The sequence below is a fragment of the Cavia porcellus genome, unplaced genomic scaffold (genome assembly GCF_034190915.1).
Source record: "Cavia porcellus strain 051 isolate PalLab524CR breed Dunkin Hartley unplaced genomic scaffold, mCavPor4.1 scaffold_1, whole genome shotgun sequence".
In the NCBI taxonomy this organism is placed as follows: Eukaryota; Metazoa; Chordata; class Mammalia; order Rodentia; family Caviidae; genus Cavia; species Cavia porcellus.
Genome location: NW_026947484.1, coordinates 137,658,335 through 137,925,773, shown reverse-complemented (window position 1 = coordinate 137,925,773; position 267,439 = coordinate 137,658,335). Strand labels below are relative to the sequence as shown.

At 37.2% G+C, this 267,439-nt stretch overlaps 1 protein-coding gene and 1 pseudogene across 7 annotated transcripts; one reads left to right on the top strand and one right to left on the bottom strand.

The window, feature by feature from the left end:
* Nucleotides 1-75,576: 75,576 nt before the first annotated feature.
* On the bottom strand, nt 75,577-232,187 carry Man1a2 (mannosidase alpha class 1A member 2). Of its 7 annotated transcripts, XM_063256229.1 has the most exons (15): nt 231,709-232,187; nt 230,753-231,499; nt 196,836-196,940; nt 195,603-195,858; nt 186,486-186,582; nt 180,286-180,404; nt 174,845-174,925; nt 140,473-140,567; nt 130,107-130,230; nt 127,505-127,598; nt 105,447-105,562; nt 101,479-101,698; nt 99,040-99,212; nt 96,202-96,317; nt 75,577-81,268 (listed from the first exon to the last, which is right to left on the bottom strand). In XM_063256229.1, the coding sequence occupies exons 2-15, from the start codon at nt 231,052-231,054 to the stop codon at nt 81,136-81,138; spliced, it is 2,031 nt and encodes a 676-aa protein (XP_063112299.1). In that variant the 5' UTR covers nt 231,055-231,499; nt 231,709-232,187; the 3' UTR covers nt 75,577-81,135. The 7 variants fall into 7 exon arrangements, with proteins under 7 accessions (XP_063112299.1, XP_063112308.1, XP_063112307.1 ...); XM_063256238.1 differs by lacking the exons at nt 230,753-231,499; nt 231,709-232,187 and adding an exon at nt 208,661-208,734; XM_063256237.1 differs by lacking the exons at nt 230,753-231,499; nt 231,709-232,187 and adding an exon at nt 199,161-199,280.
* LOC100724154 (large ribosomal subunit protein eL32-like) lies at nt 156,618-157,027 on the top strand (annotated as a pseudogene).
* Nucleotides 232,188-267,439: the final 35,252 nt, after the last annotated feature.

Here is a 267,439-nt window from a genome sequence, read left to right as displayed (position 1 = left end):
TATAGATGTATGGAAACACATATAATGGAAATATGTATGTACCTGTGCACACATATGCTTGTGACTATGCAAACATACATATATGTACACAGAGACACACATGCCCACAAATGCACGCGTGTACAACAACATATACTCACATACTTGTATTTATGCACATATACACATCCATGGAAACATATGTGCTTGTGTATATCACAAATATCACACATGATAGGTTATAGCTTGTGGGACACATAATGCTCTCTGTCCAGCCAGTTCACCCCCAGGGAGCAGGTTTTTGTTCTCTGAGGAGCTCTGCACTGCACGTCTTGGTAGCAAGTCCCACTCCCAGCCTCCTCTTTGCAAGGGAGGAAACTGAGGACCAGAGAATGATAATAGCTACATTGCTTATAATATGCTAGGCATAAGTCTAAAATCCTCCCTAGCATTAACTTATTTAATACTCACAGCCATCAAATAAGATGCCCAGTATTATCCTTGTGTTCCAAAAGAACACAGAGGAGTCCCTGACTGGCAGTCACACAGTGGCTGCTATAATCAGGTTCAGGTCACCGACTCCAAAATCCATACTAAGTTATGCTGCTTCTCTTTCACCAGATACAATTGTGAGGCCTGAACTTGTCTCAGCCGCTGAGGAGATCTCAACCCAGACCTGCCTCACTCTGCCTGCCTGGCTGAGATGTCTGCTATCTGTCCACAGGCTGGATGGGCAGCCAGAGGTGGGGAAGGTCTCTGAGAGTATAGGCGGGGCCCCGTTCTGTTCTCACTCCGCCTGCCCACAGCTCCAGCATCTGAGAAGCCGCAGCAGGCAAGATGCCTGGTTTCATTGGCAAGTTTGCTCACATTCTCCTGGCTGTGCTTTTTGGACTTGATTTAAGTTTAATTCCAGCCGGAATGACTGGAAATACCAAGTATTTTGCTAGGATTAGTGAATGGCTTGAAAAACCAGCTGTCTCAACCACGACCAGGTACCTGGACCTCAGAAAATCGTTAATCTCAAGGAAATCCTCTGTGACTCAGCTCCGGTAGTTGCTCAGCCCCAGGAGGGTACAACCCAACTCAGATGCTCAGGTGACTGCTCAGTTGGGGTAGGGAGAGGCCAGGTCAGTCCCAGCTCAGAGAAGCCCTGTTGTCTCTACTCACCATGACAGTGACCAAGTCCACCCACCCCCATCACAATGGCACAGTAAAATGAGAAACAGCAGGAGGAAAAGAGGACAGGACCAGTAGACAGTGTAGGCCCTGCTGAGTGCCCTGGGGACAGCGGAAGTGCTGTACAGTGGTCGGGGCACACCTTGCAGTTGCTCCTAGTTATGGCTCATTGGCCTTGGCCACGTTGCACAGCCTCCATATGACTTGGTTTTCTGTCTCTGAAATAAGGACGAAACACCTCCCACGCAAAGGTGAAATAAAGACTAAGAGCAGCAAGATCTTCAAAAGGCCTGGAACATGGCAATTCCAAGAATGGTTATAAATGTTACGTTTTAATGTAAAACAGACTGGTCGCACCCGCCAAGGCATCGACGCTCTTTAGAGAAAACCACCAAAAGTGTGATCCACGCTGCAACCCAAGGTGACTGGGCTTTTTTCCCCCTATACTTGATCTCCAGTTTTTCCACTGCTGTTTAATGGTTGAGAAACTTGAAATCTTCCCCTGCTGAGCTTTCCACTACTGCTAAGCAAGGCCCAAGGCTCATAAGGACCTATGGCCTCTAATTATCAGATGATGTCTCTTCCCCCTGTCCACTCTCTAGCCTCCATGTCTTCCTCCTAGAGAGGAGGGAGGCACCTGTCCTTTTCTCTCATGAACATAACTGAGCACCAGGGATATCACAGTGAACAGAACAGACAAAACTTGCCGCCCACTGGAACTCACATCCTGGATGGTGGTAAGTGCTGGGGACTACAGTGGTCCAGGGCTGAAAAGAGTGAATACCAATTGTGACTTAAAGAGCTGAGGATGTCAGGAATCAGCTTTCTAGGGGTGATGGGAATGTTCTGTATCTTGATCACATTTGCTAAACCTCATTGAACTTATACTTAAAAGTGGTTATGTTTACTTATGTGAGCATGTATCTCAATATACCTGGCTTAAGGCAACAAGAATGTGGAGAAAGGGTTGTGCCTAGTGGGTTTGTGCAGGGGTGGAAAAGCTACACACTGGCCACCATGAGCAGACGTGTGTGTGTGTGTGTGTGTGTGTGTGTGTGTGTGTGTGTGTGTATGTGCGCACGCACACACATCATGAGAGCCCCACAGATTCAGGGTCTATATTTTGAGTGGGCTCAGGGATCAGTCACCTTAGGAATTTCTGCGGGTTGAGAACCATTTGGTGGTACTCTCTAACAGTGCAGGAAACTGTATAGGGCAGGGATAGTGGCTCCCTGCCCAGGTGCTGGCACAGAGGACATGCTTGGTACACAGTAGGTAGAATCAAATTGAATCATACTGAAGGGGCTTGAAGTTTCCTGTAACTTCAGGTGTCCCCTAAGCATGAGGAGGGGCAGCTAAGCTTGTTGTAGATTTTGGTTGTGATAACCCTGACTCTAGTGCTCGAGGGTTCCTGGCACTGTGTGTGGCAGGGACAGTCAAGGCAAGTGCTGCTGATGACTGCAGATCCACCTTTCTCATTAGTTTGGTCCAGTTCTATGTTCCCAAAGGTGCTAGACTCCTGCTCTGCCCTCCCACTGCAGATGCCTTCCTGAGTGGGTGCCCAGTCCACCAGAGCCTGCACCCTGGCAGCCTCCTGTCTCCAGGGTCAGGGAAAAAGGATAAGAGAAGACTACTGAGTAGCTCAGAGGAAATAAAGCGCATCTGACAAGCAGAGACCTTGCAGCCTCTCTTTCTGCTTATCACTACAAGTATAGGTGGCACAATTTTGGAAATTCTAAGAAGCAGAGCTATGAGGAAAAGGTGGACTTTGGAGAAGAAAACCCACACATCTTGAGCAAATGCCATGTTTAGGCATGTCCCTCTGCTGTGTCTCCACGTCAGCCCACAAGGGGTGCTAGGTTGACAGAGAAGGAAACTCAATTCATAGGTGTGAGTCACTGCCCACAACTGCAGTGCAGAACTGAGATTCAGACTAAGTCTCTGTGAACCCACAGTCAGTGCTGTCTCAGAGGCAAAGGAAGGAAGTGGCCCCTGTGAGGAAGAACTCATCCTTACAGAAGCTGGGAGGGACCAGAGTAGTCGAACTTTAGGGATGACAGAGGGCTGCTTTAGCCAGAAGCCAAAGAAAGGCTGGACCTTGAGCCTCAGACAAAGAAGCTCATGTTTCCTACAGACTTAAGGTCAGTCACTCTGATAGGATCCTGGGGAAAGAGGGAGGAACAGCCAAGGAGAAGATAGTTGTCCCAACTTTGAGCCTGTGTCTGGAAGGAAGCATAAAACAGCAGAGTTTAGAGACTTTGCTTTGACCTGACTATGGTGAGCCCCAATACCTGTAATTCATTTCAGTTACACGGCCACAACTATTTCCTCTCACATCCGTGGGTGTGTGGTGCTTTTCATCACCTTACCAGTGACCACAAATGATCACATTCCATTGCATTATTAGCCCAGTAGGGCATCAGATGAGGGAACTACACCTAGAAAAGTCCCATGACTGCCCAACACCACACAGCAAGTAAACCTCAAATTCAAGGCTCCAGCAGGCCCAATGGCACTGTTGGTTACGCTGCCTGCTATGTGCCTCCACAATGTCTGCATTACCAGGCTAGGTTGTCTTGAATGAAAAGTGTCTCAGCCTTTGGAGGAACATTATCATTCTCTGTCACCTGAGCTGGCCAATGAATGTGATTTTCAGTTTAGCCAATGGTCATTTAGCCTCAGGGTTATTATACATCAGTGCAGCAATGGGACTAGAAAACATGCAAAGGGAAAACTACCTCTTTCCCCTTTCCTTCTTCCATCCATCTTTTCTTCCTTTCACTTCTCTATCTTCCTATCAATCATCTATCTACCCTTTCTCCCATTCTTCCATACACCTCTCTTTCCATCCATTCACCTATCAATCCATTCTTCTTCCCTTCTGTCCATCTATCTTTCCATCCATCAGTCCATCTTTCTATCCATCCATTCTTCTATCTATCTATCTATCTATCTATCTATCTATCTATCTATCTATCCATCTACCCTTCCTTCCATTTACCCATCCATCTGCAAATGTTTACAGAGCCTTAGTTGGCAGTAAGAATACTCTGAGAGGCAAAATCCTGGTTATCACTAAGTTTGGTGGCCCAGTCAAGAAAGCAGACATGAAATAGATAACACAAAACAGTAGCTATAAGAAATACTTCAAAGAACAAGAACATGGTACTTAGGAAAGAAATATTTCACCTAGACAGGGAGATCTGATGAAAACATAGGAGGTAATGAGCAAAATGGAGTGTAGAGATCACTTAGAATGTGGAATCAACAACTGCAGAAAGTCCAGGGTGACATTGGCAAAGTTTGAGGGGAGAAACCAAGGAACATGAGTATGTCTAGGGCTGAGGCAAGGAGTAACAATCAGATCCTGAAACAATAAGATCAGGTGAAACTTTGGCCTTATTTCTCTGAGAACAATGGGAAGAGAGTTGTGAGGGCTTTCCGCAGGTTAGAAACTCAGGCCTACATTTCTAAGAGGTTCAGCCTTTGGACAGCTTGGTGCTGAGAGCCAGCTGTCTCCAAGCTCTACTAGCATTTCCCTGTTCAGCTGCAGAAATGCTGGCACCATCCATTGGAGGCCCCAACTCACAAACTGCTCAGTGTCCTTCAGTTCTTCTGTCCAAACTTTGAGCCTAGAGGCCTTGTTGCATGCGCACAACCCATGGGCAGTCACTCAGAGTGAATGGAATTTGCAGGGCTTGAAGTCTTTTCCAGTAAATTCCATTCACCCAGAAGATTTCAGTAACCGGAAACAGGGTTTAATCCCTGGCCAGAAAATTTACCAAGGTGGGTTCCTGTCTCTCTGGCTGCAGCCCTCCCAGTCCTGGCTAACTTCTTGGGCTGAGTTAGGAATTTATTGATTTCTTAAAGGACTAGTTCTCAGATTTTTACAATCTGACATCTTCCCACAGCACAAGAATGTCCAGATCCTAGAGACCCTAGGAAACTTAGGTGGGCCTACAGTGGCCTCCTAGCTGCTCTGAAAACAGGTAGGCAGGTCCTCCCCTTGCCCCATGATTCAGAAGGAAGAATTGAAAGAGCACAGCTCAGGATCTTGTGCTCAGCAGATCACAGAGTTGATCCCAGAATCCCAGACTCAACTAGCCACAAGGATGGTGTTTGGATGGCAGAGACTTTCCTATTACCACTGTAGGACACAGCCTTTCATCAGAAAGGAGGGAGAGACTAAATGTAGCCCCAATTTCCCAGCAGAAAAAAGTAACACTCTCTCTGCTGTTCTGCATTAGCAATTTGACTGGATAGCTTTATAGGAACCTGGAAACCAGGACCAGCATCAGAGATGGGGGTATGGGAGCTACCTCTGCAGCCCTGTGTGCATCAGAACTGTGCCTATACCTCATTGCTTTGAAGATGGGCCCTGAGTGCATGGATTGTATGATTGTATAAGAACTCCAGGGACAGTTTTTTATTTTCCCATAGTAATCCTTCTTCTGCCCTTATAGGCATGTCACCATTGCCTGCCAGGGAAGCTGTGACTTGGAGAAGCCATAAGCTGAAGCACTGAGGGCCACTGGGAACTGAAAAATGGGCTAAAATGGTGATATTTGGGACTTCCCAAGGTGTTAGGCCAGGGCAACAGGAAGCATGGTGTTATCAGACAAATGTAGTTGTCTGCCACCAGAATTGCTATGGAAGAATGCAAGGGGGCATGTGGTAATCGGTCCAATCCACTCATGTTGGACTAGGTGTCTGCATTGCTTCATCAAGGGCCTGGAGATGCCCACCAAATCAAAGCCAAATCATTTTATCCATTTCACTGGCTCCACCCTCCTCTCGATGTCCATTTACCTTTGAAAGTTGAAGGCTGACTGCCAAGATGTCTGCTAGGGCATTGGGATTGGAAATTCACTGGAAATAATAGGAGAAAATTCACTGGAAATATCAGGAGAACAGGAGGTAGGTATGAGAAGACACTAATATAGGGCCTGACCCAGATAGTGTGCTAACAAATGGGGGCACAAAGGGCCAGATCTCCCACACAGCCTCAAGGGAATACTTTGATGGGCAGGTCTAACCTGAAGGCACACTGTGCCCATGGAGGGTGACCTAGGAGGACATAAGGCAGAGCTCCAGTCAGCATTCTCTGACCATTTGGGGATAAGGAGAGCTCTCTACTGAGTGAGGCTCTAGGGTTTCTGGGCCGGTATATCTGCAAACTCCAGTCTAACCTTTGTCTCCACATTGCTCCCTCCTTTTTCATCCCTGTATTTGAACTTCTGTCCAGCAATAGCATCATTATGCCCTTATCCACCCTCGATCCCACTATACTACCACCCAGTCTCAGACTGAACCATCCTCTCTGGCAGTCAAGGATACACATGTCTGAATTTCACCCTGCTCTTCTGCTCCTGCTATTTCCCTGGAAAAGAACTCAAGCACTATTCCTTTTATGCTACCCAACAGGTTAAGAGACCAGCGAAGCTGAACATTGTCTCTTTCAAGGCAAGTAAGTAAGAAGGGAATTAAAACACACCTCCTTTGACCATGAAAGGTAGGTATAACATCCAGCTCATGTTACAGAAAGCTTCTGTTCCTGGAAAACATCTCTCTAGAAGAGGAACCTGTGATGGTAGGACCAACAGCCAAGAGCTTCCAAGTCTCCACCTATCACCACTCAAGTTTGACCCTATCTTTGGGGAATTAGTTCATCAAACAGGGCAAAGGCAGTTGGCTGCCAGGAAACTAGGAAGAGGAAGGATCTGGTAACTTTGCCTTCCTAGAAATGCCTGGCCTCCAGCTCACCCTCTAATTGGTGATTCCCTCCCTACTCTGTGCTCTTGGCCATGTTTCCTGGATGATTGGGAAGGAGGTTAGGAATAAAAGGGAGCAACTCTTTCAAACTCCTACCCACCTATTTGCTTGTAATAATGTCACTGGCTCCAGAATGACTGTTTGCAGTGAGCTGAAGCTGCAAAGACTATCCACCTGTTAAGGTGTGTGTGTGTGTGTGTGTGTGTGTGTGTGTGTGTGTCTGTATGTGTGCATGGAGATCTTTGAGCCCAGGTCATCAGGCTTCCCACTTTCATCATAAATTATCTCCATGTGACAGCATCTTAATGGGAATTTTGGGAAAGTGGTGCTTTTCCATGGCCTTGGTGGCAGAAGTTGTAAGAAAAAGAGACCTTGCTGGGCATAAATGCTGAAGCTGCTGGGCTAAGAGGGCTTAAGTTAAAAAAAAAACAAAAAACTGCCTTCACTGCAATCCTCACTTTACTCATCCCCAGGCTATCAAACCTTTTGCAGCACATCCAGCACACATGAGCCCTGAGGCCACAGAGCACCTGAGCCCAGAGGTGTCGTTCTCAGGATCTAAGAACCCAGCAATGGCCCGAGGCAGCCCCCTCTTCACTTGAGGTTCAGACAAGCTCTCCTAGTCTGGAAACCAGTTTTATATTAATTTTCCCCAGAGCACTTTTGGCGTGTGTAGCCCATCTGAACTCTAGCTGCCATGGAATTCACTGGAAATAACGGGTCAAAAAAAATTTCCTACCCCTGAATATTTTTCTTAAAAAATTCCAATTTCTCCACTTTGCATCAAAGGATCAAGAGCTTTCTATGAATACTTGCAGGGTTTTCACATAACCAGAGTGCCTTTTTTTCTAACAGTGCATCTTGGAAAGTAGATTTTGTGTTCCCTAATACAACAAATATTTATAGAATTCCCTTGTTGCCTTTCCCTTTCTTAAATAGTTGCTTCATTACTTTTCAGCTGGATTCATAAAAGGTAAGACTTTCCCACTAGGACCAACACATTCCTGAGGCGGTGAACCTGTCCCTTTACTTACTATCCTATTCGTGGGGCTGGAACAAAGTTCCAGAGAAGATGCCCTGGCCACACACAAAGCCAAGCAAGGTAAGGGACAGCGGAAGGCAAGGGGCTTCAGGACAGGACCACAGTAAAAGCAAGTTGCTGCAGAAGGGGTAGATGTTGAGTCCCATTACATTCCCCAGCCAGCAGAGGCCCCTCGGTGGTGGTATCAGATATGATGATGCCATGCCACAGCACTTTCAGATAGGGTTGGGAAAGTGCCTGGCAGAGATGAGCCTAACAGTGGCTTTCAAATTGTTAATGACCCAACAACTAATGAGCAATGTAGATTCCTTGGCTCCATCTGAGACCTATTGAATCAGGGCCCAGAAATCTGCATTTTAACAAGACCACCTGGTGATTCTGGTACCGAAGTTTGGAGGCCCTAATATGCCCTTGTGTCCCAGTATCCTAAGAAAAGGCTGTTATCAGGTCAAGGTGGAACAGAGAGGAACAGAGAGCTCCAGGCCTTTAACATACATGGCACAAGAGGTCTGAGTGATTAGAATCTGACTCATGCCCTCTGCTGAATGGAAACCTGTAGATCAAAAGGTGGTCCCGCCAGTGCTGCCCTGAATCCTGTTGGGTTTTACAACCTGGCTTCCTAAGTTGGCTGGCAGGAGCAATGGCTCAGCCCAGGAAATAGCACCCCTGGGACACCCAGGCCCTCCTTATACATCATCCTTGAATATCCACATATCCACGGCCTGCAGGAGTGAAAATGTTCGTGCAGTTTCATAGCCTCTGAGACTTAGTGACTGGCCTGAGGTCACTTGGTTCCTAAGCTGTAGAGGGAGATGGGATTGAAGACACCCACTCTTGTTCTCGGCTTTCCCTCATTCTTGGTGTCAATCAGGTTTGCTCATCTTCCATGTGAGGGCACCTCCCCCAGCTCTACAACTGGAGAGGGTGCTTCAATATTCACAGAAGATAAGAGTTAAGGACAGACTCTGAGTGAGGTGTCTCAGGGGCCTGGACTTTCAGGGACAAGTAGTTGGCCTCATATTTTCATCCTGGGCATGAAAATGCCTCTCAGGAATTTGCTGACAAAGGGAGTCTCTTTCTAAAGCCTGTATCCTGGCTCTCCCTCAGCCCAGAGCCATTGCTGAAGAGGGCTGTACTGGGCACCCTGAGCTGCTGACAAAAGCCACCTTGGTTTCAATGACTCAGCTTCTTGGGCAGCACTTTCCTGGGCCTTTCTAGGGTCCTGCCTTGGGGTGCACTTGACAGTTGGTTTCTCCTGTGTGATCCCATAAGGATCTGCCACTTGTACAGGAAAACAGACTGAACTGGTGTGTGGCATGAAATCCCAGAAGAGCCAACTGCTTCCTGGTCACCATGAAAGCAGCCTTGGGTGATGAGAGAGGAAACTCCTCTGCTTTGATATTGTGGAACTTGGTGCACAGCCTGAGCTAGTGGATGAAAGTATCCTAGGGCAGGGAGAAAGGCTGAACTCATGTTGTGTCTGTCATGGGACTGGTTAAAAATGCAAATTCTATTGAAGCAAATGCTCTGTGGCTAGAGCCCAGTGGTCTTTCTCAGTAAGACCACAGATGATTCTGATGTTTCCATCATAGATCACAACAAGTCTCCCTCCCATTTCCTTCCTCTTCTGTCAGCAGGAGTCTACAACCCACCCTGAAGAGCTCACATTTTCCCTCATATGTCCCTGCTCTCCCACCAGCATAAGGGGTCATCTCACCACCTCTGCAGACTCTGAGCCCTCCAGGATTCTCTTTGTCATGCCTAGCTTCCAATGCTCAGCATTTCACTTCTTTTCTTTTCACTCATTTCCTTCTGAATGTAACTTCTCCTTCCTCAGACTTGGTCTATTTTCTTAACTGTCATGTTTGACAATCATACAGCGCTTATCATTCAGCCCACAGTTGTCCACTACTGTGGACATATCTATCACATAGCCACAGGCCCAGGCGACACAGCAATGAGCACGGCAGTAGGGCACCAGCTCCCGTGGAGCTCACAGTCTAGTGGGGATGTGTGGGGAACAGCCCTGGATGCTGTAATGATCCATACGCTCGCTCTGCATCCCTTCTTTCCTCATCCATCTCGCAGAGTATGTGCCGTGGAATAGCACACCAGACTGGCATGGCGCTACCCACTCAGATCTGGCTCTCAGGTGTTCAACTTGCTGCTTCACCCATGCGGAAGCGAGCACCAACTCCTCATTAGATTGACTCAAGTGTTGCCCAAGTCCCTGTTGAGTGCTGTCCCCACCCACTTTACCAGAAATCCCAGACTAGTTGGACAAAAGAAGCTGCTGCTCATCAGCCAGACAGTATAGCAGTACCACGGATTAGGTGGCCACGTCACCTACAGAGTCCACCTGACTGTCACCAGATCAAATCCCTGATCTACTACCTGCTTCCAGACTGTGAAACCTCAGACAAGTCACTCAGGCTTTCTGTGCCTTAGTGTTTCCTCATTCCTACTAAAACGAGAAGATAAATGAGAGGATAATAAAGTCTGTCTCATAGGATTATTACTAGGACACACTTAATAATGCACAGAATTACTAGGTAAAGTGTCAGGAATTCCTATTGTTGACTAGTTGATGATAAGTCTTGTATGCCCTATGCATGGGGTGGCCATTTCATGGAGCAGATGGCATTTTTCCCCTCAGCACCTTGAGAAGGGCCCTGAGGAACTTTAGAAATCCACAGAATAGGCCCATGACATTGGTGACTTCAATTTAGTCCTTAGTATGAGTCCTGGTACACGTGAGGTTGGAGGCAGCCAGTCCTCAGGGGATCACACACATGGATGGGAGATACCAGAGGGCACTTATTCTCTTGCACTGGCATCTCCAAAGTTGCTCCTTGGATGTTGCAATCTTCCTTTTCTAGACAACTGCTTAGTAACAAATTCATAGAGCAGTGAGTTCATACCCTTTCACCCAGTAATACCACTTCCAGAAATCTGTCTCAAGGAAACAAGCAGAAAGGTACACATAATTTTATGAGTAAATTTGTTCACTGAAGTATTGTTTGTATTTTAAAACAAAATAGTAACAAGTACCAGATAGTAGGGAAATAGCGTATTTGCTGATGACCATACTATATGGACCTTAATAATGTCTTTAAAGGCTAGCAAAGGGTATAAAATTGAAGCAAAAAAATCAGGCCCGAAGCCTGCCTGCTCCTGTGCGTCATTTGTTCTTGTGAGAGAAGGATCACAGAGAGCCTTCAGCAAGGCACTGTAGGACCTGAGCCTGGCTGCTGGCGTGCTGGTCACCTCAGGAGTACTCAGCAAAGGGGCTGTTGTCATGAGCTTCCAGGGACTTCCTGGAAAGACAAACAGTCATCTTGTGCCCAGAGAGGTTAGGCAATGGGTTGAAATGAAATTGCAGAGGATACATGTATGTGACTCTCCCGGGCCACTCCTCTCTGATCATCACTGCTAGGGCCACAGCTCGCAGTGGCACAGCTCCTTACAGTTCTCCCAGCAGGTCCTTGGGCAGTATTGCTGCCCCTCTCTCCACTACCCAATGACCCTAGCAGGGCAGTCATCATTCAAAGAGTTGAGCCTGACAGAAATAGGTTCAAATCCACACATCATACTTCAGAGCTGTACGGATGAAGGCAAGCCACCCGCACAGGGCCTCAGATTTCATTCATGCTTTCAGCTCTTCCCAGGGGTGCAGCCTGGAGCAGATATGGAAATACCCTTTCGTCTGCACTGTGTAGTGGGGCGCTGTGGACCATGTTGTTTAGAGGAGGAGGTCAAGGTTGTAAGATGTTAAAGGTAGATCTTGCTCAGGTGCTGGTGTCAGCCAGAGAGAAAGTTGGGAGGCACCCAACTCTTCCAAAGTCTTTGCTTTGCTTTGCTTTGCTTTGCTTTCTGAGCTAGCTTTAGGATATTTAACTCACATGCCCTACAATTTACCCTTTTTAAGTGCCCACTTCAGTGGTTTCAGATATATCTGCAGAGCTGTGCAATTATCAATACAATCTAGTTTGAGACCACTTTATCCCCACCAAGAGACCCTGTGCCCATCAGCAATCATCCTTGTTCCCCCACCACCACGTTTTCTCTACACCAGGCAGCCACCATTTCATAGATTTGCTTAATCTGCACATTTCACATAAATACAGTTTATAGTTTGTTTGATGTTTTATAGCAGCATCTTTTATTTAGCATTGTTTTTAAGGTGTGTGCATGTTTAGTATAAATCAATACTTCTTTTTGTGGGTAAATACTATCCACAAAAAATAATTTTGTGGATATTTTGCTCATCCATTCATCAGTTGATGGGCATTTGGGTGTGTCTACCTGTAGACCATTATGAGCAATGCTGCTTTAAACATACATATAAAGTTCTGTATTTTCATAGGTTTTCAATTTTCTTGAGCACATACCCAGAATTGGAACTTCTGGGTAATCTTTCTATGCTATTTCTCAGAATTTTGACATGTTAATGTGCATTTTTTCCAGCTTATTTAGCCAAGAAATCTTTTTCCCAAAAAGCATCTTGGAAGACTTCAAGAAAGTCTGGTTTAGCCCTCTCATTCCTCCCACTTTTCTGGAAAAAAATGGAAGCCCAGAAATGCTCAACTACCTGCCAACATCATAACTGAGCAAATCAGAGGAGACCATCAGAGGATGCCAGATGGACAACATGTGACTATTTGAATCTCCTCAACATGAGGAATTCTGAAGAAATCATAAAGCAAAAGGGAGATAATACTGAAAATAAGATAAATATTGAAGATAAATACAGACACATTTAAACTTCCGAAGCACAAGCTACATACAAGCAAAATTAACAAGGAAATAAAGGCATCAACTTAGACCACAGCATCTCAGTGTGGCTAGAAAAAGGGCCCCAAGAAGCATGAAAAATGTTGATGCTCAGACCGCATTCATCAAGATGGATTTTGTTTTTAACATCCACAAATGATCCTAACGTATATCTAGTTTCAAAAATAAAAAAAACCCAATACTAGACGAGCAACAGGTGAAAACTCTTTTAAAATTTAGTAAGAAAAAGTCCTGTGCAATCTCTCTGGAAAACCATTTGTCTAAATGTAACATAAGTTTTTAAAGTGCATGTCTTATGATCTAAGATTTCTACTTTAATTACTCTGTTCTGAAGAAAACATAACAAGAGCACATAGATTTACATAAAAGCAACTTCTGTTTCATTTAAATGTAATGAAAATGTATTTTAAAATTAATTTTCTTTAAAAACTATGTTTAGTTTAAGAGGGCACTCTTAGAATAGAGAATGCAGAAAAAAAAAGATCAGGAACATTCAGTTAACTGATTTTTGATAAAAAGGACAAAAATAGACACTGGAGAAAAGACAGCCTCTTTAGAAAATAGTGCTAAGAGCACTGGTTATCCACGTGCAGAAGATTGAAATTAGAGCCATATTTCTTATACTGTACTAAACTAAAATTAAAATGCATCAAAGATCTAAATATTAATACAGAAACATTTACTAAAAGATAGAGTAGATATATCTCCTGAAGACATAGTCATAGGCAAGGATTTTCTGAACTGAACCTCAGTTATACAAGAAGTAACAGCAAAAATGAATTAATGGGATCATAGCAAAATAAAGAGTTTCTGTACAGCAACAGTAACAACAGAGTGAAAAGCCAACCTAAAGAATGGGAAATTTTTTCTAGCTACTCCTCAAGCAGAGGAACAATATCTAGAATATATAAAGAACTGAAAAATTTAGACCTCTTCCAAAAAACAAAGGACCAATCAAATGTAGGCAACTGAGATGAATAGAAACTTCTTAAAAGAGGTATGTTTGAATGGCCAACCAATACATGAAAAGAATGTTCAACATTGCACGCTATTAGTGAAATGCAAATTCAAACATTCCATCTTAAAATTTAAACAAATGCAAATTTAAATATTCCATTTTATTTCAGAAAGAGTGGTCAACACCAAGAAGTCAAACATTAACAAATGTTAGAAAGGCTGGAGGAATAAAATAATTGTTCTATATCGTTAATGGGGATGTAAATTAGTATGATAACTATGGAAATCAGTACAGAGATTCCTCAAAAAACTAAAACTAGAAATTCTGTTTGGCCAAGCAATTGCTCTTTTAGGTATGCTCTTGAAAAGTTAAATATATCATCCCACCATGAAGTATGCATCCCCATACATATGCAGCACAACTCAATAGCCAAATCTGGAAAGTGGACTATATGCCCATTCATAGATGAGTGAATGAAGAAGATGTGCCATTTATATACAGTGAAGTACTACTCTGCTATAGAAGAGGATAAGTTTAAGTCACTTTGCAGGAAAATGGATGCACCTTGAGACCATTACATTAAATGAAATAAATCAGACATGTAAGCTTGAATGTTGCATAGTTTCTCTTATCTGAGAAAGCTAAAGTATAAATAAAGAGAAAATAAAAGATAGATAATAAGAAACAGAGAGACAGATCTTCTGCATATATGAAGGGAACAAAAACACTGCAGTGGGGGGAATGTGAGATCTAAAATGAATTAAATAAGCATGTACCAGTTTCCCATGATGAATATAGTCATTATGTATTACAAATGTGTACTGACAAAAGTAAAACTGAGAAAAGAGAGAGGGCCCTCTTAGGCCCACTAGCCCGGTATCACCTGTGATCCTCCAGTCTCCTCTGAAGTCAACCAGCTGCCTCGTGGTGTCCGCTTCCTGGCTTCCGGGGCAGCCCACACCCTGTGCAGACAGCTCTGTCTGCAGGAAGCTGTGCATAAAGTCCAACCAAAGTCTGCTTTATATTCCTTTATCACCATGCTTTGATTCTTGTACTATATGGAACAATCTGGTCATGGTGAGTGATTTCCAAATATTTCAAATCAGCTATGAATATCTTGATCATCTTTCTTTAAATAATACCATTTACAAGGACCATTTCTTCTATGTTTACTTTAGCCCTAATCCTTACAACAGCCAGACAAACTGGAATCTTAACCCCATGAGAACCGGACTCAGGGAGATCAGTAATTTGCCAAAGGCCACACACAGGTATGTGGCTGAGGGATGTGGGAACACAAACCTGCCCGGGGTCACCTTGTTCCTATGCTCTGATTTTCAGAATAAGCTCCTGTTTTTCTCCCTTCTCCAGGTGGACCATTAAGGGCAGAGCAAAAGTGACTTCTCTGCCCCTTGGTCTCAGCTTCAGTACAGCCAAGGATCACACCTGTTGGTTCTTTGTGTCCCTGGAGCTCACAGCTGCACAGACTGTCAAGGCAGAGGCTTCAGGTGTTGACCACCTGCTGCTGCTCAGCTGAAGCTCTGGCACTGGCTTTGGTTTGTTTTCTTTCTGTACTTGGGATTTGTTGAGCCCGATTTATAATCTCACATTTATTTCTATTAAACATCACCTCCTAGATTCGCTTATCACTTTGGCCAAACCCTTTGAACCTTTGTTCCATCATCAGTAAATTTCAGCTCACTACATTATAGTTCACTGGCATGATGATGAGGAAATTCCTAAGAAACAGCATGAGTAGAGTCATCAGGGACTCAGGGTCCTAGAATCAGATTTGTGGCTGAATTCTGGCTTCAATACTTAGTACCTTCTGATCTTGGGTAAAGAAGCCAAGCACAAGGCATTTAAATTTTCCATTTGTAATAGGGATCATGGCAGTACATGGGTCACCACCCTGAGCTCATGAAAGTACACCTGACACAGGCAGGGCCGTAAGTATAACCTGTACAGCTCCAGTCCAGTTGAATAGTCCATACTGTTCTCGCTGAGAGGAAAACTGTAGACAGCTACTCTTCCAATTGCACCCCGGGACGGTCCATCTGGCATTCCGGGACCCATTCTCTGGGGGAGGACTGGCTTATTCGTGTCCTTATGTGTATACTAAGTATATAATTTCCACATAGAGTCAAAAGGCTTGAGCCAAGTGTGAGAACATTTGAGGCACCTATCTTCCCAGTGGTCAGGAGTTCAGTGGCCATCCAGCAACTGTGCCCATCCTTGGGATAGATGCTGTGGAGCCTCACGCTGTGGGAAGTGTCCACTAGGGAGTCTGGTGTTTAGGCAGCCCTGGGCAGTGTCCCTCACACTGACTTTCTCTTCGCAGACACCCCTTGTTCTGGAGGTTCCATAGCTTCCACCTCTGCCTTCCACACAGCCTGCCCCAACTTGACCTCCACTCCCAAATGACCAAGGCAAGTGATCTTGTTCTCTCCTGAAGCTGACTAATCTACTTTCATCAGCATGGATAAACAACAGCCTTACGATTAAGAATAGTGTGTGTGACATGAAACAGGCTCTCAAGGAATACATTTCAAATGAGAGAGTGTGATCAATTTGGATTTGCAAAAGAGTATTTTTTCTTTTGATGCCAGGTATTCCTCAATTTATGCTGAAGTTATATTCCAGAAAACTCACTGTAAATTGAGAATATTCTTAATTGAATTTGTATTGGACATCTCAATTTTTCAAAAAGAAAATGTCACAACACACATAGTTTTTCCAATTTTAATTAACTTTATTCATAATTCTAGAATCAAGTAGAAGTCTAGACCAAAAATATTTCAGAATGTTCCTCTCCACCCAGGCCAGGTGGTGCTGTTATCCAGAAAAAGGAAGGAAAGTACAGAAAATAGAAGTGAGGTACAGACACAGCCCAATGGTTAAGCTCCCGTTTGTCTTTTTTGAATAAGATTTGAAGAGTTGGTGGAGATTGAGCAGCTTGTTACAAAAGTAGGTTACGGTCTGTTCACACATCAAGTTAGGTTACAATTCACTATGTACAGAGAAACCTTTTGGCCAGATTTAAAATATGTGAGGAGGCAGCTTGAGACCAAACAATCCAGCATAACACTAATGACTAGGACAGCTTAGCAGGGCCGTGCACTGCAGCCACTCTTTGCTGTTCCGATGTGGTTGACTGGGTGCTGCACCTGGCTGCTGTTGCCCAGCATCTTGAAAGTGTATCCAACCACATACCGCGTTAGCCCAGGAAAAGGTCAAAATTCAAAATTAGAAGTGTTGTTTCTACTGAATGCATATTGGATTTTGCACCATTACAAACTGAAAATTCCTAAATTGAACAAAGCTAAGTCAAGACCAAGAATATTTCTATACCCCCCAAAACTAAGACTTTCACAACCAATGCTTCTAAAAGGGGGCTTAAGAACTTCTCTTGGAAGTCAAAAATATGCATAATAATTTTCTTTTCTTTGTAATGCTAATCCTCTCAAAAGCAGTGTGTGACTGGACCTAGAGAAGGTTGGTGGCTGATATGAAAGCAGTGGGAGTCACAGGAGAGGCCACCAAGAAAGTTCAACACATATTCTCCTTACATAATACAGGTAAACCATATGAGCATTCTTACTGCCTATCCAAGGATGTCAGTGGAGATGCCACCAACTCACCTCTAGCAACTCTCCGTCGCCACTATCCAGTAGCTTTGAGCTCACCTCCGAAAGCAAGGTCTTAGAGGTCAGGGTTCCCACAAAACAAAATGAAAATAAATTTAAATGTAAGATCTTAATTGGCTCTTATTTGTGATTCTAGAATCAGACAAGTTTCTCATTCTATTTTGTTCTGATGAATTGACCAGAGGAGGTTGGCTTTCTACACAGAAGAGAGCTTAGGAGAGCAGAAACAGCTAACTAACTACAACAACAGAAGCAGATTGGTTGTGTTACTTTCCACATAAAGGTTAAAGCAGAGGAGATTTCCTTATCATGCTGGGTAAAACTGGCCTGGTTAGAGATTTTGCTATTACCTCTTTCTCTTGATTTCTTGGAGGTTAGATAAATACCATGGTTTTGGCTTAGGATATGAAACTTCAGCATAAGAGATGTCACTTCGGTCTGGTCTGTTGGTTTAGAAAGTCACTCTAAACCAGTGACTTTCTATAAATTTTATTTCACAGGGTCTTTGCTATAGCAGCAAGGCTTTGGCTTGCTCTACCTAAATCCTTAGCACCTGGACCAGGGATATCACTGGATCACCCGAGATCATGGAGACAAACATTTTAATTTTTAAAACTCTTGCCTGTTAGATTTTTGTGTCTGCTGAAGCATCAAAAATTTGTTAGAAGAACAGGCCCCTACTTCAAAGTCTTTAGGGACAGTGAGACAAGCCCCACAGCTGAAGCTACATGGCCTAGCTTGTGAACCACATGGTTTTTCCTGAATCTCAGGTTCCTCATCAAGAGAAGATCTGCAGTACAAGCTGGGCAGCTGAGAGGCATTCTGCATAGGGTGACCCTCAGGGCTTCATCCTGATTGTGGTATTTCAGGAGGCTGCTGCGTGGCTCACACAGGCCTTCCCAGTGTTCTCATATGACGTACTCTTTCTCCATCTGATAATGGCATTTTACAGACCAAAATGCAAATGTAGAATCTGAGCAAGAGAAGAACCTTAAAGATGGAATGGGTCTCAAGCTGCCGCGCCTCTGCTGTGCCTGTGAGCAGTTCACACGGCTTGGCATGACCCTCCTAGGACAGCATGGCCACTGCCTCCACCTCTGTCTGTCTGAGTCCCAGTGGTGAGTACCTTCCTAGGCTGACCAGGCAGATGGCAGCCTCTCTCATTCCGGCCCCCACTTGCCCTTCTGTCACCAAGGTGATGCTGAGCACCTATCTGGGAGAGCAGAAAGCAGGTGTCTGAGCTCTTACAGGTCCATTAGTTGCTAAGCTGGAAGCTGCCCTGCAGCCTGGACCCTGAGCTACTGGTAGACATCCAGGTCTTAAGGTAGGACAACTGCCTCAGAGGAGTCTGGCAGGTCCTTGTGTCTACTAGTATTGTTCCTCCAACATGTGCTGGCTACCTCAACTCACTTGGGGGCTCCCAGTCACCAGTGAATGGGAAATGTGATGGGAGAAATCCATCCCACAGCTCTTGAGGCAGCTTCCAGAGCAGGGAACATGGAATCCACCAAAGCAGTCCCACAGCCCACCACTTGTCTCCCAAATCACTCCCCTACTTGCCAACCAAATCACCTAGAATTCATTTTTTTAGATTCATGATGCTATGGGCACTGAGGTGGAAAGACTAGTTGGAGTTCTTGCCTCATGGAACTCTATGTTGCCCAGTTTGACAGTGATGAAACCCTTGTCCACCTCTTCTTGTACTTGAATTTACAACCCTCTGGGAAGTAGATGTTAAGCACTGTGTCTATTTTTCAGAGGGGCCAAAGGGAACTCGGATGAATCCTTCCTGGTGAGCTGTCTTTGGGCCACAGAGCTCCTGGCTGACCTACTGAGGGATGGAATAGAAGTCATGGAGCAGTCTAATTGGAGCACCAACATATCAAAAGAAAATTATGAGGCCGTGCATAAGAGCCATCACAGGGATATGTAGGCCACTTTTTTTTTTTTCAGCATGCTTGGGTTTGAACCACAAAGTCTTCCTAGGGGAGAGAGTGCCATCTTGGTTTGACTGGTGAGGGCTGCTGGAACACGGATAGAACTACAGTGAGGCTGTATCCTGGCTCCCTGTGAAGAGTGTCTTGATAAATTAGTAAGGCCCATTGCAAAAGGGAGACTATGACAGCACTTGTGCAAAATATTGGCTGGCCCTGTTTCAGGCCTCAGTATGAAAGAAAGCACACTGACAAGTGGAACTGACAAATGGAACTTACTATTTTGATTAAAGCAAAGACTTACTAGTTCTTATATGCCAGGCATGACCCTAAATGTTTTCACAATAACCCTCTGAGGTAAGAACTGTTTTATCTCTGCTTTCTGGATGAAGAAATTGAAATTCAGAGATGTAGAGGACTTACCCATAATGGTGGCTGTCAAAGGTCAAAACTGGAAAGAACTTATGTAATCAATTGCTCTAAACCATTATTTCCCAGATAAAGGAAAGGAAGTTCTATAAATGCAAGTGTTCCGTTCAGAAACAGTCAGAACTGGAAGCCTGATGGTGGAAGGAGAAAAGGACCCAGATCTAGCTGGCTAGGGCATGGGCTGCAGGCAGCCAGAGCCCTGTCAGAACTGGACATTTACTCAGAGTGACTTGGTTATGAGGAAGATGAATAGCCCTGCCTGTGCCAGCATCTATTTCCCTTTTTTGCCTTAAAGAAGACCCTGGATGAATTTATGCTTGGTGCATACCTGCCCCACTAGAAACTATGTTTCCCAAGTGTCATGATGGTAAGTATGGCGATGTGGCAAAGACCAGGCTAAATGATGTGAATACCAACGTCCCAGAGTTACCTACTTACAGACAACCTGCTGAGTCTGCATGCCCTCACCCCCTTCCTGCTATCTGAGAGGTGACCTCAAAGGCACTCAGACTCAGAGGACTCATGTGGAGGGTAGTAGGGTCATCCCACTGCAGCCCCTCAATTATCTTACCGTGCAGAACTGCCCACTAGAAAAAATAATCCAAAGGAACCAATGCCAGAAATTAAATACACCCATTGTATGCTCAGCTCAAAGATGATCTACACTGCTTCCATCTAGCATGAAGTCCATGGATTCTCCAACCCAGGGGACCAGGACCTCTAATCCCCCCACATACCCAGAAGAGTAACAGCCATGATGAACTACAGCTTATAACACAGTCATGCCTGGGGCCAATCCAGAGTAGATCGATCCATCCTATCTTCTACAAAGCCCAAAATCACAACCCTTAGCGATGTGGCTCATAGGAGTTAGCTCTCAGACCTGTCTGGGAGCAAAAAAAAAAGCTAGAAATTTAAATATGGAGTGGAGGTTAGGAAGATTTCCTGCAAAGATGACAGGAAAGCAATGCTTTGGACAATGCCCACTGTTTCAAAAGTTCTGGGTAGGGAAGGATTCCGGGTGAAGGGACCTGCTGGAGCAAAGTGCAAAGACAGGACTGTGACTGCCAGTCTGTGGATCAGAGGGCAGGGACAGCTGTCCAGCACACGATGAGCTCTTGCTTCAGGTTTAGTAGCAGGGCAAGTGCTGATGCTCCCCTTTGCTTTGACACAGATGAGCTGGGCATATGTCATCATCCTTTTGCTGTTTTCCTTGGGAGCTATTTCTCTTTTGGGGTCTAAGTATCCTCACCCATGAATGGGGGATCGAGCTGCATGGGCAACCAAACAGCCACCAGAGGAGGAAGCTGTGTGTGGGAGGCATATCTGTTGTCTTTGGGGGTATTGGTGCCAAGTTCTGCTATGTTCCAAAGGACTCTGACACCTGCACGGCTGGCTGGCTGGCTCCCCAAGGTCCCGCCTCTGCAACCTGGGCTCCATGGTCCCTCTAAAGGTGAAGTAGTGACGTCAATCAGGCCCCTGTGGACATTTCCCACCAGGTCTTCCTCTTCTCCTTAGACACAGATGACAGAAATGTACCCTGGCAGCTGTGCAGAGAAAGGGCCTTTGACTACGCAGGGGCTGGGAGGAGTTCCTCTTTATTTGTTGATTATAAAAATGTCAGCTCCTTTGGGCAGCTTCTTGAATCAATATTTACTGTTCTAAGGTTGAGTTCAAATGCTCAGTAATCCTCCTGGCCTGGCCTCTTCCTCCCTCACCTGGGTGAGGACTAACACCCTCACATATTTGGCAGGCTCCTCATAGACCAAGCTGGGGCGCTTGCTACAAGGCCCTTACTTCACCCCTAAGAAAGGTAGCCAGGAGCTCTGTGTCTCAAAGGCAGCTCACCAGGAAGGATTGATCTGAGTTCCCTTTGGTCCATCAAAAAGTGAACACAGTGGTTAACATCTACGTCCCAGGGGGTTGTAAATTCAAGTATATAAAGAGATGGACAAAGGTTTCACCTGTGGTCAAATTGGGGAGCACAGAGGCAATCACGACAGTGATGCTGCTGATGACCCTGATGTGGGGAGTTATCTGCCAATGATTTCCAGGTGCTGCTATTGAGCTGCAGTATCCTCCAGCTCTGTCTTGTGGCAATGATCCAACAGTAGATAGATCCAGAGCATTTTCCCTCAGAAACTTCTGCATCAACCGCCACTGCTCAGCTTCCAGAAATCACCATTTAGACTCTTTATGGCAAGAGGTCAGGGGAAACAGTGGAGAAATGTGGCACACTGAAGGCAGATAGATCCTTGATTTCTCACTCAATGCTGCATGGATTTTGGATAGTTAACCATGCTAAGCCTGTTTCCCATCTGCAAAATGGAACAAGGCTTATCCTGCTGAGCTGCTGTGGCACTTACAAACAGTGCACAGAAAGCAGTGAGCAGCTCATTTGTTACTCAGTGAACCCTAACACGAACTTTTCCCTCACGTGTGAGTCTGTGCCCATTCTTGGCACCAGCCTGGTCCTGAGAAGCCATGAGGCTGCTGCACTGGCACATAGGAACCCTCAGAATAAAGATGGCTTTCAAGTGACTCTGCCCTCCACCTGTGTTCAGCTTCTGAATAGGCTTGGCTCCTGGAGTTGCCAGGTAGCTTAATACCTGCAGGATGCAGAGTCCAGCTGTCCCCTGAGGCAGGTAGGATCCTTGCATCTAATTCCAAGCGTGGCCTCGGAGTGAACGGTGCTGGCAGCATCTGGCTCACCGGCTTGCAGCACCTATCTGGGGCTCACAAATACTTCTGGTCTCACAATGGCTACAGATGGATACATGGCCCCATATCCCTGACCCCTCATTGCTATTTGCTATAAGTTTCTGAAAATATGGGTGAGCCTTTGCAGAGGCATCATGAAGAAAAGTCTCACATGAATTGTTGACAGGAAAACCTAGTCTCAGGCTAAAAGCACAGATGTGGAATTCATAGGAGCCTTGGGCTCCCCAGATATATTCTCTATTCCCAGTCTTGAGACCTGCCTGGTTCCCAGGTCAAGCTGGTACTCAGTGCAGCATGCATCCGAGGTCAGGCCTGGTCGTCAGCAAAAGGGAGGAGGCAGCCACTGCAACCCAGTCCCAAAGGCCATACTGCATACCCCTGGGCTTTCTTCAGTAGCATCCAGAAGGCTCCACTTGACTGAATTCCCCTCCCTAATACATAAAAAGTCAATGGATTGTTGACAACTGGGCCTAACATGGCAGAGGTAGAAAAGCTATCCCTCTCCCTGCTAGATAGTTACTGATTTGTCCTGAGCTTCTTCCTGCCCTGGAATACTGCGATGAGATGCCAGTGTTAGAATGAGAACAAGAGAGCAAGCACAGCTTACACATTCTCCAAAACGGTTTTGGCAGTAGAGTACCAGAATAGCCTGAGCTGTTTATAAAAAATGCAGATCCCTGCCTGGCACCACTGCAGATAACCTGCATCCCAGTCTTTCAGGTGAGGCCTATGGGAACTGCACTTTTAACAAGCTGGGTCTGATACACATTGAACAAAATCTCTTGCTCAATACATTTGCTCTCTGAAATAATTAAGTTTCTTTTCAGATGTGATTTACACAAATGAATCTCAAACATCAGTTTTAATGAATATATGTCATTTCTATTATTCCTAAAAGGTTCCTGGAACCCCTTTTTAGTCAATTCCATCACCTAAGTAACCATTGACCTGATTTGCTATCACCATCGGTTAGTTTTACCCCTTTTCAAGTGTTACGTAATTGAGTGCATATGATATGTACTTCTTATATCTAGCTTCTTTCATTCAGCATGATTCTTCATCCATTCATATAGAACTGTGTATCAGCAGTTGATTCCTTTTGATTGCTGCGCAGTATATCATTGGGTAAGTATATCACAGTGTGCTTTTCCATTTTTCTGTTGATGGCCACCAGGCTGTTTTTAGTTGTTGACTGTTTTTAATGAAGCAACTATGATTATATGCATATAGGTCCTTTGTGAACATTTATTTATTTCTCTTGGGCAAACACTTCTTAGGATTTGCTGGGTCACAGAGTGAAGTGGCTGGGTGTGTTAGTAGACTTCTAAGTGGCTTTACAACTCTGCCTTTTGGTCCTGTACCCTGTTATTAACCAATCGTTGAGTATGGGGAAGACCTCTAATTTATTTCTAGCCAATAGAGTGTGGCAAGGATGATGGATGTCACCAATTATGCTACTATGCATATGAACCAGTCTTTACAGATGGTGGAGGAAGGAGGTTTCCCCCTTGCTGCCTTGGGAAGAGGAATCTGCTATGTTATGAGAGATCCATATGACAAGAAGCAAAAGGACTTTTAGAAGTGAGAGCATGTTCTACTGACAGCCAGAAAGAAAAGGCAACCTCAGTTTTGACAGTTGCACCTGAATCATGCCAACAGTCATGTGAGCTCTGGAAAGAATGCAGAGCTGATTCCAGCTTTGTGAGACCCTCATCAGAGGACCCAGTCAGCCAATGACACAGAAAATGTTGACTTCATACATGTTATCTTCAGCTGCTAAGTTTCTTTCAATTTGTTCCTCAGAATAGGACACTGATATGAGTGTCATATTTCTTTCTCTGTTACTGTAATAAAGTATAACATGGTTTAAATTATGAAGAAAATAAATTTACTTTTTACAGTTTCAGAGGCTGAGAAACCCAAATGAAGAGCCGCATCTGATGAGATCCTTGGTGGTGCATTGTAACATGGCAGGAAGGGCAAGTAAGCTCCCAAGACACAGGGAGAATGAGAGGAGTCTGAGATAACTTCGGAGTCAAAGTATTAACCATTAAAGGGAAAAACTGATCAATTAGATTTCAGCAAAACTAAAGATATTTGTTCATTTTAAGTAAGCAATCAGAAAATATTTAATTCACAAAAAACTGACAAAGTAATTTTACCTAACATATATAAAACTTCTACAGCTAAATTAAATAAATCAATTGAAAAGAATACAGGCTAGATGTGTACTGCATGCATATAATTCCAGCATTCTGGTACGCTGAGGCTGGAGCATGACAAGTGTGAACCCACTCTGGGTAATTTAGCTAGTTAGCAAGAATTTGTCTCAGAATAAAAAATGAAAAGAAGGGCTGGGGACATAGCTCAGTGTGAAGGCCCTGAGTTTAATCTTCAGTAATGATGGAGGGGGAAAAAAAAAAAACCAGATGTACAAATGACCAGAAAGGCCATGAAATACATTTATCATCACTTATCTCACAAAATGCAAATTAAAACCACAATGAGATACCACTGTATGCCACCAAGAATGACAGAAATGAAAAAGACAGCACGAAATGGTGACTAAAGAGACAACATTAAATGTTGTCAAGGAAGTGGAGGAACTAGAACTCTTATACATTGCTAAGAAGAATATAAAGGACATAGTCGCTTCAAGAAACTAGATGTTTCTTCAAAAGTTAAACACCTCCCTTAATTTGATTTTATAGATTATAACAATAAAACCAAATGTTTTTAATGAGAATTGGAATTTGAAATGTGTCTTTTAAAATAAATATTATAAACATAAATGGTTGAATCATTGACTAATTGATTCAGTAGGGCTTGAAAAAGAAAAATTATCTTCAGTTCCCCATGTTCCTTTCCCCACAGAACAATCATTTGCAATTCTATTAGTTTTCCAGTTTACTTTCCTTTTTTAGACTTTTTAGGCTAATTGACTTTTTGTTAGGGAAGACAACGGTTTAGCTCCCCTTCACCAAGACAATGCACCCAACATCTCCCTCTTCCACTCCACTCTTCTCAATATGTCTCAATATGTCTTCTCAAATATGTCTCAATATTTGCTGGATATTTAGTATTTATGCTAATACTAAATGTTAAGGGCTGAGCCAAGCACTACACTATTATTTCTTGCATTACATTCAGGTTTCCTGGAAGTTAATCCACTTTATTATTTTCTTAGTTTTAATCTTATCCAAGATCCTCTAAAACATAGACTCTGAAGCAAAAATTCAAATATTTATACTTTATTTGGGAGATGCAAGCCCAGACCAATGAGGATGGAGGGAAAGGAAAAGAGGCAAGGAAAGATGTCAAGTAATGCAAAGTGCTACCTTACCTGGTTACTATTTCATCAAGAGCCACTAGGGTACATGGCAGGTTGCTCAGCAGGGATGTTGGACACCCGAGACTTCACCAGATGGGCTGCAAAAATAAAACATGCCTCAATATCTTCCACAAAAGAGAAAAAGTAAATTGATTTATCTTCCCAGGTCTTTGCATCTGGTTTCTCATTTGGTAAAATTCACCCCATGTGAATGTATTCCTTTGAACTTTTAGATTACATTAACAATCTCCTTTAGGGGCTGCCCACTTGGGACACCAGATTACGTACCTTGTGATGTAGTATTTCATCCACACAGAAAGCGGTAGAAGGAGGAAACCCCTTTGGAATGGCTGGTTGCCCCAGCTGTAGGAATAACTTGGAGAAGCTAATAGACTTTGTATCTGACAGTTTTCTAAATACATATTTGTAATAGAACACCCCTTTCTCCTCTCAATAGTTCAGGTACATGTGGCACTGTGTCACGTCCAACTCTCTGGAGCTCTATTTCTGGGTCCACTGAATCTGTCCCACTTTAGAATGGTTGTTAGCTATACCTGTACATAGCTGTAGTCCTAAAAATGTTTCACTATCATTTGAGATTTTCTCCTTCCTGCTCAGAAATTGAAAATCTTGTTTCCTGAATTCTAACTTTTCTTTTTTTTCTTGGTTTCCTCGTTTTAGTAGAAAATCTCCTAAGAAATGTTGCATAGTACACATAACATTTACCAAAGTTTAGTTTTTGCCTTTGTGTAAGCCTCTTCCTTACATTCAAAAGGCCAAATACAGACTTAAACATAGTTTCTGGCATTCATGAATTTGGGTTAATCAGTAATCATATAATCTTGAAAGTTCCCAGCATATCTAATTTGTGCAAATATGTCAGTACTGAGACTACACCATGCTATGCATATCACTGCCAATGCTAGATTACTTGCCTTCAAAAATAAGGACAGTAATCATTCTAGTTATATTATGGAGTTAGAATCTTACATGCCTTATTTCAAGTCTACCAGCCACATAATTATAAATGTATGTGTTGTTTAAAAGTTTTAAATAAGGGGCCAGGGATTTAGCTCAGTGGCGAAGCCACCTGCCTAGCAAGCAGGCGGTCCTGGTACCCCCCCCAATAAAATAAAATAAAAATTTTAAATAAGTAACTATAATAAGTAGTGAGTAATTTTACAGATGAAATAATTTTTAAAACATTAAAGAGCTACATAGGAAATATATTATCAGTTTATATGCAGTTAAGAAAGACTATGCAATGCAAACCTGTAATTCTAGCTACTTAGGAGGCCGAGGTGGAAAATTGCGAGGTGAAGGCCAGCCTGAGCAACATACATTTTCTCTCTCAAAAAACTGGGCTAATTACATAAATACAGGATATAAGAACTTTATATCCTTTTTAAGCCAGCATGTTAATAGAAAACTAAATGATATAAAAAAGAATAGTGGAGCTTGGATTATATCATAATACAAACCACTACAGACTTATTTGATTTACTATCAACTCCTATCACTAACAAATACACTTAAAGAACTATATCTGTCATTTTATTATTTGTCATCACATGCCTCATGATACTTTGTTACAATGGCGGTTCTTTAAGACTATAACGGAGCTGAAATGTCCCTATCACTTCTGGGCACTGCAACCATTGGAGTGGTGTAACTCAAGTGCTCTTGCGTATGTTCATGGTGATCCTGAGATAAGCAATCCATGGTCCTGCCAGTCATATGAAAGAATAGCACATAGGATTTTGTATCTAATACTTGATGATAACAAATGACTGTTATTTTTAAATTTACTGCACTATAACGATGATTTTATACTCTTACTGGTTAAAAAAGATCTGCTATAAAGATGTGCCTTGTTATGCTAGTAGATAATAAGTAATGCCTTGGACATTAATATAGTCAGGCCAGCATTCTTTTGATTAACATGTCCATGGCTTACCTTATTTTATGCCATTATTTTCAACTTTTTTGATCATTATATTTCAATTGAATATCTGGCGGTCAGAATATAGCTGAGGATAGTTTTTGGTTTTTATTTTATAAATACCAGTTGACAACCCTTGTTTCTTATTGCGGCATTTAGTTTATTATATTTAATGTAATTGCTAAGGTATGTGGACTTAAGTCTATCACTTTACTATTTTTTGGTCTCACTTGATATATGGCTTTTTTATTCTTTTTTTTCTCTCCTTCAGTTAATGAAGATTTTAAAAATAATTTTCCTCTTGCAACTCCATTTATTTTTATTTTAAGAAAGTACTATCTAAGAATCTGTAGCACTTGTCCTTGACTTAGAAAAATCTACAATAAGTTAGCACTTCTACTGCTTCCCAGACAAGGACCTTAAGGCTTTAACTCTCTGTGATTTTTTGTCATGCATTTTAATCCTGTGTATACTGTATTTTCAACTTGACAGGAAATTATTACTGCTTTGTAGTATCAGTATTCATGTAGACATACCCACATATTGACCCTGTCCATTGGTCTTCATTTTCCTCTATTTCCAAGCTTCCACTTGGAAACTGTTTCTTCTTTCTAAAGAATTTATTTTAGTACTTAGTACCAACTTCTCTTAGTTTTTTCCTGCCAGAAAATATCTTCATTTCATGTTCATTTTTAAAGAACATTCTAAGCTTTCAACTTTTTTATTTATCACTTTAGAAATACTTTCATTGAGAAAACAGCTGTCTTTTATTCAATGACTGATTTTAAGCTTTTCTATCTTTGATTTTTATAATTTTTTCTGATGTGCCAAATTATGAATCTTTGAATTTGTTATATTTGTTATATTTGAGTCTCATATAACTTTGGATGTACTTTCTGAATTTTTTCAATTTTATAAAATTTTTATCTAGTAAATCTTAATAGACTGTATCTACCTTATTATCTTTGATTTTTATTTCTGAGACTCTGCATTTATATTAGACCTCATCACTGTGTTGCTTAAGTCTCATGTTCTTTTCTGTTTTCTCATCTTTTTCCTCTTTCTGTATTTCACAATGGATTTTTTATGTTAACTTTTTCTGCTGTGTATAATCTACAATCATAGCCATCTACAAAATCATTAATTTTAGGTATTTTAATTATTCCATTCTACAATTTCCATTTGATAACAGATTTCAATCCTCTTGTGAAATTCTCCTTCTTATCTTTTTTAAAATAATAAGCACAATTATCTTAGAAATATTATCAGATACCTCTTAATATCTTACAAAGCAAGAGATTGTATCATAAACTGTTTTTCTCTTGACTCTTACATACTCAGATCTGCTTTCAACCTTGCCTGGGATTAAATGCTGGTTATTTTCATAGGTTCTGGCTGAAGTTCTATTTTCCCAGAAAAAAATAATGTTGCCTTCACTTCCAAGTCTTTTGTTTTATCATTTTCCTATATTTCCCAGTTTTAAGTGTTATTCCAAGGCTTCCCCTGGGCCTCTGGCCACAGTTCCCTGGATTGAGAGAGGGTCACTGGGGGTGGCACAGGCAGGCTGAAAACCTATGGAGCTGGAGCCGGTCAAGTGTGGTGGGAAGCTGGGCAGTTCCTTGGTCATTGGGAGTGATGATCTTAAACTTCCAGGTCTCGGGGATAGTGTGCAGACACTCACCTCTGGCTGCCCAGTTCCCCAGAGGAGAGAAGGTAACTGGCAGGCAGGCTGAAAACCTATGGAGCTGGAGCTGGTCAAGTATGATGGGAAGCTAGACAGTTCCTTGACCACTGGGAGCGATGATCTTAAACTCCCAGGGCTCAGGATCGTGCACAGTCACTGCCAGCCACCCAGTTCCCTCTGGCTTCCCAGTTCCCCAGATTGAGAGAGGGTCACTGGGGGTGGCACAGGCAGGCCCAAGACCTGCAGAGCTGGTCCAGTGTGGTGGGAAGCTGGGAGGTTCTTTGACCACTGGGCTAGGCTTCAGTCTTATAGACAGCATCTAGCTAGGGTTTAACCATGACTTCTAGGGTACAGCTTTTGGAAGTCCTAATGTAAAGTCTAGAGGGCTCATCAGGGCTTCTTTTTAGTTCAGACTTTTGTCTCTTTACTCTTGTTAGATTGATGAAAGCTTTGCTCAGCTTTCTAGGTTTTCAGTCTGCATGGCTTCTAAATTGGTAAATGTCTCCAAGGAAAATGCCCTGCAAAATTCTGGTCTATCTCAATATATTTTCTTCTGTCTGATTTCCTTCTCTCTGATACTGAGTTAGCCACTAACTCTTAAGTGTGTGTTTAACTCTTTTCAAAGATAAGTATTTGTGTGTTTTGTCTCATTCTTATATGTTCTTGGTAAAAGGTTTACTTGCAGTAAGTCACTTCATCATTACTGGAATTACAAATTTTGATGTTATTCAATGTGTTAGTTCTGTAATCTTCCTGTACATTAGTCATTTAAATGTATAGAAAAAGGCGGAAGACTTTGTTTTTTAAAGATTGTCACTACAATGAATTAACAATGGATGCCTAGAAAAAATCAGGCAGGAGAACAAGTGAAGACAGGCTCATGAAGAGACTGGCAAAAATGATAGGCATATTTATAGCAAAAAACAAAAAAATAAAAATGATACACACAGTTATAGAGCAAATAAACAGTAGTTGGACTGTGGACAGGGTGCACATATAGCGAAGGCAATGCTTATTATGGATTAGAAGAAAAACAGTTTTTACACATCCTTAAGTTGTGTACTAAAAATGTAATTGTTACAGCCTATTTTCACTATGTTATAAGCCAAAGCAAGAAAATACCAGGTCATTTTCATCATTCTTCCTCACTCAAAGAGAAACCCCATGACCATGAAATTGTTTTGTCATTTAGTTTTATGAAATGGCCAAACAAGATGGAACAGCCACCATAACATATTAAAATATGGCTTAAAAAAAAATGTCTTAATATTGTTTGTTTCAAACAGTAATACCAGGATGTGAGGGTGATCTGGCTGTGACATGAGTTGCCCATTGATCGCCAGTGTTGATCCAACTGATATGGCTATTTAGGTGGGTATCCCCTTTCTCCCTAATGCTCTATGTGCATCCCTGGCAAAGCTGAGCACCTGACTGAAGAGGACAACTAACCCTCAACCCCCACCCCAAATGAGGAGGACCGTCCTTGGTCGAGGGTATAGGAATAGCTGCGTGCCTCTACTAGAATCTGGAAACAAGCTCTCAAACAGTAAACCAAGTTAGTGGGATTTCCTAACACCCATGGTTTGATTGCAGAAAAAGTAAATCATTTCCTGGATTCTGTTGGTTAAGTAAGCAAATGGAAAGCTTGAGAGGAAAGTTTTTTTCTTAAATTATACTTGAAGAGACCCTTCTTTTATGTACTTCAGAGAAGATGGTGTTACTAATTTCATGCAAAGATGGAATTTAATCCAATTAACTTGTTTTACTCACCTATTGATGCAAAACTTAAAGAAATACAAAATTTACATGAAAATAAAAATATGATTTTTTCTGAAATACTCAGATAGTTGAAAACTTTAATTTGTGAGTCAGCTTCAACAAAATAACATCTTCATCAGCAATCAAATCTTCAAATAGGAACTTGAAAAGAAATAAGCACTTGCTTAGTACTGACTAAAGAAAACATCATCATTAGTGTACCTGTAGGAAAAAAGACCCTAAAAAACAGCTTATTCCTTCTCCAACCTCAGTGGGAAGTAAGACTCTATTTATGTGAACAATACAGTGACTACAGGAGTAGCCTCAGGGCTGGAAATTCTAACACATTATTGTTCCTGCCCTATGATGCCAGATTTTAAAGATCAACCTCTAACAATTTAATTATAAAGTTACATTAATAAATAAACTTTAAAAATAAAATTTCTGGTTTATTTTGTGTCTCAGATTCTCATTCAGTTTCACTCACTAAATGGAAACTTTTAGATTCAGCCAAATGCTTAATTTGGCCTTCTCTCTTTAGGTAGTACATTTCCAGAGACCTTGCTTGACTGCAAATGTCTTTATGTCAGCCTCATAATAATAATTTGGCTAAATGTAAGTTTTAGTCTAGAAATCAGCTTCCCAATACTAAAAGCAATTGTCTACCTTTCCTTCCTTCCAGGGTTACTTCTTTTTTTATTTTATGGAAAAAAGATAAAACAAAATTTAATAACAAAATAACAGGAGAATAACAATAGTTAGTATAGTACATGTTGTTATCTTTAAAGTAGTTGCTCAAAGTACAAGATACTGACATAAAAATTTCTCCTATTGATCTTAGCATAAACCTTCCTTTTTAATGAGCTAAGAGACACTAACAGTATGACTGACTTGCATTTTTTCACTTTTCCCTACTGGGAGTATTTATCCTTTCACCCATCCTAGATCCTTTTTCCTTTTGAACAGTTTCTTCCCATTTCCCAATATCTATTGCACATTTTAGACCTTATTTATTCTTGCAATTTCTCACACAAGGGAGACAATACAATGTTTATGCATGTGGGTCTTACTTATTTCACTTATGAGTTGCCACTCAAATTACCTCTGTTTACCTATAAATGTCTCAAGTTTATCTTTCTTTATGCCTGAGTAGTGCTCCATTGTATAAAAATACCACATCATTTTTATCCATTACTTGGTTGATGGGATTTTGGGTTGTTTCCAAGATTTAGCTATTACAAATTGTCCTGCTCTAAACATGGGTGCACATATATCGCTGTGGTATGATGTTTTTAATTCTTTTGGGAAGATACTCAGAAATGGAATAGCTGGGTCAAATGGGACCTCTAATCTTAGTTATATAAGGAGTCTCCACATTGATTTCCATAGTTTCATCGGTCTACACTCCCACCAACAGTGGAGAAGGTTCCTTCTTCCCACAGCCCTGCCAGTATTTGTTATTGGTTGATTTCCTAATGGCAATCATTCTTTCTGAGGTGAGATGAAATGTCAGTGTTGTTTTAATTTGCATTTCTAAAACGACCAGTGATGTTGAACGTTTTTTCTAATATTATTGGCCATTTGTATTTCTTCATCTGAGAAGGATGTATTCATCTCATTTGCTTATTTTTGGATTGGGTCTTTGAAGTTAGGGTGGTCTGATTTTTTTCAGTTCTTTATATGCCCTAAATAGAAGTCTATCTAGCCAATTGTCCTTCAGACAATTTTTCCCACTCTGTGGGTTGTACTTTCACTTCATTTGTGATTTCTTTTAAAATGCAAAAGCTTTTTAATGAGATCCCAGTTGTAGATTCTTTCAAGTATTTCCAGTGTAGTCTGGGTTTTGTTCTTGAACTCTCTACCTTTACCTATGTCTTCAAGATTTCTACCTACTTTCTCTTCAAGTAGATTTAGTGTTTATGTCTTAATATTTACATCCTTGATCTATTTTACTTCAGTTTAGTACATGGTAATAGATATAGGTCTAGTTTTAGTCTTCAACATATAGAAAGCCAATTTTTCCAGCACAGATTATTAAAGAGGCATCTTTCTTCCATTGAACATGCTTAGTCCTTTTGTCAAAAATAAGGTGTCTGAGAGTCTTTGAAGTTGTGTCTGCATCTCCTACTCTGTTCCACTGGTCCTCAAGTCTGCTTTTTTTCCAGTATCATGCTTATTTTATCACAGTAGCTTTGTAGTACAATTGAAGTCAGAGATGGTGATGTCTCCTGCCTTGCCTTTGTTGCCCAGAACTGTCTTTTTTTTCTAGGTCTCATCTGTGCCAGGTGAATTTTAGGAATGCTTCCCATAGGAATGTTTCCTGAGAGGTATGCTAATGGTATTTTGATTGGGATCACATTTATTCTGTATAACAGTTTTGGGAGTATTGCCATTTTCACTATGGCTTCCTAGCCATGAACAAGAGATATCTTTCCATTTTCTGATATTCTTTTTAATCTCCTTTATCAGAGTATTATAATTTTCAATATATAGATTCTTTATTTCCTTTATTAAACTGATTCCTAGGTATTTCATTTTTTGGATGTTATTGTGAAGGATGTCGCTTCCCTAATTTGTCTCTCAGTGACTTTGCTGTTTGTGTACAGGAATGCTATCGAATTTTTTAAATTTTATTTAAGGAGAAAAAAGAAAAAAACAGAAAAAGGGTACAAGTTATACAGAATTTCAGAAAAAATAAACAGTAGGAAATCACTAGTTAATTACATATTGTCATCATAGAAATAGTTGTTGAAGTTACAAAATTAAAGCATATAGAGGGGACTTTCAAACAGTGAGACTGCAAACAGTTTTGTTCAATGATCCAACAAAACTCAGTAATATGGTTATCTATCTTATACACTTAAATATACATGTAGTTATATCCTTTAGGGCACTTTCTTTTCCTTTCTTTTGTACAATGACAATTACACATTTTGGGTTTTATTACTCCCACAGTTCTTATTACTTTTTTTTTGAAGAAAATAAAACCAAATGTGACATACCAGGACAGTCAGTCAAATCAAAAGGATAGACATAGTACATAATGTAAAAACAAAATACAAGGTGATCAACAATGGTTACCATAATGCCTCCTGTTATCTTAAAAAGAATTGCCTATATCATGTTATAATAAAATTGAACAAAACAGTAAAGAATAAGACCAATAAAACCAAAACATTGGATACATTAGAGGACTTCAAAAGAAGGTAATAGTCAACCAGAATGGGCATCACAATGAATTTTATTGTCTTCATAGTTGTTGCCTATACTTTCAAACTTGGTACTATCTAGCATAAGCGAATAGAGGAAAATCAATCAAAACAAGATGGTGAGAGCAATACAGAGTTTCAAATCAAGTTAATAGGAAATCAAAGTGGGTTGCTATAATATATCCTGCTACTTTTTATTTATTTTTCCCTTAATTAAAAGGATAAAAATGAAAAAGTAGATAATAAAAAGGAGATTGAGATAAAAAAGAGGGCATAACAACAAAACAGTGCAGGTCAAAACATAGCCATTTAAGCAAAATAGTGTTTCACCACAAGATAATCTCGACATAATAGTAGTTACCATAGTGTGTCTTCCCTTAAAATCCTTGGGTATAACTTCGTATACCGTAGCATCAAACATATCAAGACAATGTAAAACCATTCAAGAGAATGACAGTATTACAGGGTATTTAGAATCAACTAACAGAAAATGAACAATGGTTTCTGTATAATCTCCTTGTCTATAAAAGTTTTTGTTTATATTATCACATATAATAAAATCCAATAAGATACAATACATTAAAACCGATGAAGACAGAAGAACAAAAGCTTGATGGGACTTCAAAACAAGAGGATATTAAATCAGCACTACCTATTATGATGTCTTGTTTTCTCCAAAATGACTGTTCCTACCATCCAACCTTCTCTGCCTCATTTCTGTTGAGCTCTTTTTCTGTCATTAGTTGTCAGTTTGTCCTCTTCATTTTGCTTTCTGCTCCATTCATTGTGTCCTCTCTGCCACTGTTTCTGGAATCTTGGTATTTTTCATTTTTAGAATATCCTACAGTAATCTCTGTAGAGTTGAATTGGTGGTTGCAAATTCCCCTAGTTCCTCTTTATCCTGGAAGCACTTTGTTTTTCCATCAATTTCCAGGGATAGCTGTGCAGAATATATCAATCTTGGCTGGAGATTATTATCTTTCAAAGCTTGAATTATTTCCCCCACGCTCTTCGTGATTTGATGGTTTGTGCTGAGAAGTCTGCCGTAATTCTGATGGGTGTTCCCTTGTAAGTGATCTGATGGCTTTTAATATTCTGTTCTTATATTGGATTTCTGGAATTTTGATTATTATATGCCTGGGTGTAGCTCTGTTTGGGTTGTAGGTGGCTGGGGTCCTGTATGCATCATACATCTGAGTATCTTTGCCTTTTGCTAAATTAGGGAAATTCTCCTGGATTATTTCTGTGAATAGCTTTTGTAGTTCATTTGTTTGAGACCCTACTTCTTCTTTTATGTTCTTAATTCTTAAGTGATAGATCCTCTTATCATCTTCTAGTCTTTGTATTATTGCTGTTTGTTTTCTTGTTGTTTTTAAGAAGTTTTTCATTTCATGCTCCCACCTTACAAATCTGCCCTCCAGTTCTGATAATCTATCCTTAGTTTCTTTCAAGCTGTTATGCCAGCTTTCAATGGAGTTTTTAGTTTCCTGGTAATCTCTGTGAACCTGCTTCACGTATTCTATGTTTTCTCTATTTTCTCCATCAAACAATTCTCCCCTTTTTTTCAGTTCTTCATTTCCACCATTTGTTTTTTCTTGGGCAGTGCTTAGTGTTTCTCTAACTATTCTACTTATTTCTTGCTTTAATTCATTAAATACTTCATTTTTTAATTCATCTATGAGACTCTGGAGATACTGCTTTATGTCTATAGGTGCTGTGTATGATATTGCATGTTTTCTGTCTTCATTCTCTTTTGCATTTACCTTTCCTGGATCAGTGTTCTCAGGATTGGGGACTGAGGACCCTTTCTTGTTGCTCCCTTTTCCCATACTTTTTGTTCCTTCCATACAAGCATATGTAGGAGGCCCAGTTTTTTGTTTTGTTTTGTTTTTTCTCTTTGTCTGTTGCAGTTTGTTTGAATCCACCAGCTAGGTGTTCCCACCCACTTCAGTGTACTAGGGAGACACAGAGCTGGGCAGCCTCTGCTGGGCCCGCCCCTCCAGGTCAACCTACTGAATGTTTCACTGCTAGGGTACACTGCCAGATGCAGGGACCTGATTTGGGCTAGCCTACAGGATCTTAGTCCGCAGCATCACCAGGCCAAGCACTCCCCACCACTCCCGCTTGAGAGGGGAATATGCGACTAAAGTCACTGCAGGGCCCTGTTCCGGCTAGTCTGCTCGTTCCCAGAATGTCCTCTGTTGGAACCTCCTACTCTATGAAAGGGTCCCCATTTCTCTCACTCACCACAGGTCAATGCAGAGCTCCCTGGCAGTCCCACTCTCAATGCCGTTTGGTCTGCTGATTCCAGCTCTCAGAGCTTTCACGCGTCTCTCTCCCTGCCGTGCGGATTGGGACACAGTATCGGCAGCAGGAAATTCAAATCGCGGCTTCCAATGGTGCGGGATCAAGCCCCCGCACTGAGATTTTATCTGTTCCTGTTATAGCATCAGGATTGCATTTCCAGTTGGTTTCTCTCAGCTTACTTTGTTCCTGGGTCAGCAGGGTACATTTCCCCTCACGTAGGACTCCTCACATAGCACCACTCCTGGATTCTAAGCTGGTAATCTCAGAGAGCCTCCGTGGCTGCTGTTATTTGTCTGCCATGTTCTCCCGGAAGTTCCATGCTATTTGATTTTTGAGTGTTAACTTCGTATCTAGCTATGGCACTGAATTTGCTTATTAAATCTACAAGTGTTTTGGTGAGCTTTGGGGGTCTTCTATATAGAGTATTATGTCATATGTGAATAATGATAATTTAATTTCTTCTTTTCCTATCTTTATTTCTTTCTCTTGTCTAATTGCTCTAATATTTTCAGCACTATACTGAATAGGAGTGGCCATAGTGGACATATTTGCTGTTCCTGATTTTAGAGTGAAAGCTTTCAGTTTTTGTCCATTTAATATAATGTTGCTGTTGGTTTGTCATAGATGGCTTATCATGTTGAGAGAAAGCCTATGCATTCAGATTTTCTGTAGTTTTTATCATGAACGAGTGTTGGACTTTGTCAAAAGCTTTTTTTTTTTTGCATTTGTTGAGATGATCATGTGAATTTTGTCTTTGACTTTGTTGATCTGGTGTATTACATTTATTGATTTGTATTTGTTGAATCATCCCTGCATTCTTGGGATGAATGTCACTTGGTCATGATGTATAATCTTCTTGATGATTCACTGCATTCTGTTTGCCAGTATCTTATTGAGGATTTTTGTATCTATGTTTATTAGGGAGGTTGAACTGTAGTTCTCTTTTTTGGTTGAGTCTTTCTCCAGTTTTTATATCAGAGAAATACTTGCCTCCAGAAATATTAAGAAGTATTGCTTCATTTCAATTTCACTGAAGAGCTTGAGAATGATGGTAGTAAATCTTCTCTAAATTTCTTGTAGAATTCAGCAGTGGATCCATCGGGACCTGAGCTTTCCTTTGTTGGCAAATTTTTAATTTTAAAGTTTATTCATTGATATTAGGTTATTCAGAATTTTTATATCTTTTTTATTCAACTTTGGTAATTCACACATATCTAGGAATCTGTTCATTTCTTCTGTTTTCCATCCTATGAGTAAAGATTTTCAAGATACGTATTGATGATCTTCTGAATTTCCACAGTATCTGTCTCACTCTTTTCATTCCTCATTGCATAAATTTGAGTCTTTTCCTTTCTTAAGATTGGCTAGGGGCTTATCAATTTTATTTATTCTTTCAAAGAAATTGCTCTTTGATTCATTAATTCTTTGTATTGTTTTCTTAGTCTCCATTGCAGTAATTTCTTCTCTGATCTTTATAATGTCTTCCCTTTTATGGGCTTTGGACTTGACTTGTTCTTTTCCTGAAGCCTGAGGTTTAACTTTAGGCTGTTTATGTGTGCTCATTCTGATTTCCTGATGTGAGAATTCACTGCTATAAATTTCCCTTTTAGGACTGTTTTCATTGTGTCTCACAGGTTCTGGTATGTTGTATCTTCAATTTCATTTACTTGTAAATATTGTTCACTTTCTTCTTTGATTTAATCCATGATCCACGGGTTGTTGAGGAGGTTATTTAATTCCCATGTGTTTATGGAGTTTTTGTGATTTCTTTTGCCTTTCATTTCACTATGGTATGAAAATTTTAATGGCATAATTCCAATTCCTTTGCATTTACTTAAGCATGTTCTGTGGGCTAGTATAAAATCTATTTTAGAGAACATCCCATGTGTAGCTGAGAAGAATGTGAAATGTGATTTTTTGGGGTGAAACACTCTGCAAATATCTACTAAGTCCATTTGTTCACAGGTTTGGTTCAGTTATGTTATTTCTTTGATGATTTTTTGTCTGGTTGCTCTATCTCTTTGTGACAGTAGGATACTAAATTCCCACATTACAATTGTGTCATTGTTCATTTGATTTTTCATATTTACTAATATTTGTCTTATGTAATTGGGTGCTCCCATATTTGGTGCATAATTATGATTATTATCTCTTCCTGTTGAAGTTTTCCCATAACAAGTATGTAGAAATTTCTTTATCTCTCTTGATCATTCTTGGTTTGAAATATACATTATCTGCAAACAGAATCACTACCTCTGCTTTTCTCAGGGTTACTACTGCACAGAGTATTGTTTTTCATCCTTTGACTTTCGTTCTATGAATTTTTAAGTTGCATGTGTTTGTTGCATATAGCATATTGTTGAATCTTGTTTCTTGATCCATTTTGATGGTTTGTTTCTTTTAATTGGTGAATTCAGGCCATTTACATTGTTTCTTTTGATTGGTGAATTCAGGCCATTTACATTGATTATAACTGGTATGTATTGGCTTATCTTTGTCATGTTATTTTCCTGATGGTCTTCTACTTTTCCTCTCTCTTTAATTGTTTGCCCTGCTTTGTGGTTTCTTTCTATTATTGTTCTTGGAATTGTGGCTATTTTTATCTTTGTCTAAAATATCTGCCAGGAGGCTGGAGATATATGCACATGTGGAGTGGAATATGTGCCTGCCTAGCAAGTGTTAGGTCACAAGTTCAATGCCCAGTACCAGAAAAAAAAAATCTTTGAAATATCTGTCAGTATCCTTTGTTGTGTTGGTTTGTTGGTCACAAACTTCAGCTATTCTTTGTCATGGAATATTTTATTTCTCTATCAATTTTGAACAATTTTGTAAGTTATGTTGATCTGGGTTAGAAGTTGTTTTCTTTTAGAACTTTAAACTCTGCTCTTCAATCTCTTGCTGACTCAAGAGTCCCTGGTGAGAAGTCTGTCATAATGCTGATGGGCTTTCCTTTTTAGGTAATCTGTTTATTTTCTCTAACAGCTTTTAATATTCTGTTCTTGCACTGAATTTCTAGAATCTTGATTATTATATGTCTGGGTGAATATTTATTCTGGTTATGACTATCTGGAGTTCTATATGCCTCACTTAATCTATGTATCAGATTCTCTTCCCATACTTTGGAAATTTTCTGCTTTCACTTCTATTTTTAATTTATTTGTACATAGAACTGAGCTCAGGATCTCAGCTTGCTATGCAGGTGCTGTGCTGTTGAGTTGTATATCTTTGGCTCTCTGCTATTATTTCTGAAAATAGTTTTGCTTTATTATGTCATTTGTGTCGACTCCTGTTTTTCCATTGACACCAATTATTCTTATATTATTTTTCTGTGTGTCATCTTTTGAATTGTTATTTCCTGATTTTTTATTATTTTCAAGAGATGTTTCCTTTTGTGATCACTAACCACCCACCTGTCTTCAAAGTCCGAAAGTCTGTTGTCAGTTTCATTCAAGCAGTTTTGCCAGCTTTCAGAAGTTTTGATTTCCTGAATATCCATTTGAATCTGTTTCTTGCGTTCTATTTGTTTTCTACATTGATCAGTCACAGTTTCTGCTCTCTTCCTACCATCCTATTTTTAATGTATCTCTACTCTAGATTTGCTGAACAATTCCTTTATAAATATTGACATTTATTTTCTCACCTGAGGGATTATTTCTGATCTGATTCTGTCTGTAACTTCATGGATTTGTTCCTTTCCTTCATTTGCTATTATTTCAGAAATGTCAAGCATGTGCCTTTTTCATTTTCCTCTATCTCGTTGTCTCCTGGTCTTCTTCTGGGTGGGCTGGAGGTCTGTGGTTGTGTTTTGTTTCTGTGTCTTGTCATTTTCTATTTCAAAAGTTTTTATTTTATTTTCTGTGTTGATCCTTATAGGTTTTTGTAGTAGGTAGCTTTATCACTAGTATCAAGACCTCTCTAGGTATGGCTTGTTTTTTAGGGATGCCTTCTGCATAGAGGAGGTTCTTGGTTTGTGTCTGTCCCAAGATCTTTCCAGTTAATTAAGAATGAGATGTTGGTATGGTTGGCTCAGCTCCCAGTCCTTTTGTGCTGAAGTATGGTGAGGTTATTGCCCCTGAACTCCCCAGTATTGTTATAGAAGTAAGAACAACTGATTAAAACAGATATGACATCCTAGCTATAATAGTATAATTAGCAATTACAACACCAAGCACAATTTAGAAACTGTAAAACTGTGAAAAGTACTAATTTTGTACCTTTAACAATAGGAGCAATCTTTACAACTATATTATAGAACCAACCACAACTGGGAGCTTGTATGCAAAGTGTTTCCCCTTGGTAGAGTGATTTTACCCTGTGATGAGGAAATTTAAGAAAGATAGCAGATTAAACAAGCTGAAAAGAAAGTAGAAGATAGGCTGGAAGGCAAAGGATGATCATACAAGCTTTGCGAAACAAGAGGAAGGGCAGAAAAGAAAGAGTGAAAGAGGAAGCAAGGGATTAATCTGAGCTTAGTCTCTGAGTTTGGGAGATTGGATTCGTTTCACATGGCTGGAGTTCTCCCCAACCATTTAGCAAAGAAAAAAAAGTGGGGAGGGAGTCCCACCTGCCTGCTTCTGTTTTGTCTTGAAGCATAACATTGGTTCACATAACTAGTGTTACTTTTGAGAAATTCAAATCTGTTCTGATTCCTGATTTTTTATATGGCATTTTCCCTTTTAACTCTCTCTTGAAATGTTTCAGAGTTTTTGTTTACTTCTTTTTATTTCGTGCTGCTATAACAATACCATGGACTTTGTAACTTACAAAGAAAGGAAACTTATTTCCTATAATCCTGAAGGCTGGGAAGTCCAAGGTTGAGGGATGATACTGCTGAGAATTCCTTGGTACGTCATCCCATGGTGGAAGCAAGGGGAAAAGGCGAGCAGTGCATACGTAAGAGAAAGGGGGTCAAACGGGCTTTTATCACAAACCTGTGCCTTTGAAAATGACAGTCATCCTTTCAGGACTAAGCCCTTGTGACCCCATCATCTCCCAACACAGTCGTAAGGAGCTTCATATACAAACTTTGGGGGATATATTTAAACTATAGCAACACTGTTCAAAAATATCACAATTTGAGATACATAGTCTATTTTCATCTTTTGTGGCTACTCAGAATATTTTCAATGTATAAACTCATCTATTTTTGGTTCTGGAAGTATTACTGTATTTAAAATTTCATTTCTGCCCCTACTTTATCTCCTAGGAACTATTTTCACTTGGATATTGGTCTTTTTTCTAGGAACTGTCTTCTCCAGGTTGAACTTGAGAATTGTATCGTTTGAATATAAATGCAGACTTTTACATTTGTCTCCCAAAGTTTTTCATTTGTTGAAAAAACCCACCATCTCTCTATGTAAAGGAGAAAGACTAGTTGGTGGGGCTGAATGAAAATATAGGTTGTATCTCCCGCTTTCTATTCTACTGACTCAATCTAATTGCTCAAACCAGTTCACACCAATACATAGACTGAACCTAGCCCCACAACTGATTTGCATTCTGTTTTGCCACTTGACATTGCATGATCTTGGTCAAGCCATATTAATCCCCAAGTTCCTACCTCCTTGCCAGTTGAAAGAAATATGAACTACAATAAATTCCCAGTCAATTCAAAAATAGCAGTTCCTCACCTGGTGAGATATGAAGACCATGTGTGGGCGGGCGCTAGAAACCAATCAACCCATGAGGGAGAGAAATTAATTTTATTGTAGCAACATAAAGATTGGTGATTTTAGGAAGCTGTGTTTCCTTTCTGGCTTCCCTTACTTTCTGGGTGAGCAGGGCCTCAAATGAGATAGTTTTTGACAACCACCTGCCTCAACAGCAGGATCAGAAGGCTCAGGTGCTGAGCACAGCTGATGCCACTTGGACATAGGCAGAGGCTGGACTCGCTCTTCCCAAAACCTGCCCACCCTGCCTATGTTTCAACACTGCCTCAGCCTTGCTCAGTCCTTATCACATGAAACCCCACCCCTCGTGAACTTTCCTAATTATTTCTGTCTCTGTCTTGTTCTTACCACAGTCCATATCCCATCATAGCCAGTGTCATCTTTGCTTCAATGTGGGTGAAGGGCTCTTAATTTTTCAATATCCCAATCATTGCACAAAAAACACATCACTGTCCTGCTCTAACCTGAAAACTCTTGTCTTTTCTCAGTCTCACCTTCTGTACAAATTACCAGGTTATTTCCTTTACTTTAACCCCTCCCCTCTACAGAGGTGGGGTGTTTGTATGCTCTTTCTACTCTTTTAGTGGTCATCTCTCTTATCTTTCTTAATTTTCTGTAGTAAATTTGTCTTTGTAATTGCATCTACCTATATTTGGGATAAGACAAGAGGCAGGCTCAAAGAAGAATTCATAATGAAAACTTAAACCAGAACAAAGATAGTAAAAAAGACTGTATATTAAAATGTGTGGAATATAACATAGGTGATGCTAGAAAATTTTTAAACCTTAAATATCTGTGTTATAAGAGAAGAAAATCTAAAAAATAATTAGGTAATTGCTATGCTAATTTAGAAAAGAAACTAAAATTTTGAAGAAAGTAATTGGAGACCAAAAAAAAAAAAAATTAGAAACTACCAATAAGCTGGAGAAACTGAACACAATGCAGTGAAAAGAATGAGACAGTTGGAAAGCTGATACCAGCTCCAAGGGAGTGTTACCTGTCCCTGTTGACTCAAGGTAAGCTCAGAAAGAGTTGGAAAGAAACAACACACCAGAATGGCATCACCAGCCCCCCACTCTGCAAATCCCACGGTTATTGTAAATTTCAAAAATAAAAACTGCATGAGCTTTTACTCTGAAAGTGACTCCTGGGTGGCTGCCCAGATTTGGAGATTGTTTTAAGACTGAGTTACAGAACAACCATAGTGAGTGATTGGGAGATAGATACAAGAGACAGACAAGGACAGGTTGTAGGTAGACATAATCCCCCACCCCAAGAACTTAAACATACATGCAGTTATCAATATCTTCAATTATGTTGAGATTAAATAAGCCCAAGCAGGCTAATATCACTCTGAACAAAAAAATAATACTACTGCTGGGTTTCACATTATGAAACTCCATGATCAGCACTGGGTATTTTAGTGTCTCTTTTTCTTCAAAGTATCTGTTCATTTCATCATGTGTCATATGATCAGTTCTCATAAACTGTTTATAGATTCTACACATGCATAAGTCGTAACAGGTATTTCTATCCTTTCTATATTAGAGGGAAAAACAAAACAAAGCAAGGCAAAACAAAATATATTCCTATAAACACATGAAACAAAATAAACATATAAGACTGTTGTACAAATCGTTGTACCATAGTTCCTGTGTTGTCTCTTGTTATCTCCAATAGAACTGGCTATATCATCAGACATAGTATAATTGAATATGTCAGTACATAACAATATTAATAAAAACACAACTTTGTCTATAGTATAGAACTTCAAAAATCAGCAGTTATCGGGGCTGGGGGTTTAGCTCAGCGGCATAAGCGCCTGCCTTGAAAGCAGGCAGTCGTGAGTTCGATCCCTGGTACCGATAAAAAGACAAAAAAAAAAAAAATCAGCAGTTATCAAATCAGAATGTGTATCGTTGAGTCTTGTCATCTTCAGGGTAGTTGCCTATATTCTCAGACTTGATACTATCAATCATATCAGTTTTGAATAAAATCTTCTCTGCCTCATTTCTGTTATGCTCTTTTTTCCCATCACTTGTCTGCTTATCTTCTTCATTCTGTTTTCTGCTCCATGCATTGAGGCCTCTCTGCCACTGTTCCTGGAATCCTAGAACTTTTCTCTCTCTCTAGAATGCCCTGCAGTATTCTCTGTAGAGTTGGATTGGTGGTTGCAAATTTCCCAAGTCCCTCTTTGTCTTGGAAGCATCTGGTTTCTTCATTAATTTCTAGAGACAGTTTAGCAGGGTATATCAGTCTGGGATGGAGGTTATTTTCTTTCAGGGCTTGGAATATTTCGCTCCAGGCTCTTCTTGACTTGATGGTTTGTGTTGAGAAGTCTGCTGTTATTCTGATGGGCCTTCCTCTGTAGGTTATCTGTTTCTTGTCTCTAACAGCTTTTAATATTCTGTTCTTATATTGAATTTCTGGGATCTTATTATATGCCTGGATATAGCTCTGTTTTGGTTGTAGGTGGCTAGAGTTCTGTATGCCTCATATATCAGAGTAACATTTCCTTTTCCTATGTTTGGGAAGTTTTCCTTAATTATTTCTGTGAATAACCTTTGTAGTTCCTTTGTTTCTATCCCAGCTTGTTCATTTACATTCTTTATTCTCAAGTTATAGATCCTTTTGTCATCTTCTAGCCTTTGTATTGTTACTGTTTGTTTCCTTGTTATTTTTAAAAAGTTTTCCCTTTCATACTTCCACACTGCAAAACTGTCCTCCAGTTTGGATAATCTATCCTTAGTTTCTTCCAAGATGGTTTGCCATCTTTCCATAGAGTTTTTAATTTCCTGGTGATCTCTTTGAATCTGCTTCAGTATTCTACATTTTTTTATATTCTTTACCAAATGGTTCTCTCCTGTGTTTGAGTTCCTTCCTTCTTCCATCTGTGTCTGCTTGAGGGATGCTTAATATCTCTTTTATTAATCTTATATCTTGCTTTATTTGGCTAAATATCTCACTTTTGAACTCATCTATGAGGTCCCGAATAGATCTCTTTATGTCCACTGGTGCTGGGTCTGATATTGCATGTTTGCTGTTCTCATTCTCCTTTGTATTTACCTGTCCTGGGTCCATGTTCTCAGGGTTGTGGCCTGGGGACTTTTTGTTGTTGCTTCCTCTTCCCATCTTTTTTGCTTCTTCCAGGAGGCCCCAGTTTCTTTCTTTGTTGGTTACAATTCTTCTGAAGTGCACTGGCTAGATGACCCTTCACACTGCAGTGTATTAGTGAGTTGCAGACAGGTACAGCATATACTGGCCCCTCCCCTCCAGATTAGTCAAGGTGCTGTGGCCTGCACTACTGTATTACTTTATGCTGCCTCCTTCCAGACCAGCCAAACCTCTGAGGCCCCATTGGGCCAGTGTGGTTAGTGTGTGCCACTGCTGCAGGGACTTGACCTCAGATAACCTACTGGGTCTCAGCCAGGACATGTGACCCAGGCCTAGCTCCAATCCCATTTGGGAAGGGAACAATTGACTGAAGTCACTGCTGCCCCTTGTACTTGCCAGTTCTGCCTGATCCCAGAATGTCGTCTTCTGGGGCCCCCTATTTATGGAATGGCTCCACTCCCGCCACTCATCAAAGGTTGATGTAGGCTCCCTGCCAACTCAGCTCACCATTTGGCTCGCTGACCCTTGAACTCAGTGTAACTGCACCTCCAGTAAGTCAAAGTGTTGGGACCTCTGATGGCTCTGCAAGTCCCAGCGGGAGTTCAGCAATTTATGGTGGGGCCCCGGCCAGTCACAGCGGGGCATCGGCAAGTAGCGGTGGGAACTCAGCCAGTCACAGCGGGACCTTTCGGCAAGTCCCGGCAAGTCACAGCATCGGCCAGTTGCGGCGGGACTTCGGATGGTCGGCAAGTCACCTTAATTTCTTCTTGGGTCGAGAGAATTCATCTCCCTCTTTTGGGGGCTCCCCACTCTGTATTATGCTGAATTCTAAGTTGACTATCTAGTATGGGAAAAATCTTAACATACAGATAAGTGAGGCATATACAGTCCTTAAAAGCCACCATCAGAAAAGAACTCCTCCATGACACATTATAGTCAAAATCCATGCAGTCAAACTTAAGGATGGAATCAGTAAAGCTGCTAAAGAAAAACAACATCTGTTCTGAAGGTAAACACATTAGAATTACAGAAAACTTTTCAACACAAACTTTGAAAGCCAGGAGAGCTTGGAGCGAAGAATTTCAAGCCCTAAAGGAAACAACCTTGAGTGAAATATCTTGCAAAACTGTCCTTTAAAATTGATGAAGAAATAAAGTCTTTCCATGATAAAGAACACTAAGATTCATGATCATCAATCCAGCACTCTCCAAAATTTTCAAAAACATCTTATAAAGAGATAATAAAGCTAATAAACCCCAAAAGCCTAAAGGAATGAATACATCAGGTAGGATGAGCAGTTAAGCACAAGGCAGGAGATTGATTAGCAAAATTCATTAATAAAATAGCAGGAATATGTCAATATCCTTCAATAATTACTCTCAATGTGAATAATATTAACTCCCCAATTAAGACACACAATGACAAAGTAGTTCAAAAAACAAAAACTTAACTGCATGTTCTATATCAAAAGCACTTTAGTTCAAATAGAAATTTATAGACTAAAAAAATGGAAAACAACATTTAATGTACTACAACCCTCCTCAAAAAAAACAGAAGTAGTTATCCTATTTTCAGACAAAGTGGACATCAAATTAAAAAATGATCAGAAGAGGTAAAGAAGGTCACTACATATTGATTAAAGCAACAATTCAATAGGAAATGATAATTATAAGCATACATTCACCAAATCACAGTATGCTCAACTTTATGAAACAAACATGACTAGATATAAAAGATTAGCTAAACATAAACACAAGTATAGTAAGGGATCTTAATACTCCACTCTCACAAATAGATCAGTTAGACAAGTAATCAAAAAGAAAATGTCAGAGTTGAATTACACCTTCAAACAAACTGACTTAATAGGTTTCTATGGAGTGTTTTACATAAAAACAGATTAAACATTCATTCCAGAAGTAGATGGAGCTTCATCCAAAAATATATAGTATACAAGCCCACAAAGCATGCTTACATACATACAAAAGAATCAAATTTATCCTATGCATATTATTAGATTATAGTGCAATGAAACTAGAAGTTAACGGTAAAGGAAACCACAGAAATTATGCAAATGTGGATATATAGCAATGTATTCCTGAATAATCAATGAGTTATATAAGAAATCAAAGAAGAAACTAGATAGTTCTCTAAATTAATAATGTGAATACAACATACCAGAATGTATACCATACAATGAAAACAGTTTGAAGAGAGATTATAGCTGTGAATGCCCACATCAGAAAAATCAAAGCCAGCTAAAGTAATTAATCTAACAGTATACCTCAAGGCAAGAGGAAGACAAGAAAAATTCAAATCCAAAGTTAATGTAAAGAAGGAAATTGTCAATATCAGAACAGAAATTAATGATATTGAGACAAAAAATTATGAAGAATCAATGAAATAAGAGCTGATTCTTCAGAATAAACTCACAGCCAGTTTTAACAAAAGAGAAAGAAAAGATTATATTGATGCAGTTAGTAATGAAAAATGTGAAATCCCAACAGACATCACTGAAATCCAGACTATTAGTAATCTTTGAAAACCTCTACTCCAATAAATTGGAGAATTCGGAAGAAACAGACTCCTAGATATATATGAATTACCAAAACTGCACTAAAGAGATATAAACTCCCTGAATAATCCAATAACAGGCAATGGCATTAAAGCATTAAATAAAGACTACCAACTCAGAAAAGCCCATGAGCCAATGAATAAACTGCTTACCAGGGATTGAACTCACAACCTTGTGCTTGGCAGGCAGGTGCTTGTGACACTGAGCTAAACCCTCAGCCCCTAAACTGCTTAATTCTACAAGTCCTTCCGAGAGGATATACTGCCAATATTCCTCTAATTATTCAATAGAGTTGAAAGAGAAAGAGTAGTTTCAAAGTCATTCCAGGAAGCTAAAATTACCCTTATTCCAAAACCAGCGAATGACTCTACTAAAAAAAAAAAAAAATAATACATCAATTTCTTTCATGAACATAGATGTAAAAATCTTCAACAAGATCCTAACAAACAGACTATAACATATTATCAGAAAAATCATGCAGCAAGACCAAATAAGCTTCATCCCAGGGATATAAGAACAATTCAACATATGTAAAATAATAAATTTAGTGTACAACATTAAGAGAAGCAAGGACAAAAATCATGTGATTATCTGATAGACACAGAGAAAGCCTTGAACAAAATCCACCCTGAAAAACTGGCATAGAAGGACCTCATCTGGATTTGATAAAAGTGATTTATGGCCAACATCATATCAAATGGGGAAAAGCTGAAAGCTTTTACTCTAAATCACAAATAAGACAAAGATGTTCAATATTATCACTCCTGTTGAATACAGTACTTGAAACTTTAGCCGGGCATGAGAAAGTAGTAAAAGTGATATGCAATAGTAAAGGAAGAAGTCACATTATCATTATTTGCAGATAACATGATCCTTTATGTAGACGACCCAAAAAATTCCTAGCACTAGTAAACAAATACAGGAAGTGGAAGGATACAAAATAAATACACAAAACCAATATGTTCCTGTACAATAGTAATGCACTCACTAAGAAAAACGTTAGAAAAACAATACCATTCACAGTACCATCAAGAACAATCAAACACTTAGGAATACCCTAAACAAGAAAGGGGAAGACCTGTACAAGGAAAACTGCAGAATTCTGAGAAAGATCAAAGATGAAAATAGGAAAATGGAACAAAATCCCTGCCCCTGGGTAGGCAGAACCCATATTGTAAAAATGGCATATTACCAATACTAACACATACTAATTTAATGCAAAAAATACTAATAGGATTTCTCATAGAACTAGAGAAAAATGCCACTAAAATTCATGCAAAACCAAAACAGACCTAGGCTAGCAAAAGTAATCCTGGGCAATAATAACAAAACATGTGGAATTTCAATCCAGATCCAAAGTTATATTACAAAGCTACAGTAATAAAACAGTGTGGTACTGGCACAAAAATAGATGTGTGGATCAAAGAAACAGAAAGAGGATGCAGAAACAACCCCAGGCACATTAATTCATCTGACCTGTGGGAAGCAGACAGAAGTATACAATGGGGAAAAGATAGCCGCTTTAGGTGTTAGGAGAATCGGCTATACACATGCAGAATATTAAACCTAGACCCTTATCTTTCACCATATACCATGCACAAAATGGATCAAAGATATAAATATTGAAACATAAATATTTAATCTGCTGGAAGATAAAGCAAGTAAAACTCTTGAAGACATAATGGTACATAAACACTTTTTGAACAGAACCCCAGTGGCACAAGAAACAGCTGCAAACAAGAACAACCGAAGGGACCATATCAAATTAAAAGCTTTTATGCAGCAAAGTAACAACAAAAAGAATGAAGCGACAGCTCATAGAATGGAAAACATTGCAGAAGACTAGTATCTAGGATACATAAAGATCTTAAAAAATTAGAACTCCTCAAAAGAAAGACCCTGTCAAAAACGGAAAACTGAAATTCAGAGCCACTTCTTAGCAAAAGTATAGATGGTCAATGGACACATGAAAAAATGTCCATGTCTCTGGCTATTAGTGAAATGTAAATTTAAACAACACTGAGATTTTATCTTACTCCATAAAGAACGGCTACCATCAAAACGTCAAGTAACAAGTACTGGCAAGGAAACCTTCAATACTCTGGGTGATAATTTGCATAAATATTATGCAAATCAGTATGAAAACTCTGAACCTAAAAATAGAAATTCCATTTAACTTAACTATTCCCCCTTCTAGGTATCTTCCAGAAAGAGTTGCAGATAGCATATGACAGTGAATCATGCATACCCATGTTTATCCAACACAACTTTAACTAAATTTTGGAAGCTACAGAAAAATAGATAAATAAAATGTGGTATTTATATACAATGAAGTATCACTCTGCTATGAAAAAGCATGAATTTGAATCATGTGTAGGAAAATGGTTAAACCTGAGACCATAATGTCAAGTAAAGTAAATCAGATACACAAGCTTGAATATGACCTGGTTTCTCTTACATGACAAAGCCAGAATATACATAAATTAAAAGCAAAATAAAAGAAAATAAGAAACAGGGAGACTTATCTTTTGCAAATGTGGAAGGGACCAAGAGATGAAGGGAGAGGGAAGGATCTGGTGAATTGCCAACTGATGAACAACTTTTAACACCCAGCTGAACTGAATTAGCATTCTGCTGGGTTTGTAGTGCCCACCTGAGGATTGTTGCCAATAGCATAAAGAAAAAAAACTGGAGAGGAAGACCTTGTGGTGCTGTTGGTTTTCTTGGAGAAGCTTGTCATGCTGGCTTTCCTGCTATGACCTCAGCTCTCATCATTGGAGGAGCTCAGGAGCTCGCTGTTGCTGAGGATGGCTGTGACTCTTTTTCCGGGGAGTGCTGGTCCTTACGTTGATCAATGCTCCTGGCTCCAGTTGGTTCTTTTGAAAAACATTGCATATGCACTGACCCCACCCCGCGGTTTGCCATGTTCCCTTACCCACCTACTCAGGCTCCTTTGGTAAAGGGAAGGTCTAGGATTTCCTGTGCATCAAATCTTGAGGAACTCTTGTCAGTCCTCATCTAAGCAGCCCATGGGCTACAAAGGCCTTCTAAACTCTCCCCTGACTTCAGCCTCATCTGTCCTGCTCAGCATCTTCACTCAGATCTGATGAGCACTTTAACTTGTTGTACCAAAAACTGAACTCTTAAAATTCTGCCTGCCAACTTTACTCCTCTGGCTATCTTCCTTCTCTGAAACTGTCAACTCGTTCTTTATTTCTCAAATCAAAAATATGCACAAATTCTCTTTGCTTCTTTCTTGCCCCCTGTACCCGTAGTTTCTTCCGTGGTGCTTAGAGATCTCCTTGTCTTTACAACCCCGATTCTCTCCTCAGCCCTCTGCTCTTCACGGCCCTGCTGCCGTCGTGGCCACCAGACCGTTTCTATTTCTACCCCAGGGCTGTTGTGCTTGCCCTTCCCTCTGCCTGGAGTACTCTTGGCCCAGAGCTGCCACGGCTCTTTTCGCCACTCCACCCAAGTTTTTGTCCAAATGTCCCCCTGCTTAAAGATGCCCTTCTTAGTGTTGTATTTAAAATAGGCATGCATGTCTTCTCCACTTGCATTCACTGTATGTACTTCTCAACTATGTTACTTTTATTTACAGAATTCATCATTGCTGACATTATATTTGTTTACTCATCTGCTAGCAAGTGTCTAACATCCCTGTCCAACTAAAAGTGTACACATTGTCAGGACTCTTTTGCTGTAGCCCCCATGACTAGGACTGTGCATGGGAAGTCACAAAGCCTACTACGTATTTGGTAATGTCTGATTACATGAATGGATGAATAAACCACTACAGAGAAGAGAGTCAGAAAAGGTTGTTCCAACTGTATTGTGAAATTCTTGAGGAAACTTTTCTAGTTTTAAGCTCTCTCTGCCCTCTGCCTCTCACACCTTCCTTATGACCCTAGTTCTATGTGTAACGTGCGTATGGTACAGAACAGAGGAAGTGCAGCATACGCCACTTACCTTGGCTCCCCTGGTGCCTTTTCCAGGACCTGCCATACAACAGGTGCTGAGTCCATTTAATCAAGTTCAGTTGACTTAAACCTGTGTCTTCTACACTACCCCAGTTGAAACGTCTTTTACCTAAAAGTTAGCTAGGTCACTTTTACCAACACGAACCATATTTTTAAATTATTGACAAAAATAAAATTCACTGGGTTGAAACTCTTTCCAACACAATTTTCTTGATTCGAAGTGGCCTGATAGCAAAGCAGAAATAACAATATGCTGATAGCTCCTGATGGTACAGACTGAATAACACCAAGCTCTGTAAGCCACGCTAATGTGCTTTGTGGATAAACAAACACTTCATGAATTAATTTTTTAAAGTATCTTCTTTCGCTTTAGTTTCTCAGTTTGCAAACTGACTCGTAAAGATGGTCTCTAGGATTCTTTCAGGCAGCAGATTCAGAATTCTAGTGTGCTAAGGGAGTAGGTAGTGGTATTTAAAACTGAGAAAGTGAAACTCTGGGAACTCTGAGCCCACGGTGCCTGTGCCCTCGTATCCTCCACTCTGCAATGTTGGCAGGAAACCAGGAACCATGTCAACTGGTGTCTCATCCAGCATCCTCTGGCTCTGGATAGTTCAAGCAGTACTTGTTCCCCCCTTACTTTTTCAAGACAATTTGCTGGTTCCTGAACAACAAGCTGTGGGCTCTGCATAAATGAAGATAAGGCAGTGCTCCAGGCCACCTCCTTCAGCCCCACCACAATGGGAGGCAAGGCCGGAAAGGTGAGTGGACACAGTGATCTTCTGGACCTCTGCCCTAGTCAGGTTGACAGAGAATGTGGGTGGATTAAGGACCAGAATAGAGTAAGCAAGGATCACTATGTGCCCTATAAATTTATAGCATTTGCCATGTGGAAAGATATCAATCCCTCGCAATATTTGATTTCATGTTTCTTAGAAACATTTCCTCAAAGAGGTAGAGTGAAATGCACCAGACTCTCGCACCCTGGCCACATGTGATTTATTTCCCTTGCCCTCCTCAAACAGGGGTATCCTGTCCCCGTATTTGGTCTGAAGATTAGAAGCCCAGAGGGAACAGTGTGCAATTGCATCACACTGGTACTGTTTACAAGAGAATATCCTCACAGCGCCCTGGGAGGCCTTCTGTAGCCACCAGCCCACTTTGCAGTCTTCAGAGACTGTGCCAGGGATGGCATCGACATGAGCTGGTCCTGGCTGTGCTCTTGGAAGCTGCAGCTCAGCCCCTGGCTCCTACCCTGGTGAAAGAGTGACCTCTAGGCCAAGATTTCCTTTCACATGCTTCCTCCACTGCTCCCTCCTGGGAGTTAGGGGAAGACGCTGTCGAGGCTTCCAAGATTTGGCCAGGTACCGATCTCAGAGCTCCAGCAGGACTCACTTGGCCCTGGAAGCTTGGGACCAGGCTGTGGAATTATGGAGGAAGAGGCCCACCCAGATCTGGCAGGAAAGGCTGGATCCTTGTAATTTTTCTAGTGCCATTAACTCTCAGAGAAGATTGGCTTCATGTTGTAAGCTAAAGAGGCAAGGGCTGGGCCCTTAGGTGGCCTCTACCTGTTAGGAATGGTGCTGCTCAGGGACAGAAGTGTATGCTCTTGTTTCAGCTATGGGGAAATGTCTTACCTTGCAGAGCCTTTGCTTTCTGAGTGAATCTCAGCAAGCAGAAAGCTCCCTCTCCTGGGCAGCCAGATGAGCACTTGGACCTTTTCCACTGCTCACCTAAAACACACCTTTAGACCTCTCATAGGCTGCAAAGACGGGGCTCTAAGAGCAAGCCTGAACTGGGTTGCATAATGGAGACTGTTTTGCTGTGGCTCTAGCCCAGAGCTTCTGTGACATGACTTCCCGAGTCAGTGATGTATATCAATTTTCCAGCTTTCTGCAGACTATAATAGCCCCTGAATGTCCTTCTCATAAATCCTTTCTGCCTAAGTAGTCAGAGTTAGTTCTTGCACCTTGCACTGAAGAACACTGATAGATACAAACCAAAGCCATGTCAGGCTGTGTTCTCAACATTGCTGCCCGTCTTGACTGGTTTGGCCATATATGCAGACCATAGATTAGTTGGTTACCTTTAGCCTTGCCTTCATGATTTGCAGTTTTCTTCACTAAGCACAGGAATGTAGGGGTTTCTGCTGGCCTCCATTCGCTAAATTAGGCTGCACAGGCAGCAGAGGATGGGAGCCACCGCTGAACATGTCCCGTCATATACAATCCCTGGTTACCTGGAGTGGAACACATACCCGTATGTACTTTCTCATTCTTACACACCTTTACAACATCATTCCTCTCTTGTATCTGGCATGGACACCCATATATGTGTATTCTTTGTCCTTGTAGTCTTTGAGCTCCAATTTTTCTCTCCTCCATTAGCCAATGGAGCCACCCATTTTTGGTGCTTGTAAAGAAAGTTGTGAGGCAGGGGATGCGGAGTGCTGAGACTGGACCAACAAGCATACTGAGTTAGAGCTCAGAGGGGCTGGTGTGCTATGTTGGAAGCGGGGCCCTGCCCTGTGAGGACAGAGCCTCTGCAGTCCATGATCAGATGCAGGAAGTTGGCTGGAGGCTGCGGTACTCTGCAGCTCACTGCTCCCAGAGGTTAACATGCTGGTACTGGGAGTATTTGGGGCCTAGGTGAGGGATTCCATTCCACTCCAACCACCTCCCTGAGCTTATTCTCTTTCCTCTTATGGGGGAATCCTCTTCTTTTGACTGCTTTTGTTTTCTCAATGACATAAGAAATCAAATCCTCTCCTTTGTTACGCTGCTTCCTGTTTCTCAAGGGACCACTGTCCGAACTCCTGTTCCTCAAGTACATGGGATTGGAAAGCAGAGGCCCTGTCGTAATCCGCGCTCTAATGTCCTATAAAGGCACTAGAATCCTATAAAGGTAGAATTGCAGGTGGACATAAAGGACTGGAAATCCAGTGGGTGTCTGACTTCCACATCCCTTCCATGTATAGCTGAGAAAATCAAGTGTCACTGATATTCTTTCTCGTTAGAAAATGCCCTCAGATCAAAGGTAGCTTGGAATTCTGGGTTTACTTTGGTTTTCTTCCTCCTAAATTTAGTGAAATCATATATCACCACGTTTTAGGTCTTTATTACTTCTAAAATGAACTTCCTTTTTTTGTTAATTTCATTTGATTCTTTGGTGGCTTTTGTTTAGTTTTTTATTCTTAAAGTTGTTTGTGGTAGGAGAGTTGGTAGAAAGTCCAGTTTGACAGATGGTGAGAATCAGGGCTTTCCCTGGTCCTCCAAACTCCCATGTTCCTAGAAAGTTCTTTTTTATCCTGTCCCTCATTTCCTCCTTACAATCCATTCCTGTTCACAATAATTCCCATGTCACTGAGAAAGCAGAGCCAGCAGACGAGAGCTGCCACACATCTTCTCCGGGCTCCCTTGTGTTTGTGCCATGTGCACTGCCTCTCATTGCAATGACTGACCCGGCAGACTCCCCAGAAGGGCCCTGGAGACCATCTCCATTACCTGCTGGGACACAGATCCTGCCGTCGTCCTCTTCTACACCATCCTATTTCCCCTCTCTTTGGGTCACTCATCAGAACATCAACACGTCATAGTATCTATCTCTAAAAAAGTCTCCTCAATCCCGTATCTTCTACATTTGGTCACCTCTGGTTTCAATGCTCCTCACTGAAGCAAAAAATTCCTAGAAGGAGCTGTTTACACTGGCTCTCCCTCTTTTCTCGTTTCCTTTGATCCTTCTTTGAGCTGGCATTTGCACCCAATCTCCACTCCTAATTCCACAAAACCACCTTTGGCAATGTCATTAATCATTACGGTGTTGCCAGATCTAATTCATTTCACAGAACACACTCATTTTAATTGATCTATTCACAGAGGTGATTTACTCTCTCCTCTTGGTTTCCAGGTTCTCCTTATACCTCCTGGGCTGACACTCAGTCTCCTTGCTGCTTCCTTCTCATTCACAGACCCCTGAACATTGGAGGACATCAAGGCTCAGTCCTCAGATTATTTCTTCATCTTGACTAAGCAATCTCAGTCTAAAGGGCTATGTGCTGATGAGTGGTAAGATTCTGTCTCCATGTTGGGCTTTACGTGGACTCCTGGTTTACACTTAGTCACTTACTCTTACTGTCCAGTGAGATACCTGGTAGGAAATGAAAAAATTAGTATGTTCAAGAACATACTAGAATACAAAATTTCTCATTGCATCCCTTCAAAATCCTCATCAATCTATTAATGTCAACTTCACTGTTCCAGTTGCTGAGAGCAAAAGCTTTGGAGTAAAATCTGGAGTAATGCTGCAGGAGACAGGATTGGGCCAACAGTAGCTGTGATCTTCAAGGAGGGTGGGGACTCTGCCTCCAGTGTAGCCTTTTTTAATCACAGTTGGTGAGTGACTCTAATATAGTACAATAACCGTAACTGTAGAGTGAGGGTTTGCTGGGATGCATTCCAAGGAAGGGTTCAGTACTTGAATCCAGGACCCATGGTAGCCACTGGGCTCAATTCCAAGGCTCCCTGTGCTACATCCTCAAAGTCGTGGGGTGAAAGACAGACACAGGAGACAGCAGTCAAGAGAGACCCCTGAGGGTCTTGAGCGAAAAGGGCCAGAAGTCAAGATCAGTCTGAGTTGCTTGGGGTTTGAAAGCCACAGCCATGGTGCTGGCATCCTTGTCCGACTGTCCGCTGACACCTATGGCCAGCATGAATCTGGGTCTGACTACCAGCGTGAGCAGAGACATGTCTTGCCTTAGACATGGCCCCAAAATTGTAGATGTGGAAGAAAGCCATGCTTTCAAAATAACAGCAAAACTTGGGGGGCCTTTCTCTTTCTTATGTTTTCTTTTTTCTCTTTTTTCATTTATGAGTATGTATGCTTTTCTTCTTTTTCTTTCCTATTTCTTCTTCACTAGTTTATGGGGGGTAGAGGAATTCTCCTTTCTTTTTCCTTGCCTTTTTTTTTTTTTTTTGTTCTTATTCTTGGTTTTTGTTTGGGGGGGGCGTCATTTTTTTTCCTTTTCATCCTTTTAATTTGTCTCCCTTTAACTTTTTCCCCTGAATTTTAATTCATCATATAATTTCTTTTTTCTCTTTTTTATCACCTATTTTGCATCAATTTTTTTCTCTACTTAATTATATAAACACACATCTACCTCCATTAGAATCTTTTCCCCCACTTGATTCTCCTTCTCATATTATACACTTTAAGACTTCAACTTTTTCTCTTTTGGGTTTCCCTTTTGTTAACACCCTATAATGTTAATAGTATAACCATAAAGCTTTACTGGTCTTTAGATAGCTGATTGTATAAATTACTGTTGAATTTTTTCTACAATTATAGAAGACATGGCTGTCACATTATTTCATATTAACTGTAAGTACCTGAATTGTTTCAATATTTATGCTATAATTTTGAATTTCATCTGTAAGGTTAAGGGTGGTACATTATTGGTGCTCATGTTAATAGCCAACTTGCCTTGAATGATACCATAGTAGCTGATTTGCTTGATACTACTGTAGCTCATTTGCTTGACTTATAGCTGATTAGTTTGATACTACAGTGCTGACTTTGTTGTTCCTAATTGCATGATTGTTGAAACATGAGAAGACAGGAAAACAAAGTACTTCTCAGAACTCCCAACTCCCCAAAGCTAACCTAGATGGAGTGAAGGGGTGGGGGTATTGCATAATTTACACACTCAAATGACTCAAAAGCAGAATGGAAAATGTTAGAAAACAGATCAAAGAGATACTCAGTGGGCTGACAGAAAATATAACTAAATAGGTAATGGAAGTAATAACCAAAATAACCAAGGAGCTTTCAGAAAACACTAATAAAAATCTCGATCAGTAAAACAAAATGATATAACCAGTATTTATGGATAGGTTGGAAAGAGAGGGTTTGATAGGTAAAGAAATAAAACTAGAGATCAAGCCCAGGAGTGAGGAATTCAGAAACGCTTAGGTAAATAGCAAGTCCCCCCACCAAATACTTTGAAGGAAAAAAAGTCACCCCAGTACCCATTGCTGATTCCAGAGTGTCATGATGTAAAATCCAGCAATATTATTATTCTTTGTTCAGAGTGATTTTAGTCTGCTTTGGTTTGTTTAATCTCAACATAAATGAAGATATGGATAAATGTGTGTATGTTTAACCATATAAGATAGATAACCATATTACTAAGTTTTTATTAGATAGTTGAACAGAACTATTTGCAGTCTCTCTGTTTGAATTCCCACTTATATGTTCCACTTTTGTACCTTGAACAATTATTTGTAAGAGGACAGTATGTAAACATCAACTAGTGACTTATTACTGTTTATTTTTTCCTTTGGCAACCACTTTGAAGGCAATAAGATATACTATGACGCCCATTATGGTTTGACTATTATCTTTTTTGAAGTCCTGTAAGGTCTCCAGTGTAGGTTTTATTGGTCTTGTTCTGTGCTGTTTTGATCAATTCTATTATACCTGACAATATAGGCAACTTTTTAAAAAAATAGCAAGAGGCACAATGGTAACCATTTTAGATCACCTGATATTCTATTTTTACATCATGTACTATGCCCATCCTTTTGTTCTAACCGACTCTGTTTTGTTTAGCCACGTTAGGTTTTATTCTCTCCAAAATATGATAAGAATTGTGGGAGTAAAAAAACCCAAAACGTGTAATTGTTATTAAAAAGAGAGGAAAGGAAGATGGTCTAAGGGATATAACTGCATGTATGTTTGAGTGTGTAGGATGGAAAACCATATTACTGAACTTTTGTTGGATCATTGATCGGCATTGTGTGCAATCTCATTGTATGAATGTTCACTTTACATGCTTTAATTTTATAACTTGGACAACTATTTCAAAGATGACAATATGTAACCTATTAACTAGTGATATCTTACTGTATTATTTTCCTTGAAATTCTGTATTATTTGTACCCTTTTACTGCTTTGTTTTTTTATTTCCTTTTTTTCTCTTTAAATAATAATTAAAAATAAATAAAGTATGTACTATTTCTACCCATTTTCTGTTTTGTTTTGTTTTTCTTTAAATAAAATTTTTTAAAAATGATATAAAACATACATGACCAGTTTAGAAAATAATTATGTATTGAAACCATGTAAAGGTTTCAAACAGAAATCCATGAAATTAAAAAATTATATTGAAAGTGTGGACTGCAGAAGTGTCTAACACAAGGAAGAATTTCAGAACTAGAAGACAACAATGCCTTCAAAGACCAACTACTGAAGAGAAAACTTAAGCAATAAGATAACATCAAAAATGGATCCAGTAGCTGCTAGGTGACAAAAAAAGAGTAATCTCAAAGTGATAATAGCTGGGGGCTGGGGATTTAGCTCAGCAGCATAAGCACCTGCCTTGCAAGCAAGCAGTCATGAGTTCGATCCCTGGTACCGATTTAAAAAAAAAAAAAGAAGGTGATAATAGCTGAAAGGTCAGAAAAGATGGCAAATAGCATAAAGAATCTGTTCACAGAAATAATAGCAGATATCTCAATACAGGGAAAGAAGTAAAAACACAGGGAAGTGAGGCATGAGGGACTCCAAATGGCCACTACCAAACAGAAAAACAAAAACAAGACCTCTCTGTGCCAGATAATACTGCAAGTGGCAGAAATCCTTCACAGGGACAAAAAATTAAAGACTATTAGAGACAGGCAATGAATCACAGATAAAAGTAAACCTATTAGGATTATAGCAGACTTCTAAACACAAATCTTAAAATGCCAGGAAGGCTTAGCCTAAAGAGTTTCAAGCCCTAAAGGATAATAACTTCCATCCTTGACTTATAGATCTTGTAAATTTTTCCTTCAAAATTGATGGAGAAATAAGATACTTCCATGATAACAAGATTCTGGCAAACAGAATGCAACATATCATTAAAAAAGATCATATATCAGGACCAAGTAGTCTTCATCCCAGGGATGGAAGGATGGCTCAATAAATACAAATTAGTAAACAGAAGCATGTGCAAAAATCACATGATCATCTCAATAGATGCAGAAAAAACAAACAAACAAAAAGACAAAATGCAACATCCAGCCATAATAAAAAGCCCAAAAGAAGTTACCAGCAGGGGACAGCCAGACCCAAGCCTTTCCCTTTGAGTCAGTGCCATATGTAGGCTGCAGGGGAAGAGAACGAGGCCTCACCAAGAAACAAGCCCCCCTAACCCATGAACCAGCACCATGTGCAGGCTGTCACCAGCAAGGGGACAACCAGACCCCAGCCCCTTCCTACACACAGGCTAGCAAACAAGAACCACTTCCTGCTCCCCTGAAAGCATCTGGCTGATCCAGAGAACACAGGCTGTGATGACAGTTCCTGAGGTGAAATGCAAATTGATACTTTTGTGGTCTTTTGGTGTTTCACCAACCTTGCAGGTCTAGGGCCAGTGATCTGATCATTGATAAATCTGTGAAGGGGAAAAGGAGGAGGAGGAGGATGACCAGCGGTGGCTGAAAAGATAAGAAGTATAAAATATAAGTAACCTTTATTTTGGGAATGCGGGGAGAGACACCCCCGACCCCCTGGGGCGTGACATCTCCACCCCGGGGCCGGCAATCTCTCCCTCGGACATGTGGCATGGGGGAATATAAGTAGCCTAAGCTTAGGGCAGTGCCCTAAGGCCATTGAGATGCACAGGTATTTCATTGGCACACGTTTGGTGCCAGGAGCAGGTTTCAAAGGGTGGGGGGTATAGGGGTACAGGTAAATCTCTAGGGGCGGGGGAGGCAGGAGCTCCCTAATTCCGGCTGAGGCTTTTCTGGCTCAGCAACCCATTCATATCCCGTCTTATGATTATTAGGAAAAGGGGCAAGGATTTCTCTCTTTAACTACTTCCTGCTGGCTGAGGGCGCTGTACTGGGGTCTAGGGGAGTCGACGGGATGATGGTTGATGTCTAGGTAGAAGCTGGTGCCAGGAGTTTTAGCCAGGACAACTTCACTGGTGAATGCACGTATGTTAGACTGAAAAAACAAAGAAACAAGATGTTATGAGGACACATGGCACTGTCATATTTATGGACCCAAGTGAGGTAGAGGGAAAGGTATCTTTGATTTAGACATGTTATTTTATCAGGATGATGTTGAAGTAGGAACATTTTTTATGGCAAGGCAGAATTCTGAAAAATTAAACGTGGGATTAGGAGGAATGAAGTTATGAGAGGTGCTTATTCCCCCATATGAAAGCATAAAATTAAAAGGCAGGTAGGTAAGGCTTGTCTCTGGTATATATGACGTTGGAGTCTGTAGGCAATCCTGTTAAAGAGTCCTGCTATAAAGATGATCATTAATAGAATGTAAGAAATTAAGAACCAAAGTGGATAACAAAACATGACAATGGTTAGATCTAGGGCCTGAGTGATGTGAAACCAGGATGGCAGTTTAAAAGGGAATAAAAGCATTTTAAGATTTAGGACTGGGACCTGTATAAAACAGGCCCTGTTTGTAACTGGCATAGGTTGACCTTTAATACTCCGTGAGACATTGAGGATTTATTAGCTTGAAAACTCAGTAAGAACTCTGTATAGTGGCCTCTTATGTCCACAAATATAGAGAATGTCTTGAGAGTTTTAATGTGACTTGGACTCTGAGACAGACACCCACAAAGGCGGTTGGCCGGCTAGAAGTTAGGATGGCCCAGCCACTCTCTGGTGGCCAGGATAGCCCAACAGCCCTGGAGTAAGGTCTCAAGAATGCCAGGAAGGGGCATTTTGTCTGATGTCTTCTGCTGCATTTGAGTGTGGCCCATGGTGGGGGGGCAGGTAGCTTAACCTTGTGTAGATTTGTCTGTCTCAGAAGTGTAAGTGTTATTTAAAATATGAAAAACCATATCAAGGTCTCTGTGGAAATTCAAGGTCAAGTTTTGCCTTGTTGTTTGAGATCCGAGCTATAGTAAAAGTTATCTGTAGAATTAAGTAAGTATGTAGGAGCTTAATATAAAAAAATAGTCTCTCTTGAGTGGAAGTGAATTGTAAAAAACAAAAATGTTTGAGCGGAGCCACGAGACGTTGGGAACGCGCAGTGTTTAAGGCAGTCTGAAACTCTGAGATAAATTGCACCTGTATGGAGAAAGAAGAGTTGTGCTTGGGGCGGGGTGATCGCCACCACACAGTGTGCAGGGGCGGGCTGACATGGAACACGCAGAGTGGGTGGGGCGAAAGCTGGGACATAGCGCACAGGGGCGGGCAGAGATCCCACCTAGACACTGCTATGACGCGCTAAGACGGCGCAGGGAAATAAAGTATTTCAGCTGCGACCGCCCATGGGGGGTGGGGCTTGGAGGTGCACAGCCTGAGGCCAAGTGGGCTCTGCTCCCAAAGACGCAAGACCGGCAGCCAGCGAGCGGCAACCTGCAGGAGCGGCGCGTTTGCGAGGGACGCGTGGCCCAGGACGTGGCGCTGAAAGGCCTTGCAGCCTTTCGGACCCCAACCGTGCTGCCAGCTTCCTTTCGTTTCCCATGCGTGCCAACCCATCCCCCACCGCCAAGATTAAAATGAGACCAGACGATAAAAGATTCACATAAAACTGCTTTAGATTTTAAACAGCTTTTTTTCTTTTCGCTCTCACATCGCGTTCCAATTCTGTGGGCCCCACAGTTTCAGCTCCTCGTCCAGCCCGTTCCGCGCCACGCTGGCTCATTCATGCCGGTGCTGGCTCATTCCGCCGCTGAGAGATACCCGCGAGACTGTCCACACCACAGGTTCAGAAAAGACTCAGCAAAGTCCAGAAAAGACTCAGAATATAAAAAGCAATTCTGAGCAACAAGGGAAAGACAGGAGACATCACAATTCCAGACTTAAGTTATAATACAAAGCTATAGTGATAAAAACAGCATGGTTTGGTTCTGTCATGCCCTGTAATACTTTCATTCTCTTTAATGGTTTTATACTATTTTGTTATGTTTGATATTATTGTGTATGAAGGTATGCTCAACTATTTCAAGGAAAGAGACATTATGGTAGCTACTGTTATATCAGTTGTCTTGTGGTGAAATATTGTGTTGTTTAAATTGTTCTGTTCTGATCTGCTTTGCTATGTCCTCTTTTATCTTAATCTCTTAAAAAATTTTTAAAAACAGCATTGTTTGGCATATATATATATATATATATATATATATATATATGAAACAGAATAGAGGATACAAAAACAACCTTAGGCACATTCAGCTACCTTATCTTCAACAAAGGGCCTAGATACTTTCATTGGAGTAAAGATAGCCTCTTTAACAAATAGTGCTGGGGAAACTGGCCATCCACAGGCCAAAGACTGAGCCTAATCCCATATCTGTCACCATACACAAAACCAAAATAAAAATGGATCAAAGATGTAAATATTAAAGCAGAAACACTTAATGTGCTATAGGACAATATAGATAAAACTCTTGACATAGTCACAGACAAAGATTTTCTTAACAGAACTCTGGTTGCACACAAAACTATACTAAAGATTAACAAATGGGATCACATCAAGCTTAAAAGCTTTTGCACAATAAAAGGAAACCAACAGAGTGAAGAGACAATCCACAGAATGGGAAAATATTTTTCCAGATATTCATCAGACAGAGTATTAATACCTAGAATATCCGAAGAATTTAAAAATGTAGACATCTCCAAGTTTAAAGGCCCAATAAAAAAATGGGCATATAAAGTGAACACTTCCCAGATGTAAAAATACAAATTACCAGTAAATACATAAAAAATGTTCAACACTGGTAGTCACTTGAGAAATGGCTACATTAAAGAAAATAAATAATAAATAAATAAATAAAAATAAACCTAGACAGGTTGTGGGTTACAAGCCTTTTTCATGGTTGATGGGAGGGTAAAATGGTATAACCACTATGGAAACCAGTATGAAGATTTCTCAAAAAACTAAAAACAGTAATTCCATTTGACCCAGGTATTACACTACTATGTTACTTTCCTAAAGGTTAAAGACACCATATTACAGTGATACATACATATTCATATTTAGAGCAACAAACTTATAATAGCTAAATCTTGGAAACAGTCTAAATGCCCATCAACAGATCAATGTATAAATAATGTGGTGTTTATACACAGTGGAGTATTACTCTACAATAAAGGATCAGTGGAGTCTTACTCTTTATAAAGAAGGATCAGTGAGTATTTGTAGGAAAGTGGATGTATCTTGAAAAAATATAAAATGATATAAAGAAGATCCACAACCTTAAATATCACATTGCTTCTCTTACATAAGAACCTCAATATTCAAAGTGCAAAATAAAGAATAGACAATAGGAAATAGTGACATAGATCCTTGGCATATGAGAATGGAAACAAGAGATGGGAAGGGAGAGCAAAGGGAAAGGAAGGAAAAGAGTTTAAAAAGGGAGGGATTTTATTATCTATTTTAAAGAGAAAAAAACAAAACAATGACAAAAAACTGAGTAACAATATTAATTATTAACAATAATTAATATATTACATATGGTTATCTTCAAAGTAGCTGTTCAGATTATAAAACATAGGCATTAAAAATTGGTCAAATAATATAAGCACAAGCTGTTCTTTTGAATGAACTAATAAAAAGTAGTAGTAAGTAGTAAGATAATTATCTTGTTATATATATATATATATATATATATGTTTTTCTTCTCTTGCTTTTCTTCTTTCCTGCATGCCAGTTGTTCTTTCATTTTGATCAGTTTCTTCCACTTTAACTTTCAACTTCACAATGTTTAATGTACATTTTGGATCTTATTTACTCTTTCAGTTTTTTACCCTTGGGAGATAGTATGATGTTTACATGTGCAAGTCTGATTTATTTCACTTATGAGGATGGTCTCAAGTTGCATCCATTTACCTAAAAATGTCTTGTTTATTCTTTTTTATGGCTGAGTACTCTATTGTATTAAAAGTACCACATCTTTTTTTTATCCATTTCTCAGTTAATGGGAATTTGGGTTGTTCACAAAATTTGGCTATTACAAATGTGCTGCTATAAACATAGGTGCACATATATCACTATGGTATGATTCATTTTTCTGGGAAAATACCCAGAAGGGGAATAACTGGATTGAATGGGACCTCGAATCCTGATTCTTTGAGAAATCCCCACACTGATTTTCAGACTGATTGTACCAGTCTATACTCCCACCAATGATGGAGAAGGGTTCCTTTTTCCCCACAGCCTTGCCAACATTTGTTATTGGTTGTTCGCCATTTCCATTTCTCCATCTGAGAAATGTTTATTAATCTCTGATGTCCATTTTTTGATTGGGTCTTTGAATTTGGGGAGTCTGATTTTTTTCAATTCTGTATATATTCTAAATAGAAATCCTTTCTCTGAGGGACAGTGGGCTACAATTTTTTCCCTTTCTATAGGTTTTCTTTTCACTTTCATTCACTTTGTTGGTGACCTTTTCTGCTGTGATAGTTTTTTTTTAATAAGATGAGATCCCAGTCGTTGATTCTTTCTGCGCAGTTTGAGTTTTGTTCATGAACTCTGCCTACCCCTATATCTTCAAGATTTCTATCTACTTTGTCTTCCAGTATATTTAGTTTTTCTGTTTTAATCTTTAGATCTTTGATCCATTTTGACTTTAGTGCATAGTTATAGACATGTGTGTAGTTTTATCTTTGGCATGTGAAAAGCCAGTTTTTCCAGCACTATTTATGAAAGGGGTTTTCTTCCAATGAATATGTTTCGTGTCTTTGTCAAAGATAGGTGGCTGAGTGTGGTTGTAATTGTGTCAGCATCTTCTAATCTGTTGCATTGATCCTCAGGTCTGTTTTTTTGTTTTATAATACCAGGCTGATTTTAACACAGTAGCTCTGCAGTATAATTTCAAGTCAGGAATTGTGATGCCTCTGTTGCACAGGACTGTCTTCACTATTCTGGGTCTCTTCTGGTTCCAAATGAATTTTAGGAATGTTTTCTCTAGTTCTGTGGGTTTTGCTAAAGATATTTTGGTTGGGATTGCACTGTATCTGTGTAACAGTTTTGGGAGTATGGCCATTTTCACAATGCTGGCTCTTCCTATCCATTGGCAAGGGATATCTTTCCATCTGTTAAAGTCCCTAAAAAGAATGTGATCATCATGTACTACAAACATGTAATATATAGACATATATGTATATACACATACATATATAACATGTTTGTGATTAAAAAAAACATACACATGCAACAAAATCAAATTCAGCAGTTAGGTTGGTTCAATGTTGATCTCATGAAAAAAATTTGCTTTGGCTTTTGTCCAGTTTTGCTTGTGACCAGAAATGTGGAAAGAATTAATTTTATGAACCAGTGCACCACTGTATATGAAGGAGACCAAGAGGTGCAGATGGGGAGGGTGGGAAGAGGAGGCAGTACATAAAAGGAATGAAGAAATGCCACGTACTTGTACTAACACCTATAATGAGTGCAGTGATGATGTACTCTACAAGCATGTAGCAGTGAAAAAATTCAAAAAGTCATGACATATCTTCTTACATATCCAACCATGTTATCTTTCCCTTCAAAATATAGACCAATCTCTGCCCTCCCTCACGACCGTTCTGAGTCATCATCATTCCTCATTTGGATTATTTCAGAAGCTTCTGAGCTGTTCTTCCTTCTACCGTGGCTCTCCTACATCTTGTTCCCTCAAAGACACTAGATTGACCTTTCAAAATGTAATAGATCATGTTACAACCCTGGTCAGTCCTCCTCAGGGTAAAGTCAAATCCCTTATAGAAGACCACAAGGCTGCAAGTGACTGTGCCCCTGTTATTTTTCTGGTCTCCTCTCCAACTCTATTCTGGCCCATCCTGATCCAGCCTTCTCCCTGTTTTTAGAACAGGCCATGCTCTCTGCTACCCCTTCTACAGCCTGGAAAGATGATCATTCTATCCTGCAATGTCACCTTTGCTCTGTGCCTTAAATAGGTTTGCTTTTCCTAGAATGAGTGAAGGCAGTTTGGAATCCTCTTCACTCTCTGTTCACCACTATGTAGCCTTTTCTCCCCCAAAAGGTTCCATTCCAGCCTCCATTCCATTCCATTCTTGCTTAGGCAAACTTACTTTTGTTCCGTGGAAGTAAAAGAGTTACAATCAGGCTCATTATTACAGTTTAAGTTGCTGTCACATCTTCCCTAAGACCTTTTCTATGCTCTAGTAACATGTGGCACACACCTTTACGAGCAAAACAATATTTGGATTGCTTGTATGTCCTATTCTAGCCCAGAAGTTCCACAACTTAGGTGTCATGGTTGGCTCTGTATAACTAGTGCCCTTCAGAATTCTTGGCATTTGACCAGTGTTCAATAAATGTCTAAGGAAGAAATAATTCCCAAAAGACTTAAACTGAGTTGCATAAATAAAAAACTGTGAACTATTATAACTATGTCATTATACATAGCATTCCACAGGCAGGAACATATAGGTTAGGTTTAGAATGTTTGTATAGAATACATGAGATCCTGGACTTGATCCCCAGAAATGTAAACAACAAAGATAATAAAAGACATAGATATATAATTGCTCCTATACATAATTTCATAGCCTATTTATTGTTCTATATGAGCTAAAGTCATTTGTAGGTTTGATATTAGAACTATCTTTAGTCTATCTTCTGATGAGATTATGTTTTTAAATTTTCTAGCACAGTGTTACCTGAGTTGATTCTTTCTTCAATTCTAGTTGCAAACTAAGTTGGACAAGAACCAAAGCAAACCGAATGGTTAGGTTTAATGTTGACCTCATGGACGAATTTGATTTGCTTCTGGACCAACCAGGTCTGCAAGCAGAATCCTGGGAAGAATCAAGTTTGTGAACCAAGGAATCACTGTAATTCTTACCTATTAGCTCAAAGTCTTTAAAGAAAAAGTAGTTATGTTTTGGAGAAACAGAAAAAGTCCATTTTATGCAGGACATTTCACCATTGACTTGGTCCTAGCTGGGTCCCAGGGCTAATAAGATTTCTGCCTTAGCTGCTGTAGACCCCAGCAAGCTCTTGGTGCCCTAGGCTTGCCTGTGGCCAAGAGCTGTGGCATCTTCCTGCTAGCCGAGGCACAAGGTCCTGAAACGACTGAAGCAAAAGTTTCATCTCAAGCTTCCCAGGCTTCAACGCGCTAGATTAAAAGCAAAACACAAACCGCAACACAACAAAACAAAGCACATATACAGAAAAATGATTTTAAAAATTGAGATTACTTAATTTCATTTCTTAATTGTCTCAAAACATAGTAATTCCTCAGTCGTCCAACCAGAGGATGCATTCCAGAACCTGCAGTACATGCATAAAACAGTGAAAAGTACTAAGCTGTGTATACACAATGCTTTTCTTATACATACTTATGATAAAATTTGATTATAAGTTAGGAATGGTAAGAGCCTCTGCCAATTAATCTTAATTGTCAACAACTGGAGAAGTGATTAGATCAAGGGGGCACAATGCTCATCAGTGGCTGAGTCCACTGATGCTCATGGCTGACCGTGGTGCTCGAAGCATGTTCAGGACATCTGGAGGTGGGTCACTAGAGGGGTCTCTCTGGAGAGTTTGTCTCTACTGGAGCTCTTTCCCTGTGCTCTACCTCCCAGCCACCATGAAGTGAGCCATTTTGCTCCACCATATCTTTCTGCCATGATGTTTCTGCCCTGAAGCCAGAAGACTGAAAACTCTGAAACCATGAACCAAATTAAACTCCTGCTTTTGGTTACAGGTGTCAAGGATTTTTTTTTTTTTTGTCCCAGCAATGGAAAAACATGCAGAGATCAGTAATAATAAATTATAGATCTTAGAAACCTCAGGATGTACTTTTTTCCTGCCTTTACAGAGAACTCTCACTTTTTCACTTAAAGGAAGCTTTTCCTTGGCATATCCAAATTGCCAGCATCACTACATTTGTGCTTTGGGGCGAAAAAGGGTAACTTGAACACATGTGGGTACTGTGATGGCTGATCTAGTAACTGAGTTACTAAGTGACTAGAAAATGAGTAGTGTACACACTATGGATACACTGACTAAAGGAGTGACACCCATCTGGGACAGGACAGAGCAGGACAGAGGGAGACTTCATCACAGTGTTTAGAATGACATACAATTAAAACTATGAATCATTTCTGGAATTATTCATTGTTGTGCCACAGTTGAATGACTGAGTCCTTTAATCACTTCTTGACATTTAAAAAAATATCTCATGGACTCTTGTATTGGTAGAGGACTGAACACAGACTTTCAGAAAGGAAAACCACTCCTAGAGATCTTGCCCCTCTCCTCTTCCATAAAGGACAAAGGAACCATAGGACCTAAAAGGATTGCATGAGATGATTGTTTTACAGGTCTCAAGGAAACTGATCCCTCTTCTCAAGGTCATAGCCAGTCATTTTAAAATTTAATTAAAATTTTTATTGGTATGTTCATAGTACATAATGATTATATTCATCACTAGGGAGTAGGTACATGCACATAACACATTTAATTTTCTTCACATTCCCTTACCCCGCTTCCCTTCCCTGTCTTGGTTCTCTTCTCCTTGTATTCTGTTACCTTTTTTTCTATTGCTACTAAGTTATATATTGGTTTTCTCATATAAGAAAATGTACAATATTTAAGTTTGTGTGTATGATTTACTTAATATTATGGTCTCACGGTGCATCCATTCTCTTACAAATGACTCACATTTTTCCTTTTTATAACAAAGTAGTACTCCATTTTCCATTGTCCATCTGTTGGACACATGGGCCACTTCCAAGATTTAGCTATTATGAATTGTGCTGCCACAAGTATGCATATATCACTTTAACTGTTTTGAGAAGATACCTAGAAGGACACTTAATGGCTCAACCTTATTTTTACATTTTTGAGAATGTTCCATATGAGTTTGCATAGTGGTTGTACTAATTTATACTGCCACCAACAATGTAGAAGGCTTCCTTCTTCTCTGCAGCTTTGCCAGTATTTGTTATTTTTGATTTCCTGATCATAAACCATTCTTTCTGGAGTAAGATGGAAACTCAGTGTTATCTTAATTTGCAGTTCACTAATGGCCAGAGATGGTGCACATTTTTTTCATGTATACTTCGGCCATTTATACTTCTGAAAATTTTCTCATTTTAATTGCCCTTTTTGATTCTTTTATTTTGGTAGGGTCTAACATTTTTTTCTTTATATTTTTAGATATTAGTCGTCTGGCTGAGGAGTAACTTGCAAAAATTTTTTCCCTTCTGTAGAGTCTCTTCATTCTTCTGGGTATTTCCTTCACTGGACAGCAGCTTTTTAAAACTGACAATCTCATTGGTTGATTTTTGGGATTTCTTATGCAATTGAGATTCTGTCCAGAAAGACTTTACCTGTCCATGTCAAGAGTTTTACCAGTCATCTCTCAGTAAATTAAGTATTTGTATTTAAATATTTTTGATCCCTTTTAGACTCTAGTGAGAGACATGGTATAGATTCAATCTTCTGATTATGTATAGCTAGTTTTCCCAGAAACATTTTGTAGTGAGGCAATTTTTTCTGCAATACATGTTTGGCCCCTTTCTCAAAGATCAGATAGTTGACTGTGCCTGATTTTTCTGCATCCTCTATTCTGTTCCATTGGTTCATATGTCTGTGTTCATGTCAGTACAATGTTGTTTTTATTTTTTGTAGTTTTGTAATATAGTTTAAAATCCAAGGTTGTTATACCTCTTGCTTTGCTTTTGTTGCCTAGGGTGATTTTTTGCTATTCTGGGGCTCTTCTGGTTCCATATAAATTTTACATTTTTTTTTCAGTTCTGTAAAGAATGTTGGTAGTACTTTTATTGCAACTGTATTAATACACTGCTTTTGGTAGCATGGACACTTTGAAAACATTGGTTCTGCCTATCCAGGAACAAAGTTATCTTTCAGTTTTTCAATGTCCTCTTCAATCCTCTTACAGTTTTTGTTACATATGCTTTCACTTTCTTTGCTAGTTCCTAAGTATTTAATTTTTCTTGAAGCTAGCTGCATGGTACTGTTTTTCTATTTTTTGTTTTCTTCAGATGGACTCACTATTGGTGAATCTAAGCACTATTGATTTTTCACATAATTTGGTGTCCTATTACCTTGCTGAATTTATCAGTTCTAGGATTCATGATGTGGAGTTGGGCTATTCTTTATGTGGAAGGGGAAGTTGATTTTTTCCTTTCCTATTATGGATCACTTTTCTCTTGCTTGATTGCTGTAGGTAGTTTCAAGTACTATACTGACAGAAGTTCAGTATTGGACTTATTTCTGGTTTTTGAGGACAAGCTTTCAGTTTTCCCCTATTTGTTTATTTTTTGACAGAGAGCTGCTACATAGTTCAGAATGGTTTTAAGTAAGGCAACTCAGCACGGCCTCGAATGTACGGTGAACCTTGGGCATTAGACTACTGAGAGTTGGGATTACAGACATGCAGCACCAGGCCTTGCTAGTTTCCCTTCATTGAGCATGATGTTGCAGGAGGTCTGTACTAAATAACTTTTATCAGATTGATAAGGCCTTTCCATACCTCTTTTCTTTCAGAATTTTATCATGAACAGATTATATTGAAGACTTTTTTTTTCGTCTATTGAGATGATGTGATTTTTGTTGTTGCCTCTTTTTATGTAGTACATTATATGTATTGGTTTGTGTATGATGAACCACTCATACATTCCTGGGATAAAGACTTCTTGGTCTTAAGTCTGATCTTTTTTATGAGTTGTTGCACTCTGTTTGCCAGACTCTTATTGAGAATTTCTGCATCTATGTTCATTAAATAAATTGTCCTGTAGTTTTAAAATTGTCTACTTTTGAATATGAATTTCACATTCCGTTTGAAATAGCTCTCCGAATTTATCTTTGAATTTAATTTCTGCTTAAATTTCAGATCCCGTGTTAATCACTTCAAGAATGTTTCTTGTGGCCAGGCTGGTGGCACACACCTGTAATCTCAGGACTCATGAGGCTGAGGCAGGATGACTGCAATTTTGAGGCCAGCCTAAGCTACAAAGTGACTTCAAGTCCAGCCTGAACTACTAGCAAAACCTCGTCTCAAAACCAAACCAAACCAAACCAAAAAATAAACAAACAAAAAACCCCCAACTTTTATTATTTTCTCCAAACCTATGCTAACTTTAGGATCCTATTGCACCTGTGTATTATTGAAAGTGTGGTTCCATCACCACAGTATTACATAAGCTACCAGTTTTTTTTTTTTTTTTTTTTTTTTTTTTTTTTTTTTTGAGACAGGGTCTTGCTATGTAGTTGAGGCTGCCCTTGAATTCAATATACAGTCTAGGCTGGCCTCCAATTCATGAGGCTCCTCCTGCTTCAGCCTCCCAACTGCTGGGATTACAGGCACATGCTCCCATGCCCGGCCCAGGCCAGTACTTTTTTAAAGGTAGATTTATTTTAGCTTCTGTATACCTGAAGCCTAACAAAACTTTGTTAAACAGTGGCCAGAAATTGAACAAACGTCTAGAATATTATGTCATGAATCAAAGAAACAGTAAAACGTGGCCTATATTCAGAAAAAAAAGGTAAGTAGTATAATCTCTGTCCTTGACTTAAAGCCCATTACATGCCAGTAGCATTTCCTTCTAGCCCTAACATTGAAAATGTCTTCAGACATAGCCAAATGTCCCTGGGAAGGATGAAGGGCAAAATTACTCAACTGAACACAACTGCTCTAAAGCTATAGTTAGTAAGTATCATGATACTGGGATAGAGAAGACACATAAGTGAAGCTGAATTAAGAGTCCAAAAATAAAGCTTTATATTAATGATATTTCACAAGGGTACCTGTGCCATTTAATAAAGGAAAATCTTTTCAGTAACAGATAACTGGTATCAACATATGAAAATGTTATTAGATTCTGAGATGAGAAAAATGAATTTAGAATGGATCACAGACCTCAATGTAAGAGATAAATCTATAAAATATTAAGGAAAAAAGAATTCTAAATATTTGGTGACCTTGGATTAGGCAAGAAAGTGGAATCTATAACACAGATTTACTGCACCAATTTTTTTAAACTGTAATCAAAAGATACAATTAAAAATTGAAGATGAACCACCTGAGGGAATAAAAATATAATTTTGTTATATAAATATATGTATTACATTTTAATCTTAATCTTACAACTCAAAGCATCGAAAAGACAAGATATTTGAAAAGATCACTTACCAAACACATGCAGAACTAATAGCATAGCTCAATGTCTTTACCAACACTAAAACTATGAAGTAGTTTTAAAACTACAATGATATGTCTCACCCATTAGAATGACTATAATGAAGGAGGGCGATAAAAAAGTAACAAATGTTGTAGGGGATGAGAAACTGGTACTCTTACCCTCATACTTTGTTAGTGCGAATATAAAAGCGATCATTCTGAAAGACATGAGGTAAGTTTTTCTTACTATTATATATAACTATCACATGACTCAGCAATTCTACTTCTAGGTATCTACATGCCCAAATAAAAACATATAACCACAGACTTGCATGTATATATTCACAACAGCATATTCATAAGAGCTAAAAAGTGGAGCACTGCAAATATCAACTAGTGTGAGTGGATAAACAAAATACAGCATATTATACCAGAAATCATTTTCAGTAGTAAAAAGTAATGAACTCTGACATTTACTTCGGCATAGATAAACTTTTAAAACAAAGCATTAAAGAAGGCAGTGGTCAAAGACTGCATACTGTTTGATTCTAATTGGTTCATGTTATCAATTTATTTAAACTTTTAAAAGAATAATTCTTACTTCATAGAACCATGAATAATACTGAAAGCCCATCTTAAAAGTTAATTAGCCTCATTTTGCCCTTTTGTGTTTATTTCCTTTTATATAAATTGGTAGAACTAGATGTTTTTATTGGCTGTTGTTTTTCCCCCAGTTCCTTAAAAAATTATTACTCCAACCTGCTGCTCATGAAAATGATACACAATCAAAAAATACATGTCCTTTTCTTCAGAGTCATTAATTGTGCTGTTACAGCTATCTCAATGTCCTGAGTCAATATAAAACATTTACCCCTCATGGCCATTATGACTTTGGAGAAGAATCAGAATTTTCATGGTACCACATCCAATGAGTAAAGTGGATGAAGGCACAACATGATTTTATTTTAAGCATTTCCATTTAATGGCACTCAGCAGAGACATTCATTGTATTTTTGATCACACCTCACAAAGACACTGCAATGAAAGAACTCCAAAGAACTGCTTCAGAAAGAGCAAGAACGATGGGATAAGTGTACTTGAAGCATGGGCAGGGGGTATTTTGAGTGATTAATAGCGTATGCCTCTACCTGCAATAATTTTAATTAGTACTTGTATAGTACATTTACATTCCTTGTGTGGAGTTGGTACATATATATCTTAACGTTTTCCATATACTGTATTGTACCATTCCTCAAAATTAAGCTAAACTTAACAAAGCTTAACTTGGGCCATATAAAAAGATTTTTCTCATTTAATTTTCCTAAAAACCCTACTATATCTGCCCTTTTGTTTGTATTGGTTAAGTCTAGATGGGGTTAAGAAATTTGTCTTAGAAAGCAGATTGGAGGATACCAGGAATTGGGGAAGAAATGAATAGGGAGTCATTTATTGCTTAACAGGAATGTTGAAAAAGTTTTAGAAATAGATACTGGCAATCACTGCGCAACTATTAGTGCTGCTTTGTGTATTTGCTCAAAATATCAAACTTTGCTATACACACACACACAGAGACACACACACACACACACACACACACACACATACATATACATAATCTCCACACTTTAAAATTGTAGGAAATTTGTATTAGTCAACATGTTAGGGTACATACTCAACGGAATACATTCTTAACATGAATGTTCTCTGCATATAGACAGCTTCTCTGCAACCTAATAATATAAATCTCAGGGAACTAGCAAAAAAAGGTCCAGATTTTACTAAATTATAGTAACTCAGAGTTCTTTATTCTTATAATCTTAATTTGTCCTGTTTTACTTCTGAAAACTTAAGACTAAAAATTTTGAGACACTCACAATGTATTCCAAATCTAAAATTTTCATCATGCTGAAATTCACTCTCCCAGAATGAATTAGATCTCAAGGATCTAAACTGGTTATTTCAAAAGGCTTTACCACTACCTTAGTTGGTGCTTTGTGGGTTCATGGCTCTAAATATTCTCTGCTTTTAAAGTGCTGATGGACTAAACCACTACTTATAGTTCAGTTGATTATTCTGTAGGTTTGTTATGCCTGTACTGGCCAAAGAATCACTGAAGCAGGGTCAGGTCAGATTTTAATGTGCCAGGATGAGGTCCAGTGACTTAGTCCAGTGACTAAGGCAATGTCTCACCTTGGTGATTGCACAGACAAGTCTAAATTAGGTCTGAGGGGTAACCTGCACAGAAAGCTAAGTTTGTTTTCTTAAAATCTGTTGGAATAAATATCATTCTCTCAGCAAGCTCTATCTCTCTATAATGTCAAGGATGTGAATGATAGACTAAAGACTGTCAGTTATGGTAAATTCCAAAATGTCCTGTATACTGGAAGACACTGAATTGTCACCAGTGTTCAAAATGAAAGATAAACAAAGGTTTTTCACTTAAAGAACATCTTTATTTGACCTTTAATATACAATTATTACCTTTGATCTGTAAAAATCACATTATGGAGGACATGACTGGAAACCAGTTCAGGAGCAGCCAGTGAGTTCCAATTTTGGTGGTTATACTTACCCCCACTTAGTACTTTAGGGAAAGATTTTAGCAGTGAATTCAAGATCAATGAGAATAAAGAACGGCATTTCAATTCCCAATTCAGCAATTAAAATTGGAGTTGCTTTATTAAGTGAAAACTAATCTCTAAATTTTCTAAAAATATTATTTTCCAAACAAAGAGCTGAGCTTATCTTCAGGAAGTTTTCTGGTATGCAGTTTACAGAGTTCTGCAGCACTCAAACAGCTTCAAAATATTTGCAACTCTTTAAAAGCCTGTTATGTAATACAAATAACATTGGTGTATGTATTTGAGTACCAAAACTTACATTCATACTGAGCTAAAGCAACCTTTAAGAGGTCCAGTCTTACAAAGGCAGCTCCTCGGTAACGTGGAAAATATAACTCTGGCTGTCATTCACTTCCCTTTCACTATAATTTTCATGAAACAGTGAAACATCTGATAAAGTTCTTAGTGAAAAATCTATTACTATGTTTGTCAGAATGGTACACTGCAATGTATATGCTAGCTAATATGATGCTGTGTAATTTTGTGAGCAATTATGTGAGCTCTGCAAGTGCTGGGCACAAATCAAGTTTGAAATAGATTAGTTGTTAAACAGTAGAAGTATAATGTTGAGTCTGATGGGAGCTTTAACTTGAAAATGATACATATTTACATTTTGAAACAATGTTACTAATTGGTAAAGGTCTGTGGAGAATTAGGCAAGAGGGAGTTTTCTTTTTACAAACATCTCTTTTTTTTTCCTGCAGTCCTCAGAATCAGCTATGCCAGAGCTAATGGAGATGTAAACTTCTACAGTCTTAATTCTGGCTGCCAAGTGGCAAATGAAGCACCTAGCACATAATGGGTTGCCTAGAATTTTTCAAAAGATTTGTTTTTAGCAGCACCAAGATCAGGAATTCTATGATATTCTTGCCTCAGAGCTCAAAGGATATCAAACTGGATAAATTTCTGCAGCTCTAGTAATCCAGAGTCCCAAACCAAGGGTCAGAATTTGGAGATAAAATAGTATTTTGAAGGCAGACCTTTTCTACATGGAAAATTTAGACTTACGGCATAAAATAGTAAGCTGAAGATAATGTCTGATAGCATATCCACTCAATGCTGTTCCTTTCATGATAGTCATATTATTCTGAAACCTAGAGTCCACAGAAATACATATATTTTCTACACAACAAAACACACAACTTTAGGTAACAAATGCACACAATTTAACACATACACTTTCCTGCTTTAACAATAATTCACGTAAAATAAGACACACAGAAAAGATGCAGACCAAAGGTTAGTCTTACACACATTAAATGTGGAATCATGTCAGCAAATATGACCTGTAGGCCATCTCCAGCCCTCCAGTTGTTTTTGTAAATAAAGTTTTATTGGAACACAGATATATGCATTCATTTACACGTTATCTGTAGCTGCTTTCATACTTCAGCAATAGAACTGTATGGCTCACATATTATCTGGTCCTTTACACAAAGAGCTTGCTGAGTGTATACAGATCAAAAAGAGTATCTCCATTGTAATGTAAATAATCTAAAATAACAGAAAACTATCTTCGCCAATGTTCTTGAACCAAATTAAGTGGATTAAAACATCTCTGTATCACACGTGAATAAATATTTTTTATATAATCTGTGTGACTCAAAACCAGTTACTGTCTATGAACTGACAGTACTATAAGTCCTGTGTATACTATATTTATGTATATATCTACATAAAGAGTGGACAAGATACAAGCTAGCCAAATTGTGGCTAAAGAAATTATCAGGGATTATGGTTTGGAATTTAGGCATGTCTTACTGTGTTTTTCTTTATTTAAGAAGTATGTGTACTACCATTAGTAGGAAGCATACCAGAGCAAAGAAATTTATAACTGCAGATTTTACTTGTGAATTGACAAAAGCTTTTTAAATATAAAATAACAAGGCTTTCTATAAAATACTGATTTTAATTATACATAAAGCGATATACCAAAATAAGAATGTTTTTCTTAAGTAAATACTTTAGTCAAAGTTGCATTAGAATCAAATATTTGATTTTTTCCAAGAGATTTTAGCTATTAACTATATTTATAATTGTATTATATAGTAACACATTGTGTAAAATATATTATAAACTTTTTCCTCAATTAATTTAAATGAAATATAAAATTAAGGATTTTGTAATATGATTCACATTGGAAAACCTCTATAATAGTATGAATTACTCTCATACAGAAAATGTCATCTGAATTACATAAAATATTCTAATGATTGAAGGTGCCAGACACAATGCTTGGCACTTACTTGGTATTCCATAAACGTGTGTTCACTCATTCTCTCGTTTACTCATGCATTCATTCAAAGAAATTCAAGCTTAAGGAGAAACTACACTGTAATAAGAATGGCAAGCACAATCTTGTATCAACCAACTTGGAGTGGTGACAAAGGCTTTGGCAACGTGGAATGGAGAATGTGAGAGGTTAACAACGTGAGAGGTTAACAATCAAAATTTCAAACTGCTTGGTTAATATCTACCAAGTAAAGCCCTGGGTTGCCCTAGGTGTTATCGTAGAAAATCAAGATTAATATTCTATAAAAAAATGCATTCTTACAATATCAGGTTTTACTTCTCCATATAAACAACTGCTCACAGACAGAAATAAGTTGATATTAGACAGACACTAAGATGTACAAGCTACCAAAAAGTAAGAGCCACCTGACTGGGGACTTACTTTTCTGCACTGGAACTTCTTTTTGGTTATAGGCCTACTTGGTTTTAACAACTCCATACAGGTTGAGTTTCATTCTGCTTGAATTTAAAAAAAAATGGTTTGAACCAAAACAAATGTGACTCTAAAATAAAATAAATGCACCATGTGGTAGAGTGTGCAACATTCTTAGTTTTCCTTTTATGCATCAACTGATTACTCTGAGTAACTGTGCCACAGGCACAAGATAAGGTGCCGGCTCTTTGAGGAGTCACCTAGAAAAGAGTATTTCTGGGCTTTTTCACAGGTCTTATAAATAAATGCAAGGAATACTGAACCTGAGCAGTAAGGTCTAAAAATGCAAATGGCTGTGAAGAACAGGAAAAAAGAAGATACTTTTGGAAACTACTCAAAATATGGATGAAGACTGATCTTGGAGGAAGTCACTTTGACAACCTATAACAAAAATAAGACAGGACATCGGCAAGTTATTTATATCTGACTTTCATTGCTTTGGTATTGAGAGAAGCATTGTGATAAGCTCTAGTCTTACTGTCACATACAAAACAGCCTCTCAAATCTTTTTGTGTATCACAGCAGCCCTATTTTCACATGTCCCTATTTTTTGTTAAGGTCCCAGTAACACACAGTGCTTAGAGGTGGGGTTTTGACTCTGCTGAGGAGTTCCTAGGGAGCCTAGATGGTCCCTTTCCTCTGCATTCTTTTAAAACAGGTGAGAAAGAATTTGTTGCCATTTGCACAGCTGCTTTGGGTTATTTTTCAACTCAAGTTTTTCACTTATCTCTTTTCAGTGATTCATAATGGAACTGTGCTATTCTTAGAAGGAAGGTTAAATTTTTCTAAACACCAAATACTTTCTCCTTTTTCTTCTCAAGTGACAGTTTACCTTTCTCAAAATTTAAAATTTTCAAGCAAAAGACCTTATAATTTCAAAATTGGTGCTAAAACTTAATGTTCTTAAGACTTAATACAACTGGCTTAACATCTTTATTTTGTTTTCTATGAACACTTTTGGGGTGGGCAACATTTACGGATCATTGGATGAATTATGAGAACTCTATGATGACTGGTACTGTAAAATGATCATCCTTAGGAAAAGTTTAATTTGTTAAAATTCTTTCTCAAGTTAAATCTACTACATGCTAACAGAGGCTTAAAAAGAAAAATTACCAAATCAAGAAAGAAGCCTTTAATATTCCAAAGTGAGCTTCTTATACAAATTTGTTTCATGAAACATTCAAATTTAGAGTAAATATTAAACTATATTGTTTCCAACTCTTCTTAATACCAATGGAAAAGGTCTGTATGAAATGAAAAAAGTGTCTTGCACTATTGCAGAAATTTAAGGAAGAGAAAACCTATAAGCATTAGTATTTACCTTACATTGTAGCTCTTGATAAAATTTAAGTCCTTTCTGCCAAAATTATAAATAGTAATATTTTAAAAAATAGGTATCAATGCAAAATCTACTGAGGATAAGTGAAAGTCCTTTAGATAAATTCCAATTTTATGTAATAAATTACAATTATCACTGAAAATTATTTTGAAGCTATTCTGATTCTTTCCATTTCTATAAATATTCTTAAATAAACTAAAAACTTGTGAAAAGCTCAGTCATTGGATAAGATAAATAAAAGAGCCCTGTCCCCAACCCAGATAAAATATTTAAGGAAGTTTCACGGTTTCGTTTTTGCTTTAATAAGTTGTTTAAGTAATTCAGCTTATCAATGCAAATTCAAAGTTGCATAATAGAATAGTGAATTTTGCTGCATCAGAAAGTTGTAAGGTGAATGACTCTTAATTTTTTAATGAAATTAAAGTGGAAAAATTTACTTGGTAGACTTGTTGGCTTAGAAAAATAATCTCTTACCAACAAGATCAAGGATTTCACTAAGAAAGAACAAGTTTCAAGGCAACAAAATGCCATTTCCCCCACTTTTTGTCATGCTACCCACACCAGACTGAACAACATGCACAAAATCCCAAACCCAGGGTCCTAAGCATTGGTGACAATAAACAGCAGTTTCAATGGTATCATATGAAGAGAAAGACTTCCAGATTATTCTTTATGAGATCATGCCCCCCAGTGAATTAAATTTAATCAAGAAATTTTAATCAAATAGATTGGGACTGCAATGGCTGCCAGTCTAGTCATCCAATGGGGAACATGAAAATTCAGACAGGGTCGGTACTTCTGTTTCTTTTTTGTCTTCTTGTTACTGATACAGTTACAGTGTTCTTTTGTTCTTGTTCATCTTAGCTTATTCCATTATTAAAATGGATAAAAAAGGGATAAACGATGTGTAAATATTTGATTTAAAGCTGCTCCACTGTGAGAGGAAACACAAAATATAATTCATTCCAAAGGCCATCTCTATCTCCTGCAAGGTGTTCTATAGTTCTTGGCTTGCTCTAATAATACAGAAGTAATGGGCATTGTTTCTCAAGTGACCATCTCATTACGAATCAAAGTACATCAGGTCTCTGTTTTATATGTACCAGAACATGTTTTGGTCAGGTATAAAATGGAATAATTTCAAAGTTGGTATATTTACATGTTGAAAAGTCTTATGAGAAAGAGTTTCGCCCTGTCATCTTGACTTAGAGGTCCAGTTCTTCAAAGACTCCTCTCCATACTAGTTTCTGTAGTAGTCCATGTAAACAAAACACAGGTAAGAATGGTCCTTCCAGAGCTGCTTCATCGAACAGCAGGATTACCTGAAAGTGTGGTGTTGGCTAAATGTAACACCGGAAGAGGATGAGCCTCTGTGTTAAACACCCAGTGGTCTAAAGGTAAAAGATCATCACCGGAAAACAGCAGATACAAGTATCTGAAAATAATAAGGGAGAAATGAGCTTCAGTTAGAATTCACAAGAAGATTAAATGAGCTCAATTATGAATACAGACAAAAGCAATAACCTATTTTGAGCAGCTTGATGAAAAACACATCACAGAAATAAACCTTAGTCACTCTAATGATCTAAAAACATGAAAACAAGGTGTTCTAGACTATAGCACAAGAAAATCTAGTAAGGTGCATGCCCAGACCACCTGAAATAAAATATTTTATACAGAAACTATTTGTAAGGAACATAAAACAACAATGCTGGCAAAAAATCAATCACTACATAATTTTTCAAAAACATTGTTTTAAAAGTCATGTAATATTGATCATGTTTTGGCAACTTACAGAGGTTACAAAAGAAATTAATTCACACTTTAATAATAAACACTGAGAGAAATAAGTATATCATTTGGACACAGAAAGGGTGTTTACACACCAGTCCTCCTAGTATGTTAGTAGCTATAGTGTCTGCAGTTCTTGGTATGAAAAATTGTTAAGTAAGTGTTAGAAACATTATGAAATCACAGCAGGCTTAATAATTATTCTTAATAGATAATAGGACTATGGACATGAACATAAGGATCTTGGCTTCTTCAGAAGCACTACAGGCCATAATAGTCACTTGGAAATTAAAAAGTGTCAAAAAAACAATGATTCTTACCTATAATATCTGGAAGATTATAATCTACAACCTATGAGGACATCAAAGTGAATGTAAAAGCTATAGAGTCCCCAGCTGGCACTGTAGCCCAGTGCTGCATCACTTGCCTAACGTGTGAAGCCTTGGATTCAATTCTAGCACCACATTAAAACATTAAAAAAAAAAAAAACCTCACTACCCAATATTATGGAGTTAGAAAATTTGGGTCTAACTCTTGATCTTCGCAGTAACTAGCTGGGCTTATAAGACATAAGACATAAGCCCACAATCAATAATTTTTAAAATTTTTAGTGTATCTTTTTATTACTGATATTGTTGTAGATGAGACTAAGAACATGTGGCACTGAGGTAAATGGGGACTGCATATCAACTTTATGACTGGTAAAGCTGGAACAGAGAGTAACAAAGCTTTCTATTTCACTCCTTGACCCTAGACCTGAAGATGTGCTTCACTGATTTATTTACCAGGCTAGCAGCAGAGAAGATGAAACTAACAGATTTAGTGTGACAAAGCAATAAACTGCGTACTCTGCTTATCATGTAGAAACCAAAAGCACAAGCTCAAGGAATGCCCTGTTTTTAAAGCACGTTATAAGGCACCAATCTGACTCTTTGTTAAATATGTGCTAAAAAAATGCCAGGCACATCCTAACTTTACCGTTAAAAGCAGTAACTGACGCATTTGAGAGAATGGAAAGGGAGATCTGGACAGAGACACACAGGGAAAAGGGCACACGAAGATGAGAGGCAAAGGTGGACCACATTTTCATGCAATTATCTGCCATCTTTATATTTTCTTGGGTGCAATGTCTATTTAAATTTTCACTCAGTTCTTAATTGGATTTTATGTTACCTTATATTGTTTTGAGAATCCTTTATGTATTTTTGACTCAAGTTCTTTATCAGAGAATAATTTTGAGACCAATTGGAAAACTGGTTTGTGTTGTTTGTAAAAAAAAGTCTCTGTCTAGCCCAAGGTCACAATGATTCTTTTTTTGTATAAACATTCTATCATTAAATTTTAAATTCAGTGCTCTCATCCATTTTGTTTTGTTTTCAAATACAGAAATCTAATTGTTCCTGCACTTCTCATACAAAAATCTATCCTTTCTCACTACACTACCTTTGTAGCTTTATCAAAAAACTGTCCAGTGTACAGTCTCCCCAGCAGTATCAGGTGAACTCTACTCTGCTCCATGGAGGTGTCAATTATTATTGATTCCACACTTCTGATTATCACAGCTTTAAAGTAAGTCTTGAAATCATGGAGTGTTAGGCTTTTAACTTTGTTTTTTTCCAAACTTGTTTTCATAATTCTGGGTCTTTTGCTTTTCCATAGGAAATTTAGAAATAGCTTGTCAATTTCTACCAAAAGACGCCCCCAAAAAACAAAACAAAAACTGGTGGAAATTTGATTGGAATGGCAAAGTACAAGTTCATTAATTTGGGGAGAATTAAAACATCAAGTCTTTTGAACCATAAACATTTACTCAGGTCCTCTTTCTCTCAGCAATGACTAGTTTTCAGTGCACAAGTCTTTTATACTTTATCAAGATTTACCTCTATCCTCATGCTACTGTAAGCAGTATTCTTTCTGGTCTCAACTTCTGAGGGTTTACTTCTTCTATATGACTAACTTTAATACATGGATTCCCTTATTTGCAAGCCTGTTCAATTCACTTACTAATTCTGCTAACTTCCTGATAAACCCCACTGGATATTCTATATGGACTATCACATGTTCTGGAAAAAAAAAAAAAAAGGCAGTTTTATTTTTTTCTTTCGGGTTTGGATGTCATTTTTTCTTGTCTGACTACACTGCTAACTCTCCAGGACAATGTTAAAAAGAAGTGAAAAGAGTAGATGCCCTTGTCTTTTCATAGTTTTTACATGGAATTTCATAACACATTCAGTTTTTTAATACAATGCTGGCTATAAGCTTTTCATAAGCACCCATTATTAGGTTGAGGAACTTCCTTCTTGTTTGCTAAGAAGTTTGATCAGAAATAGATGCAGGATTTTGTGTATTTACTGAAACAGTCACATGGTTTTTCTTTTTTAGTTATTTTATTGCTTTTCAAATGTTAAATCACTCCTCCATACCTAGGATAAACTCATTTTGTCATGATACATTATCTACATAATATGCTGTTAAATTTGACATGCCAAAATTTTGTTTATGTCTATGCTAATGGAAATTCTAGTGCTATTTCTGAAGAGAATTCTGCCATCATATTAAAAGTTTCTTCTGTTCCATTTTAGCAGCTTTGCATCTTGTATTTATGTTTTGTATTTTTCTTTACAGAACAGCATCACCTCACAGAGGATGCAGCCTTGTCTTTCCATTTATAACAGAAAATATACCAAAAATCTCAATCCATCCTAGCTAGCAAATTTTTCTTTTACCAAATTACTGAACTGCTACGACATAAAGATCTTCAGTAAAATTACTTTAAACCCTTCAATTTCTTGTATCATGAGAATGTTTTAACTTTCGGAGTTGTTCATTACCCTGCTAGCATTCTTAGTGCTCAATGAACTAGTTTTGTGCCAATATCAATTGCAGAATTTTTTATGCCCGTAACTTGTACTCTGAGTAACTACTTTAAAGATAACAACATGCAATGTATTAACTGTTATTCTATTATTTTGTTATGAGATATTATTCTACTTTTCCATAAAATAAAAAAGAAAATGTACTATAAATTACCCTTAAAAAAAAAACAAGTGACTTACCATTCTACATTTTCAATGAATATCTTATATATAATTTAGCATTGTTTCAGTCTTCACGATTACTGTAGCTGTTTTGTGCCTACATTTCTATTTTAAGCACCAGATTAAAATTAAGAAATTGAAAGACAGAAAATAATTTGATAATCTATTAAAAATGGATATTATTTAAAGGAAATTCAAAATTACAAAGAAAAATTAAATGTAAGATACTTAAGTATAGTCAAATGGTAACGATTCATTTTTTTTCTGATTCCTTTCAAAAATCTGACAAAGGGACAATCAAAAATGAATGGCGAGCCAAGTCTAGTGATGCGCACCTGTACTCCTAGCACTTTGGAGGCTGAGGCAGGAGATTCACTGTAAGTTTGAGGTCAGCCTGAGCTGCAAAGCAAATTTAAGGCCAGCCTGAACTGTCTAGCAAAACCCTGTCTCAAAAAGACAAAAAAACAAAACAAAGAATGGATAAACAAAATATATAAACACAACAACGTATCACTTGTCAACAGATAAGAATAAATTACTCATAAATGCAACATGGATTATCCTAAAAATACTATACTGAAAAAGCCAGACACTAAATACATGTGTACTGCATGATTCAAACTTCATGAAATTCAAGAACAAACTACCTACAGTGACAGGAGGCAGGTAGAAGTGACTGCAAAATGAGGAAGAAAATGTCCCATAAGAAGTCCTATATCACTTAACATTGGGGATGTGTTTAGAGGTGAGCACTGTTAATTTATTTCCTCACTGAAGAATATTACAATACTACAGAGAATACTGACAAACCATGATGGCTTCAGTGTCACTAGCTGAAATAATTTAAGGAACCACTGATGAATATCTGGTCTATTACTGACAAAAATATCATTATGCAACATATGACTTGATGGGCAGTTATCCAGGTTTAAACATTTATCAAAGTACAATGCATTATACACTTAAAGTATTTCAATAAAATTTTTTTAAAAAGTAATAGCCCAAAATGGAAAAGGGAAATAACATTTGTATGTTATTTCTACACTGTATAATTTGGGTTATAGCTCCCTCTAGTGTAGTCAAAGAAACTGGCAAGGATATTTCAAAACAGTTTTTTTTTTTTTTAAATTTTATTTAAAGAAAGACGAAACAAAACAGAAAACGGATACAAATAGTACATACTTTCAATGGAAAAGATAAACAGCAATAAATCACTAGATGATGTTTAAAACAAGCAGTTTTAAAACTGAAAAATTTGCTTATAATTAAATGACGCATCGAATTGCGACAGGTCCTAAGGAGTAAACAAAACAAAGTAGAAACTCTCGTTCTGGTCCTCGCCTAGACTCAATTAGAAGAGACTGGATGACGTGAACAGAACAGTGAAACTGTGATTTACCACCAATTTTATGGTGTGCTGGCTGTTTTGTCATGGTTATTTCCTGAGACCTTGTGGCTTCCACAAATGTCTGATAAAGACTGAAAGGCCAGTAATTATCAGTGTCTGCTCTTTGGACCGCAAAACAGATCCAGAAATCTGTTGGAAATGCCAACTCTCACTCCTGTTCTAGGTCTACTGATAAGACATGTCAGAACAAGAAATCTGTAGTTTAAAAATCGTAGGTGTATGCTCAAGCTGGAGAGCCATTTCTGTAGCTCTTCCAGCTTTATATAATTCCTAACGAGAGTTAGCTTGTGCCATTTGTTTTTTCCTTTATGGGTACCTGAACCTTTGACTCTGCTGAAAACAAATCTATGGCCCCAACTCTTCCAGTTTTCACATCTTAACTCAGTCCTCTTTTTCCTTGCTTTATAAACTTTTTGGCCGGCAGGTATTAAATGAGTTCTAAAATCAAGTCCTAAACTCCCATTAGGAAATTAGGAAGGTCTATTATTCTCTTCTCTTTCCCATCCCTACTTTTGCATGGCCTTCTAAAATGCAATTTTTAATGCTGTTTTATTTGGAATAACATGATTCAGTCCTTTCTTTGATATACATTTAATATATGTGTAGCCTCATTACAGATGATGGGGATATGATAACCAAAATATACAAAAAGCCTGTAAGCTCTCTGGAGTTTATATTTTAGTTGAGGAGTGTTTAAGGAAATCACACGATTTGTAAAAATAAGGCACATACTATGAAGAAAAGTAGGAAAAAATGACAAATAGTAATGGAGCAATATAGAAATTTACATAGGATGATCAGGAAATGCCTTAAAAATATACCAGCAAATAATAAAATTATACAAGTAAAAACTACTATTTAGCAGTGATCAGAGAAAGATGCAAACACCCAACCTTTTCTTCCCTTATCTAACAAACTTATTCAACAAATTCAATATGTATGTGTTAAGTGTCATGGGCTGGACGCTACGAAGATCAGAATAGTTAAAATGAAGAGACTCTGAGCTCATGAAGCTTGTATTTTACTTCAAAGAGAGATCACACACACACACTCCTATATCAGGTGGTGATAGTGATGAAGAGAAAGCAGGGAAAGAGAAGAGACTATTAAAGAGATTACAAATGACACAAATAAGGCAGACTTTCACATACAGATTCTCAAGACATAACTATCACAAGTTTGGGAAGTACAGATGCGATTTTTAGGATGTAAACTCCTTGATGTCAGAATTATTCCATTATACTCAAGGATACATCCCTAGTATACAAAAGCTGGCACATATCAGGCAGTAACAAAATGCATTTATTGGATAATTTTTTCACATACTATATTTTTTCTATAGTTTGATCACCGTTTACTTAGATCGATAACAAAGCTCTCACCTAAAACTTGTATTCCCTTTAATTTCCTAAGAATCTGTTTTATAAACTTTTTGCCAGTGTGAACCTACATGAAAAAAAAATTGTGTGATGTATTCTGTTGCTTCAGGGCTCACTTTCAATCACTTAAGATTCAAAATATAATACTTTAATATTGACTTTAGAAAGGAAAAAAAAAAGACCTGCCCACTCAAACTTTATCTCACACCATCAGGTCCTACAAACCTATTTCCATAGTTTTCAGAATACTCTTTGATTCTAAACATTTCCAATTAATTTCCTAAATGACACTTTTTCTCCCCTGAACTTTCAGAGTTTTCTGTGAAGTTTTACGAAGAGTCAACGCTGTTAATTTTGCTTAGTTACCATAACTTAAATTGATATGCTCTGTGAATTAGCCATTTTAATTACAGAAATTAAACCAATATTTATATTCGCACAAGGAGTGATGTATGTATGTGAACTGTATATATGTTTATGTATACATATATAAATGATGGCTGCAGATAATATATATGTATATGGACATTCACTTACATTGTTTATTCCTTACTGGACCTCTGTCAATATGGATACATTTTTTAGGTAGAGATAACATGAAAAACGCACATTTCAGAGAGTAAGAATGTATGATCCTTTCTAGAGGATAAAAGGTTACTAAAATAACTTACAGTATAAATATATTTTTATGCTTGCATATATCATCCCAAAATTCTAAAAAATACATCAAGAACTGCTTTAATAAACTATAACTGGAGAGTAAGCTTTCTTTTTTTTTTTGTTTTTGGTCTTTTTCGTTTTTATCGGTACCAGGGATTGAACTCACGACTGCCTGCTTGCCACGCAGGCACTTATGCTGCTGAGCTAAATCCCCAGCCCCTGAGAGTAAGATTTCTTAAAACACATTATAGAGGAAGCAGATGTTTACACATTTGATTCGATTTGATTTTGTTCAGACAATGCTAGATATGTAACCAAAAGGTAAATGCAATACTGAATCCTAATTATTCAGTATGACAGCAACAAATGCCAACAATGTTGAAGAGAGGTACACCCTTTTCCATTCTCTATCTTAACCAGGGGAACATACTTGTAGGGCAAGTGTCAGGACTATGGAGGCAAACTGAAAGTGTACTATGTTATTTTAGTAGGATCCCTTCAAACAATTTTCATCCTCCATATCAAATGACATACACTCACTCGGATTTGAAAGTGACTAGTTCCTTAACAAAAGCAAGACATAAACTATAAAATTCTGATAGTAAAACATGATATCTAGTCATTTATATTGTTCACTTTTTTCTTCAAGTGGATCAATAATTCATGTTTCATGTGTTAGCCATTTCTTTGCCCAGAATTTTTACCTAATTAAAAGAATTTAATATTCGCTATTTTTCCTCAATAATTTTTAATTTTAATAAAAATTAATCCATTGTTTACCCGGTATCCCAGTGTATATTTTTGTGGGTTTTTTTGGTAGATGTTTTCTATTTTTATGAAATTAAATTTTCTGTCTTTTCTCCTATGGTTTCTACAGAATGCTATCTGTCTTGTTACTTTTCTCACCTTGCTGAGAAAAAATACTCAACACCCAAAGTTAAAGAGTAAAGGTTTATCTCATAGTTTGTATACTTTTCAGTTCATAATTGGCAGGATAGCACCCAGAAGAGGGGCAACAGTTGATGGTGGTGGAGAACAGTAAAAGCAAGCAAGCAAAGCAGGAAGACAAGATTTTTTTGCAGTTTATATTGTAAGAAGGCTACAAACCCCAGGGTGGGTGAGGTGCTCATACCCTTATTCTATGTCAAACAATCAGTGGGCTGGTTTATTAATCACACACCCTTAATCCCAGTATCACACACTGTAGATTCAGCCACCTCTGAAAAAGGCCTATGGCCACATGATGTGTTGGGGGGACATCTAGACACAAACCATAACACCATCTTTATCCCAGTTTTGGGAAAAAAAACTTTCAATTTTTAAGTGATTTCCCATTCCTTTTTTAATATTTAATGCTTTTCTCTATGTGAAATTCATTTTGACATTTAGTAAGGATCCAATTGAATTATCTTCCCTAAATGACTAATAATATTAATTCATTTAAAAATATTTTTAATAATTATAAAACCAAAACAATAAAAAATAAATAAATAACAATAAACAAAAAACAATAAAAAAACAAGTGTTAATGTATATATGAACCACAAGTAACATTTTTATATTGGTGACAGACATATAAACATGCATGACATTTAACAGATATATGGATATAAATAAAAATAGTACTTTTGCAGCTATATACATGTGTGCCTTAAGCCAGTTATTACAAATGAGTCAAAATACTTGAACAAATTAGAAAGTTTAAAGAAATTACAGTTAGTGAAAGTTAACAGTTGAAAAGTACTTTTAAAAAATATGTAATGTGGCCTAAGTGTACAGCATTAATACAGTGGTGTATCGTGATGTCCTAGACCAGTGATGGCAAACTTTAGGAGCCGAGTGCCCAAACAACAATTCGAACCTGACTTATTTATTGGAAAGGGCCAACACTGCAATTAAATCTGAATACCGAGGTTTTAGTTTAGAAAAAACACTGTCATTTGGTGCTCACTTTTGGGATGATTGACTTGAGCACCAGTACAAAGCTCTGCCTACCCACTGCAGCGCACAGGCACAGGTGCACACCACTGTCTGAGCCTTTACAGTAACTCACTATTTACTTCTGTCTTACCAAAGCAATTCTAGTCCTACAGGCTCCATTCATGATACGTGCTGTCTACAATTTTACCATTTTTATTTTTTACACCATATTTTTCCTGTACCGTCTCTATGTTTATATATACAAACACCACTGGTTTACAACTGCCTAGAGCAGTGGTGTCAAAATCTATGGCACATGTGCCACAGCAGGCTCTTTGTAAACTAAAAGCTCTAAAAGGTTCGCCATCACTGCCCTGGAGTATTCACTACAGTGGAATGCTGAAACAGTTTGTGGCCTACAAGTAAGCATCTATAACATACAACCAACATGTGAATAGGCTATACCACCTACATTTGCTTACATACTCTCTGTGATGTTTGCATAACACATACCTCAAAATATATCCCAGTCATTAAGCAGCACACGACTGAATTTAAGATTCTTCACATATTTTTACAGTGAGTTAGAATTATACCATTATATTCAAAGTTTGAATTTTAAGACATAGAAAATAAAGCATACAAATAAGATACACAGAGGCACACATACAATTTCTGCCTATTAGTGAAAGTAGGCAAACTGTGGTCGTAAATGTAGTTTTGTTTCATGCTACTTCCCTTTGCTTCCTTTAATAATTAATTTAATGAGATGATTATGTTACCAATCTACCTCTGATTTTTCTTAGCTATTTAATGCCTGAAATACACAAACTCAAAAAATATAGTTGAAATGTAGCCTAATCATGTACACTTTTCTGTCAGACCCATAAATAAATGGGTATCAACTAAGCTGAGATTCAGTGAAAGCCTAGGTCAATGCTACAAAATAATATTCAAAGTTTCTGAAGGAGAAATGACTTAGGTTACAGGATACAACTACTGAGAATCTAAATAGATATTAAATAACCCACAGCTATTACTAGAGAACTGCTCCCAGGAGTTTCAGTTTCATGGTTTCTGTTAGTTTAAAGGGATTTTCATTCACTGTTATTTCACTAAAACCAATGAACAGAGAATTTTTGGAGTGACCAAAGAACCTATTTCTCTTTCTTGTAATTGGGAAAACTTGGCAGAGTGATGTAATTTTCCCATTTCTTTATGAAACAGTCAAGACTTGAACAATGTCATTAACTTCATGTGCCAGTTACCTTTAGTTTTTTTTTTTTTTTTTTTTCTTTTTCTTTAGAAATAGTCAATTTTCCCAGAAGGTACTCCTCCAGTCCCTTGTCTACTTTCATCTGTGCTTGTCTCTAAATTGACAGCCTTAGCAGTTCAACACTGTCAGACAAGGTTCAGTCTCATTTAGGATAGGCATAAGGAAGGAATGGATCTGGGGTTTAACTGCTATTTGCCTAAACCACCCCCGAAAAATTCCAGTTTTCAATCCTACCCTGTGTTCTGAAGTACTCAGAAGAGCCTGCTTTAAATTAACTTCTCTTGATGGGAGTTTCCATCTAAAAATGTACTAACATCTTTTGTCTGTTGATTGCTCTGCCCTTTTATTATCTTTTTAGTTTTCTGTAGTCATTTTAATGCCTTTCAACAAAGTGTGGAGGATAAATGCATGTGTTTATTTTGCCAAACAAAGCTAAAACTTTCTTTCATTTTTTAGATGGAGGCATAGTCAAAGAATCAAATAGAGATTTTCTTTTCTCCTTTTACTCAGAATCTTTCTGAACTCCTTTGAGCGCTGGATCTATATTTGTAACTGTCTTTTGGGAATATATGTCAGAAGAATTAGTTTTCTGAAAACCTGTTTCTTCTAGAAACTTAAGTGTCTAAATCTTTAGTTAACCACAATGGAAACTTTAATATTATCTTGAATTCTTCATCTTTACACAGTAGGTTTATCCCTGTATCTAATAAGGCCTAACTTCCAGCTTTTTAAGACAACTTCTTACTACACTGCTAACTCACCTAGGGTAGGCTTTAAAAATCTGCTTTAGTCTTCCAGCATGCTGGTATCCCACGTGTTAGCAGGCCCGCCTTAAACTGCACCATTATAATAAAAAATTATAAACCTACAGAGGGATTCATTTAGATCTTCACAGAAATGACTTTATTAAATTGAATTTAATATTAGGTCATTATTTTTTATAAAATTATTAAACTATTTTTTCTGTAAGACCACTGAAGATATTTAGATTGAGCAGTAAGAAATATCAGCATTTTAAGATTTGTTTTATAAGGTTCCTTTAATAGTATAAATTTTGTAATAATGAGTCATGCAACTTAAAACATTTTATAATTTAAAAATTTTGCCTCCTTGGTGAACATAATAGGTGTTCCAGACTCCCGAAGATGAGTATGACACTATGTGATTTTCTTTCACTGTCAGCTGCAAGGAAGTTCAGTGATGAATATTCAAATATGACAATTTTCTTAGCCAGTCATCATTTTTGTTTCTTATTTGGCCTTTTTCATTTTTACTGACAAAAGTGTATATGTTTTATTGAAAGAAAATATAAATCACTGGTTATCTACAGTACTGCTGTGTTAGCCAAGATTCTGCCTGAACTTGGCAGAGAAAAATACTAAGATTATATAGTCCATATACATACTGAGGTAGCATATCATCTTTTTCTAGACCTATGCATATGCTAAAATGCTCAAAGTCTCTACTTATGGGGGCATTTACAAATTAATTATAAAAGCCCGTCTGTCAGAGGTGAACTGACTTTTAAAATGAGAGGTATTAACTAATAGGATAAATGCAACTTTTTTTCAGACAAAGTCTTGCTATGTAGTTCAGGCTGGCACTAAACTTGCAGATCCTCCTGCCTGACCCTCCTGGAGTGCTGGAATTTCAGGCATGTCATACCAATGCCCGGCCAAAGGGCAAAGGCATTTCTATCAGAGACAGTGAAATATAGAAAAGTAATGCTAAAGAATACTTTTTACTTATGTATCACAATGTAGATTAGGTTGGCTGAAGTATAGCATCTACAAGATAAGAGAAATAAACCTAGAAAGATTGCTGAACAATTATAGCTTCTGAGCAGGAAAGTGACACATAAATGATGCAAGTCAATTTCAGGGTTCCCTTATCAGTAGTATAGAAATATTTGACTTCAGGGCAAAAGATGCTAACAATCGTGGGTGAAAGCCTATTGGAATAAGGATTTTTTTTTTTTTTTGTCTTTCTCCTTTTTATTGGTACCAGGGATTGAACTCACGACTGCCTGCTTGCAAGGCAGGCACTTATGCCGCTGAGCTAAATCCCCAGCCCCTGGAATAAGGATATTAATACAGTTCTCACTCCACAGATAGCTTATTAAATTTTAAAAGAAAAGATTGTTTACATGACTTTTTAATTGAATTTACCTATAATCAAACTAAAAATTACCAAGAAAAGGCTAAACTATTATTATAGGGCACTTTATAGAATATAAGCATGTGTATCTATGTAAGCACACATTACTTACATGACATTCATGCCAAAAATATCTAACCTAAGTATGATTTATAGAAAGCAGTGAGAAAAATCTAAGTATAGGATATTCAAAACAACTAGTCTGAATTACTTTATTTACTTTTGTTCTAGATTAAAAGAGACTCAACAGATGTAATACAATGCAACAAATGATTCTGTATGAGAGTCTAGACTGACGTTAAAAAATTATAAAGTACGTTCTTGGAGCAGAAGAAATTCAAGAATGCATTATGTATTCTATAACAAATAGTATTATATGAATGTTGAAGTTCTTAACTTTGAAAACTACATCATGATTATATAGGGTGATGCCACTTTCTTGAAGGCTACTGTTGAAGCATCAAAATGCAGGTACAGTAACTAACTTTAAAACTGTCCAGAAAATAATGTCTAAATATAGGAAAATTATAGGCATTAAGTGTATGCAGATGTAGATGTGTGTATGTGTATGTATGGAGAGAGAATTTAAATATGTGGCAAAGGGCTAGAGCTGAGTGGCAGAGTGAGTGCCTGCCAAGTATATGTGAAGCCCTTGGTGGTTGTATCCCCAACACTGAAAAGAGTGTAGCATAACAGATAAACCTAGCTGAAGCACACACAATTTTCTTTTCTATTATCTTAGTTTTCCTCATCTTAAAATTTAAAAAAACAAAACGTAATATTTTAGGTCATATCTCACAGACTACAGATATGTAAACTTTTTTAAAAGCAAAGAAATTTATTTTACATGTACATTCAACTAGAATATAACAAGTGAATAACTAAAGCTCCTATTAATTTTGTCTTCTACTCTGGTACTCTTAGAACTATCATATAGGCTTCATGCCTAAACACAGGATGACTCACAAAAAATACCTAGGAGTAAGAAAGAAACTGAATACCAGAGAAGATGTTCTAAACCATTTCATCAATAAATCTGGATTAAGATCAACTGCAGATATGGAATAGAATGGACAAATTTTTAAAAAATAACAAGTAGAACCATACAGACTTGTAATTCATGAGAAGTAGAGTTGTTTAGCAACAATTCTAAAACATAGATTAAAAAAAATACTACCATCTGTAAAAGAAAAACTGGAATAATACAGCATTTAGGATACAAATTTAGTTTGAGACATGTACATTTCAACTGCAACATAGCAGAACGTAAACTATAATAGAATATAAAATTAAGGTTGGAAGGAATTTTGGTTCTTTTTGTCTCCTGACACAACTCCAAGTGACCTGTATCGTACTTGACAATAAACAGTTGTTGAACAAATGAAGTGCTTATGAGTCATTAATGTAAAGATATACAGCAAACAGAAATATAAAATTTAAAGGATGGTACGAAGAGCTACTTGATAAATCTACAGGTAAGTAGACACATTTAAGGAAGGTTTCTGTCTTCTTTCTGTCTAGGCTACTTGGGTTTTGAGTATAAAGCCTAAATTATCTTTTGGATTTTTTGACATTTCCTTAATGTATATGAGGAAGATGGCTAGTATGGTCATGTATCATTTAGTACTATCAAAACTCACAATTATTCCTAGGAGATTTAGTTAGCTAGAAAGGAAAGCTCAGGTGTTGCCCCAGGGGAGCATCTCAGTATAATCAGGCAGCATGTCAGCAATGCAGAATCCCAGGTTTCACCAACTAGCAAAACTACACAGCTATCTAATAGATTTCCAGGTGATTCTAAAACACACTAAAGAACAAAATGATTTAAAGGTACTAAACACCTTCTCTGACAAACTATATATCTTACAGTCTAAGTCATTCTTTCTGAAATGCAGCTAAAGATTTATAGATCCAATTGTATAAAATGGCATTTGTAATAAAATTTAGTGTAACATATCATATCCTTATAATTCATCATCTAGAAATCACACACAAAAATCAATCCACAATAAAAGTATTTTGATAAATAAATAAATGAGGTACATTTATAAAATGGAATACTATTTACCTGTTAAAAAATTGTCAGTGGCAAAAACATGGATACAACTGAAGGTTAATCAGTATGTTAAATGGCATAAACAAGAAAAAAGACAATTTTGGGCTTACATTCAAAACTCCGTATGATTTCACTTACACATGGAATCTAAAAACGGTGACAGCATGGAAGCTAACAGTGGCACGATGGTTACAAGAGGATGAGGAGAGTGGAGGGAGGAGAGAGAATAGCTGACTAATGGCTATTACAGTTAGGAGAAAGAAGGTTTGGTGTACTGTTGTCCAGTAAGATAATTACAGATAACAATTACTTACTATATATTTTTAAAAGGTAACAGAAAGATTATTGAAATGTAACCATAAAGAACTGATAAATGTGTGGAGATGGATATTTAATGTATATATGTATATTGGATATTTAATGTATATTCACTCAGAGGCTATACAAACATTGTTTATATACCCATTAATTTTTATGTTTTTATATACTAGTTTAAAAATAAATTTAACTTTAAATTTTTTTAATTACTTTTTTTTTAGACAGGGTCTTACTATGTAGTCCAACCTGGCCTTGAACTCCTGCAATCTTCCTGCTTTAGTCTGCCAGTGCTCAGATATCATGTGCCACCACACCCAGCTAAAAAAGTTAACATTTATTTTAAAACTTTAAATTTCAAAACTTACTTTAATGTTTCAGCAAGAAAGAAGCTTTGCTGTACATCATCATGTGTAGGAGTAGAGGAATACACATCTTTGACCCCAGAAAACCCACCACTGACTCGGCAATACTTTTCAATAGCCTGTAAAGAGATCAGAGAAAACAATTGTTTCCATGGATTTTGAGTTTTTAAAGACAAGAATCACAATCAAAAGTGCATAGAAATTTGTATGAAAATTTGACTGCAGAATACTATAGTAGTTATTTTCTAAACCTAAGGATAATGTAGTATCAAATGAAAATATAGATATTCCTCATTTAGTGACCAAATTTCAGTCCTATGACTAGGTCATTAAATTAAGTAGTCACTAAATGAGGAATTGTGTATGGTATGTACAATATTTGAAACAAAGAAATGGTCAAAGGAAACTCCAATGTGATGATTTTACTTTTATTTTCGTAACTCTTACATGCAGTACTGCAATGTACAACAGAACATAAAACTATAGTGTAATCAGCAAAAATTATAGTACTTATAAACAAGGAGTATTAACACACAAAAGACACAGAGGCTCTATAAACAACATGTATAGAACTGTACAAAAAAATAAAAAGACAGGTTGCATAATTTGAGTGGCAGATCCTAAGAGCGAAAAGTCGTTTAACGGGTAGGCTGTTATATGAGAAGTCTATGTACTCCAATTATTGAAAAGTGTTACTCTTGCTAATAAAACTCTCTCACCTCTCTATCATGTCTTATGTTTTCCTAATACAGGTATCTAACTTAGATCATTCTTTTTGAATCATTAGGGTACATTCAAGTCAAACAGATTCATTAGAGGACTACTTTTTAAGTCTATCTCTTAGATAAAATATTACTCAGTTTATGTAAATATTAGTAGTCCACTAATAACAACAGCTGCATGCATGTTTACCATTCCCACACCACTGTGGCAACAGTTTGGTTGTCTTCTTAAATGCGGCAGGACCGTCTTGCAGAATTTCACTAGCAGCTGTTCCCTGAACTTTAACATCAGGAGACCAAGGAATATTAACATCAAAAATGCTGTATCTGTTCTTATTCTGTGTAATCATCTTGCTTCTATTAATAGTCTCCTGTAGTTAAAGTCCACAAGAGTTAATCTAGGTCTGAATGACAAAAGACATAAAAGTATTAAAGTTATTACATTACTCCTAGATTGAGGTAGTCTCCAAAACTCACCAATTTATGGACTATAAATAGATTCTTGTCCAATGAACAAGCCTTCAGCAGTTCCTTGCCCTTTGAAAAACTTAGCATTTCTATAACAGATTCTCACAGTAAGGTGGAATGGAAAGGAAAAAAAAAGGATCTGAAGGAGTTTGATATAAACAAAGGTCTATCACCACTTTCCGTAGGAAAACACTTCAGCGGTGTCTTAGTTATTCTTCTCTGTGGCTGGGACAAAATATCCAATACCACGTGTTTAAAGAGGGAAAGGTTTATTTAGCTCACAGTTTGTAAAGATTTCAGTCCATATCCATTGGCTCCAAGGCAGGGTGCCACATGGCAGAGGCAGAAGACAGCAGAAGTAACAAGCACAGGAGGAGGAAACAAGCCTCTTTCTGCTCCTTTTATCTTATCCAAACTGCTAGGACTCGGGTGGGGCCAATCCAGCAATCACTCTTAATCCCTGCACGCACTTCAAATCAATCCCAAACTCAAGATTCAGCCTTCCAAAAAAAGTCTCTACTGACTTTTGAGATTTAGGGGACATCCAGACACAAAGCATAATAGGCAGTAACTAACACAAGTTACTGCAGGGTGGGTATCAGAGCAAGGTGCCTGTGTGCACTGTTTATTTCTGAACAACTATGTAAAGTAAGCGCCCTGACTTGGTATGGCAGGCTGTGCTCATAATGAATCCAATTTTGCCACTGAGAAACACCTCCTTTATATGAATTGGTATATATCTTGCCCTAAAACGTACTTTGTAACATTCTTATTTGGACCAGTTATCATTAATCACTGTATCTAAACTGAAAGCATAAATTAAGCACTGTGAATATGAACATTCATAATTAGTACAATTTACCCTAACTAGTAAATCTGAGAAAATAAAAACACTCTCCAGGAATATGCTGTATTTTCATAAAAGACTAATGATTTTTCCCTCTCCAAGAACTGAGAGCCATGGAATTCCTGAACAGTTAGCTTCCTTATTAATTCTAAAAATTCCTAATTTCATTCCAGAACAATTTCACACTTTTCTGATTCTTCTTATAGTGATCTGCTGAGTTACTCAGAACACAAGATAAAGTGAACAAGAGGGCATCTACTCAGGGTAATTTCTTTTCTGCAGTGGTTAGAGGTTAAGAAAATAGTTTAGAAGCCAGGCACGAAAATACAGGCCTAAAGCCTAGGTCTCTGGGAGGCTAAGGCAGGAGGATCTAAAGTTCAAGTCCATTCTGGACAACTTAATAACCCTATAAGATCCTGTTTCAAAATTTTAAAAGGGCCGGGGATATAGCTCCCTCAAAGGTGCTAGACTAGGTTCAGTACCAAAAACTGTGAAACAAATAAATGAATGTATAAAAAATAAACTACTTATTTTATAACTACTAAAAACTGCCTTTTAAGAAACTATAGCTATTCAGTAAGAGTAAATACTACTAGAAATTATTTCTAAATACAGAACAAAACAAGACTCCAAGGTTCATTTCTACTGTTCAAGTAACTTAAACTGACTAATGGTTTCTTCATCAGAGAAATGAAAACTGCCCTAGAGTCACTCAAAATGAAATAACGTGGATGAGAACATACGGCACCACAGGAGAGCCTGATTTAATATTCTTGCAGATAAAATGAATGTTGACTTATTTACCAGTGCTGCTTCCCAGCCCCACTGCCTGTATCTTGGATCATGAGTGAATCGCCACAGGTACCAGTAGGTTTCAATTACTTCTGGACGGAGGATGTAGTACTTTTCAGCCTGCCGGACAGCTACGGCTTCCACTGCACCATCAAACTTGAATGATTCAGGACCCAGTTTTAATGCTGCAACATGACAAAAGAAATCATTTGTATGCAAAAGCTAACTTCCCTAAAAGAATGGGGGGCATTAAATAAGTTTTGTTGTTTTATTTTTATTGTCCTTGTTCTACAAAATGAATCAACTTAAAACATTATCTCAGTAATGTCAAACCCTTTTATGCCTTCACCTAACTATGAATTTCTTAGGAATATACCTTTTAACACTTTAATCTGTAAGCATTCAATACAACGTACAGCATATAAGTCTATGTTTGATGGAATAAATGATTAATTATAATATTTCTATATTTATATTTCAGTTTATCTGCCACATTAAATTCTACTGTTTTAGATCTATTTTTTTGATACACAGTCAAAACCTATAAAGCAACAAACCTAATATAAACATTGAATATCCATTCTAGTACTCAAGGTTTTAGCAGTTTTATCTAAGTTTTTATATCTATAACTGTAATGGTTTATGTCCGAATTTTCCCATAAAGCATCATGCCTTCCTTTATGGTGGGAGAGGCTTTCAAAGGCAGCTAAATTTAGAGTTTGTGACTGGTTCACTGTCTAGTGCTAGGATTGGCAGTGTGAATGCCACTTCCACCCTAGGGCCGGTTGGGATACAAGGGAGGGAAAGAGGCTTGCTCCTCCCTTTGGCCCCTTTTGCTCTTGGTATCTGCTGCCACCATGAACTGTCATGAACTGCCATGTCACCCTACCTTGGAGCCAGCTCATTATGGACTGAAACCTCTACAAACTGTGAAATAAATAGACCCTTCTTTTCCTAATCTACGGTGTCAGATATTTTGTCCTAGCAACAAGAGAAAAGTAACCAAGACAATAATTGATACTTCTTCTCATCACATTATAATTTAGTTGCTATTAGTAAGACAGATCACTGGACTTTATCTATATTAGATACCAACATTACACTACCCTAAAAGAACTTCGCCTCAGGGTTCATTTGACCTATATATAAATATATCTTAAGAAATGTAACCACTGAGTTTATTAATAAGAAAACTGAAGGGTTAGTTTTATCAAAAGTTCAATTCCTTACTGCATAAAAGTAACTTGTCAGACTTATGAATTAGCATAAATTATTAAGCTAATATTATTTGTGTCACAGTACCTAAGAACAAATTAACCCTCAAACAGAAATGCAGTTATTTTAAAGAAAGAATAATACTTTTGAAAAAAACACATAAATTTGTACCTCTTATGATTTCAGGGAACTCATTACTCATTGTATTAATACAGAAATGGCTATCTGTGAAGACAGAAAACTCTGGACAGTCTAGTCCAATGCTGAACCTTGTTTCTGTACCTCTAGTGAGTCCCTTTAGGCTTTGAAAAAAATTGTCGTTTTCTTTCACGAAATTTTGATAACAAATACACAAGGAATACGTACTTGACTGTATGCAAACCTATTCTTTAAAAATGAGTAAATTTTTTTCACTTTCCAGGAATCAATTTTTGACACCATTAAAAACAATTTCATTTTCCAAGTAAAGATAAATGAAGTTTGGAAAGTATTATCTATTTTCTAAAAGCACTGAAAAAGGATCTTTTGTAGTAAAAGGCACGAACAACTCTAAGAGCTACTAATGAACTGAGTAAAAAACAAACTACCAATCAGCCACATAACCACTACAGTTATTTGGTTATTCTTATCTTCACTACCATATAACCAAGACAGTGTAACCTAAGTCAGTCAATTTTGTGTTTTTTTTTAAGTAACTGGCTTTATAGAAGCTGAAATGAATGGCTTAAATGATTATTTTACAAAAATAATGCTATTCCTTACATCTCCAAATAGTCTAGCTTTTGTCTTTAAGATAATTACTTTTAAATCATTAAAAAAAAAAAGTAGCAGAGTTCAGAATTTCTGATGCCAGAGCTGGATGCGATGATGCACGCCAGGAACCCAAGCACTTTAGGAAGCTGAAGCAAGAGGATTGCAAGTTTGAGCCCAGACCAAATTAAGAGAGCCTGCCTCAAAATTAAATTTAAAAAAAAAAAAAAAAAAAAAAAAAAAAAGGTTGGGGATGTAATTCAATGAGCAGGGTCTGGTTTTAATCAATCCCTAGTACTACTTTAAAAAAAAAAAAAGAAAGGAAAAATATGCAGATCGAAAAACACATTTCTAAAATTAAATTTCTTAAGAAAATGACTTATACGATATTGTATTCTAGTACCTACAAATTTTCTTTTTAACTCACATTTTTATAATTAGAGATTATTTTTACTAAGTTATTTGCCTTATTAACAACATTCTTACCGGTTCTGTCGTATGACTCATGGCATGTACGTGCAATCTCTGCCCCTAGCTCTAAATAATGACCAGCTTTATCCTTTCTGGAACCATCCGCTCCTAGGGCAAACATTCCCCCAGCAAAACATGCCAAATGCCCCATCTTCTTTTCCAAGTGCCCATTCTTCCACTCTCCAATGAAGACAAGACCTCCTCGGGATTTCTTAACAAGATGTTTTTCTATAGCCTACAAGAAAGAGAAGAAAATCAAAATTTTAGAATCAAACCATTTAGTGTTCAAACATGTATTTCCAGTTGTCACAAAAATTAGTAATATCCTATAAAACAGTAACTTTTTCAAACTGGGAGATTTAATTTACAATAAGAAAATTTTGGAATAGTGATCAAACTGTATACAAATGAAAGAAATATCCCAACCACTACTCAAGGGGGAAAAAGAGTGTTTTGGCATAGAGCAACATTCTACACAACATCACCCATCACAGCCTTTGTCCACTTGTAATTTATAATCAGTCAACTAAAACCATAACAAGAAGTTGTAAGACAAAATCTTCATTAATCCATTTTCTATTTCATACAATAAAATCTGAATAGGAGGAATAGCCATATCATTAAGATGTGATTTTCAATAATTAGTTTAAATGGTTCTTCATTTGCCGTATAACTGTGCCACTTGCCAAAGTACTTAAAAAGACACCATTAGTTAGTCACCTAATACATTATAAAACTTTCGGATCTGGTTGAAAGTTAAATATTTATTCCTTAATTCTTTAGTCCCTTACTCCTTAAATAAAGAAATCTGTTTTGTTTGCTATTGCTTGAGTAAGAGGGGCCATGTCAATTTCATTAACGAAGACATGGTGACAGTGAAGTATTTTATATTAAATTTCAATACAATAAAAAGCAGACTACAAGAATCACAATACATTTTAAGATTTCTCTGAAAGCTTTGCTTCTTTGGTTTATGATTTTAGGCTTTGCTTGGGAGACTATGAATCAGTTCTCTATATGTGAAGTACTTCTATGGAAAAGTATAAGAAACTGCATTAATTCAGTTCTCTTTGGTAGAAAGTATTCAATATGCTTAGTGACTACAATTTTCTTTCTAATAATAAAATAAAGTATTTCTTTCAAGAGTCAATCCACATTTTTTATTGGAGGCTGCTCTCTGACAAGCTCAGTAGTCTATATTCTCCATAATAGTAAGTTTTACAGAATTGTAGTGACTATCTCTTATTCATTGTCTTATACTCCAGAAGGTCTATCAGGTACCATGGATTCAATAAATGTTTAATTATAACAAAATTTTATAAATCTATAGTGCTAATGGTATTTGACCTATTAGGGAATGGGAGGTAGTTGGTAACCAAATGACAAGGGACTACGACTGAATTTTAAATTTTTTTTTTTGTTTTCTTCTATCCATAAAACTTTGATGCACATATTAAAAAATTAATCTCTTCAACAGGGAGACAATGCTTTTCATTCTTGTGATGCTAGCAGGTTTTCTACATACAAGGTACTCACTCAGTAACCGCCTAAAGAGTAATATCCATGGCCTTGTTATACATTTTCATATAGTATTTTTATTATTTTGTAGTTTTGCTCAAAACAACAAAAATATTACCAGGTTATTCTTAGAAGATACTCAAGCATATACTTGTGAACTTACTAGGACTAAGGTAAACAGTAGGTAAAGAGAGGGCTTTTACCAGTAATTTACTTCGGAACACTCAAAACCACTTGTATGGGCCTATGCTCTCTGGAACAACAACAAATACCTAAGCATTCAACTTATATAAAACTGTTGAATCTTAAGAAAAAGTAACAATGAATCTTTAACTAAAAATTTCACCAATTGTTTTCTTGTTCCCAAAGGACCTCTAACAAGGCTTATTCTTGTTCATTATTTTAAAAATTAAAACTAAACACAGATTTAATCAAAACCTAAAACTAAGAAAAACATATAGGAACCATGGATACAAAAATTTCAAAGAATAGAAGGCAGGATGAGGATGGTAACTGAAATTAAAGAGCTCAAAGGCAAATTTTAGAAATGATTTAAATTAGAATGAATCGTAAATTGCTATTCCTAGATTATCTGAGTATTCAATATGCTATTTATTTTATAGTCTGATCATATTGTTTAACAGAATAGTTATTAAAGATAAACTAATATTACAAAAATTACATACATGACATTATGCCTCAAAATGAAAGTTAACCAACTTATTAAAAAATACTTAGTTCAGTAAGACTTAATACAAACAGGCTGTATAAAATAAATGCTAAGATTTATATGGCTCAAAGCTTATATGGCAGATGATCCATAGAAAATAATTTTAAGTTACAAGATTAACTTTCAGAATAGTATACCTTTCAAAACATATACAATTAGAAAAGTAATAACAAATACAACAATTTCATTTCTCTTTTGGCAAGAATTAAAGAAAAATAGTTCTAGATTAAGACTATTACAAAAAGAAGCAAACTATGAAGAAAAAAAAAGACTCTATGACAAATGATATTTGCTCAAAAATAAAAATAATATATGCAATTCATTTACCAAAGATTTACTGAATACCTATTAGGTTTTGGGATTTGCGTTAAGTGCTGAGACAATGACAAATTAACCCCTGCCTTTAATGGAGCCCAAAGTCTAGTGGAAATGACGAGAGCTATGTTCAACCCTACATTTCTAAGAACCTTCATATGTAATTTTGCCTAGATAATGACTTTCCTTGGATCGTAAGTACTTCTAGGTTTAAATTTTAATAACAAAGATACTTGCCAAATTTTCAAAATTTAAGACTTCATAAAAAAGTTTTAGAAATTGCACTGAAATTTAATTCTTGATTATACTTTAATTTTCTCCAATTTATTAGTTAACAATATCACTCCAAATACGTGCAACACACACAAAGCACTCTGTGCCACAAAGTCAAATTTTCATAAATTTTAAAAAACAGTATGTTCTTAAAACATGATTAGGACTCTAAAAAAAGTAAGTATTGCAAAAAACCTTTAATGTTAAAAACTGATTAATGACTATATTAGAACAGTACTGCTATACAAAATACAGCAGAGAAATTATTAAATTCACCAGAGATGTGGGTTTATAGTGGATCAGGGAAACTGGCTTTTTTTTTTTTTTGGTCTTTTTTGAGACAGGGTCTCGCTATACAGTTCAGGCTGGCTTTGAGCTCACTTTGTAGCCTAGGCTGGTCTCGAACTCGCAACAATCTTTCTGCCTGCCTCCCAAGTGCTGGGATTATAGGCATGAGCCACCACGCCTGGCTTAATAAATTATTAATATACTTTCTCTTTTACAGTTTGAGCCTACAAATTCCCTTGTCTCTTCTTAGAGTGACTACTGTTTCAAGTTTAAACTGTTGCAAACTGTGATATGAGGATAAATACAAAACAATGTAATTAAGACAGCAACCTCTGCAGCCAGACAGTTCAGTTCCTGGACCCATCATTCACCACCTAAGTGACTTCAACACATTACTTAACCCCACTGCACATCAGGGTTCTCATGTGAATTAACTTCATTCAGAAAGAGGGTGAGAACCAGGTGTGCTATGTGGAAGTACTGTGTAAGTGTGCTGCCACTATTATTTACCCACACAGTTCTCAAGTATAGGTTCAATGATCATTTGAAAGACAGTGTTTGTGCAAATGTATGTAAAGTCAGAAGTTTCCCAGTTTCTGTAGACATTAACTAAAGGTACCTAAGATACATTTTCATAAATATATTAATACTAAACTCTTCCTTCAATAATCTCTGTCACAAATAAAATATAAAGATTATCTATTAAAAAAGATACAAACTATATAGTGAATCTAGCTAATAAAAACGTTACATATAGTATGTATTCCTGAGTACAACAAAATAATTATATTTGTCTAGCCACTATCAAATAATCATATAGTTAGTATGTTAAGAAGGAAAATAATCTGACAATAATCACCTCAATAGCATCATCGTACATTCTTCTTGCCTCATGGTCTGTTTTATCTGACATCAACCACGCTTTCAGCAAGTATTCATAAAAACTGTCTCCTAGACCACCAACGGATGTGTGATCTGAAACAAAAGAAAAAAGAAAGATAGAGATGTAGGAAAGAAAAGTCAGAAAACAATAAAACAATACTTTTCAATTTTAATGACTATGTTACAGGTTAATAATTTTAATACTGACATCCCCATTTCCAAAACATTTCAAATTTAGTCCAATAAGAGTACACACCATAACCACTTTCTCTACACATTTCCAATTTTCTAGAAAATCTTTATCCTCTGGATGTGTACTTTGTATACTTGGTAGTCTCTTTCTTGAATCACAATTTGCACATTATCAGAGATCCAGATTTTTCTATAATTGAAAATGATTTTTGTATTTTAATGTCATTAGACATACAAGCTATGATTAAACATGAGAGGTACACTTATAAACTTGATGTTAACCCAAAATGGCTCATGCAAAAATTTTTCTTTATAATGGCCAATGATGACTCCTGGGACACAGTCAAAAAATCAAAATAAATCTTTTTTTTAAAAGCTCACGACTTTCTTAAGGTCATTTTGCACCATATAAGTACAGTGGCTCACTATGCTTAATATTTATAGAAGTACCATACATATTTGTCCTATGTATATCCTTATTCCATGCCACCTACACATTTAATATTATCCAATATATCACGACAGTTCCCACGGCAACCCACTTTCATCCGTTTCTACAAAACTGTGCTCTGCATTGTTGGACTTTTTCTTAAAATCTACATCCTCAGGCTAGGCATATAATTCAGCAGCACAGTGCTGCCTGGCAAGCGCCAAGGTCCTGAGTTCAATTTCTGCTACCAAAAAAGTTTCACATCCTCCTTGCATGAAAAGAAAAGTAACATTTCCTATAACCTTTCATCTCTCATATTATTACTGATTTTGATGTGCGGGCTGCTGCCAGAGAGGGGACAGCCAGACCGAAGCTTTTCTGTGTGAGTCAGCGCCATTCGCAGACTGCAGAGGGAGAGAACAAGGCCTCACCAGTAATGCCATCCCACCTGGAAACTATCATTTTCATTGTTTTATTAGGTTGTTTTATTTTCTCTTGTTTCGTTTGATTATATTAAATCTGATGGCATGAGCAGCTATTTAAAAGATAGCAAAACATATCATGGTAGCTGTTTTTGATTTACTATTGGCTTGTTTTGAAGTCCTTTATTGCATTCATTATTTTGTTTTTATTGTTTCTATTCTATTCTGTTCTGTTCGATTTTACTATGTCCAAAGGTATCTGCAGCTATTTTGAAGACAACAAAAGGCATTATGGTAACTACTATTGATTTCGTAAGTTTTTGAAGTGCTGTATCACTTACACTGGTTTATTTTGATTGGTTTTATTTTCCTTGGTTTTATCCTCTTTAAAATTAAATTAAAAATTACTACTGATTTTTCAAACTGTCAGGAAAGAATGGACTACTAAGTGATTTTTGAGAAAAACTGTTACCTATTAAAGAAAAATGCATATTAATATTTATACTTTAAGCTAACAAAATAAATTCATGGATGATTAACAGGTTAAAACTATGCATAAACCAGGAGTGTTGGGCTGAGCTAGTGATGGTTCACACATGTGGAGCTGAAAGCACAAGTGCCTAAACAGGAGTTCCCCAAGAGCATGGAGTGCTAGAAGCACACGGGAGCACACTGGCCAGCGGGGAGTTAGTTAAGCACGGGGCACTGATGACGCGTGCACAAATAAACACACTGCGGGGGGTGGACAGTCAGTTTCTTCCTTCCCATCTGGAGAAGGCCACCTGATCCCAGCTTTTGTCTGTATTTTCTTCATCCTCTCTTTGTCCTCCCTACTCCAAGAACTTAGAGCGCTTGCAGACACCAACACAGAAGAAAATATAAGAACACACTGGTTTTTCCTAGAAATGATCTTTATTAAGCAAAATACGAAATGAAGGTACCATAAAGGTAAAGTTTATAATTTTATAATATTATAATCTGTATAGTAAGAAAACAGATTGAGAGAAGGTATTTGCAACACACCTAACAGGACAAACACTCACGCCCTAAACGAAGACCTCTGATAAAGCAATGTGAAATGAGAAATACAAAATGAACAAAAAGGGAAACAAATCTTAATTATGTTTGTAGTACTAGGAATCAAACCCAGGACCTTCACACTGAACTACATCCCCAGTTCCTAAGCATGCACAACCACACCTGGTTTCAACACTTAACATAAGAATGTTCAATTCTACAAGTTATCCAGGAAAAGAAACTTCAAAAAATGATACCCCATTATTGTCTATGAGATTTGCAATCATTTTACAAAGTTGTTAACATCTAATGTTAAGAAGAATATGGTACATGGTTGCTTGAACTAAACGATAAATTTGTAGCAGCTAACAAAATTTAAACTAGGAATCCTAGTTCTGAAATTATCATGTAAAAATATAGAGAATCACAGTTGCTTGCATTAGTAAAAAATTAAACATAAACCTGAAATGTCCAGGGAAACTGCTAAATATATTACAATATAAACACACTACAGAAGACTATGCAAACATTAATTAGAATCAGGGGAATCAGTAAATAGCATGTAAGAGCCTTCATGTATATGCTGTTGAGTGGAAAAGGGAGAGAGTATAATAGTAATATAGTTTGATCCTACTAAAAATTTGTATGTTTAAAGATTGTTACTGTACATATAGGAAGGATTTAAAAAGGCAACGGCTAACAGTAAAGATTCCTTAAACTTTAACTTTATATACTTAAATGTTACTTGAATACATTCTTTTGCAAGATTTTGAAATTCACACAAAATGGTCATTTATTTTCAAGTGTGATTTGCTAGCTTAGTGCTATTTTTTGTTTTCTGCTTATGTAGAGGAAGGTATCATCTGTTTTATATAGGTCTCTCAATCTCCAACATTAAGAAATTGGGTTTTGTCAGAGACAGCTTGAAGAGCTGAAGGCAGGGCTACCACATGGTCACTCACTCTAAATTTTAGACTGCACAAGAAATCAATGACTAAATTTCAAATAGCTTTCAATTATCAACATTTCTACATTTAAGAATTTTATAATGATAGCTACGTTATGTTGATAGTTTATGGGGGTAAATTACACTTAGATACTAAATCATTTGTAACAGATTATCATGAAGGTTAATACATATTTATATCTTAAAATTACAGGAAAGAGGGGCTGGAGAGTTAGCTCAGTGGCATAAGCACCTGCCTTGCAAGCAGGTGGTTGAGTTCGATCCCCAGTACCGATTTAAAAAAAAAATTACGGGAAAGACTAGACACTCAAAGGATATTTGGGAGGCATAAAAATTACTGATGTCTTTTGGGCACGTTATATGGTAATTAACAAAAATAGGAATTTAATATTTTGTGAGAAACTATTTTGAAACAGAATTATCAAAATGACTAAAACAAATACTCATCAATACTGCAATCTCTATTTTGTAGTTATGTCAAAATAGCTTGACCTGTGCTGTAACATTATCATCTTATCTGCTGCTCACTCTTTTCTTAAGCTTTGTCAGCTGCTTAAAATCAGTGTACTTTGGTTGCCCTTGTCTTTTAACCACTATTTTTTGGTATAGTTTTAGTTTTCCTCGGACTTTGAGGTCACCACTTTACTGTCTTCCATCATTTTCTTTTATGTCTTTCAATGATGTAACATACACTTACTCCAAGTCATCTCCTCTTGTTACATTCACTCAGAGACCTTCCTCCATCTAACAGTTTTCAAAGCATACTTCACAGCTGTCATCTTAAAACTTGTTTTCTTTCTTTCCAGAATTACATTGTCTCCTCACTCATACATCTTTGTCTATACCTGACTGATAACATTCTTAAATAATTTCCTAGGAAAGTACACGTCTTATAAACCTATTTTAAATGTTTTTATGTTCTCTTAATTTCACTTTATATGGGTTTCAAATTCAAGGTCAGAAATAATGTCCCTCAGAGTTTCTTAAAAGTATCGTGCAAGATGCTCTCTTTCTAATACCCAGCATCACCAACAAGAAACTTGATGTTATCGTTCTGTATGTTCCCAATCCCCCATCCTCACATCCCACTTACCTGGTCCAAGGTATAGAGTCTTCATTGTAACACGAGTTAAATTTAGTCAGTCTTCTTGCTCTGTTTTCTACCCCTCACCCCCCATTCACTGTGCTATAGACTTTTCAAACTAAAAGTTACTATTTTTTAGTTCTGGGGAAATTACTTTCTAGTGTTTCTTCTACGATTTTCTTCACTCCATTTCTCAGTTCACACTTCTGAAACTTGCATCTACTGGAAATTGAACTACGTGATTGATTTTTTATTATTCTTTTCTCTCAAATTTTAATTTGTTTTCTTTTTTTACATTCTGGTAACATTTTAAAAGAGAAATTTTACTTTTAGTACTTGCACTAAGGTTTAATTTCATATTACTTATACAGATTATTGGTCTTCATTCTGGGAGATCTGTTCATGCATATAACATGCTTTGATCATTTCCACTCCTATTACTCCCCTTCTTTTTCCCTGTCCTCCCTTCTTCCTGCCTTCCTCTTCTCTCCTAGTCCCTTCTACTTTCATGTTCTCTCTTTCCTTTCTTCCCTCCCTTCCTCCCTCAGTCCTTTCCTCTCTTGCTTGCCGCCCCTTATCAGAGAAAACATGCAACATTTGTCTAGGTCTATCTTATTTTGCTTAATAAACTCTACTTCTATTTTCCAGAAAATGACATTTTTTTTCTTAACGGCTAACATTCTGCAGTATACATACACAATATTTACTTTATTCATCTGTTGATGGACACCTAGGCTGATCCTATAGTGTAGCTACTGTGAACTGGGTCACAATAATGATGGGTGTGCAGATATCTATCATACTTTGAGTTTAACTCTTTCCCGAAATATGCTGATATGGTATAGCTTGATCAATAGCATTTTAAATTGTAGTTTTTGAGGAAATTCCATACTGATTGTCATAGTGGCTATGTAACAATATAAATTCCACCAATAATGCATCTTTTAGCTTATGTCCTTGCCAATTTTCTTCCCTCAATGTTGCAATTTGTATCTAACTAGGGTGGGGCTCTTCAAAATGGATGGATAGATCTAGGGTGTATGATATTGGAATTAAGACTGTGTAGTACTAAATTAGTCCACTGAGTGGAATTAACAAAATTCTAGGTGTGAATAAGGGAAGCACCACCTTGCGTTTGGGTGGTACCAATCAACAGGCTTACAGCCTGCAGAGAATACAAAGGGAGTGAGACTCAGGGCAGGATTGCCGCTGTTGCATGCTGCTGCTTTGTCTCTAGCCAGCTCTGCCATGGACTATTTCTCCTCCGAGATGCCCCTCTGATATGCCTCTCTGCCTCAGAGCCAGAAAACTATGGACTGAAACCATACAAACTGTGACCTGTAATAAAGCTTCCTTCGACTTGTGGGTGCCCAGTATTTTGTTTCAGCAACAAGCAAGTAACCAAGACATTTGATGATAGCCATTATGACTAGGAAAATCCAATATACTTTTGATTTGTATTTCACCAATGCCTAAAAATGCTGAGCATTTTTTTCTTACACTGTTGCTAAACTGTACTTCTCTTTTAAAAAGTTTCTGTTCACTTCACTTGCCCATTTATTGACTGGGTTGTTTGGTTGTGTTTGTGTGTGTGTAAGTTGAGTTTCTCATGTTCTTATTACTAAACTGCTACTGCAAGAGTAACTGACAGAGATTTTTGTAGGCTGATTTTTGTAGGTTGGCTTAACTGTTCCTTTTGCTGTGAAGAACTTCTTTAATTTGATATAATACCACTTGTCAACTTTGGTATTATTTTTGTGCTGTTAAAGAGTACTGTTCAGAAAGCTGTTTCAAAGTTTCAGGACTTCTACTTTAGTCTTTGATTCATTTTGAAGTGATCTTTACACAAACCGAAAGAAACCTAGTTTCAGGCTTCTTCATGTAGACATCCAAGTTTTGCAGCATTTTTTGTTAGAGGCATCTTTCCTCCAGTGCATATTTTCAAAACTTTTGCAAAGAATCACAGTTGTAGTAATGAGGGTTGGTTTTTCTGCTCTCTATTCTACTCTATGGGTCTGTATATTTTTATTACAGTACTATGCTGGTTTTGTTCCTATGACTATCCAGCATGTTTTAAAGTCAGGCATTATGATTCCTCCAACATTATTCTTTTTACACGAAATTTCTTCCATTACTCTGGCATATGAATTTACAGATATATTTTCTAGTTCTGTGAAGAATGTCATTGGTATTCTGATGAGGACTGTACTGATTCTAGATTGTTTCTGGTAATAAGCCCATTTTAAAAGGATTAATTCTGCTAATCCATGAACAAGAGATAATTTTAATTGTAACTTTAAAATTAATTTTATATAATTATATATAATTTTATATTTTTATAATTTCAATTATAATTATAAATTTGATTATAATTGTCTAGTGCCTTCAATTTGTTTCTTCAGTGTTCTGTAATTTTCATTTTAGAGGCTGTTCACCTCTTTAGTTAGGATCATTTCTAGGTATTTTGTTTATTTTTTGCAGCTACTATGAAAAGAATTATTGTCCTGATTTTTTTCTCAGAAGTTTGTTACTGACCTACAGTTACTGGTTTCTGTATATTGATTTTCTACTCTTTCACAATGCTGAACCTATTTGTCAGATCTAAGTCTTCAAGTAGTGTTTCTAGAGCCTACTAACTAAACAATAATTTGGCTTCTTCCTTTCTACTCATATCCCTTTTCTTTCTTTCCCATGTTACACTGCTCTGGCAAAAATTTCAAAGTACAATACTGAACAGGATTGGAGACAGTGGACACTTTGTTTCATTCCTGATTTTAGAATAAATGCTTTTCACATTTTCTGTTGGGTGGGGTTTGTCTCATCTTGTATTAAGGTATCTTTGTACATACCTTGTTTCTTCAGGACTACTATCATAAAGATAGGCTGAATTTTATCAGATTTTATCTAAATCTACTAAGATGATCATATAATTTTTAATTCTTGATTCAATTTATGTGGTGTATTACATTTACCAATGTGTCAAACTATCTTTGTATTCTGAGGAGGAAACAATTGTGATGTATGATCTTTCAATGTGCTGTTGGATTCAGTTTTGCAATAATTTTATTGAGGATTTTGTATATATGTTCATCAAGGATATTTGGTCTGTGGTCTTCTTGAATCTATCCAATTTTAATTTCAGGATAACAGCACCATTGGGGTGAGTTCTTTATAAAGGTTTGGTAAAATTCAGCAGCAAATTCATACAGTTCTTAGCTTTTCTGTGATGGGACATTTTTGTTACTGTTTGAAACTAATTACTTGTCCCTGATCTGCTTAGGTTGTTTATGTTTTCTTGGTTCAATTTTGGTAGGTCATATACATTTAGAAATTTATGTCTATTCTAAATTTTGCAATTTATTGGAAGTTTTCAAAATAGCCCCTGCTCTGGATTTTAATGTTACTTATTATAATATCCCTTTATCACCTCTGATTTTATTATTTTGTGTTTTCTTTTGATTAGCCTGTCTAAAGGTTTATCAATCTTCTTTTTTAAGCTTTTCAAAAATTTAAACCACTGCTTCTAACCAGTGTGCTTCAGAGTAGGAGGAAGCAGTCAGAATACCATGGTATTGGGAGTGATTTGCCACACCTCTCAGGAGGCTGCCTTTGATGTTTTCTCCAGATAGCACTGATGTTCCACCCTGTCAATATTCACAGGAACCCCAAATTGTGATTATGTCCAGTCTTTTGCTCCCCATGGTAGTTCTGACCCTAACTACAGGGCTATTCCTGAGATGGCTCCTTTCTGATCACAGCTCTCTGAGAGGCTGCTGGGCTACACATAAATTGCTTCTCTCCAGAAATTCCCCTGTGCTGTGCAGGGGAGGTTGTTCCGAGCCCAAATCCCCAAAATGGATTCAAAGCCTGTACAAGCCATGGTTGGTGTGGTGATCTGTGTTTACCATCGGTGTTCACTGTAACACTGCCAAAGGAGCCTGGCCCCTCTCTCTTCCGTAAACCAGAAAGCTGGTATAAAATGTGCACCACTTCTATCTGCATTCACTATCAGTTCTCTACCCAGTTTAGATTTCCTATCACTTGCTTGCTGGCCCTAAGAATTTTTTCTTCAGTATCTCTCAATGAAATATAATCTTTCTTTTGTTGTGTTAAATCCTTTTCCTAACAGAGTAACACAGAGCCTACCTCATTTTACCATCTTGCACTAAGATTCACTGAGTTTTAATATCAGCAATCATACTTCTAACCAGAGATTTTCCTTGTTCTCTACTTGCTTCTTTTTCATAGAACCATATTCTTATTTTATAAATACACATCTTCAGAGTCCTTTGTACAAAATACAAATTTAAAAAGATGTATTTACAGAATTGTTAGTTTCTTCTAGAATTGTGTATTTTTTTTTACTGTGAAACATGACTACAGAAAAGTATATGAAAACACAAATGTTATTATTCCTTCACTGCGAACAACACCAGTACCACCAAAACCTTCATGTATTCTTAACCATAATTCGCACCCCTGAAAAGGTAACCAGTATCTTAATTTTGGAGGTAATCATTTCTTTGATTTTTTATTCTCTCACCATCTGATGTCCTCTACGAACTAGTATGATTTAAAATACTAATTTAAAATAATTCCCTTATAACTATAGCTTAAAACTGTTGATATTCAACCACGTTAGACATAGCTATGTATCATTTACTTGCATATCTATGAGGGTCAACCATTATTCTTATATTTACATTTTAAAATGAAGTTCTGCATAGTTTGGGTTGCCTCTACCAAGGAGACCTATTTGTTACTAGATCCCTTTCTTGTACGGTAATTCCGACTGGATTTTATATGTGCAAGCTAAGTTGAGGAAAGGTGGGCTAACTGACAGGCTTTGATGTACACACAAGAGTGAGTTTGTTGTGACTTTGAACTTGTCCAAATCTCAGAATAAAATTGGGATACCAGTATCCATAATGAAAACCTTACGTTTTTTTTTTAAGTATTTGATTTTTTGGAAAAAGAGCTGCAATTGCACCTTGTGCTAAATCCAATAGATGGAGGTAGGTAAGGATTTCAAGTACAGTCCATGGTTCCGTACAACGTAGAATACTTATTTTTAGGTCTAATTTTTGTGTATTAAATTACTTGTGCCTATTATTTATGAATCCAAAATCTCTGAACTTCATTGGTTATCTTTTCTCCAGTCTCTTTTTTGCTATTCCCAGTCACTCTGCATTGTATAAACTTGTTAAAATATCCTGTCCATTGTGACCTCAGTTTTGCTTACAATTCTCTCTACAACTCTATTGCAAGATTGGCCCTTCTGTATTTCTATAGTTCATTTCATTATGTCTCAAGAAAGGTGGATGGTCACAGTTTGATCTACCATGAAGCAGCAATACTACTCTTAACTTTCTCATTAACGTTTTTCTAGGTAGTTAATAGTATATATGTTTAACTTTCATATCTTATACTCTGCTTCTATTGTTTGCCCTATTATGATAATATTCAAAATATATGGGAGCTAAAGGAACCGCAGTTTACTCAAGTATTTTTTTATGATATGAAACTTCATTAAAAAAATAGCATATCACCACTGTGCTATTCAGCATGATTTTAGTTAAGTTTTTAAAAATTTATTAGTAATATAATGGCTCTTGTAAAGACAGCCTTATAAATTCATGCAAAAATCCCACCCCATTGCTGAAACACAAAGCAATATTAAAGGACAAAATAGTCTTTGAAAGGGTACAATCATATCTAAAAACAAAGTCTGCAGTAAAAATGAAATACAAAGGAATTCCTAATGTTAAAGGCAGAAGTTTCTGTTTCTTGAAAGCTAAGTAATCAAAGACATCTTGATATATTACCTTTCCTTAAGGTAGGAAAATTATTTGAAGTACCCATTGTAGTTCTGGCTACACAATTGTTTTCCTAGTAGGAATACGTAGAAATAGTTGTGTAATCAAGTTTGGAATTCCTTTGTATTTTGGAAATGTACAAAGTGCTCAGAAAAAGTGATAGCTGTGATTCCACTACAAAGAAGACCCATGTTTTCAAATGAAGAGCCAGTAAAGGTAATAATAAATTTATCAGGTAGGCAAGAATCAATACTAGTAGTGGAAGGAAAAAGAGTATGAAGTTCAAACTCTAGAAAAACTTATGAGTTAAAATTTCAATGAGTATGACAAGAAGAACTAAAATAATAAAAGTCAACTAATTTCAACTATATAATTCAGTATATCGAGAAAAAGCAAATAATGGAGCAACCTCTTGAAAACAACTTTAGCCTAAGTATAATTTTTTTTTTTGGGGGGGGGGTACCAGTGATCGAACTCATGACCTCAAGCTTGCCAGGCAGATGTTTATGCCACTGAGCTAAATCCCTAGCCCAAGCCTAAGTATACTTAAAAAGTATCTGCTGTACTTTGGATCTTCAGTACCCCTCAAGGCTCCATGGAGTAGAGCTACCGGAAGTGATGGAATTTTGAGAAGTAGGATCTAGCAAGGGGTTTTAGGGCAATGAGGGCATGCCCTCTATTGAGACTATAAGACCCTGGTTCTCTTCCTCTCTTTCTGTTCACATAAAGCCTCAAAGTGAACCTGCATCCCGTAAGATACTGTGCCAAAGCTATGGGGACAGTTGGTCATATACTAAAAGCTCCTGATGGAAATAATAAAAAGCTAACAGTGTCTTAAAGAAAATAAGTGTGAAAGCAAAACTGATAAAAATTACAATAAAAAATAGCACTATACCTATTGGAGATGGGCAGGTGAAACAGGATCTCCCTATGTAGTTCAAGTTGGCTTTGAACTCAGGTTGGCCTTGAACTCATGGCAATCCTCTCCCTCAGCCTCCCATGTGCTGGTATTACAGGCATGTAAAATCATGACTAGTTTAATATATCTACTTTAAACTGATCAATCAGAAAAAAAAACGGATAATGAACCTGAAGAGTCTTGTTTAACATGCTAAGAAGTCTGAATTGTTTTAAAAATAATCAGAATCTGCTAAATATAACCACTTTGACAGAAGACACTCATTAGTTTATGTTTCCAAACTATAACACCTAGCATAATTTTACTTATAGTAAAGTACATTCATCAGTAATTATGAGATAAATATCTGAATTTCCACTTTCAAATATAAATAAAATTTTAAAACTATAATAATTTCCCTTTAAGGCATTTTTTTAATCAATTGGGCTATATTTTAATGATTTCAACCCAATATTTTACAATGTCTTACTTTTTCAATTTAGGGCAACAACAGATGACATAAAAAAATTCAAATGCACAATTCCATTTTTCTCTCTCAAAAATTTGAACTTACTACTGGTTCTTCATCATAATCTACTTGTTCCTTCCTCTGCCACGTTCTGGTTTCAGCCTATGTAATTAAACCTACATAATTAAACCAAATGGCTATTTACAATTTAACAGTCATTTTGCAGTTTTCAGAAAACACTCTAAGTGCAGAAATAAAATGATTAGGTCAGGCATGAAATTTGATGGAGGTTCAATAATAAAAGGTGACACTGAACTCAGGGCCTAAATTAACCTATGGAAGTAAGAAATTGAGTAGATTTGAGAGCCATGAAGAAATCAGAAACAACAGGACTGACACCTGGTCAAACTGATAGGTTTCTGACACATAGACACTGGACTATGAAGAATGCTGCTGAAAGAAGCAATCAAGAGGAAGAGAAAAAACTGAAACTGGTAACACTAAGCTTAATTATGTACATATAGAATACCTATAAAATATTCAGACACAAATACCCTGTACCTGGACAGCTGCTAGTTTAAAGGCCAAGAGAGAATGGTAATTAAATACCGATTTACATGGAAGGGGTAGTTTTTTTCTACAAAGAGATAAATACAGTCAGTTGAGAATTCATGTTTTGTGTTATGATGCACGATGATGATGATAATGATGACGACTTGTTAAAACAAAGATTTAAAAATGTAAAAACCATTCCATACTAGTGGGTCAGACAAAGAACAAGCTAGCTTATTTTAGTTTTCTGATTACTAATTTGCATCTTACCAATAGACAGGACAAAAAAAATTCATAGCATAAGGAGAGGCAAGATTAGTGAGGCCAAATGAAAAGGGCAAGTAGGAATTCCTTTAAAAAGTAGGAATATTAGCATTTAAGAAGCAGTGTGAAGAATACAAAACAAATTCCCATTCTTTAAAAGTGGATGGCCAGGTGCAGCAGTGCATGCCTGTAATCCTAACACTTAAAGCAGGCTGAGGCAGAATGATCACTATGGGCTCAAAGCAAGCCTGGGCTACATAAGCAAGTTTAAGGGCAGCCTGTGCTACACAGTGAGACTCTATTTCAAAAAAAGCAAAAAACAAATAGATAAGTTAGTGGGTCTTATAGCTTGGTTTTTCCAACTGAAGGTGGTAAAAAGTAACAGTGTACTAGTTTTCATCCTGGGTCTCAAGAAACCTTGAATGCCCTGCTTCTTTCTGTGGGGCTCTGATACAGCTATGTAAAGAAGCACAGTATATCCTGATAGATGATGAGCAATCACAAGTACAGCTGAGATCTCTCAAACAGGGCCAGGCTAAGTAATTCAATCTCTAGCCGAGTTAACAGCTAACTGCAGATATGCAATGAAGTAGAAGTATGAACAGCAGAGCCAAGCCATATTAGCAGAACCACTGCTAATTTAATCAATTGGGCCATATTCCAAAGAAGTCATAAATTGTTTTAAACCACCATGCTTTTACAGTGCTTTATTACACATCATTAGCTAAAGACAACATAGTATTTTGGGTATATGTGCTGCCAAAGTTAGCACACAAAACACTGTAGTTTTGGACTAGTCTATGAAATTACTGGGCCTCAGAAGAAAGAAGTTTTGGTTAGAGCAGTGAACAGAAAAAGCCTAGAATGAAATACATTGAGAAGTAAACAGAAAAAAAGAAAAAGAAAAAAGAAGAAAAACAGGAAAAAAGGTGAATGAATAAAAATTAATCCTTCAAAAGGATTCAGTATTTCAGGAAGAAGAGATACGGAGTATTTGCCAGAAAGGTAACAAGAGCAATGAAAAAAGGAAGTTAAAGAAAAGGACTTACTGGCTATAAGAAAATAAATAGAAAGCTTAATGTATAACATAATTAAATAGGAACAAAAAAAAGTTAGATAACAGAAAATGAGATAGAACAGTTCCCCTAACCCTAAAAAATCAAAGCCCCTATAACACCCTTTAAAGCATGCATGCTCCCATTAATCTAAAACCTCCCACTTAGCCCCACTTACAAAACCATCAAGCCAACGAACATGGGCCACAGGAGTCATTCCAGACCCAACCTCTAGCATTCCAGATTCAAACTATGCATATCGTTTTTTCTTTTCCCTAGTAAGTGGTTGTGAGGGAGACTACTGTGCTCAAAGAGTTAAATCAGAATTTCCTTTTCTATTTTAAATAGGTTGGGATTTATTGACAAGAAGGTATAAATATGGAAAAAGGTATTCTAAATGGAAGAAATGACAACTGAAATGGGGAAAAGAGTACGTTAGGAATAACTGCAACGGACAAGACTTAGTGAAGCATGGATGTGGGGTATAAAGAAAAGAATAAAATCTAGGAGGACCACTATTCCTATTAACTATCTTAAATGAAGAACCTTGTTACGGTAGCTTTCTAGTAGGTCTTTTTTGTTTTAAGCCTCTCATTTTCTTAAGTTAGCCTGTGTACTGTGATGGGTCTTATTAGAGTTTTGTTGGAATAATAATCATTAGAGTTTCCCAAGTCTCATCCAGTTTCTTGCCCATGTGTGAATATGACACTTATGGACTATGCTTTAGCTGTTCAATCTTTAACAAAGGACACATTCACCAAATGAGGAAAGGAAAATGTGAATCAAAAAAGTTAAATAACAAATCATATTAAAATACAGCAAGCCCTATTACTGTAGAGAGAATATTATATTTTGTATCAAAATCAATTATTTCCATTGGAAACAAAATATACAAACAAACTGCTCAAGCAAGAATTATGTCCATTTTGATTTACAAACCATCTGAAATTACATTAATGTAAAATAATGCTATTAAAGTCCCTTGTCTTTCCTGTACAGTGTATTTTAGCAAAGAAATTGACAATGCCTAGTTCTTAGCAAGTACTCGTATTGAAATGATCTGTATCACTGTATTGAAATAACTGGTATTTCTAAATGGTTTTGAGGAATTATTGTTTTACTGTGGTTTACAAAATAGGAAAAATGTACATAACAGGTAAAATAGAGTGCCATTCCCACTGAACAGAGGAACACAATAGAGTAGGAGATAAGCCTTAAAAAACATGTCCTTCCTCGCATAATTACTACAAGTTAAGTAATTTTTTTGCTTCTGACACATTAACTATTTTTATGGTTATGCAGCTATACCAAATCATTATTCCAAATTTTATATAATTAGGATAGAAAGTTCTGTTATTCATAAGGAAAATGTACATATTAAAACATGTATGTAATATTTGTAGTGCTGATTTACCATTTCACTGAATTTGCAGATATGTGATCTCATCTCTATCAGTTATTAGGGTGATTACAAATGCCTTTCTGAATGTAGTTCCTGATTTATAGTAACAAGTACATTCTACAATTCCAAAGAAAATTTCTCAAATTCATCCATATTTTTTATCTGTAATTCCTTGTATAATTTCTGAAACAGTAGGAAGACTCCTGACTGCAAAGACACTAATTTTAATACCTTGAGTGAGATACAGTATTTCTATGGAATCCACATACTTTCATCATATTACATGTTCACTTTCTCCCGTATTTAAACTCTAAAAGCAGAAAGAGCAGCATCAACCAACCTTTTTCAGCGTAAACAGTGCTCTTTTTGAGACTATCATTGCTAAGTATATTAATAATATACTAATTTTTTAACTAAAAAAAGGAAAGTTCTACTTTTGTCACCAGTTTAAAAATTGACATGCAATGTTGACTAACTCAGCACTTAAATAAATGAACTAGGAAGCAGAATAAATGGGAAAAATATTTATGTCAGGAGACAACAGTAAGGAACAATCATATATAATCCCACTGGTAGAAGCAAAAAAGTATTCTTGAGAACTATTGTTCACAATCAGAAAGGGGTCTCTTTAAAAAAGTACAAAATACCAGCAGAAAGACAAACAAATAATTTTCAACATAACCTGCACACAAGTAAGATTCATTAAAATAGTATATAGGTTTTTAAAAAATTGTACTTTTCATGCTGTACATCTAACAACAGATTAACAAATGAGAATACTTTAAAAACAGAATTAAAGGAACTGAAATAAAAGGGAAAAAATCAGGAAAAACAAAAACAAGAGGTTTTTAGCATTTAGGTAATGGAAAAAATTCTTTTCTGTGACTTTACAGTTAAATCTTTATGGACTTGCCATATGTGATCTGATTTATAGAATTTAAGTCTCAGTCCTACCTAGCAAATTCACTGCAGCTCTTCTAGGCAGTTTATGCAAAGAAAGACAGTGCAGAGGCCTGAGATCTAACATAACACCTGAATTTACCACAAAGGACAGCATACTTAAACCAACTTTCATACTTAAACCATGACTGTCTACATGCTAAAAGAGATGAACCACGTGACTCCAACGTACCTTGGATATTCAGAATTTGATAATGTATCATACAGCACTCTTAAATATCAGTGATTCATACGATAATCTCAGCTTCCTATCATAAGCTTTTCTTGAGGTATTATAGGGAATTCTAGAATAAGATCAAATATGATACATTTCAAATACACTATCTTATGTTTTCTCTCTTTTTTTTTGGCACCAGGGATCGAACTCACGACTGCGTGCTTGCCAGGCAGGTGCTTATACCACTAACCTAAATCCCGGGCCCTCAAATATACTATCTTATAAATATAATCTACAGGATCATGCTATTAATTTCAACTAGAAGAATTAACAGCAGAATAAGTTAAAAAATTTACCTAAAATTATTAAGCAGGAAAAGCAGGATTAGTCTTGTAACTCCAAATAGTATACTGTTCTTATTATTGTCCACAATTTTAAACTTAATAGTATTAGCTTTTAAGTAATGACTGATTTCCTATGTTTTCTCCACTGTAGTCACTAAGTGGTATAAACCAGTATTGTAGAAAAGCAGCCGAAAATTTAAACTAAAAAAATAAAAAGAATTAATGACTTGCCTTTAAATCTGGTTTGTTACTATATTTTATATCTGTTGCCAAGCACTTTTGCTTAAAGTAATTACCAGTAATTATTCTTTGGGATTGCTATGTGCATGTGAGACATTATCATTACTCTAATTATAATAGGCAAAGCTAAACTGTTAAATTTCAGTTCACTTAAATGTTTGTTTTGCAGTTTATTTATAGAAATGACAGATGTATACTGCGCAAAAATAAAAATGGAGTTTGATATACTTTTTAGAAGCTTTTGTATAAAATATACAAAAATATTAAAAAGAACAAATTGAATAGTTTAATAGGAACTGCACCCGCAGCAGCGATTGTCGGGGCAGTTCCCTACATTTTAAAGAATTCTGTCAAAACCAAAGAACAGCTCTTTCTATACCATTCTCAAAATTAGTAACTGCTATATACTACTATATACTGTAAAGAACTTTGAATTTATTTTATGAAGGAAAAACAAAGAACGTGTTACCTTTTTTGATCGGAATCTTTTACTGTGTTGAATTACATATAAAAGTCACCACTCTAATCATCTTTAAGAGTACTATTCAGTAGCTTTAATTACATTCACAATCATATACAACTATGAGCACAACTTATTTTCAAAACTTTTTTATCATCACAAATACAAGCTCTGTCGCAACCTCCCATTCCCCTTTTCCTTCCTTTTCTCATCTAAGCTTCTGTTACTCATTAATCACTTTGTATCTCTATGAATTTACTCTACATTTGTGACATAAGTGGGACTGTATTAGTTTTTTTGTAGGTGGTTTTTTTCACTTCACATTTTAGTGTTCATCTGTGTTGTAAGGTATACCAGAACTTACCTTCTTTTTATGAATGACTTCTCATTGTTTACGCCACATTTTGTTGATCTACTCATTGTTGGACATGAGTTATGTATTAGTCCATTCTAAGCTGCTATAACAAAATAGCCAAGGCAAGCTGCTTATAAGAGAAAAACGAACTTAGCTCAAAGTTTTAGATATTTAACATCAAAGTGCCAGCACCTACTATGCTCTGTTAAGGGGCCTCCTAGCAGCATAACATAGCAGAGAAATAGAAAGGGAACTGGACCCATGCAGAAAAGACCGCGCATGTGGGGTAGGTTTGTTTTCATAACAACATATGCATGAAAAGTAGCTTACTTAAGAAGACCAGCTTAATCTCTTTAGGGGGAAGGGCTATAGTGATCTACCCCCCTACCATCACCACCAAAGGTTATTTCATCTTATACCTGGGACCAAGCTCACAGTATATGAAATGTAGGGGACAAGACCTAATCAACAGAAATTTGTCTCAACTTCTTGGTTCTTGTGAAAAATGTTGCTGTGAACACTGATATACAAGTATCTGAGTTCTTGTTTTCAAATCATTCAGAAGTTTATGTAGGAATTAAACAGAGGTAATTCTGTGTAACATTTTTAGAAAAAAACAAAATTTCATAACAAAATAATAGAATAACAACAGTCAATACATTGAGTATTATTAGCTTTAAAGTAGTTAATTGGTGTACAAGACATGGGCATAAAATATTCTCCAAACGATACTAGCACAAACCTTTCATTTCACTGAACTAAATTAGTAGTATCAACTATCTTGTATTTTGTTTTTTTTCCCCTTCCTTCCTTTTTCCTTTCCCACATTCAAATTCCTTTTTCCTTTTGAACAATTTCTAACTTTTAAGGAATTACCAAACATGTTTTCAAAATAGCTGCAGTACTTCACACACCAACCAAGGAGAGGAGTTTCAATTTTTCCACACCTCAGCCAATGCTACATTTCTGTCCTGTGATAATAACCATCTTGGTAGCTGTCAAATGGTATCACACTGTGGCTACTGACTACGGGTAGTAAGCATTTTTTCATTTGTATTTCAATTCTACCCCTTCTCTAGAGAAATAATTGCTCAAGTCCTTTGTCCATTTTTAAGTTCTGTCTTCCTGTTTCTGAGTTGTACAGTTTCTTTTTGCTTGTTTATTTTTCTTCTTCTGACACAGGTCTCACTTAGCAGTTCAGCTTGCCAATGAACCAACTCCATCGCCCAGACTGGCTTCAGCTCAGTGGCAATGCTCCTGTCAGCCTGCAAGCTGCTGGGACTTCCAGGCATATACCACTACATTGACCAAGTTTTACACAGGCTAGACAGGCACCCAATACCCTGTCAGTGGATAACTTGCAAGTATTTCCCTCATTCTGTGGACTACCACCCTTGGAACAGTATCTTTTGATACACCAAAGCTTTTTATTTCAACAAATCTAATTTTATCTTTTGTTATTATTTCCTGTGTCGCTGGTGTCATAATGAGGACTCCACTGACAAATTTGAAGTCTTGAAGATTTGCCCTTATGTATTCTACTCAGAACTTTATACTCTGGACTCTAAATTTAGGATATTTTCTATTTAGATATAATTTTTTGTTAAAGGTATAAAGTAAGGGCTCATTGTCACTCATTTCCACGTTGGTTATCCAGTTTTCTAAGTATTACTATATTTGTTAAAGCTTACCTTTTTAATAATTAGAATGCTATAAATGATATACTGTCATCTTTATTCTTGTTTTTTTTTTTACAAATCCAGGCTGGCCTCAACTTATGGTGCTCCTCCTGTCTCAGCCTCCTTAGTGCTATTTATATAGATGTGCGCCACCACGCCCACTTACCACAGTAATTTAAAACTGGCAATTCTCAAATTGTGGTTTACTCATTTCAGTACCTTAGAAAGCATCCTTGTTTTAATTTTTAAATGTTTTAATCCTACTTCAAAAGTAACAAATGTTCAATTATTGAATTTGAGTAAGGAAAACAAAAAGAGAATAAAAACTAATATTAAAAGAAAGTCATTGATAACACTTCGGTCTCTAAAATTTTTTTGTTTTGTTTTGTTTTGGTTTGGTTTTATGGTCCTTTTTCTTCCTAAATTAGGTTTGCAGTATTTTTACTTATGTCAAGTATTCTATAACTTTTAGTGGTTACACAGTATACCACATCTGGAGGGACGATAATCTTTATTTAATCAAATATGTTTAAGGATTTAATGTTCAAAAAGTTTACTATCTAATGGCAGTGCATTATCCACAAAAGGCTATTCATACTTAAATTAATTAAAAGTAAATAATGCTAAAAATGTAGTTCCCAAGGCATACTAGAAACCTTTAAAGCACTCAATAACTTACATGGCCAGTGACTACTCTATGGACGACTGACACAAAAAATTTTACCCATTGTAGAAATTTCTGTTGGCCAAGAACTGCTTAGAATATTTTCAAGTTATCTATATTATAAATAACTCTTGAACTAATAAACTGCAGGAAATTAGTTCGTAGTTTAATAGGTACACAAGTGTTCACACTCTGAAGCATGAAGTACAAGGAAACGTCCATTTTCCTTGCCAATTTAAAAACCAATCATGTCCCTCTTTCAAACTTGCATGGCCCAGTTGTGAACACAGCAAAATGGGAAAGGGGTACAGAAGTATAGTTCACATAGCTGCTACAAATGTACCACTCACTGTAAATACTTTAGTGGGAGCAGAAGTCTTTACAGGAACTGATGTCACATTACACTGCCTCCAAGTACCATTGATTTTCATTAACATCACCATTACGGCCAAACACAAGTATCTGTTGATGGCCCACTTATGTTTTGTGTTTTTTTTGGGTTTTTTTTTGTCTTTTTCATTTTTATCGGTACCAGGGATCGAACTCATGACTGCCTGCTTGCAAGCCAGGCGTTTATGCCGCTGAGCTAAATCCCCAGCCCCCTTATGTTTTGTTTTTAATTAACCTTTCTTAATCCACTTTTTAAAAAATCTGGAGTAATCAATCTATTACAGTCTCACAAGAGGTTTTGTTTCTCTTCTTGTTTGCTTTTTAAAAGACAAGGTCTTGCTGTATTGTTTAAGCTATCCTTGTGGCAATCCTCCTGACTCAGCCTCCCTAAGTATTGGGATTACCAAAGTGTACCACACCTGGCTAAGAGGCCTTGGTACAAAAGAATATAAATATTTTTTCCAAGCATGTTCAAATATACGTCCTTAGTTGTAACTTGTCTTTATGAAATATATATAAAGTTATTTTTACTTTAAAAACTGATATAATTTATGTTTCTGCTCGACATGACACACTTAGAAAAGGCTTTCCTAATTTAATATGAAGCTATCATTAATTAGTGAGTGCAGCCCTTTAAGCTGTCACACAATATCTTAGGAAAGTAAATAAATATACATGAAAAAAAAAACTTTTCTGAGACAGGTTATTAATGTATATATTTCAATATGTTTAGTGTTTTTATTATTTCATGTTGTACACTTAAGTATGTATGTTATATAAAATATATAATGGCTATAGGATAGGGCAAAAACTAAATATAATGTCCTCCAGTGTTAGAATATTTCCAAACCTTAAAACAACTCTAAGGAGTTAAAAATTTATAATAGAATCTACACCAACTGGATATCAACTCACACATGAAATAAGCAAACTGCATTTTTTACATTTTAGAAATATAGCTTTCTGGATTTTTGTGCCTTTTTAGAAAATATTTCCATTTAGTCTAGACATTAACTTTTTACTTGTATTTTCTTCAAATTAAGACAAAAATGACCTACATGTTTTAAAGAATTTCAGGAAAAAAGAAAAGTACATACAATGTACTGAAAGACAGATCTATCCTATGAAGATACAACTGTATGGACCACTCTGCTGGTCTTTCATGAAATGAAAGGTAATTTCCCAAAAATGATGTAAGCAACAATTTCATGACACCTGTTTCTCACCATTCTTGGTAGTCACACTGGCATGTCCCCACCCGCACTGGCAGGTTTAGCAGTGTTTTCAATACATAAAATTTAATACTTGTTTCTTCTACTTACTATTTCACTATGACTTTCTTAGCCCAAAAATAACTCAAATAGGTTTTACTGGGGGCAAGATTGCGACTTATCTTCTAGCTTTCCCACATTTTAAACAAAAAGTACTGGTAAAGTCATAATTAATAAAATTCTCTAAGTTCCATATTTCCCAATGAACTATCATTAGTATTATTTTTTAAAAATCAATTCTCTCAAAGATAAATCTAAAGCTTTAATAATAAAAATTAGTTTTTCCCCCAAACAAAATGCCTTCTTGTCAGGAAGAGGAATCACTTCTACTGCAGTTTCACATTAATGACTGGTGTGCTCCTCTCCAACATTTATCACCTTTTATTCTAACTACTGATAAGTATGCCTGCCTATCCTACTCTGGGAGCTCTCTAATTCAGGTCAAGCCATATATATATTTCCTAAATCTGTTTTATCCAAGTTTATATGGAGCCTGGTAAATAATGGCAGTCACAATGCCTTCTTCATGAATGACTAACCATAGGTTGGCCAAGAGCAGTTACCCACTACTTTCCTAGTAATTTAACACAACAATTTGTGTTTCAGACTCTTCCTATACATATCCGTCCTACAGAGTGTTCTTATTTACTAGAAGATATGATGAATTAATAAGTATAACCTTTTAAACTGCCACAGTGTATTTCAGCAAAATAAATGAACATACATTAAAGAAAATATTCTTGAGACAGGTTATTAGTGTTTGCATTTTATGAGTAAAATACTGAAGTTACAAGAGATTAGAAACGCCAAAGGTAACAGCACTTAGTAGATCAGAGTTTGACATGAACTAATAAGGATTTTATAATTTCACAGCTTACCTTTCAGTATAACACCGTTTTCCGGTAAACAACCTTTTAATAAAGCATCAATGTACTAGAAATACTTACATTGACCCCAGCGCCCAGTTCTTGGGTTCAAATAATTTGGATAAAGACCATTTGGACGATCCATTTTCTGAAGTAGTTTCCGAATATGCATGACCTCCACAAAATAAAGTTAAGAACCAATTAACAAAAAGAAATGTCACCAAAGCTTTTAGTTTTTGTTTTGTATTTTTCCTGAGAACCTATATCCAACCCCTTTCCCTTTGGTGTATGGTGGTTATGAAAGGCTTCTATTTCTCAAATGAGTCATTATTTAAGTAAAATAATATATGGTCATTATTTAAAAATTAAACAATATAGGTCTTCAAAACCAGACAATAGGAAAATTGACAATGGCTACCATAAAGTCTCTTGTTCTCTTCAAAATAGCTGTCCATACCTTCATGTATGTTGAAATTAAACAATACAAAATAGACCAAAACTACTCTGGACAAAGAATAGAAGCATTACTGGATTTCATAGCATGACGATATGGAATCAGCAATGAATACTATAATGTCATTGTGTGTGACGGACAACTATTTAGAAGAAAACAGGAGACATATGGTAGCCACTGTTGATAAGTTGTCTTGCTTTGAAATCTGTGTCACTTACATTGTATTCTTTTGATCTGCTTTGTTCTGTTTTGTTATGTTTACTTTTACCCTCTTTAAAATAAGAAATAAAAAAAATTAATGTACACATACAAAAAGTAAAATCAAACTGTTAACTTTATATATTGTCCCCTTAAGACATATTCCTAAATTTATAAAAGATCTCCCTAAGGTTTAAAAGGGGGGAAAAAAATACAAAAGAAGAGGCTAGAGACTTTCCCAGGAATTCTTTTGGATTTATCTCTAGACTGGCTGACTTTTTAAGTGCTCTGGGATGTGAGCGTGTGGTGTTTAGGTAATATAGCAATAGGTGTCCTACTTTTTGTATGCTTTTTAAAATTTGTTTGAAAGTGTTATCTTTATATTTGGTGGGTAACTTGGCAGGCATAAGGGACTTATAAAAGCACCTTCTTTCTTATAGGACCTTACACATTCTTCACTTTTCTGGACTTAAGCCCAACACAAATCCCTTTACCATAAGGTTGCCTATCATCTTTCATTTGCCTAGATTTTGCTATCACAGAATTTTATAAGTTGGTTCAGAAATGCTATCTATATTCCCTGTGTTCTATAGTATCTGAGATCTGTATTATGTACAACACGTTAAATTTGGGTAATTGCATGAATGAGTTTTAGAAAGTTGTAAATGTTATTTAAAAAGAGAGAACTATCACTTTTTGTCATCTAAAAGTATATATAATACTAAATTCTGTTTCTCTTGTATCATTTCCTGTATCACATCTAACTAGCGTTTCTCAATTTGGTCTTCTAAGTCCTTTACTATCTGCAAACTATCGTTCTTTGTATTGTCCCTATTTGGGCCCTTATATTTTTTCCTTATGCTTTGTTTCTGACAGCACATTCTACTATCTTTGAACACTGGTCTCTCTGTTGTACAAACATGAGGGTTTATGTTGTCTCATACAGTGATGTTTGGTCAGGATTTTCTGATGGCTATTTTCAGTTTCCTTCCACCCATTTTTTTTCCAGATAAATCTTCGTATAAACTATGTACTTGTTCTTTTTTTCAATAAACTGCTCATTACTGTTTTTCTTGACCAAGCTATTCAGAAGAAAGTTTCCATATACTGTAAAAGACCGGTACAATCCAGATGTAAATGTGTTTTTTAGCTTCTGCTTTTCTCCAGTCAGATGAGACTGGTTGGACTGAGAATCTACCATTCATTCCTTTTCTTCATTCTATAGGCACAAATACAACTTGACTCTGAGATTTTTCATTCAATTGTCATTTGTCTACTTCTCAGAACTACTTCTAGTCCAAAGAGATACAATCAGCCTGTGGTTTTACTCTTTATTTATGAAGGTTCTCTTCAACATTACTTAATGAAATTCTGAACTTTGCATGGGTCTCATTTCTTTGTGGGAACTTACACTTCTGTTTCTACCACACCAGGTAGAGTTAAACTTTTATAAAATGATACTTTCTTGCCTTTCACACCTGTTGGAGAGAAATGCTGATTTTTAACATCTATATTGATCTTTTGTGCAAAAGTATTTTCTCAAGTAAATGTAGATAGTTAGGACTGGGATACAGCTCAGTAACAGAGTACATGTTTTTAGCATATGCAAGGCCTAGGTGCAATCCTCAGCACGAAAAGTAATTTTTAAGTACACTGTCCTAATGTATTAGTTAAAAAATCATATCATCTGTGAATAATTGGTATCTCCCTTCTTCCTTTTTAATTCTTAAACCTTTTGTTCATTTTTCTTTTCGTGTCTTACCAAGCTCATTAGGAATTTCAGCTCAATGCTGAATAGAAATGAAAACAGAATTTTTAAGAAATGTGATAGTGATTATAATCTCTCAAAGAATAATAGTTATTTTAAATATGTTGTAATTGAACAGATAATTTAAAAGGAAAAAAATAAGGGCCAGAATAATATTTTACTATTATAAATATTTTACTATTAAGCAAGTCTTTGGGAAAACTTTACAGGCAGACACACACACACACACACACACACACACACACACACACACACGGACTGACCTTTTTGTAGTAAACCAAGTCCCCTGTCAGGTAGCTGAGGTGGACAAACTCCATATGCAGCGTACCAAATTCAGCCAGAATGCTGCTGCCTGCAGATGCCCAGCCCCAGTTTCGACCTACTCCACTGAATGAAGGAAAAGAGGAAACAGGATTTGGAAAATAATCTTTTTAAATGTTTAATGAATATGTAAACTTTAAATCTCTTAAAAAGTATTATATCCAACGTAACAGTTTATGTTTAAAATTTCGATTAATAAAAACATGAACAGGTAATACTTTCACGCTTTAAAAGTAAAGACAATATTTTTAAAAGTACGATACGTATTAAGTGCACTTCAGCCATTCTCATCAGCTCCCTTCACACCAGGAGGCTCCACAATCACTTCCATTAGTTTCTAACATACTACTCCACAAGTTTTTTTTATACATAAGCAATCCAAATACATATGATTATTTTTCTCCGTTCTTAAATAAAACTAAACTAATTGTGTTTAGCATTTTACTCTTGTGATACACATCAGGAGCATTTACAAAAATACTTTGTCATTTTTGGTTTTGTCTCTTTTATAGTTGCATAGAATTCCATGATACCAATGTTTCTCACCTGGAATGCCCCATCCCAGGGGCACATGAAAATGTGTGAGGATATATACAGTACCTTGTCTCAAAATCTGCATTGATTATATCACACCCAAAGCTATAAAAGTCTATAATGTTCAAAACAGTATCAAATTAATAAAGAACTGTTCTGTCCCAAAGACTGGTAATGCCTAATGCAAAACTTACATTTTACAAACAGATATAACTTACTTAATCGACCCTCTACTTAATGGGCCCTTACGGTATTTCTAATGTTTTGTCATTATGAAATTTAATAAATAAGTTGTGCACATCAATGTCATTTGTATAGATATGATCTCCATGATATGTTTCTAGTTTTTTTTAGCCTGCTCTATAATTTTTTATTTGAAGTATTACTCTATAAAATAAAAAAACTGGGAGGTATTAAATGATGTTGTCATGCCTCTGTGGCAAGTCTATAGACAGAGCTTAGAGGAAGTTGCCAAATTTTTGATTCCATCATTAACAAAACCTGGTCCAGCTCCTATTGTAAACATGTCTGTTGGTGGCTCATTCTGTCTCTGGAGGAATTCTCTATCACAACTCTTCAAGGGAAAGGTAAAGACTAAATGTAGTTCCTGGCAGTTAGGCCAGAACGTTGGATGATAAGTAATTTGGTGGGAAGGGTTAAAGTTCTGCCTTATGTGAACGAAAAAAATAAAAATAAAAAAATGACATTTTCTTTTAAGAAAGTTAAAGTTCTCCAGAGTCACTAATCGATACAGGCAGATTACCTTGGTTTCAGGCTTTGCATTTCAGATTTACCTTACTATTGAATAATGACACTCTAGGACCTCAGTTGAAAGTCAGATAGTTTATGACAAGGTGCCTTCACTTTGGCAGACTTAACCAAGTTTCTGGTCTCCTCAGTACAAAGTGGCTGTTAAATTGTATCCTTGGCACTTCAGGCTCCTTCTCCAGTTATCTGTTGCATATAAGTTTTATCTCATCCGTACACAGTAGCTGCTGAATTACCAATGACTTCAGGGAAATTTGTGCCTAAGTGTTTGGGGCTCTTCTCCGTAATTTCCTCTTGCCCCGTAATTTCCTCTTGCCCAAGGTTTTGTCCTTCATATCTTGAGTTCTTTTAGTAATCCCAACATCTGACCTTTTGGCTTCTGTATCCCAAAAGACTGGCTTCTACTTCTCTACACCACAATCTAGAACATGCCCACAGAGAAAAAGCCAAAGTTTATGTGGAGGCAACCTGAACACCACAACCGCTAAGGTCCTAAATAAGGTGCTCTCTAAAGCTTTCAAACTATTTTTGTTTGTCTAGTTTTTATGACTGCTTTAGGTAGGAAGGCAGTGTGATAAAAGCTATTAAAGATGGAAACCTAGAATTCTACAGAGTGGAATTCATGGGTAATTCTGGATAGCTAAATCATTCTCTAGGTCTTTTCTTGCTTTTGAAAGAAACTAAAGTCTATAGCCATAGCACCCTGAACATGCCTGATAATCTCTGGAAGAAAGTAAAAATATAATTCTTTTTTCTCACAGCCATTTGCATGCTGCCAATTTAATATGCTGTATTTTAGTGACCTGTGTTGAGAAAACATTAAAATTGTTATCAAGACATATCATCTCCTTGTTTAAAACCCCTTAGTTGCTATTTTTACACTGTCTTTGAAATAATGGAAGGCAAATACCACTAGCCGTTTTTTAAATAGCTAGAAGACAGAATCAAAGAAGAAATATTGATTTATTAACTAAGTTATCCATGTCACAAATAATAATACCGTGCTATGGGAAAAACATTGATAAATCCAACATACAATATTTCTGTCTCATAATAAAGCCCATTTAAATACTGATTATTGTGATGAAAAAAATTAAATAGGGAAATAGAAAACTGAACTACATTCAACTAGCTATGGGAAGATGATAAAATACCAAAAAGCAAACAAATTATAATTTCTGCTACAAATGTAATTTTTCAATTGATCAAAATAAAAGATATAGATATTTAAACATACGTGATTATATACATACAGAGAACCTGAATAACGAAAAATTTGCAATAAATACCAATAAATAAAACAAACAGGCAAAAAACCATGATTTGTCTCTTGGCTGACCATCAGCAATCAGGTTTTTTTGATGTCTGATAAACTCTTAATGCTGTACAAGGTATATCAACCTAAGTGTTCTACAATCATATTAAATAAGTTTGAAAATGAACCATCACAAAACAAGCAAAAAACAAAATTTATTTTTTGTTAATCAACAATTTTAGAAACATGGTAAACTTTTGTTGGCTTACAGTTTTTAGCCAGATAAGGTTGTGATGAACCTTATTTTCATTTCTCTTGGGCATATAAATACTTCAGTAGCATAATTTCTGGGTCGTATACTAAATCTATTTTAATTTTATAAGAATAATTGTTTTTCTAAAGTGGCTATATATTATACCAACACATGTTTATCATAATGTTTCTTCTCACTTTTTCCCAGCAGTTTTTAAGTTTTCTTGTCTGTCTCTATTCAGTGATATGTTTTAGTATTTTTGCTTCTGATTTGTGTGTGTGTGTGTGTGTGTCTGAGGATTACAACATGCACTGTTTTAATTTAGAAAGAATATGTATGCTGGGTGTGATGGTAAATGCCTGTAATCCCAAGACTAAAGAGGCTGAGCCAGGATGATCACCAGGAGTTTGAGGCCAGCCTGGGCTACCTAATGAGTTCAAGGCCAGCCTGAACTACACAGTGAGACCCAGTCTCAAAAAAAAATAAAAATAAAGAAGAATATGCTCATATACACTGCTTCATTTAAGAATATAATAGTATAATGAACAAGAATTCAACTTACAATTTTTTGATCACACAACTTAAACAATTTTTTATTACTTTATAATGGTATAAAAACAGTAAGAATTCAGTAGAAATCATACTTCAAACTTGAATTTTTAATTTTTCCCATGAGATGGACACACAGTCACCAAATAGTATCTCTGGAGTTTTGAGCAGTCACAACCTGCCACAGTTCCCAGTCAGCCCTGCCATCACACAAGTAAACAACTGATACTCTACATAGTGTACTGTGCTGCTAAAGTAGCATGTCTGGTAGTTTAAGATCACTGAAGACAATTCCAACTTATGACATTTTCAGTATACAACGGGTCTATCACATTATAAACTGAGGAGCATTTGTACCCACACATCTTTGTACTACCTTTTATGGTACTATAGTCATTCATTTTCCTTGACATGGATTATAGACCCCACAATGAAAGTTATTTTTTATTTAAAGTCAATTATCTTTTGCGAAAATAAAAAAAAAAAAAAAACCCTCTTAAGACTAAGCCAGAAAAATAAGGCTTTTTTATTTGCTCAAACATTTACTCTTTCCATGACTCTTCAATGCTTTGTATGGGTCAGTCTTTTCATCTGGTTTCATTAAAATTTTAATACTTCTAGTCCTAGAGGCCTGCTAGTAACAAATTCTCTAAGCTAAGAACATTTTTACTATACACAGAATTCCAGATTGACTTTTTCTTTCTGCCCGTGTAAGATGTACTTCAGTACTGGGTATGGAGAAGGATGCAAGTAGACCTGGCTATTCAGGACGGTAAAGCAGGAGAAGCACTTGAGCCCAGGAGTCCTACAGCCAGACCATGCCTCAAAACCAGGTAAGACAGATGAAGAATGCACTGCATTATTTTCTGGCTTGTATTGCTTCTGATAAAAGGAAAGCAATACTTCTACTTTTGGTCTTCTGTATATAATACCCTTTATTTCTCTGGCTAAGATTTCTTCTTCTTCTCACTGATTTTCATGAAAAATTATGCCTTTTTATGTTTACCCTGGTAAATTTCATCAGATGTTAGCATTTGTTGGTTTTTCTAATGATAAAACAAAAAAAAAAAATTGACATTATGTCTTCAAACAACTTTTCTTTCACTGGTCCTGCCCATTACTCTCCATCACTGTTACATCACATTCATGTTAAAAAATCCTATTACTGCCCCATCAGTCACTAAATAGGCTTCTCTTGGCATTTTGTATTTCATTCTGTGCTCTAAGTATGGATAGTTTCTATTGCTCTATCTTTAAGCTCATTGATCTTTCCTGATGTAGTGTCAAATCTGCTATTAAGCTTGTCAAGAGAATTTTTTACTTCACAAAATTCTCAGCCTATAAGTCCCACTTTGGTCTTTTAAAAAAAAAAAAATCACCCCTCCTTGCCCATATTTCCCTTTAAGTTCTTATGCATACGTAACAATAGCTATTTTAAAAAATGCTTTTGTGCATCATCTCTGCTACTTCTGCATCTCTTTTTATTGATAGACATTTCTTCTAATTATGGATTATATCCTACAGCTTCTTTGCACTGTTAATAATTTTTGGTTGGATTCTGGATATTACGACAATACGTTGCTGAACATCTTTCATTTCTTCCTTTATAACAAATTCAGTTTCTTTTGACAGACAATTAGTTTCCAGATTGTTTACTTCTTTTGAGGACTGTTTTTAGGATTTGCCATGGCAAGTCTACAGTTGTGCTCATTATACAGTGGATTGAACTTTATTAAGGCATGATCCTTCTAGAGTATCAATCCAACGCCCTAACTGTTTAAAAGATTTCTTGGTACTTTCTAAGTAATGATCTTATTGAACTCTTTCATACCTTTATTTTTTAAAGTAATCATCTTTCCCCCCCAGGAAACAAATAATGTGATCTATAATTAATAACAGTTTTGCCTCCAATCCATTATCTTTATTCCTTTGTCTAACTTTGTTACACTCATTAAGACCTTCAGTAAAAAATATTTTAAAATGTCTTGCTCTTGACATTAATGTCTCTAGTATTTCATTAAATCTTTGGTTTACTACAGGCTGTACACCAGGCTTTTGTATCACAGTTGCTAAGCCTCCTTGCTCCTAGATTAACTAAATAAAGTCTTCCTCCATCTTTTTCTCCAGTATTTCAGTTTATCTATTTATTTTTTGTGTGTGTGTGTATGTGTGGTTCTCATGATTGATTGAACCTAGGGCTTGCAAAGCATCCTACCAGTCAGCTAAACCCCCACCTCTTTTTCTAGTACTCAAAAAGAAAAAAAAAAAAAAAAAAAAAAAAAAACATAAAAAGTTAAAATATGTTTAAGATGACCTAAGGAATGTCCAGAAACTACATAAATCTTATACTGGTATTGACTGACACAAATAAAATTTAACTAATTAAAAAGCATAGCGCATTGAGAGACTTAGTATAAGAATTTCCCTAAATGAATCTATAAATTTAATACAAACCCAACTGAAATGTTATAGAAGAAAACCAGAGCCAATAATGCAAACTTCATAAGAAAAGAATAAACATGTGAGGAGAGCAAAATCTGAAAACTGTGACACCGAAGAAACTGGTTAAATAAGTAAAAAGAGTTAAAAGAAATATACTACTTGATGCAATAGAAGATACTGTGCAAAACAGATTCACATATGTATAGAAATATTTTTATATTTTATTATATTTAATCATAAAATTATTACTTTAGTGGGAGGGACTGTTGATAAGTAATATCAGAGCAATAATTTAAGTACCTTTTTATAAAAGTCCAATTCGCGAGTTCAGTCCCTAGTACCAAAAACAAAACAAAACAAAACACACCAGACCAGTTAAAGATCGGCTTCTACTCCCCTTATAAGAGAAAGAAGGAAGGATAAAAGGGAAGAAAAAGGAAAAAAGAGAAGAAAAAAGAAGACAAAGAGAAACAAAAAGAAAAGAGGAAATTACACTGAGAAAGGATAAGAGAAAATTTAAGAAAAAATCCCTATAAATAATGGCAAAAAAGATTCCCATCACTAGAAAAGATGTTGTAATACATTGATTTATAAATATAATGGGAAAAAGATATAAAAAGAATGAACACAGTAAAACACCCAGTTTCATTTAAGAAAAATGTATGTAATAGATAAAAGATTGTGTTTTTACTTGTCTAATAAATAAAATTTAAGAGCATTTTCAAATATTACAGAAGAGCTATCCTCACACACTTACTATGAAAATTTCAAAAGACCTATCATATCTTCTTTGGAGGCAGGGCCTGTCAATATAAGAGAAAGGGACACAATTCTATGATCCAGGATTTTTATCAAAGTCATGCCACTGTGCATAAAAATATACATATATGCACACACACATATCCAATGCAATTCCCAACATATTCAGGACACTTTCAGTGGAATCCTTTGACAACAAAAAATTAGGAAACATCTAACAGTTCATTAATAAAAGTTCATATCAAAATTAGTTACACTATTTTTATAATCACATTATAAACTCTTTGAATGATATAAAGTACAGATATGAAATTATTTTCTGGACTCAGTCTCAAGTGAAAACAAGTAAATAATACATCCACACATACAAGGAGATGTGTGCTTATGTAAGTGTATATTTGGATAGATAATGCAGAACTTTTAATAGTGGTTTCCCTCAAAGATTAGGAGTTTAAAATAGAAGACATAGTGCATAATCAACATGTTATGTCAATACACATATACAAAATACATACATTTCTCTTCCCAATTAAAAGAATCTACCTAAATAGAAGAAGAAAGTGAGGAAAGGGAGAGAGGAAAAAAGAGAAAGGAATCTATTTCATTATTGTTTGTGTAGACTACAGAGAAGTTAAGATAGAGTAATAAAATGAAATCTCAGGGCTGGGGATTTAGCTCAGCAGCATAAGCACCTACCTGACAAATACAAGGTTGTCAGGTTGATTCCCGGTACAAAAAAAAAAAAAAAAACAGTACAAATAAAATGAACTTCACCCTTAGAAATGAGTCAGAAAGAAGCTAAGTATGTTTATTTTATGAAAATATAAGGTCATTTTCTTGTATATGTTCCTTTTTCACTTAATACATAATAAACATCCCTTTTCAAAAATTCATATCCAGAATATCATTTCAAATAGTTGTATCATACTTCACTGCATGAACTTCTGTATTTGTTGAATCTTTTATATAAATAGCATCTCTACAAACTTCCTTAAAATAAATTTTTAAATACACTTCACTTCATTAAAGTAAATCTTCTGGAACTGAAATTACAAAATCAGTGGCGAATGTATGTCAAGATTTCAAAAAGCTATTGTCAATCTGCCTCCCAAATTACTGATGTTTCTAATATTATGTAAGCATTCTTTTCTTTACTCATGCCAATCTTATATAACATCATTCTCTTTTTTTGTCAAATGGCTAGATAAAATTTTTTAATACTGAAGTGGCAAGGTTTTTTAAAAAATATTTATCCTTTCTCTTTGTACCTGTTTGTATATTTGGCAGCTTTCTAAACTGATGGGTATTTTTACTGACAGTTTGGAAAAGCTCTTTATACATTAAGGATAACATTCCTATCGTGTCATTATCATTAATGATACTAAAATTTTTCCTAGTTTATTATTTCTTTTTTGCTCACAATATCTTGTAATATCTTTCAATTCAATATGCTTGAAAAATTCAAGCTAGTGGCAATGTAAAAAGATAAAAGGACCCTGGGTGAAAGAGCCAGAGAGGAAATGTCCTTAATTGTGTCTGAGTTTTGCGTATGTTTCTGTCTGCTCTCTGAATCACAAATGAATAGAAATACACACTAAACAGCCCAGTTAAAGAAATGAATTGTGATAGAATTTGAAGTTTTAACTACTACTTTAATGGAGGGAGAAGGGGAATTCAGAAAAATATAACAGAATACAGCTTCCACAACTTTACTTTCACAGTGGTCTTTATACATTCAAAATGTGACCCAACCAGCCTCAAAGAAAGGGATAATCAACTCAGATTAACCCTGAGATGACTCAGAGATGAGAATTACAAAAAATTTCAAGTATCTGTTCTATGTTCCATGCAAGAAAGGTAAATATTTCACAATAAATGAAAAGGTATGAAATTTCAGCAGAGAATCAGAACAACAAATTGCCAAATACAGTTCTAAAAATTTAAAGCTATGAGCTTAAAAGCAGAGTACAAAAATACAGGAAAGAGTGTACCTGAAGACAGATTAATGAAAATTACTGTTATCTGAAGTACATAAAAAAAGGACTGACAAATTTAAAAAAAAGTTTAGGGAATGCCTAGAATAGCAATAAAAAGTTCTAAAATGCAGGTACAATAAAAGAATTTCAGAAGAAAATAAAAAATGAGGCAGAATAAAAACTTGCTAGGAATACATCCTAAACTGGTAAAAAAAAAAATAAATATTAAGGAAAAAAAGCATTTGTAGATATATATAAATCCTATATATTATATTAAGATAACAAAATCTCACCTATCAGAAACAACAAAGGTTAAAATGAGAAACAGCACCTTTAAGGTTCAGGAAAACAAACATACATTAGCTCAGAATTTCACATAGACTGAAAATATCCTAAGAATGAATTCAAAATAGACTTTTTAACAAAGAAAACTGTAGACTCATTTTAACAGCGACTAGCACTGTAAGAAATGCTAAAGTTCTTCAGGCTGAGGTGATGTTACCCCATAGAGGTAATGACCTCAATTTCCCTCCCTCCCCCAACACACACGCAGTAGGTTCTTAAATCTTCACAGAAAAGCATTTCAGGACACATCAGTGAGAGGCACAGGCAGATTTACTAAACAGGAAGAAGTACACAATCAAAAGGAGTGTAAGCAGTTTGAGAGTTAGCCTCACTACAGTTTGGGTCAGGGGTAGTTACGTAATTTGACTCAGGCAATGACACTAGAGAAAATATCAGAAATCTGTGATGAACAAGAATATGTGTGTGCACCGCATCGCTTGGCAGATCCCTAAGTGTAGGTCATGCTACACTTCCGCCAGCTTTTCCTTCACAAAGGAGGTAATTTGTTTTACACAATGGGTGAAATCAGAGAGCAATATAGTTAGAGGTATTGTTCAGTGTTAAATGCTGACTTCTTAATGTAAATCTAAATTCTGTAAATTCTTCATCAGCAATGACTAAAATAATTATTTTTCAAATAGTTGTCACTAATTAACACCTCCACAAATATAAGTGTTTCGAACTTTATTCTAGAGAGCCTAAATACAAAGAAAACAAGTATAATTTTCACATAATTTACAAACTGCAACACAAAGGAAACAATACTTGAAAAACACTGAAGTAGCAAAAATTCCAGTCAGCATAAATGATTCAAATGGCAAATTAAAATGCTAATATCATGCAAATTTTCATTCTATATCTTTAAATTTTTTAGAAAATTAAACAAGGAAAACAAATCATCTACTATCAATTAGCTATCAAATCATCTATCAATCAGTGTTTTATTTTAGAATGAAACATACTTTAAGAGTTCACTTTGACTTTTAAGAGCATACATACTATAATGAAGACAATGCCATGAAGTAAGTCTTTGTTTTCCATCTTGACTTACAAGATCAGCAAGTAGTATATAAAAATAAAAGGAGAAGGAAAGTACTCTAAATCTATTATAGCACTAAATGGAAATTAATAAGCAAATAAAAGAAACAAATATCGATCATACCAGTGCAGAAGAGAAATCTACACTTAAAGAAACAAGTAGTAAAAACCAGAGTAAAGTTAGAGGAGGTGACCTGTTTCAAAGTAAAGAATTTATTTTTAAAAACTTAGAAAATATTTTAAAGCCATATTCTATTACATATATATGAAGAGAAACATAATTAAAGCTTGAAAAGCATGGTGGGGCAGATCATTTGAAATTTCTAAGAGTAAAAAGGTTTTTCAAAATCAGTTAATTCTTCCAAAACAGAAATAATCTAACAGTTTACCTTTTTAGATTCACCATTGCCCAGGGTATCCCTGTAGGTGTATTAAAGGCAGGAAGGAGTTTCTCAGCCAATTGCACTGCTTTAATCTTGAATATCTGAGATTTTGAAAAAAAGAATACTAATGAATTTTAGCCATCAAATATCTTTGCTTACTACTATATCTCACAGTATGCACACCACAATATACTAGCTACAAGGAGGCAAGACAACAAGGATCTTTCATTGCTACCAAAGCATACAGCTGCTAGAAAAAATGCAAACTTGCTCCTGAGAAAAGAAATCCAATACGCAAAACCCAGAAAGTACAGTTAACTGAAATGAAAAGACATGGCTTTGATGTTGGTGTCATTTGTATTTTCACTTGGCAAAAACAGACATTACAGTATGGAATTTTCATTCAAGATAGTCAGGTTTAAATATTAAAATAAAAGGAAGATGTAACCCCATTTGGATAAATGCCCTTGTATGATTGTAAATATGTTTATATCTCAACATTTTCTGTCAAGGTCTAACTGCATTATAATAAAAGAAAAAGTATTTGAGTTCACAGTTCAAGCTTACTTCCTGAGTTGTTTTAACATTAGGTCCTCTCTACTGCTTCCGTAGTAACCAAAACAATAAACTGCTGAAATATGAGTGATTTCCAAACTTTGAAACTATTATCAAGATACAGATAGTAAAATATCTACTAATTTGCTTAGCATATTCCAATAGGTAGTTTGTACTCTACTTTGAAGACTAATTTACAGACTCCAAAATGAGACTGACTCAGAATGTTCTAGGAAAAGTGACATGCTGTCCTAAATGCATCCAGCCTACCCTCCCTCAAATGAATTCCTAATTGATCAATTATTTAGTATTCCACTTTGTCCCTGCAGCACAGTTATTTTTGACAAAATATTACCAAAATTTTCAAGTAATCAGTAGTTAACAGGCTAGAATATATCAAAGTCTGAGTTGGAAATGTATTGAACAAAGCATCCCCACATTACTGGAAGTGGAAAATAGTAGAGAGGAATATGTATAAGTAACCAAAAAATATGACATTAAGGTATCTTGCAAGAATATTAAATAAGGCAAAAAGTACTTTACAGTTTTGCAATTAGATACACTCATACATCTATAATTATTTCCTTCAATATATACTTTAACATTAAAAATGCTACAGAAAAAATTGCAGTAATTCTTAGACTTATCTGATTCAGAAAAGGAGATATAAATTCAGATCTCTTGGTATTCCTTTAAATGTCAGTAAAGACAAGTCACATTCTCTATTTAAACAGTAAAGTCTCTATTTACTATGAGTGCAAAGGCACCAAGATTTATCTAAAACCAGTATTAATGCGATGTATTTCTTAACCATATACTTTGGTATCACACCTTTTTATAAATATAAAATATTAAAATGATAACAATAATCTACAAATATAAACTATTTCAACATAGAAGGCGTTTTAATTTCACAACCAGAATGGGCCAATAGCATACTGCCTAATTTTAACTACCTTGTATAATAAGTAACAGTCAATATGTATAGTAACCAATTATAGTAAGAAAGTTCAAAAACAAAACACCCAAATGCCCATTAACTATTTTCAGAAACAATTTTGAGAGAGACCAGCACATTAAAACATGTTAGTTTTTAGTATATAATATATACAAACAAAATAAAAAAGCAAAATAAATATCCAGTTATGTCCTCCAAATATACAACTCTTTCTACAATGCAATTAGCTAGAAGCTTCTTAAATATCTACTAAGTATTTTGTTCTAAACCAGTCCAACAGTATATATGGTTCCCAGCTATTTTTCAACTCATTTTTGAGCCCTCCCAGAAAAGATATTGTTAAACTTTACACACACGCATGCACACATGCATGCGCACACACAATCTCTAACACACGTCTAACACAGAATATTACATGTTTTCTCTTTCCCTAATATAGAACAACCATCATTTCATCTTGAAGTTGCTTCTTTCATTTACTGTACCATGGAAATCTTCCTAAATCAGTCCATAAAGGGATACCTGCCTTCTTCTCTTTAGAGAGAATTTCCTCTTGTATGGATATACAGTAATATATTTAGCCAGTCTTCCATGAATGGTCATTTCATTTGTTTCTGTACTATGTGATGATGTTAGAAATGGCACAATGTATTCGAGAGTCAAAATGTTCGATCAATCAATATATACTTTTGTACTTTCAGTAAATTACTGATAATTTGTCCTTCCCCAGCAATTTTGGAGTAGTTGTTTTCAAGCATCTTTATCAAGACAAAAGCCAATTCTGATTCCTAAAAGCCGATATTTGAAAAAACTACTCCATTGTCATTTTCCTTTGTTCACTTGTTTTCCATGCCAGGCAAGTACTCTGCCACTGACCTTTATATCTCCAGCCCTCAGAGTCCATATTCTTGATATACCCACACATGCACACATATGCATGTGGAATATATTCTTACATTTTGCATTACATAAGATTAGCTTTTATACTCAACAATTAAATTCCTCAAAATATTTTATTAACTAGAATGTGTAACTTTATATTTTATCTTACATCCTCCTAAATGATAGTTTGGCTAATATAAAATTTGGGGTTGAAAGTTATTTTATCTCAGCTATTTAAAGATATTCTAATGTTTTCTGGTATGTACTACTACAGAGAACTCTGCTGTCAGATTTTTTTTTTTTTTTTTTTTTTTTTTTTTGCTAAGTAATAGGCCTTTTCTCTTTGGTAGCTTTTTAATATTTTTTATTCATTCCTAGTGTCATTTCAAATATTATTATTTCCTCCATTAAAGTCATCTAGTATTACTAGTAAATATTGCTTGGGCCTTCTCCATATATTTTCTCTTTTAACTCCTTATTTCCCTCATTTAATTCTCAGTGTTATATTCAAGATGAATTTTTCATTATCACTATAAGCAGAAGCAACCTTAAAGATATAGCTGTTTCTTAGTACAAAGTAAGGGTCACTGCAAAACAATGTTAGCACAAAGAAACAGAAACACATTCATACCTATTGCCACAGTTTCATAAATGTTGGCAGAAGACATTAGACCACTAGGTCAGACAGAAAAAGAACTATTAGTCATGTAAAACAGTGTCAACTTCATTTGCAACCACTGCAACTGCTCCACTGAGCCTTGGTCTCACAGGGACCACACAGGGCCTATGACAGGTGCCTGCATACACAGTGGATTGTATTACAACAGAAGATAGTAAACTTGGAGAATCTCTGTAATATTAGGCAAAAGCAAGCCTATCTGTACAAGGCATCACTTGATACAGTGAGCACAACCAGGATGACTTGAATACAAGCAATGACTTACTTCTTAGTACTGTTTACTCAGCACAAGTGGACAGGGAAACTCAGACTACATGGCGGCCTGCTTGCCAAACTTTTATATCAGCGCAAACAGCAGGTCATTTCTGTAACAGCAGCTAAATTCTAACACTTGTCGTCAGCATTTGCAAAACCAACCAGTTTCACCACCCTCAACTTTGACTTTAAATAAATCAGAAACAGCATTAACCTGACAGTATGTTCTCATCAGAAGTTCTAGTTTCACCTCTACATCACCCTTTTTCTTTATGTTTCTAAGTTTTAATTAAAATTTCTTCCTTCTGCCCTTCTGTTTAAAGCCAATACTACAATATATTCAGAGTATTCTTTTTAATCTACCATTTAATTAACAATTTTATGCTTAGTTAATAATTCATTATGTTAAATTCCCTCTGTTCAAAACTGGATGAATTCTCTTTAGTAACTCTAATAATCTATTATAAAATACATATTTTAAAATCCGGTAAAGGTAAAATGTTTAAATCACAAGCAGTTCTATCTTGAATCAACCACAGTTAGTTCTCCATATCTATAGGTTTTACATATGTGTATTCAACTAACAAAAGACAGTTAATGGAAAATACGTGAAAGAAGACTGCATTTGTACTGAACAGGCAGACTCTGTCTTATGATTAATTCCTGAAACCATGTCGTATCATACTAATTTTTATAAAATTATTTTATCATTATCAATTTCCTCCCTCTAGTCTTCAATCTACTGTCACATGGCTTCCCTCTCATCATTTCATTAAGTGTGTTTTGCTGAAGACTAAGTCAAACATTTGTGCAAGAACATTCCAGTCATTACTGACCGCTTCCTCCATAAAAGAATTTCTTCCCTTGTGTTCAACAATCCTACACTCTCTGTTTCTTCACCAGCTCATCTTCTTCTACAAGCCTTTGACACTGTGGCTGTGGATGACTGATTCTAGGCCCACTTCTCTATCCAAAACTGTCTTGGAAATTTCATCTTTATTTTCAGTTATCAGCTACATAGCAACTGACTCCCAAATTTATGTTACTAGTTCATTACTGAAAATAGCTCCAAAAGAAAAAAATCTTAGGAATAAATGTAAGTAGTGACAAAAGGTCTCTACAATGGAAAGAATTAAAGGACACCAAGAAATAAAAGGATACCCTGTATTCACAAATTAGAAAAATCAGCATTGTTTAAATACCCATAATGCCCAAAGAGATCCACAGACTCAATACAATCTATATCAAAATACCAAGAACAGACCTAGAAGATTAATTCTATGATTCAAAACCACAATTCTTTTAAATGTAGCTCCCAATTCCTTTGAAATAATTTCTATCTGTCATCTCTACAATCATATTTTACTCCAAATAACCATTATTTCTTGGCCAAAATAAGACAAAACTAGCTGATTGGATGAATGGATACACACATACCCATACACTCAGCTGTAACTGTTGGTATATAAATTGCTTTTACCATGGAAAATATAAAGCATACTTTTCCTGGCTAAAGTATATGGGATATGTTTATAGATTCACAATATTCTACAATAGAAAAATTAATTTTAGTAGTACACAGAAGTGATGGCGAACCTTTCAGAATTTCCAATGATATAAACAGCCCACTGTAGTATATGTGCCATAGGTTTGCCACCAGATCTTTTCTCAAGTATTTGCTTCTACAAACGGTACCAGAGTGACATATCTTTCTAAGTGTTGGTCCATGTAGCTACCTTGTTACTTTCAGGTAACAGATTTCTAGAAATGGGTTGTTAATTCAAAGTATTTCAAATTTTAAGCGCTTAACCTGACCCAATTACATTATAAAATGTAACGATTTGAATTCCAACAGTCTATCATATTGAAGTGTAGGCACTGTATAGTACCTAAATTACCCTCAACAGGACTTTGGAGGTCTAATTGGGCAGAGAATATGTAAGAGTCTATTTCAGGGACAAAACCAGGGAATCATCAGATAGTAGATAGATCACTTAGGCTATCTCTTTTCACAGCTTGTGACCTCTTCAAGAAATACTCCCTCTGCTTTTTTATGAAAGCTGTCATTCTATCTGTCTGACAAACAAGAAACTTCATTCTGTCTTTTACCATAAAGCAGCAGCAAATTCCAGATAATCACTTTTCCAAGCCTCCTTCGTAATTAAGGCAGCAACAACTAGCACCTTAGTTTTGCTATTCAAGAATACTCAAATTAAGCTGAAAAGCAGCATCTAGGGACACAGATAGTAGAGAATCCATTCAGCCAAGAGGTGGTGTACAGTTTCTCTAGTGTCTAAAACCTTGGAAAATAGTTTCCAGTACCAGCAGGATAACCAGTGCAAACTGCAAACTGTGTGCAGTAACATCTGCAGGACCAGTGCCATGGTGGTATTTCTGCCAGCAGAGAGATCAAAAACAAAGGAAAATAAGAAAGACTGTTCAACTGGAGATGACAAAACTGTGTATCCAGAAAATCTGAAGAATCCTAGAAAAAGAAAAAAAAAAAAGACCAAAGGACTTACTTTACTTTACTACAATGCTAGGGCCTTCAGCATAATACCAAATGCAAGTACTGAGAATGGTCCTCTTTTATTTCTGATACTTAAGTAAAAAGCATTTTAATATTTCATGACTAGGACAGGATTTGTCATTGAGTTTTTGTAAGTGATCCTTTTCAGAATGGCCAGGAAAGAAAAACTTTTATGAGTTTGCTGAGAGATTATAACCACTAATGGGTACTTCAATTCACCAACTGATCGTACTGAATTTTTTACAAAAATAGTCTGATTTTTCTCCATCATTTGGTTAATTAACAGTGAATTTTACTTTTTTTGAAATGTTAAACCAATTCTCTTTACCTAGAATAAATACTACTAGCACTTGATACATTATCTTTTTCCATATTCTAACTACTATGCTTTCCTAAGTCTGTTCAGAATCTTTGCTAAAGTTATTTGTAAGGTATACTGGCCTTCAGTTTTCAGGCTATGACAGTAGTGCTATGCTAGCCTTGAAAGAATGTGAAAATTCCTTATTTCTCTGGTTATTTAGTGTGAGAAAGTCTGATTGTTCCTTATCTGATAGAATTAAGCAGTGAAACCATTTACCTTTGGTGTTAATTTTGTTAAGATATTTTTATTATGAATTCAAATAATGCAACATATTTATATTTTTTGCTTTATCCTGAGTCAGTTTTATTATTTTTCAGAGAATTTGTGCACTTTAATTATTTGAATAAACTGCTCATACTGTTCCATTATTATGGTTATTAAAATGGATATAGGCTTGACATTGGAAATACCATGTCTTCTTAATATCAGCAATCCTTTCCATCTTCTTTTTTGATCAACTTAGTTTAAAAGGTTTATCAATTTTGATAATTTCCCATAACCATTTTCAATTTCATGACTGCTTTCTTGATGTTATAAATTATAAATATGCTGTATTACTTTCAAATACTAGAGTTCTTCTAAATGTTTATTGATTCCTAATTTAGTTCCACTATGATCAAAGAACATACTATTATTTCTGTAACTGAAAATTATTCAATAGTCTAACATGTAGCTTACCTTAATAACTGTATTGTGTAAACTAATTCTGGAATTGCTGAAATACAGTGTGCTGCATAATTATCTATTCATAGTAAGGAGGTGACACTTTTACATTATTAGTGATTTCCCATCTACATTTTCTATCAATTTATTAAGGAGGAATGTTGAACAATCTAGGTGGAATTTCTTTTTAACGCAAGAATTTTAAAAAGAGTTTCTTTTTAATTTGGTCCAATTTTTGTTCATGCATTTCAAAGTTCTTTTATTTATTAGATGCTTGCATATAAAGGTCACTTGCTTTAAAGCTGTGACTGTGGTAGCTTTTAATGAATTAACGTTTTTACCATTATGAAATGTACCAAATACCTGGCAATATTATCTTAGTCTATTTTCATATTAGTGCACTCATTTCGTCTATGCCTAATATTTATGTATTTTGTAACTTTTTTCCATTTACTTCCAAAGTTAGCTTCTTAAGAACTTGTTTTTATGCTCATTTTGACTATTTCTGCCTTTGATTTAAACCAGCCCATTAAAATGTAATGATATTGGGGCTGGGGATTTAGCTCAGCGGCATAAGTGCCTGCCTTGCAAGCAGGCAGTCGTGAGTTTGATTCCTGGTACCGATAAAAAGGAAAAAAAAAAATTAATGGTATTACTGAAGGTTGGGCATGGTGATGGATATCTATACTCCTGGCTATTCAAGTGGCCAAAACAGGAAGGTCACTTGAGGCCAGGAGGTATAGGCCACCCTAGGCAACAGAGTGAGACCTAGTCTCCTAAAAAATAATGATAGTAATGATACTGTAACACTTTTTGTGGAGTTTTGTTGTATTACTATTTGTGGTACTGAGATCCATCCCAGAGCTTCAGGCTTACTAGGTACAGTCTCTACCAATGAATGGTGCTCCCAAATGGTTATTGAACCAAACATTTTCATATTATTTTTATTTCATATTTGCTACAGAGATTAAAAGCTGTATATTTCCATCATTTTGTTTGGCATTTGTTCTAGGGACTATAAAATATACATTATTAACTTTTCAGAATCCAGAGTAATATTGCACAATTTTCTATAAAATGCAAAACCTTACTATTATGTAGGTCCACGTCTTCCTTTTATCATTTACTGCAGTTTCTATGTAGTAACTCTATATATTATAATCTCAATATAAAATATGGCTTTGACTTGAAAATATATATGTATTTTTTAGGAAGTTAATTAACAATAATCTCTGTGGTTTCCACTGAGTATAGATCAATCATTCAAATGAAACTATAGTATTATGTCATTTCCTTGGATCCTTCCAAAACTTTGCACTTTTGGAGTTCAGCTTTTTGATCATGAAATGACTATGCTCAGTATATCTTACATTAAGAATTCACTTCCTTCCTGGCATTCTTGGGAGCCGGAGGCAGGAAGATCACAAATTTGAACATAGCCTGAGCAATTAGTGAGACCTTGTCTCGAATTTTAAAAGGGCTAGCCATCAGCTCAGTGTGAAAGTTCTGGGGCCAAAGAGGAAGGAAGGAAGAAGGCAAGGTGGTAGACAGACGGGGAGGGAAGGAAGAAAGAAAAAAGGGAAAGAGGAAGAGAAAGAGGCTGACCACTTCGTAAAATTCAAATTTGTCATCCAACATAGAAAAAATACGGCCATATTTCTTCAAACATTATTTCTCAATATTTGTTCTCTCCAGTAGGGACTCCAAGTTATATGTATATGAGACTTTTTAATACTGTCTCACAAGTTTCTAAAGCTCATTTCACTTTTAAAGATTTTAAAGATTTCATGTCCTTTTCTCATACCAAATAACTCCCACTGACCTCAAGTTTACTGACGCTCACTCCTTCCAATAACAATAATGAACAGTTTATTTTAGATACTGTATGTTTCATTTCTAGAATTTCCAATGTCACTCTTTTATCACAGACTTCATTTTTGCTAACATTTTCATCTATTCAGAAACATCGCAGAAACATTTTACTTTGTATCACTGCGTATAGTTGTAAAAGTTGCTGTAAAGTCTTTGTCAACTTTATTATCTGGATTACCTCAATAGGTTGCTACTACCACTTTCTTAAATGTATAGGCTACGTTTTCTCTCATGCTTTTATATATTCATTAATTCTGAATCATATCACTGTGATTAATGTGCTATAGACTACTGACTGTTGCATCTTCTGAATAATGCTTATCTTTTGTTTTATGAGTACTTGGCTAAACTCAAAATCCACCTGTCTCTCCTTAAGAAGGCACCAGTTGAAATAGCAGTTCAGTTCCTCTATTGATAACTGTAGTGCTTGTTTCGCACAGTGCAAGGGTTTGGCAGAGCTGTATGCAGCATTTGAGGCTTCTCTGTGGAGCATGCCTGTCCTAGATTTTATCCTGAGTTTCTTCTTCCTGTATTAGTTGTAAACTGTCTTCTGACCCATCAAATCAGTGATCATACCATAGTTATCAACTATTAATCAGTATTAGCATCTTTGTGACTTTAAACATAACATATACATGTGTGTGTATACACATGTCTCCATATACCTATGTATCTAGCCTCACACATTTTCGAAAATGTTAGAGAATATATTTCAAATATTTACTGTGTCAGTAAAGCTTAATAAAATGTTTGTCCAATTACCAGCACACAGTAAATGAAGAAGTCAAATATTCAACAATGTCTGAAACAAAATCAGTATTTCTAAAATTAAATTGAGAGTTAATGCAATAAGGACAATAATTTCTGACCCATAAGCCATGGAGTAGTAGTACTGTATCACTTCTTTTTTCTTCATCCCTAATTTAGAAGATTTTAGGTTTTAAAAGACTATTCAACTTGTCTTAGCAAATACCTCTGAATTTATTCAGGAACAATCTCACCTGTACAAAATAGAATACATGTGTATTTTGGTAAAGAGAGACATTACTACTGTTGTTTCTTTTATTTTGATATCTTAAACACATATTAAACCATGTAGGGGCTGGGGATTTAGCTCAGCGGCATAAGTGCCTGCCTTACAAGCAGGCAGTCGTGAGTTCGATCCCCGTTACAGATAAAAAGGAAAAAAGACCAAAAAAAAAAAAAAAAAAAAAAAAAAAAAAAAAAACCATGTAAAAATTTCATTTTATTTGGTAGATTTCAAGAGCTGTTACACATATAAATTATGTGAGGAAGGAATGTCACTTAATAACTATTTAGAAAATGAAAGAATCCTGTTAAAGTAATGGTCACAAAGCATCAAGTAAATATAATAATGCATCAAGATTGTGAATATTTAATAGTATTTTTAAGAAAATAAAATGATAACGTTTCATATTCATGTTATCAACAAATCAACAGGTGAGAGGAACACTTTATTAGAACAGTACATAATCCTCATCTGGTTCCCTCTACTGGAGAATCTAATGAATATACAATGTTCTTTAGTTTAATTACAAACTTCCTTAATACAAAAAAGAGATTTTGTTCTTTTATAAATTATAGTTAATTTCCTGATTCATATGTGATAAGGAAATATCATTCAGTATCGGGATAATTCAGAAAATTCCAATTATTGTGTATTTTTTATTTATTTTCAACATTTCTTAAAAGATTTATTGGATTATCAGAAAAAAGTATGGGTCATAGCTTTCAATATAAAATTATAGTGTAAAAAAAATCAATTGATCAGTAAAATTCTACTTTATGAAAAAGTGAAAAAAGAAAAGCATGTTCTCTTTCCTTTTTAGTAAAATGGAGTATATCTTAAGAAACCAATTTAATATCTTTTAAAATAAATGAAAAGATTCTCGCGGGCCGCCACCAGAGTGGGTGGGAACAGCCAGACCCAAGCCTTTCCCCATGAGTCAGAGACATTTGCCGACTTCTGCGTGAGAGAACAAAGGGCTTCCTCACCAGAAGGAAGCCCTCCTCGCAAATCAACGGCATGCATGGGCGACCACAGGAGTCAAGAGAGACAGACCCAAGCCTCTTCTAGTGCACAGTCTGGCAAACAAGAAGAGACAATCTTCACTTCCCCACCCTTGCAAGTGACCAGAGGATGAAGAAATACAGGCTGCAATGATAGCTACTGAGGTAAAATGCAATTTGATGCTTGGGATGTCCTGGTGTTTCACTGACCTTGAAGGTGTAGGGTTAGTGTGATTGTCTATTCAGGGAATGGTGGTACCCATTTTGGCATCTATTGGAGTTCTCCTTCTGAGGGTGGTAGCCACTGTTAATTCCCTATTGTCTTGTTTTGCAGTTCTGTAACATTTTCATTGTTTTGTTGGGTTAGGGTTTGTTCTGTTTTGTTTGATTTTGTTATATACGATGGCATGAGCAGCTATTTCAAAGATAGCAAGATATATTATGGCAGCCAATTTGGATTTACTAATGTCTTGTTTTGAAGTCCTTTACTGCATTACTTTGTTTTTGTCGGTTCTGTTCTGTTTTGTTTGATTTTCACTATGTCTGAGGGTATCTGCGGCTATTTTGGGGATAGCAGGAGGCATTATGGTAAGTATTATTGATTTTGTATTGTTTTGAAGTCTTGTGTCACTTACACTGGTTTGTTTTGATTGGTTTTATTGTTTTATTTTCCTTAGTTTTACCCTCTTTAAAATAAAAAATAAAAATAAAAACAATTTTTAAAAAAAGATTCTCTACCCTTACATTGAATATTTGCTACAGGCTAAAAGACCAAAGGAGGAAGGAAAGAAATACCTATTGAGCCAGACATTCACAATCTTTAATCCTCACACAACTCTGAAGTAGACTTTCTCACATTTTCACAGATAAAAAACACCTGTTACAGAAGCTACAGAGCTTATTGAATTTCACAGGGGTGATACCTCAAACTTCGTATGTTTCCCTCAACCTCAAATGTTTCTTCTTGCAGTCTTAGACTTAGGAAACTGAAAAAAATGAAAGTATTTATTTCCTCACGAATCTCTCCAACTTCCTCAAGTTTACTCTCACTCTCTCCCAGCATCGTGACACCATCTGCCTTGAGAGTCTCACCAGAAGTCAAGCAGACAGGGATACTTAATTTTGAAATTTCAGCTTTTCAAACTAGGAGCTAAACAATATTCTTTCTTTATAAAACATGTAGTTTCAGGTATTTGCTACAGTAACAGAAAGTGGGCTAATGCACCATGCAAGCAAAAAAAGGGAAACAAAATATTAAGTGTTGAGAGAAGGGGGAAAAAAAAAATCAACCTAGAAATCTGAACCTTTTGAAATTCACCCTTCAGAAATGAAAGACAAAGAAATACTTACTCAGATAAGCAAAAATCAAGGGAATTTGTTGCCAGAAGCCCTTCCTTGAAAAAATGCTAAGTTATTTAGAAGGAAAATTACATAGATCAGAAAGCTGGAACTACATAAAAGAAATGCATCGAGAAATAAGTAAATGAAGGTAAAATAGTTTTCTCAATACTTTTCTCAATGTACAAATAACAGTCCAAAACAATAGTAACAACAGTGTATTCAATTATTATGTACAAATGTGCTGTGAGACACATTCATATGTGTATATGAAAGTAAAGTAACAGGCATTTAAAAGGGGTTCATATTATTTTGTTATTTATAAGAAACTTGCATGAAATTTGAAGTGATATAGTTTGTTTAAAAATACACTTTTATGTGTAACTGTATATTGAAAACTTTTGGGTAACTACTAAAAACCAAAGATAAAAAAGAAGTACAATTCATGCTGAGAAAAAGAGAAAATTAAGTCATACAAGGTAATCAATTAGAAACACAGGAAGCTAGGCATGGTGGCACACACCTGTAATCTCAGCACTTGGGAATCTAAGGTAGAAGGATCACCCCGAGGGCAGCCTGGACTACACAGTGAGTTCAAAGTTAGCTGAGCTATACAGCCAAACCATGACTCAAAAAAAAAAAAAAAAAAAAAAAAAAACCACAGGAGGGAAAACCAAAAAAGGAACAAAAATAGGAATAAATGGCAAGGACACAAGATAGAACCAGTAACAAACATGGTAGATGTTCACCAGATACATAAGTAATCCCTTTGGATGCACATCAATGGTATAAATGCATCAACTAAAAGATGGAAATGGTCAGAGCAGATCAAAACTCAAGACCCAACTATATGCTGCCTACCAGAAATTCTCTTTTTAAATACACATACAAATTAAAAGTAAATAGATGGGAAAAGATACATCATGACAACACTGATCAAAGAAAAATATGAGTATATTAATGTTGGTCAGGATATGCTTCAGAGTAAAAAAAATTATCAAGGATAAAGAGGGGCATTTTTCTAATGATAAATCAATGCAACAAAAAATAGGGGCCTGGGATTTAGCTCAGCAGCATAAGCACCTCCCTGGCAAGCACTAGGTCATGAGTTTGATCCTCGGTACAAAAAAACAGAGAGAGAGAAAACAATCCTTAACATATATAACACCTAGAAAGTGTCAAAATGAGTGAAGCAAAAAATAACACAACTACAAGACAACCAGATGAACCAGTACTACACCTGGAGACTACGATAACCCTCTATAAGAAATGGAAAGATTCAGAAGCAGTAAGCAAACAGCTGAAATCATAGGACCAATATATAACCTTGTATAAAGAATATCTACAAATAACTTCATTCAGCATCAAAATAAACATTCTGCTCAACTTAACATGAAATATTCACCACGATAGACTACATTCTGAGGTATAAAACACCTCCACAAATTTTTAAGGACAAAATACACGATGTCTGCCTACAGGCCAAAATTAAACTACAAATCAACTTGGAAATCACAAAATATTGAAGATTAATCAATATATTTGTAATGATTAATACACTGTATCAACTGGAGACATTTAGAAGTTTAACTAGAACTCATCAGGGAGCCAGGGTGCTCACTTTGGAACATCCTCATCCTGAACTGTTACCTTTTGCTATGTCATTCTACCTGGGGGCCAGCTGATCAATAAACTGAAACCTCCACAAATGCAAGCTAAATAAACCCTTGCCTCTTTAATTTTGGGAGTCAGATATTTTGTGCTAGCAATGAGAAAAAAGTAAACAAGGCAACACTTCCAAAAAATACATAGGTCAGAGAAGAAATATTTAGAGTATTAAAAATACTTTGAACAGTGAAGACAGAAACATAAAAATTTAGAGGCAACAAAAGCAATGTTTAGTTTGAAATTTATAGTAGAAAATTATAAAGATCTCAAAATTAATAATCTAAGCTTCAACCTTATGAAACCAGAAAAAGAACAAATTAAACCCAAAGTAGACAGAAGGACAGAAATAATAAAAATCAGATACCATACCAGGCAGACCCTGTATGTGCAGGCACATACACACCTTTGGCGGACAGTGACTACCACAACAACAGGCCAGGCAGGCCCTAGGCACACAGGTGAATACACACCTTTCAAGGGCAGAGTAATCAGAGACCATGTTATGGATTAAGTACTTGTGGTCAATGTAACACCAGCTGGATTACATCAGCATGGTGCTGAGCATAGATGTCCCACCTGAGGAAAGTTGCCAGCATAAACAGAGATGTAGAAAAGGAGAAGTCACTGTGTTGAGGCATTGAGGCATTGTGGGTTTTCCTCTAAGTTGCTGTTTGAGCCGCTAGTTTTTGGAGAAGCTCTGGTCCTCACATCGAGGATTGCTTTTTGGATCCAGAAAGGAAGATGTGTGTCACTTAGTCTGCAGGATAAACTTGTCACACTGGCTTTCTGGTATATACTCAACTATGCTTGTTGGAGGAGGAGCTTGAGGCTTCCATGTTGCTGAGGATGGCTGTGGTGCTTTTTAGAACAACCCTGATCTTTGTTATGAGTGTGGCTTTTTGGCTCCAGCGTTGAACCCTCATCCCACCAGCAAGGCTCCTTCACCCCACTGACATGGACTTTCTGGCTTCCACCGCTAACCTTTGGGCCTTCCTGGCACGAATCCATAGAAGAGACTGGCGTGAGTCCTTCTTGTGGGCTCTGGACCTCCAGTTGGACTTGTGGGGGCACTGTCATGAGCTCTGAGTTTTCACCTGGACTCATGTGGGACATTGCTGTGGGATTTAGGCCCTTCACTAAATATTCTATGTCTGTGGTGTTGTGGATAGATTTTCTGCAGTTTCTTGTGTTAACTATGGGTGACCATCATAAAACAGTATTATAAACTCCATGTCCTGATCATAATTGTTCTGTACACAACCCCTTACTACAACAGACCAGCAGTGTGGAAGTTTTGAAGTGGCAGTAAGAAGCCAGCAGCTGGGCTCTGGGGAACACTATCACCACAAGACCAGTCCCAACCCTACATCCACAAGCCAAGATCAGTTCCACATCCAGCACAAATCCCCAGGGCAAACTTGGCTAGTGTACACAGCACCTTTCTGGGATCTGACTTGGATACTATCATAGAACTATGACTACCAAAGGTATTTTATTATTTTATTCTCCTTTGTTTCCAACTAGCTATCCCTTTCCTGTCTGATTGGATTTCGTACTGTTTTGTTTTAGATTTTGTGGTTATTTTCATTTTGGGTTTTTTTTTTCTTTCTTTTCTTTCTTTCTTTCTGGTCTCCTTTCTGTTTTCTTTCTTCTCTTTCTTCCTCCTTTTTTTCACTGCTTAGGCTTTTTTTTAATCTTTCTTTTTTGTTTTCTTCTACTGATCCTCTTTCACCCTTTCTTCAACTACTTCTTGAATTTCTACTTTCAAGTGAGTAAACATTGTTTCTTCCTGTTCTGATTACTCCTTTACTTTCTCTTTTTGGGGGATCTCCTTCTGAACGTGGTGGCCATTGTTAATTCCCCAGTATCTTGTTGTGAAATCCTGTATCATCCTCATTGTTTTGTTTGTTTGGGTTTTATTCTGTTTTATCTTGATTTTGTTGTATCCGATGGCATAGGTAGATGTTTTGAAGATGACAAGATATAGTATGGCAACCATTTTGGATTTACTATTATCTTGTTTTCAACCCCATGTTACATTCATTGTTTTGGTTCTATTGGTTCTATTCTTTTTCTATTTTGTTTTACTATGTCTGAAGGTATGGGAAGCTATTTTGAAGACAACAGGAGGCATTATGGTAACCATTGTTTATTTTCTATTATCTTGTTTCAAAATTCTGTGTCACGTACACTGTCTTGTTTTGATTGGTTTTGTTCTGTTTTATTTTGTTTGGTTTTATTTTCTCTAAAACAGTATTTTTTTTAAAAAAAATTCTGATATCTCTGACTCAGTAAGTCTCAATCATGAGCCATCTGTGCTTCTTCTGGCTCCTTGTGTACCCCCTTCTCCCCCAGCACCATGGCAGTCCTCAGACCCCTTGTGAAGCCCAACATCATCAAAAAGAGGACAAAGAAGTTCATCTGGCACCAGTCAGAACGATATGTCAAAACTAAGTACAACTGGCAGAAACCCAGAGACATCGACAACAGGGGTGAGAAAGCTTAAGGGGCCAGATCTTAATGCCCAACATAGGGTATGGAAGCAATAAAAAGACAAAGCACATGCTGCCATCAGCTTCTGGAAGGAAGTTCCTGGTGCACCATGTTAAGGTGCTGGAGTTGCTGCTGATGTGCAAAAAATCTTACTGTGCAGAGATTGCTCACCACGACTCCTCCAAGAACCACAAGACCATCATGGAAAGAGCAGATCAGGTAGCCACCCAAGTCACCAAACCCAATCCCAAGCTACGCAGCAAACAAAACAAGTAGATATCTCTTGTGCATGTTTATTTATGTTTAAATAAAACCACAAAAACTACAAAGAAAAAAAAAAGGGCCAAGTATTTAGCTCAGTGACCTAAGTGCCTGCTGGCAAGTGTGAGGTCGTAAGTTTGATCCCCAGGACCACACAAAAAAACACAAAAAACAAAAAACAAAAAAACCCTCAGAAATAACTTTCAAATTAGAAAGAGATGGCTATAACGAAGGATGTGGTTGGTGAATCTATAGTAGATGCAGACTTTAAAACAGAGGAGTTTAGAAAAGTGATGGAAATCACGAATGCCCAATATTAAGAAAAAACTGGAATCCATGAAATAGATTTAAAGGAGAATAAAAGTTCTACTGAAAGTACATGCAACAGAATCAATCAATGGAAGAACATAGTATCAGGTTTAAAAGCGAAGTTTGTGAATGAAAGACTTCTTTAAAATAGCAAGAGACCACATATATGCAAAAAATTCAATCCAACAGCTATTAAGATGATGCAAAAGAGAATGATATAAGATTTTTTTTTTAAAGATATTTTATTTATTTAGACTGGTAGGAAAAATACAAAATGCATTGGTCATTTAAAACATGTAGTCTCCCTTCTTAAAAATCTACATTCATTAATCTTTTCTTTTCTTTTTTTTTTTTTTTTTACCATAATTTATCTTGCTATCTTTTTTTTTTTATTTAAGGAGAAAAGAAAAAAAAACAGAGAAAGGGTACAAGTTATACAGATTTGCAGAAAAAAAATGAACAGTAGGAAATCACTAGTTAATGGATTACATATTGTCATCTTAGAAATAATTGTTCAAGTCACAAAATTACAGCTTGTAGAGTGGACATTCCATCAATGATACTGCAAACAGTTCTGTTCAATGATCCAATAAAACTCTGTGATATCATTTTTTATCTTATACACTTAAATATACATGCAGTTATATAGTTTAGAGCACTTTCTTTTCCTCTCATTTGTACAATGACTATTACACATTTTGGGTTTCATTGCTTCCACGGTTCTTATTACTTTTTTGGAAGAGAGTAAAACCAAATGTGACATAACAGAACAGAATCGGTCAAGTCAAAAGGGTGGACATAATAGATAATGTGAAAACATAATACAAGGTGATCAACAATGGTTACCATAATGCCTCCCGCTATCTCTAATAGAATTGCCTGTATCGTTAGTTATAATACAATTGAACAAAACAGTAAAGAATAAAACCGACAAAACCAAAACATTGGAGACATTGTAGGTCTTCAAAAGTAGATAAAAGTCAACGAGAATGGGCGTTATAATGAATCTCATTATCTTCACAGCTGATGCCTAAATTTTCGAACCTGATACTATCCAGCAAAACAGAATAGGGGAACATCAGTTTAAAACCAGATGGTGAGAGTAATACAGGGCTTTAAATCGAGGTAATGGAAAGTCAAAGTGGGTTACTATAATATATCCTGCTATTTTTTTCCTTTAATTAAAAGGATAAAAATAAAAAAGTAAATAATGGAGTGGAGATTGAGATAAAAGAGGGCATAACAACGAAACAGCACAGATCAAAACATAACCATTTAAGCAGAATAGTGTTTCACCACCAGATAATCCTGACCTAAAAGTAGTTACCATATTGTCTCTTTCCTTGAAATCCTTGAGTACAACTTCGTATACTGTAGCATTAAGTATATCAAAACAATGTAAAACCATTTAAGAGAATGACAGCATTACAGAGTATTTCAAATCGACTAACAGAAAATGAACAATGGTTTCTGTATAATCTCCTTGTTTTTAAAAGGTTTTTGCTTATACTATCGTACATAATAAAATCCAGTAAGATACAACCTATTTAGACCATTGGAGACAGAAGGACAAAAGCTAGATGAGACTTCAAAACAAGATGATACTAAATCAGTATTACCTATTAAGATGTAATTTTCTCCAAAAAAGCTGTTCCTATCATCCAATCTTCTCTGTCTCATTTCTGTTGAGCTCTTATTCTGTCAGTAGCTGTCAGTTTGTCTTCTTCACTTTGTTCTCTGCTCCATTCGTTGTGGCCTCCACTATTTCTGGATTCTTTGTATTTTTCTTTTTTTAGAATATCCTGCAATACTCTCTGTAGAGTTGAATTGGTGGTTGCAAATTCCCCCAGTTCCTCTTTATCCTGGAAGCACCTTGTTTTTCCATCAATTTCCAGGGATAGTTGTGCAGTATATCTCAATCTTGGCTGGAGATTATTATCTTTCAAAGCTTGAATTATTTCCCCCCACGCTCTTTGTGATTTGATGGTTTGTGCAGAGAAATCTGCTGTAATTCTGATGGGTGTTCCCTTGTAAGTGGTCTGTTTCTTGTCTCTGACAGCTTTTAATATTCTGTTCTTGTATTGAATTTCTGGAATTTTTATTATTATATGCCTGGGTGTTGCTCTGTTTGGGTTGTAGGTGGCTGGGGTCCTGTATGCCTCATACATCTGAGTATCTTTACCTTTTGCTAAATTAGGAAAATTCTCCTGGATTATTTCTGTGAGTAGCTTTTGTAGTTCACTTGTTTGTGTCCCTACTTCTTCTTTTATGTTCTTAATCCTTAAGTTATGGATCCTCTTATCATCTTCTTGTCTTTGTATTATTGCTGTTTGTTTCTTTGTTATTTTTAAGAAGTTTTTCATTTCATTCTCCCATATTACAAGTCTGCCCTCCAGTTCAGATAGTCTGTCCTTAGTTTCTTTCAAGCTGTTATGCCAGTCTTCGATAGACTTCTTAGTATCTTGGTAGTCCCTTTGAACCTGCTTCACGTATTCTATGCTTTCTCTGTTTTCTCCATCAAACAATTCTCCCCTTTTTTTCTGTTCTTCCATTCCACCACCTGTTTTTTCTTGGGTGGTACTTAGCATTTCTCTAACTATTCTGCCTACTTCTAGCTTCAGGTCATTGATAACTTCATTCCTGAATTGGTCTATGAGGCTCTCTATATGGCGCCTTATGTGTATTGGTGCGGTGTCTGCTATTGCCTGATTCTCAGAATTGGGGGCCGAGGAGCCTTTCTTGTTGCTGCCTCTTCCCATGCTGCCTCTTCTTCTCTGTTCCTTATATATGCAAGCTTATATAAGAGGCCCAGCTTCTCTCCCAGTCAGCCACAGCCTGATCGAATTGCGCCAGTTAGGTGTTCCCGCTCACTGCTGCGCACCAGGGAGTTACGGACCAGGCAGCCTACGCGTCTCCCCTCCCGGCCACCGTCAGGCTCTTGGATCTGGGTTGGGACAGCCTACGGGGTCCGCCGGCAGCGTCACGCAGGCCAGGCACTTTTCACCAATCCCGCCCGAGAGGGGAATGTGTGGCTGGAGTCGCCACCGCGCCCTGCTCCCGCAGGACTGCTCGGGCCCAGAAAGTCTGCTGGAGTCAAACTGTGGCTCAAACTGTGGCTGAGTGTCAGCCTCTCTCACTCACCTCGCCACAAGTCAGAACATGCCTCCCTGCCCGTCCTGTTTTCGACTCCGTTCGCAGACTCCCGCTCCCAGAGTTTCTGCGCGTCTCTCTCCTTGCCGAGCCGATGTAGAGGCAGCCAGCCACCGCGCGGCGGGAAACCCAAATCGCAGCTTCCAATGGCGCGGGGTCCAGCCTTGGCAGCGAGGCTTTTCTGTTCCTGTTTTAGCACCAGGACTGCATTCCAAGTTGGTTTCTCTCAGCCGAGTTAGTTCCTGAGTCAGCAGAGCATAACTCCACCAGCTTATGTCTCTTTAGTCCGCACCATACCTGGCTTCTGAGCCTAGTTTTTCAGAGAGCCTCCGGCAGTTGCTGTTATCTGTCCGCCATGTTCTCCCGGAAGTCTGATATAAGATTTTTCAGAATTAATGAAAAATCAGAAGATACCAATGAAGATATAAAAAGCCTGTTCATACAAGTAATAGCAGAAAACTTTCCAAGCACAAAAAAAGAATTTCAACATAGAAAAGTGCAGCACATAGAACTCCAATTAGCCATGATCAGGAAAAAAAAAAAAAAACAACAAAAAAATGCACCAAGGCATACAATAGGATTCCAGAAATTCAACACAAGAACACAATATTGAAAACTGTTAGAGAAAAGAAATGAATCGTCAACAAATGAAAGCCCATCAGAACAATAGCAGATTGTACAACACTAACTCTCAAGTCAAGGAGAACTTGGGTGAATTATTCCAAGTTCTAAAAGAAAACAACCTCCAGCCTAGATGTACCCTACAAAATTACCCTTCAAAGTTAATGGAGAAATAAGATACTTCCATAATAAAAAACAATAGAAGAAATCAATTACTACCAAACCAGCACTCCAGAAAGTTCTGAAGACTATCCTAGAAAAATAAAATGAAGATAACAATTTTATGTATCCTAACAGAATAAATCCACTATGCTAGACAATAAATTAAAAAGAGGGGAAAGAAAAGAAACCAACAACACAAAAAATAACACAAGAGTAAGTAAATTAATATAAAAGTAAGTATAGTCAGTTAATGTAAAAGATCCAAATTCACAAATCAAAAGAAACATATTAGCAGAATGGATGAAGAAACAATATCCAACAATATGCTGCATACATGGAACACATTTGACTTAAAAAGAAATTCACAAAGTCAAAATATGGAAAACAATACTCCGTTTGACAGAAACCCAGAACAAGCAGAGATAGCTACTCTCTACGCAGTCAAAGTATATTTCAAGCCAAGATTGATCGATCAGAAGAGACAAAGAAGGTCATAACATACTTATTAAGGGAACAACCTAAGAGGAACAGATAAAAATCTTAAATATAGGCATCATACAATACCCCACTGTTAAAAATAGATTGATTACACATACAAGAAAAAAAAAAGAAATATTAGACCTGAACCAAGCCTTTAAAGAAATGGACTTAGTATATATCTGCAAAGTATTCCACTCCACAACAGCAATATACATTTTTCTCAGCTGCACTAGCAACTTTCCAAAACAGAAAACGTACTAGCTAGTAGAACATGCTTAAGTAAATGCAAAGGAACTCAAATTCCCATGTGTAGTATCAAATCACAGTGCAATGAAATTGGCAATCAATGGCAAAAGAAACAACAAAAGCTACATAAACACATGGAAATTAAATGATGCCTTCCTAAACAACCAAAGAGTTACAGATGATATTAAAGAAGAAATTGGAAACTGCCTAGAATTAACCAATAATGCCAATACAATACACTGAAACTTATAGGATGAAATCAAAGAACTCTAAGGGAAATTTATAGTGTAAAATTTTCACATCAGAAAAAAAGAACAAGCTCAAATAACCTAATGTTAAACCTCAAGCTTCTAGAAAAAAAGCAAGTTAAACCCTCAGAGCACACAATGGGGGAAATTATGAAGATTAGAGCAGAAATTAACGCAACTGAGACTAAGCAAATCATATTTTAAAAGATCAAAGAATTAAATAATTGGTTCTTACAAAGATTAAATGTAATAACAAACCTTTAGCCATCCTTATAAAAAAAGATTCAAATTCATCCAATTATGAATGAAAACAGTAAAACCCCAACAGACCATGCAGAAATCATCAATATTTACTTTGAGAACCAGTACCTTAATAAGATAGAAAATGCAAAAAGGATTGGACAGATTCATGGATATATATGAATTACCAAAGCTGAATAAGGAAGTTATAAAACGTCCAAATGAGCAAATATCAGTCAATTAAAGTGAGAAAGTTAAAAAAAATACTACCAATAAAGAAAAGTTCAGGTACTGACAAGTCACTGCTGAATTCTACAAGAAGTTTAGTGAAGTTTTAACGTCACTACTCCTCAAACTTTTAATGAAATTGAAAGATAAGCAACACTCACAAACTTGTTTCTGGAAGCAAGCATTGTCTTGATACCAAAACCACAAAAAAATAACCAAAAAAAGAGAATTGCAGGTCAAATTCCTTAATGAACACAGATCTTCAATGAGAAAATTTCAATGAGTTACTGCCAAACAGAATGCTGCAAATCACTAAGATTATATAAATCTCTGAAAAATGAGACATCTTTTTTCTGTTCTTATTAGTAACCAGTATATTTACTTTTGTAATGTAAGGTATCAGTTCAAATTTTTGGCTCAAATGGTCATAGCCAAGTAGGATTTATCCTAGGAATGCAAGGATGGTTCAACATACAAGGATCAATAAATGTAACATAACCATACCAAGGACAAAAACCACACAATCATCTTAAAAAATGCCAAGACAGTATTTGACAAAGTCCAACAGCCATCCATGATTAAAAAAAAAAAAAACACAGCAAAAGGGAAGAGAAAGTATTTACCTCATTCTGACACAAGCCATCTGTGACAAACCAACAGCCAATATCATACTAAATGGGCAAAAACTGAAAGCTTTCACTCTAAAATCAGGATCAAGACAAGGATGCCCACTATCACCACTTCTATTCAATACAGTTCTGGAAGCATTAGCCAGAGCAATTAGATAAGAGAAAGAAATAAAAGGAATATGGATAGGCAAGAAAGAAATTAAATTATCATTATTGGCAGACAACATGCTACTCTACACAGAAGTTGCCAAAAGTCCACCAAAAGACTCCTAGATTTAAAAACCAGATTCAGTAGCATAGCAAGATACAAAGTCAATAGCATTCCTGTAAACAAATAACAAACTCACTGAGAGAAATTAAAGAAAAAATATCTTTCAAAATAGCATAAAGAGCCAGATATGGTGGTTCATGCCTGTAGTCCTAGTACTCTGGAAGTAGAGACAAGAGGGTGACCATGAGTTCAAGGCCAGCATGGGTTACACAGCGAGTCAAGGTCAGCATGAACTATGTAATGAGACCCTGTCTCAAAAAAAAAAAAAAAAAAAAAACTTAGGAAACAATCTAACAGAAGAAGTAAAAGTACTGTACACTGAAAATTACAGTACTGTGAAAAAGGAGATCCAACAGGACATCAGAAAATGGAAAGATACTTTGTTCTTTGATAAAAAGAAGCAAAAGAGTGACAATGGCCATACTTCCAAAACTGCTAACCAGATTTAAAGCAATCCCAATCAAAACACCATTAGCATACTGCACATATGAACTAGAAAAAATACTCCAAAAATCTGTTTGAAACCAGGAGACACTAAGAATAACAAAAACAATTCTGGGCAAAAAAGGCAAGGCAGGAGAAACCACGATCTCTAACTTGAAATTATACTACAAGCCAATGTGATTTTTTAAAAATAAATAAATAAAATTGGAATTTTTTCTAAAAAACCAGGATGGTACTTGCGGACCCAAAGATCAATGGAACAGATTAGAAGATGCAGAAACAATTCTAAACATATTCAGCCACCTTACCTTTGACCAACGGTCCAGCTATTCCTCAGACAAAGGACAAAGTTCTAGAATATATAGAGGACTCAAAAATTCAAACCATCCTGACAGTTTGAAGACCCAATCCAAAATTGGGCATCTGTAATGAACAGATACTTTTCACATGAAAAAGTATGCATAACAAATAAATACATGAAAAAAATTTCAACATCTCAGGTAATTAGAGAAATGTAAATTAAAACAACACATTCTATTTCACTTCAGGATGCATGGCTATCATAAAGAAATCACTAATAATGAGTGCTGGCAAGGCTGTGGGGATAAAGGAATCCTTCTCCACTCTCAGTGGAACTGTAATTTGGTATAGCCTCTATGAAAATTAGCACAGTTTCATTAAAAGACTAAAACTATAGGTTCCCTCTGACCTAGCAATTACCCTTCTTGATATTTTCCCAAGAGTTCAAAGCATTATACCACAGTAATGTATGCACATGCATATTTATAGCAGTACAAGTATTAATAGTCAAATCTTGGAAACAACCTAATCTCCATCAATGGATAAACAGGTTTTTTTTTTTTTTTTAATTTAAGAGGAAAAAGAGAAAAACACAAAACAAACCAAAGCGGCGTAAGGGTACACGCAATACAGAACTACAAAACAAAACAAAACAAAACAAAACAAAAAACCATAACAGTAAGAAATTACCTGCTAGTAGATTACACACTATTTTCTTGAAAATAGTTCCTCAAATCACAGTATCAAAGAACACAAGGTGGACATTCAAACAGGGAGACTGCAAACAGCTGTGTTCAATGTTCCAAAAACATTGATAAAGTCAGCTATTTAACACCCCCAAACACACTTGCTGTTATATCCATTAGAGCTCTTTTTCTTTTTTTTGTTTTTCCCTCTCTTTTTTACAACAAAATTTACACATCTTGGATTTTATTACTCCTTAGTGCTTATTACTTTCTTTGGGGGGGGGGGAGAATACAGTCAAATATGGCAAAACAAAGCTGTCAGTCAATACCAAGGATAGACATAGCACATGGTGTAGAACAGAGTACAAGTTTATCAACAATGGTTATCAACGTTGTCCCTTGTTTCCTTAAAAAGAATTGTCTATCTTATTAGATATTATAAAGTTGGACAAAACAGTAGAGAACAAGACCAATAAAACTTAGGCATTGTAAACATTACAGGACTTCCAAAGAAGACAATAGTCAAACCAGAATGGGTATCTTAGTGAATCTTATTGTCTTCAAAGTAGTTGCCTATGTCTTCAAACTTGATACTATCATATAGAATGGAACAGAGTCTAATCAGTCAAAACAAGATCGTGGGAGTACTACAGGACTTCAAAACAAGTTAATAGGAAATCGAAAAGAGTTACTATTTATATATCATAATTTTTTTGAATTTTTTCTTTAATTAAGACAAACATAAGAAATGACTAAATAATTTTTTTTGAAACAATAAGGGGGAGATTGAGATAAAACAGGACATAACAATATAACAATAGAGGTCACAGCATGACTGTTTCAATAACCTAGTACTTCACCACTTTATAACCTGACTTAATAGTAGTTACCATAGTGTCTTTTTCCTTGAAATATTTGGGTAAAACTTCATATACTCTAGCTTCAAATATTTTCATATCAAGAATAAAGCCTTTCTAATTAATGAGTGAAAACTTTATAAGGCTTCAAGGCCACCTAATGGGGAATCATGATTACCACATATTTTTATATATTTGAATCATTACTTACATTAGGGAAACTATTCGGTATTCACACATGCGAGATTGATTTATTTCACTTATGAGTATGGTCTCAAGCTGCGCCCATTTATTGATAAATATCTCAATGTGATCCTTCTTTATAGCTGAATAATACTCCATTGTATAGAAATACCACAACTTTTTTATCCATTCCTCAGTTGATGGGCACTTGGGTTGTTTCCAAGATCTGGCGATTACAAATTGTGCTGCTATAAACATAGGTGCACATATATCGCTGTGGTATGATGCTTTCAGTTCTTCTGGGAATATGCCTAGAAGTGGAATAGCTGGAATAAATGGGATTTCCAGTCCCAACTTTTTGAGAAATCTCCAGACAGATCTCCACAAAGGCTGTACCAGTCTACACTCCCACCAGCAGTGCAGGAGAGTTCCTTTTTCCCCACAGCCTCTCCAGCATTTGTTGTCGGTTTTCTTGATCCTGGCCATTCTTTCAGGAGTGAGATGGTATCTCAGTGTGGTTTTAATTTGCATTTCTCTAATGACCAATGATGATGAGCATTTTTTCATGTATTTATTTGCCATTTGCATTTCTTCATCTGAGAATTGCATATTCACCTCAGATGTCCATTTTTGGATTGGATCTTTGAATTTTGGAGGTCTGAGTTTTTTTAATTCTTTATATGTTTTAGACAAGAGTTCCTTGTCTGAGAGAGAGTTCACTAAAATCTTTTCCCAGTTTGTGGGTTTTCTTTTCACTATGCTGGAGATTTCTTTTGACATGCAGAAACTTTTTAATAAGAAGTGGTCCCAGTTATTGATTCTGGGAAGTATTTCCCGTGCGGTTTGAGTCCTGTTCATGAATTCTTTACCTACTCCTATGTCTCCAAGGTTTCTACCTATTTTGTCTTCCAATAGATTTAGTGTTTCTGTTTTAATATTCAGATCTTTGACCCATTTAGATTTTAATTTAGTACATGGTGATAGACATGGGTCTAGCTTTAGTTTTCGGCAAATGGAGAGCCAGTTTTTCCAGCACCATTTATTAAAGAGACTGTCGTTCTTCCAGTGAACCTGCTTGGCTCCTTTATCAAAAATAAGGTGGTTGAGTGTGTTCGTAGTTGTGGTTGTATCTTCTAATCTATTCCACTGATCTTCAGCTCTGTTTTGATTCCAATACCATGTTGATTTTACTACTGTTGCTTTGTAGTATAACTTCAAGTCAGGGATTGTGATGCCTCCTGCTTTGTCTTTGCTGCTTAGAATTGCCTTTGCGATTCTAGGTCTCTTCTGGTTCCAGATGAAATTTAGGAGTGATTTCTCTAGATCTATAAGGTATGTTGATGGTATTTCTATTGGGATTGCATTGAATCTGTATAACAGTTTTGGGAGAATGGCCATTTTCACAATGTTTGTTCTTCCTATCCATGAGCAAGGGATGTCTTTCCATTTTCTGAGATCATCTTCAATTTCCTTTTTCAGTGTATTATAATTTTCACTGTATAAGTCTTTCACTTCTTTCGTAAGAGTAATTCCTAAATATTTCATTTTTTTGCTTGCTAATGTGAATAGTCCAGTTTCTCTTATTTCCCTCTCTGTAATTTTGTTGTTCGTGTATAGGAATGCTATTGATTTCTGAGTATTGATTTTGTATCCAGCCACATTACTGAATTTATTTATTGTATCTAAGAGTATTTCAATGGAGTTTAGGGGGTCTTCTATGTAGAGTATCATGTCATCTGCAAACAATGATAATTTAACTTCTTCTTTTCCTATCTTTACCCCTTTTATTTCTCTTTCTTGCCTAATTGCTCTGGCTAGTACTTCCAGTACTATATTAAATAGGAGTGGTGATAAAGGACATCCTTGTCTTGTGCCTGATTTTCAAGTAAAGGCTTTCAATTTTGGGCCATTTAGTATGATGCTGGCTGTTGGTTTGTCATAAATGGCCTTTATTATATTGAGGTAAAGACCATCTATTCCAATTTTCTGTAAAGTTTTTATCATGAATAAATGTTGGACCTTATCGAAGGCTTTTTCTGCATCTATAGAAATGATCATGTGATTCTTATTTTTGGCTTTATTGATATGGTGGATTACATTTATTGATTTGCATATGTTGAACCATCCTTGCATTCCTGGGATGAATCCCACTTCGTCATGGTGTATAATCTTCTTGATGATTTGCTGGATCCTATTTGCCAATATTTTATTGAGGATTTTTGCATCTGTGTTCATTAGGGAGATCGGTCTATAGTTCTCTTTTTTAGTTGGGTCTTTCTCAGGTTTAGGTACTAGAGTAATATTTGCTTCCAGAAATGACTTACGAAGGATTGTTTCCTTTCAATTTCATTGAAGAGTTTGAGGAGTGTCGGCATTAGGTCTTCTTTATATTTCTTGTAGAATTCTGCAGTGAATCCATCTGGGCCTGGGCTCTTCTTGGTGGGCAAGGACCCAATTACATTCTCAATTTCATTAGCAGAGATTGGGTTATTCAACAGTTTTATATCCTCTTGATCTAGCTTTGGTACTTCATATGCTTCTAAGAATCTGTCTATTTCTTCTGTGTTATCAAACTTTTGAGAGTAGAGGTTTTCGAAATAGGTGTTGATGATCCTCTGTATTTCTATTGGGTCTGTAGTGATTTCTCCTTTTTCATTTCTTATTGCATGAATTTGAGCTTTTTCTTTCCTTTTTTTAATAAGGTTGGCTAGGGGCTTATCGATTTTATTTATTCTTTCAAAGAACCAACTCTTTGATTCGTTGATTCTTTGGATTGTTTTCTTAGTCTCTATTGCATTGATTTCTGCTCTGATTTTTATAATTTCCTCTCTTCTTTTGGCTTTGGGCTTGACTTGCTCTTCTTTTTCTAGCTGTTTGAGGTGTAGCATCAAGTTATTTATTTGTATTCGTTCTGTTTTCCTGATGTGGGAACTCAGTGCAATAAATTTTCCTCTCAGAACGGCTTTCATTGCATCCCACAGATTCCGGTAAGTTGTATCTGCATTTTCATTTTCTTTTAGGTATTGTTTAATTTCTTCTTTAATTTCTTCTGTGACCCACTGATTACTCAAGAGTGTGTTATTTAGTTTCCATGTGTTTGCGGAATTTTTGCAGTATCCTTTGTCATTAATTTCTAATTTCAGAGCGCTATGATCTGATAATATGCAAGGGATGATTTCAACTCTTTTGCATTTGCTTAAATATGTTCTGTGAGCTAATATATGGTCTATTTTAGAAAATGATCCATGTACTGCTGAGAAGAATGTGTATTCTGATGTTGTTGGGTGGAACATTCTGTATATGTCTATCAAACCCATTTGTTCACAGGTGTGATTCAGTTCTGTTATTTCTTTGCTCATTTTCTGTCTGGTTGATCTGTCCCTTGGTGTCAGTGGTGTATTAAGGTCTCCTGTTACAATTGTGTTACTGATAATTTGAGTTTTCATTTCTGTTAATAATTGTTTTATATAACTGGGTGTTCTGGAGTTTGGTGCGTATATATTTAAGATAGTTATCTCTTCCTCTTGGAGTTTTCCCCTAAGGAGTATGTAGTGACCTTCTTTGTCCTTTATGGTCATTGTTGGTTTAAAGTTCACGTTGTCTGCAAACAGAATGGCTACTCCTGCCTTTTTTTGGATTCCTGCTGCATGAAGAATTGTTTTCCATCCTTTGACTTTCAGTCTGTGAGTATCTTTCTGGGTTAGATGGGTTTCCTGTAAACAGCATATGGTTGGATTTTGTTTCTTGATCCATTCTGCTAGTCTGTTTCTTTTGATTGGTGCATTGAGACCATTTACATTAATGGTTATTACTGTTAAATGCTGGTTAATTGTAGGAATGTTATCTCTCTGCTGTTGCATCTTTATCTTTCGGTTCTGTTTAATTATTTGCTTTGCTTAGTGGTTTTTTCCTTTGTGTATCTAAACTGTCTTTCAATATTTTTTGCAGGGTTGGTTTGGTGTTCATGAAGTTCTTCAGCTGTTCTTTGTCATGGAAGTATCGTATTGCACCATCTATTTTGAATGATAGTTTTGCAGGATATATCAGTCTTGGTTGGAAATCATTTTGCTTTAGGATCTGGAATACTTCACTCCATGCTCTTCTTGACTTTATCGTTTGTGCTGAGAAGTCTGCTGTGATTCTGATAGGTTTTCCTTTATAAGTGATTTGTCTTTTCTCTCTGACAGCTTTTAATAATCTATTCTTGTGTTGGATTTCTGGGATGGTGACTATTATATGTCTGGGTGTAGTTTTATTTTGGTTATGACTGTTTGGAGTTCTATATGCTTCACTGATCCTGATGTCAGTTTCTGATCTCATGCTTGGGAAATTTTCAGCTATTACTTCTCTAAATATCCTCCTGACATCCTTCATGTTGTCTCCCTCTCTTTCATTAATCCCTATCATTCTTATGTTATTCTTCTTTACATCGTCTTGCAGTTGTTGAATTGTTGTTTCCTGGTTCCTTGTTATTTTCAAAAGAACTTTCCTTTCCTGTTCACTAGCTGCAATCCTGTCTTCAAGGTCTGAAATTCTATCTTCACTTTCATTAAGGCGGTTTTTACAACTTTCAGTGGAGTTTTTTATTTCCTGTATATCTCTGTGCATCTGCATTATGTATTCTGTTTGTTTCTTATATTGCTCGTCTAGGGATTCTATCTTTTTGTTTAGTTCCTCCAATTTTTTATCTGTGTTTTCTTTAGATATATTTAGAATCTCTTTCATTTCTTTTATCATTTCTTCTTTTATCTGGGAGATTATTTCGAGTTTGAATTTCTTTAAAGCTTCCTGGAGTTGCTTGTCAATTTCAGTGGCTATTGTGTCCGATATATGAGGTGGATGGGATATATTTTCTTCTATATACATCGCTCCTAGGGTTTCTTGAGATGGGCTGGAGGTTTGAGGTTGTAATTTGGTCTTTCTTTTTGTCATTTTCCTATATTTCTGTGTTTCAAGTGTTATTTGAAAGCTTCCTCAGGATCTGTTGAAAATCCCCTTCTATGTTTGGAGCTACTGGGACTCTGGCGCCGCGCTACTCCAAGCCATTAGGCCTACAGAACCAGTGGCCCTCCTCTGCCTGCTCAGAACTCCGCAGTTCCAGACAAGCTGGGCCTCAGGGACACTGTGCGCCCACCTGCCCCTTGGAAGCTCCACAGTTCTTCAATCGCAGCCGGGTTAGGGTACTCACCACAGGCCGCAGTGCTTCAGGAACCTGTGGACCCACCCTGGTTGCAGAGATATCCACAGTCCTCCAGACATGCAGAGTGGCCGGTGAGGGCACCCCAGATCTGCCCAGCTCCTCCTCTGCAGACCTATGGCCAGGCGCGGCAGCTAAACAGGCTGGGCTAGGCTGATAGTGTGGGCCAGCCCACCTATCGGGAGCTCAGCAGGTCTCCAAATGAAGCCGGGAATGGGGAGGCTGATGTGGAAGCCTCAAACCCACCTCTCCCCTTCACTGCACCTGGAAGCCTGAGGGAACTCCAGCAGTCTGGGTGCAGAAATCCAGAGTCCTCCAGACACGCAGAGAGGCCAGTGAGGGCACCCCAGATCTGCCCAGCTCCTCCTCTGCAAACCTATGGCCAGGCGCGGCAGCTAAACAGGCTGGGCTAGGCTGGTAGTGTGGGCCAGCCCACCTATCGGGAGCTCAGCAGGTCTCCAAATGAAGCCGGGAATGGGGAGGCTGATGTGGAAGCCTCAAACCCACCTCTCCCCTTCACTGCACCTGGAAGCCTGAGGGAACTCCAGCAGACTGGGCGCAGAAATCCAGAGTCCTCCAGACACGCAGAGAGGCCAGTGAGGGCACCCCAGATCTGCCCAGCTCCTCCTCTGCAGACCTATGGCCAGGCGCGGCAGCTCTATAAACAGGTTTTTAAAATGTAGTTTTTATATACACTGGAGTTCTACACTGCCATAAATAAAGATAAACTTGACACACTTTAAATGGATGTACCTTGAGACTATACTTTTAAATGAAATAAATCAGATATACATGTTTAAATATCACATTGTTTTTCTTGTGTGAGAATCCAAAGGGTAAAGAAGCACTAAAATGGATGATAGCTATTGGGAAGTAGAAAGAAAAATGTTCAAATAGGAAGGGACACAAGGGAGGGAGGAGAAAGGGAAGGAAGGGAAAAGGAAAAAGGAACAGAAGGAAAAAATTAAAAACAAAGTGTTTGTAAATAGGGAGAGGGAAAACGTTTAGAAGGATAGGGGAATGGAGGAAAAAAGAAGAATCAAGACATATTATGTATACATACAAATTCCCAGTGATGACTGTGATCATTATGTATACTAAAACAGTACCAATAAAGTTAATTTTAAAAAATGTAACAACTTTGTATTTTCAAAAGATACTGCTACATCACTGAGAAAGCAAGCCACAGAGAAAAATATCTACAGATAGGTTATAGGGGCTGGGGATTTAGCTCAGCGGCATAAGCACCTGCCTTACAAGCAGGCAGTCATGAGTTCGATCCCTGGTACCGATAAAAAATGAAAAAAAGACAAAAAAAATATCTACAGATAGGTTATAAAAAGACTTATACATAGAATATAAAACCATCTGAAATTCAGTAGAAAACACATTCTTTAGTAGTACATATTTTAATGAGTAAAACTTTTGCAATTTACCAAAAGAAGACACACAGATGACATGCATACCAAATGATACTCAACATCATCTGACAGAAAACACAAAATAAAACTATAGAGATTCTGTAATATACCGGTTATAACTGCTAAAACAGTATAGAAACTCACACTACTGTAGAGTCTGACATTTTCTATCATGTTAAATGTAAACTAAGTTTTGTCCCAGTAATACTGCTCCTATGTATTTATTCAAGAAGTGAATATTTACCTATAAAAAATCTATAGTCAAATACTTGTAAGAGGCTTGTTATATTCATATAATTGTTTACCTTTATAGCAGTAAGAACTTCTTATAGATAGATAAATCTCAAATTCACTGTGCTAAGTAAAAGAATCCGGTATTACTAACTACTGACAGAAAATACATCAGTTTACCAAGGACTGATAGAGTGTGGCCTGACTATAAAATGTAAAGGGGAAATTTTCTGGTTAAAATTCTTTATTCTGTTAATGCTATTGGTCACACTGTTAAAACTCACAGAACTACAAACTATGTGAATTTTACTCAATATAAATAACACATTAAGACACCTGATTTAAAATTCCTAACAATTTACTTACAATAACTTTATTCATATGAGCTAGATCAGTTTTCCAAAAGATCAAATCATCTCCAAAAAACATCTCTAAAATAAAGTATGTACCTGTCTCCAAAAAAAAAAAAGTAAAATTAAAAAACACATAGTGCTGACCTCCACAGTAAGTTGAATCAAGAGTCTTGTGGGTATGAATTGAAATCTATACTAATTTTAAAAAAGAAAACAAACAAACAAAAAGCACCCTGACTCTAATACACTAAAGTATTAAAATCTCTTGGCCAGAGCATAAATTGTTTTTTCTATTTCATTAAATGTGAACTGCTCTGTTTACAGAAATATAAGCAAGAAGCACAACCAAATTTATAAAATGAAATGACACATTAAGTATGACGAGCATGATTTATATAATAGTATCTTAAATACCAGCATCATTGAACATATTCTTTTAAAAAACAGTACATGGACAGATCACTTTTTACACACACACAAGAACCAAAGATAAAATACTTACATATAGGCATAAAAAGTCATAAAAATCCAGAAAAAAATGGGATTTTATTTTATAACATAGACACAGAAAAGGTTTTCTGAGAACCAAAATCTAGAAGCTACAACAGGGAGGAAATTCCTAAAAATCACTAGTTTAAAGTAAACTGCAGGCCAGGGATGTAGCTCAGTGGCACAGTGCCTGCCTGGTAAGCGCGAGGCTGCAAGTTTAATTCCTGATACACACACATATACATACATACATACATACACATATACATACATACATACATACATACAGATAATTGCAAAAAGAGATAAAACCCTACAAAACTAAAAACAGAACAAAGAGAAATATATCTTTGTAACATACATACATATATATAAGGAAACATGACATTTTGCAAATTTAGAAAAAGCTCTTATAAATCATTTAGACCAACAAACCAATTTAAAAATATAAGCAAAGCAAAATACAAATAGAAATAAACTCTTCTTTAGCTCTTTCTTCCACTCTCCAACCTCATCTCCTCTAAACTATTTCAGTAATAAAATTTCCTTCATTCCTTTTAATTTTTCCATTACCAAAGGTCCCAAAAGTGTACCAGTGTATACTATACTAAGACTACCAGAAAGGACAATTCAGAGTTGCACTGTTTTAAATTATTTTTTACAGCAGTAAATTGCATGCAACTTCCAAACATAAAGTGTTAATAATTAATATTTGGTCTCAGGAAGATCTGTATTTTTCTTGATTCAGTCTTTAATTTTGGTCTAAAAAATTTCTTTCCCTTTTGTTTGAACAACAAATTGCAAAATTCTGGAGAAGGATCACTCCTGCAAAGGATATATGAGGTGTATGAAGTCTGGGTCTGTGATAAAGTTGTTAGTTACTGAGATTCTCAAGAACAAAAAACTCATTATTCTGAAGAAATAGTTCCAACTGAAACATTTGATTCTATCTGCAAATGTTTAGATTACTTCAGTAATATTCAAGTTAGAAGAAGCAATATGTTGCTAGGGAAATTTTCCATTTTATTAAATTTTCTTCATAATTCCTCCTCTCAAAGCAAACAATGTATGACTCATTTTCTCTCACCTCTTCTCCTGAAAGGTAATATGCTGCAAGTAGTCCTCCAATAAATCGAATGTTAACTTCAAACACAGACACCTCTGAATTCTGTGAAAACAAAGCAAAAACATTCACAAATATGTTTTACAGTTTTGTGAAATATTTCCAATACATAATTTCTCACAATATGTAAGAATATTTTTTCAGTTTCGGCAACTTCAGGCAACTACAATCTCATCTCTCACTGTTAATATTACTGAAATTCCTCTATTACTAGTTTCCTGGTGCCAAAACCAATGCACCATTTCCATATATCCTACACAGTACTGTGAAATTAATATATTTAAAACTGTTGACTATTGTCAGATCCTCAAGACAGCCTACACTTCTTCAGCACTGGATCCTGAGTTCTGGAATAATACTTTACCTATCAATATTTTTCTTACTAATCACTACAGTACGCTTTTTATTTTTCTTGTCATAAATTTTAAATATTTTCATAATACATATTTTTCTATATATATATACGGACACATATACATACACATGTTAAATATTAAATGAGGAATAAAAAATGGTGGAATTATGAATTACTGCATTAGTATGTTAATAAAACTGGCTTCTACGTAAGAAACTAGTGTACATACAGCTCACATATATCACAATGAAAAACAAATGATTCAGAAAAGTAAAAAAAAAAAAAAAAGAAAAAAGAAAATGTGACACTATAAAAAATTCCTTAAGAAAACAGGTACTGTGGAAGCATAAACTAAATACTACAGTTTTAGTAACCAATGACAGACATGAAATTTCCCTGAATTGCAAGCTATCTATCAGAATAAAAATCATGAACCAAATATAAGGCAAACAAGCTGTAAGAAACTGGTACAAACATAGCACTATTAATATATACATGTAACTATATACAGAGTCTATATGTTCCCATTTAATATGAAAATTGATAAATACATCTGGAGAAATTCTAGTAACATGGAAAGAAAGTAAGTGGCAGAGTATAATCAAAGAATCCACAGAAGCATATAACATAAAAATAATATTCATAATTCATACCATACATAGGCAGAAAACACTATTGACTAGCATAAGTATAATTTTTCCAATAGACAACTTTCATGACACAATGTTTTGATAATACGGTGTTTATCTTACCATACCCCAAAACTAAAATGTTAGTATACAATATTCTCAACCTACAGCTACTGCAGGATACGTATTAGACATTTACTAAAAATAGGCCCCATCACTGTTCAGAAGTGTAGCAGTAACTTACAAAACTAGTTCTTTGCTTTCATTCATACCTTGGCCCATGGTTAAAATGATCATTTAAATCTTACATCAGTTTAGGTTACTGTGGGAGACCGCCAAGCTGCACTCTCCAAAGAAATGAAGCCCTTTGCCTTGATCTTTACCTGACCTTTACTTCAACCCTATTCACCAAGATATGCAGAGCTGGTTATCTAGAAGCATATGTTCCCTTAATTGGCCAAAAGGATGTGATCAAGTCTGGTTGAGATGCCAATGCTTCTCACTGCAATACATGAGCAAGAGGTGACCTCTTCGACCCCCTTCCTTCATGGCTGGAATGGGGGCTTGGAATGGGGGCCGTGAGATTCCAGAACTAAGACACAAGACATCATCTCAGCTGAGGCTTATGAGACTCAAAAAAATGACACCTCCTAGCAGTAAAAGTACTAGCCTTGTACACATCAAGCTGTCCACTGCATTGCTAACTGAACGACCTCTGTGCTCTTTTTCTCCTCACATCCAGTGCTGGCAAAGTTCCTCTTCCCTAGAACTGTGCCACAACCCACCTGCTTGACTGACAGGAATAAGTCATGACCTTTTGGACTCGTGGCTCTTTGTTCCATAGAGAGCACTGGGTCATCCCAGAGCTCCTCTTCTGCAGAACCTTCTTTCTTTTTCTTTATTTACATCCATGTGCCATACTGCCGGGTGGGAGACCTAAACCCTCTGCAGGGGTTTCAGTAGGTCACTATTCTGTGCTAACCTTTACAATGGCCACTGGTTATACTCAAGAGTAAAATGATCAGTAAGACACAATATGCTCGGATTCCTCACAGCCTTTCCAACACCCCTGCTACTAAAATCCTTTGGATTCACTCTATAGACATATTTGCTATAGCAAGAATTGTCTTACATGTTTTTACATGTTACCTTCTTCTCTTGATAAATGAATCACTATCATTTCCTACAGTTCTCTGAGGAAATATAATACTAGAAACTTTTCTGCCTACCCACTATGAGTAATCACCTACCAGTAATATCCTTTACCCTTATTTCCCCAATTACAATTCGTTATCATCTGAGTACTATATAATTACTTATAAAATTACTATCTTCCCTCACTAGAGAGAAAGAAGTTGTTCTACAGGCAAAGAAGGGAAAAGTGGGAAAAAATGCATTCCTGGAAGGTGTAATAACTGAAGATCTTCTGAAGCTCATGAAAACATAAATCCTCAGTGTGATGAAATATTATGAATCTTTTAAAGAACAGTCTACACAAAGACATGTGGTAATAGAATAGTAGAACACAGTAAAAAGAGAAACATGAAACTAGTAACAGACCATTCATTCAAAATGAGATAGCATATTTTACAATAGCATAGCAGAAAGACAATTAGCCATGACCTCAGCCTTTTAGCTGAGAAAGTAACCTCCAATTCTGTTCTCAACTGTATCTATTGATAGATAACCTCACATCCACACACACATGATATTCCGTAAGTCTCTTCTCAGAAATGTCTCCTTAACAAAGAATTGTTCAAAAGTCACCCCATGTATACTGGCAATGCCCCACCACCACTTTTTTTTTAATCCTATTTCTTTCATTACTCTCCACAGCACTTACCGCCATCTAACATACCATACAAAAATAATTGTCCAGTGTTTTTCTCCCAACTCTGAAATATAAACTCAAAGAGATACAATTCTGTATTGTTCATTACTACATTCACAGAACCAGAACAGTTCCTGCTGCAAAAAAAAAGGTGTTCAATACATGTATTTATCTATTCATTACTTAATTTGAAATATTAAATACAATTTGAGACCAACTAAGACACAATTACAGTACACATAAGACAATAGAGTTATGAGCCAAGTTAAAGCACTCCAAGATTCTTAGTTACTCAGAAGAAGGATAACGAAATTGACTGCAGTACTTTTAAACTTTGGTAAGTAGCTACATAAAACTTTAAAAGTATCCCCAAAGTGACTAAAAATGAGTAAACAGTAAACTACTGGAGGAAATATTAAATCCTCTACTTAAATTGTATCTGGTGGTGTCTGATATTACATAAATGGCCAATTCTTTCCAATATATAAATTAAAAGCAATCCTCATCAAAATTTCAATAGTTTTCCAGAGTCTGAAAGAAGAAAGGACTGAGAACTAAAATAATTTTCTCACAGTTCTACCTCAGCTATCAAGATTCAAATACAGTTATTAAGCTTCTTGTACATAGGGAGTTCACTGTCAGCGTGGACTATAGTGTGAGATCTTGACTCAAAAAACCAAAAATAAATACATCAATGAATGTTTACATACGTACATACATACATACTATACCTAAGACAGTTTAGTACTGATGCAAAGATAAAGACAAAAGCCAATGGAAAAGAAAAAATTCGTAACAAATACATGGTATACATAATAGGAGGAAAATATTATGGTATACATAAATAAGAGGAAGAGAAATGGTAATAGGATCAACTAATGATTACCTATGTCATCTGACATACAAGAAAACCAATTCAATATGCATTGAAAACTAAATGCGAAAGCAAAACTTTAAAATGTTTTCCCAAATAAAATATAAGAATATAATATCCTCAAATAAAAGAATATATTCTTGTGGATTTAGAACAGAAATTTCACAAACTAGGTATTTTTTTTTAAAAAGCACAATCTATAAGGCCAACCTAAGTACACTGAAACAACAATAACCAAAAAAGACTATATTTTTTACATTCTCTGTACACTGAGATGGGGCGATATGAAAAGCTATCCAGTGGCATACAAGCAAAATTAAAGTGACCAACTCCTAAGTGTTCTTAAAAAACAATCACAGCTCTCAACTATTTCTTCTTCCTTTCTACCAAATGAAGGTAGACAAGAGACCTGGATCTTGAAAAACCATTTTTTAACAGTGAGGTCACAGCTTTACACAAACTGAAGTTGACAAGAGCAAGTAAGACAAAGGGTCCTAGGTCCTTGAGGACCAAGGAGTTACTCAAAGCACTGCTTATCTCTGTACTTGACTTACATGAATGATAAACAAACACCTATCTTGTTTCAGTTGTTCTAGGTTTTCTGTCACTCACTGCCAAACCTAAAAGTGATAAAAATTCTAATTAAGATACATCAATGACTATGTCTAGCATTGAAAATGTTAAAGTAACACAAAAGATAAACAGTTTTCTCTAATTAGCACCAGGCAAATCATGAGAAAGGAAATACATATGGATTGAAGTCACAATTTAAATAATGAACAGTGCCAGGGAGAAAAGCTGAGAGAGGAGGAGTGGAAGGTACTACAGTCCAAAGGAACACAGCCAGTACAAACATCACTGAAGATGATAATGAACATGACAAGACAGTCCATAAATCTTTTAGTAAAGACCAGTAATCATGAAAACAGAGCACTTACTATATACTAGATTATTTCAAATAATTCTCACAATATTACGGTGGTATAACAATTTGATGATAGGTTTAGGAAAAAGAAAAAGGAAGTTCTCCCAAAGCCTAACAGCTGTGCTGGGCTTCAAACCTAGGCAGTATCACCATGAAAAAGTGCTGGAAAGATGGGCACTAACCTAAATATGATGGTTCATTAAAGCTGAGTCAAATCATTACATCTTTAAAAATCCACCTTATTATTTAAGAAGGAGTTTAGAGTTTTTCGATGCATCTAACTCATTGTTCCCCATCACCACTACAATTATTACCCTAATGCACTTAACATAACGCTTCACATGCTAAGGATGTAAAAAGAAGACAGTGAGAACAGGCATATGTTTTATGCAAAAAAATAACAACTGACAGAAGAAACAGGACTTGGTATTGAGATTTCTTTACACTGCTAGTACCATGCTTAAAACTTTGTTACTCTCTTAGGCCCACTAGACATGCTATCACAACATACCATAAACTGGGTAGCTGCCAAACAGAAACTTATTTCTGACAGTACTAAGGATAGGAAGTCTAAGATAAGGTCCCAGGAGGTGATCTTTTAAGCGCCGACTTTCTGGTTCACAGATACCTTTTCACGGAGCCTCACAGTGGCAGCTGTGTTACAAGGGCACTAATTTCACGCACCAGGCTCTACCTTCCAATACTACCATAGTACCATTAGGCATCAACATAGGAACCTGGTAGTAACAAAATGTCTTTCCATAGTAAATCTATAAGATTTTTATACTCACCACACTAAAATCAAGGTTGTCTTCAATCCACTTTTGCCCATCAAGGAATTCATCATGAAGTCCCATGATATAAAGGGTATCCAAAGCATCCACGATGGTAGCACCCATCTGTGAACTTCCTATATTTGGATGTGAAAGTATCATTACAATTATTCTCTCCAAGTCTATTATATGTAATATTTACATACAATTAAAGAATATACCGACCCAGTATCATTCACTTTTCCATGCAAACACTAGATGATATACACAATTTAATATATTTTACTAAGATGAAATATTAATAATTAATAGAAAAATAAAGGAAAATTAGAAAGTACAATTCACCTTAATTTTGGCCTGCTTAGAATGTAAGATACCTAGTTAACAGAGATAGGAAAAAAGAAAAATTAGAAAAGGTTTAAAGAAAAAGGGAGTTATTGAAGAGGACAAGCTAAGTCACAGTACAAGCTCAAATTTACAGAAAGGGCAAAAAACATTGTGTTTGTTTATTTGTTTGTTTTCTGACTATTGATTTGTGATAGATGTTCCACATCTACAATTCTTTTCACTCAAAAGTTCTTTCAGACGACGCCATAAGCTTTGGCCAATTGTAAAATGTAGTCATCTGATTCAGCCCATCCTGCGAATGGTTTCGCAGACAGCATAGGTTTTAAACCGGCCACTAAACCTGCCTGTGATTTTGTCAGCCTCAGCCACTTTCATCTGAAGGATGCCTGGTCCTTAGCACCACTGATGCAGCTGCTGGCAGAGTGTCCCACAGCACATACTCACTGGCATGAACTCACCAGCACCCTTGTGCATACTGAGGCCACACCTTGCCTACTCCACCAGGAATGTGAGCAGAGCAAGGCACAAAGACCAGTTTAAAAAATAATAAATGTAAAACAAAATACAGAACCATGGTGGAACAAAAGTAAAATAATCCTTAAAATTAAAAAGCTGGTAAATCATCCTGAGAAAAAGAAATCATTTTTAAAGTCACCCTGACTTATTATAAGCATAAAAAGATTCTCAGCAAAATATAATTAAAACTTTATACTAGTTAAGATGAACAAATAAAAGCAATTAATTTCAACATTCTACTAAGAAAGCAAGAAAAACCAGCTTAACCAACAAAGTAGAAGAATTAAAAGAACTAAAGACTGAAATCAGTTTTTTAAAATGACTTTCAAGAAGCAGAATTCTTAATTTTCATTAAATCCAACTCACCATTTTTTTTTCTCTTAATGTGTTTTATGTTCCAAAAATTCCCTGCTTACCTCAAGGTCACAAAGGTTTTCTTGAATTTTTCCTAATGGAAGTTTTATACTTTTACTTTTTATGCTAAGATCTGCAATACCTTTCAAGTTGCTTTTCATATACAACACTGAAGTAATAGTCAAGTTTCATTATTTTTCAAATAAATATCCAGTTGATCCAGCACTATCTGTCAGGCAAACTATCTTTTTCTTCACTGATGTACTTCAGTATTTTTGCTGAAAACTGATTAAGTAATTATGTGGAACTCTGTTTCATTCTTTTCCCCTGATGGCTATAACTAATCCTGATGTTAAAACCATACTGTTGGACAGGAGAGGTGCCCCAGTGGCATAGAACCTATCGTCACACTTTGACCCCCACCACTATAAAACAAAAAAGACAAGGATATGGAAAGAGAAACCAAACTATACTGTCTTCATTACTGTAGTTTTACAGTATTACCTAGAATCAAAAGGTAAACATTCTTGTACTCTGCTCTTCTTTTTAAAGACATATTTTAGTTATTCTAAATGCTTTGTATTTTCACACAGCAGTTTTAGAATTGGAAGCCTATTGTCATTTGTCTTGGGTTGCTTTAAATCTAAATATGAATTTAGAATATTTAGTATTCTAATTCAATCTCCCCATGAACCCTCTTTAAATCCTTTTAACTTTCTCGTGATGACAACTTATAATTTCAGTATATAGGTTCTACACATATTTTGTCAAATTCACTCTGATACAATTCATGTTTGTTATTATGGGTACAAGTAACACTATGTTAAAACTGTATTTCTTGTTGTTTATTGTTGGTATATAGAAATATAATTGATTTTGTGTAGTTAACTTGTATCCTATGACTTTTCTGTCAGTTTGAGTGACAAATGAATTAAGAGACTTCTAAAGAAGACACTAGATTAGGAAGTCACTAATCTCATCCAGTGGATCAATCTATGGATGAATTCATAGCTGAATCAGCTATTAGGAGGTAGTGCCTATTTGGGAAGTCTGTAATGGGGACAAACCCTTGGGGACTACATCTGGGCCTTGGCCTCTTCTGGTTTTTCTCTTAGCTATTTGATTCCTGGATGCTATGAATTGAGCAACTTTCTTCCACTGTATTCTTCTGTCATTGTGCTTCTTGGGCCCAACAAACCTCTGAAAATAAACCCCTCATTCCTTAAGTTGGAGGTATCAGACATTTTTGTCCCAGCAATGGGACAAAAGCTTACTAATAAAACCTTACAAGATCTATTTAATCATCTGAATTTGTATGCCATTCTTTAACATTTTTTTTATAACAATCATGCTGACTACAAGGAAGGGCCGCTTTACCTCAGTAATTGACAAAATACCAGAGAGAAAATAATTTAGAATAGAGAAAACATGAACTTCCTATTTGCCAATAAGAGTGTAACTGAAATCAACATACCATTCCACACAATAATATCCATATCTTTCCAAGCAAAATGGAAAATTCACCAAGGTACAGCATATTCTGGATCATAAAGTCCTATTTGATATCAAACAAAGTATATCCTCTGATCACAATAGAAACAGAATTAGAAAATGGTAACAAAAAGACAAAGGAAATTCTCCAAGTACTTAAAAATTAACCTTCTGAAAATTATTTATATTAGTAGTAAAAGGGGATTATTACAAGAACTACCACAGACATTCAAATAATAACAAAGGACTACCTCAATGAACTCTACACACAAAATTAACGAATCAGATAAAACAGAAAGACTTTTCAAAAACCAAACACCAAAATGAATCCAAGTTGAAACAGACAAACTGAACAGTTCTTACAATTAGAGAAAATGAATCCGTAAGCCTTGGTCAGTGATGGCAAACATTTTAGCATTTTTAATCATACAAATAGCCCACTGCAGGACACATACCATAGGTCTACCAGTGCAGCTCTAGGTGAAGATCGTTTCACTGAAGAATTAGATCAAATATTTAAGGAAGAAAATAAAACTAATCCTAAACAATCTGGTCCAGGAAAACAAAATACAGAGAACACCTTCCAACTCATTTTATGAGGCCAGCTATGTCTTGACACCAAAATAAGAGAAAGACAGCAAGAAGTATGGAATATCCCTTCAAAACATGAAAGCAAAAGTCAAAGAAGAGATTAGCAAATAAAACCCAGTGAAGTCAAAAATAATTAAAAGTATTTATACATACAGACACATATATCTGTATGCATGAAAAATAAAAAACACAAAAAGCACTACAAAAATCTAAGAACATTCTTTCCCAAATCAAAATCCCTTCTTTCAAATGCAAAAAGAATGTTCCTTAACAAACTTTTCAATTCTGTACAACAGTTAAATAAAAACTAATTTTTTTACTCTATTAATTACTGTTGCAATAATTTGCATCAATATTAATGTACAGCACATCCTTCTCCCACTTACAAGTCCCAGGGGCAGAGTCTAAGTAGGCAAAAACCATATTATCACAAAACTCAACCAGAAAAAACAAGAAACAGTGAATCTTTTAAGAAGATACCTACTGAGAAACCCAAGTGCTTCTTTTCTACAAGAGTCTCCTCTACAAATGCAGTAATACTAAGATATAAAACTTCAAATAGCTGCAGTCATGCTTCTACAAAGCCAGCTTGAAGATATCAACACATAGAGGAAAGAGATAAAGAAAAGGAGTTTAGCTGCACATCTGATCTATCCCAAGACTTAATTGAGCTGACTGAATTACCTTTTCAGTTTAAACCACTTTAAAAGATTTTCTGTTACTCGCACATACAGAGTCCTCTGATGCCAAGGACAAACCAGATACAAGTTAGAGTAACACTGATTTTAGTTACCATATAAAAGAATTATTTAATTATCAAAGCTTAAAAAGGAAAAACAAACATGTTTTAAGTTAACCTAAAATATTTGGAGTAAAAGTTCAATACACATCTATATGTTCTTATAGTCACGGAGATGTACTTTTAAAAGTTCCTTCTATGATTGCGATTCTACAAAGCATATTGAATTTGGATGTCAAATGAGACAGAGAACTACCACCCTTCTCTTAAAGACATTTCATTAAAAGAAAAAAAAAATAAAAAGGTTTGAAAATTCTAAAATTATAATCACTATAAAGAATATGAAATGAGCAAAAGGAATAGTGTAGGAAAAAAGTCTTAAACATTAAAAATTAATCTTGTAATAAACTACTTCTATACAAACAAAAGAAAAAACTTATAATAAAGGACCTATCCCTTTTTAGTTTATTTAGCTGGGAAAAGATTTTAACAACTAAAAAAATGAATAGAGGGTAGAAACACCTAATTTTGATTACTGAAGATTCCAAACACTGCAATTTGCATTTCCTACATTTCACTATTAATTTTCTTAAAATAGGTATTTTTAATTAGTTAAACTTAATGAGTTGTTAACCTTTAAAATTTAGAAAAGTGGGACTAATATGTATTTGATACATGATAACACATTAGAAGTTTCAAGAAATATAGAAAAAGTAGAAAATTAACATTCACTTCTTATTTCAATGTTTAAAGTGCAATCCTATAAGAAAAAAAGGCCCACAGTTTACTGCAAAGCCTAATGTAAAAGGATAGTATAAATATAAAAAGTAGGACCTAAAGTGGAGACAAATATAAATGTATAAATGAAGAAGAGAAGAGAGATAGGAGGAGAAAGGATTGGGAGGAAAAAGAATCAAGATACATTATGTACAAGTACAAAGTCCCAGTAACAAATGTGACCTTCATAGATACCTAAAATGTACCAATAAGATGAATTTTTTTAAAGTAGGACCTAATTTTAATTAACTATTAAATACAATGTTTTTTGGTTTACTGATGACTCTATGTGATATCCACAAAATGATGGGAGCTGTTTAATCTGTAACCTGTGCAGAACAAGTATACTTTATTTCATTATATGGTAATTGCTCAACTAAGTATCAGGGGACCTCTAGGAGTCACTGATTACCACATAAATGAAATTATTCCTGTTTTCTACCACAGTATCTCTCAAATCCAGGAGAAAAAAATTTAAGTTATTTTCTTTTTTGACAGAATATAAGAAACAACAAATTATAACAGAAATCACAGCGTTAGAAAAATTCTTCGTCTCACAAGAAAAAATAGTTGTTTGAATTACTGTAATAGTATATTCAAATTAATAAAGAAAACTGCACTACATTTGACTATATAGGTGATAATGTTTCTTGCTACACTACTGAAATTTTCCTAGCTTTACTGTCATTATATATCTATCACATGAAGAAGCATTTCAAAGTGGAGGAAAGGAGAGAAGACCAAAAAGAATACCAACCTGACAATTCTCAAAACCTAGTATTGAAGTTAGCAAAATGTGTTAATTTAGCTTTTAGATTAAAAACAAAAGACTGACCTCAAAAGCAGGAGAACAAACTCAAGATGAATATAAGTCCTCCTCAAACTTCCAGTCACGGAACACCATTACCCTGTGTTCCACACTAACTATGAATGTACAGCGCAACCCACTCAGTTCACTGCATCACCAGATCCTCTCCATTCACATAACCCATCCTATTCATCAATTCGTCTTACACGTGTTACCTTTTTTATAATGCATATAGCACTGATGGAATTTCCTAGCTGTTCCCTCTGTCTCTACAATGTAAGTATCAGAAATAGTACTGTGCTGAAAGGAAAAAAAAAGAACGAAACTGCAGTACCTACCTACTGACATTAAAAACACTCAGAAAAAAACTTCAGAACAGTTTGCACATCAATAAATAACTACCACGTAACTATTCCAAAGCAGCTAGAACTAAATCCTGATGTAACTGCAAAAATACATAAATAAATGTTCAAATTACAGCTCCACAGAATTTAGATAGTGCTTTTAAATAAAGTGATTTTAGATAGTGCTTTAAAAAATCAGATTATGTTTTAAGACATGGAGGCAGAAAGTAGTTAGAAAAAACAGACTTACCAAATATGTTAGTAGAGTGTCCTTTCCTTGCAATAGGTCTGAGTTCATTATGCCCCCATCCATATGTTCTGTAATTATCCCAGGCATGTTTCATCATCTAAGAGGAGAATTGTAATTCATCCATTTAAATTATTCAGACTGTTATATTTCATATAATTATGGGTTCCAAAACTATATCCTACATTGCATATTATCCGATAAATGCTTGTATTTGTACAAAAACACATGCATGCTTATCCAATAGAAAAAAATTAAGTATATTATTTTTCTTGAGGAAGGTGTCTATTTGACATTCGTTCCTTTTAAAAACTGCCAGTGCTCTAGGTAACAACTTCCTTTCTTTTACTGTGATTATGACAGAGCTTTCAATCAACAGACCTTGCTTTTATCACTTAATTCAGCTTGGTTAGAAAAATCCAGAGATCAGCAAAATTCAACTCTATTGTGGCAGCACAACAGCACCCTAAATAATGGATATAGTTATGCTCCAAATAAACTTTACTTTTAAAAAACAGGCAGCTTGCAGGATTTGGCTCACAGGTTGCAGTTCACCAATCCTTGCCCTAGGCAAAGTGACTAAGTAAGAATAACTCAACTAGAGACAATCAAGTCTTTTTCACACAGAGTGTTGTATACACTGGGAAAAAGAGGGACTATCTTATTTTGTGATCTCAAGGAATATACCATAATCCCTGAGTTGATACTGGCGAAAGGAAAAAAGAGACAAATATATACTACTAACAATTATGACCTACAAACCTAAATTCAGTCAAAGCTGAATCCCTAGTTGAGAGCCGGTAAGTGAATAACATATTTTTATATCACCTAGTTTGTGTTCAATTTCTTACAACCCAAGAAGTCCAAAACTAAACAATGCAAGTGTATTTACTCATATATCAGCTGAATTATGTAGTGATATACCGGGAGTATCAACGTCATATTCAAGCCAGGCATGGTGACACACACCTGTAATCCCAGCACTTTGGAGGGTAAAGCAGGAGGACTACTGCAAGTTTGAGGCCAGTCTGGGCTGCAAAATGAAGTCAAGACCAGCCTGAACTGCACAGGAAAACCTTGTCTCAAAAAGACACATGCCCATGCATGCACACACAAAGCTCATTTAACAGCATACTATTCATCCAAAACATTCCCAAATGAAAATTCCACACTGATGTATTTCAAGAATGTGTGTGTGTGTGTGTGTGTATAAAATTCCTTTTAAAAAATTTGTAATAAGAAAATACCACTCCACGACAAAGTGCAATGTAACCCAGGAACCTAAGACTAATTTAACATTCAAAAACCAATCATAATTCACTATGTTAACAGGTAAGGGAAAAATCATACAATTATCTAAACAAAAATATACATAAAATTCATTCATTCATTGTAAAAATTCTTACTAAACCAGAACTACAAAGAACCATTCTCATTCTAATAGATTTCTCAAAAAAAAAACCTATTAATAAATCGTTCTTAACAGTAAACTAAATGTAAAAAAAAAAGGCAAATGTTTAAGCTCTAAAGTCAAGGACAAATCAAGTATACATTCTCAAAATTTCTTTCAAACCATCTCCTAAAAAGCCTTGCCAGTACAAGAGGAAAGAAAAGAAAATAAGAGCAAAGGAAAAGCACCTCTATTCATAAAGAATATATGTAGAAGGAAACATCCCCAAAATCTAAGAAGCCACTAAAATTAATAAAGAACCTTAGTAAAGTTACAGTAAGTTTAGCAAACGAAACTGAGTACATTTCTATATGCTGAATTCTGTAAGTACTAACAAATCACGAGGCCAAGAGGTTTCCTAAACACTCATATTTATCTATGTGAATTATCAAGTATATGAAAAAGTATTTCAAAGCATTATAGTGGCATCTATTAAAAAAAGCAAGTTAAATTTCTGGGAAAAAAAAAATCTACCAAGGTGTCCAGAACAATGTTCAAAGAAAAATGCTGAAACAGCCTATATATCAAATAAAGACTTCAGAGATAAGGCAGAAATCAGAGGAAAGCTTTGTTTTAACTACATCACAGGCAAGATTTTACAATAATTCAAAAGGGTAAGTTTAAAATATTTGCTGTCTTTTCATCATTAGAATATATGTAAAATATTAGACTATTTGGGTTAAATTTTATCTTGTTTTATGACAAACACATCTTTGGAAATACTGTTAGTGCTACTACATTCTAACAAAATCTTTTCTTCGCTAGTCAGTACAACTGTATACTCCATCCAAAACTGTAAGAATTCTTACTAACAAAGTGTAATTCAATATTCACTAGGTTTTCCTCCCTCTAGAACTCTACATGTAATTTTTAGAATAACAAGTTGAAAAACTTTCAACACCAAATAGAATTTAAGAAATTTTAAGATCTTTCTTCATTTTCAATACATAAAAACTCTTTATAAAACTATGCTTTTTAAAATGTAGTTATTCATTAAATACTGATACACAGCAATAGATTTTTTTAACTTATTAGTACACCCCTTGTGTGTCACTGGTACATGTACAAAACACATTTTAATTGTTTTTCTCATCCCTATTCCCTCCCCTTCTTCCTATATCTATCCATCTCTTCATCCTCTTCCTGTTATTTTTTTCCACCTTCCTTCATTGATCTTTTGATCCCTTTCCAACCTGAGAATAATGTATCATCCTTCCTATTTTCTTTTATTTTGCTCTCCAATTTTACTCTACATTTCTCAGTAGAGAAACCAGAAAATATTCAAACTTGTGTGTCTGATTTATTTCAGCTGACAGTATGGTCTCAGGGTATATCCATTTTCCTACAAATGACTCAAGTTTATCTTTCTTTATGACAAAGTAATATTCTACTGTATAAAAAAAAAACAACATTCTCTTTATCAGTTTATCTGTTGGTGGACATATGGGTCAATTCCAAGATATAATGATTTGTGCTGCTATAAAATATGCATTCTGGCAAGCACAGGGTCATGAGTACTGGGATTGATCTCCAGTACCAAAAACTAAATAAATAAAATCGGTATGCATATATGGCTATAATATGATACCTTTAACTCTTTCGGGCAGATACATAGAATTAGATAGCAGGATCAAATGGAGTATTTGAAGAACCTCTACACTGATTCCCATAGTGGTTGCACTACTTTATATTTCCACCAATAGTATAAAAGGGTTCCTTTTTCCCATAAGCTCTCTAGCATTTGTTATTATTTGATTTCCTATTTATGCCCATTATTTCCAGGTTAAGATAGAGTATCAGTGTTGCTTTAATTTGCATTTCTCTAACAGCCAGAAATGTTGAGCTTTTCTTCACGTATTTATTGGCAATCTGTACTCCTTCATTTAATTTGTAAATTTTTTTATCTGGGTCTTTTATTTCAGGGGGGTAATTATTTTGTGTTCTCATAGATATTAATCCTCTGTCTGAAGAATCACTGGCAAAATTTTTTTCCATTCTGTAGGTTGTCTTTTCACTCTGTTGCTTCTTTTGCTGTGCAGACTTTTTTTAATTTAGTAAGATTCCATCTGCTCTTTCTCAAAACTATTTCCTGTGAAACGGAGTTCTGTGCAGAAATCCTTATCTATACCGTGACTTCAAGAGTGTTACCAACTTTGTTCTTCAGAGGTTAAGTGTTTCTGGTTTAACATTTAGTTCTTTGATGCATTTTGATTTCAGTTTAGTACATGGCAAGAGTTTGGGTGTAGATTCAATCTTCTGCAGGTGTATAACTACTATTTTCCCAACACGATTTACTAAAGAGGCTATCTATCCTCCAGTGTGTATTTTGGGCTGCTGTGTCAAGGATCACGTAATTGAATGTACCTGGAGATTTTTCTGCAAACTCTATTCTATTCTACTGATCCTAAAATCTGTTTTTGTGCCACTGCCATTCTGTTTTTAACACAGTAGCTTTACCATAGAACTTCAAGTCCAGAATTGTGGTACCTTTCACTTAGCTCTTTTTAGCCAAGATTGCTTTTGTTATTCTGGGTGTTTTGGTTCCATATGAATTTCAGAATTATTTTTGCCAGTTTTGTGAAGAACGCTGTTGGAATTTTGATTGGGATTGTATTAAATATGTTTATCAATTTTCCAAGTCTGGCCATTTTGACAATACTGGTTCTGCCAATCCGAGAACAGGGAATATCCATTTTTCTGCTGCCTCCTTCAATCTCCTTTTCAGAGTATTACAGTTTTCCCTTACAGTGTTTCACTTCCTTAGACTAATCCTTAAGTACTTTATGTTTTTATGCTACTGTGAATGATATTTTTCATGATTTCTTTTTCATTAATACTTACAAGAATGTTACTGATTTGTTGTGTATTGATTTTTGTCTCCTGCTACCTTACTGAATTTGGTTATTAATTCTGAGAGTCCTCTGGTGGTTTTGGGGGTATTTTCTATGTACAGGATCATATCATTTGCAAATAATGATAACTTGACTTCTTCCTTTCCTACACAAAACCTTTTTTTTTTTTTGCCTAATTGTTCTCGCACAATGTAAAACTCACATCAACAGACACAAGAACAAAAATCACATGATCATTACAACAGAGGCAGAAAAAAGGCTTTGACAAAACCCAACATGCTATTATAATTAAAACACTAAATAAAATAGGTATAGAAGGTCCTTATCTGAATCTGATAAAAGCCATTTATGACAAACCTAGTGTCAACATCATATTAAATGGGAAAAAACTGAAAGTTTTCCCTCTAAATCAAGAACAAAACAAGAATATCCTCTATTATCACTCCTGTTCAACACAGTACTCAAAATATGCTATTAACGTGCAGTACTGTTGAGGAGTTTCATAACATATTCTTTAAAAGATGGTGAATATAATGCTGGCTATACAGAACAGGGTCCCCAATTCTACCCCCATGCATATCAGTCCATAGCCTGTTAGGAACCAAGCTTCAAAGAAAGAATGACCAGCAAGCAAGTAAGCTATGCTTAATCTGTAGTCACAGCCAGTCACTCCCCATCAGTCTCATTACCACCTGGCAGAGGCATTAAATTCTCACTCTATTGTGAATTCTACACGGTAGAGATCTAGATTGTGTACTCCTTATAAGAATCTAATGCCTGAGATATAAAGTGGACCTGAAGCAATAATGCTAGACTTGGGAGTGGCTGCAAATACAGATTAACAACAGCACAAAAGTTTGATTCTAGAGACCATAATCAATTGCTTAAAGATTCATATCAAAACTCTAACAGTGACAATTTAAGCTACATCTGGTGACAAACTATACTGGCAAGTGAATTGACACACTGCAATTGTACAACTGCATTTGGTGGCAGGATTTAAATCACTACCTGACCCTCAAATTCACTTGTAGCCTGTCAATTATTTACCACTTGCATCCACCCTTCTTTCCTATTGTGAGCACTTGTCTCACAGTTTTTCTAAGCCCACACACCAACTCAAGTCAAAATGAGTTAACAATGAGTATCACTGGAGAGCATCTTTGAAAGGAGGGATTATCCAATTGGTGAGACAGCAGAAAACTAAAACTTCCAACAAAAAGAAAGTTCACTTAAAAGAAAATACTCCTTGTGGAAAAAAATATATATATAATATCTACTTGTATTACAGATTCTATTAGTTCATGGAAAGAAACTGTGATTGCTCATAATGTTTGATCTGTTTTGCATGCCCATATCTTGTAATCTGAACAACTATTTTGAAGATAACAATATGTAATATAGAGACTATTGTTAACTTTCTCTCAGCTTATTTTGAAGTCCTATATTGCTTTGTTTTGTCTTTATTATTTTGGCTTTTGGTTGTTGTCTTTTTGTCTTTTTGAGACAGGTTTTTGCTATATCATTCAGGCTGGTCTTGCACTCATTTTGTAGCCCAGGCTGGCCTGAAATTCGAGCAATCCTCCTGTCTCCCAAGTGTTGGGATTACAAGTGTGTGCTACCACCCCCAGTAGTCTAATCTCTTTAAATTAAAAAAAAAAAAAAAAAAAAAAAAACTCCTTAAGTTATTGGTTCATTCCAACAGGTAATTCACATTTTCCAAGCCTGCTCTGTATGACATGCTGTAACTGACTATTCAAGGAAGCCGTACAACCTTCAAAATTGCTTTGCCACACAGAGACTGAGCACACTGCATTAAGACAAGCCTCTGAAGTTTCTCAAAATTAAAAAAAAAAAAAAAAATACAAGAAATGTAAATATTGAAAATCAGGGGGCTGGGGATTTAGTTCAGCGGCGTAAGCGCCTGCCTTGCAAGCAGGCAGTCATGAGTTCGATCCCTGGTACCGATAAAAACGAAAAAGACCAAAAAAAAAAAAAAAATCAGGTCTTCCTCAAATGTGTCTGCACTAAGAACATAATTTTAGTGCGTCACCTCATTGCTAAAGCTATGAAGTCCTTTACTACTGGTAAACAGCCCACTGCTAATGATATTTGTCATGAACCTTTAGGAAAAGTTGCAATTCAAAAAGTATCGTATTCTTTCAGCTAGCACCATAACTAGGTAAGTTGAACAAAAGCAGAGGATATTCAGTCACCAATGATATGAATCCAGATTGAGGAGTCTACTGATGTTGACAGCAAGGCAACAATACTCATTTTTTTTGTGATACACTTACTATGTGCATGATGATTTGTTACATGGACTTTGTGCCAATCAATCACAGCTACAGAATGATCCCAGTCTTTGAATGATAACCAAATCAGGAAAACTGTATATACACAAAACAGGAGCTGCCATGACTGGATAACTTTCTAGTTTCACTAGTGGGGTTAAACAGGGTGCTTCTGAACATGAATTTACACTCTATGCTATCCAAAGTAACTCTGGCCAGCCAAAAAAATGTCTCCTGAACTTAACCGGATTTTGCAGGATATGATTAAAATTATCAACCACATTAAACCACATAGCTGTTATGGTTGATACACTTTATCACCTTAAGCAGTTTAGAAGTTTAATGGAGAGACTCAGCAGGGAGCCAGGGTTCTTTGTATGTATGCTCATTCTATGCAAATGAGGGCAAGAAGATTCTGTGAGTGCTATACCAGCCCTAAAAGGGGGATGGGGGACAGCCAGCTGTGTACACTATGAGTCAGGAGAAGAGGCATATTTTCTCCTTTTGCTCTGGTTGTTGCCTTGAAGTGCTGCCCCATTGCCAACACCACCCTGCCTTGGAGCCAGCTATTATGGACTGAAACTTCCAAAACTGTAAGATAAATAAATCTTCCCTTCCCTAATTTTGGGCACCAGGTATTTTGTCTCAACAAGAAGAGAAAAGTAACCAAGACAAGTGTTGTACACTAGCAAAAAGCTTCATTATATTTGTATTATACCAAAATACCTGTAATGTGGCCTACTGTTCTATATGCGCGTTTCTTTTCCTCTAGGTGACCTAACTGATATGCTAATCAATGCTCTCCTCCATAAAGAACTGTAAATTCCTGCGAGACTTCTCTGTCCTCTCCTAAGGGAAACAAAGGTCTTCCTCATTCCTTAGCGGATCAAGGATTTTCTCATTTCCTTATCCAAGCCAATGACCTTTACTTTGTGAACTGTGATATGTACTGAAGCGTGGCAAGTGTAGAGAAATGACACACACAGCTTTTGCAATCTCCAGCTGCACTGTGTCACTGGGCTGAGGATAAAATAAATCAGAGCTGCTTTTTAAAATATGTTTTTGCCTCATTTTTTGAACTCGAGCTTGGAGGCTCATTTGTGGATTACAAGAACAATAGCCTTAACTCACATGTATTTGCCCAGCTCTGTGAGGAGATGGACTCAAGAGTACACATCTTTTCTCTTACCCACAAAAGTGAGACAGTTTTCAAAAGGTAAATCACTGGTGACTTTCTGAGTTAAATGACCACTCCAAAGATTTCTTTTAAAAAAACAGTCACCACTGGTAGCATGTTCTGGTGACACAGAATGGAATATAAAACTTGCTTACCTGTATGACATATTCAGTCTGCTCAGAGAACAATGACTGTGGTCAAGTCAACAGATAAAGTGCATGCAGTCAAAAGCAAGCTGGAATTATTGGGGCATCGAATGAACATTAAGATGTTCTACTTGTTTTAAATAGTCTTTTGAAAAAGACTGAAAAAGGGCTTTCTTTCTTCCAGCTGGTGCATCATCGTCTATCTCAGTTTTCAAAACCATTAAAGCATTATTTAACCATAAAGATCCCCAAACTGGAATGGACCCACAACCCATGTGTAAATAAGCTAGGTGAACTGACTTTGTGCAAAGAGGATCAAGTGCTTGTGATCACAGCTGATAGGTGCCTTAAAAGTATGTTTGAGACAACTGCAAATCACCATATATTAAAGTCAGCACTGAATATCCTAAGAGTACTACAAAAGCACTGGAAAGCTTGCTTCCATTTCCAAAATCGCATCTATCATGACAGCTACCAAACTGAGATTACAAAGTAGACATAACATAATCCAGGTATCATTGTCTCCCATTACTCTCAGATCAGAAGATTTAATTGCAAGAAAATATGCTGAGCTCCCACTAATTCTGCTTTACAGTGCATTGTATAACTGGTTTGCTATATATTACAATTTAATAAGAATAGCAATAAAAGACACAATAAATGTAATACACTTGCAAGTGCATGATAAAAGTATTTTGAATTATCCCTAAACTACCCCTGATTAGGTCCATGAAAAAACTATCTTCGATGAAACTGATCCCTGGTGACAAAAAGATTAAAGACCACTATTTTTTGATAAGACTAGCATAGTACCCAGCAGAGTCCCTTGTAACTGAGTATCTAACAAATTGTTTATCAATGGTAAATTGATAAATGTTTATCAATGACAAATTATAAATGAAATCTACTCAATTTTACAAATTTATAGTACTTGTTAAATGTTGAATTTCAAGATTTTTGAACACATCTCAGTGATATAAACATTAAAACAACCTTTTATCAAAAATTCAATTGCATAATTGTATTACAATCAATATTAATAGACAGACCTATAATCCTTACTGCCAACATGAAAACTAAACTACAACTATAATCCAAGAAGAAATACAATCAAAGTGTGACACCACAGATGATACAATATATATATTTGCATCTAAAGATACATCTATAATTAGTCTATAGCACAAATTTAGCTCATTACCTCTTTAATTTTGTCCCTTTTCTTTCTTATCTCAATATCTTCTGGGTCTCCACCATTGATTCCTACAAGGTTTGGAATAGGAACCGGTGGCAGTGGCTTGTTCTCTTTTGTCTTCATTTCTTGGACTATTTTATTTTTCTCTGTCTGGATTTCTGCATGAATTTCTTCTCTTGACTTTTTTAATTTTTCTTTTGCTTCTTCCAGGGCCTTTTCATGATCAGCACGAATTTTATTTCGTAGACGTTCTTCTTCTTCCCTGTAAGTATAGAAAAAAAAGTGGTAAGTGTGAATCTTTGTAAGAATGTGTACCTTAAAACACAAAACTAAAAAGTTCCACCAAACACTGATGAGAGTTCTCTAATCTTACCATTGAAAGTTTGCAATTTTGGTGAGACAGACTCAGATCTACCCTAAGAATGGGCTAAATGTAACTTGGTATGCGAAGAAATACAAACTCTAGATACTGAAAACACTTTGAACAGTAAGGAAAAAGAAAACCTAGACGCAAAAGTCCCACTTTAGGTCTAAGTGAGAACAAAAACATATCAACCCGTAACTTACAGACAGATACATGCAAAATAAATACAGAACTGTGCAAAACTAAAAGGAGGAGAAAAAGTGAAATATAAAATTAGTATCAGAGAAGGGACAAAAATTATAAACGTTGGCCAAAAGGAAAGAGACAAAGAGAGTGGGAAATGTTTCAGTTGTTACAAGAACAGCCCATGCTTCTAAATCTTATAAATTTTAGAAGTGGCATTGTTAAGGTTTTTATCTAAATGTCCCTCCAAAGCCTCACAAACTTGAAGGTGGGACTTCTAGGATGGAGCTGGATCACGATGTGTGATACTGGCTTATGGCTGTGTGAAAATTGATTAATTCACTGATCGGGGTATGGATAATGAAAGGCCCAACCCAGGTGTGGGTGGCACCAACCAATAAGCTTGGAGCCAGAATGGAATAAAAAAGGGAAAGGAAGGTTTGCTGCTGGCTGCTTCCTGCCTATCATGCCATGCACCTCTGTCATACTGCCCTGCCTTGGAGCCAGCTGACTGCGGACAGAAAGTTCTATAAACTGTGAGCAAAAATAAATGCTTCCTCCTTTAACTTGTGTTTATCAAGTACAGTGTGATGATTCACAAGTAGAAAGCTATTCCTATACAGGAATAGCTATTTAAAACTCTTAAACACTTGTTAAAATACAGGTGTCAATTTAGTAGGTCTATATGATACCTATGAATCTGTACTGGTTGAATGTTGTTTCTGCCAAATCCTTGGGACCAAGGTATTTCAGATTTCATATCTGCATGGACTCGGGATAAAATATTTACTTCCACTCTGGAAAACAAAAACATGTAACTATCATAGAATCCAGCAACTCCATTCTTGGGAATTTATCTCCTGAAAGGGAGACATGCTTATACAAAAACCTATAATCAGTCACTAAAAGGTAAATACTATTTGATTCCACTTACATGAAGCACTTAGAGAAGGCAAACTAAAGATGTAAAGTATAATAGCAGTATCCAACAACTGTGGGTAAAACTAACAGAAGTTACTGTTTAATAGGTGCAGTTTCAGTTTTGTAGGCTGAAAAAGAGTTCTGAAGTGGATGGAAGTGATGTTGGAACAGTATGAACATAGGTAAAGCCACTGAGCAAATCCAAGAATAAATGACATATAGACCGAAATGTTAAGAGATTAGAAGACTCAGACAACTAGGGGCATCATCAACAAACAGATACGGATAAAGCCTTATATAAGACAACCAAAGCAGACACAAATACCATTCAAGAGCCTTTCAATCCCTTCCCCTCTATGCCAAAGGGGGAAAAACTATAATCTAATATTTTAAAATAAAAAGTTAAATGTTTAAAAAAAACAGAAAACTGAATTGCTCTCCAGCAGAACGAAAAGTGGGAAACAGGTCACAGAAGTGCTAGACAGTGAGATGGGGCCTAGACAATGTGGGAGGGGCTAACTTCACCTTAAAGTGAATCCAAGAGAAACGAACATGTAGGTGGAATGAAGTTTTATAAAAGGAAAGTGAGGCAGACACAAGCAGTAGCCACTCACACAACAAGAGCATTTCAACCACTTTCTCACTCCTTTCCAACAGAAAAACAGTATGCCTGACTGATGGCATGACTATGACAACTGAACTTTTCCCAGATGACCCTACAGCTAAGGGATGGCCACATAACCCTATTTCATTAATAATTGCAAGGGCACTCCCAGGAAATGCTTTTTTTAATGAATTGAACAAAGGCAGTGGCAAAAAAAAAAAGGCCTTTTGACTATTAAATCTAAAATTATCCAACTATCTATTCCTGTCTTTAAATATAATCATAATGTCTAAAGCTTTTTTAGTATATGTGCTGCCGAAGCAAGCACAATCGTACTGCTTAAAAGCTTTAACAACCATCTTGCAATCAAGAGGTCCTAAAGATAAACAGCCAACATAGTTCTAGAAAGTTAAGAGGAAAGGAGCGTACTACCAATGAATTCCTTACCAGGGTCCTCAACTGCCTGTCCCAAGATTTCAAATTCTGTGGAGTTACTGTCCTCTGGACATCCTGTCATTTCCTGCTAAGAGTTTTCCCAACTACACTCCCACCTAGCAAGCAGGCACACAGATTCAGGAAAGCAGAGCACTCAGGACTAGGCCCCGTGGACCACCACCACGAAACAGGGAAAACAGATGCCTTCAAGGGCAATTTCTGTCTTCAAGATGCCACAGGGAGCCAATCTCCATGTCTAGTTTGTCACCCCAATGTTACTGCTGAAAGGCTCTGACAAGTTCTGCAACAAATAGGCTTAACATAACACTTCCTAAATTTAATCGTAGTTCCCCTTGACTTTATACTCCTTTTAGTATGCACAGTACAATGCAACACAGAAAATGTCTGAGTATATCATCAAAGTGGTAGAACATTCATTTATTTATTTATTTATTTATTTATTTATTTTGCTGTGTGACACTATTTGTCACCTCTCTTAGCCTCCCTTTCTCATCTGTAAAAGTAGAGACCCTCCTAATCACATAAGATGGTTAGAAGACTAGATGAGATGACACAGGCTGGAAACTGAGTCAATTCAATTTCTCCATTTCCTTACATCCTATTTCCTCACCTCTACTATTATCCATCCTACACAATCTCCTTCCCTGAGGCTCTTGTTCATATCTAAGCTTTGATTTGACAGAAATAAATGATCAAGTGATGAGTTTTCTTCTTCAACTAGAATATACAAATAAGCCATGTAAGAAAGCACTATAGAAAATAAATGACCTAAATTACAAAAAGACCACTAAATCTACAATGAAATCATATTTGGTCAATATTTAGATAACTAAAAGTACTACCTTTTTATAATCACGTAGTACTCGTCTTTATGTATACACATGAAGTCACAAACATTCTTTAAAAATTAATAAATTAAAACTCAGAACTGCCTCCAACTTCACTACTTCTCATCTGTCCTTGAACCACTACACTTCTTGAGAATATTACAGTAGTTACTGTGTCTACTTCCACATCTCATTAATCTTCTACTTACCGTAACTGAAGCTTAGTAACCAAGTTTACTCTTCCTTTGAAACTCCCTATTCCTTACTCCAACCTGTCTTTCCAACAAGACTGTGATTGCCAATCTCCAATTTGACACTTCCAAATAGAACTGAATGATTAGCATGAAAAAAGGACAGTCACTGATTAAACTCAGGCAGGAAAACTTAACAAAAATAACACGTTAGCAAAGTGAATCAGCAATATTAGAAAACAGGAAAAAAAGGCAACACTGGGAAATATGTAAACATTAATAGCTAAAATTTCATTAAAACAACTTGTTCACCAACAAAAGTAAAATAAAAGAAATACATAGTCACTCATTAGAAACAAAGAAAGAGAAAAAAGAAGGTGATAAAATACAACACTTATTTCTGGTAACAAAACACGGAGGAACAAAACATGGAAGCCCTTCCAAAAGAGAAAAGTAAATTTTAACCTAATAAAAGATATCTTCCAAAACTGTAGATGTGAAACTACAGAAGCAATTCCCTTAAAAATGACAGAAACAAATAAGAACAGAAAGTATCACAACTTGCATTTGATTGTAGTGAAAATCCTAATCAACAAAATAAAACAAGAAAATGAAAACAAGAATAAAATATAAGAACAAAGAGTTTGAAAAACTGTCACATTCTGTCACAGGCAATATTATTTCTACACAGAAAATCTGAAAGACTCTACAAAACATTACAAATAAAGAGTACAATAAGGAAAGGAAGAAATTACCTAACAGATAACCACTAAATGTAATCTCCTTCCTTTCCTACATGCTGAGTTCCATTGTTCTAGATTCCAACATTCATGCCTGCTTTGAAACCTTTTCTACAGCAACATCACTGTTTACATCTGCTTTCATTCACATCTATTACTTTCTTGATAAGATTTCTAGCCTGTTTTTTGATTTAGGCTTAAGAAATTTAAGAGACCTCAAGACTCAAGAGATATCTGTTTAAAACTATTTTAAGTGAATTTTACTAAATTGACTCTTAACCCCCTAATTTTAAGAATAACTTACCACTGCTCCTGACTGAAAAAAACTGATGAATGAACCAACAATACTATGTTGATGACAGCCTATATTTTGAATTTTTAAAAATAGCATTACATATTAAACCACCTTTGTAGACATCTATGTTTTAATAAGATTCAAGAAAAATTTCGGAGAACCCATAAAGCTACACACACACAAAAAAAATACTGCAGCTGAACCAGTTAAGAAACTAGTTACTTATATACAATATAGGTTAACAATGTTTTTAGGAAATTACAAGACAGCCAGCAACTGGTACAGAAAATACCGAAACAACATCATTCTACACAGTTTATTGACAACTGCTTGAAGGAACTTAAACTCTTCCAAAACAAGAGCTACACCTTCAATGTCTTGAAGGAAGAGCCTCTTAAATTTAGAGGCAAGCATGAGATAAAATGATGCCAACTATTATCAAGGGAGTGATTCTCAGGAACAATAAAGATATTTCATTTGCACAGAATAACAGTTACTATATAAACAATGAATTTTCCACTTGTTATCATTTTAAGTATAAATCATGTACTTTTCAGTGTACTAACTATAGTTAGCAAACAGCACAAATTCCATCATATTTGTGCTCCCCATTCCATAACACTGAATTCTATTCTTAAAAAACAGAGAAGCACATAAGTTTCTCAATGCAAGTATGTAACTGGTCAGTCACCTGAAAAAGCCTACAAAAGACTCAAAATCCTGGACCCTGAGAAATTTATTGAATCTCAAGCTTCAATACCAAATCTATCTTTGTCATGCAGCTTCCATAAAACACCAAAACATAAAAATCCGAAACAAAGTACTAGCAACCTGATCAAGTAGATTCTATCCCAGAAAGACTAGAATGGTTCAATATAAGAAAATCAAGGACTGCACTGTAACACATTAATAGAATGCAGATTATGGTTTGTATTTAAAATGTTCCCTAAAACTCATGTGCTAAACTCTTTGTTGTTAGCTAACAGACTTTTTGAGAAGTATTTGGCTCATGTTGGCTCTGATTTCAAGAGAATTAATCCACTGACATGATCATATTTTAATGGCATTATTGTGAGATGACAGAGAGAGAAGGTGAGGCCTACCTAAACAGAGTAGACCATGGGGGCATAACCATGGGGGCTATTTCTGAACTGTCATCTTCTATTTCTTGAGCTCTTTTCCTTTCTCTCTGCTTCCTAGCTGCAGAGAGAAAGGAAACAGCCTTTATTATGTGATTCTGCCACTTTTATGTCTCCACAGGCCTAAAAACAATGGAGTCAGGTGATGACATACACTGAAACCATGATCCAAAATTAATCTATCTTTAGTTGTTTTTCTCAGATATTTTGTCACAGTGATGAAAAAGCTAACACAGAATGACTTTATCTGAATTGACCTACAAAAAAGGAAAAGAAGAAAAGCACCTTTCTATAATAAAACTACTCAACAAACAAGAAAAATAGGAGAGTTTTCTCAACATGAACCCATAAGTAATATCCTTAATGACGAGTTTTTCCCATGTGCTGGTCAACAAGACACTGGACAGCACCTCCCTTCAGCACTGACTTCCATATTCTTGCAAATCCTGAAATTTGAACCTCCAGTTTTTCATGTGCACACCAATGCTCCCCCCTCAACTGTCAATACATCATTCCACCTGCCCTTTTAACTCCACCCTTGTCAATTCAAACTGAAGCCCCTCAGGTTTTCTTTGTTTCCTTCAGAGAGTGCTTGCATCCCTTCAGCAGCCCTTCTGTGCCTGCCATAAAGGCCTCTTTTCTTTTTCTGTTCTCTCGCCTTTGTCTCTCTCTCACTTCAGAGGACCAGACAGACAGTGCCATGACGCAAGTGAGGAAGGTTGTACAAGTCCTGGGAAGTGCCCCGAGTTCAAATCCCCTCCCCTGTGGATCCTTCCTCCTCCTTTTCCTCTCCTCTCTGCCTCTGCCATTGCTGTTACTAGCCTCTGCCCACCACCGGCCCCTTCAAGCCTCACAGGTCTATACAGGTGAGCAAACTCTTGCTTCAGGGTTCCTATCCCATAAATCATGGTGCCACGTCAGGACAGCTCCCCCTTTCTCTCTCATCCTACTGGACCTCACCCTCCGGGCTACCCCTCCATCCCACCAGTTATGACTGCTGGGCCTGGGTGTGGGGCTCTGGTTCTCCCCATCTTGCACTCCCTGCTGGGGTGACAACTCCTTCGGGGACTGTGACTCAGCATTTTTGCCCGTTGATTCAATTCCAATTCGGTCACCATCGGCAAAGTCATCCTGCAAAACACACTTGTCTTGGTTGCTTGCTACGCCATTTAGATGCACTCAGCCTAAAATGGGATATAAAACCTCACTGTCCTGTCTTTTACTGCCAAACCACATGACCAGCCTACTCCTTAGGCAGTAACCATCAAGGGCCACCTGAAAGCACTCTTGACTTGGATATCCTCTGGGACCTCAATAATTTTTACTACTGTAACAGCAAACGGCCTGAGATCCCATACATTCAGGCCTTTTTTGCACTCCAGGTATGTTCTAACCTACTCCGGGCCTATACAGCAACTCAGTATAGATGCTGTACTATCCTGGCTCACTCTGCAGCACCCAAACTCCCTTCCCCTGAAACCCTTCCCTCTGCCCATCCTATAAATGACGACCTATCAGCACTTGCCTCATCACTTATCCTCTCCTCCTCTTCTTTTACCACCTCTCCTCCTGACTCCTCTTCATCTTCCCCATCTTCATCTCCTCCTGCCACTTCCCTCTCTCTTCCAGAGTCGCCTCCTGCCCAGACCACCTTCTCTCTGCCCATCACACTCATACCTTCTCCCCTGCCCTTTGCTGGCCCTGTTTGGCCTGTACCTCTCCCTCCTCACTGTGAGGTGGCAGGCACTAAAAGGCTAGTTCGGGTACATGTCCCTTTTTCCATTTCATATCTCCTTTGTAGGTGCCTTTGGTGCTGACCATTTTACCTTTATCAAGCTGCTTAAATTTCTTTCAGCTGTATGATCCGACCTATAAAGATATCCGTATTACCTTATTGTCCACTCCCTCTTCAGTGCAAAAGGCAAACTTGGGGCAGGCTGCACAGGTGGCAGGTGATAAAAGACACAAATTAGACTGAGATCATCCCACTGGGGTCACTGCTGTTTCCAACAGATTCCCAATGGGATTACCAACATAACAGGATGGTCCTAAACATATAGCTCAAAGATCTGAATGTATCCTGATAGGTCTCTGCAAAATTTTCCAAAATCAGTTTAATTACAAGGTTTATGAATTAATTCAAAGACAAGAAGAAAATCCCACAGAATTTATGTCTCATCTGAGGAAGACTACTGAATTTGCAGATACCAGACCTGACTCATCTGAGGGGGTTATTCTCCTTAATTTACCCTTTATCTCTCAGGCAGTCCCTGATATACAGACTAAATTCCAAGGAGCTTTCCTTGGCCCACAAGCCCCTCATAGTGAATTGTTAGATGTGGCATTCCGTGTCTTTAATAATAAAAAGACTCAAGAGAAACAGAAGGATCTTACAAAACTTGAACTCCAAGACCAAAATTGGCTGTGGCACTTGGGAGTCAATGCAAATCATAACCCATTACAAGCCCCAGACTTGCACCCCTCCAGGACTATAATTCAAGTGCAACAAGAAAAGACATTGGGTATGAGCATACCCAGGTCTGAGGCCACCACTGGGGCCCTGCCCCATCTACAAGCTGGAGGGTCCCTGGAAGACTGACTGTCCTCTCCACCAGAGAGCGGGTAAGTCATCAACTTCCCCACTCTCACAGGATTTTACAGCTCTGTCACCTTCAGATTTGTAACTAACTTGCTCAGGCTCACTGCTGGTGACTGACGGGTCTCAAGCCCTACACCACCCCTGCAGGGCGACTCTCTCAGAGCCCTGCTGGACACGTGAAGTAAAACTCTTTCTTTCCTTATCGACATGGGGCAACTTACAGTGTTTTGCCTCAATATTCAGGCAGATTGTTAGTGATCTACAATCTCTGGAGTGGGGGCTGACAGTCAACCATCATGATCTGTTCAGACAGAACTCATGCCTTGCAGGTTTTAGACTCTCTTTGCACACACAGTTTTCTTGTTATCCCAACCTGCCCCATTCCTCTCCTAGGTAGAGACCTCCTAAAACTCAATTTCACTTTCTCCTTCTCCCTACCTACAGTCTTTATTCTCCAAACTCACTCACTCTGTGTTAAGGATTCAGAACCTCCTGTTCCTTCCCTTGTTGATCCTGCTGCTGTTTGGGACACTTTCCAACCTCATGCAACTCTCCAATACTTATTCACCACAAGGTGAATTCCCTCTATTTTTACCTGTGTCCCTGTTGCTCCCAAACACCAATGGACTCCTAAACCCATAATTCAATACTTATTAACAGATTTCTCAAAAGCACATTCTCCATACAATACTCCCAATTCTTCCTGTCCTCAAACCCAATGGAACCTTCCGTTTAGTTCAAAATCTCAAGAGCCACGAACAATGCTGTCATGTCTATATATCCAATAGTCCCAAACCCCTACACTATGCTCTCCCACACTGCCCTTCTACTACTCATTTCACAGTTCTGGACTTCAGAAATGCCTTCTTCACTATTCCCTTATGCTCAGATTGTCAAGCTTTCTTTGCATTTACATGGACAGACCCAGACACCCTCCAATCTCAGCAGCTCATGGAACAGTGCTACCTCAGGGATTCAGGGACAGTCTTCGGCCAGGCAGTAGCCACTGACCTCACAGCTATTATCCCCAAACCCAGCACTCTCCCCTTCAGTATGTTGATGACCTCCTCATATGCTCGCCCTCTCTTGCTATGGCTGTACAATGTACAATGTTATTCCTCTCAACTTTCTCTCCAGTTGTGGATGCCAGGTTTTGGACACTAAGGCCCAAATAGCTTCTCCAAAGGTCAAATGTCTGGGTCTCACCCTTACACCTACTAATCACTCAATAACCACCAACTGTAAGGCAATCCTTAGGGAGCTTCTAGAGCACATCACCAAGCAACAGGTTTTATCCTTTCTGGGTTTAGCTAATTTCTTCTGTCTTTGGATTCCTAACTTCACCACTTTAGCTCAACCTTTACACCAAGCTTCTTCTAGGAGTCCACTAACAGAACCCCTAGAGCCAGTAATGCCTATGCATGTTCCTTTCCATAGATTAAAAGAGACCCTCTTAAGAGCCCCAGCTCTCACACTTCCAAACCCAACCCTACCTTTCATTCTATATACTACCTCCCAAGACCATAAGGCTGTGGGGGTTCTAGGACACCAGAAAGGACCCTCTTTTCAGGCAGTGCCATGTCTCTCAAAACGGCTTAGTAACACTCTACATGACTGGTCTCCTTGCCTTCAATACTCACTTCAGTGATATTATCAACAAAAGTGGCAAAAAAAATTCACATTAGATCAGACCATTATGGTTTACTCACCTCATCACTAATAGACTTAATCTCACACAAAACACTCTCTGCTCTGATGATCCGTTTTGTCTACAACAGGTCCATTTAGTCCTCATACAAGACCTGCCATTATCATTTCCACTAATGATACCCTTAACCCAGCCACACTTCTTCTCATCTCTGAGGGGTCCCAAGTACATGACTGTGTTGAGGTTTTGCAGATGACTCCTATCCCCTTCCCTCTTCCCATGGCTGGTGACAGCTGGTTTATAGGTGTGAGTTCCACAAATATACACAATCACAGTTGGCAGGATACGCCACTGTCAACAGATCATAACCATAAAGTCCAACCCATCACCATCTAGGACCTCATCACAAAAGGCAGAACTCATAGCACTCACACTAGCCAAAGGTAAATACACAAACATATACACTGACTCAAACCATGCATTCAGTATCTTACACTCTCAATTTACAAACTGGCAAGAGAGAGGTCTCAGTGTGCAGGACACTCCTATCATTAATGGGCCTTAAACTCAGAGAAAGCAGGGTTGCCAACACAGGTAGTGGTCATTCATGGCAAAGAACACAAAACTCCACTGATCCCGTGGCTCAGGGTAATGCTTTTGCAGACACACAGGCCAGACTGGCAGCACAGCGACTATATCCAGCCCACTGCTCTCATTTGTTCCAGCTATCTTGCCACTACTCCAGTGTTCACCAGAACAGCTATTTCTCCCTCACAAGCCAAGTTGTACACAAAATACTCAGGGATGGATTTTCCAAAGGTCAAAACTGGTACTACCAAATCAGCAAGCCTCTAACATTATCATGAGCTTACATAACTGTTTCCATGTAAGATCAAGGCCTTGTACAATCTCTTGGCTCCAGTGGTTACACATCTCTCTTTAAGAAAACATTATTCACCAGGTCACACATGACCATCAGCTGTGTGCTAAGACCTCTCCTCAAGGGCATCTCCCACCTCCCTCCTTTCCTACTCACCAGTTTAGGGGATACACACCAAGTCAGGACTGGCAAATAGACTTTACCCACATGCCTCATCACAAAATCTTCAGATATGGTCTCCTTTGTCTATGCTTTTTGGGTTTTGGTTGGTTTTTTTGTTTGCTTATTTGTTTTTGTTGTTGTTGTTGTTTCGGGGATTGAATTCACGACTTTGTGCCTACCAGGCAGACACTTGTGGCTTTGAGCTAAATCCCTGGCCCCTACCTTCTTGAGCCTCTTTGACACTACGTACATACCAACCATTCTTACTTTGTAGTTTATCTGCCCCCTAAAATTTTCCTCCTTTGACAGATTACATCCCAATTCTTACTTCCTTCAACATCTACTGTGTCAATATGCAGATCATTGTCTTACACAACCCTCTAAAGGAGCCACACCAGAAACCCCAATATCTCTAGGCAATTTAATTTATCTCAAATCTGCTAAGTCCACAGGGTTACAACCTAAGTGGACCTCATCTACCTCACAGCTCCAACATCAGTCAAGGTTGCTGGATTGCCATTCTCATTCCACATCTCCCACAGTAAGTGGTATACAGTCATGGACTCCTCTGGCTGCACCTCTCCCAAGTGGTCATCTCAGCTCCTGGTTCCTACCTGTCTTCACCTTACCAAGGACCCATGATCATCACTCTCTGATTGACCAATGGTTTGTTACCCTGTCTGGTTCCTAGTCCCTCATATTTTACTAGTTTTTCTTTTTGCAATAGGATTCTGGGTAGTCCTTCCGGGTGATTTTCACATCATACACAAGATCTCCTTCATAATCCTCTACCTCATAGATATCTCAGGCTTAATCATTCTTAATTGCTATGGCCATGCATACCTTCCTGGCCTCTATCTTCACTCTCCTAACACTGACACAATCACAACCACTCCCATCTTCAATCTGTAACTTCTACCTCATGAAACATGGAAGAGCAGCAGGCTACACCCACACTGTCAGAGCTCAGACCAACTAACCCTCAGGTAACCTCACATTCCACATTCCCTGGTGTCACTTTCTGTGTTAAAGATCTACACAGCAATGCAACTAACAATCCTAGATTCTTTTCTGTCTAGAAAACCACATGATTCATCCTGTTAAGATGTCAGTTACTAACACTGCCCTTACTGGGAATGTGAATCCATAGGATCAAATGAAAGTGGATTCTGGACTAATCATGATGATCATATTTCATTAACATCTCCTAGACAGGCAAGTACACCTGAACTCATACATTACAGGTCACCATTAGGGACCCACAAACCTTCCCAGTACTCCCAGAAAGCCAAACATGGGAATTTCAGTTGAAAGGTACATCAGGTATACCAGGTACCTACCTCTTACAAAAACTACACATTCTCTATGCAAAAAGTTACTCCCTGACATGCAGTCTATACCACTGAAGCTCTTTCCTTTATCCTCGCCCTCTCACCATGCAACAACACATACCAGTTCTTACGTCTGTCCTCCAGGGTCTAATACAACTCACCTTTCCAATTATTAGTTTTGCCTGCCCCTGCAACAGGACTCATATATGGCATATAGGCCCTTCAAACATATGCACAAGCACAAATTGTCAGGCCTCTAACTTTAAACACCAGGACAATTATGGCCAAAAAAAATCTTTCCTATATCCTTCACTTGGGCCAAACCAGCACGACGACTGTGGTGGCATTTCTTGAGCCAAGCACCCATGTACAAGAGACAACAAACAGCACCAGCTCTATGTGCCCAATTCTGTCTGTGGACTTGGAGCATTCACCTGTCCGCCTTCCACATGGCAGGGCTCCTGCACATGGGCCCCACAAGTGACACTGCAGACAAAACCTGAAGTCATGCAAAGACTACAGATTAACTCTCACACAATGTTCCATGGGTCATCTAGGGCTGCAGCACCAATACTAACAGCAATTGGCATCTTCTCAGCTATTGGCATGGGGGGGCTGGGGGAACTAGAATGGGTGCTTACTTCTACATTCACTTGTCTTACGATTTAAAAACCTCTATTTACAAAGTATCAAGAACTACAGACTCACTTCAAGACCACATTACCTCTCTAGCAGCAGATGTCCTCCAAAACTCTTGGGCCCTTGATGTACTGACAGCAGACAGACGTGGTCTCTGTGTTACACTGGGGGGAGAATGTTGTTTCCTTATAAATCAGTCGGGTATATTCAAGGACCAAATTCAGAAGCTCCGAAAGTTGGCAGCAAACATAGAAAAAAGACTCAAGGGGTATAACACAACCCCATGATCCTCCTGGTGGCCCTCCTGAGATTCATAGGTGGGCTTGGATTCATGTGTATCATAGGTCTTCTAATCACAATTGTTTTTCACCTGGTTGTTACCCTTTGTTTTTAAACTCCTCTTGAAGTTTACCCATTCCAGGATATAAGCTTTCACTCCTAGAGAACTTCTAGTTATGAGGGAATCCCCCAGGACCAGCCTCTACATAGGAGCTACTGGTCATTCTGTGTCATGTCATAGCCCCTACCACAATGCCCCGGTTCAGCAGGAAATAGCTAGAGAGAAACACATCATCCCTCAGAAAGCAAAAGACATGAATGACAGGTTTTTCCCATGTGCTATTCAACATGGTGCTGGACAGTGCCTCCCTTCAGCAATGACTTCCGCGTTCTTCTTGCAAAACTCGAATGCTGGACCTCCCACTTTCTCCAGTGCACACCAATGCTCCCCTAATCAGCTGACAATACATCATTCTGGCCACCCCTTTGACTCCATCCCTGTCGATTCCAATTAAAGCCCGCAGTTTTTCTTTGTTCCCTTCAAGGGATGCTTGCCTCTCTGGCAGCCCTCCCATGCCTATAATACAGGCCTCTTTTCTTTCTTTTTCCATTTTCTTTCCTCTGTCTCTCTTGCATCGAAGTACCAAACACTTAATAGGGAAAGACTGAAAGCATTCTTCCAATGATAAAGAATAAGACAAAGAGGTCTACTCTTACCAATGCTACTCAATACTGTAATAGAAGTTCTAACCACAGAAATTATGCAAGAATAGGAAATAAAGGCAAATTCAAAGGAGAAGAAACAAAACTATTTCCATTACCAGAAAACATGCTCAATGACTACTTCAGCTAGTAAATGAATTTGGCAAAGTTGGAGGGTATATATGATCAATACACTAGCAGCTGTGATTCTGTTTCAGAAACAAAAAAATCAGAAAAGTAAAATAATCACACTTATAAGAGCACAGAAAACAATAAGCTATCTAGAGAAATTTTAAGGAAGACAGAACTCACAGACCAAAAATTATAAATGCATGACTGGGGATTTAGCTTAACGGCACAAGTGCCTGCCTGGCAAGCGAAAAGTCATGAGTTCAATCCCCAGTACCAAAAGAGAAAAAAAGAAAGAAATCCCCAGAGGTCATAAATGTGAGACTCAAAATTGTTAAGGTAACAATAGTACTCAAAGTAATTCTCAGGTTAAGTGTAATCCTCTACCAAAATTCTGAGAATGTAGCTCAAGGATACAGCATTTGCCCACCATCACAAGGCCATAGATTCAATAAATAAATACATAAATCTATTTTTGCAGAAACTTAAGTCTATCTTCAAATTAACAGGGAATTGCCAGCATCCCCAAATAGCAAAAATAATACAGCAAAAGCTGGAACATTTACACTTCTCGATTTCAAAACTTACTACAGATGTAACAATATTCAAAATCCACATATATTTGCATAAGAATAGACAAATGAACAGCCCAGAAAGAAACCTTACATAGACAACTGATTTTCAATAAGGCTGCAAATATCACTCAATGAGCAAAAAAAAAAAAAAAAAAAAAGCCTCTCTTCAACAAATATTTCTGCAACACCCATTATCCACATACAAAATAATTAAGTTGGACCCTCCATTCACAAATTGCTAGAAGGAAACGGGTAAATCCAGCTAGGAATGGAGGCACATACCTGTAATGTCAGCAATCTATGAAGTTGAGGCAGGAAGAGTCCAAGTTCAAACCCAGCTTGAACAATTTAGGGACTTAGCAAGACCCTGTCTCAAAATTATAATTTTTTTTTTTTAAAAAAAGGATAAATCTTCATGACTCTAGCCAGGATAGTGGCACATACCTGTAATGCTACCTGTATGCTACCCCTGAATGGGCTACTTGGAGATTCTTGGTCATTGTTCGTAAAGAATACTCATCATTCCCAAGTTTATTTCTTAGCAATCTTTGTCTTGTGCTCTGCGGGCAGATCAGGGATTTACTGCCGGGGGTCCTTGATAACCAGCACATGGAAGGGGTCACCACTATCCACCTACTGGATAGAGTAAGGCAAGAAGATTGCAAGCTCACAAGCAGCCTGAGGCACAAGGTAAGACGTGGGTGGTCTCAGGAAAAAAAAATTATCTTGGATTTGATCATAAATTCTTAAATAAAAAAACCAAAAGCACAAGCAATTTAAAAAAGCTGAAATTTAAAACTTTTGTACATTCAAAGACATTATAGGGAAAATAAGGACTACAGAAAGAGGGAAATATTTGTAAATCATTTATTTGAGAAAAATCTACTTTCTAGAAGAAATATGTATTAAGAACTCTTGCAACCAACAACAAAATCTGCCCAACTCAAAAAAATGGATAAAGATGGTGGGCAGATATTTCTCCAAAAAAAGATACACAAGTGGCCAACTAGCAAATAAATAAATGTTGAATACTGTTAAGACATTAGAAAAATATAAATGAGAATCACAGTAAGGTACCACTTCATACAGATTCAGAAGGACATACTGAACTTTAAAAAAACCAGAGAAGATGTTAATAAAAACAGAATCTTCATACAGTGCTCATGAAAATGTAAAGTCATCCAACTACGGTGGAGAAGTCTGGTAGTTCCTCAAAGGTTACACAGAGAATGGCTGTATGACCTAGCAATTCTATACTCAGGAAAATACAACCAAAAGAGCTGGTTAGAGATACACAAACAAATACACAGGTACACATCTTCACAGCAACACTATTCACAATAGTCAAAAAGCTAAAAAAACACAAATGTCAATTGGCAGATGAATGTATACAAATTGTACACACAGAAACCGAAATTTCATTCCACTATAAAAAGGAATGAAGGACACTAATAGATGTGCTGTGGGTGAGACTTGAAATTATGCTAAGTAAAATAACTCAGACACAAAAATTCTATTTATGTGAAATACTCAGAATATATAAATCCCATATGGACAGAATACAAAATGGTGGGCACTGCAGGGATAGTAGAGAGGAGGACGTGTGCAGTAACTTCTCTTATGGATAAATACGGTGTTCTAGTCTGAGAAAGTAATAAGACTGTTTGCAAGGTACATGGTAGTTGCTTAACACTGTGAATGTATGAAATGCCACTAAGTGGTCATTTTTATGTTTGTGAATTTTACCTTTATAAAAATAAAAACTTAAAAGAACTTAGAATTAAGAAGGGCCAACACAATTTTGAAGAACAAGGTAGAGGAATCCAACTTGATGACTTGTCTAAAACTACCTTTATCAAGAAAGAATGCTAGTCCCAACAGAAACACACAAAAGAATCAAGAGAACATAAAACAAAAGTTAGAAACAAACCAAAGAATAGATTAAAAATTTTATACTACAGTAGAAATGGCATTTAAAGTCATAAAAAAGGAAATACTCTTGAATAAATAACACAGAAGAACTGGATGTCCATGTGGAAAAATATAAATGTATCCCACAACTCATTACATACCAGAATCAATACCAAATAGAGTAAATCCCTAGATATAAAAAAATTTAACTACAAAAATTAATAATATATGAGATAAAGTTTCAGGAACAGTTTCTCAATACAAAACCAAAAAAGACCATTAAAAAATGACAATTTAAATTTATTAAAACTTAAAATTTGTTAGAAACATATAAGAAATATAAAAATAAGGCATTCATAGCAAGAAGAAATGTGCAATGCATACAATAAAAGAATTCACCCAGAATGTGTAAGTAATTTCTTACAAATGAACAAACAGGGCTGGGGATTTAGCTAAGGAGCACAAATGCCTGCTTTGCAAGCTCAAGGTCGTGAGTTCAAGCCGGGGATTTAGCTCAGCAGCATATGTGCCTGCCTGACAAGTGCTAGTTCATGAGTTCGATCCCTGGTACCAAAAGTAAATAAATAAATAAATGGAAAAGGTCATGAGTTCAATCTCCAGCGTAAAAAAAAAAAAACACAACTCAAAAGAAAAACTAGTAAAAATAATGTGAACAGGGGGAGTCCGGAAGAACACGGTAGATAGATAGCAGCAGCCTTGGATGCTCTCTGAGAAACCACACTTGAAATCCAGGAATCATGCCCGGCAGGAAGTCCTAGGCAAGGGGGGATATTCTTTGCCAACCCAGGAATGAACTAAATTAAGAGAAACCAACTAGAAACGCAATCCCGGTGATACAGCAGGAAGAGATAAGGTCTCAGGGCAGAAGCCAGACCTCGCGCCACTGGAAACTGCTATCTGAATTTCCTCCAGCCGCTGTTGCGTCCCGGTAGGCACAGTGGGGAGAGAGGCGCGAAAGCTCGGAGAGTGGGAAGCGTTGAATGGAGTTGGGAGCAGGGCTGGCCGGGTGCCCTGCATCGACCTGCGGTGAGTGAGTGGATAGGGACCCTTCCATAGAGAAGGAGGCTTCAGCGGAGGACATACTCAGACCGGGCAGACGTCCCGGAATGAGATGCCATAGTGACTTCAGTCACATATCCCCCTCTCAAGAGGGATTGTTGGGGAGTGCCTGGCCTGCGAGACACCGCTGGCTGAGATCCAGTAGGCTAGCCCAACCGAGGTCCCAGCTCCTGGAGATGCACCCTAGCAGTGAAGCCTTCAGTAGGTTGAGCTGGAGGGGCGGCCCGGCATAGACTGCCCAGGTCTGTGTCTCCCTGGTGCGCTGTGGTGGGCGGGAACACCTAGCCAGTGCAATTCAAACAGACTGTGGCCAACAGGGAAGAAGCTGGGCCTCCTATATGCGCTTATATATAAGCAACAAAAAATATGGGAAGAGGGAGCAACAAGAAAGCGTCCTCGGCCCCCAATCCTGAGAAACATGCAATAGCAGACACAGCACCAATAGACACAAAGCGCTATCTCCAGAGCCTCATAGACGAGTTCAGGAATGAAGTTATTAATGACCTGAAGCAAGACATAAGCAGAATAGTTAGAGAAATGCTAAGCACCACCCAAGAAAAAATAGATGGTGGAATGGAAGAACAGAAAAAAAAAAGGGAGAATTGTTTGATGGAGAAAATAGAGAAAGCATAGAATACGTGAAGCAGGTTCAAAGAGATTACCAGGAAACTAAAAACTCTATCGAAAACTGGCATAACAGCTTGAAAAAAACTAAGGACAGATTATCTGAACTGGAGGGCAGATTTGTAATATGGGAGTATGAAATGAAAAACTTCTTAAAAATAACAAAAAAAACAAACAGCAATAATACAAAAGCTAGATAGTAAGAGGATCTACAACTTAAGAATTAAGAACATAAGAGAAGTGGGGACACAAACAAATGGACTACAAAAGCTATTCACAGAAATAATCCAGGAGAATTTCCCTAATTTAGCAAATGGTAAAGATACTCAGATATATGAGGCATACAGGACTCCAGCCACCTACAATCCAAACAGAGCTACACCCAGGCATATAATAATCAAAATTCCAGAAATTCAATGTAAGAACAGAATATTAAAAGCCATCAGAGACAAGAAACAGATCACTTACAAGGGAACACCCATCAGAATTATAGCAGACTTCTCGGCACAAACCATCAAATCATGAAGAGCGTGGGGGGAAATAATCCAAGCTTTGAAAGATAATAACCTCCAGCCAAGACTGATATATCCTGCACAACTGTCCCTAGAAATTGATGGAAAAACAAGGTGCTTCCAGGATAAAGAGGAACTAGGGGAATTTGCAACCACTAATTCAACTCTACAGAGAATACTGCATGATAGTCTAAAAAAGGAAAATACCAAGATTCCAGAAATAGTGGCAGAGAGGCCACAATGAATGGAGCAGAAAACGAAATGAAGAAGACAAAATGACAACAAACGACAGAAAAAGAGCTCAACAGAAATGAGGCAGAGAAGATCAGAAGGTAGGAACAGCTATTTTGGAGAAAACAAGACATCATAATAACTAGTACTGATTTAGTATCATCTTGTTTTGAAGCCCCATCAAACTTGTACTCTTCTGTCTCCATCGGTCTTAAAAGGTTGTATCTTATTGGATTTTATTATATATGATAATATAAGCAAACACTTTTATAGACAAGGAGTTTATATAGAAATCATTGTTCATTTTCTGTTAATTGGTCCTAAATACTCTGTAATAATGTCATTCTCTTGAATGGTTTTATAGTGTCTTGATATGTTTGGTGCTACAGTATACGAAGTTATACTCAAAGATTTCAAGGAAAGAGACACTATGGTAACTATTTTTATGTCAGGATATCTTGTGGTGAAACATTATTTTGCTCAAATGGTTATGATCTGACCTGTGCTGTTCTGTTGTTAAGCCCTCTTTTATCTCAATCCCCTTTTTTTGAATTATTTATTTTTTTTATTTTTTTAATTAAGGGAAAAATAATTTTAAAATAGCAGGATACATAATAGTAACCCACTTTGATTTCCTATTAACTTGATTTGAAATCCTGTATCACCCTCACCATCTTGTTTTGACTCATTTTCCTCTATTCTGCTTTGCTTGATAGTACCACTTCGAAAGTATAGGCATAACTGTGTAGCAATAAGAATCATTACAACGCCCATTCCGGTTGACTATTATTTTCTTTTAAAATCCTGTCTCCAATGCTTTGGTTTTATTCTTTCCTGTTTAGTTCAATTTTGTAACTGCCAATTCTTCTTAAAATAAGCAAGAGGCAGTATGGTAACCATTGTTGATCATCTTGTATTTTGTTTTTACATTATCTATTATGTCTATCCTTTTGATTTGACTGACTCTGTTCTGATATGTCACATTTGGTTTTACTCTCTTCAAAAAAAAGTAGTAAGAACTGTAGGAGTAATAAAACCCAAAATGTGTAATTGTCATTGTACAAAAGAAAAGAAAGTGCTCTAAAGGTTATAACTGCATATATGTTTAAGTGTGTAAGATAGATAACCATATTACCAAGTGTTTTTTGGATCATTGAACAAAACTGTTTGCACTCTCACTGTTTGAAAGTCCACTTTATATGCTTCAATAATGTAACTTGAACAACTATTTCTAGGATGAGAATATGTAATCTATTAACTAGTGATTTCTTACTGTTTATTTTTTAAATTTTGTATTACTTGTACCCTTTTTGTTTTTTTCCTTTTTCTCCTTAAATAAAAAAGGAAAAAAAACAATGTGAACAAGCAACTCAAAGACTCTAACATCCAAATAACCAGTAAATATGCTTTAAAATAAAAGTCACCTTTGGTTTTTTTGTTTGTCTTTTTGGTCTTTTTTAGACAGGGTCTCACTGTGCAGTTTAGGCTGACCTTGAGCTCACTTTGCAGCACAGGCTGGTTTTGAACTTGCAAGGGTCCTCCTGCCTCAGCCTCCTGAGTGCTAGGATTTCAGGCAGGTGCCACCACATTCAGCTCAAGTTACCTTATCATTAATCAGGGAAATACAACCTAAAATTGGCATCATATAGGCAAAGTTTTAAAGTAACCTAACAATAACATTGTTTGTAAAGATCCAGGTAGAAGTGAAGTGCCACGTGTTATTAACACAAACTACAGAGTCAATGACAGACATACTATACAACCCAGTAATTTTCTTAGAGAAAAATACATGTGCACATAATGTTTCTGTAGCTAAAAAGTTGGGGCAGGGGATGGTGAAGGGAGGGTGCTATAAACCTTTAACACACCTATCAACAAGAGAACACATAATCTGATGTTTGATCATACAATGGAAAACCTAGGTTGATAATATAATTAAACCAGACCCCTAAAACATTCACATACAAAAATTGTAGATACAATGTTAAGGTCAGGTGTAGTGGCATATGCCAGTAATAACAGCATTCTGGAAGGCTAAGACAGGAGGATCACAAGTTCAAGTCCTATATCAGCAACTTAGTGAGATTCTGCCTAAAAATTAAAAATGTTTAAAAGTGGTAAGTTAATAGCTTACTGAAAAGCCATGGGTTCAACCCCCAGTACCAAAAATAAAATAAAAATAAAATACTTTAATAGTTGTTACCAAAAAAAGCTTGCTTTATGTTTAAGAATATGAAAAACAATTAAATATATCACAGTTGTATAAAACTGTATACTAAGAGTGAGAGTCATCCAAATCAGGATAAAGATTTGCCTTAAGCTAAAATCAGAAAATGTTAAGATGCAACAAAGCTAAAAAGTACACTGACATTCACTAGTATTATCTTTTGACTTTTTATGTATGCTTATAATTTTCTCAAAAGTAGAATGATACAGAGGACCTAGCCTTCAAGATACTAAATACACTATCTTAAAACCATTAAATCAAACATGTGGTACTTTTGACAATACACAGAAATACCTATAGGAATTTTTAAAACTAAAACAAAAAAAAATCTCTGTATATATTAGCATATATCCTTTATTTAACTAATCCTCTGTTAACAGACATTTGGATCATTTATAGTGTATGTCATATTACAGCTCCAGGGGACTTTCATGAACACTTGCACTGATGCACATTTATCCTAAGGATAAATTCCTTGAAGAACTGCTAAATCAAAGAATATGCACTTTAAGTTAGCTGGTATAACTAAATGGTTCTTCATGAAAATTCAATTAATTTACAACCACACTAGGAGTTTGCAAATTAAGCCAGTCACTTAATGTTTATCTTACCCTAGGTATTACCACTCTTTTTAACCAAGGGTAAAATAATGCAGGCCATGAAAAGGGAGGCCAAGGCAGGAGAATCATTATGAGTTCAAGACCACCCTGGGTTATAAAGTAAGCTCAAGGCTCACCTGAATTGCATAACAAGACCCTGTCTCAAAATACAAAAAAGAAATATATCTAACTTGAAAGGAAATTCATACACTAAAAACCAAAGGAGAGAAAACAATTGTTCCATGTGACAGACCAGACAAAAGCAAGGGTAACTTGCCCATCAACCAAAGAATAGAGAAAAATATGTATTTTCATAGAAAGGAAAAGTACCCAGCTATAAAGAACAATAACCTTGAGGCTCTTGTAGATAAATGGATGCAACTGGAGATCATGTTCACGGATAAAATGGTTTGAACTCAGTTGGGTGAACCCTAGCATTAAAAAAAAAGGAGTTAGTGTGATCCAAAAAAGCACAGCAGATATTATGAAAGTGACAGGAGAGTAAACACCTAGGAGAGGAAGATGGTAACCAATGTTAGTTTCTTAGCAACGGCAACAGACTGAACAAAGGAAAGGATAGAATTTCAGACTTTGAGGATAGAATTGCAGCTAAGTGATCACGAAAACAGCAAGAGAAGGGATATAGCTCAGCGGCACAGATGCCTATATGGCAAGTGCAAGTTCGATCCCCAGTACAAAAAAAAAGATAAAACACAGCAAGAGACCATGACAAATCAATCCAACAGTTACAAGACAAAGCAAAGAGTAACAACACAAAGTTGACTTCGGTCAGTGAGAAAGCTGGAGACAGCACAAATGCTATAATGTTCATAAATATATACGCAACTAATACAGAAGCACCCAACTATATACGACAGTTATTGGTAGATATGGAAAATCAAATAAGAAAACACAATTGTAATAGACTTTACTATCCGATTATCACAGAGACAAACTACACAGAAAATCACCAATGATGTATCAGTATTGAACCAAACCTATGAACAAATGGACTTCATAGAAAGAAGCCATATCCTGATGCTACGTACCAGAGGTCCAAAGAGATCCAGCAAGCCTAACACCAGGGAGAAAAAGAAACATTGCCCCAAGGCCCTAGCACCATGGAGAAGCATCGGTGAACCACTGCCTCATGCCTGGATCGAAGGAACTCAGGTACCTAACCCGATCCACTACATCAATGGACTGGCAGCCAATGTAGGAAGTACCCAAGATGCAGCAAACCGTCAATTCAGAGGAACACAGGAAAATGTCAAAATGAAGGAGCAAACGACAACCTCAAACCTCCAGCCCACAGAGAACAAGTTTAGGACACATAAACACCACAGAACTTGGAAGTCACACACCTAAAATTTCTGAAAAGGTAACAACTGAAATAGAGAAGCAACTTAGTTCTCATATGTGGGAAACAATTCCCGTGACTCCCTTTGGATCCAAAACAATTGCTGTGACTTTGATTACTTGGGGACTCATTTCCTTATACTGATATGTGAAAGGCTGGTTAGGATATTTCCTTCTCTCTTCAATTGGCTCTAAGCATTGCAAATAAGGCTAGCCGAGGTGTTAGTGTGCAAAGTCTAGCCATCAGACAGTCCTGTTTCCTCGCATGGTGCTCTCCACATTACAGGATTGAGCTGGCGAGATGCAGAGCAAATAGCTCTGGGAATGTCAACTGGGTGTGAGCCTTAAGATAAGAGGCTATGACTCCCCAGGCACAAGAGTATGTGTATCAAAAACCAAAGCAATAGCCCCCCAAAACAATTCCACTGATACCTTAATTAGGTTATACAAATTGCTCCTTCTGCATATCTTTATCTCTGCAAATTACAGAGATGCCATTCTTGTACCTGGCCAGCCAGCTCAAGTTACTCAGTAATCCCCAACATCCTCACTATCACTCATCTCTGAGCTACCTCCCTTTCTACACAAGAGAATAAATGCTGGGAGAGGCCTAGGGTCGAGGCCTTTGTCCACATGTCCTCACAGGAAATGGACTTAGGACCCCTTGGCTGTCCTTAACTTGAAATATGTCTTGGTGTCTTTACTCTCGCTGCAGGTTGCATTGGTGGTGGTAGATTGGAATTGACCTGCTGGAATTCCAATAATTCAGGACCTTGCACTTGACAAACAGGCATATAGACCAGTGGCACAATGCCTGTTTGTCAAGTGCAAGGTCCTGAATTCAATTCCCAGTACCAAAAAACAAAAAAAAAGGTGCCAACATCTTTTAATAGTGATACAGGTAAAACAAAGAGATCTATATCAGTAATACAGCTTAAAATTTTATAAATACGCAAACACTAAAAAAAGGGAATACTTGTATTGTTTTTTTAAGTCTCCAGATTACCTCATTTTTATTTAAAAAAAAATTTTAACAACTTTTCCCAAGTTCTTCAACAACTGAAGATAAAATACTTTCAGTAGCTTCTCAATTTAAAGATTAAAATTATAGTCTTAAAACTATACCTCAGGAGATAGCCAGCACAGGCAGAGAGAGACAACAGATCCACCTCCCAGTCACCGCTACCAGGAAGCTGCTTCTTGGGGGCAGCCAGTGCAAACATGTTGGAGATCACTACAAAGCGGCTTTGAGCAGGACTTAAAATTAACTAATTGGCTTTCTATGTTTATCTGTGAGTCTGTCCTATGTCTCAGCCCCTTGCCTGGCAACTGGAGCTGATTCATAGTAAATGAACCTCTATGAATCACTGGTCCTGGCTGAGGCCTGTAGTGGCCTGTGAGGCCAGAGATACTTCAAAGGGCAAGATAAGGCCACAGTTGCAGACTCTTGGCTCAACCATCAATTAAGTAGATAGACTGCAGCTACAGAAATTACTCCTACTGTCTCACTTTTACCATGTATTCATAAGACAGTTCAACTGAATTGACTTGCTTCATTACTTGGGGACGTCCTGCTCATTGCCTGTACTTTCCTCAGTTTCCCCGCCCCTTGCTGTTGGACCTAATAAATAAAGTGGGCAGTCCAGAGAAGTCTTTGTCTTAGCCCTCGAAGTCTTGAGCTCAACAAAAGAGTTTTGATCCCCTGGATCCCTAAAATCATATCACTTGTCTCATTTTATTTAAACCTCCGCTGTATACCCATTTGGGAGATCAGGGAGCTAGGTCAGGACCCAACAGAAACAGGGACACACAGCTAGGTAAGCCCTATGCACTCCATCTGCAGGCCACCATTGGAGGCTCTTGGTTTTTTCTGATAGCCATCATTCCCAGGAGAATCAGAAAAACATCCCCCTGTATGCCTACCATTACTGAAGAGTCCCAGTGTAGACACACAGCCTGAGAGAAGCAGCCCTACCACCACACATCCCTGGCCATTGGGGAAGCCCCAGTGTACCTGCACAGATCTGGAGAAGCCCTCTCCATACCCTGCTACCTCCCTGAAACCCAGGGACAGAGGAACAAAGGTCCTATTCCCCTACACCATGGAAGGGCAGACAACAAGGGAAGTGCCTGGGAACCCTAAATCAGCTTGTTGGGAGGAACCCAGGAGAATGTCAAAACAAAGGAGCAAAAGGCAATCGCAGCCCACACAGAACAAGTCTGGGAGACACAGTCATAGAAGACAACAGAAGTCACACATGAAATCTCTGAGAAGATAGCAACTGAAGTAAAGAAACACTTCATGAAACTAAAACTGATCAAATCAGAAATAACGTCTCAGATAAAAGAGGGAATGAAAAGCAATGAAAGAATTGCTGAGCGTATCTAAAGAAGACATAGATAAAAAAAAAAAAGAAGAGGAGCATAGGAAAATGATGGAAACTTTGAATGAACAATATAGAAAGGAATTACAATGCATGAAACAGATTCAAAAAGATATCCAGGAAATTAAAAAGTCCAAAAGTTGGCAAAACGGCTTGCAAGACTTTCAGATCCTGAAGACAGGGTTGTAGCTAGTGATCATGAAAGGACAGATCCTTTTAAAAGTAACAAATATCAAGGAATCAGGAAATAATTCAATGGCCACAAGATGACACAAAGAAAAATGATTTAAATATGATAGGTGTCAGTGAAAAAACACAGATAAACACAAATGATGTAAAAAGACCATTTATAGAATAGCAGAAAACTTCCAAACATGGGAAAAGCACTGAGCTTATAGATATGCAAGGCATACAGAACTCCAACTAGCCATAACCAAAATAAATCTACACCCAGACATATAATGATCAATATCCCAGAAATTCAGCACAAGAACAGAATAGTAAAGGCTGTTAAAGAAAAGAAACAGAAAATCTATATAAAGGAAAATCCATCAGAATCATGGCAGACTTCTCAAAACAAACCACCAAATCAAGAAAAGGTTGAAGTGTTTCAAACTCTGAAAGAAAACAACTTCCAACCCAGATTGTTGTACCCTGAAAAGCTATCTTTCAAAATTGATGGAAAAATAAGATACTTTCATGATAAAGAAAAACTGAAGGAATTCATGACCAAACCAACCCTACAGAGGGTGCTAAAGGATATTCTACAGAGAGATAAAGAGGATCATGGTTCCAGGAACAGCAGCAGAGGAGGACTGCCAAACAGAACAGGCAACTGAATGAAAGGGAAAAGTGGAGGACCAACAGCAGAAGGATAGCATGGCAGAGACAAACCAGTGTATGTCCACTGTAACCATTAATGGAAATGGGCTCAGTTCAGGAATAAAAAGAAACAAGGAGAATGGACCAAGAAACAAGATCTATCAATATACTGTATACAACAAACACATTTAACTCAAAAGGAAATTCACAGACTGAAAATCAAAGGAGAAAAAACAATTGTTTCATGCAGCAGGAGACCAGAAAAAAACAAGAATAACTGGCCCATCAGCCACAGAATGGATAAGAAAGATATGGTACTGTCATACAATGGGAAGCTACCCAACTATAAAGTAGGATAACCTCTAGGCTCTGTAGGTAAATGGGTGCAACTGGAGATCATGTTCATGGACAGAACAGTTTGAACTCATACAGGTGAACACTAGCACAAAAAACAGGAGTTGTTAGTGAGATCCAAAAACACAACAGATATTCTAAAAGTGACAGGGGAGGAAATACCTAGGATAAGGTGGTAACCAATGTTAATTTCTTACTGTCTTGTGTTGAATTCTTGCAATGTTTTCACAATTTCCTTAGGTTTGGTTCTGTTCTGTCTTGTCTTGTTAGATTTTACTGTGTCTGACGATATGGGCAGCTATTTTGAACATAATGGGATGTATTAAGGTAATCATGCTTGGGTCCTATGATCTTGTTTTGAAGTCCTATCATGCTTTCTTTTGTTTAATTGGTTTAGTTCTATTTTGTTTTGATTTTATTAAGTGTGATCCTATGAACAACTATTTTGAAGAAAACAAGACATTATACTAACACTGTTCATTCCCTGTTATCTGATTTTGAAGTCCTGTAATGCTTTCATTCTTTGTTTTGATTGGTTTTAGTCTGTTTTCTATTATTTGATTTCATTGTATGTGAGGATATGAACAACTATTTTGAAGAAAACAAGACATTACAGTAATACTGTTCATTTCCTGTTATCCGATTTTGAAGTCCTGTAATGCTTTCATTCTTTGTTTTGATTGGTTTTAGTCTGTTTTCTATTATTTGATTTCATTGTATGTGAGGATATGGACAGCTATTTTGAAGAGAACAAGAGATATTATGGTAACTACTGTTGATTTCCTATTGCCTTGTTTTGAAGTCCCATAATGCTTTCATTCTTTTGTTTTGATTAGTTTTACACTATTTTGTTTTGTTTGATTGTATTGTGTGTGAAGGTATGGACAACTATTTTGAGGAAAACAAGAGACATCATGGTAGTCCTGGGTTGCCTGCATTGTTCTATTTTGATTTGCTTTGTTCTGTTTGTTTTGTTTTATTCTCTTTAAAATGAAAAAAAAAATTTTTAAACTGCACCTCAGGAGTACAGTATTAAAACCCTTCACAGTGCCCAAAGCCTTACTCAAGGATTGTTTTACTTAGAGTCTATCCTAACATTTTAGATAACAAATGAAAAAGAAATGATTTTTAACACAGCTCAAAATGACACTTGGGAATACTTTTGTAAATATACTGATAATCTTTAAGCTGGCATATAAAATGATCAATAAACTATACTTTTAAAATAACAAAAATAAGAATATGTGTAACAGTCATTGTCATTTCATTCACTTTTATTTTTTAAATCTGTCCAGATTCCATTACACAATAATATCTTTTAGGTTTTTTGTTGCCATTGGGTTTTTGTTTTTGTCTTTTTGAGACAGGGTCTCACTACGCAGTTCAGGCGGCCTTGAGCTCACTCTGTAGCCCTAACACCCTCCTGCCTCAGCCTCCCGAAGGCTGGGATTACAGGCGTAAGCCACCACACCTGGCTTTATTTTAGTCATTTCCAAAATAATTTCAAACCTTCATTTTTATATACAAAATGATACTAATTCCTATTTAGAGCAACTTTTATCTTCACAGTATTTATGACAGATGAACTAAATTACTGCCTATTCAAGACAGTTCTCTATTTCATAAGATTACATGTATTTCACACATAAGATGAAAGAAAATGTCAATTTTCCTATTTCATAAATAAGTAAGGACATTAAAGAACAAAGAAGTTGAACAGTTTAAAAACATTTCAACAACAAAGGACAGGGCTAAAATCAGAGCCCCTAACTCTTACAACTTAGGCCAACGTTCTTTAAAATAAATAATGATATGGCAAGGTTGGTAGCATATGCTGGTAAATCTAAGTTACTCAGGAGGCTGAGAATAAACAAACAAGCACACCTTCCTTCTGAACAATGTAACATTCTCAGACAAATCACTAGAAACTGAGCCCTTTGCAAAAGATTCTTCTTTATGAGAAAACCCTAAACCCAATCTGAATAAACTTCCAGTACACATTTCATTACAGTCATGTTCTAAAAGTAACAAGGTTACAGCAAAAATACAACAGTAATCAACAGAATTTGACAGAACTGCAGAATTTGATTCTGACAGAATTTGCAGTTAGGGAAAATGAAACTAGAAAAATAATTTTCCCATCCAATAAAAATGTAAAGTCAGTCAGTGAAGATTAAGGAAAATTAAATGTATGAAAACATTGGCCAGGGATTTAGCTTAGTGGCTTAAGCGCCTGCCTGGCAACTGTAAGGTCATGAGTATGATCCTTGATACCAAGAATAAATAAATACATAAACACTCATCAAGCAGTTTTCTATTGCCAGGCGTGGTGGCTCACAACTGTAATCCCAAGACTCAAGGGGCTGAGGCAGGAGGATTGCTATGAGTTTGAGGCCAGAATGGGCTACAAAGTGAGGTCAAGGCAGGCCTGAAATAGTGAAACACTATCTCAAAAAGGCAGGGTTTTCTACTATTTTCTATCTTTTTCTTGAAGAGGGAGAATTCAACACAAGCTACAAAATACCTAAATACATTTGTACAAACAACTTTGTTCTAGATAAAGCTAATATATGATTTCTAGTCTTATTTTTTATAAAGCGCCTTTATGAAAGACTGCGTCTTTTTCAATTTAAGGCATCACTACTCCTGCTTTTATACCTTCTCTCATAAAATTTCCCTGAATTTTGTTTAGACCTTTTCTTGTAGAATTTTAATCCTGCCATGGATATTCATTCAGCAGAAATGAACTTTTATTAAGAACCAAATGTATTCGAGCACTGGAAATACAAAGATAAAGTATAGTCCCTTGACCTTAAAGAAATCCATGTTCTATCAGGAAAAGAAAGACAAGCAAATGACTATAAAACCATTTAAATATGCAATCACAGATAAAAAACCTAGGAAACAACAACAAAAAACCTGCTTAACAGCAGGGAAGCTAAAGGAATAGATCTATGTGTGGATTTGGACTATCTTGGCTATAAATAAAACAAGAACCTGACGATCAAAAACACTATTAAAATTATATAAAATAACTCAAAATATTTGAGCACAGATTTACAAAAAACAGCAATGACTGAAAATAAAACCTTAAACTACATGCTATAGAATCATAAAAACTGGGGCCACAATGTAGCTCAACACCACAGTGCCTGCCTGACAAGCACCAGGCTCTGAGTTCAAATCCCAGTACCAAAAAAATCCAGAACCAAAAAAAAAAAAAAAAAAGGAACCTAAAAAAATCAGCATTAATGAGAGAAATATTCTGAGACTGTGATTCTAATACTTTAATAAGTCCAAAAAAATTAGCAAGTAACAGAAAATAAACATTTTATAAGCCTAGAACCCTTTCTATGAAATCAAAGGGAAATTCTGTAATGGCCATTATAGCTTTTATAGCAAATGAATTAGTGTTTCTGTTCCTTGAAACATTTAATTATAACCAATAAATATTATTCATTTATTATGGGCATTTTATGATGGTATCTCCCAGAACAGCCAACATTCACTGACCAACATGAAAAACCTGAGTATTTTGCATTGTAATCAGGCCACTGGAAAATTCTATTCATTTTTAGAAGAAGAATGAAAAACACACTGACATATTCAATAATTTTAAAACATGGAAAAAAGCAAAGTCATTTATTTTGTTTGGATCAAAATTAAAAATTTAAATAACAGTACACAAAATGTCATTCCGTGAGTAGCCCCTTCATTCAGCCTCTTTCACATGATTATACTAATTGTGGAAAGCACAGAAAATGACGTAAAAAAGAACCTCAGCCTATCAAAAAAGAAAAAAAAATACCCATCACAAACTTAATGTCAGAATCTTGAAGAACTTTTCACAAACCTGCAACTATACCTAGATGTTACAGAACCAAGTTTTATTTCATAATCCCTCCCCCCAAAAGCCTAAACTACAGCACTACCACAACTGCTCTTACCTTAGAGACCCAATGGTCTACCCCAAAGAGAAACGGAACAAAAACTCCCTGTAGTCACAAAACTGTTATATCCTGAGCACAGAGTCCTTCTTCAATTATTATGCACTTAACTACATTCTGTCACTGAGTGACTCTTATACGATTTTTGTAAAGGAAGTGGGAAATCACATTCAGAATTGATGGGTGATGAGGGACAAGATAAAAGGCATCTTATTGACTGCCCAGACTGTCAACTGTATTTTACTCTAATTTGGAAATTACATTAAAAACCTACAATAGCAACAGAACAGTTATGACTACTGAAGATGTTACCGAAAGTAGAAGAGAGGAGAAAGACTGAGAGCTGGACAGATAAACTTGTTCTCCAACTATAGAGCTGAACAGGGTATTTACTCAATACTATACACAAAAACCAAAATAATAATGATAATAATAATAATAATGTAGCAAAGGCACCTACACCGGCTGCTTTTGACAATTGTTAAGTACAAACAGTTCGTACATAATTCACATTTAGATAAAGGGAAACAGAAAAATAACCATGAGCCAAATGGATGAAAATATATTAAAAGAGAAATGGAATATACAGCAAATTAGGGGATAAACTAAAAAATTCCTCAAACAGGAGCATAAATCCTTAAAGAACAGAATTTTAAAAAAAAATACAGGATAGGAGAAAAAAGGCAAAGAAAGTAGAATGAGACGAGGAAAGGCACAAGAAAATTAAAATTACAATAGTGCAATTGAGTATTTTTACTCTTACATGAAAAATAAACTACTAATCATCACATGACCTAAGAAACTCACTAAAGCTCACTATAATTAAAACTAGCTACATTTTAAGTGTAATAATCTTAGATAACTAGTTGTTACCACATTGGTCAGCACAAATTTAGTCATTATTATATGTTGTACCATCTCACATAGCTAGTTAGTTCAACCAAGATGCAAATAATTAGGGTCTTTCTTACCATAATGCCCACATTTTCTTCTCTTTGAAGAAACTATACCTGAGCCTCAAGCAGTCAATTCAAAGTAACAAAATCTTGACTGGAGAATGAAACATCAGCTATCCAAATAAATGTTTAAGTTCATCTACAAGCACACACATAAACATAAACACATGCGCACGGGCACACACAGAGCCCATTTATACAATGCCATTAAATAAAACAAATGTCAGCTTCAAAAATGAAAAAACTATAGTACATTTTAATTTCCAGGGTGACCCTTGTTGTATATCAGTGTATATTACAACATTCATGTATATTAAAACGAATGTACTTCAAAATCAGAAAGGAATAGTCATCCCAAACTATGCATGTTGTGTAATCGTGGGGGGGAGGGGGACACTGGATTATTGTAAACTGCTTAATCCTCATGTAAATATACTAACTTCATGTAAAATAAATTACACAACTTAAGGCATTCATTAAATAATGTAAATGTCTTATTAATCCAAGGCCAGGCAATCCAGAAACTTAGAAGTTATTCTAGGCTCCCTCCCTCTTCTACCTTTCTATATCATCCCCCACAGTTAACCAACCATTAACCATCACTTTTGATAAAATCTACTAGTTTAACAACTCTTGAATTAACTTTTCTGCATTAATCTTTCTCCTTCTCTACCAATCAATATCCTCTGTGACACAGAGACTCCATCCTACTTAGCACCCCACACAATGATTGTTTAAAATGTTTAAAAACTTAAAATGATCATGTCATTCCCTTGCATCAATGACTCCTCATAGTATACTTAGAATAAAACCAAATCACTTAACTACAAACGCTCCAGGATACTCCGTGGGGACTGCAAAGTCAACAACCACCAGGTTAAATACTGATTTGCTATATATTTATTCATTTGACACCCCAATTCAGAGGCAAAAACTGGACAGCACACGCCCCTTATAGGAGCAGCTGCTACTAGACTCTAGCTGAGCGTTTCCATCTGAAAACACAGATCCGGGTGTTGCCTTGAATAATTAAATCTCTAATAAAAAATTAGAGTAAGTTTTTAAGAGAAATCAGAAGTGCTAAACATGATATGAAATATCCAGACCTGTGAATGCTGACAACCAATTCAAATTTTGGTAATAATGAGGAGGCTCAAAGAATCTGCATGCAAGACAACTCTGGACCTCTCACCTAATCTCATCATCTGGCCCCATACTGCTACTTTCTCCATCAGCCTTAATGGACATTTCTCAGATCCTCATGACACAAAGTTTTTAACCTTAGGCCTCTCACACCTGCAGCTGCGCTCTGCTTGGATCCCTTCTCCTCTCTCCAACACTAATTAAAGACTTTCTAGACCACTTTCCAAATGAAGCCTTCCCTAGTCTCACTGCTGTCTACTCCACAGCATCCGCTAGTCACTCCATTAAATGTTCTGACCACGAGTACAACCTTCTAACACTCATTTATACATAAAACCAAAATCACTTATCTAATATTCACTACCCGCTTATACAGGACCTTCTTAAAAATAGGATTCGACAAAAAATGGTCAGCAGGGCTGGGGCTACTGCTCAGCGGCACAGGCGCCTGTCTGGCAAGCGTGAGGTCATGAGTTTGATCCCTGGTACCAAAACACAAAAGGATATGAAATACATATTTGCTGCTAACCAGTGGTCTGACTGTAAAATGTTTCTTTAGACAACAAAACTCTGGAATACTTTTGAAATATTAATCAAACTGTACCCAGTGTTTCAGAAACATACACTATTTAACACAAACTCAGAATTAAAATATTCCATCACAATACTAGTACTAAACACGTTTACGGATAATTGACTAAATCCTAGAAACTGTATTAAGTGTTACATCTCATTCAGTACAACCTGTAAAATAGGTATCAACGTCATACAGAGGAAACAGAAGTTTTAAATTTGCTCAAAGCACACCTCTGATCAGCAGCAAACCACAGTTTAAATATATGTAACTGAGATCTTACATACCATTAATAAAGATCCATTATTAAAACCAATCTGATTTGTAGCTTTTAATTGATGTTATAAGAACTAACAAGTTATCTTCCATCCCTCATCCTGCTATACCAGTGATGGAGAATCTCTTACAGCTTTCAATGATACAAACAGCCTGCTGTGACACATGTGCCGTAGATGCACCACCACTACTCTACCCTATAATCCTTCCATATGTGTAGGAAATTCGGGTAAATTATCAGTATGTGTCTTCTAAATTAAGAAAAAAACTTTATCCATGTACAAAACAGATATGGTCTTAGTAACTGTCAATATTATATTTATGTATTATACATTAATTTGATGTTTTGCATTTCCACATTTTAATCTTAATTTAATGGTCTGATTTTAAATTGATTTCCTTTTCCAAAGTAAAAGAATTTTACTATAGGGACCATAATCACTATAGGGACCATAATTTCAAGTAAGTAAGCCAGAAAAAAGTAAAAAATTAAACCAATATAACCACAGGAATACAGAGATTCTTCACTAATTCAACTATTGGAATTCTCCCTTTCCAAAACTCAGAAGCCAGAGATTCCAGTGAATTTTCACATGCACTATTTACCAACCATACTTTTGCTATCTAAAACTCAGAATGTGGCTGACTAATCACCCTCTGTTATCAGAACTTTATAATCATCTTCTTTCTTCAAAGTCTGACCTCAGGAGTCTGGAATAGCAAGAAAACACACACATTTATGTTCATGGGCCATATAAATTTAAGAATTCTTCTTTACATTATTTATGTTGACTTCTTTTACACTGAAAAAAATGCAAAGATCTACATTTTCATTCAAATTTTAGATTTTAAATGCATTTGAGAATTTTTCTATATAAATGTCTTTAATCTAGAAATTGGTCATTTTTTATCTTTTTAGACTATGGAAAATATAAAGGAACCCATCCATTTAGTATATGACCATTTCCTACAATAATAATATTAATGCATAGCTGCTGCCAGAGTTCTGATGCCAGTTTTGAATAACATAGTTTTCCCAAATACTTATCATAGCTTATATAAATGAGGAAATAAAGTTTCAAGAAAAATTACTTTGTTAATTTTAGTTACATTTCACAGATCATATCAGATTCTTTTGGAAGTCACATTAAGCAACAAAATTAATCTAAAAGTACAAAATATAAAGAAACATTAGAACTACTTCATAACGTTTAACAAAAGTCAAGGAAATGTCAATCAAGTAATAAGGTCCACGTCAGCCATAACTCTGAACACACGTTTCTTTATGAAAAACGAAGCACCTGGATTTCAGGTGAGACTCCAGTAATCCTTTCATTCCATAGTTCTACTCAGCCAGTTTTGAACTAAAACAACTCAGGATTATTACACGTTTAACTACTAGAGAAAAAAAGCAGAGACAGAGACAGATTAGATCTAATAACCCTACCTTGCTCTGCTACATGTTAACACTAGAATTTCTAAAATAAACAAACCTGTGTCTGTGTTCATCAGGTCCATGGATCAGGAAGACGCCAGGGTTCTTTGCCCCTTTGCCTGCATCTACATGAGGAATCAACACATCCTCTAAACCCAGATCAAAGCGTTTGTGTTTTGAAGAGTCTGGAAGGAAAAAGAATGCCCCAAAACACAGGGTGATGAAGGCACTAAGAATAAGGAGAAGGATGAACTTCTCAGACAGTCTCAAGGTAGCCCTGTGATGTGGGAAGGCAGGTGGCCCCAGGTTCAGAGGCGGTATCCTGCGTCCAGACAGGGGCAGCAGGGCTGGGGTAGTCATCGTTTAGGCTCTTGCTCAGAACACTTCATAAAGTTCTCATCTTGTATCAAATGTACAACACACTGAACGGTTTTCAAAATCTTGGCAAAAGTGGCTAAACTCTGTATTTCTCCTCTCAAAGGACTGTTGTGCTTTTTTCAGAGAGCACCTCTTTCGCTCTCGTCCAATTACACGCAAAAACCCGAGTGGCCTCCTTAACGATCGCTAATTTATGTCGTGTGGCATCTTCCTACCATTTGGCTTTCAGTACTTCGTCAGGTTATTGTAAGTCTCCTGCTCATTCCTAGGAGTACAGCCGGCAAGCCACACTGCAGAAAAGCTACAAGGTGGGTTCTTCCATTCTTGCACCTCAGTTAAGATGCTCAAAACGGAGGTTGGCGAGATGGGAGTTGTACAAGGCTCACTTCGTCTCCTCCGTCGCCTCTATTCCGCAGTATCTGAGCCTCTGTGGGAAAACATGAAGGTCTCCCTAGAAGTCTGAAGCAGGGACGGTCTCCCTCCTCGCCGGGAAGCCCAAGCAGCAGCGCCCGGGGAAGGAGCAGGAAGAAGCCGTCGGCCGCCGCGCTTCCCGACACCGCCCAGGGGGCTCCGGGCTCCACCAGGGATCCGGTGCTGCCGACCGGCAGACGCGAAAGGCGGCCGCGTCCCAAATACCTGAGCCTCGGAGCCGCCGGCCGCCACCACCAGGCTTAGTCAGGGAGCGGAACTTCCTCCTCCAGCGGCCGCCGAGTGCGGGGGAGGGAACGGCGGCCGCCCCCGCCCGGCTCCTCCTCCTCCTCCTCGTCCTCGTCCTCGCCGCGGCGGGCTCAACAAGCCCGGGCGTCCGCTCCGCCAGCGAGGCCGCCGCTGCCCGCGCCGCGCCTCCGCGGCGGGGGAGGAAGTCGGGCCGCGGCTCTGGGTCCCGGAGCCCGGGGCAGGCGCTCACTCATTCCTCGCTCCGCCCCGGGAGGCGGGCGGCCGCGCGCGCTCGGAGCGATCGCGTCTCCGGCGGGCCGAGGTCGGCTCCGTCTCCTTCCTGCCGCCTCCGAGCCGCCTCCCGAACCCTCACAGCTCGCGCCGGCGGCGGCGGAAGAGGCGGCGCGGGGATGCGGCCCAGGCCTCGGTCCCGGCCTCCGCGGGCCCAGGGAGCCCAGGACAGGCTCGCGCCCAGCAGCCGTTGGCGAGCACCGAAAAAAGCCGGGCGGGGGAGACCGGGCGGTGAGGCGCTGGCCGCTGCCGCCCCGGCTCGCGAGTGGGCGTCCCCGGGCGCGGAGTGCGAGGTGCGCGCGCACGCTCCGGGCCCGCCGCCCCGCCCCCGCCCTGCCGGGCCGCGCGGGCCTGGCGCCGCTGCCGCTCGGGGCTCTAGCGCGGAGCCCCCGGAAGTGTCCTGCCCAGGCTGGACTGACATCTGCCCGCGGCCTAGAGGTGCAGCCGCCTTTGGTGAGGGCAGCCAGGAGTTGGGCGAGAGAAACGGATCGGGGCGCGGGGGTTTGGCTGGAATCGAGGGTGAACAGTCTACAGCTTCTGATGGGAAAGGGTCACGTTTATTCCACTCAGTAGAAGTATTTAGTTCTAAAACTTCAGACCCCGAGGTTGGACAACAGGATCTCAAACTTCTGGGCAGCCCAGGCACACACTGGTGGGCACCTGGGGCTGCAATACTGCCGAGAGAGCGCCAGCCACGTGCTAGTTCTCTGTTAAAAGTAAAATGGCAACCTTGTCCTTTCAACTAGATTCCTTTCTGAAGAATCCAGTTACCCCTGTGTGGCACAAGGCTCCCCATGATTCGGTTTGTGGAGCACCTTCACCTGTCATCTTCACACACTCGCCTCTACTGCTTCCATAAAAAATAAGAGATGAATGATAACCCATGGAGAAATACAGTTTAATTCAGCCATTAAAAAATGAGTCAATTTGGTTAATCCATATGGTTGAGAAGAACCTTACATCCAAAGGTTTCTTTTGTCTCTTTGAGACAGGGTCTCACTATGCAATTCAGGCTGACCTTGGGCCCACTTTGTCGCCCAGGCCACAACTTACAAAGATCTCAAACTTACAGGGATCTCAAACTCATCTCAAATTTACAAAGATCCTCCTGCCTCAGCCTCCCAAGTGCTGGGATTACAGGTGTGCATCACCACACCTGGCTAACCCAAATATTTCTTAACAATACAATACATATTCTTACATCCAGTTTCTTTTCAGATTATATTTACTCCAATATTCAATTACATATATCCACCCTGATTGATACTGGGAATTGGAGAGGATGCCTTCAAATGGTAGAGGTAGAAATACAAGCCTTAGATTAGACCAAAAAAAAAAACAAAATCGAGTCAAGCAAAACTCTTCGTGTTCAGTGTCGTAATTCATAATAACATTTCAGCCTACAGAGTTCTAGAGTCTGCATTCTTCCTACCATGGAACAAAAGAAATCATTGTCATTCACTTTGCTTCACCCGAAATGTCAGGGCCACCTCTTACAGTGCCCATTTCAAAGTAAATTTGTTCTGGACACTTGTGAAGAGTAGATGTAAGTAACTCTCTTCCTTCCTAGTGTCTAAAATATGCCAATTTTATGAATGTGCCTCTTATATTGAGACAAAGCCAAAGACATGCACTTACCACTGTTGACCTCAGTATTTTTCCATGAGAAGTTCAAGCCAAAGAGCAAGTTACAAAAGTAAACATTACCTAGTTTGAGACTGATTTTTTTTTTTTTTTTTGTCTTTTTTCCTTTTTATCGGTACCAGGGGATCAAACTCAGGACTGCACACTTGTAAGGCAGGTGTTTATGCCGCTGAGTTAAACCCCAGCCCAGAGACTGACTTTTTTTTTTTTTGTCTTTTTCATTTTCATGGGTACCAGGGATCGAACTCCTGCTTGCAAGGCAGGCGCTTATGCCGCTGAGCTATCCATAAGAAGTAACAATCATGGGGCTGGGGATTTAGCTCTGAGCTATCCATAAGAAGTAACAATCATGGGGCTGGGGATTTAGCTCAGCGGCATAAGCGCCTGCCTTGCAAGCAGGCAGTCATGAGTTCGATCCCTGGTACCCGTGAAAATGAAAAAGACAAAAAAAAAAAAAAAAGTAACAATCATGAAACCAGCAGTAGTTTACTTGAGAAATGTGACATCTGCAGTTTACTCTCATAGCTGGTGGAGAAATCTATATTTTGTCTTTTTTTTTTTTTTTTTTTTTTTTTTTTGCCTTTGCCTGTTTTACAAAATTCATTTTTCCTTCAGGAGAGTAAAAGCATCATCATTTAAATTAAAGATCATTGCAGATATGCAGTCTGAAGTTCTAAAGTCATTGATAATGTCACCACTTATTTTATTATACTCTTACACCAGCATCAAAACATTTCTTGCACATATTTGTAGACAAAAGTCTAAATTTTTTAAGAATTGGCAGTGTTTTAAAAACAGCAAGTTGCAAATTTAGTAATTATGATTACAAAAATAGCCTAGTAAAAGGATATTTGAAAACAATTATAACTGCTAAAGATGTTGGTATTTTATAGAATTTTCTAAATGTGTTCTATTTGTATTATAATTAAATACATGAAAAATGTACAAAGGGGCTGGTACTTTCAAAAGTAAAGGTCAGATTTTCAATAGGTGGATTTAGTCATATCAAGGTGAGCTCAAAGACTGGTCCATCTGATGACAATCCCCAGCAAAAAAAGAGAGAGAGAGAGTGTGTGTGTAATATAATACAGGAAAATTCATTCCACAGAGTCTATAATGAGAATTATTTCATTTTCAAAGTGTAATGAGGCTTTGATCAAAGGTACAGACAGGATCCCAAAGTGACAGATAAAGTGGTGATTTCCCTTTTACAAATCCATACAAATTAATATATTAGGAGATTTGAGTTATTAAATGATTAATGAAATAAAACTTGCTCCTACAGATTTCAGATTTATAGGTCCACTCCAGAGATCCACTCATGTATTACAACATAAAAGTTGTGTGCTTGTCTAATTATATTTGACTTTTCCTTCATTAATACAATGTCAACACCTATTACCCACCCATACAAACACAAATGCACACACATTACTAACACTGCTGTAGATGAAACTGAAGTTGCATACTAGGGGAGAAACATATGGTGTTACATAATCTATTTCATCATAGCTTTAGTTGATCCCCGAGGTATCCATGGAAGATGTTAGGGGAGAAATAACCACAGAATATACAGAGAAATGTCCAGACCCTACTCCTTCCACTCTTGTTTTCCTCCAAGTTCAGAGATAAAAGCAGCTGAAAGCCATGAAATCAAAGAGTTAGCTGCATAAAAGTCAGCAAAGTCAAAGCTTACATGGCCTCATAGAGGCCAAGTACTTGTTCATTTGTTGGTAAAAAATGTGTTTATTGAATGACTACTGTGTAAGTTTCTCTAAGTGCTAGAGATGTGGAGAAATAAGACGTGTTCAGGGAGCTTACTGTCTGGTGTGGGGGAAATGGATGAACATTAAAATTGATGAAACAGAAGAGTACTGCAACAATAAAGTGTCAGGGGCTTATGGAACAATAACAGGGCACCAGGGTAGAGGAGGTGGACGGAGAATTGCCCAGGGGAGTTTGCTACATCAAGTGTCAGCTGAACTGAGCCTTTAATTAACTAGAATAGGAAGTTGTGTTCAAACCGAAGCAGTAGAACATACACTGGCCGGTAGCTGTTTTTTCCCTGTCACCCAGAACCCTTCTTGTTTCACTCCTCTTGTCAATAGATTACCTGGCCCTAAACTCCCATGATGAGGAAGTACAAAGTACAAAGGGCAGGATGAGAATGTTACCTATATTACAAGTAAAATGGGTTTAGAATGACTACTCGTATTGTAAACATGTTTCTGTGCCTTGTTTTTACAGGCAGTTTTTACAGGCCTGTTATGTCAGGCAAACATTTTACCTCTAAAGCCATTAATACAAGCAATAGAACCAAAATATTCATACATATATAAAAGGCACCATGAATTATAGAGCTCTAAAGAGTGCTCACATGGATCTCAACCTAGATCCTTTAAAGAGTTTTCTTGAGAACATAATGGTATCCTTTGCCTTTTTGTAGTTCTGTTGAAAGATCAAGAGACTTGTATCTAAAACACTAAACATCATTACCTATATTCAAAATAATAGATTATTTCACAGTTGTAGTATTTGTGTGACATGGAGACATGAGTGTGCCTATAATTTCTTTGGGAAACTGCCCTTTCCCCAGCCTTAGTCTATAGATCTATATTGGGAGGCAGAGGAGAAAAGATCCATATAACCTCACTCAAATGCTTGGCTCGGGGTGGTTTTGGGGTATTAGGGTGGGGATAGAAGCATTTTAGGCTTCATTTCCATCCAGCAAGGCACTCTGAGGCCATACAGCCATGATTTAAGTGGGACCAGGTACAGTCACACTGACAGGAGACAGTGTCATCTGTGTTGTGCTAGTTTTGCAGGCATGTAAAATGCAAGAGTCATAGGACATGTGTGTTGTCCTAGGGTATTAATAGGACCTCCCAAGAGGCAAGGCAGTGTGTAAAAGGGTCAGAATTCTTACAAATAGTGCCCAAGATGCATCAGCAGTGTGGACAATAGAGGATAGCTGTCTCCTTCGGTAGCCAGGGAAAGAAAATCTAAAATTGAAAACAATAGACAAAACTAGGTGTATTGAGCCTAGCTACAGACCCCTTCAAGACTGGATATTCATACCCAGCTTTTAAAGAGGAATATGATGCCAAAAGAGGCTAAACATTCTTTATAAATCCTGATATTAAAGTTGTTTTAAATCCACTCTGGGCAGCAAGCTTGAGAATATGTTTCATTGATTTATATATTTACTTGTTAACTATTATTGAGCACCCACTCTCTGCCAAGTATTAATCTGTGTTCTAGGCATCAGAGATGAATAAATATAAGAGGCAGTGCATATGATATAAAGAGCACGGGCTATAGAGCTGAAGAAATTTGAGGCTAAATTTGCATCCACCATTTACTCATGTGTTCTTGGAAGCACTGAAACTCTTTCCAATCCTGCTTCTTTATTGATAAAATTAATACCTCTTACTATTGTGAGGATTAAGGGAGATAATGTATAGTGCTTCTCCCATGGTTGGGATTTACTAAATATTAACCATCATTTTACTACAGGCATCAGATGAGCAGGCATTTCCAGGAGAAAAGAGGTGGGAAGAGACTTTGAGAAGACTTGGCAGAAGGAGAAAGTCCACAGCATTTGTTAGGGGAACCAGCCTTAGGTTTTCATGGGAATCTCAACTACTTCTGGATTCTTATACCATCACTCAGCATACTCAGGGATTGTTTGACTATTGCTATGTTCATTAACCTGAAGTTCTTGACTATGTGTGGCTAATCTGGGGAGTTAAAAAAACAAATTTACTGAGGATTCAATCTCAATTTCCATTTCCACCCTAAACTTGGATAGGCCTGATCTTGGGGAAACATTTTTGCTCTGTAGATCAGTGTTCCCTTTTTGATGGCCTACTCTGCACCTAGATTCTGTGGGGACTGAGAGTTAATAGAGAGCATTTCTAACCACTTTAGGTTATAGAGCAAGAGAGTTTTCTTAGTTTGCCCATAATAAAGTTCACTTAAGTTTGTATTTTCATTTGACTGTCTTCTATGTCTTATGCCACTCAAACTTGGTGACTGGGGGAAGAACATGCAGTTCACTGACCCTCTGGAAACTTAAAGTGCTCTTATAGCTAGAACATGAATTACAAAGGAAGGATGGGGAGGGATATACAGAAGGATTTCTGCTCAATGTTGTGCAGTAAGGTCATATTTTATCTACTCCCTTTCCTCCAACCAAGTTAACAGTGGTGGGGGGAAGTGGTGGGGAGAATGACAAAACCCAAAAAATAAGAAGGCTCAAAAGCGGTAAATATTTTCTTAGACCAGAAATGGGACTGAAACAGAAAGCACTTAGTGGGCCAAAACACAAGTTCACTGGAGTCTCAAGTTCAAGAACCAAGATTTTTGTTTCCCACAAGGTAATAGAGACTAAAGATATTTCAAATAAAGGTAGAGGATAGATGCCAGACTTGGTGCTTGAAGCCAGGAGCTCATGAAAGGAGGCTGAAAATAACTGCCCCCACCCCCACTGCCTAAGAAAGCACAAGAACAAAGACTCAGCCTTGGAACAGGAACCAAGCCAAGCATTTGGCCACCATCCCTGTGGGGTTGGCGCATCACAATGTCAACATTAGATCTGATTGTAGGAAGGAGGTTTGGAGAAGTGGATGGAGATAAAATCACTAACCATGGATAGGTGAACACAGACTAAGTGAGGAAAGAAAATAAATGAATAAATGAGCTAAAGGAAACAGAAAAAAGGCAAATAGATACTTCCACTGAAAATGAGCTTGCCCACCAAGTTCCAAACACATAAAAATATCTAATACTAACATGTCCAAGTAAATGAGGACTCAGAATAAAACTAACCATGAAACTGCCTGACAAAGATTTTAAACCAAGTACTTTTGCTTTCACAAAGCAATGATGAAGGAGTAGCACCCTTTATAAAGGTAGGAAATTTGGGAGCTCAGGTGGAATAAAGACAGGTAGATATAGAAAAGAATTAATGGAAATCTTAGAAAATAAACAAACTGAAATGAAAAGATCTCTATAACTACTAAAAGTTGAAGAGAAAAAGTAGTGAATTAAACAAATGTACTGAGGGATTCGCACAGAACAGTTTATAAAAATAAAGACATGTTCAAATATGGAAGAAAGGTTCACATGCATGTGGTTGTGATGAATGGCCTTGCATATATGTCTACGAGGAGTTCACAAGGAAAAACAGGAACCTTAGAGAAGCTATACTTAAAAAAGAAAGTCTGAAACTTTTCTAATGAAAATACCAGAATATCATATATACTGAGCACATAGATAAAGGCAAACTAATAGTTATAGAGAAATTATAGAAACAATAACTATAAAGATAAAATGAGAAGATATCAAAGATAGCTACAAAGTAACTATACCTAGATTTTTCAAAAGCAAAAATACAAACAGAAAGCCAAGTGAATGATATCTTAGATTTGCTGAATGAAGTCCACCAAGCATTTGATTCCCAAATAAACTGTCATTTAATAGAGAAGGTGAAACATACTGTCAATAATAAATAACCTAAGCGACTATACCACCCATGAGTCTATACCAAAAGAACTACTGAAGGAAAATAAGCTCAGACATAAAGCGTAGGATACAAGAGATACTGGTGAGGTTATAAATTAATATAATGTGTGGTGGGATTAAAAATACACCACTTTGTGTTTAAAAAAATGGAAGCAATACCAAATGGGAAGTGAGAGCAAGTTGAAGCCCTTATCATATTTGGGAGACAGTTATATAATGATTTTGTCTGTATACTTTGTGTTTAAGAAAATTTATATTAATAAAAATATAACCCAGAGCTTTTAAATCAGCAGATAGAGAAGTACGGCCAAAGGTTGGTGATATTTAATACAGAAAACTGGTAATCAAAAAGCAGAATAAAGAAAACATACAGCAAACTAAATAAAATAGAATGATACAATTAAGTTTAAATATGTGTTAGTAAGGACAATAATTAAATAGGTTTTTTAAAAAAACATTTGCACTACCTGGTTTAATTAGTTTTTAAAGAGAAATTTTAAGCATGGTTTTATTTGTTTTTTGTTTTTATTTTAAAGCAAATAAAATCAAGAGAACAAAACAGAACAAAGCCAATCCAAACAAATAGTGTAAGTAAAATAGGACTTCAAAACAATAGGAAATCAACAATGGTTACCATAAGGCCACCTGCTGTCTTCAAAATAGTTCCAGATAGCTCCAGACATAGTAAAAATCAAACAAAACAGAACAGAATAGAACCAATAAAAACAAAACAATGAATGCAATAAAGGACTTCAAAACAAGATAATAGTAAATCCAAAATGGCTAACATATCTTGTTATCTTTGAAATAGTTGCCCATGTCATCAGATATAATAAGATCAAACGAAACAAAACAGGATAAAATCAACCCAACAAAACAATGAAAATGGTTCAGGACTTCAAAACAAGGTAATAGGGAATTAACAATGGCTACCACCCTCAGAAGATTTCCCCGTAGATATTACACTGTGTATTGCCATCCTCTAAATAGATGATCGGACCACCGGCTTTAGACCTGCAAAGTAAGTGAAACACTAAACACTACAAGCATTAAATTGTATTTTACCTCAAGAGCTATCATCACAGCCTGTGTTTCTCTGGATCAGCCAGTCACTTATGGCAGGGGTGGGGTGGGGGTAGAGGTAGGCTCTTCTTGTTTCCCAGCCCATATGCTGGAACGGGCTGGCATCTGGTTCCCCCCACCATGGCATGCTCATGGTGCCAATTCACAGGGAGGACTTGCTTCTTGGTGACTTTTTTTTTTTTTTTTTTTTTTGTCTTTTTCGTTTTTATCAGTACCAGGGATCGAACTCACGACTGCCTGCTTACAAGGCAGGCACTTATGCCGCTGAGCTAAATCCCCAGCCCCTCTTGGTGACTTCTTGTTGTCTTCCCCAGCAGCCCATGAGTGGTGCTGACTCATGGGAAAAGGCCACTATCTGGCTGTGCCCCCAGCAGCCCGCACATGGCACTGATTCGCAGGGAGGGCTTGCTTCTTAGTGACTTCTTGTTCTCTGCCCCCCACAGTCTGCAAATGGCACTGACTCACTGAAAAAAAGCTGGTGTCTGGCTGTTTCCCTAGCCACCCATGCTTGGTGCAGATTCTCAGGGGGGGCTTGCTCTTTGATGACTTTCTGTTCTCATCAGGCTTGGTTTTAAAATAGTAAACATACAATCGTAGCAAGAAACACAAAACTGAAGCACAGAAAGACAATATAACGAGATAATTATCAAAATACTAATAGATGATGAAATATTATTAGTAGTAGATAAAAGTTGTCTCTTCAAATATAGAAATGAAAGTTACTATCAAGAAGTTTAGTGTATCTAACAATTGTAGGATGGAGATTTAGCACAACTGCTAAGTAATAATCAGCAAGCCCACCATAAGAATGATAGATTTTTAACAAGCAGAAACAGAGACAAAAAAGAGAGATGGAAACAATAGAGATTGACTCATGAATGACCTGTAAGGAGGCCATATTAACTAGCTGAGTTTTATTCGAAGAGCAGTAAGAAGCCATTAAAGGATTCTAAGCAGAAGTATGATTAGATCATGTTTCCATTTTTAGAAAGATCACTGCCTATAAAATGGAGAATTTACTTCAGAGTAGGCAGACTACATAAAGGCAGAGACCAATGAGAAAACTGTACCGTCTAGCAGGGTGATGTTAACGGCCTGAGCACAGTAGATCTTTGATAATGAAGAAGAGTAGGCATTTAAAGAGACACCTAGAGCACAGCTGATTGGATGGCAGGGAACGAGATCAAAGACCACATTAATATTCTTATGTTAAACAACTTGATGCATGGCAATAAAGTAGACAAGTAGGTTTTTGTTTATGAAGATACTGTTTATGTCTCTGATTATGATAGTCAAAACTTCCCTCCCCTCAACCCTGTCTCTGCTCAATTCTTCTGCATTTCTACTGTCTCCTTTCTCCAAGGACTTCAGAGACTCTTACAGGCCACCCAAAGTTTCAGTCACTGAAATACATTAAAGAAGTCAGGTGGAACCTGAAATAAAAAGACAAAAGACAGATCACTCACCCTGGAAAGGGGAATCAACAAGTCCTATCCTATGGGGAGGTCCCCGTGGTGGGAAACAAACCTACCTACAGTCATGTGACTTTACAATCACAGCCTTCAGATGCCTTCAGTCCAACTAACATCTTGACAGCACCACCATGAGAAGTCTTAGGGCAGAACCACTCAGCTCTGCTGCTACTCAATTCCTGACCCACGGAAACCATGTGAGACAGTGCTCATAGTTGGTTTAAATCACTAAGTTTGGGGGTACTTTGTTTTGCACCAATGAGTATTGTAAAACAGAATTCTAAATTGTGACCTTCATTAAAAATTCAGATTATATTTTGGGCTGAGTGGTAGAGTGCTTTTTTAGCCTGTATGAATCCCTGAATTCAATTCTATTACAACGTAGGTACACACGTAACACACCCACTTTTTATGGGATGCCTCAGAAATGCAGAAAAAAATCACACTTTAACAGGACCAGAAAAATGTATGTGTTCGTAATATAGAATTTTTTCATGTAATAATCAGAGATCTTTAAGATTATATTTGATGGCAGATTGTCATATATATGTATATATATGTAATGGATTTTTCAAACACACATGTATGACTAACTACTAAACTAGTAAACTTTAGAGGACTTTTCTCAGTGCACAGCTGCTATTAAAAACAATAGATTCAAGGCTATAGATGTAATTTAGTAGTACAGTATGTGTACAGGGCCCTAAATTCAATTTTCAACACCAAAAAGACAAAAAAATCGCTTTACTCATGAATTCTTAATATTCATAAATTTCACACTCTATATATTCCTTTCCCTTTCCTTGTATTACTTCAAACTAACGTTTGACTTTGCAATGTATGGTTATCCTTCAGAGAACAATGATCTTGTAGTGACAGGGACTGGGAGTGTGGGTACATATTGTACAACCAAACTGAAGTATAAATGTGGGAAATTAAGGAGCTATTATTCCCAAGGCATTTTACTTAGTAGCTTCAAGCATGAAAAAGGCTTAAAGGATTCATAGATTTCCAAATATGAATTTTCAGTTTTTATATTTACTTTGTGGCAGTTCCAAAATACAAATGAGATACAGATTTTAAAGTTTCAAGTTTTCTGTGCAGTGTCAGCCTAATACATTACAAAATCTGGATAAAGTTTGAGCTTCTAATCCAGGGCTAGACTGCTCAAACAGGCACAAAACCTTTGGAACTGCTATATGTAATTTGCTTGGGAGTCTGCAAATTAGACATTTCCTGGTAGTAACAAAGCAATAGTGAGATGCTGTGATTCTTGTATTGTCTCTTAAATGATAGCAAGAACATATTATAGGAAGACAAAAATCTTCTTCTTGTCTGATTTTTGAAGTTAGTGCTTACTTAAGATCTCATATTGTTTTAAAATTTTCACTCAAATCCACTGCTTATTATGAGCCATTGTCATATAACTCCGCTTCAGACCATGTCACTTCTTCAATTGCAGCCTTTGTCACTCAGGGACAGTGAAAGCAAAATAACACAGTGAGCTGTTCTCTGTTGGGAGCCACAGCCCCGAGCCCGGTCGCCTCACTTGGCGGACGTGAGGCCTGTAGTAAAGAGTAAAGCCTGAGGTAGATTACCCCTCCCATCGAGCACGTTAGTTTCCTGCTTACCGCGTAAGCAACCCGCTCAACAATATAGTCTGCCTGGCAACTGATGATGTTAGCCAATCAGCTTGCCTTGCTTACTTTAACATGATTGGACACTGTATCCGTATATATACTGGTGCCACCCCTGGGGGGAAAAAAGAAGCCCGGAAGTAGAAGCCCAAAAGGAGCCGCGGGGAGCGGACCAAAGGAGGCTTCGGCTGGGAGCGATCCCAGGGCAGGCTGTACGGAGAAGGAAAATAAAAGAAAAGGTTGTCCACTGCCAGGCTTTGTTGTGTGTCCTTCCTGCCGGCCGGGAGCGACATCGACATTTGGAGGCCCGCACGGGGACTGATCACCCCCGAGACGTGACAGCGGACAACGCTCCAGTACAGAGCTGCGAGACAGGTGAGTTGGGGATAAGCCTGGGCTCTGGGTGGCGCGCACCTACAGGGCTTTTAGACTCCCCTCAGGCTCACGCGTAAGTGGCGGATTCCTTGGGCCTCACGCGGTGAGTAACATATTAAAAGATGGGAAACATGCTAGGTAGCAACACTAAGAGCGAGGGTGGTTGTGGAGAAAGCTCTCAAGAGCTTACAAAAGTACGCAGGGTATTTGAACAGGCCCAGTCGGGGAGCTCCCGAGAGGGGCCCGTCAAGGGGAACAAAGATGCTAAGGAGAAGGACGGGGCTCTAGCCTCGGAGTCGTCTGACTCCGAGGACGAGGGAAAGTTGAATGGCAAGGAGGCCAAAGAGACCAGCTGTCAGGAGCCTAAGTCGCTCGATAAGGAGTCGCAGGGTTCTTTCCCAGCGTTGCGCCGTGAATTGCGCTCCGCTCAACTTGGTCTGCGGAGGAGTAGAGAGCTCCTGAGCGCTCCCCGGCGCGAGAGGGAGGCGAAGCCTTCCGCCCCACCTTGGGGGCTGTTCCCGGAAGCGATCCCTCGCCACGAGGCGGCCGCCCGGGAGCTGCCTTCCTCTTCGCCAGAACAGGAAGTGATGCACGGGCCCCCATTTTCCGCCCAATCACGGCCGCCGTCTTATGCTCCGCCGCCGGTGGGTCGGTATTTTTACAGGCGGCTTTGGCAGGGGGGACGTTTGTCTCATGAGGTACATCCACCACCTGGGATAGATAGTGGCCCCTACGGGATATTTCCTGTACAAGTAGCTATGGGCCAGGGACGTAATGCATGGGAGCCTTTTGAGATAAAGCAGATTAGAGAACTTAAAAATGCAGTTACAACCTTTGGGCCGACTGCGCCTTGCACCATTGCCATGCTGGAGAGCCTGTCTTCTGGGCCCCTCACCCCCGCGGACTGGATTCAGCTGGCAAAGGCGTGTCTGCCCTCGGGTAGTTACCTGGATTGGCGAGCCTGGTACGCAGAGTTCTCTGCAGAGCAGGCTGAGAGAAACGCCAGTCGGGGAAACCGGGGGTGGAACAAGGAAATGCTTATGGGAGAAGGTCGGCACGCTGATGATCAGACTCAGTTCCCCGGCGCTGTCTATGAACAAATCAACGCCATAGGGCTCCGCGCCTGGAAGCAGGTAAGTGGTGCCGGAACAGCCTCCTTGTGTCTTTCAAAAATAATTCAGGGTACCACAGAGCCATTTGTTGACTTTGTGGCCCGAATGCAAGATGCTGCCGATAAGATATTTTCTGATCCGGGAGTGGCTCGACCGCTGGTAAGGCAGCTGATTTTTGAGCAATGTACAAAGGAGTGCAAGGCAGCGATAGCTCCTCATAAGAACAAGGACCTCAACGCCTGGATTAGGATATGTAGAGAGATAGGGGGGCCGCTCTCCAACTCGGGAGTGGCTGCTCTCCTGGCCAAGGCTGTACAGCAGAGGGGACCTCGCGGGTTAGAAGGGGAATGTAAGGCTAAAGGGTGTTTTGCCTGCGGGGAGCCAGGACACATTAAACGTCATTGCCCAAACAATACAGATGCTAGGCCTCGCCCTAGGAATGAAGAACCATATGTTTGTGGGCGATGCAAGAGGGGATCACACAAAGCTGAGGAGTGTAGGTCGGTCTTTGATGCTCAGGGCAACCGTATTTGTGGACGAGATGCTAGAGGGCCAAAAAACGGCCAGAGGGGGCCCCCTTCACAGGCGGGCCCCCGCCCCAGAGACAGGACAGCTCAGGATGGCAGCCTTCAACAAGGGCCACCCCTGGGTCAGCAGGTGTGGACCTCAGTGTCGCCTCCAGACTTATATTAGTGCCTGATATGGGTGTTCAAGTGGTTGAAACCACCTTTAAGGGACCGTTACCCGAAAATTCCGTGGGTCTGGTGATCGGGAGATCCTCCACGGCCCTTCGGGGTCTCATAGTAGTCCCGGGGGTCATAGACTCAGACTACACAGGACACATTAAAATTATGGTTCAATCTCTTGTGGGTACTATGGTAATCAATAAAGGAGACAAGATAGCGCAGCTCTTGCTGCTCCCCAGTCTCCACAAGAGATTCCCCTCAAAGCAGAAAATTAGAGAAAGTCAAGGTTTCGGTTCCTCAGGGGAAGTCTTCGAGGGACTCCATATAATACTTGATAAAAGGCCCATGCTCTCACTTAAGGTCAATGGCAAGAATATAACAGGGCTCCTAGACACAGGAGCTGACCGTTCCATTATCTCTAGAAAGGATTGGCCCTCCAACTGGCCCACCAACACTGCAGATAACACGCTGCAGGGCCTGGGGATGGTGTCAGCTCCTCAGGTTAGTGCTTCAACCCTGTTCTGGTGCGATGAGGAGGGTCATCAGGGCCATTTCCAACCATTTGTGTTGCAGTTGCCAGTGTCTCTATGGGGAAGGGACATCCTCACTCAGATGGATGTCACGCTTACGTCAAACTGCTCCCCCCAGGCTAAGAATATACTCAAAAACCAGGGATATACCCCCGGCAAAGGCTTGGGCAATGCCCTACAGGGTCGGACATCCCCAATACCAGTAGAGAACAAAAAAGGTAGGCAAGGGCTGGGTTTTTCTTAGGGGCCGCTGAAGAAGCTCTCCTACCCACTTCGATTAAAATCACCTGGAAATCAAATGATCCGGTCTGGGTACCTCAGTGGCCCCTGCCTAAGGAGAAGCTATTAGCCTTGTCAGAAATAGTCAGTACACAACTTAGATTAGGACACATTAAGCCGTCAACCTCCCCGTGGAACACCCCCATTTTTATAATTAAGAAAAAGTCTGGCAAATGGAGGCTGCTCCATGATCTAAGGGCGGTCAACGCGCAGATGCAGTCCCTGGGGGCGGTCCAGAGGGGGCTGCCAGCTCTCTCAGCCATCCCTCAGTCCTGGCCAGTTTATGTTATAGATCTTAGAGACTGTTTCTTCTCAATCCCCCTGCATCCAGAGGACACTCATAGGTTCGCCTTTACTTTACCCACCATTAACCAAGAAAGCCCTGATCTCAGATACGAGTGGATAACGCTGCCCCAAGGTATGGCCAACAGTCCCACTATGTGTCAGATTTACCTTGATTCCCTACTGGCCCCCCTACGGAAATCCTTTCCCAAGATAAGATGTGTGCATTACATGGACGACCTTTTGCTCAGCGGCAGGGACCCAGACATGCTAAATAATATGCTCGGCCAGTTGGTCGAGGCCCTGAGACAAGCTAATCTGCATGTTGCCCCCGACAAGATTCAGGGAGGAGAAATGGTGACCTACTTAGGCGCGAAAATCTCCCCTATGCTAGTCTCTCCGCAGAAGGTCACCATTAGGACGGATGGCGTTAGGACCCTAAATGACATGCAAAAGCTATTGGGAGACATTAATTGGATTAGGCCATATTTACATATACCAAATTCAGATCTCAAACCCCTGTTCGACCTTCTGAAGGGAGACCCAGATATAGCCTCCCACAGGAGGCTCACTCCTGAGGCAAGAGCTGCCTTACAGAGAGTGGAAAAAGCCTTAGGTGGGGCTACCTTACACAGAATTGAACCAGGGCGACCCTTTGATGTCTGTTTGCTACAGACTAGTCTACAGCCCACAGCGGTGATTTGGCAGAAAGGACCATTACTGTGGATACACCCTAAGGTCTCACCTGCAAAAGTCATAGAGCATTACCCGGAGGCAGTCGCTTCATTGGCCCTTGAGGCGCATGATAGAGCTGTCCAACATTTTGGCTCAGGACCACAAGCCATCCGAGTACCCTATACCGCCAGCCAGATCAAGACCCTGGCTGCCTGCATAGATACTTGGGCCATTTTGAGATGTGTTTTCCATGGGGATATAAACAATCAATACCCTAAAGACCCTATCTTGTCATTTGTTACTCAGCACCCTATAATTTTTCCAAAGGTTACTGCCTCTGAGCCATTAGTCCCAGCAACTACAATATACACAGATGGCTCCAAGACGGGGATAGGCGCCTATGTGATCCTAGGCAAGCCCCCGGTTACCATACAATTTGAACCTGATCAGCCTCAGGTGGTGGAACTGCAGATCGTTAAAATGATTCTTGAACGGTTCTCAGAAGCCATTAATATTGTCTCCGATTCTAGGTATGTGGTCAATGCTATGCAAGTGCTTGAGACTGCCGGTTTAATTAGATCCACTTCCACAGTGGCTGGGCTGTTCCTGTCTATCCAGACATTGCTTCAGAACAGACACCATAAGGTCTTCACCACCCACATAAGAGCACATACATCCCTGCCGGGGCCCATGACACAGGGGAATGCAGCTGCTGATACTGCCACTCGCCCGTTATGGATTTTTACCTTACTAACACCAATCGAGCGAGCCCGTGCCTTCCATGATAAGTTTCATGTCAATGCCAGGACACTAGCAAACCATTTCCATGTTTCCAGAGCAGATGCACGAGATATCGTGCGACTATGTGGCTCCTGTGCCACATACAAACCTGCCATACCGATGGGAGTAAAACCTCGAGGTTTGATCCCTGGTGATGTTTGGCAGATGGACATCACACATATACAGGAGTTTGGGACTCTTAAATATGTTCATGTTTCCACAGACACCTGTTCTCACGTCATATTCGCAACAGCAGAAACAGGTGAAAAAGTGTCTAATGTGATCAATCATTGCCTGGCGGCTTGGGCCGCATGGGGCAAACCAAAAATATTAAAAACTGATAATGGACCAGCCTATATAGGCAAAGCCTTCAATGAGTTCTGCAAAATGATGGAGGTTCAATTAAAACATGGTATCCCATACAATCCCCAAGGTCAAGGAATCATTGAGAGGGCTCATAGAAGCCTCAAAGAAATTTTACAAAAACAAAAAGGGGGAGTAGGCCAAGGCCTGGCCCCAAAGGCGCGATTATCCATGGCACTATTCACACACAATTTTTTAAATTTAAATAATGATAATTGCTCCCCAGCCATGGAGCACTGCAACCCTTCCCCCAACCATAAAGGGTGGTTGAAGTGGAAAGATGTCCTGACAGGACAATGGATGGGCCCGGATCCAGTGGTCAGCTGGAACCGAGGCGCGGTTTGTGTTTTCCCACAGGAATCGGGACGAGAACCACTGTGGGTACCGGAGAGACTGACACGGGCGACAAAGCCCTCGACTGAAGATCAGACCTGCCCTACCAGAGATCCATCACAGACCGACCAACAAGATGAATAGAAATAGCAGTAGCCCAAAATGGACAAAAAGATCCTCAGGCATATGCATGGCTCGCTCGCCTAGCCTACGACCGAGTCTAGGGGTGGTGAGCTTCCCACACTCCTCCTCTAAAAAATTATGACATAGCTGGGTAGGAGAGTCAATGACGGGTAAGAGCGTACTCCCCCGGTGCGACTCAACCTAAGCCAGGCCCTACCCCATCCTGCACGTAAGCCGCTGGACTGTTAGATGCTACCCAGGTCTAAATTTCTCTCCGAGGGGATTTCTTTACGGAGAGGAAATGAGTGCAAGCTTGTGTGCATCCAGGTTCCGTCCAGTTTGTGCCTGGCCCTAGAAAAAGGACGAGGGCCTCAGGGCCTTGGCAGACCATGGGACGGCCGACCAGGGTCTAAGCCAAGGACCTACGGTGGGCCTACGCATAGGGCATAAGCCTCTGCACCCAGTCCAGAAAGGGCTACGATGCGCACATTCATAAAAAATAAAAAAGGGGGAGATGTTGGGAGCCGCAGCCCCGAGCCCGGTCGCCTCACTTGGCGGACGTGAGGCCTGTAGTAAAGAGTAAAGCCTGAGGTAGATTACCCCTCCCATCGAGCACGTTAGTTTCCTGCTTACCGCGTAAGCAACCCGCTCAACAATATAGTCTGCCTGGCAACTGATGATGTTAGCCAATCAGCTTGCCTTGCTTACTTTAACATGATTGGACACTGTATCCGTATATATACTGGTGCCACCCCTGGGGGGAAAAAAGAAGCCCGGAAGTAGAAGCCCAAAAGGAGCCGCGGGGAGCGGACCAAAGGAGGCTTCGGCTGGGAGCGATCCCAGGGCAGGCTGTACGGAGAAGGAAAATAAAAGAAAAGGTTGTCCACTGCCAGGCTTTGTCGTGTGTCCTTCCTGCCGGCCGGGAGCGACATCGACAGTTCTCCTTCAGGGCCGGTCATTATATTGCATCACCCAACCTGAGGCATGATTTGGTATCATCTGCTACATAGGCATCTTGTCCTCCTTCCCTGTTATGTAAGCCAGAGAATGGATGCAGTATGCTTTTCTGGTATTTTTCAAAATACAATAACTTACTGGTTTTAAATAGCATAGAAAAAAATAAACCATAAGAATAGTTTATATTTCTATGTGAATGAAAATGTGATAAATTTGGTTTGTTTTGCGTTGGTGGTAGCATTTCTTCTACTTTTTGTGCTTCTTGGAAATGTATATGCAAAGAAGGAAGCGACCATATACCAGCAGATGTGAATAATGCTCAAGATTTGCTACCTATAATGACACACAAACACCAGAAGACAGAATAAGTGACCAACAGGAAATAAAATTAATTACAGCATTTCCAGAGTAGCAATTTATTGATTATACTCATACAGTAGCAAGAAACTTGGAAAGTTCCTTATGTGCTTTCTTGCATTTTCCATGAAATGTCCACCATGTCGTCATAAGACAATGACTAGATTATTTTATGTATTTGGGAAAGCAGGCTCCTTAAAATTCTATCTTGCTATTTTACATAAAGTAATTTTCTGCACCTAAACTGAACCTTTCTTCTACCTTAATTCCAGAATGGTAGTCACAGTAGCTCCTGGACGTGACATTCACTAGATGAATAACAGTAGAAATTTCACTGTGGATATAAAAGCAGAGGTGAAGACTCCAAGATAACCAATAAAACTATGCCCTGCTTCAACACAGAGAAAAGGACATCGAGGAACATTCTGAATAAAACCCAGAGGGAGGTGGACCAAAGGGCAATGAGCTGAGAGTCTATTGTGGGTGAGAGACACAAAGGGAACGAACCCAAGACAGGTCACTACTTTCTATTAAAAATGAGTCTCTTAACAATACTGTGAAAAGGTACACAGAAAAGGTAGAGAACTATAAACCTTCAAATATGTTTGTTTTGAATAAAATTATAAATAGGTAGCATTTAAATACCAAGATTTCATGGAAGCATTCATTCATTGATTCACTTGATTTGTTATTGTCACCATCATGATTGATGTCAGGCATTCTTTATCATTCTCTGCTGACAAGACAACATTTTGTCTTTTATTTAATAGACCAATCTAGTCTAGTAGCCCTTACTTCTATCAGTACATCATAATCACACATACAGTTTGTTTCCTTTTGGTTTTAAGTCTGCATGGTCCCACTCATGAGACCATGGAAATAATTTCTTCTTTATTATGAAGGCTTAATGAATCAGCACCTGTATACCTCTGTAGCTCACTAATGCAGCCTGGCACAAAACATTAGCTGTACAGAATCAATTGATATTATTAGGTTACTGGGGGGAACATCAAGATCTTACATCAGGTTCCCACATGCATCACACATTCACTCTCTCTCTCTCTCTCTCTCTCTCTCTCTCTCTCTCCATCCTTCTCTCCCTCTCTGTCTCTCAATGAATGTGCTTTGACCCAGTCGGGTATGTTTCTCAACTCATGTTGAGGAGTATAAACATAAAACATCCCCCAGAGAATCCTTGTGAGCCATTCCTTTTCAGAAAATTCTAATTGGAGAAATGATCATAATTATCCCCACAACCTTTTAGTGCTGCTCTGGAAAATATCAAAAATTTGAGAACAGAGTTCCTTAAAGAAGCTCACACTCAACCTAAGTCTCAACCTAAGTCTCTCCAGGCAGAGGTAGTGGCTCCTTCCCCTAAGAACACGTATTACTCTGCACTTATTTTATAGCACTCAGTACCACCGCAAATTCCTTGTAGATCTCTTCCTCTCTTCTGCCCCAAGGCCTTTGCAGTACTGTTCTTCCTGCCTGGAACACATACCACTCTGTATTTTCTACAATGTGCAACTGACTTACAGTGGAGGGTCTGCTGGTAAGTCTCCCTTATTGTGCAAGCAGCCCTTTAAAGACCTAATTTACCATTATGTCCTAGAAACTAGAAAGGAAAACACACAGCAGGCACTCCAAAAGTATTTGACACATTAATCTATAGATATAGTTACTGATGGTGTAAGAAAACTATGTACCCTGGAGGAGGGTATTTAACTTCTTGGATCCTCAGTACAGCAGAGCTAAAGTAACTTTCTTGTGGATTCTTGAAATGCCTAAAAAAGCATGAGGAAAGCACTGGCAGAGTGCCCAGAACAAACTTAATGTTAATAGTTAATACACAGTTAAAGAAGCAGTGCAGCCAAGTGCACCAAAGCCTTTCATTTTCCTAATTTTGTCTATTTCCTTATTTAATACAAATAAATGTCACTATGATTATTGCTATCAAAATTTTAGGAGGCAGGGAAGACAGAATGAAAGGTCAGAGGTTACCGCTCTGCAGTTGTCTCAGATAGGTAGATATGTGTTCCTACTAATTCATAAATATTCATTAGACAATTTGTAGAGACCAGGCAAAGCATAAAGGGAAAGTGCTCAACTGGGATCTCAGCTTGTCAGCCTCTCGGCTCTTCTGCACAGAAATTAACCCAACACAAGATCAACATTTGCAGAACTGAAGTGAAAGGCATAACTGAAAGCCAAGTTAAATGTGGCACTCTACTTGCACATGTATGCGTCTGGAATCAGAGACATAAGAACCATCAGTCACATGCCAGATGCCATTTAACATGTTTGCCTTTGATGATAATGTCTAACAGTTATTGAACACTTACTACATACTAGGTAATTTACGTATATTGTCTTGTAACTTAGAATATGGTTGTTTCCATTTTAGTGATAAGGAAACTCATGGCTACTCTTGAAACTATAGCAGCTTATAAATGTCTCCCAGATCAATGGGTTAGTATGAAGCCAAAGTACCTGATCAGGCAGCCTTCACTGATACTAAATCAGTGCTTACTTTCCAAGGTGTCAGTCTGCTCTGCCACTGATAGGGTAAGTCTGACTGTGCCCTGATTTCCCATCATCTGACTGTTATCATGGAGTCTGAAGTTGACCTCTTCTAGTTCCTGTGCTAAATGGCTTCTCTCAGCCTGATAAAGTCTGGGTGATATTTACAGCTGATTGCATGACATCTTTTCCTTCCTTTTCCAGGTTCTTTCCCTTCCCACAAGAAAAATACAGGATTACAGGGGGGCATCTGCTGTCTCCACTCATTTAGGCATGCATCCTCCAGCAAACTCCCCCACTGAGGGGATACAGTCACTCAGGCAGATGCGAGAGACTCCTGCCAGTATGAGCTTAAAGGGAAAGAGAACAAGAACGAGGCAGGTGATTAGAGGCGTGTGTGACCTGTGTCTGGACTACACAATCAGGATTCTATTTGGTAGCAAGCTGCTCCTTCCATACAACTTGGGCTTAAATCTTTCTCACTTTGAGAGGCTGCCTATTCTTCCACCAGTGAGGAAAGATGCTCTGGGCTTTAGAGATAAAAGATACCTCATCATTACAGAAAAGTCTAGCAGTTTCAATGAAGATATCTCAACCACCACATCACATTTTCTCACATCCTATCCAAACATGTTTAAAAGGGTACTTGTATTTACAATGACAAAATTATGGTTTATAAAGCTTATGGAAATTTCATGAAAATGAGGATAATAAGGGCTGTTCTCTAAGTGTCAAGCATTTACTGTCCAGCCTTCCCCAATGCCATGGCTCAAGCTCCGCACTGATAGGACAATGAAGAACGACCATTTAATTGTAGAAAATTTTCTACTAAACTATGTTTTTTACTTATTCTGCTTTTGAAATGTTTATTTGCTAAGAAAAGCCACATCTTGCTCCAATCTAACATTCCCTTGGTTCTGTTTCCTAGACCGAGCAGGAGGAAACTGAATAAAATACCATGACATTTCCCATTTTTATTTTCTACATGAAGTTAGCAGAGAAGTAAATCTGCTTTGCAGAGCAATTGCATCTTGCATCAGTGGCAACTGGTTGGGGTCTAAGACTGTCAGCACTGAGCTGGCCTTGAGGTAGTCACTGAAGCAGTGAGCTGTGGCCAAGACCTTTTCCTGATTTAGCTGCAATTCCAGAGAGAAAATCCACATAAGAAAGGATCATAGAGAAAGCACTGGCAACAGATTTTGCTAGGAAGAGGATGGTGGGTGGGGGAATCACAGGTGCAGAGGTTGAGGAATTTAACTGCAGATTTTTTTTGAAAAGTTTCATAGAAAAATGAGCCAGTAGACAGGCTGATACTGATATTGCTAAATCAAAGAGGCAATAGAATAGTGTTTCTCATTCTCTCCTACCATATGCTCACATCTCCCTAATATCTATCTATTCTTGCCCTATTTTTGTTTTCATATTGGAGTATTTTTATACCAGTTTTATAAATACAATTATAAAACATTGCCTGTTCCTGTAATCCCCTGCTAAAACAAAAGAAAACTTCACTTTGTTTTTCTATAGGTATATTAAAATTAGTTGCTAAATTTACTATCCTCCAAGTTGTTTAGTGGCGATTTCTTTTGTTTGAGTCTAAGTAAAAACAAACCCCATTTAACTAGCATACAGCTTGTACTTGCTTAAAGGTAACCGAGCCTGTAAGTTTCATTGACCCTACTTGAAAGTCTCTTTGTCTGCAAAGTATATATAAATCTTTATGGGATGACCTATTAACTGTCTGCTGCTGGGACCCAGCTTTGGGCTTTGTTTCAGTTATAAAATAAGGTCACTGTGCTTTTGGTAAAAGCTGATGTAACTGCTTTGATAATTAAAATCCACAGAGTCTTGGAGAGATGATATATTTAAACCTCTAAAAATTAATGTGGACGCTATAAAATTGCAAAAGGAAAAAGGATAAGGGTCCTGTATTACTGCTCATCAAATTAAATATTAGTAGAAGGTTATTTATGTCATTCTTTAATAAAGAATTTCAAAAGTTTTTTGAAAACTTTAAATTCAAGTTGTGAACCAGCTCTCTTCTGGCTCCATTATATAAATGCACCTTTAAACACAGCCACATTTCACTGAAATAAATTCATAGCAGAAATTCACTGATGCTGCCAGTGAAAGGGCCAAGACTCAAAATGACTCAATGTGGCCCTTAAAGTGAAATTTTCATCCACAGACAGATCTACTCCTTGCAAGGTTGTATTCCAACATGAGTAGTTTTCTTTCTTTTTGTGCTGTAATTAGAGCAAGTGACTTCTGGCACAAGGTTAGAACAACATCTCAAGAAGCAGTACCTGAAAATGAAATCAAACAAATGCTTGGGCAAGTTAATTAATTTCCTTGTATGTAAATTTTCTCCTCTCTAGACTTGAACTGAGAACGATAATAAGTAATGATAGCAATGTGACTAATTTATAATCATAATAAAAGGCATATTGTGAGCATCAGTCCATGTCATTTTTATCCTCCCAGCATCTGCTTCCTTCCTCCTTTCAAGCTCATCATTCAATCTCATGCTTATAGTTTGTCATTCCACATAATTCTGTCAGTAAGGAGAGAGTTCACTGGTTTTATCATTAACTGAATTGTGACTGATTCATACGGAACAATTTATTCTCCCAATAAATAAAGTGGCCTTCAGGCTTAGACGTGGGTCTCACAGGTTAAGACAGGGTGCTTCAGCTGACCTTGAGAGCTTGCATTCTGGAACACTGACAAGCTAGGAACAGACCCTAAAACAGAGGAGTTGATGAAGAAAGGCCCTCTGCCTGGGAAGTCTCAGAGGAGACAGGCAGCCTCTTCTTCCTTGGCAATACACCAGCTGTAACGCATTTTCATTTTAAATGTCACCAGGGTTTATGGGCTGTGTAGACTTGAGCAAGTCATTTATTTTTGCTGCCTGTTACTCCTCTGTAGTCTACTTGCCTCACAGGGCCAAGGTGGAAATGAAAAAGGATATGCTATATATGGGAACGTGTTCTAGTCACTATAATATGCTATACACATAATTATTATTTTAAAAATTTTACATAGATCTAGGAAGTCTTGTGGTTCTTATTCCCTATTTCATTTCACCAAAGCAAGAACAAACCCAAATTTCAAGAAACTTTGAAAATTCAAATGCCATATAGGGAATAGTGCTTGAAAAACATCATTTTGAAGCTTAAAAAGATACAATATATAAAAATACAAATTATTTAATTAGAGGTATAATTTTATAAAAATAAAATATGAAGATAAATTCTGTATAATATAAGGTATTTTATATGTTCATTATGTCTGAGTTATTATTATCTAGATGGAAGAGCTTTTAAGGTAATATAATGTAATTCTATGTTACACAGCATATGTGTAACTTTTGTGATATAAACATAGCATTTACCTTGAGATTTATTGGCCTTCTGTTTATTTACCCTGCCCTAATCATTAGAAATTATTTTTTTGAGGTATAAATGGCAACTCTAGGAGTCTCAAGTGACCCATCTTTGCTTTGCTATAAACTAGATTATGTAGTAGAATAGCTAAAGCTACTGAATATCAATGCTTTGAGTTTGAAATTTTATCACTCTCTGGCCACTGAACCTACCAGTTATAAATTGCATTTTATTACCTTCTAGAAAAACAAATTAAGTGATAGGTAATTCAAATTCCACATACAAAGCAGCTATCTGAGAATTGGACAGATTCCCATTTTCTTCCCTGGGGAAAAAGAAAAATGTATTTGTTTTAAAGGAGCTGAAATACCTGACTTGCCAGTTGGTCTGGTTAGATAGCCAGATAGATGGATGAGCCATGAGATGATCTCATGGGATACAAGCAGAGGTGTCTGTCATCTCTCTCACAGCTCCCTTCAAGAACAGAGGTTAATTGTAGTGGGCTATCTAGACAACTCTTCTTGAAAGAAAAAGGAATTATCTCCATTTGGCTAAACATGGCCCTATTTCTGTGCACTGATACATGCAGAGCTGGCTAGGACATTTCTTGATCTCCTCAGTTGGCTTTAAGCAATGCAAATGGGTCTAGTGGAGGGCCTGATGTGTAGTTTTTGAAGCAAGGTGACAGGTCATTGTTGACCCACCTGTACATCCCAGAAACTACTTGTGGGCCGGAGGAGAGAGCCATGCTGTGCGCTGGGATTGAGCCTCAAGAAAGGGGTTGTGACATCTCTGGACATAAAAGATTAAACATCGAAGCTGAAGAAGCATTGACCCCAAGACATTAGATACGGCCTTGAATTGTGTTATGCAGATTACTCTTTCTACATATCTCTCACAGTATATTTCAGAGATGATTTCAGGTCTCTCACCTAGCCCAGCGCAAGGCACTCACATACTTTCTGCCACAACTACGATCATTCATCCTGGAGCCAATTTTCTCTTCACAAACTAATAAGACCTGAGTTTGGGTCTTTGTTCCCATCAGCTACCATTCTAGCTGGATTTTGGACCCACTTGGCTGCCCACAACTACAAAATGCCTCAGCATCTTTATTCTCACTGTGCATTGCATTGGAAGTGGGATTAACTCACTAGAATTCCAGTAGCTTTTCCATGGGATTACAAGCATGGACTTTTCTGGATTGTGATGAAGTCTACAACGGCTTCCTACAGTCGATGAATTATTGTTGTTATAGCCTACAGACTTATCCCTGGTGCTGATGCAAAAAATTTTCTGTGTATCTATTCATGGTGTTTTGATTAGATGTGATATTACTACCTTCAGTCATTAAGTAGTTTTGTTTCTTTTGTGAGCTGTTTTTACTTCCAAGCACAAATTCATTTCGTTTTTAAAGTTTTGCTTTGCACTTGTGTCTTTAGCTCCTACTTTGTTTCAATTTCTTTTTTTAAATTTTTTTTTGTTTCAATTTCTTAATTCATAATGTTTTTAAACTTTTTAAGCTACCTTCTCTCTCTGATTTCCTGTGTTATTTCTCCTTAAGTCAAAAATATCAAGAATTGTTTCTCACAGTACACAGCTCTCAATGATTTGGATATAAGTGACACAGGAGATGATTATCAGTGGTACCAAGACACTGATATTAAATGGTATTGAATCATATAGTGAAAGAATTTTTCCTTTCCAATTTTCTCACAGTCCTAACCATTACTCCAAGTTCCCATTTGATTCTTATAAATCTATTACTTGCCAATCTCTCTTTTAAACAGAAAGCAAGCTGAGAGCCCTTGGCATGTGTAATACTATCTAGCTAGGGTTTAATAATGTTGTCTTGGCTTTTATTACATAAGTACTTATTTTTATTGTTACACCTTATTTAGAACAAGTGATATTGGTTTTCTTTTTACAGTTACGATATAAAGTTCCTTCTTTAAAAAAGTAGATGTAATTTTAAAATGCACATCAATTTAAAGAAAAATATTAAGCACATGATAATGAAAAGATTTTGGGAGCAGTAGCACTAGAATGATGAAAGTTTGAGACACATCAATCTAGAATCATTCCATCAGCTTTTTCTACTTTTTTTTTTCATAGTGTGCTGTTATTTTTAAAGTATATTTGTGAATAGCATCTAGACATAGGGACAGTTTCACTTCCAATTTCTCCAACTGAAATTATGCACTGATTATTTCATGGTGTCTTTTTATTCTGGTCAGTCATAGAATTTTGACAACCCTCTCCTCCTAGTCACTGACAACCATAAATATTCCAGCAGGCGTTCTGAGACAAGGATTGTATGCAGTGGACTGATTTAACTCATCTATGCAGGGTGCAAAATTCTATACCTATTTTTCAACCCCCTTCCCTTGCCCCAGCTATATGACAAAGAAACAAACAGGCTGTGGGGCATCAAAACTATCATATTTGTTAGTTAGGAATTATTCAAAATGATCCATTAATCCTAAACAATGCAATCTCTCTCTGTCAATTTTCCCTAAAGGAAAATGGGTCATGCAGCTCTTCTTTATGCTGTATTTCTCCCAAAATCTACTCAGTCCGATTCACAAAAAGGAAACATTTATTTTAGGAAATTGCTTTCCTTCAACCTCTTTTCCACTCAACAATGGAATGCTCTAAAATATCTAAGTTTATTCTTTAAGAATCAGTTGGGACTTCCTTGAGAGTGGATACATTTGGTTCCCTCCCATTCTTGTTTTCTGTAGGCTTCAGTCTGGAGGAGTGGGTGAGGAGAACATTCAGATTTCTGTGTCAACCAACCTGCTCCCCACAGGATGGAGGAAGCACTTTGAATGAACCAGAGCAGGCTCTGATCTACGCAGTTTTCCCTTGATCCTACCTTCTCACGTCAAGGACATCGCCTCTGCCCACTACAACCATCTCTTCCCTTCCTTCAGAAAACTGAAGCCTATTACAGTGCTAAAGTAGGCAAGAGCAAACTCTCTGGGCTAACATCACGAAAATCCTGATCTATCCAATTCTTGTGGAAGGAGGTAAGTCAAGCGTAGGTCATGGCAAGAGAACCAATACTTTTGTGAGATCCACTCTCTTGCCTTGCTTGAACACCAAATCTCTCCTTGCTCTTTCATCAGCTCCCTCCTACATCCTCAAGTCTCTACGTGCCTAAAAAATGTTACTATAAGACCAATTCAGATCTTGGGTCACGTCTTCATATCTGACTCTTTAGGATGCTGGATTACCTTGGCAATACTAATGAGGAGTTTTCTTCCTTATCACAGTCATTTGGATACAGTTTTATCCCCTACACTGTCCTGAAGGGGATATTTTGATCAGCTACCTTATGGGCATCCTGCCCCACACTTTTTTCTTGGCGAGTTGATCCTTGAGACTGGTAAGAGGCCACTTATAGTACCTTACGGAAAACTAAGGCTGAGGTCAGGCATTTGTCTTGGTGACTGTCCCAATTGGTCCTAGGACTTCTGCTTCCTGTATCTAGTCTCAGCAGTTGTAGGGGATCTGGAGCCTGTTCTTGGACTGCTGGTTGGAGCTTTGATTAATATGTTTTACCCAGTATTTTCTGATTGACAAAGAGCTTGATTCATGCGTTCTTCTCAGCCATCTTCCATCATAGATTCTGCAAGTCTATAAGTAAGCTTTTCTTTTCTTTTTTTTCACTCATTGCTTAACAATTGTACCTGTGTACCTACAACTGATAATACTCCCAAATGTTTGCTGGAGAGTTCTCAAACATGTAATTGTTCCCATTGAAGTACCATCTGCCTTAGGATGTATATGACATCAAATGTCAAGCTTCTAAATTGCTTGACCTCCTTTAATTTACTTAAATGAAATAATACTTGTAAAGTGCTCTATGCCAAGCCTGACCCACAGTGAACAATCAGTAAATGCAAGCTATTATCAGGACTGTGTTGGGGTTGTTTTTATCTCACTTCTGACAACTGCACTTTTGCGATGGCAGTGGTCTACCCTAGTCAGAGTGTAAATACCTCACTTCCAGAGCTGTGACAAGACACTGGAGGAACTTGGCTCCTGCCTTTGGCCCATAATGTTTCCACCACTGTATGCCCCCCAGAACATGAGCTCTTGTGCATAAGGTCCACTTGACTTTAAACCCGTTAGATAACCTACTTTCCAAGAATTCTGGTTATGTCCAGAGTTCATTGCCTCTCTTAATGTAGGAAGAGACTCAGTCTATACAGAAATTCACTATTTAAGGTAGAGAAGACAAGGTTAAGAGACTATTTCCCAGATATTCATCTTTCCCAATACCTTTCCAGGGGATACAAGCAATTAAACTCTAGTAAGGCTGCATTTGCTTTCTCCTCTTTTCTATAAACATTTGCTAACCACTTTATCCCTCTCCAGAATCTTTAAAGCAGACTTTTGGTAGTTTTTCATTTCAGGCTCTTCACATTTCACTGGGAGACACAAATAAACTAAGAATCTGTTTTTTCCTATGTATAGAGCCTCCTACAGCATTGCTTTCATTTCCCAATACCAATTGATCATATTTCTTAAAGGGAAGAATTAGTTTTTACTAATACAGTATCATACATCAGTATACAGTATTTTTTTTAAATCCCAGAGAAGGCCTAAAATATAACAATATTCAGATTTCATTAGTCATTGAGACCTAATGGTCATTTACACCCAAATTTGCACCAGCACTAAGAACACTCCATTTGTCCTTAAGCCATCCTCTTGCTGATTTGCCCTGTGTTCTTTTCAGAGTTCTACTCTTTGACAGTTTCCATGAATACCTGTGAATATTTGTGCACAACTTCTTTGGACTGATGATAAGGCCGGTACTCAGAAACCTTGCTAAGGTTTGTTTACGTATTTATCTCTCTTGACTTTTATTTGACGTTGCTGGTGTGGCATTCTATCTTCTTCCTATTGCCTCCTGGTTTCATGTCTCATTCTTGTACTATGACAGCTCAGTAGTATTTTGGAAGTGGGAAAGTCATTTGCTGAGTGTCTTTTTCAATTAAGGACGTGCACTCAGTTACAGTGACTGCACTGCTTACAGTCCAAAATGTTATGAGGTTCTTTGGTTTCGTTTACTTTCAATTCTGATAATCAAAACCAGGTCCTTTCATCTGCTAAGCAAGTGTTCTACTACTGAGCTACAACCCCGGCCCTTTCATAACTTTTTAATTGTACTGCCTTTTCAATTCACTTTCTTGCTCTTATATAGTATGTTAGCCAGTTTATTTTATTTTATTTTTTGTCACTATAATAAACTAATTGAGAATAACAAATTAAAAGTTTCAAAGGTTTCAGTCCATGGTCACTTGGCTCCATTGCTTCTGGGCTTACAATTAAGTAGAATATCACGGCAGCAGGCATGTGTAGATGACAGTGTCTCACTTTGTGGCAGACAGGGGGTAGAGAAAGAGGGAGGAAGATTGCTAGAAACAAGTTATATCCTTCCAGAGCATAATCCTAGTGATTTACTTCATCTGCCTAGGGTCCCTCTCCTGCATTTACCACCACTTTCCAATACTATATTCAATTATAAACACATCAATGGGTAAAGCTATTATGGCATCCAATTCCTCCTGATTTAATCAATTTTTTAGTTTCAAATTCTGAATATTGCTATCTTGTGGATCAAGCCTTAAACACATGAGTACCTGGGGGAACACATCATATGTAAGCCATACTATTTCTACCCCTGGTCTCCAAAAGCTCACACCTATCTCATAAGGCAAAATACATTCACTCCATCTCCAAGAGATCCCAAAGTCTTCTATTGTAGATAGCTAAGATAGGTAAAAATATTATAGGCATTCAGACAGGGCCAGGTCCTCAAATAAGTCAGTGTAGAAAATAAGAACACATTGTAACTGTGGCTGGAAGTTCCTTTATTGAAGGTCAGTGCCTCAAAATACAAAAGAAATGACTACACCTACATATTTCTCCCAGGAATAAACAATAATGATCAATATTCTACACAGGCATTAGTTACCTGGGTAGGTAACCAAGACCTCCTAAATAATTCCTTACAGGAAAGTCCTTGTTTTTTCATGTATACTTGTGTATGACTTGTTCCCCTATTGGATCAATATTATCTAAGTGACTATACTTGTAATTTTATTGGTTGATCATAGTTTTGTCTTACCGTATACCCACCTTGTAATTTTGTACCTGCCCTGTGATTTTGCTCTGCAACACTTCCTTTGAGAAGTGGGTCATGGGCAACCCACTTTCCAGGACCTCCCCATCCCTCTTAGGCAGGATCTGTCTTTCCCTCAATAAAATTTCCTAGCAGGTTGGAAGTTATAATATTCTCTTTGTATTACTTGGAAGTCCTATATCATTCCTATATCATCACCAGTTCCAGCTTAGTGAAAAAGAAAAAGCAAGCTATGAGGCCTTATAAAAATAAAAAAACAAGTCACATACTCCTAAGGTAAACATTCCCATTCCAGAAGAAAAGAATGGTGGCATAGAAAGCAGGTGTTGGAACAAAGCAAGACAGATCATAACAAAGCAAGCATTAAGCCTATCGTCCCTTGTCTGGCACATGGAGCATGTAGTGGGCAGCCCCACCCCAGGGGTCTTGCTAGTTGCATTTGACATGACTACAATTTGGAATGGCTCTGTTTCTGCCTGCAAGTTTCCTCTGCAGATATTCCACATTAATGGCATCTCTAACTTCTAACTCCACTGCAACTTTGGCTTCACCATACCTCAGGGCATTATCCTCTCAAAGGCAACTCATTGAGATTCTTTTGGCCCTTTCACACACTGGCTGTCACGCTAGGCATTCCTCCAAAATCTTTGTGGAAGACTCCATGATCCTTCACTCTTGCATTTTGTATGCCATGTGGATGATGCCAACGTCTTCCAGCAGAACAAGAAATAACCAATTCGACCATGGCTGCAGTGGCTTGGATGACTAAAAACTGAAATGCACACTGAGGGAGAAACTTAGGTATTTTTGTGGGAGCAAGAAACTTAGATGCTTTCTTCCCAAAGCAAAGTTTTTCAAAGGAGTTTACATGTTACAGCCTTCAACCTTTGATAGGTGGAGTGTGGCAAATTCCTGAGATGGTCTCAAAGTGTCTTTCCTATTGTCACAGTGCAAAGTACTTGGCTTCATTTTAGTGATGCTAACCTCTTCATTCACACCTTCATTGGCTCCAATTTTAAATGGGCTTTTTGAACTAGCCAAACTGTGTTTTGAATATTTATGCTCTGCATTTTGCTCCCATTTTCACTTTAAACCCGGATAGATGCAGCCAGTAATGCCCATGCTACTGTCTGAAGGTTGTGCTGACTTGAAATTTTCTCCACCAGATAAACAAATCTGTCATCTTTAAATTGGAGGTAATGTAAAATCTCAAGATGTGAACAAAAGGTAGAGAATTTTTGTGCTAGAATGTGTCAGCAAAACAAAAAAAAAGACAAACAGAAAATTGGTACTAAAAAGTATGGTCATTGATATATCTGATTATACAGGTCACAAGCATTTGGAATTGGTTTGCAGGAGAAACTTGGGAAGCTTTAAAGATGTAGGCTTGTAAGTGAAATTTACTGAGTGATTATGATATAAGATCAAAAAGCTAGGATACTGGAAGGGATGTGGATAGTAAAGGCTATATTTAAGATGTTTCAAATGGAAATGAAGACTATTGAGAATGGAATATAGGTCATTAGTGTTACATTCTGCAGATGTAGGAACAGTAGGAAAGATGCCTTGACAATAACTCAGGAATTGGCTAAAACACACACACACACACACACACACACACACACACCATCATAGATTCAAGACTATAAAAGTATAAATTTCTTTAAAGGATTTCTTTCAGAAAATCACACAAGGCTGGATAAAAAATTATTGCTCTGCCTTCAACTTCCAGGCACTCAAATACCAGAGCTACAGTGTTCCAAGGGCACCACAGCTCACACTTGTCACTGATCTTGGCATCATTCTCACGGTGCTGATTTTGCAGGCATACAGAATGCAAGGCTGATGAAGTCATTCAGGGTATGAAGACTTCCACAAAAGAAACACAGGAAACATGTGTTAGAGTCAAAATCCCTGTAGGCTTCCCTGGAGAGGGCAATGCATAAGGTTATAAAAGTAAAGCTCAAACTGCAGTGGAGACTCAGAAGGTTAGAGATGCCAGGTACAGTGCCTGTCTCAGAAACCATAGGCAATGACCAAGGGCAACCTAACAGAGTGGCCATGTAGGCTTCAACATGTAAAGTTATAGGGATGAGTCTTCGCAGTCCCTCTGAAGCAACATCATACCACTACATGCCTTCAGTGCCAGACATGGTACGGTAGAATTGAATGTTTGCCTTGCTCTAATCTGTTTTGCTTTGGTCCCATCTCTGCTTTCTATGCCTTTATTCTTCTCTTCTGAAATGTGAATGTTTACTCCGTGCCAACATCTTTTGGGAGTATGTAACTTGATTTTCTATTTTTACAGAGCTTCACGGCTTGTCTTGCGTCTCAGAGGAAGCTTTGGACATGAAAATTTGAGCAATGCTAGAATGGTTGAAACTTTGGAAACTCTTAGAGATATACTGAATGCATTTTTGCCTTATGAGATAGGCATGAAACTTTGGTAGTGTTTTAGTTACTTTTCTCATTGCTAAAACAAAATACCCATTAAAGGAGGAAAGCTTTATTGCAGCTCAGAGTTTGTAGAGGTTTCTTTTTTTTTTTTTTATTTAAGAGGAAAAAGAGAAAAACACAAAACAAACCAAAGCGGCGTAAGGGTACACGCAATACAGAACTACAAAACAAAACAAAACAAAACAAAACAAAACAAAAAACCATAACAGTAAGAAATTACCTGCTAGTAGATTACACACTATTTTCTTGAAAACAGTTCCTCAAATCACAGTATCAAAGAACACAAGGTGGACATTCAAACAGGGAGACTGCAAACAGCTGTGTTCAATGTTCCAAAAACATTGATAAAGTCAGCTATTTAACACCCCCAAACACACTTGCTGTTATATCCGTTAGAGCTCTTTTTCTTTTTTTTTTTTTCCCCTCTCTTTTTTACAACAAAATTTACACATCTTGGATTTTATTACTCCTTAGTGCTTATTACTTTCTTTGGGGGGGGGAAGAATACAGTCAAATATGGCAAAACAAAGCTGTCAGTCAATACCAAGGATAGACATAGCGCATGGTGTAGAACAGAGTACAAGTTTATCAACAATGGTTATCAACGTTGTCCCTTGTTTCCTTAAAAAGAATTGTCTATCTTATTAGATATTATAAAGTTGGACAAAACAGTAGAGAACAAGACCAATAAAACTTAGGCATTGTAAACATTACAGGACTTCCAAAGAAGACAATAGTCAAACCAGAATCGGTATCTTAGTGAATCTTATTGTCTTCAAAGTAGTTGCCTATGTCTTCAAACTTGATACTATCATATAGAATGGAACAGAGTCTAATCAGTCAAAACAAGATCGTGGGAGTACTACAGGACTTCAAAACAAGTTAATAGGAAATCGAAAAGAGTTACTATTTATATATCCTAATTTTTTTGAATTTTTTCTTTAATTAAGACAAACATAAGAAATGACTAAATAATTTTTTTTGAAACAATAAGGGGGAGATTGAGATAAAACAGGACATAACAATATAACAATAGAGGTCACAGCATGACTGTTTCAATAACCTAGTACTTCACCACCTTATAACCTGACTTAATAGTAGTTACCATAGTGTCTTTTTCCTTGAAATATTTGGGTAAAACTTCATATACTCTAGCTTCAAATATTTTCATATCAAGAAGCCCAGAATAAAGCCTTTCTAATTAATGAGTGAAAACTTTATAAGGCTTCAAGGCCACCTAATGGGGAATCATGATTACCACATATTTTTATATATTTGAATCATTACTTACATTAGGGAAACTATTCGGTATTCACACATGCGAGATTGATTTATTTCACTTATGAGTATGGTCTCAAGCTGCGCCCATTTATTGATAAATATCTCAATGTGATCCTTCTTTATAGCTGAATAATACTCCATTGTATAGAAATACCACAACTTTTTTATCCATTCCTCAGTTGATGGGCACTTGGGTTGTTTCCAAGATCTGGCGATTACAAATTGTGCTGCTATAAACATAGGTGCACATATATCACTGTGGTATGATGCTTTCAGTTCTTCTGGGAATATGCCTAGAAGTGGAATAGCTGGAATAAATGGGATTTCCAGTCCCAACTTTTTGAGAAATCTCCAGACAGATCTCCACAAAGGCTGTACCAGTCTACACTCCCACCAGCAGTGCAGGAGAGTTCCTTTTTCCCCACAGCCTCTCCAGCATTTGTTGTCGGTTTTCTTGATCCTGGCCATTCTTTCAGGAGTGAGATGGTATCTCAGTGTGGTTTTAATTTGCATTTCTCTAATGACCAATGATGATGAGCATTTTTTCATGTATTTATTTGCCATTTGCATTTCTTCATCTGAGAATTGCATATTCATCTCAGATGCCCATTTTTGGATTGGATCTTTGAATTTCGGAGGTCTGAGTTTCTTTAATTCTTTGTATGTTTTAGACAAGAGGCCCTTGTCTGAGAGAGAGTTCACTAAAATCTTTTCCCAGTTTGTGGGTTTTCTTTTCACTATGCTGGAGATTTCTTTTGACATGCAGAAACTTTTTAATAAGAAGTGGTCCCAGTTATTGATTCTGGGAAGTATTTCCCGTGCGGTTTGAGTCCTGTTCATGAATTCTTTACCTACTCCTATGTCTCCAAGGTTTCTACCTATTTTGTCTTCCAATAGATTTAGTGTTTCTGTTTTAATATTCAGATCTTTGACCCATTTAGATTTTAATTTAGTACATGGTGATAGACATGGGTCTAGCTTTAGTTTTCGGCAAATGGAGAGCCAGTTTTTCCAGCACCATTTATTAAAGAGACTGTCGTTCTTCCAGTGAACCTGCTTGGCTCCTTTATCAAAAATAAGGTGGTTGAGTGTGCTCGTAGTTGTGGTTGTATCTTCTAATCTATTCCACTGATCTTCAGCTCTGTTTTGATTCCAATACCATGTTGATTTTACTACTGTTGCTTTGTAGTATAACTTCAAGTCAGGGATTGTGATGCCTCCTGCTTTGTCTTTGCTGCTTAGAATTGCCTTTGCGATTCTAGGTCTCTTCTGGTTCCAGATGAAATTTAGGAGTGATTTCTCTAGATCTATAAGGTATGTTGATGGTATTTCTATTGGGATTGCATTGAATCTGTATAACAGTTTTGGGAGAATGGCCATTTTCACAATGTTTGTTCTTCC

Coding starts and splice junctions, on each gene's coding strand:
- Man1a2 (XM_063256229.1), bottom strand. CDS start 231,054: ATGACTACCCCAGCCCTGCTGCCCCTGTCTGGACGCAGGATACCGCCT. Junction 196,941..230,752: donor CCTGATGAACACAGACACAG/GTTTGTTTATTT, acceptor TTTGTTTTCCAG/AGTGGAAGTAAATATTTTAT. Junction 105,563..127,504: donor AACTGGGCGCTGGGGTCAAT/GTAAGTATTTCT, acceptor CTTTTGTTTCAG/ATCACACATCCGTTGGTGGT.